Below are 202,488 nucleotides of genomic sequence, written 5' to 3'. Positions count from 1 at the left end.
GTCGGAAATGAAGGTGCAGTCTATCTGTGGCTTACCTCCGGTTCAGTAGGGAAAATAACTTTTTGTTATTTATGTCCTTCCTTAAGATTAACCCCACTGTCCTGACAGCAGCCTTCGTGTTGGTAGACGAGCATCAAGTAACTGCATTTGCGCAACTCTTGGCACCACTGTTTTGAGTAATCTTTCAGAATGACTAGCAATCCTCTTGGAAGCATACCACACTACTCAGAAAACATCTGTATGCTATGTAAAGTCATTCCCACGTATTTACAGTCTTTATCAACTCGTAAATTTCTGATTCAGAATTTCCCTGTGTATAAATGAACAGAATTTGATGGCAGATCTTTTGATTTGGAAAAAAAATAATGAAGCAGAAAATTTCTAATAATAAATGATAATATTTAAGGTTTTGCACACATGGAAGAATTGAAATTTCACAGTGCCTGTGTTAAATAGATAGAGCAACAAAAATATAATCTAGGATGGGATCTTTTTGTACAGAGGGTGTACGTACTTGGAAATAGTTTCCAAGTACTTCATTGAGGTTACAAGTAATCAAGTGTCAAATTATATTCATGTCAGTGAAAGCCATGGCAATAACCTATATATATGCCATTAGATTATCTCGACTATATTTGAGTATTCATTTATGTACGATAAGTATTTAACCATGTCCATAGCTATATTTTATTTCATTTTGCATATATTGCCCGTATGAATAGAATCAAACATTTTTCGATTTTCAGGCGGTCGTTTGTTAAAGTTTTAGGAGAGGCTTTGTTTTATGGCATCTTGCAAGTGTCATGGTCTCTAAAAAATCTACTATACTTCACAGTAATACGCAGCACACTTCTTTAATGCAAAACGTGAGAAGAGGCATGCAAAATACTGATGTAATTTTTATGCTTCTGTACACGGTTACTCCGAGATGATCTGATTATGTTATTGTATTTTACTCTCAAATTTATTTGTTCTTTATTTTTCAGTTGCTAAAATGGGTAAAAATAAGACTGATTGATAATTTACTGATGTGTAAATGCGCCAAGAAAAATTAAAGTTCAGCTGAAATTACTTGACGTTCTTGTGACTGGTCTTGAAGGCGAAAGTTTCACATTCAAAGTATAATAGATGCCACCGTTTAGAATTACTGCTACTGTTATCATTTGAGTATGGTTATCGTTTTTGCAAAGATCGAAATGGACCAATATCATCATATGGGAAAAAAATTTGTTTATAGTTATTAATTTGTCATCTGAATTCTTTTGCACATCTTGAATCTAAGTTGTCATTATCAACTTGCAAGACTTTGTGGTAGGTGAGGTGTGCGTTCCCTTGTTTACAAGCATTTCTACACACATTGTTCTATTCGGGCAGTAGTAACCAGTGTAAATTCCATGAATGAACGGATCTACTTTTTGAATGGCTCACCCCTATAGTGGAGACAAATGTAATATTTAAAAAAAACTTCACAGTTCGTGGTCATTTTTTTTCATTTTCGCAGTTACTTGGTCGAAAGACTTTTTCAGGGGATCTATGGAATGTACCGCACATTAAAAAATAAATGCAGGATTTCAGCTTAAAGCAAAAATATTTGGTTTTAGATCATGAAAAAAGAAAAGATAATTGAATATTTTGCTACCAGTTATGTGAAAAAGAAAAACAGTTGTCCTTCTTTCATAATTATTTGCTTTTGGATTTCTTCGGATATAGTTATCGGTTACTTTGCTATCAGCAACTCCACCTTTATCTCAGTCCTGATGTTATCACATTAAGCGATTTGCACTGTATAATTCTATGATAGTTTGAATGTGTGCTGAACAAGAGGAAGTCAAAGCAGTTGGTTGTCAGCGATAACGGTGCAACAGTCTCCTATAATTATTGGGTGTGCATACAGTGAAAGCTCTCTGAAGGTCGATCTTCAGTTAATGTTTTTTTTTTCTCTGGTCTGGAATTTTTCCTATATATTATTTCTCTTCTATTAAGAAACCATATCATCAATGAGTTGGTTTTCTTAAGGAACAAATGGTTGCCTTCGCAGGGATTTTACCATGTATCATCCTGAATATGAAGAAAATTTGTTTCTTGTCCCCTATGAATTGTTTATTGTATTAAATCGAGAAAGCCAAAGCTTTGTATTTATATTTTATTGCTTTTCCTTTGAAAATTTTTATTTGTAAATTTGATTCTGTGTATGATTTTGCTGTTTGTGACTTTTGTATGTAATTTTTGCGTTCCCCCCCCCCCCCCCCCGGTCAGAATCTGTGTGTTAATTTTTTTTTAATTAATTTCGATCAAATTGTCCGTTTCTTTCTCTTTGTAAAATCAGGAGCTGAACTGCATTGTGCTTGTTGGTTAGAGCTGGATCTTAAAACCCTATGGCATTATGGCATGTTACCCTAAACAGGGGATTTTAATGACTATTTTTGAGGGACTGGTGCGATGTTATAGCTTACTGGATACTTCAGAACTTTACGAATAAAGGATTCCAAGGAGAGATTTCTTGATGGTTATATTGAAAGAATTCCTTGTCCAAAATTAACCAAGCCTTCAGCCATATTGGATTAAGTGAAATCTGAGAACTCCAGGCTTGAAATAGTTTTGAGGAGGACTTGACAAATCCCACATGTTGTCATGGCAACTAAAAATCTGCATTGGTGCCTAAAATTTCATGTGTGCGATGACTCAAATAATCTGAGGGTAACATGAAAATTTCTGATATGTAAGCGTTTCTACCCACATGAAAAATGTCAACAAGGTGCATAGAAAAGCCTTAAAAAATTATTTTGCCTGGTTTTTTCCTCAGGGAAAAGATATGCTTGATTCATAGGAAATTTGGTGGGTTCCTATTCTTTCTCCTCCCCACCCACCACCACCACCGCTAAGCTCTGGTTTTGAGTGGAAATGATCGTGAAATTGCAATCAAAATCTAGTATCTAAAGGCATTCGTAAATGAAACTTGAAATTTAATAACTCGACAACTGATCTCATTTGCTAGAAGAAAACTATGGATTAAGCATACGAAACATTTTTCTATTGCACTTTACTTAATTTATTTACTTTGTGATAAGCTGACGCTGGATACAAAAAATGCAGAAAAGTAGGTATTAAATTTGGGGTATTCGGTCGAATTTCTACCCTGAAGATAGCCGTCATTCCTTATGCTTCATTTCCAACCTTATACAATGTCTTGAATTCACTTCATGTGCCTCGATCAATCAAGGTTCGTCTGCATTAGAGGTGAAGCAACCATTTCATGATATCTGATTATGTATGTATGTTATTTATATATATATATATATACACAGTAAGTATGATAAATGTGGTTATTTATGCATACTTACCAAGCATTTTGTCGAGTTTGATAAATTTCCCCTAAATTAATCACTTTTACCAGCAATTATGCACAGAATCCACAAGCGTTGTTAGTGAATTTAATAAGTAATAAAAAATTATGACTGTTACTGGTAATTATGCATAATATCCAATCATCCTGTCGTTCGTAAACATAAATGGTAAATCATGATAGTAAATCTGTAAGATACATGATAATTCATACATGCTTATATCGGGGGTTTGGTTGTAAAATTTGTTATTTTATTGGGGTCAGACTGTACATTCGTCTCACATACTAATCTGATTTGGAATTTTTTTCATATTCATCATATTCACTGGTTATGCATAATCACAGATAAAGGTAATAAATTTCCAGTATAGTAGACTCTCAATCATCTGGGCATGCATTGATCTGGCCCATCCAGTAATCCATCTTTTTTTTTTTTTCTGTTTTGTTCTTTCGGCAGACCACTTTTCTTATAGGAAAAACATGCTTATATAAAAATGTTCCACAGTTACGCGCACAAGATAAAAACCATGCAGACAAACAAATAGGGAGACTGATTTGAAAAAAAAAACCAGCTGTGCGTGTGTGTGTGTGTGTGTGGGCTCAAGGAACTATATACTATGTGCCTCTATAAAAATCTTATCCATGAGGGTTGTTGGCTCCTTGCAGATTTAGAGAAATGAAAAATGTCACCATATCTCTGCATGCATCTGTTGCTTAAGGGAAAACAATATCAAATAATATTCTGTATTATAACCTGCCCATCTCACCTATACATTTCAGTCTCTGATTTGATTCTCAGTATCCTTCATTTGTGATAAAAGTGTCTTGTCTGCATATGGGCACATAAATATGCTGGAGGGAGGCTTCCCTCCTCTTCCCCCCCCCCCCAGTTTCTTCACCTATGTGTCTGCATCTCTAATGTTTCTCTTGCGTATGCAATGTCGTCACAGTTGAAATGAACACATAAAACACTGCAAAAAAAAATAAATTCTTTAAAAACTTGAGAAAGGCAGGAAATTTGTTCACACAAGGAGAATGTGCCTCCCCTTCCCCCAGTTTTTTACTCCATTGAAACAATACAGATACCAAGTATATATATTTTTTTTTTTTTACAGCAGAAAACGTACAGATTCATTATGCAAACTGATTCAATAAAAATTTATAAAATATACAATATTCTAAATTCATATGAAGATCACTCATTTTTTGGTTTTTATATTTTGTTAATTAAAATCTGGTGTGTAGTGATTAAAATGATTTTAATACATTGGTTTTTTTCGAGGACCCAGTAATCGTACAGTAATACAGTCTGCTGTATTTATAAGATTTATCAGTGACACTTGTGATTGTTGTTCATAATCACTGGCAAAAGTGATTTTTCAGTATTTATCAAGTTTACCAACGACGCTTTGGTATTATGCCTATTCACAGGTAAAAGTGATAAATTTATCAAACATAAAAAAAAGTATGCAGAATAATCTACGCATATCACATTTACTGTAACATATATAAGAGTAATTCAGAAAGAATCGTCCAATATCAAAATTATATGTATAAAAAAATTTAATGAAAAACGCAGAGATGAATAATATGTGAATTTCTTCTGGTTAAGTCTCTTAAGTTTTAGATAATGAATAATTGATTAGTTTTAATGCTAGTATGTCATTTATGAAGCTCTCTTCTTTTTTATAGTGAAGGGAAATGGCATCTAATTAGTAGTAGGGAAAGCTTTTGGTCCCTTTATATTTTGCATGATTTCAGGCGATAATCACTGTTCAGAGTGAGTGTTCCTGTGTATACTGTTTGGTATATGAAATATATATATATTTTACAAGCCATAAAAATTGCTTTATTTACAAGTTCCAGAGCTTAGTGATCAGTCAAAATGACTGAAATTCTGCCTTCTGTTCTGCTTGATACGTCCCAGGCACCATTGCGACTAGGAAATCAGTATCTGTGTTTAAAACTTTCTAGGTTGTGATTGCGAGATTGTAGTCTAAGCCTTTGCTTGCACTGTAAAAATTAAAGTTATTTTTCAAAATTTCACAAAAAAATAACCAGTATTGGTTTCATTCGCTCAAATGTAACCAATACGCTTATCGGATGAGTTTTTCATGTTTTGTAAAAGATCTTTTATCAGAGTTTTATGGTGTAAACCCTGGCCAAATGATGACACAAATTTTTCTGATTTCATGACTGTGACTTCCAACACGGGAAGGGATTATAGGTCCCAGAAAAAATAATAAACTGTTATCTAGGATCGTTTTTCTTGGGAACCCGTGCTTGGCTCCAAAAAAAATTTGGCTGGTGTCTGAATTCTTTTTTTCAATTTGTCAAGGGATTTGCACACATTTTGATTGCAGGAGAAAATACCCACTGATTTCTGTCTCATTCGAAACAGCTGATTTTATTGCAAGTTTCCCTATCATGGCTCGATAGCGCAAATGAATCTTGTGTCATGAAATTTTTGTGGGAGTGTTAACAGTGGCCAGACACAAAAAATTCAATTTAAAGCATTCTCTCAATATATTTACCAATAAATATAAAATTTACCAACCAACTGAAGACGAGCGACATCACCATTTAATATGAATTCTGAAACTATGCAGAGTGGTTTTTGAGAAATGACATGTTTCCACTTGAAAATTCTGTGTAAGAAATTGGCTTTTTCTCGTAAGAGTGAACGATATCTGTACATAGAATTTTCCGTGGCTATGTGAACTGGTAACATTTTTCAACATGTAACTCGCGCTGGTGGATATAACTTTATTGGACCGCCCGTGCGAGAATATGTACAGTGTTTGTCGAATACTAGGGCCAGTAATTCTATGTACTTCGTCGTTGCCATAAAATGCCATATTCGTTGGGCATTTTTGTATGGCGACTTTTTTTCTCATGTATGTATATGGTATATGCTATACTGATGATGACATTTGATGTGTCATCTTTTTGAAGTACTTGTTTTTTTTAATGCATACTGGACACTTGGACGTGACCCGAGAGGGTATTCTGAAGGCAAAACTGTACATGCAATGATCCCCTATAGCTACATGAGTTCCAAAAAAAAAGTATTTTGTATGACTAAGAATATGATATGCTATCGATAATTTAATCTCGAAAATGACCATTTTTCGAATACTGTCTGTTATTTGGGAGAAAAAATAATTAAATGTTGATTGTATGTGTAATTTTTTTTATTTTTTGGAACTGTAAATATATATATTTAAAAGAAAAACCCATTGAAAAATGTTGCCAGTTCGAAGTATGCTATTATGGTTTGTGATCTGCTCGGGAACGTTTCATGGCCATGTATATGGCTAGTGTTCGTTGTATGTACTTCTTCATAGGGCCTATGGAAACGAAGCAGAACTTTGTATTTCTCGTTTCTCTGTGAACTTGAGATGCATTCATGGTGTTTTATCTTTTGTAACATATGTGCCATGTGGCGTTTATGGCACAGCAGTATGGCAGCTCATTTGTGTAATTATATATAAATATGATGTACAAGTGTCAAATGTGCAACGAAAAAAAAAAAAAACCAAACCGTCACCTGTGTTTTTTCCTTGTATCGAAATGCAGATTTCGAACTGCGAAGTGGACTTTGATCTATGAAGAGTTTGTTCTTATTTGTGTCGAATTTTGGTGATAAAAATACTCTGTAATATATGTAAGTAGTGCGAAAAAAATAACTGCGTTCCTTTCATGTTTCCCTCCCTCGCCCAGAATCCCGCACCTTTGTGAAATGAGGTTGTACATAATAATGAAACCTTTTTCCGTTTTTGTATTTATACTTCGAGGCTGTATATCATTGTAAATAACACATTAGCTTGCATTAAAATAAATTCAAGAATTTGGTGAGTAAAAAAAAACTACTTTGGTGTGTATGTCATCTCTTGAGTTGTTCAAATTGTCTCGCCCATACACGTTTGCACTTCTTTCTCCCAGTATTGAAAAAATTATAGGATATTGAATACCTAAAATTTTAGAACAATGCGAAACATTCTGTTTCAGGACCAGTGTTCAATTTTTACCAGGGTTAGCGAAAACTCAACCTGCCTGTGCTTTTGTGGCCTAAAAGGCAGTTTATATTAGCAATGACAAAGCTAGACACTTTGTTAAGTATTTCTCAAGGGAGCACTTTTCCCAAATACCCTTTGCACCTGCTGAAAATCGTATGAAAGCCTACTTAACCCTTTCAGTGGATTTTTAGTTACCCAGTTCTGCACTATAACTGCTATATACAAGTCACAGGGCTCCTACTTTTTGGTAAAATGTCCTACTTTTTTACCAAATCCTATCGACAAAATTTGTGTAATTGATTTGAATTGAGCAGGAAATCATTGATATATTGCCAAATATATTACAAATGTTGGAGAATGCAATTAATGATTCTGCCAAAGCAGAAATTTTATTTTTAAGGTTATTTATGGAGGGGGGGACCATTTGGTTGATTAATTTTTCATTTGCCTTAGTTTGAGGGTTCAACAAGTATAGTAGTCATTAAAAACTTCTGTCTGGATGGAAAAATAATTTTGTATTTATTACTTCATGGTCTTGGACATTAACTAGCATTCACCATTCAAAATTATGGTGCAAATAAGTGAAACAACAGTTTGCATTTCAAAGCAGTTGGATACATAGGCCTATTCTAGGTTTCGTGATTCTGATGCTCCCAATAGTCTTCTCCCAGTTGTCTTCTGTATTTTTAAGGCATGAAGAGGCGCAAACAATATTTACAATGCTCATCAAAGAGCTAGAAATAGAAGTGCTTCATTTGTCAAAAATGATAACACAGACATTGAACAGTAAAGTAAAACTATCTGGTTCACCTTGCCTTATTTACGTTGGATCTTGTAATTTACACATTTTGCATTGTGCTTTCGAAAGTGGTCTCGAAGGTGCCTCATTCTTAAAAAAACTTAGGTGTTCAAAATTTGCTGTGCATTGTCGAAGAGAGTTGACAAGCTCTGCACTTTGGAAGACTCCAAAAAAGAATGTAATATATATCGGGAGAGACAGCAACGAATTATCTGGTTGCTAGTGCACTCACTGTATTGGCCGAAAATTGGTTTTTTAACCAAGCCATTTGTCATTTTGCTTTGGCTTGAGTCAATCTTATAGGAAGCTGAAATAGTGCTTTGAAAAAAAAAAGTTAATTTACACACACAAAATTAAATTTTTTTTTTTTGCAAAAAAAAAATTTTTTTAGGGATTTTTTCCCCATTATGCGATTATGTTGTCTAAGGGTGTTACCCTCCCCCATCCTACTTTTTCTCATTTTTTGTGTGGGAGCCTGAAGTCACTAACTCGGTGAATACGGCCGTAAAGGCCCGCTCAGTTATAGAACTGAGCAGCAGGTATAACCGAAGGGTTCGGTGTAACCACACCATTCAGTTATACCGACAGACCAGTCACGACCCAGGCTCTGTCCCTCCAGGGATATAAGCCTTTTACCCTTGCGGGTTGGGTCGCGCTGGGGAGGAAATCATTCAGTTATACCATTGCAGGTGAAGTTTCTGGAACCGGTTCTAGGTGATCTGTGATTATATTTTCATTCTTCGATCTGTTTCGTCGCGGTCTTTCAATCAATTCGGATTTTTTCATACGAACGTTCAAAATTTTCTAACGTGATTTCCACAGATGATGCTTTGGGTGAAGTTGGAATGGTTACGGCACAAAGTTATTTATTCAAAAAAAAAAAAGACTGGTAACGTTGTGCAAAGGTTGGTTAAAGCTGGGTTTTCCTAGGAGTAGAATTTCTGCGCCGTGTGGTTAAAAACCTGAAATTAAGGTTTTTTGACCAATCAGCGTTTTCACGATGCACGCGCTGTATAAAAGCTGCTCCTAGGAAAACAACGGCTTAAGGCAAGTATATTCACTCGTTGAATCATTACAGGAATCGAGATTTACACCGAAAGATTGACAATTTTCTCAGAATGAAGGTACCTACTCGTCCTTTTTATGTGTATTGTTGGAACTACATTCCGGATTCCGAGAATAATCCGGATAAGTAATTTTTAAAATGATAAAAAAAAGCTTTGTGGGAGAATTTGTATCCGTGATGTATCGAATATTTGAGGCGGCGCGGTAGCACGGTCGATAAGATACTCGCCAAAAGTACCAAAGGATGTTTAGAGGTGTCGCGAGTTCGCTACCCGGTTTGTCCTTAGAAAACTTTCCTGACACGGGTACAACAAGAAACGACGACTTGACTGCAGCAAAAAGTTGCTACCGCAGGGAGTCCCCTCATCGAGGGTTTAGCGCACCAACCTCTCGTTCAGTATAAAAAAACAAGCCTGCCGTTCTGAATCTGCAATAAATTGTAGGTCCCGGGTCTAATTAGCCCTCGTGTGCAGAAAATGGAAAAGTTCTTTTTCTCGTTAGCCCCGGATGTCCTTTAGCGACGTCACAAGCTTCGACGTTGTGGAGGCCGCCTTGTATAGGGTGGTGTTGATCTATCATGACTTGATTACTTCTTTCGGAGTTCCCAGACTGGAAGTATATAAAAAAACATTGGGGTGCATGACATCCCTGTTGGCAGCACTGAGGAACTTGTTGCCTACATTGCAAAGTCGTAGACATGCCCGGAATCTTCCAGAATGTTTGAAGTTCAGTGCGCAGGGGTGCGAGAACCGTTCTGCCGAAACGGTTCTCTTGCTACATGGTGAGCAGAATCCCTGCGCATTTGCGCCAATTCTTGTTTGTGGTTCGCGGAGGTACCGCTAATGCATTGTAGTGCGTCAAATACCCGGAATTTAGGAAAAAGAAGCATGAAAATTTTGTTCACGGGACGCGTTCTTTCCGAGATACGGAGGGAGAAACTTGTCCGAATTTTTTTTCACTTCCCACCATCTACCACAATCGCGTTATCTCGTGACCATGGAAAGTTGTTCCACTAACTTGAAGTATAAAGTCCTATACTGTTATTGGTTAACCGGCAGGCTATCAAAGTCCCTGAATGAATATGCCGAATTTTCCGATTTCGGAGACCGTTTTTTCTCCTACGGGTTATATACTGAAAATAACGGTAATTTCGCGGCTGCCAACCTGCGTTCAAAGACGCCATACATCGAAGAGGGGATTGGTTTACTCGTTTAAATTACCGACATTTTTCGAAGATCATTGGGAATGGATTTGGTGCGCACACACACGGGCGGCTCGAGGAAAAAAAAATTTCTACCCATGCGGAATCTGTTTTTGGTGCTACTGACGGCGTTTTTTTTTTGTCAACAAAGCTTTTTTTCACCCTTTCAACTCCATTTGGCACCCCTCATAGAGCGGCGCCCAATATGGCCGCACAGTCCGCCACTGCATTGGTGGGGGAAGGGCATGCTCTTAACAATAGTCAAAGGAAGGAGTTTGTACTAGGAGCATGTGCTCATTTTACATAACTTCTGTAAGATACCTTTTTTATAGTAATGTCCTACCTTTCCAAAACATGTTGGATAGAATGAAACGTTTGCGTTCTTTCTTGTTTTTTGCACTCCCTCTCGTGCATTGCTGGGATGTTGCATCACACGTAATTAATAGTTCTGTTGGATTTTGTATCACCAACAGAACTGTCAATTATGTGTGATGAATGGGTTGCACTACAATGCAAAGAATTACAAGAAGTGAAATCAGTTCAGAGGATAGATAGATAGATATTGGGCAGACATATTCAAACTTTTTGTAACCTTGAAAGCAGCCGAAAGTTCAAAATTTTGCCAGTTTTGGTGAAGGCTTTTTTATCTTTAGCGAATGTTAACGCAGGCAGTCAAAGAGAGTTCATTGTTAACAAATAAATAAAAGTCTATTCGAACATTGAAAAATCTGTCCATCCAATGCTTTAATGAAATAAGACATACATCTTATGTTCAAGTTCATGAAAAAATTGGAAAAAAATAGTCATTGAGATGCTCAACTTCTGAAAGCGACTCGTGATTCGTAATATATTAACATGCTATCAGGTTGAGAAATTGTTTAAGTAAATAAGGTATTCATATTTTTCTCGTTTTTTGCATTTTGCTTTTAAATTTTGTGAGAAGCCAATTTTTTTTTTTTCACGGAAACTCTTATTATATTCTGCACGCACTTTTTTTGCTATATCAGGAGGAATAAGATTTTGGTGTTCAAGCAGCAGAAATTCTTGCTGCCTGGGTTTTCAGTATGCATGTTACTTGATTTGAAAAGAGTAATAATTTTTATTCGTCATTTCAGTAATATACGTTTTATTAATGACAGATATTTCAGAAAAAATTTAAATGGATTTCAATTTGTGAAGGAAATTTATTTAGAATTATTTGTTTCAACCATTTTTGGCGAAACTTTTGGCAGTTCACAGAAAAATTACTCCTTATATTGCAGATATAGTTCGTTTTTAGTTCTGCTCCATTTTCAAAATTTCTGCTCCAAAAATGAAATTTGCTGCTCGGAGATGGATAAGGGACACTTGCACTCCTGAGTGCGCCCGAGATGTGGCACCTGCATTACAGCTCGTGGATGGCATTTTGACCTGTTACTTTTTCGATGCACATTTGTTATTAAAACGAGTGTTAACGTGGCGTCCTTTCACTTCTGGTGTTTTCTGTGTGTACCCACCCTACCGCATCAGGGAAGCATTTCCAACCATGCATTGCTATGCGATTCCGAGTCGTTTAGGCGTGCCCTACCCTTCCTAGAAATTTGTAAACCTGCTGGTGCTGAGACACTCTGTATTATATCTGGGAATATTTTTTATAAATAAATATGCACTAGTAAATAGAAAAATATGCATTTTAAAAACATATGCTTTTCTTTTGTACGGTGATTTTTTAAATGTTTCTCTCATCTTTGGAACATATTTCAAAATTTTTAACTTTTTCGGGTTTTTTATGCATACTTTGGCATTTTAAAGTGCATATTCGCATATTTTTGGAGCATATTTCATCCCCCTTTTCAGTGCATCAAATCCGGGCTCTAGTGATCACGTTTGACCTAAACTTTAAATTTGAACGTTTTCTACATGTTTTCGTTCGCATTAAAAATAAAATCGGATCTCTCTCTCTCTCTCTCTCTCTCTCTCTCGTGCAGGGTTTCGAGTCTTGAGCTTCAAAGATGATTTCCATACACCATGTTCAGAGGCGACTTCATGGTTGTGGCCACGTGAGCTACTCAAATTTTGCCGCTCTTTACCCGTTCTGGTCTAATTTTCTTCACTCATTTCCCGAATTTGTCACACTTGGCTGTATAAGCCACCCCCCTCCCCGTCTTATGTATACACGCCTACGTTTCTAAGGGTCGTATTTACCGACATGGTTTAAACTGTGTAGTCACAATTTTTGGATAAGAGATCAACATAGATTGGTTAAAAAAATGAATTCAACCAATATCTGTGTCGATCTCTTATCAAAAAATTGTGACTACAGTTTAAACCATGTCGGTGAATACCGCCCGTTACGACCTCAAGGTCACTCACTGACCTGTGTTAATCCCTTTTTTCCAGGTCACTCCTATGCATGCACACTGTTTTTGTCATTCACAGTGACGTCGGAGCTGGGGTGCTCGAGCACCCATAATAACTTGTAGCACGGGTCCGAGCTGATTCAGAAATAAAAATGTCCTACACAAAAACTCAAGACGAGCACCACAGGTTCGAAACACTTCAGCCGTCTTTGATCATTCACATGCTTGCACACGCTCCAGTACATGTTTTTCCCTAACGAGCTTGAGGCGACCACTGATAGACAGCGCCTTCACTTCCAACCCATCTCATTAATGATAGTAAATTGCAATATAGCGATATGGCCAGAGTTGGTGCTTGGTGAAGTAGTACATACATGCTTAACCCATGGCCCTCAGAGTCATCTGATTTGGCCTGAACTGAGCAGTTAAGTGGTCCGAGGCATAGTTTTAGATCACTTAAGCACATTTATAGATCACTTAAGTGACCAGCTGTGCTGTTTCACACTACTTAAGTGACTTGAGGAATATTTACAGATCATTTGAGTAACCCGCGACACAGTTCCAGAAAACCTAAGCGGCCGCGGTGCAGGTCCACATCAAGTTACACAGTTACAGAACACTCAAACGGCCCGTGGCGCATTTCCAAATCACTTAAGTGATCCACGGTGCGGGCCACGTGGCCCGCACTCCCCTAAAGGTACACCCTTGCTCTCAGTCACACTCATTTGGTTAGTCACAAGATCACTCATGCGGTTACTCACCAACTCTCTTATTCGCTAGTTCAATCACTCTGTCACTCACTGGCGTATTAACAGGGGGCATAGCGGTTATAGACCAGGGTGACAGCAAATTTGAGAAATTAATGGCCAAGAAAATTACTAAAATGAAAGAAGGGCAGTAAAATTTATATAACTCTCGATGAATCCACCTCTGCCTAGACACAAGGGTCAGTGAGTGACCTAGAGAGAGCCAGCACGTAAGAGTAAGAACTTGAGCACGCATGTGAATGATTAAAAGAGTGACCTACAGAGCGAGGGGACAGGTCAGTGAGTGACCTAGAGTGTATACAAGAATGACCAAAAATTGATTTAATGTACAAGCATGTGAATGATCAGAAAAGTGACCAATACAGTGAGAGCCATCTTAGAGCGTGTATATAAGCATGTGAATGACTAAAACACTGATTTTAGATAGTGTGCGCATAGAATGGGAGGCAGCAAAATCATAAATACGCCTCTGGGCGAACTGTTGTCGGTGAATTTTCCGTAAAACTACCCGGGTAGTGGGGGGGGGGGGCTATTGATGAGATTTGGTTGAGGTTTTCATGGTTGAGCATGTAAATTGGCAAGCAATCATTTCTCGCGGGTGGCCTTAGAAAAATTTTTCCGCGGGCCCCCACGATTCTGCTAATGATCATTATGCGCATTTTCAACCCCACAAATATTCTCGTTTGAAACAAAGTTGTCGTCCTAGACCTGTTCAGTGTTTCCTCACCCTTTTCTGACAACAAGGACCAGTAAAATGTCTGAAACAATTTCAAGACACCACTTGTCCCATATTACGGGACTTCCCTGTAATTTCCGTTACGATTTTTTATATATATACAGTCGAACCCCGTTATAGCGAACCGTGTGCGGACCCATAAAAAGTTCATTCTATAATCAATCACTACAGTCGAATCTCGTTTTAACGAACACATTTCTATAATCCCCCAAATAAGTTTACATGGGAACAATGCTAGGTAACCTGGAATTCCTTTGTAACGAAGTGATTCCTCCGGTCTCTTGGCGTTCGTTATAACGGGATTCGACTGTATATCCAAATGTTGTGAAACATTGAAGTTGGTTAAGTAGGTGTTGAGTTGGGAACCTCTGAAAAAGTTCACTATAACCCGGGTTCACTCGCGAGCAGTGCCGTCTTAACGCATGGACCCGTCCGGGGGCCTCATAAAAATGAGATCTGTGATTAAAATTTACTAGAATTTACCAGGTAGGGCCTCAGAAAAATCAATTGGCCCGGGGCCCCACTTAAGACGGCCCTGATAGCGAGGTTCGGCTGTGTTTCCAACGACACTTATTTGGATTTGTAATAATTACTAAGTCGTAACACACAGTGTTTTCATAATGTAAATTATATGATAATTATGAGAAAAATTATGCTCATCTCGTATATTTGTCACGTTTAATGCATTTTCTACGTTATTTTAACTACGACTGGTGATTGTCTACTTCTGACAATGTTTTTGATGCTAATTGGTGATATTCAGGAAAAAAATTGGCAATATACCGTATTTTTCAGATTTATTTAAGATCATAGTTTACCGTATTTTCTTAATGAAATTTGATTTGTATATTTTTTCGTTAAAATACTTTATATTTTGATTTCCAGCAGACCCTTTATTTCTACACTCTTCAGAAGTTTTAGCAGTAATTAGCAAATTGCATTTAACCCTTTTTTTTACAGCGGCAATCTCGAGATATGTCGTCAAATTTAAACTGATTTATGTCGTGGCCACCCCGAAATATCTCGGGTTCCTAACTTTCACTGCGGGGGATGCCATAGTAGCGTCATCAATGTCTTGTTCCAGATGGCGGTTGGCGACAACGTGGCGTCACGTGCAGTGCGTTTTGTTATGAATCCGTAAAATTCTAGTGGTAGTCGATAGAGCATCGATTTTACACGCAGCAGCGGAAATGCACTTTTATTTCCAATGTGGCAGTTATAATACGGATCGGGAAAATTTTAAAAACTGCTTAAAGGGTTAAAGCAATAACTTACAATTTTTAGCAACATTTAGTGATATATCATACAGTGGAACTTCGGTTAACGAGCAAAAATTTTGAACAAATTGATTCGATTAACGAGCGGTGATATGCATTACGAGCAAATATTTTGCGCTTTGTTTATGTTCACGTTATCACAACTGAGCCGATGGTTTTTCACTTTCATCAATTCCCCTACAGTCTTCGATCAGCGTGCCTAACTCGAAAAATGAACACCCCTACGAACGTGACTGTAAACTAGATGTAGCGTTGTAACCACGCGTATGTGCGCTTGAAGTTTTTCTAAATTCTGCTTAGAGAAACTTTGGGACGATTGTATTAGGAGCCGTTCAAGTATTACGTAAGCAAATTTTTAGCCATTTTTATAGCCCCATAGACCCCCCCCCTCTCCCTTGTCAGCAAAATTTCGTCATCAGCTCTGCCCCTCTGTATCCTAACCATATTGGTGGGATCAGAGACGTACACAGGGGGTGTGCGTGCCCCTCCTCCCATGATCTAAAATTTATTTTTTCAATTGAAATTTCGGAAGAAAATACCTTTATATGTTAGTATAATAAATTTCTGTTGATTTCAATGCTATTTGAAGGCTGTGGACTCATTAATAAGTTCATTGTGACCCACCCTCTAAGCCATATAATGATAAATCGTACAGATTTATCCTGCGGACCAAATATGGCCCTGGGGGTTGTGATGCGGCCTGCTCTCTTCAAACCTAATTTTGTAAAAATGAACTAAGCGGCACATTTACAGATCGTTTAAGTGTCCTGTAGCACAGTTCCAGACCATTAAAGTGGCCCGTGACACATTTAGGGCCGTATTCACCGACATGGTTTAAACCTGTAGTTACAATTTTTGGATAAGAGATCAACATAGATTGGTTAAAACCCTGAATTTAACCACTCCGTGTCGATCTCTTATCAAAAAATTGTGACTATAGCTTAAACCAGTGGTTCTCAACCGGGGGCCATATGGCCTCAGGGGGGGGCCCTAGGATATTCCAGGAGGGCCACGGATGAAAATCTGGCGAAAGAGGAGCCACGGCTACTGATATGGGGGCCACGAAGAAGTTTGTGGAATTAAATTTTTTTAGTCACTCTGACTAAAAAAATTTAATTTCAAACAAAAAAATGCATAGAATATATTTTTCGCAATTTTTCCGCTATTCAAGTAACATTGACATGAGGAAGGAAATAAAAAAAGCGTTGCATGTAATCTCGGTGGGTTTACGCCTTGGGGGTGACAGTAGGCCCTGACACAAACTATAGAAGAGGTTTAAAGCAAAATGGAGTAACTGTAAAGATAGAAAGTGTTGTGTGTGTTCGCAGACTTTTCATTCAAAGAGGGCTGCCATAAAGAAAGCAGACAAAGATTTGTTGACCATTCATTGACATTCTTTTGAGTGCTGGTAGTAAATGCAATCCAAGAAGTGAATGGGTGAAAAATGAAAGCTTGTAAAAAACCCCCATCGTTTTCATGCAATTACAGACGGATAGCCATCTAGTTTATCACAAAGCTATCTTCAACCGGCACTGAGTGGTCTGATCATTGATAATGTTTGTCGCACCACGGTCATTTTCTGCACACGAGGGCTAATTAGACCCCTGGACCTACAATTTATTGCCGATTCCGAACGGCAGGCTTGTTTCTTATACTCATCGAGAGGTTGGTGCGCTAACCCCCTCGATGGGAGACTCCCTGCAGTAGCAATTTTCCGCTGCGGTCAAGTCGCCATTTTTTTTTGTACCCCTATGTCAGGAAAGTTTTCTGACAAGGACGAAGCGGGTATCGAACTCGCGGAACTTCTAAACCTGAGTGGTCTGATGGGGAATATATTTATAAAAATCGAATAAAGAACGATTGCTCTGGGGTATTTTTTTATGAATTTTTGGGGAGGGGGCTGTGCCAACCCATTGCCTCCACTGAAAAGAAATAAAGTCGAATTCAGTTATAACGAACTCCATCCAAGAGACCACATCGTACATGAGGAAAAATACCCGCGAAATTAAATTTTGCTGTATAACTTAAGAAACTGTAATTGCATAAATTTGCTGTTGTTTCAAAATCGCAAGTGTTCAAGTGCCATTCATTTCAATTTAACAGGAAAAACGTGATTTTAAACATATTTAAGACGATCTTAACGTCATTTGATTTGCTGATTAGTTTCTATATGCAATCCAAGCAGATAATGTATTGGGACTTAGTAGGACTAAGATTGACACCACATCTTTAAAGTTTTTTTTAATCTATACTGTAATGCTTCCTATTAACTGCCCTACTACGTAAGCCTGCTGCTGGCCTGCAACATCCCAAATTATTTCAATGCAACTTTCCTGTACTGCAAGAACAATGTTGTGGACATTAGAAAAGAAAATTCTAAAATGGCGTATGACCACATTTAAAGCAATTTAAATCCGTTTATTTGAGAGTCAGGGCATCTGCTGATTTTTCAGAAACGTGTAATAAATTCTCACGTAAGTCTTCACTTTGAAATGTCCATAACCCGCTCAATGCGTATCTTTGTATCTGTCAACCTAAAATTTATGGTTTTTAGTGTTGATAATACGCATGCAAAACCAATTCAGCGACGCATTTTCCACAATCTACAAAAACCTCGTGGATTTGATAGTTTTAAATGATGTCTAAATGCCAAAGATTTGGAGTTCGAGTCAAAATGAAAATGCCAAATAACTGAAATTGTGCTTCGTATAAATGAAATATTTTAATATTGAAAGAGCTATATAAAGAGGTTAATCGTGACCGTAGTCAAACGTGTCATAAATGTGAAATTTTGTCATAAAACTGAAAGTGAGGCCCGAATCCCCTTGCGCACAAGTGGAATTTCAAGGCATTTACGCACAACCGAGCCCCCTTGGCCATTTTTCTTTTTTTCTCCCCACCCTTTCTTTCTTTTGTTTCCTTCTTAAATTTATAAAAGTAAAATGACATAATCATTATAAAAAGGACTGCTTTCACATCAAAAATTGCAAAAATATCAGATTTTTTTGGTGGGAATACAGTCAACCCCGTTATAATGAACTCCAAGAGACCGGAGTAATAAAGAAATTTCGTTAAATTTCAGATTTTTATATTGTTCCTATGTAAACTTATCCGGGGGGATTGGAAAAGTTTTCGTTAAAACGATATTTTTTCCGTTATAACGGTATTCGTTAAAACGAGAGTCGACTGTATTTCGTCTCAAACTATTTTTTTACGTGCGTATGCAGACTGCATGGATAACAGGGCGTATGACACTTTACTGGCGAGTCGTTAGTCTTAAAGACATACCCAACTAGAAAAAGTATCCAAATCACGTGTCCAACTCAGATATGTCGTTCATGTTGTAAGGGGTTGTATAGTTATAAAATAAAAAAAATTTTATACCATCCCCGTGTGCCAAAGAACCTAATTAAGAAGTTGTTGCTCTGTCTTTTCCGATGGCAACTAAAATAATCTCACGTTTCTAAGTGCAATATTCACCGAGATATGCGAATTCGAAAAATTGAGGAAATTCGGGGAAAAAAACAGCATTAAATGCGGGTAAAATGGTTTCCTCGCATTTAATGATGTTTTTTTCCAACTTTCTTCGAATATCTCAGTGAATATTGCACTTAGAAACGATGAATGTTTTTGTTGGAGACCGGGAAACAACTTTCCAATTGGGTTTTGGGGCACAGGGTGTCCACATAAAAAGTTAATATTTTTAATAACTACGTAACCCCTTGCAACATGAATAAAATATCTGAGTACTACACATTATTCGGGTACTTTTTCCAACTGGAAATACGCCTCTAGGACCAATGATTCGCCATTAAAATGCCATATGGCCCGTTACCTATGCGCCTTGTATATTGTTGGTGCTGCTACCTACTTTCAAAATCAGAAGTGTCTTATGTGGTGATGACGAGAAGCTCAGGTATAAAAAATGAAATTCTTCATTCAGCTACGATCCTTATAAACAAAGCTTATAAACTGACCTGAAAGATCGAAATTCCGGTTCAGTAATGTTTTCAAGACCCATGGAGACATCGAAAACATAGGACCTCCACACAAGCAGACGACAGGTAAGATCCTAAAAAGTGAATTTTTCCACACTGCACTTTATAGTAATGTGCTGCCATCTAATGTCAAATTTAAAATTGACTCATGTGGTGATGAAGTTCAAAGTGAAAAAAACTATATTCTTTATTCCGTTTAGTTCCTTATAAACAAAGCTCGTGAACTGAACTGGAAATTCAAACTATAAGTTCGGTTATTTTATTTGAGCATAAGGAGACGTCCAAAACTAAGAGCCTCTTAATGAGCAGACGACAGAGAAGAAGTCGGTTCCCTACAAGCTAAGCTCACAAACAGAACTGGAAGTTCAAACTGCAAGTTCAGTAATTTTTTCCGGACACAAGGAGACGCCCAAAACAAGTAAATTGAGAAGCAGACGACAGAGATTATACATTACAGGAGGGAGAATCCCAGCCACCGCGACTGCAGCGACATCAAATGCAAGGAAATTACGTGACTCGGTCAAAACAAACTTCCCGCCTGGCAATTTTTCCAAAGAAATGTACAGTTCGGTCTCTAAATATTGGGTTTTGAAGATTAAAAACAGGATGAAGAACTCATCTAAAGGTGAAAAAAGATTAAATTATTTTCATTTAATACCGGAATAATTTCTTTCATAATTTCTTGAATTTTCCTTCATTATTTTTTGAATATTCTTTCATTAATTCTGGAATTATTTCCTTTATTAATTATTTTATTTCTTTCATTACTTCTGAAATAATTGCTTTCATCAATTCTGGATTTGTTTCTTTCATTAATGCTGAAATTATTTCTTTCATTGATTCTGAAATTATATCTCATGAATTCTGGAATTGTCTCTTTCATTAATTTTGGAATTATATCTTTTTCATTAATTTTGGAATTATATCTTTTTCATTAATTTTGGAATTATTTCTTTTTCATTAATTTTGAAATTATTTCTTTTTCACTAATTTTGGAATTATCTCTTTCCTTCATTCTGGAATTATCTTTCATTAATTTTATTATTATAGCTTTCATTAATTCTTTCACTAATTTTGGAATTATCACTTTTATCAATGCTGTAATTATCTCTTACATTAATTCTAGAATATTTTCTTCCATTAATGCTGACATTATCTTTCTTTAATGCTGACATTATAACTTTCATTAATTTTGGAATTATCTCGTCCAAGCTGAAATTATTTTTTCATTTATTGTTTTAAACTATTATTTATGATATAAGAAAATAACAGTAGGGTGGGGGGGGGTCGTGTTTGTTTTCTCCGAGTCACGTGATGTTCCGACGAAAGGTATTGGGGGGGGGGACAGTTCTCAGCACTGCGAAGGCGGAGACCGCTGACGTCCTACTCTCTGCAGAGGCTTGATTTATATACTGTTGGTGCTGCCATTTAATCTCGAAATTTCAGGCAACTCATGAGATGATGAAAGAGAGATAGAGAGTTCTCTTTGTTATTTTTTTGGCATAAAATTTTTTTTATTAGACGAAAATTTCGGTAACAAAATTCGTGCATTTGCAAGAATCGATTTTATGTAGAAAAAATAATTATTTCTTCCCACAAAAACATTCGGACAATACGGATGATCGAACAAATAAGTGAAAACACGGATTATGTGGTCTTAGATAGGGTTACCAGATTCACAACTGAAAAAGAAGGACGCCTGGTGCGAACCTTAGGCAGTGCCGTCTTAACGCATGCCTCCCCCCACCCCGGGCCGTGCCCGAAGAGCATCAAGAGAAGGAGTGCGTCAGAAAAACGAGACGTAGGTGAATTTTTCGAGAATTTTCCAGGTAGGGCCTCCAAAAAATCCCTTGGCTCGGGGGGGGGGGGGGGCTGTGATGCTATTACGACGATCCTGCCTGTCAGCCCTACTCTTGTGGAAGTCATGGAATTCCAGTGCTTGGTTCCTTTACTTCTATTAATTTACATTAATTACACAAAAATAGCAATAAAAAATTGCGAAAACTGATCAAAGTTATCGAATTGCAACGTATATTTGATAAAGAGATGATGAAGCGCTTTAAAAGTATGACAAAACTTTATGTCTGTTCAATATGGTTCGAGCCACGATGAAGTGTCAGCAGGTGGACCGCTCACTAATTATTATTAATAATTTATGAATTTTGTGAATTTAATTCAAATGCCATTGCCTCTCAATGGATCGTGTTTGATTACGATCCAGACAATCAACGCGTTCCTGAAATAATGAAAAAAAAAAAAAATGATTGTGGTAGAATTAGTTCTTTTCGTGAAAACAAAATTTTCCCTTCAAGATTTATGTTCGTAACTCGAAAAGTTTTTAAGTCGGGGAGCAACTACATAAAATGTTTTTAGAGGGAGCCGCAAATTTTTTTTTCTGCATTGGGCCGCGCAATTCTCTTGATCCCGGACCTGTTTCAGATTTTGAATTTAAATATCTCAGGGAATAATGCAGTTAAAAACATGTCATTTGTTTGTTGGACTCAGAAGAGAAAGAGCAACAACTGTCTGATTAGAAATTAGAGGGTGGGGGGATCGTACAAAAATTTACATTTTTTATTTTGCGTACACTGTATTTTCATCCTCAAAACTCGTACAGGGTGATTTTTGGTCATATTTTGAGAATTTTTAAAATTAGAACCATACCACTACGACGAACGGTTGATGAATAAAGGCTGTACCAACACTCCAAGGAGAAACCATTGAATCTTATAATGGCCATAATATTACCAATAGGCAGGGCCGCAAGTAGTTGGGGGGAGCAGGCGAATCTGGTGCCCCAGGCGCATTACAAAAAGGGGCGCAAATTCAACCATTCAACCTATCCTTCAGCATTACGGGGGGGGGGGGTGTGCCTAAATGAGTAGTTCCCCGGCTAACGAAGTGTCTAGTTGCGGCTCTGCCAATAGGTATCTTATTTCTGGCGATTCACCGTTATATATGTATTGGGTATTTTTCTTTTTAGATAAAATTGTCAAGTTTGTAATTTACACCTGGTAGCATTTCTTTTACTTCTATGGATCAAACTACACACTTGATCCACTAATGACCCACAAAAATCACATCCTTATTCTGCAGAACTTGGTTTGCTGCATGGGGCCCATCTGGTCACTTCTGGCAACCAAGTGACAATTAGATCTGGTTCCGATTTTCAAGAGTAAATATGCAAATAGGTAGGTAGGAATTTTTAGCAAGGTAGTAGTGCCTCTCTCAGAAAAATCGCTTTGTATGTGGGCGTATGATAATGTTAAGACAGTCCCGGGGGAGCTTTATGAAAATTGTGAAAAGCTAATCGAAAAACTTGGCAATAATGTGAAGTCTAGTTTGCAACATTATTAGATTCTCATCTTTCGTGCCATTCTTGTGATAATGACCTCCAACAATACAATCAAGTGTTCTTACAATTTTAGGATCTTCTATTGGATGATGGATGTCGAAAAAAAATCGTGCATTAAAAAGAAAATGCCATATGATATCTTTTTGGTGGCACCCCCTTTAGTACTGATGCCCTAAGCACGTGCTTATTTTGCTTAATGGTTAATCCGGCCCTGTGACTGCGCACATGATTTGGAATATATCAGCCACCTCGTTGGGCATTTTGTCTGTTGTGGCGTTGTATTTGTATTTCTCTGGAATATGAATGTTTCAAAAAATTATTTAAAACTTTTTCGCACGTATTTTAGTTCATTTTTTTAAATTCATAGTGGGGCTACAACATGAACCTATATCCTTGATACATGTATTATCGTTGAAAACGATGTGAAAGGTTGAACTTTTCAATTGTGATTAATTTGGGTGGCTACTCCCTCATTACTACTTTTATCCGCATGAACAGAATAAAATTAATAAAACTGCTTGCTACCACTTTTTGCGATGTTTATCACTATAAGAATGCGTATTTTGGAAGCTACAATTGACATTTTCTCAACGAAACCATAATAATTTACACAAAAATAAACTAATTTGAAATAATACAAATTTCATCCAGCACAAGTAACTTGATGACATTGTCACATCTTCAAGCGCAGAGTTTACATTGATTGAAAATAATTTATTCTATTTTTTTTTTTGTTACTGTATTCTATTACGTTTATTTTGCTTTTTCGTTATTTTCATAAATTAAAAATTAATCAAATTAAATTCAAACATATTTATATACTTCAGACAATTTTTGGATAACTATCTTCTAATGGAAAAACGGACGGGGGGGGGGGTGTTAGAAAATTATTCACTCAAGTTACCCGCGGCACATTCTCAGATTATTTAAGTGATCCGCGGCATATAATTGCGGATCACTTGAGTGATACGTGGCACATTTCCAGATTACTTGGATTCGCGAAACATTCAGAGATTACTAAAGTGGCTCTGTAGGGGACTTATCAATAGGGGGAGGATGCTACTTCAAGAGTGCCCACAAACTATCGAAAGGTTTCTCTTTTTTGGCGCACGAGTAAGATGCTATTAAAAATATTTCATATTTTCATAAAGGGTAGTTGATGACGTAAGCAATACCCAAACCCCCCTCCCCCATCGATGACGTAATATTTGAACGCGACTTTGAGGGACTAGCTCATGAGCAAGCACCATTTCCGGAGAAATTGTGTCCTTGGGGAAGACATTCAAGAACTAGTGGAGGAGCATGGTCATATCCACAAACTGATGGATCTCCATTGCGCGCAATAGCTTATGTAAGTAGAGCTTTAGAGCTTATTATGATCTCTTCTGAGGAAGACGAAGAGAGAAATGAGAAGTCACTTCAAATGAGATTAAGAGATGTGTAGAACATGGGAATGTGTGCAAAACTTTGTAGAAGAGAACAGCCCCAAAGCAAGCTGTAGCAGTGTGAACAATAAATCTGTCCATCGATAGGGCGATTTCCCATTTTCAAAAACACCAAGTATCACAGATAGGATTCCATTTTAAAGTCACATAAAAAAGAATAAGTTTACAGACGATTGCCCCGGGCGGACTAAGCCATTGAGTGAATGCAGTGTGTAAGGGGCCGTTCTAGTATTACGTAAGCAAATTTTTAGCCATTTTTGACCCACCCCCCCCCCCCACCCCCCCCCCCCACTTGTCACCAAAATTTCGTCATCAGCTCTGCCCCATCTGAATCCTAACTCATATTTTCATAAGGGGTGGTTGATTACGTAAGCATTATCCAAACCACCCCCCCCATCAAAAGTCAGCAAATCGGAAACCCCTTCCTCTCCCCCCCCCCCAATCGATGATGACGTAATACTTGAACGGCCCCTAAGTCATCCTCTCTCTGGTCGTTTAAACAGCAAGTCGATTTGTAAACATTATCGTATTGTATATTTATGGCAGCGGTTCTCATCCGGTGCTCCGTGGAGCCCCTGGGGATCCGCGGCCGCTCGGGGAAAACAAAAAACCAGTAAATTTGAAAAAAATAATAAATATCTTTAAAATATCTGTAAATAATAAAAGTAAGTCTAACTTTGATGCATAAATAAAAAATAGACCTACGGAGCTCCGCCAAAGAAAGTTATATACCAGAAAGGGCTCCGCGAGTCAAAAAGAGGTTGAGAACCGCTGCTTTATGGTGTCATTTTTTAAATATTTTATCGTATTATTTATTATATTATTGTGTTGCATTATTGAATGAAGGAATGACATTTTTATTAGTCATTTTCATGTGAAAGAATAGTTGAACGAATTGCTCAAGCTTCCATTATTTCCTATGAGTAAGTTTAATTTGCATGAGAGCGATTCGGATAACGAGCACGTTGGTGGAACGAATTAAGTTCGTTAACCGAAGCACCACTGTATTTTAAGATCGTAATTTCCTGCATTCTCCACCATGATGTATGGCGAACCTAAGTATGAACGTGTAATTTTATTTAAACCCATATGGATATTACTAATACCGATGACAACGGGTGAATAAGTATCAAGTCCGCGGATCATAGGTTGAGAAACGCTGTCAACATTGATAATGCTCATGTTAATATGCGAAAACAAAACAATATAACCGCATCAACATTATAACTGTATTAAATAGCATTCAATATATCAAAATATGCCAACGGTTATTAAGAGGATTATTCTGTAATAATATTTCAAAGACCAACAACAAAATATACGTTACAATCGCGCACACACAGCCGCCATTTCAGACCCAATACTGAACTTTGTTCAAAGGAACCGACACTCTTTGCGCAGGTGTCGCGCTGTCATCGGGACGCAAGCTGGTCCCAACAGGCGGCTGGTAATTGTCCCATTCGAGGGACAGCGTCCGGGACTTCTGCCCATTACGGGCAGTAGCGAACGTCGAAGCGCTGGGGCTATCGGTAGCGGTCGACGCAGTCCACGTGGAATTCATGAGCGATTTCTTTGAGAAATCGGAAGCCGGAGAGCAGGGCGGAGCGGCGATCCCGCTGTACGAGCAGTAACTCCTACACGACGACGATCCAGGGATCGGTTGGGTCCTCGATAGCTTTGGAGTCGATCGATCCCGAATCGATCTCGAGAAATCCATACCGCGATGATCATTCGAGGATTTCGTCGCACGATCACGTAGGATCACCCCCACGGGTCTGGGGCCCGTCGCGCCAACTTGTTGAGGAGAGTCATTCCTTGGTAGGTCTCGATTGCGTAAAGGTATCATGGGGACTGTCTCGCCGGTGTATGGGTCCCTGACTTCGCGGGTGTTTATGAATGGATTCCGGTCGCGTCCAGAGAGTTCCGTGACCGTGACCTTGCCGAGTCGTCCACATTCCGCGAAGCATCGTCCGATCTGTTGTTGTTCGTCCTCGAGGTCGACACCATCAGTCGCCGACGACTTGATGCAGGCCTTGAGGCTGTTCGGGTCTAGTCTGTATTTCATGAAGAAGCCCATGCCTATGAGTAGGGCGAAGAGGAGGAGGGTCGTTAGCACGAAGCACGCCAAGGGTACGACGATACAGATAGTGTTGTTGTCGTTATCCTGCAGGTGATAGTGATGGTGGAGTTGGACCGCGGCATCCGATGTCTCGTTCGTGGATAGATCTGAAATATTTCGGCGATTCGGGGCGTTTCATTTAGATCGCTGATTCACCGATCGGAGGACCTTCGATTTCACGATCATTGAATTCTAAACACTGATGAGAACGATCTTGTTTAACGTGTCAACGCATGAGCACCTCGTTAACGTGCTCGTCAGCCAGCCAAGTAACTATCTTGTTGTTTCTTTCTCTCCCTCCCATCATCACTGAGTCACGTGACTGATCCTGTTTCTTCCGTCATCATGATCATCACCACGATCAGCAGCAACAGAAAGGACCTTCCCATAAATGCTCAACCCATGATTCATGGGGCCAATATGACCCTCAGAGTCATCCAATGTTGCCTGCGACTTCAAGCCTAATTTCGTAATGAACTAACCGGAACATTTACAGATCAAAGTGACCCGTAGCACATTTACAGAACACTTAAATAACACGTGTCACATTTACAGAGCATTTAAGCGGCCGTGTCGCGCAGTTACATATCCCTCAAGGAACTCGCTACATATTTACAGATCATTTGAGTGACCGACGGCTTCCAGAGTACATACGTGCCCCCGGGACAATTAAAGATCACTTAAGGGACCTGCGGAGCAGTTCCTCCTCACTTAAGAGGCAAGCGGCACACTTATAGATCACCTAAGCGGCTCGCGGCACATTTTCGGGTAACTCAACTGACCACTGACACATTTACAGATAACTCAAAGGGCTTGCGGCGAAGTTCCTCATCACTCAAGTAGCAAGCGGCACATTTCCAGATCACTTAAGTGGCCCACGGCATATTTACCGGTCACTCAAGTGGCCCGCTGCATATTTACAGATCACTCACGTGTCCAGCACTCTCCAAAGAGGTTGAGAACCCTTGACGGAAATCCTAGGCTGGCTCATCCCCCATATTTGTGCCAGGTGAACTCAAGGTGACCTTGAGACCCCCCTGGCGATCCCCCCAGTATTCCTTTTCGGAATTTATATTTCATCTTTCTAATATATTCTCAATTTCAAAAATTTTTTGTTCCATTGTATCAGTATTATTTTACTATATATATATTGGAAGATAAATGTGTGTGTGTGCTTGTGAGAATGTTTACGCGAGAGAGAATGTGTTAAAATTGAAGATTATAATCTAATCTTAGATTTTTTTTATTTACCCTACAAAATATGCATTCTTGGATACGAGCAAGGGCGTAGCGAAGGGGGGGGGACTTGGGGGGTCTGGTCCCCCCTCCCAAAATGTGAGAAAATGACCGAAAAAAGGGGAAAAGATGGCCAAATCTATTGTTCAATCACTTTGGTCCCCCCCCCCCCGAACGAAATTTTTGGCTACGCCCCTGAATATGAGGAAAGTCGTGGAATTTTTTTACCCTTTCACTTCCATCGGGACAATTATGTCCCACATTCAGCCACCTCGTTGGACATTTTGCCTGTTGTGGCGTTGTATATGTATTCATTACTGTGAGTCGGTAGTGAAAGGGTTAAACCGGTTTACAACACATATGAAGAATAAAACTCAAACTTAAAGCACGTATGCAATCTTCCTAGGAGCCTATAAGGGGGTTTTTAACAACTCTAATTCAAACTTACTTTCGACGGATGTGATGAGCTGAAATATCCCAATGAAATATACCTGTCTCGACCCTCCACCATCACATCTTCGAAACAACTCATTTTCTCGCCTGTCCATCCTAGGTGTCGATTCAATCGTTTTTTAAGTTATGGGAGTTACAACTCCTCCTCATCCTCTCATCTTTCACCTCACCCAGAGAAGCGTAATTCCATACCGTACATAAGATTTTTATCATGGGATGTGCCGAAGGCTTCCGCAGTCTTCTTGTGACGTCAGTAAGTAGTCCATTTTCCCTCAGAATATTCAGGGGAAAAAAATTCCCTGCTCGTATCCTCGTTGTGAGTAAAAGAAATGATCGGACTCAGAATTGGCGATTTCTATGCCCCACATCCAATCACTATGCGGTATTTGTAAGCCAATCAGGAAGATTCTACGTAAAAATAAGAAAAAACGAAATAGGATGCTGCATTTCAAAATGTGGCAAACTTGCTAGGTAGTCTGAACGACGTTTATGGCAAACAGTGCAGAAGCCTTCTATCTCTAGGAGGTGCTGTTTCGGCTCAGCATGATTTCGCTATTTAACCTATGAACCTTCTTATGACTCCCTTAGGGATCGAGAGAGAGTTTCAAAAATCCCCTTATTAGTTTATTTTTACTTCATGAAATAAGACTACTGACCAATTTCCATAATTATAGCTATAGCCTATTTCAGCTCAGCATGTTTTCGATATATGTAACCTTTGAACCCTCTTATGACCTCCGTAGAGATCGAATTTTCAAAAATCCCCTTAGTTTGTTTTTACGTCATGAAATAAAACTAATGCGCAAATTTCATAATTAGTTTCGACTCAGCATGATTTCTTGGAATTTTCCACGAATTCTTTGTTTCAAACAGCGCATGCGAACTACTATGCAACCTTTGAACCCCCCCTTATGACCCCCTTAGGGGGTGAATTTCGAAAAACCCTTTCTTTGCTTCAGTGTTTCTGGTTCGGTGATGATGAATCAGTCAGGACATGCTATTATATATGTATAGAGTAACCATATTGTTTATTTTTATTTGTTTGTGTTTTTTCCCACACAGACTGCCATTGAAGTAAAAGAATGTAATACAGAAAAAGTATTCAAATAACGAGTAGAACCACTACCTCCTATATACTCCTGTATATAGGAGGTAGTGGTAGAACTCGGATACGTCTTCCATTTCAAGGGGTTGTATAGTTATCAAAATAAAAAAAAAGTAACTTTTATACGGACGCCGTGTCTTCAAAAACCAAATTAGAAAGTTGTTGCCCTGTCTCAAAACATTTTGCCAACAAAACATTTTTCACATTTTCAAAAGCAATATTCTTAGAGATACAGTATCAAAATTCAAAAATATGAAGGAAGTTGGGAAAGAAACGTTCTCCGTTAGTTTACGCTATTTCCCCCCCCCCCCCCACTTCCAACTTTTTTCACGTTTTTGAATTCAAATATCTCTGCGAGTATTGGAGTTGAAAACGTGGAATTCCTTTTGTTGGTTTCATCAGGAGAGAGACAGGGCAATAACTTTCCAATCAATTTTCAGGAGGGGCGTTAAGCTGGCTCGTGGTGACCAATTTAAGTGGCAAAATGAAGATCTAGAAATCGTCAATGAGTACAACTATTTAGGTGTCATTTTTTCCTCTTCGGGTGTTTTTCGAAAAAATACTAATCGCGTTGTGGCTAAAGTCAAACTCGCTGCAGGTGGAGTTATTCGGATTCTCAGTGGGGCACGTAACTCATCTGTTCCCGCAGCATTAAAACTGATTCTCAGTCAAAGTCCGTTATAAGTTATGCTGCACCAATTGGGTCACTAGACCATTGGTTTCTCATATTGAAAAAGCTCAAGATTTTTTTCTTGGCAAATTATTTTTACAACGTCCAGATATTATCCTGGTTATATACTTAAACTTGACTCCACCAGACGTCCAATATCTCTGGCTCTTCTGAAAAATACACTTTTTTTCTGGTACAAAATCTTAAAGCCTCCAGATAATAGACTCCCCAAAATCTGTTACAATGCCCTGTTGAAACGCCCCCCACTGAATAACAGCCGTAATCGGACCTTTAATATTTAGAGTTTTCTCCATATAACTGGGCTCCCATTCGTTTGGGACCTGCAAGTGGCACCGTCTGGGTTCCGAAAACATTTTCCCACGGCCATTTCCATACATAGACCTAACAACTCAAAACGATCTTTCATCAATTCATAGGTCAACAGGATATGCTCACTACAACGAGAATTTTTCCAGTTTCACATCTGAAAATTATCTCCCTTTTAACATACCTTTGCCATGGAGAAACGCCTAATTTTTAAAATTAGAACAGATAGTGGTTTTTTGCGTTTACCTAGTGGATATGTCATATTAAACCCTGACCAGAGAATTGCCCTAATTGCAGCAGTAATTTCAATAATTCTTTTTTGACACATTTCATATTTTATTCGAATGCTCACTATTTAATCTACAAAGAAGTATGCTTTTAAGATCGTGTACGAGCAGACAAAATTTCATTTTCAAAATATCGAACTTCTATCCAAAGATCAAATTGGAAAAATATTTCTTTTCTTTAACGATGTTGTGAAGTTTTTTGTAATGATTGTCGATTTTTTCTCCCCTGAATTATTATTATGTGAGTTGGTTAAGTGCATACTAATGAATCGTGGTATTCTTTTCTAATTGTACGTCATCCTTGCATGGGTCTAGTCCCATATGCAAAAATAAAGATTTATTATTATTAATAACTTTCCAATTAAGTTTTTGAGGACAGGCAACAATTTTCGAATTCGGTTTTTGTGAACAGGGCATACGTATAAAAAGTTAATTTTTTTTTATATTTTGATAACTATATAACCCCTTGTAACATGAAAGACGCATATGAACTAATACTTTTTCTAATTGGAAGTATGCTTCTAGGATCAACGATTCGCTAATGAAATACCGTAAGGGGAATTAAGTAATTATCCTGTATAGATGAAATACAGAAACAAAAGGTATGATTTGGCAGAGCCATCTATATTTTAGAAACATGAGTAAAACCATACAGTGTATTATAAAAAAATTATTTTTCAACTGCTTATACATATTTTATGTATATAAATTTTTATAAACTTAATTGAAGACTTATATTTAAATATTTTTAATTGAAAGTTCATGTAGGGGAAAACAATTGTTTTCACTCCCCATACTTCAAATTAATATTTCATATAAATTTTTTTTTAATCAATAGAGGCTAAAAGACGTTGATATGATAATTGTATCCCGGAAGGCACAGAGCCAAAGCATCCTAGATACTACTCTTTATCTAGGAGGTTTTGACACAGCCCGGGTCTTGTCTGACAGTAATATGTAGGGGGTTCACACAATACCGCACTAGAAATATCTTTAGTGTGGAGTTGGTTCACAGGGCTAAACTACATTTTGTCCGAACTGGGTTCAGTGAAAGAAAGTCATCGAGTGAGTGGGTTATTGACTGAGCGAGCCACATCTATGAAAGATTACTCATCCACTCACTTGGTCCTTTCTGGGGCAAAATGACCCACAGGAACGAAAAGTCCGATCCGAATTTTACAGATCCTAAATGATGCTACATGGATTTTTCTTAACCAGCATGCACTTCACCTATGCCTTTCAGCAACGTGGGTATATTTTTTCCACTTCGCTCAATACATAATTTTCAATATATACTTTACATTCCCAACCCTAGATGTTTGTTTTCAGAATGATGAGAAGCACTAATTTTAAGTCTCCGCACAGAGAGCAACAGGCCTACAACAGTATGAACATTCAATCACTAGCTGTTACCAACAGCTATACTCGCATGAATTTGGTAATCTCAAAATTGCTCAGCAATGATTCTTCCATACAACATTCGAACCCTCCAGGGTGTTGAATTTTCAGAATCCAATCTCTATATAACAAAATATAATACTGACCAAATTTAATATTTGTATCTTCAGTGGTTAGGGGTCAGCGATGATTGTCCCATATAACCTTTGAGTTATACGGAGGGGGGGGGGGGCTAAAATTTGAAAAGTCCCTTCTTACTGAGTATAAAATGAAACAATTGACAAAATTTCATATTTACCGCTTTAGCAGTTTTGACTCTGCGTGATTTCTCTATAAATAACCTTTGAACCCTATTATGACCCCCCATAGGGGGTCAAATTTCAGAAAAACCCCTTCTTAGTGAGTCTACATGATGACTACTGATCAAATTTCATGTTTATAGCTTCAGCAGTTTCGACTTTATGATGATGAATCAGTCAGGACATGCCATTTTATATACAGTGTGTCCTGTAAGTGCAAATGTGTGGCCTTTATCTTATCAACTGTTTGTTGTAGAGCATCGCCTCCCCAACCCATAGGATCCTGTGTAACACCCTTAGCTTCTACTGCCCCCCCCCCCTCCACACACAGACCATTCCATTATTGCCCACTTTGGGGAAAACTGCCATAGAGGTATGGTTTCAACTTAAAAAATGCTCAAAATGTGTTCAAAAATTACTCTCTACCAGTTTTTTTGAGAGTGAAAGTTTTGTATTTTCACCGGTTTTTGAATTTGATTATCTGAGTAAATATTGCACTTTGAAACTTGGAATTTTTATTGTTGACCTCAGAAGATACAGGGCAACAGCTTTCTAATTGGAAGTTGGAGGACAGGTGGATCGTATAAAAATTAAGATTTTTTATTTTGTTATGCACTGTATTTTCCACTCTCAAAACTGGTATGGGGCTAATTTTTGAATGTCTTTTGAGCATTTTTTAAGTTGGAATCATACCTCTACAATAGGCGGTTGATGAGATAAAAACAGAATTATCATTTACAGGACACCCAGTACATAGATTACACTTCAATCACAGCTTTAAAAATAGATATGGCAGCACTAAAAATTCAAGCACAACACTGGGTACACACTCAAAGTGGAAGGTAGAGTTATTAGGCACATACTTCCGGAGAAACTCATTCGGTAGTACATTGCCCAAGGCGATAGACGGGGGTTGTGCTCAGTTTGAAAAGAAGAAAGCACTTATTTCTACCTTTCAATGGAAGAAAAGAAAAAAAGATTTTGTTGATCGCAGTATAAGCTTTTAATAAAGAGTCAAAAACCAGCAACTCATACACAGAAACGAATTCTATTGCTACAACAGCCTTTCAAACAAAATCTCATACATGGAACATAATCAAAGTCATACAATACAGTAAAAGCAAGTTTGAAGACGAACATCCCATTCAATCATATGGCATAATTCAACTCAATGGCGGAGGAAACAACTACAGTACTCGTAATATTGCAATTCAGTAATTATATTCACAATGAGTGGTGTGACAACGAGAGGAATAATATTGATATAATCATGTAAAGGCCCTACATATAACAAGCCCAGAATTCTAGTTTTCCTCTCGACATCCTTTACAGTATTTTTATGTAATAAATATTAAAAACAACTCTCCTCTGCACGAGTATAACATAAGACGTACATCAATCACCCCATGTTTTAGAAGCACTTAAAGGCATGATGTTGTGCGTCCACCTCAATCTTCTTCTTTGGCTACTGAACAAAAAAAATCAACCAGCGATGAACAGAATACTGTACATTGAGCTTGAAAACCGGTATTTTTCCGAATTACGCATACACAGCTGATGTATCAGAAGCTTGTGAAATCATAGTGCTATACTTTATGTACCGTTGACAAGAAGAAATCTACAAAAACACTACTTTGATCATTTTTTTCCACCGTAGGCATATATAATTCGATTTGACCAACATACTGTTAAAAATTTCATTACGTTAAAAATGAAAATTATCTTCAAGTACCATAATTTCCAGAAAATTAGCCACTGGGATGTATTACACAGTGCATAAAGAATGACTGGAGAACGGAAAAATTTCCGGAGGAAAACATCAAATTTCTGAAAAGAAAGCATAAAGCGCTGTCCATGCATGCCTCCTCAATAATATTTATGTTGTATTTTCACGTGGATAGCACTAAAGTTTTGGGATTTGACGTAGAACTTCTTTCAGTGCATGGGCGAAATATTTTGGCCAAGAGTGGACAAAAGCCAGGTGTTCTGGTAAAAAAACATGAAATAAATGAATTCAAGCTCCCTCTTGCTATCCTTAATAAAGGTGCTTCAATGGTAACCCTAGAGCTCCTTGAAATACCGAAGCTGACTCATCAACCATCTTAGAGCAAAAGTGTGACATTAGTATTATCATTGTTCCTCATTCTGTGGTTTTTTCAATCATTTCCGAAACATCACTTGGAGTGGAAAACCTGTTCACTGATTAAAGATGTATGACTAGTCTATTCTGCTTTATAGGCACTTTAGGTAACCCTATATGAACAAGAATTGATTTTTTCTTTTCTCCCTCAACACTGTCTCTCTACATGGACCTAAAGAGAAAAAGAGGCCTCACAAAAATGTGATCTGGTTGCAATGTTTGAGAATTTGACAGGTAGGGCCTCAGAAGAAAGCACTTGGCCCCAGGGGTCAATGATGCTCTTAAGACGGCCCTGCCACTCAAAATGGTTTGATGAGTAAAGTACTATCACATTTTTGAAAAGGGTGCCTGGGGGAGAAGGAAAAACCTACTCATCTTTTCTCCCCACCCCTGTGTTTTTAAACTATTAATGAAGATGCAGTAGGATCTCCCAAATCCTAGATTTTTTAACCAAAATATATAGGCTCTGATGCTTTTTCTTCACCTGAATTCTGTGTTTCGGCTTTTTCTAATGCATTGACTATTTTATTTCTTCCTTGTAACCCTTATTGTTGGTGTCCTCCACTGCGATTTTCGGGCAACTGTGTCTCAATGAATATGATTAGTCAAAAAGTCAGCTTCGATACAAAGAACTTTTCATTCTTCATTTCATTTCTCTGCGCTATACAATTAATAACTTGTCCAGCATTCTATTTTTTTTTTCCTGTGATTTAAAAGATGTGTGATTTAGTGAATTTCCAAATATACCGCAAACTTCAAGTGATGTGGCATGCACACAAGCTGCAAAAGAAAACAATGTTTCAAGTAGTGTATAAGTGAAAATGTTGAATATATGAAAAAGCCACAGAATGCATAACACCAGTATGAATGTTGTTTGAAAACATGGAATCAGAAAATCCATCGTTTATGATCGCCAGAAAAAAAATTCCAATTTTTCCGGATCTGAGAAAATACCTACACAATTGTTTTTTTTTTAAAGAATAAGGATTTTTTTTCCCCTACAGACAAGTAGTAACAAAATTTTAATTGAAAACTATACTTTTAATTAAACTATCCATTACTATATGTTTATGCCATATTGCTTTATTAATTTTTTTTTCACAGGAAAATACAAATCAAAATGTCCAGAGGTATATTACTACTTTAAATATGAAAATATGGGAAATAAAAGTGGATCCATAATCCGGAAGGTTCCCTTACCATTATCATGTAGGTCCTGAAGAGTCCGGATATGGGAGGTACTACTGTACCATATGACTGGTATGTCTGGGGGGGGGGGGGAGTCATTGTGGGGTGTTTGTGGCTCCTCCTTAAGATAATTAAAATTATTATCTTATTTTAATTATAAATTATTAATATTTCAATTTTGTTGCAAACATATCCATATTTGAAAATATAGGAGAAGGAAAGACTTTTATATGCTATCTTAACCTATTTCTGTTCTTTTGCATGCTTTTTGAAGGGAAATAACTCACAAAATTTCTCTGGAGAAGAGATTCCTTGTGCCCACCTGAAATTTGTTGTGGCCTCACAGAGGCTGGTCCTACATCATGTCCCTGAAGAGGTTATTGATAATTAAGCAAGAACGAAAAATGTTTGGAGCAAAAGAGGAAAAACAATGTTGAATAGTTAGCAGTTTTCAAGAAGCTGAGAATGAACTCTAAAAAGCAAGCTGTCTACATAAACCAGGGGTGAACAGTCTTTGGCCCCCAGACCAAATGCATCCTCCCAAAAGGGGGTGCCATCCAGTCCGTGAAAGGTGTGTTCTGGTAGAAAAGTATTAATACGAGCCATGATAAATACCCGGGCTGATCATCATAAATGTACAGGAAGTTGGGATCCATAAGGCATCGCCAATTACCAATTGTCCAAAAAGTTGTTGCAAGAGCTGTCCAAAAACATTATCAGCAAAGTTGCCAATTATAGGCAAACAAGTTGCCAAAGGTTTGTCAAGTTGCCAAAAAAATGTTGCCACTAAATTGCTGAAAAATCGCAGATAACGGGAAAATGGGGGCTACTGCAGTTCACAATAGATTAAAATGTAATTTACTAAAAAAAAAAATGTTTGGCAAATATATGACATAAATACATTCACTGTATAAGATAATTAGAGTCATAATTAACATAATATAATTTATAAGTCATGAAAATCTTAATTCTTTTGATTTCATTAAAGAATAAAAATGCAAGCAAGTCTCGTTGAAAATACTGGACATTTTATAGAACAAGTTAGACTGGCCAAAATTACAGGAATATCCCATAGAATATAGGTCATATGGCCACTCTTAATATACAAGTTTTGGCTCGCAAGCAACAGAAATACTACATATCTAGCCCGCTGACTGAAAAGGTTGTGCATCCTGACATAAACCATGGGGGTTTTCAGTAGGAAATTATGGTACGAAACACATTTAAATCAAAACTATTACAGATGAATATTTCAAATCATAAGAAAAAAAAATAGCATTCTACAAAAGAATGTAAATTCTGAGAAAAAAAAACATTTCCGCTTTATCATATTTTTCTTTTCAGGGAAATATCCTTGAGCAGTATAATTTAGAGGGGGGGGGGGGAGAATACAGAATCGCCCATAAGTTTGGCTGATGCAAATCAGTGAGCTCACACCACAATGACTTGGAGAAGAGGGGGTATAGCTGTGTTTTCAGCACCTTAGAGAACAAGTATACACTGGGACATATTATACCTATATTTTCATGCATTCATTCAAATAAATAGCAACATACAAACGATAGTGGTTACATATACATGCAAACATACATGAAATGTTAAAATGACTCCACACATTTAATGCATAAATATAATAGCACAAACACAGCTTTGCACACACACATACACACTTTTTAAAAAAATTATCTTTCTCTGATTAAAACTAGAAAAAATAATTGATAAGCAATGTAAAAACAGGATAATTAATGTTCATTCATTATTCTAGGATAATGTTCATTCATTGTTCTGAGATAATGCTTTTGATTTATAATACCAACTACCTTGAAATGCAATTCACATCTCAAAGTTGAACAGCATCATGAGAAAATGAAACAATGACATTAAATATCACCAAGCTTGAATATTGCAAATTTCCCGTATAATCAAATGCTGAAATGTTCATTAATGACTTGAGGTTTGAACGGTATCTACAGTAAGCTAAAAAAATGGGTATATATTCTGTGTTTATACAGTGCATCCACTGGTAGGACTTAGCCATAAAAAAAAAAAAAAAAATGCCCTGAATATTTTTAAAATTTTCTATGTTTATTCAAACTGTTCCACTGTGAATCCCAATAGCTGAAATTTATTTAGGCATTTTTTTGGAATAGTCACTGCACCCACTTCACACTGTTGTCATGAAAACTGGCCCACCCAGGCCAGTTTATAAAAAAGTGGTTCTCAAACTTTTGTCACCCTTGCTATGACAACATTTATCTGAAACTTCCCAGAAAGTCTAAAAAAATAAAATATTTCAAAGTAATTAATAGGCAATCATCAATGTTGTCAACAGCTCGACGCGAGCCCTTAGAAGCAGAGATGCACACTTTGGGAAACACTATTACAAGATCTGATATGATTTTCGAGAAAATGTACATAAAGCTGGGATCTTATCATGTTATCATGCAGAAGCTTCTGAGAACCTTGGTTCCTGTCAGTCTGAACTGTTTTTAGCTTTAATACACACAGAGTCTGAAATACCTTCCTCATGATCACAAAAAGAGCATACCAAAAAAATGTTCAATTGATTCAAAAAACAGATGCAGTAGAGCAGCGGTTCTCAACCTTTTTTGATCCATGGAGACCTTCCTGGTATATAATTTCTATGGCAGAGCCCGTAGGCCTATTTTCTATTTATTCATCAAAGTTACTGACTTATTTTTATTATTCAAAAATATTTACAATTATTTTTTTCAAATTTACTGGGTTAGTTTTTTTCAAATTTTTTCCTCAAGCGGCCGCAAAGCCTCGGGGAGTTCACACGGAACCCTTAGGACACCGGTTGAGAACCGCTGCAGTAGAACATTGATTATTCGAAATGATTGGGGACTGGGGATGTTCAGATAACTGATTTTTCAGATAAACAATCATTCATGGGGAAAAAAACACAGGTATCATAGGTGCAAAATGAAACAAAAAAACACTGATATTAAACAGAAAACCCATATACATTTTGTATCCCTTTGGGGAACATATCATTTGGGAAAAGCATTTACAGCAGCTAGCAGAACTTCTACATAGTGAACAAATTAGAATTTCCAGACCGATGTTTCGGTTGATCAGTATTCGGATAATCAATCTACTATACCACTAAACACACTTTCCCCCATTTTGTGCGTTTTGATGGCTATTTGCCTCTGGTAAACCAACATTGTCTGTTAAGCATTAGAAGAGTAGTGTTACATTCAAAGTAAAAAAAAACACACATGATGTGGCGACATTAGTGTCACAAAATTTTGAAATGGTACAGCCAAAACATCAAGCATCTTAATGTCACAATTTTCCAAAACAGTGGATCTCAAACTTTTGTCACCTGAAGCTCCCTTGCCCTATTTCACGTTCATTTGTGGCTCTCCAGAATAGTCTAACAAAGAACCACTTTAAAGTAACAAACAGGCACAGATCAATATTGAAAGACTCATTACAATACCCCTGACAAAGAGTTGTGATGCCCTTAGATGCAATGGCACTTACTTTGAGAACCACTATTCCTAAAGATACAATGGCATCCATTGCAGGACAAAATTAAAAATAACTTAGTCTTAACAGAGCTTGAACACACTGTGTAGTGGTTACATATTTTTCATAGCTAATTAAATGCAACTGAGATATCCCCAGGAAACAAATCTAAAACATTATCCTGTTAGAAGTTTAATCAATGAAGTGAATGAACAAATTAGAGAGAAATAGCAATTGCCTGATAACAACACCTGATAACTTTCGCCTGATAATTACATAAATAATTGAAAAAAAGAAAACAACAATAACAAACACGGCCGCAGAAGGCACCAGCAGAAGGGGGTGGTATTTTAATGGAACCAACTGAAGAGTGCGATTTTTTACTACCAAAACATTATTTACCTAAACTTGAAAAATGTCCAGAACCAGTCCTGATAACAGATGAACACAACCCTGATGCATTTCAGTCTCAATATATAGGGTGCTGTTTTCAAAAAAATAAAACATCAGAATCCTATAACACTAATTAGGAATCCTACAAGCGTTTGTTTCTGAATCTCAACTCAATCGTGGAGCAGAAAAAAAACCTAATTTAAAATTCTGTGGTTAACCATAGAATCTGACTTCTGCAGATGCAGTGTTTGCCAACACATATTTAGATGTATGATTCATGCATGAAAATGCAATGTTACCTCCCTCCACTATCACTGAGGAGTGAAAATACTCTTTCAAACATAGGCATTTTTTTTTTAAAATAGTTGTTTCTCACTGTTGAAACAAATTTCCCTTAGAATTTTGAAGAGGAGTGAAATTACTCTTTGAAATTGTATTTTCGGATGTAAACAATCTGAGTAGGATCCCTTAGTCAGTGGTCTGAATTAGTAGACTATGGCAACTTGAGGGAGGAGGGGGTTGTACAAGGTTAGTAAACGTAAATGCTTTATTATACAGCGTGAACCATAAAGAAATATACAGTTGAAGATGCAGACTGCAACTGCAATCCATTAAGTAGATGCATTGATAAAGTTGGTGTCCTACTACTGAGGAAGCAGCATACATGACAGAAGAGATGTGTCACACATCTTCAAAATGGCTGCATCTGCAGTGGAGAAGACATTTTGCATTCCTGAATTGAACAAAACAGAATTTGTAGTTGTGCTATGACATTTTCAATGCAATTGAAGAATTACGTTGGCACTGATGTCCCACAACTGCGGTAACCAGAGACTCAACATATCCAGAAAAGAAGCCTTCCCGTGATAGTTTTCTCAAGTCACAAGAGTGAGTCTGTGAAATGTCATGAGAAAATTGTCACAAGTGGCTCTTTTCTAAATAAGTTTGTAGTTGGTGCCACAGGAGAAGGATGTAGGACGTCAGGGGCACCTTAATTGTTCAATGAGACTGAAAATGTCATTGCACAACAGTTACAGATTCCATTTAGCTCAATTCAAGAATGCAAAACACCTCCTCTATGTCAGATGAAGCCATTTTGACCAACTAGTCATGTGACACATGCCTTATAACCTACACCACTTCTATAAGTAGTGAGAAATGAACTTCAAGAGTATATCTATCTAACATATAGGTCAATGTCTTTAACTGCTATTGTTTTACATCATGTGGAAACTATAATTCATTATGAATCACAATGCATTATTCATATGGCAGCCATAGCGTGACAAAAAAACCAGGATTTGTACTACTCTGTAATTTGCCTTTTTTTCGAATCCAACATGAACCATGAAATGTAGTAATAAAGGCAAAATCAAAAGTCATACACTTCATATGACAAAAAACACAAAAACACACACATCACATGGCAAAAAAAAAAATACCACATCTGAAAAATATGACACAATAAGAACTAATAGCCAGTGATAACAACAAACAGAAAAAAAAGTTATCACAAAATTCGACAAATAACACAAGCGGCAAAATTTTCCTAATGCCTAAAACTGCACATTATGAACATCTAAACATATAACCTGAACACATAACTGCATATCATCTGCACATAGACAAAAACAAAAACAAAAAAATAGGTGAATGCAGTGAAAATGTTTTGTCACTGCATCACAGACCAGCATACACATAACTGAAATGACTGAGGTGATAGCTTTCACATTAAATTGCACGTTACCACTTTTTTTGGGGATTTTGCCACAGCACAAGAAAAAAAAAAAAGATGAATAGATATTCTTTTAAATTTTTTACAGAGAGTACAAATACATTAAATGCATTTTTACCCACTTTAGTTCAAAAATACCTTTCACGATTTTCTCCCCAACACTATCACTTCTTGTCTGTATAGAATATACATATATGCATATTTATATCAATACATGTATTTATATGTGTATCGAAGGGAAAAAAAAAATCCACATTAAAAATGCAGAACATAAACAAAAAACAAAATACATAGTATTTAAAAGCAATTTCAAAACACCACTGGTTTCAAATTTCAGTACAGGATGACATAATAACACTCGGGACATAAAAAACGACTGAACAAAACAAATAAAGAAAGTTTAACAGCACAGTGATAAAACATTTACTACAAATCGCTATGTAAGAAGTAGAGATTAACGAAACTGTCTTACAAGTTTACTGTGAAAAATATATACATCTAAAAAAGGAAAAAAACCATAGCACGATAAAGTGACTAGATAACAATGTGAATTCAAGGGGGGGGGGGTCTGGGGGAAAGGAGTTCGGCTAAATGCTACTTGCAGGTACACAGACAGCTGATATGACTATTTTTTCTGTCCCTGTTTTGCAGCTAGAGCTTCCAACAATTTCAGTCTTGCACGAATATTCTACAATAAAAAAAAAAATTTAGACATGATGTTTTATGAGTACAAAATGTATCAAAATTCTATTTGACCCACAAATTATAGAAACATTTCTGTTTAAAAAGGGAAATTATGTAGAATGATGGAAATGTTTATGATAATCTAACCGATGAGCAGTCAATGTACTAATTAACCCATTCAAACCACAAGTGTAATAATCCGCTCAAATAAATGGAGACTTACACAATTTAAAATAATCTGTGATTGTTTCTGGAACGTAAAGAAAAATAATGGAAAGTAATATTTAACTTTTAGTTATTGCTGAGTGTGGTCATGGTCATTAGACCATTTTTGTCACACTCCAGTCATGTTCTGCATGCGAGGGCAAGATGAGACCCACAGTTTAATGCCAAATCCAAAAGGCATTAAATTTTTTTTTTTTTCATAGTCTTGCCAAGAGGTTGGTGTGCAAACCTTTTAGTGTGGGACTGCTTGCAATAGCAAAATGTTCTGCAATCATCCTATCACCATTTCTGAGGAACTTCTGCATCAGGATGAATGAGTCCTATCGTTGAACGGTGATATGAACCAAATGTCAGTTGAGGACATTAGATTTGTGGAGTTAGCACATATAAAGCTATAGTGCGAATGAATTACAGTCGAACTTGGTTAATCCAAAGTCACTGGAAAAAAGTTTGAATTATCCAAAATTCCAATTAATTAATCTATCCTGGATCTGCAAAATTTTACTATGAATGGCATCTACAAATCATCAAAATTCATATGGGGGATAATAGTTACCAATTATTGAAATTTTATCATTGGTGATGAAACTGTTTCCCAAATTTTAATTATTTATTAATTATAATAATTGCTCTTAGTAGCTACATTATTCCACTTTTCAGGAATCAGCATCACTGCAGAATTTTTTGACCATGCTCAAAGCCATATTTATTGAAACAGTTTATGACAGTCTGTTATAAAACAGTTTCCCGTAATTTTGGTTATAGTTATGCTATCAAAGAAATATACTTTAATTAACACTCTTAATGATGACAAAAAGAAAAATTCAGATTTTGAATGTTACATCTTGACCAAAAGGTTTAAAAAACATAATTGGTATTAAGTAGTACACAGTCTCGAAGCACTCCAGCTTAACAATGTTAAAATGGGCATTAAATTATCAACAAAAAAAGTACAGGAAAAACAGAATTTTCAAATTTTTATTTAGGCCGGGGTTACATTATAAAAGTTTGATAAAAGATCTTTTACACAAAACTTGAGAAACAACCAATAAGCTTATTGAACCAAACAACCAATAAGTGCTTACTGGTTGTATTTTCAAAGTTTTATAAAAGAACTTTCTAAAACTTTTATAGTGTAATGCCAACCCTAGTTTTTAAAAATTTGTAGATTAACAATTTGATCGAGAAAAGCAAAGTCTGGATTCTTGCAGAATTTTTCCAAACTATATTTGCTTACACAAAAATCATGATTTTTTTCCTCCCACTTCGAACAACTAAAAAAATTAAAAGTTCAAATTAAACAAGAAATTTTAACATTAAATTAGATAGAAAACTCAAGGCGAGTTGGTAAAAATGTGAAACATCTAAAATTTTAATTTACAAAGTTTTACTGTATAAATAAAATTATCTGATAGTTAGACAGTTAGAAAAGTTGACATTTGATTATTTGGCTTGAATCAACAAGTAGCAGGTAAATTATTAATATTGTTAATTGATTTGGGTTGCTGTATTTTTGAAATATTTGACATCCATATTTGTATGGGCATCTTTTTCTCAGCCACCTCGTTGGGCATTTTGCCGGTTGTGGTGTTGTATTTGTATTAATTTTTTTTAATTTACTTTTGTAACACATACAATGCACACAAAAGGCTTACTAGAACTAAACCAACATTTTAAATCCTATTACACACACACACAAACTACTTTTCTTCCATTTTTTCTCTGAGAAGAGTTTTGTGTGCTAACTATTTAAGGAGTGGGATTTCTTTTTCGGCAGTAATAAGCTGTGAAGAATCTCTCTTCCTCAAAAACAAGCGGTAGTGAACAATTATTATAACTTTAAGGATGAAGGTGTACTTCCAACCAATAAAGATTGTGAACTACCACCATGAAAGTTTCTGTCGTGGTTCCAGGTTCAAACCCGAGGGAAGATATCAAAACTATATTTTCCCTAATGAGCTTGAGGCGACCATCGCTAGACAGAGCCTTCATTTCCAACCCATATCATTAATGGCAGTAAATTGCAATATAATGATATGGCTAGAGTTGGTGTTTGTTGAAGTTGTACATGTATAACTTTTATGTAAAAATAAATATAACAACAGGTATATCAATACTTACTTTGTATGCTCCATAAACTGACTCCATTTCTCTTTTATCTTCTCTTTGTACTTTACTATAAGCATGTGAATATTGGAGAGAAAAACAAACATGTATTTCTTATAAAACAATTTAAAACTGCTTTCACTAAAAGCACACATTCATAATATCAAAAATTTTACACATTTCATATATACCTGTGTAAAAGTAGAGTTTTTTTTTTGTTCAGAAAATCTTTTATATATATATGGAATAATTGTCTTATACACAGGTCAGTTTTTGAGGAAAACAATTTTTGTCAGAGACTAATTCTGGCCTGCAAAGTGGGTTCAACTCCACCTAAGAAAACAAAGCCATGTGTTCCAGCATCCTGAGGGTCCCCTCTGGCCTAGCATTACACTGAGACCACTAGAAATTGGATACAATTTATGGTAGCTTCTATGCAAGGTCATTTAAGGTCTATGCATGGGCCGCCACCCCCATGCACCAAGAGACCCAGAGGCAGTACTCAGGTGAGCCCTGCATTGAGATAGTCCTACATCAAAGAGGTTTCCAAAAAAAAAGTATCAATCCACACAGCACGGTAATTACAACAGTTTGTGGCTCACAAATGGTATACATTTCCTACATCCGGCTAGCAGACTAAACATTTTGTACAACCCATGCCTTTTTTGCCCTAGCTGTAGCCATTATCAGAATAAAAAACATTTTGATGCTGCGGAAAAAGAAACGTACAGTGGAAAGTGAGTAAATGGGAGGAGGAAAAATATTTGGAAGGGGTGATTGTTTATCTCTTTCTCTCTCATTTTGGATATAACAAAAACTTTTATATCTTACGAATATAAATGTTTTCCTTCAAAATGTGTCTAATTTTTTAAGATCGGCATATACACGGGTTTCCAATTTTATACCGTTTTAGTGGCCCTCTCTTGGTGGATTGGCTTGTACACAAACGGGCTTATACACAAGTATATATATTTAATAAGACAAGGAAATTTACATCTTTTTTTCCCCTTGTGTGGGCACACACGCTTTTCCTCCCCAAGACCTATCTCTCCCTTCGTTCAATCAGGGACCAACAACACTTGTTTGTACCTACCTGCCTCATCCCTACTACTTGTTCAAGACCTCCCAAGGCACACTTCATCATGCCGCTGCGATAAGAGCACATGGGAGTATTTTTCATATATAATAATACGTACCAATCTACTGCAATTTAATCTAATATGTAAAACTAAACTCATAGTTCCTACAAGCCATCAATAGTTGTATTATATATATATATATATATATATATATATATATATACTAGCTGATATCCGGCGACGTTGCCCGCCTAGTAAAAAATTTATATACGTATAGGTTAATTATTTCTTAATCAAAAAAAAATTTCTGCAGAGTAAGAAACAATTACTTTTATTTTTAAATATTTTAATTAAAAATTTCGGGCAATCGCTTGTGGATACACAATACTTTTGTTTTTCCATCTGGTGTGTAGATGTACAAATTTTTGGGATTATCAACAGGCGACGTAAAGCTTTCCGTGTGAAAAACAGGGCTCAAGTAGGTTGATACCTGTTACTGCAAACGACTGGCGTTGCGCTTTGTTTATTGTCATGGCGAAAGCTAAACGAATCGGGAACTGTAATCGCTTGGAAGCGAATGGCATTTCTTCAGTTATAATTGGGATATGTGGAATGAAGACGTCTTCTCCTTTGGCACATCCAGTTAGAATCGTTGCTTCAATTATGTAATTGTGCAATTTCTTCACGCAGAGTCTGGTGCCATTGCAGAGTGTCGATGTCTCCAAATTTCTTAAAAGCATATAGGTGCTCCGACTTCGAGGATCAAGTTGTGTGGTGGGACAACCGGAATATCCAAAGAGTTCAGAAATTCTGCAGGATACAGAACTGTCTGCGCCGAGTCTATGACAGTGTCAACCGATTTGTAAGATGTGGAGTCTCCCGGAATAATTTTTAGGATTTTTTTGTTGATCTTGTTCACACTGTCATTTTTCGATGCCAGAATCGCTTTCTTACAAAGCCACTCATGGTTTTCGTGATTTTGTTGAATGTTTGGGAAAACTTTGTCTGCAAGTTCTTGAACTGAATTCAACAACTGGCAAAATCCATTTGGGAACGTAATCAGTCCAGTGCTTGGGTCTATGGGAATTCTTCCATTGCCAAGTTTGATCAACTGATGTGAAAATGATAGCAGTGCTGAGCCATTTTGCAGTTGAACTTGAATGTTGGTGGATAATGATAATTTTTTAACTTTGTGCCAGAGTGTTGATGATTTAAGGCAAGCATTGAGTTCATCAGTTGGCGTTGAACATTTTTATTCCCAGTTTTGTCATCATAGTTGTTAGTGATGTCATATGTCCAGCTTGTGCAGCGAATATTATTCAAATGCCTTTTAAGCATTTTTTAAATTGAAACTATACCTCTACGATGGGCGGTTGATGAGATAAAGGCTGCATTAGCACTTACAGGACACCCTGTAAGGCAAGCAAAAATATCTGGCGCTTCCTGGGTTTTCTTCAATTACTGGGAGGATTGGAATAGTGACAAACCATTATAAAGGAATAAACTGTTATACTGGCAGAATTAAAGATGTGACTAACCATTATAAAGGCATATACACATCTGAAACGCATTGTTGGGAACCACGGTAACCAAAATAAATGTTCCGAAAGTGATTGTTGAGGCCCCAAAACCATTGTTGCCCGACAGTTTTTTGCCCATTTTGGGCATTTGCCCAGCTCTGACGAACTTTTAAAGTAGCCTATGGTTCAATCCAGGTCCTGTTTGCAAAATCTGGCGACGATCGGTCTGAAACTGCAAATTTGTATAAAGAACAGACATACATACATACAGACATACTTTCACATTTATATATAAGATGTATTGAAATTCTTTGTTTTTCATTTTTAACTCAATATGTTTTGCATGAAAAAAAACGTGGCTTAGATCAAGTTCCACTATTCAGAGAGAACACCAGATGAAACTAATTATCAGGTGAAAATTTGGCAGCAAGTAAAATAAGAGAAACAGATTTTCAAGACTAATTTTTCCTTTTAAATCTAACAACAATCTTATCTTTGAGTGAAATACAATTAATGAGCCAGTGTATAGACACCATATTCATCAAGACCATGATTTGTTTGATCTAGAGAAAGAATTATGCTCTATAATAGAATTACTATTTATATAAAGTCACCATAAACATAGGGAGATTTCCCATGAGGAGGTTACGTAAGAAAAATGAAAAGTTCAGACATGAAGTAACTCAACAGATACGGAAAACTGGATGAATGAGAAGATATCAGCTTTCAGGGAAGGAAAATTCATCTCTGCCCTCACGGGGACTCGAACCCCAGCCACTCATTTGCCGGACGAGTGATCTACCATTAAACTATGAAGACACATAGAACTCTTCCCCCCACCCCTGAAGCATATGTATATGCTGAATGGCTCCGTGCAATGGATGGCGGCAACATCCTGCCAATAGCTTACAAATGACATCAGGGCCACCAGATGGTGGCGTATATCTGAATCCAGATATCTCTTCATTCATCCAGTTTTCCATATCTGTTGTATTAACAGGGGGGAGAGTGACATCTTTTTACACATGAAGTAACTCACCGGCCATGCTCATTCTGAAACTGTGTCTCAAATTCTTTGAGAATTTTACGTAACCTTCTTTTCTCAGTTCTGGCTTGCTGTTGCTGCTCATATAATTCAGATCTAAAAGTAAAAACAAACTAAAAATTAAAAAGAAAAAGAATTATAACTAAAAAGAAAAAGAATTATAACAAAAAAAAAATTGATGAGAAAATGTAAATGAACTACATTGATACGAAATATTTCAAAAAAAAATTCAGCTTGTCAACAAATCACCAAAAACAGTGTGTACTTACAAAGAAAGTTCATGAATGGGCAGATTTGGACAGCTTTTTGGCAATGAATCACTGGTGTCTTTAATGTTTTCTTTGATAGCTGATGAAAAATGGCTACCTGAATCTTTGGCAAAATCGTTCATTTCTTTGTCAGTCTCGCTGTCATTCTTTTCAATCACTGAAGCTTCTTCACTCTGATCAATCAAATCTAATTTCTGTGAACAGAACAAACACATAACAGCCTATTATAATTGTAGATTTTGCTCAAGAAGTTCATAATGTGCTGCAGTGGTATGAACTGGGAACATAAATTCTCAACATTTATGTCCTTGCAGACATATGTGCAATTTTTCTCAGTGGGACTTGATTGTTAAAACTCATTGCCTAAAATGACTTTTTTAACTACAGTAGAACCTCATTGAAATGAGCCCGCTCAACATGAAACTCTGGTTAACATGAAAAGAATTCTTGGTCATGTCATTCTCTATGGTGATATAATGTTACAAAAATACGCTTAATGTGAACCTTTTAAATGGAAGATCGCCTAGGATTTGGAAAAGCAAAATGCAAAATAAGAGAAAAATATTTTAAAAAATCCCTTATTTACTTAAACAATTTCTCAACATATTAGCATGTTAGTAGATTAAAAATGTTTTTTTTCCTGCTGTTTCCTAAGACTGAAGCCTGTTACAATATTTTCTATAAGTTATGTAACATGAGCATGCTCCTAGTACAAACTTCCTCCTTTGACTATTGTTAAGAGCATGCCCCCCCCCCTAAATGCAGGGGCAGACCGTGCGGCCATATTAGGCGTCACTCTAGGTGTGTCAAATGGAGTTGAAAGGGTGAAAAAAGCTTTGTTGACCAAAAAAAAAAAAACGGTTGATGGCGCCAAAAATAGGTTCTGCATGTGTAGAGATTTTTTCCTCGAGCCGCCGCTGTTCGCCAAATCCGGATTTTTGCGATGTGAAATCGTCACGATCGGCAACCGCCAACGATAACCACGCGACCACATAGTGGCTGGATGACAAAACTATGGATATTTTAGAAGGAGTTTTTACAGATCCTGTTTTTTCCCAACGATCTCCGAAAAATTTCGTTGATTTAAACGAGTTAACCAATCCCCTTTTCGATTCTTCGCAAAAGCGTGTGTGCAATCTTGTGAAAAATAATGCGAATTTATACCGTAGATGTGCTGTCTTTGAACGCAGGTTGGTAGCCACAGAATTTACATTTATTTTCAGTATATAACCCTCAGGAGAAAAAACGCTCTCAGAAATCTGAAAATTCGGTATATTCATTCAGGGACTTAGATTGCCCGCGGGTTATACCAATAATAGTATAGGATTTTATACTTCAAAGTAGTAGAACTACTTTTCGAGGTGACGAGATAACGCGATTGTGGTAGATGGTGGGAAGTGAAAAAAAAGTTTCCCCCCTCTGTATCTTTTCCCTTGCCTTGGAATGGAAGTAACAAACTGTGAACAAACTTTTCACATGCTTTTTTCCTAAATTCCGGGTATTTGATGCACTACAGTGCATTAGCGGTACCTCCGTGTACCACATACAAGAATTGGCACAAATGCGCAGGGATTCTGCGACTTGGCGCACCATGTAGCAAGAGAGCCGTTTTGGCGCAGTTCTTGCACCCCTGACTAGATGACAATAATGAAAGGAATTTGCCATTTGTTAAATAATAAACATTTATTTTTATTAAATATTAAAATTTAGCATAACATTTTTACAAATAGTTATCAGTTAGATTTCTCTCTCTCTCTCAACACATTATATTGAAACAATAAATTGAACGCTCTCACTGCTTTGTCCAAAAATTCATGTGTTAGTTCACATTGTACATAAAACAGTCCAAGATGTCACAGTCAAGCGTTGGTATTTACACACTATGGTCGAAGAAAACCCTGGAGCCAGGGCCCCACAGGCTTGCGGCTTGAAGTGTCGTTGGGGTTATTGGCCAGCCATTGAGGAGGAGACAGCAGGAGGCAGACGTCTGGAAAGGCCTTGGGGCAGCGGGTCTGGCTACCAATCAATCCACAAAATCGACAGTACCAAGACAACGTTTTATTGACACATGATAACGGGTGATAATATACTAGTGGTGCCAAAGCACACTTTTTCGCAATTAATGCATCGTTGTGATTGAAAGACCAACTGGCATAAGCCTTAGCAAAACGAGACACCTTAGTAATAGAATTGATTGTTTTGAGGAAATAAATCAGAGATGCATCTCACTATGCATCTGGTATTTATACGAGAGCGTTCCCATAATGCCTCATGATGGAACCAATCACAAAGATACTTTGCATCTGATTTACATATCTTCATGAGAGAGATAGAAATAATATTGCACAAAATATATCACAAAATCTGGTAACATAAAATAAACATGGCGGCCGATCGGCGACACATGATCTTGCTGATCGATCCTGGAAACAAAATAAAATCTACAAAATGAATAGAATTAAGACCATTTACGTCGGGGAGCCTAAATGGCAATGTTACAATGTCGAGTATCGGCTGTAATTTTTATTAGAGTGAATGTCATAGTTAATGTTGTGTTTTTGTCATGAAATGTTACGATTTTTTAAAATTTGCTGTCTCGCCCATCTTTGTTTTTCATGTCACATTACTACACTGTGCATGCGCTGTGAATCGTGAGATGCTTGCCCATTCATTGTGAGCCTCACAAACAAGAGCGAATTCCTCTCTTGATGTTAAGCAAAAAATTGTAAATGAAATGAATGACTGTAGTTTAAAAAAATCGCAAAGTGCCTTGAAATACAGAATCGCTAATACCACCATTTCTGGAATTTTTGAAAAAAAAAGGAAAAAAATTAAAACTTATGCTTTATTTAAAGCTTCTGCTTCAAATTTATTTGAACCAGTAAGAAAACTAAGAACCAGGGAAAAATGAAGACATTTAAGAATGGCATTAATGGAGTGGTTACGAAAAAACGAGGATTTTTGCTGGTGTCTTTGGAGTTACCAACTTCTCGTGTTCTAATGACTGGGTACAAAGATTCAAAGATAGACAGGAATCATCTGCGAGAAAGACTCTGCCGCTGTACAAGAAACTGTCAAATTCTTTTTTCTGCTGAAAAATGGTGATCATGCATATTAACAAAAATGATGCTTAAAGACATCTTCACTACTAACATGACAGGTTTGTTTTATAAAGCTCTGCCGGACAGAATATTAACCTTAAAAAAAGAAAACTAAGGAACGAGAGAATTACTGTTCTTGTCAGTTGGAATATGAACAGTTCTGAAAAGTTACCTCTGTTGGCCACAGGAAAATATCAAATACCATGCTGTTTCAAGCCGGTGAAAACTTTTAACTCCGCAACTGTGCATAACAAAGAAAATGAAGGAGCAGGCTATTAAAGATTTTTTCGAAAAATGATTGAATGCTACTGATATGTAAATATTTTTTCAAAAATTGTGTGAAAAAAAGAATGTTTTAAAAGAGAACCTGATTATCAATTTAATCTACTCTATAATATAAAATCACAAACTCAAAAAGGGCCTGTTTCTATGCAATCAAAATTAGTGACTATTTTATGTAACAGAAGTCGGTGACATTTTCGTGTTACGAAAATCTGTTACGTTTTTGTGCTATGGAAATTGGCAATGATTTTGGGTCAAGTTTTCATTTAACTCCTGCATATATCAGGACCAAGTTATGTGCATGTAGCGAGAGGCTCCCACATCTTACAGAAGAGCCCCTAGGCTGGAATAGATTCAAACCCCAAACCAGCTTTTCCACAGGCCCCTCTGTGGTTAATTTATAGTGTGAAAAATCAAAGTGATAAGAATTGTTCCGGCCCTTGTCAGCCCTGCCCTTGTGGGGGTCATGCCGAGAGGTATGTATAATATACATATATTACCAGTGCTCCCAACACACAGAGTCGGGGTAAACGGGGGGGGGGGGATTTTTCATGGCACTCGCAGCGGGGAATAACCGACACGCTACCAAGTCGGGGGCCCTGGACGAATCTCATATTCTTTTCTGTTGTTTAACATTGTAGAATTTTAGAATTTACAACACTGGAAGACCGAGATAAATCTACTCTGGGTCCTGCACTAAAAATCTACGTATTGGGTCCCCGCTATCGGATGTTGGGCCCCGGATTTTATTTGTTGCAAAATTGATAAAAATGAAAAATTTCCACGGCACTCGCAGCAGGGGATGTCCGACAAGCCTCCAGGTTGTGGCCCTATGGAAAATCTGACAGGTTTCGTTTCAGGTGAATCTAATTGATTTTTGTTGTTTAACATTGTAAAATTTACAACACATCGATAGCCTGAGATAAATCCAGTCTGGGCCCCCACCAAAATTAAGCAAATTGGAGTATGGGAAACCCATGGGGAAGTTTTCTGGGGGTGCTTGATGAATCACATTTGTTTTTTGTTGCTTTATTATTGTAAAATTCACTTCTTCAGTAAGCTGTTGCTTTCACATATCCCTTTCCATAGCACACTGATGAAGTGGGATGAAATAAACAAGATATGTTGTGAAGTGAAAGGGGGGGGGGAGTTTGAGCCCCCTAGTATTTGTATAAATTTACACTGTTTAAATTTCAGATTAAGGCAAATAGAATGCCAAAAATTCTTTTCCGTCATGCATATCGGTTAACATGAAAAATTTCAAAAAACCTTGAGTTTCACATTAACAAGGTTCGATAGTATAAGGCTGAACACATCGGAGAGTAAAGCAGAGATTGGAGAAGAGATCCGAGTAGCAAAATCAAACACACTGATTCCAATGTGCCTCCATATAGTGGCGTGCACCGCAGTAGAGCGGTAATTCCATGACAAGCGATAAAAGCAGCACTTACAAGATATTATGTTTTCGCTGCTCTGCTCGCTTGTGTGTAGCTTCAAGATGGCCGTCAAAGGGGTTGTTTTTGCTGTTAAAAACAGTAGTGAGGTCAAAAATGTCACCAGAACCGTTGATGTTAAGTTCTCGACGTACTTCAAAATGGTGTGGATGATCAAATGAAAACAGCAAGTACCGAATATAATTTTCATATATTTCCCGTCAAACTTTTTTTGTTCTTAACCAAACTAAAAATGATTTATATTTTGAGTTTTAAGCTAATTTATCGTACACTGTGTGTGTGGGAAAATGTATTTGAGTAGTCTGAATTAAAAATCATGTATGTTTCTGTGGGAAAATTGGAACGTTTTATTTGTTTATTTTCTGTGTACCGTCAATATTTACATACTGGAAGCGTACTGAATGTTTTGTATGCTGGATTTTTGGGCGTCAATAATTACATTTCTTGTGTAAAAACAATGAAACCAACATATATTTCCACAAATAAAGCTGTTCGGGGGATTTTCCACTTCTACCCTCTTGCCTATGCTAATAATACAGATTTAAACAGTGGGGGGGGGGGGGGGGAGCCTTTGATAAACTTGATACTTTTCTCAATATTTTACTCATAAATTTAATAGAAATTATTGATGTTTTGAGAAGTGGTCACACTCAAGTTCCGCGGGAAAAGATGTAGGGAAGAAAGTGATCAAAATATGAGGAATTTTTCAGTAGTTTATATTTAGAAAGTGATATTCACACGACACTATTATTTCTAAACTGTTGCCTGAGCAATGATTTTTGCTTGTTGGAAATGCTTAAAATGTAATAACCATCACAAAGAAATTCAGAATTATGAAATTTTTAAGCATTCTTTAATTAATAAAACCACACTGATTGCGAGTTTCTATTCGATACTCTCTACTATATTAAATATTCCCACAATGTGTGCTATGTTTCTTGCTCGCAGCTGTATTCTCACCTCGCTTCTCTTCTCTCTCATTCGTCGCTTTGCTCGCCGCTCCCACTATGTTTATACTCTAACACAACAACTTGATAATAAATGAGAATGTACTGTGGATAAGGAATTACTAATACAATGCATATACAGAAAGAATCCTATGGCGCGCGCACACACACACACACACATAGTGTTATGTATACCCCCATCTGTAACAATAACTCCTTTACAAAAATGCATTTCTCTGGTCCCTTGAGTATATACCGTATATACTCGTGTATAAGCTGACCCCCCTACTTCAGGACCACCAAAACCACAATAAATTGAAAATCCGTGTATAAGCCGACCCCAAAAGTCTGTGCACACATTTTAGAGAAAAAAATTCTTATATTTTCATGCAAAATGAATAGTTTGCAGAGATTTACAATAGAAAATGATTCAAACTTTTTAATCCATTTCTTTTGAGTCTCCAAGCTCATCGTAATCCATCAGATCATTATAGGGGGTGCAGCATCTTCGTTTTTATCTTCATCTGGGCTGTGATCGCCATTGTCACTTTCAAAGAGGATATTATCTTCAGTTCCGTCCATCGCATTGCTGATGCAACACTTTTGAAGGATCGGCAGAAACAGAGTTCCACGCCTCATGTACCCATTGGCACACTAGGCCAATGTCAAATTTCTTCAAGGCACCACTTTTTTTTTTTGTAGTTTCTTTATCATCAGAACTCATCCATTCGACCCACAAATTCCTCAAATAGTGTTTGAGAGGCTTTTTGATGCTCACATCTAAAGGCTGTACAATCAACATTAGCCTGGTATCTAAGCCAATGATGTTTTCGATTTCTTTGCCTCGTCTTCGACATTATCCGTTCTGTAGGCTTTGAACATATCCCACACTAATAATGCCGGAATCTCAAACACTGCTACAAAAATGACTACTGATTGCTGTGGTCGATATTTCCTCATCAAAAATTGACCCGAGTATAAGCCGACCCCCCCCCCCCCACTTGAGGAACGAATTTTTCCACAAAAAAACTCGGCTTATACACGAGTATATACGGTATATATTTTACTCAACAGCACTATTTAAATTTATGTTTTTCAAATGCTTAGTTTCAGATTAATCAGTTATGAAAATCAGTGTTTAGCACAAAGGTGATTTTAACAAGCAGCAAGCATTATAATATGAGGATATGTATTAAAAAAGAACTGATAATAAATGAGTGAAAACTTATTTCTTACTCCAGTTGTACTTCTGTCAAGGCTAATACCAAAATCCATAGTCTCGTGCTCTAGTATTGGCTGCAATTCCACAGAATCTTTAAGCTTTGAAGAAGAACCAAATGAAGCTGATCGTCCTAAAATTCTTTTCAGAGATCGGTATCTGTCATATAATGGCCTCATGAGGTCTCTGTGCATCTTTGTCGTCGGCCTACCATGAATCCCTTCAAACTGAAGAAGCAGCTTTTGTATAGTGTATTTTTCTTCAAGGAGTTGCTCTCTTGACATTTCCTGTAAGGATAATCTGTATTTGAACATTAACCCTTTAAGTGGCAATAACAAAATATCTCTCCTCCATAAAGGCCTTTTATTTTAGCACCGACAGGGCCAGATATTTTGTAAAGTTAGATGGAAAACTTTTTCCTATACCCCTTAGTTCTCATCTGTTGAAAATCAGCAGGAAGCCTACTTTGTTAAAAAAGATATGACATTTTGAAGAGAGTTTACTGATTTCAAATTGCAGCTTAAAGGGTTAAAATTTTCCTAAAGATTCCTACTTTCTTGTCCCTTTCCTTTAAAATAAAGATTGGAGTGAACTTTAATAATATTTTTGATAGTGTCCCTAAAATGGTGAGAGCAATAATATTTTGACTACCTATGCCATTTTCTATGAAAAGTAATTTTATGTCAAATTTTAAGCGAAATTCATGCAATATTCAAAACATGATTGCAAAAAATTCTATCAATGGAATATTTTGCCATTTTCACAGTACATTTAGCTAGTAATGGTGTGGGTTATAAACTAAAAGTTGAAGGATTGTATGGTATGTTCATCAAATCTGTAAATGTATGTGTGAATTTTTAAAAATTTCATTTGTCATATGTGTAAAAAACTCTAATTAGACCAACATATACATAATAAACCTTAGATTTTAGTTTATAACCTTAACAATATATAGCAGAATATCATATTACAATTTCGTAATGATACAATGAATAGATTTTTACAAATCATGTTTCAAACTCAAGTAAAATGGCCTGTTTTGGAATCACAATAGACAGGGCTTTCATAAAAATTAAAATTGATATTTTTTTTTTAAAATGACATTTTCAATGTAGTGGAATATCCTAATTTCAGAAATATTTACATACAGTAGAATCTGGACTATTCGGTCCAATGTGGTGGAAGGGTGGATCACAGAAAAGCAGGATATATATAGGCCAGAGTTCCATAAATGCTCACTTCCTTACCCCCACCATACCATCAAAACACCATTTTAATACCAAAAACCACTCCTATTAATATTTTGTGACCTCTTGGTTGGTATAGGTCAGTACTTTATACATAATGTAAATGTTTGTTATGTACTGTGCAGTTTAAAAATTTCTACCAGAAAAAGGAAGTCTAATAATTTAAATATAGTTATAAAAATTATGTAAATAGTTCTTATTTATATTATGTCATGTTTTGCCTGTAAATCTCATTATATTATGCAAAAATGGAAATTAATGCATTTCTCTGTAAATATTGCCGAATTGGCAGCAAACTTGTCTTAGTTTGGTAAAAGCTCCAATGATTTGAGGATGTCATACTGATAAGAGACTAGGCTGGATAGTCCAAGTCAGGTAATTGAGATTCTACTGTATTTCTTTTTTAGCGAAATCACAAAAATTTTAGTGAAAAATCTCTCATTAATCATACAGGCAAAACTAAATATATAATTATCAGCATCTTCAGAAGAAATTTTCTCTTTTTTGCAATATGGCCATTCTATTGTTATGAACACTAATCAGGTTAGAACTTACAGTTTGATGTTGATTTAAAATGCCTTTCATACTACTCAGACTTGCCAAACCGGAAGTTGCAATACTAACTAGTCAGATGCCTGACTGCCTTTTTTAGAGATGGTTGTTTGGGTTATGAGGTTGCGTGATTTGGATAAAATGATGGATCAGGATAATTGATTAATTTCTTAAAATAATTATTTATTTACAACACGAAACATAAGACGAAATAAAAAATCTACGGAGCGACATGTTAAGCTCTTGATGGTTCGGTCGCTTCTCCTGCGATTTCCCGCGCGACAATCCAATGGCATCGGCTTTACAAGTGCCGCCATCTGTGAGATAAAATACAAATCGAATCTCACCACATGAGTTTCCCCCCAGTGAAGGAACATGGTGAGAGAACGATAAATGAGATACAAAATGAAAATGTGATACAAAAAATTAATCATAAGATGCAGAATAATAGGTGTGCAAGACATAATACAATGATGCAGGAAATCATGTGCAATAAGTATACACTTAAAAAAAAATATGATGCAAAAAAATATTATGATGCACAATTCGAAACAAAATTAATTTTGGTTATCAGCCTAGGACTGAATTTGACTTTTCTGCCAGACCTAGTGACATATGGTTGTACTGGCACAGTGTCATTTTTCTTTTCTTCGAGCTTGTTTTTGTCAAGTTCCACACAGACATCGTTAAAGATAAATGCGGGTTTCACTCTGTCAAGTGAAACACAGGTCTTTCTCCCATTTACATTTAAAGTGATATTTTTTTCATTACGAGAAATCACTTCATGGGGTCCAGTATATGGTTGTGTCAAAGGTGGTGTGATCTTGTCAATTCGAAGAAACACATGTGAGCAAGTTTGCAGTTGAGGATGCACATAAATTTTGGATTGACCATGAGCTGATGTTTTGCATGGTTTGATGCTATTCATACGCTCTCTGAGCTGTTGTACATATGTGTATGTTGATGAGAGCTGACCGGGTGTATCCGTGCAGAGATCTGCAGGTAATCTCAAAGATGTACCAAAAACTAACTCTGCACTAGAGGCTTTGATATCCGGCTTGACGGCTGCCCTGAGACCAAGTAAGATGGCTGGCAATGTGACGGTCCACTTTGGATTCTCATGTGCCTTCAATGAGCTTTTTAAGACACGGTGGAACCGTTCGACCATGCCATTGGCCTGTGGATGGTAAGCAGTGGTACGAATCCTGCTAGTGCCAAGCAGGTTGATCAGTTCTCTGAAGAGCGATGATTCGAACTGCCGTCCTTGATCGGTTGTTATGGTTGATGGACATCCATAACGGCAAATCCAACCATCGAACAAGGCACGACAAACTGTGTCTGCTGTGATGTCTGCTACAGGTATGACTTCCGGCCATCTGGTGTAGCGATCAATTACTGTTAAGCAGTACGTCTTTCCTTCTGAAGGAGGCAGAGGTCCAACCAGATCGATATGAATATGAGAAAATCTTGCATCGGGTGTTGCAAAGGTGCCTAAAGGTGTTTTGGTATGCTTATGAACCTTTGAGCGTTGGCACTCATTGCAACACTTTACCCAATCTTTGATGTTCCTTCTCATGTTAGGCCAAACGTATCTTGCAGATATTAGCTGAGTAGATGATGTTACACCTGCATGAGCAAGATTGTGGAAATGATGAAAAATAGTCTTGCGGAAGCTCGCTGGAACAAATGGTCTTGGTGAGCCTGTAGACACATCACACACGAGTTCTGTTGCGGTAAATGGACTTGGCATTGACTTGAAAGTCAGTGAACTAGAGTTGTCTTGCTGTAACTGTTTTAATTCTGGATCCTCTCGTTGAGCAGTTGCAAAAAGGTCAAAATCCAGGAATGGTGATTTGGAAATCGAGTTGATTTCTATTCTTGAAAGAGCGTCAGCTACCACATTATCTGCACCTTTAGTATGACGAACATCAGTGCTGAATTGCGAGATGAAGTCGAGGTGTCGCCATTGACGTGGGCTGCATTTATCAGGATTTTGCTTGAAGGCGAAGACGAGAGGTTTCTGATCGGTGAAAATTATGAACTCACGGCCGTCTAGCATGTGCCGGAATCTTTTGACAGCAGTGTACATTGCTAACAGTTCTCGGTCGTAAGTGGAGAACTTCTGTTGACTCTTTGTCAGTTTCATGGACAGGAATGCAATGGGTTCCCATCCTTTTCCATTTGATTGCATTAGCGAACCACCGACTGCTAAATCACTGGCGTCAACCCATAGACTTAGCTTGGCACCAGGAATTGGATGGTGAAGTAATGTTGCACCCGCTAAAGCTTGCTTCGCATCGATGAATGCTTGCTCGGCTGGATCAGTCCACTGAAGGATATCAGCTGGCTTGGTTTGAGTGGCTCTTTTGGATTTCTTTTTGTTTTTTATTCCCTCCAAAAACTTGTGTAGAGGTGTTAAGATGTGTGCAGCTCTGGGCACAAAACGACGATAAAAGTTGAAGAGACCAAGAAAACGTCGTAATTGAGTGATGGTGTTTGGCTTAGGAAAGTTCAGGATGCAATCAACACGATCTGTTAAAGGCTCGATGCCAGATCCAGAAACTTGGTAACCCAAAAATTCAATTGATGAAACACCAAATACACATTTAGAGGGCTTGATGCTGAGGCCATATATTTGCAGACGTTCGAATAACAACCTTAGATGTTCGATGTGCTCTTCTGGTGATTTCGAGGCTACCAGTATGTCATCAACAAAGGCATATACAAATGGAAGTCCACGAGTGACCTCGTCAATAAACCTTTGGAATGTGGCTGCAGCGTTGCAAAGGCCAAATTGCATTCGAGTGCTCTCGAACAACCCAAACGGTGTGATAATAGCACTTTTATGGACATCTTCCGGATGTATAGGAATCTGATGATAGGCCCTAATGAGATCTATATGGGAAAAGATTTTACTACCATGCAATTCAGATGTAAAGTCCAGAACATTTGGAACACTGTACCGGTCTTTCACAGTCTGTGCATTTAAAGCTCGGTAATCACCAACTGGACGCCATTCATCACTGTCCTTTTTCGGGACCAAGTGCAGAGGTGATGCATAGCAGCTGTTAGATGGTCGTAAATGGCCGAGGTCAAGCATCTGCTGAAATTCTTGCTTCACGATTTTCAATCGATCAGGAGCTAGACGTCTTGGTTTGGCATGCACAGGTGGACCAACAGTCTCAATATGATGCACGACAGAGTGTTTCACAGGTTGTCCTGGTTGTGGTGGTTTGATGATGTCGGGAAACTTGCTGAGAAGGCTGTGGTAGATGGTGTCACCTTCAATGAGTTTGATTGAGTGAACTTCTGCAATGTGAAGATCACAGTCAGTATTGAGTTTTGTTGTCCTATCCAGCAAACATCGTCGTCGGAGATCCGGAACAAGATCAAAGTTGAACAGAAAGTCTGCCCCAATGATGGGTGTGGAAACATTAGCCAGTAGGAAAGTCCAAGTGAAATTACGACGGAGATTGAAATCTAATGTCACCCTCTTTTGACCATAAACACTAATGGATGAAGCATTAGCAGCAGAGAGCTCCATAGTGGCGTCGCAGCGTCGTTGTGATGGTGATGCTGGAAGGATAGAAACATCGGATCCAGTGTCAATCAGGAATCGAATTTTGGAATTTCTGTCCATGGTAAAAAGGCGACGAGATGCCTGTGGCAAGGAGCATGTCGCGATTACTCCTCGCCCGCCCCGTTTTTTTGAAACTTGCACGGCGACACGCACTTTTTGGCGTTGTTGCCGAATTTGTTGTGATACCAGCAGTTTTCCGATCGTGGATGCGGACTGCGCGCACGTGAGGTACGTTGGCGAGAGTTGCTACGCGAACGCAGGACGTTTTTCAACTCGCGGCATAACTGAGCCACTTCGTCCCGAAGTTGCGCGACGGAATCCGGCTGTTGCGGTTTCTCAACTGCGTCAACATGCTGAGGGTTCACTTCATGAATTTTGTCGGCGAGTTGAGCAGCTTTCTCGAGAACGAGTGGAGTGACAGCAGCGAGAATGGACTGAGTTGATGCCGGTAGGTGTTGGAGAAAAAGCTCCATCAGCAATTCGTCGGAGACAGAATGCGATTCCGCTCGTCGTCGCAATTCGCGGAGAATGTCGGATGGTTTCCGATCTCCCAATGACCCGCATGTTAAGAGCTTTCGAAGTTGAGTGGACGACGACTCGCTCGACCGTTTAATCAGTTCCGATTTCAGCCTTTCATACGGATCCGTGGCCGGCGGATTAACGAGAATGTCCCGGACAAGAGCCGCACTTTCCGGAGGCAGATTCGCGACAACATAGTTGTACTTTGTGACAGATTCGGTTATCGGTTTCGGAACAGCGAGAGCGAAAGTGCTTTCACACATGATAAACCACAGCGCTGGATCATGGTGGTTAAAAAGTGGTACCTGAACGGCACTTACTTCCATGATGAAAATCCAGGAAAAGTGATGTCAAGTTCCGGAAAGCGAAAGTTCACTCACGGGAAACGCCAGTAGATTGCCTCGTGCTGCAGTGAAGAAACTGGAACTTGTTTGAAGTCCGCGGTCACCATACTTTGGGTTATGAGGTTGCGTGATTTGGATAAAATGATGGATCAGGATAATTGATTAATTTCTTAAAATAATTATTTATTTACAACACGAAACATAAGACGAAATAAAAAATCTACGGAGCGACATGTTAAGCTCTTGATGGTTCGGTCGCTTCTCCTGCGATTTCCCGCGCGACAATCCAATGGCATCGGCTTTACAAGTGCCGCCATCTGTGAGATAAAATACAAATCGAATCTCACCACAGTTGATAGAGATATAAGATAATGTAGGTGAGAACGCAAGTTTTAGAGATTCATCTTGTCATCACACTGTAAAAATTCAACCTTTGGCCACTGGCAAAAATTGCAGGAAAAAAAGAACCCTATTTGAATACCGCTAGCTTCATGAATCAGAATGTTTGAAAAGTTGTTTAATTATCATTAATGATAATTCATCAGATACGCACTCCGATTTCAGCATTCATAATAATACACTAATTCAATTGGTAATTTTTCCTTTTCAATACCTATACTTACATAATTAAAATTCTCAAAGAAAAAAAATTATTTGTTTTTGCACACCACATTAAAAGAAATGTATTTTACAAACCTCTAAAGCCTCAGGTCTTCCACTTGATTTTCTTTTTTCTTCCAGATACACAAGGGCTTCATTCAGCGACTCTTCAATTGTGACTGACTCACCATCTGTAAGAATAGGGCCAGCACAAAGACCAAAGTGGCATGCATTCTTGCGCTTTCCTGATTTGCCAAGGGGATGAAATTTCTCATCTAGCTGAGCCCAACGCTGTGTACCTGGAGCACCTTCTCCAACAGTTGAAGCTTCTTCTTTCAATTCTGATTAGTAAACAAAGCATATTAATTAAATCAAAACCGCAAACAAGAGCATGTACAATACTAGAGAAAGCACTTATGAAATCAATAAAGAGATTTTATTTCTCCTCTCACTAAAAAATAAGGTGCTAACTTTCCAGAATGATACAGCTTATGCATACACGAAGCTTTTAAAATTAATGCTCATTGATGTTTGTTTCCAAATTTTCATAAACACACACAAAAATCTAAGAAGTCCAGAACCAAGTACTATATTTGTCACCTAATAGAAAACCTTCAACACAGCATAGCTGCCAACTTTTGAAAATGAAAATTCTGGAGATTTTCGCGCGAACCCGTATTCAGGGGTGGGAACTCTGCGCCAATTGCGCCGCACTGCGCCAAAATTAACATCTCAAGCCATCCTGCTCCAACAGTGTATTTTCGTAGTTTTCTGCGCCAAATAGCGAATTTTGCTTCAGTATACCCGGAATTTCGGAAAGGAAGTCAGAAAATTTTTTGTTCCTGCTAGCCACGAAACGATTCTTTCCGAAAAGAGCGTGTTTTATTCCCTGTACTTAAGTACAGTGGAATTACTATCGTACTATCGCCTTAATGGATGTAAGGGGACAGTTGGCCCCCTCTCGATAGGAGGCTCAAAAGTAGAGAGCAATGTAGGCATGTGTAGTGCTTTCAATGACTTTTTCGCGTCGGTTTTTAATGGAGATAATGATATTCGATATACGGGTGTTGCATGGGGTAATAAAACGCTCAACGATATTCAAGTGGAAGACGTGGAGGTCCTAAATCTTCTAAGAAATGTATGTGCAAGCAAAGCACCAGGACCAGATGATATCTATCCCAGGGTTCTCAGGGAAGGTGCTAATGAATTGTTGGGGCCAGTCGCACAGATATACAGGAGTAGTGTTGCTGAGGGTATCGTCCCGAGAGATTGGAAACTGGCTAACGTTGTTCCGATATTTAAGAAGGGTAGTAGAGAAGTGGTGTCTAATTATCGTCCAGTGAGTTTGACGAGCTCCCTCTCGAAAATTTTGGAAATTATCATCAAAAGGCAGTTTGTGAAGTGGATAGACGAGAATAATGTATTGTCGGATAATCAGCATGGGTTCAGGAAGGGGAAGTCATGTGTAACTAACCTCCTTTGCTTCTATGATTGCGTGACTAAGGCTTTGGGTAAGAGCAAAAATGTCGACGTTGTTTACCTTGATTTCCAGAAGGCATTCGATCGGGTCCAACATGGCAAACTCTTGAAGCGTTTACACGAGATTGGAATAGGGGGCAACTTGCTGAATTGGATAGAATTGTGGTTAAGAGATAGGTCGCAACGAGTTATGGTGAACGGGGAATTCTCTGGTTGGACAGACGTCACAAGTGGAGTTCCTCAGGGAAGTGTCCTTGGCCCCATACTTTTTTCACTTTTTATCGATAAACTCGATCAGGGTATCGATGGAATTACTAGCAAATTCGCAGATGATGTGAAGCTAATGGGGGTAATCGGGAATGAAAGCGATAGGGAGTTGCTCCAGACCAACTTAAACAAGATTGCAGCATGGGCAAATGAATGGAGCATGACGTTTAGCGTAGATAAGTGCATGGTCGCTCATTTTGGTTCGAACAACCAACGGTTCTCTTACGAGTTGAATGGTGTCACTATCCCGGATGCAACTAGAGTCACCGATTTGGGAATTCTCATTGACGAGCGACTTAAGTTTTCTGAACATTGTTCAGCGGTTGTCAAAAAATCGAATAGAATGCTTGGTCTCATTTTCAAAAAGGTCTCTTCGCGTTCTCCTAAAGTCATTCTTCCTCTTTTTCGAGGCTTAGTTCGTCCTGGACTGGAGTATGCTGTAAGGTTTTGGAGACCATACCTACAGAGGGACATAGACTTGGTTGAAGGGGTGCAGAGAAGAGCTACGCGTGTCCTTATTGGCACACAGGGCTTGAGTTATGAAGAAAGACTTCATTTTTTGAATATGTTTACATTGGATGAACGCAGGTGTCGAGGAGATATGATCGAAGTGTTCAAAATTTTCAATGGGATGGATAGGATGGACCATGAACTTTTAGTACACCGCCAATCGACTGCTTTTACAAGGGGACACCAGTATCGATTGGTGAGGGACAATGCAAGGTTATGGTGTCGCAGGGAATTTTTCTCCAATAGGGTTGTTAATAAATGGAATAGCTTACCCCCGGAGGTAGTAAATTGTAACACAATTGACACGTTTAAAAAGAAATACGATAAACATGTTGGGGTTAATCGAGAAGCTATCCATTCTTAGAATAAGACAACCATAAGTAATCTTTATGGGCATCGTATAATATTTTATCATGTGTATATATTGTTTGTAATTTGTGTTAATTGCATTTTTAATTGGGTTGCTGTATTTTTGAAACATATGACAACCATATTTTTATGGGCATCTTTTTATCAGCCACCTCGTTGGGCATTTTGCCTGTTGTGGCGTTGTATTTGTATTTGTATTTATTTAAACTATCAGCCCCTCATCAGGCTTTCCATCGCGAAACCTTGATATTATCCGTGATCGTGGAACTGAAGATGGTTGGCAATGTCTTTCAGCTTTAAAGCGCAAATGAGAGTCAGTTTCCATTTTAAAAAAAAAAGTCGCCACTGGAAGCAGCAGAAATTACTGTAGCCGATCGTCATTGCGTCAAATCCCGATGTTTCGTAAAAAAAAAAAAATTTCATTCCGGGAGTAAAAAGCGCATGTCCGCAGAATTACGAATGTTAATTTAGAAACTGGCGAACATTGCTGAATAACGAGTGTTAAATCACCAACATCGCCAAACAACTAGTGTCAATTGTTTTATTTTGAAAAGGGGTGAGGGTTAATGACAATATTAATTCTGCTGCTCCAATTTATAAGTATCTGCTCCGAATCCTATACTTTGCTGCTCCAAAACTGCTCTGAATCCCGAATTTGCTGCTCCAAATCTGCTCCGAATCCTGAATTTTGCTGCTCCGCAATGGACTTTGCCACTTCCCACCCCTGTGTATTTTATGCTAAAACCACTCCCTAATAAATACGAAAGGGATTTTTCCCAATAAAATAGGGATTTCCACACATAAAAGTTAAAGCGTTGGGGGAATGAAATCCCCCAAGAAGAAGTGAAATTGGAGGCCATAACTTCAAAATGGTGATCTAAAAAAAATAAATAAATATTGTGTTCAATCAGAAACGCTGCGAACAAACATTTCTGCACGAATGACCCTAAAATCATCGGAATATTAAGGGAAATAGTCGGCTAGAAAGTCGGCCCTTTTCTGGAACGTTTGATGGAAGGAAATTCATCGGAATAAGCATGTTTAAAATTGATTAAATATGTTTTTGTTTATCAGTATTCATGTTTTGTTATATCTCACGTACGTAACTTCAACAAAAGAAATTTCGACGCGTCACAATTATTATCCAGGACTATTGGCTGCTAAGCTATTTCTCTGCACGATAAGAAAAACAACTTTCTTGCTACCATCAGAGGGTTTGTAAAATGGGGAATTTCCCCATTTACAACGTTTGACGTCATTTCGAAAAGAGAAAAAAAAAAGAGGCTTCATTCCACAAGAAATTCCTAAGGGGTTGTTTTCATAAGCGGGGATTTTTTTTAAAATGATGTAGAGAATTTTTAGGGACAATTAGGGATTTTTGTGATTTCCGTAAAAATACGGGAGATTTAAGAACTTTTCGGGAGGTCGAGGGATGAAGCTAAAATTCGGGAGATTCCCGGAAAATTCGGGAGACTTGGCAGCTATGACACAGTGATGCCTAAGTGATGTGCTACAGTATTTTAGGATGCAACAAGATATATTTCAGACATTAAATTATATTCAGCAGTAATTAAAGTATCCAAACAGAGGAAATTACCAAATGAAATGAGTATTTATTAGAAATCAAATCCTTGTGAAACTTATGATATTGTTAATTATTTCATAAACATGCTTACCTTTTAATTCTCTCCGAGATTGATTGAGGTCTGTTATCAATTTCTTCATGTCAGGATATGAGCTTTTCTCTGCATAGGAGGGCTGTAAAAAACAATACATACAGCTGTCTAACACATAAATCCACAAAGCACAAAAAAAAAAAAAAAAAAATTTAAAAACATTTATGAATACTGAAAAGGGGAGTAATTAGAATTTGTCTCTAAGTCTGGCATGGACTTTGGTCTTTTAGTTAACTATCAAAGGTCCATAATTTTCTGTGCATAACGTGCAGACTATCATAGGAAAATAGTGCTCTTCAATGTTTTTTTTAAATGTAATGTTCTGCGGGTAACAGAACAATATATTTTAAAAATTCCAAAATGAAACAAAATAGTTCAGTTTTAGCTCAATTGTCAAAAGACTCATTTAACTTTCACTCATCCTATAATCTTTACACAAACAGATTTGAAAAAAATAGTACATGCCTTACAGTTTATTTGTTAGATTTTCGCGATTGTCTACGCTCATTCCCATAGGAGAAAATTAGAGAAAGAAATAGCACAAACCTGCAAATGCAGGCAACAAAGGGTTTATTTCAATTTTGGTGGGTATTTTCTCTTCTGCAGTCAATAAAACAATCCAGGCTACACATAGGAAATTGCATAGTAATTCAGATTTTTTCACTGAATAGAGCAGGATTTTAATTCAAAGCGAAAGTCAAAAAACCTAATACATGTGCCAAAGTAATGGGCATATATGTTTGGTATCTGATGGTGCAAAGGCAGTAAAGTTAATTGTATCAGCTGGAATTCACATTCCAATGTATTGAAACAAGTTTTTTTCCTTCATTGAATTTATTATGTCAATCATGAAAAAAATAAATGTTGAATACAATGATAGATGAATTATCTGCATGTCAAGTTATCGCAGTTCCACTGCACATGTATTGATGCAATTTCATGCAGGACTCAGAATACTATTACTCAAAGCAGGGGTTCTTAACCATGGGTTCATGGACCCCTTGGGCACCTTTGGAGGTATTGCAGGTGCTCTGAGATTAGATGAAAAACCAATTAATTCATTAGTTTTGCATAGCTATATACTGAGTATAATTTTGCAAAAGAGGATTGTAACCTTTTGTTTAAAGTAATAAATATGATTTTTTTTTGCTGTCATTGATTGTACACATGGAATATTCACTTGACTTTTATCATTTACATGCAAGTCTGCCATTTCAAGAATGATCTTGAAAAAAGGCAAGACCAAATGAACCCCCTTAAACATGACATCCATTCAGGTAGTCCACATGGTTTTTTTTTAATCACAGCATGTTTTTAGTATTCCCTATAATTATTCTTTGATTGAACTGTTGGTTTTAAAAATATTCTTAATTTTTAAAAATTCAAAAGGGGAAAAATTAATTCATGCTCATAAGGTAATTTTCATATGATGCAGTTCCCATATATGAAGTTGAGCCTAAATACAGGGCAATTAATGAATGAACGCCAGGGGGCTCTGCAACCAGACTTATCCCATTGCCGAGATCTCTTGCAGCCCAGCTTCTTGGCAGAGTCTGCACCAAATTGAGTGCACCTAACAGTCTGAGTGTTTAGCTAGTGTTGTGCCTGATATTTCAGTGCTGCCATCTATACTTCAAATTGTGAGTGAAGTGTAATGATTGAATATTTGTAACGTCATAGGCCTATTTCTCTCTGTGGCGAGACTTTTTAACGGGGAGATCGGCTCGCATTTGCGCCTTGAAGTTGGGAACCACAGAAAACCAACTTCAGCTGACCACCACTGTGGTGCTGGTGGGGTTCGAACCCGGATCCTCGTGATGCGAGTTCTAAATACAGGGCAGGGATCCCAGCAAAAAATCTGCTTGATCCCTTTCTTTTTCCCTGAATTCCCACACAATAAAACTCAAAAAATTTCCCCGACAAAAAATTCTGATAGAAAGAAATATAATTCAAAATCTTAATCGTCCAAATTTTGAATCTTTGTTTTTCCCCCCTCACAGAACTTTCCCTGACTTTTATCAAATATTTTATTTTTCATTTTTCACGAACATTTTTAATTTCCCCAACTTTTTAGGTCACTAGGAACCCCGCAAATAATAAAAATTACTTAAAGTATGACACATTCCAGAACTCTAGTTTTAGCTTGCATCGTCCTTAAAATCAGATACCTATATTATAGTCCACCGATCATGAGAAGAACACTTGCTACGTCACGTCGGACGATTCTATTATTTACTTTTAGGTAAAGCAACTGCCCATCGAGAATAGCGCATTAGCAACGCCGCTTTCCCGTTTGGCATCTTTAGCGCTATTTTGGCCTCCTAGAAATTTCACTAAAAGCGCCAAGGCAGTGCTCTCGATAACGTCGTCATCGCAGTGTTTCTGTTGCGTAAACACTGGCTGTTCGACAATGTCGTCTTAAGGCATTGTTGCATTAGATTCACGAAAATAAGATCTGGGTGAAATTTTCCAGAATTTACGTGGTAGGGCCTCCGAAAAATCACTTGGCACGGAAAAACCTGTGATGCTCTTAAGACGGCCCGGCTGCTCGAGCACTTACAGCACATTATTTTAATACAAAAAATATATTTTTTATTCCGCAGAAGGGATCGAAAACTCCAGCTTTTTTTTAAATAAAAAGTTCCATGCATCAAGGTGAAGCCGAACACTGCTCGTATAAAACATTTTCGACCATGGCCCCCAGAAGGATGCGCTACTACACCGCACACCAACTCCGGTCATATATCGCCATACAGCAATTTCCAACCAGTGGAGTTGGGTGGGAAATGAAGGCTCCATCCATCAGTGGTCACCCTAGGCTCGGTAGGTAAAGAACTTGCTTAGAATGTTCTATGCCCGGATTCGAACCCATGGACCTTGATGGTAACCTTTGTAGTGGCAGACGAGCTGAAAACAAAGGATGGGCTGACAAAATCCAGCCTATAAGAGAATTCTTATAATTTCCTTCCCCCCCCCCCCCACACTGTAAATTCATAATGGAAGGCCGGTGAGAGATCCCAGCCAGGATTCCTGCTGCAGCATGAGAGGACCATTCTTCCGATGCCCTTAAGCATGGCCCCCACATCTTGCAGCCGGGCTCTCAGATTGGAATCTTCGACGGGTCACTCCAAAATGAATTTATAGTTGTAAAAAATGATTAGAATCATCCAGTAGTAAAGTAATTTAACAATTAATTTATTTTATTATTTTAGGAATTTAATTATTAATTGAACGTAATTTTACTCCCTTTATTATTAAATGATCACTACTCCCTTCGAATTTTTTTCTGTATCAAATATTTTAGTTCAAAACATCAAATTTAATAAAAATTCAAATTTTTTAAATTAAAAAATTTAATTTACTTCCAAAATTTATAACTATTTTCAAGTACATCTTTTAACAAACACCAACACAAAAAGCGCAGCTCACTGAAGCGTGAAAACTGACGGAGTTCACTGAAGCGTGAAGAATACCCTCATAACAGAGAGAATCAATTTGCGCCAAGACAACCTTTACTGGCAACCCGGGATAATTTTTATCCTTTCCCCGCGCCGAAATGAATCCTCTCCAGAGAGGGGGGTTCGCGTGATCTGAGGACTATATTTAAATATTTTTTGGCAAGATGTGCTCAGATCATTATTCATTGTTGCGCAATGAAAGCCAATATTAATTCAAAAGTAATTGATATTGAATACTTGAATTTGACAGCCTTTCTGCTTACCCTGTAGCCATGAGTTTCTTCAAAATTTTCTTCAAACTGCTTTATTTTGCTTTTGAAACCTTTAATTATAAGAAAAATTTGATCATAAATGATTTGTAAATTTGTATGTGAAGTATTCTTTCAATCAATAAAGGGTATAAATTGAACAATTATTTGGAACAAAAAAATAGCCTGCTACTTTGATAAGGACATTATTGAACATACAGGCCCATAACTAGGGGAAGGTGGGGGTCTGGTGCCCTGGGTACTGGACCAGAAAGGGCACTGAGATGTAACAGGGGAGGGCAGCGTTAAAACTAATACTGGTCTCAGGAAACAGAGTGAAACTTCATTTCTAGTGGCAGACCTGGAAACATACATGGTTTTTACAGTCATCATTGACAGAATAAAAAAAAATTGTTCAGGTTTCGAAACTGAAATGTGTTCTCAATTTTTTCACTCATTTATGTGGCAAGCTTCAGTAATAAAAAAAAATTTAACTTCAAAAGATACCTTGCTGCTTGAGCAAGCAAAATGCTGGGTGAAAAATTTCAATCATTATAGTCAAAAAATTGCAAAAAACTTACATCATTAAGGATTTCATTTTCTTTAAATAGCCAAATTTAATGTTTTAGTCAAGTTTTAAAATTTATAGATAACTTATTGGAAAATTGGCAGAATACAAAAAGTATAATCACAGTCACTGCCATATTTAGGTATGTACAAGGCAGCAAATTTTTCATTGATAGAAAAAAAAATTAAAGTTTAATATAACTTGAATCTCCTCAAATTTTTGTTAGGCATAGGAGACTCCACATATCAGCCTGATCATAGACATCAAAAAAGAAAGGCAAGATCATCAAATTGATCATTTTAATGCAATTTCTTAGCAAATGTTTTTAGCACATTGAACATCGAAAACTTTTTTTTTACATTCTATTACACACTTCATTAAGTTTAATGTGAAAGACTGCCAACACACATGTAAGCTAACTTATATAATAAAAGCAAATGCACATAACTGTTATCACCAGTATCTTAAATGAAAAAAATTGCCAATGAGATTAATATAAGACACTGGTGATAACAGTTTTGTGCCAAGTCAGCATGTGTGTACAAGCTAGAGTTGGAACCTGTCAAAATTGGATGCAGAGTTGTAATGTGCTAACCTTAGCTACTATGTGTGTGTGTGGATATTACTACTGATTATTTGGTTAAAAATTTAACATGTACTCAATAGAAGCACACAACTTTCAAAAATTTCACTTACAGAGTATTCCTTCCAAATTTAACTCTTGAAATGATTTAGAATGGATTAACACTCATTATGATCATGTTAGATGTAATAAAGTAAAAGATACAAGTAAAAAATAAGAAAGGAAAAAAAACACACAAATACAAAATTACATATGCAAAAAAACTTACTTTGTATTTTCTTAGACAGCTGTTTTATGCTTGCTTTTTTGACATCATCTGTTGCTCTGTAAATGAAGGCGAGGAGATTTTTTTATATGACAGTAACTTGAATACTAATATTTCAAGAAAGCATTAATGAAGATGATCTAACAGAATATAATGAAAATTGTGAAATCATTTTTAGATCACATATACTGGCTTCTCAATATAGAGGTATGCAGGGTGATAGTTAATGTGTCAAAACAAGTTCATTCATTATTTTGCATTGTTCATTGTTGTTGAACCTTTTCCAAAAGCCACAGGATAGAAAACCATATTTATTTGAATGTAAATAGGTATGTATAGTCATTAAAATAATCTCATTTTGAAGTTTGCATTTCTTGCCATGAAAAGTTTTGCATACTTTAGTATGAATACTAAAGTATTGTATACTTTAGTTTAAAGTTTAGATTAAAGTTAGTTTAGTTAGTTAGTTTTAGTTAGTTAGTTTTTTTAGTTTAAAGTTTGTATACTTTAGATATGAACTCTAATACAAATACACATAGGTTAACTTTCGTGGAAAAAATTCAATTCTGGTGCATGGTCTCATGCAATGAAATAAAGTTAATATAAGCATAAAAGATGTCTTATTTTTACCCAGTAGCTAAATCTTCTTGTTCCACAGGTGGAGATGGAGGAAGATTTGGATCCAGGTGAGGACTGCAAAAAGCAAGGAGAAACAAGTGTCTATCATTACAAGAATAAAAATAATAAAAAGTGTAAAATTTATGAAAAGAACTAAATAGCCTCCTTTTATGTTTATTTCTGTGGCAGTTCTTTCATGAGAGGTAGAGATTAGGTATTTTGTGGAAGTGTGTAAATTTTTCGAAATAAAATTTCAAATGGACTTTCGAATAAATATGAGAATCCTGAGAAAAAAAATTTTGATGCTAAATAATGAGGAATGTTATCAAAGATGCTACCATTAATAAATTAATCATATTTCTTAGAACTGTCTATCTACCACTGCTTTTTTAAACAAAAATTACCCAGAAACTTCATTTCTCCAAGAAACCATAACTATGAACATCATTATCACATAAAATTCAAATATGTATTAATTACACCGAATTTCACTTAATCTGAAACAGTTCTGACATTATTAGCAAATTTTTTTTAAACTAGTCCATAGAATGTAAAAAAAACTAATTACATAATAGGTCAAACGTCAATTTAAGAAAAACGAAACAGTAATTATTAGAAAGGACGACTCTTACACCATGGGCAGAGATACGGGGGGGGGGGGGGGCATTGCCCCCCATCGTCAAAGGTAGATAGAGTAGACTGATCTAATGTATATATGAATTGACATCTTTCTCATCATCATCGTGTCCCCCAGTAATAATGACCGTGCCTCCCAGACTTCCAAGTCTATCTCCCCTATGCCTTACACTGATGTAACCGATAGGCCAGGAAATACGATAACTCAGAGTGATTTATCAGATTTTTCTCAGAAAGATGAATAAACCAACATAAACAGATATAGGTCCCTCAAAGGAAGAGGGAGTTCCAGTATTTGCCTACGTTGATCTAGAGTAAATGTACCCATTTTTATTCCACTGTGTTTTTTGTTTTTGGTAAAATAAAGCAGACCACCCCTTGATTAATATCTGAAAAATCAGGACCAGATGTACCCCCCCCCCCCCCCATACTGGTGGTAGAAAATTAAAGGATAATTGACGAAAATCCAGTATATACAGTCGAACCCTGTAACAATTGCGCCCCCCTCCCCCCGTGCAAAACCCACTTATCATTACAAATTTTCAGTGCACAAATCTTTCATTTCTAGCCCTTGTAAAATTGTGATATAATGCAAAACTCATTATAGCGCCAGAATTCTGCGAAATAAATTACGGCGGTGAATCAAGGTTCGACTGTATATAAAAGTGATCAACAAAGAGTTATAGATTTTTAAAATCGAATTTGTATCATATTCATATGCATTTTAACATATTAGTTTGCTCTTATCCTACTATAATTATTAATTTTATTTATAATACTTCTGCTTAGAGTGCAATGTTGTTATATGTCACAGAGTATGTCCTCCCAGCTATTTAACAATTTCGCTCATCCTACAAGTCTCTGGTCTCATGTGTTGGATAATCTTTAGCCCACTATATGGTAATTCTAGTCTGATCTCCAGACACTTCAGCGACACCTTTGAATGCTGTGTGGCTGGGAAATCATTGTCCTAACTACTTTTAATACAACTGTATCCCAAAAAATATAGCAAGCCTTATCAGTACATTAAAAATTCTGTTTCAGGCTTTTAAAAATTGTGAACCAACTGATGAAAGCCTGAAACAAATACAAATCTGTATCCACAGTACCCTTAGGCATCACAGGAAATCATTACGTTAAATTATTGAAATTTATTACGATAACATATCCCAATGATTGAAAAAAAAAAATGAATTTTTTAAGGACATTTTACCTTCTGTGAGACAAATAGCTTCTGTATGCACTTGGGGAAAGTGGGGCTTCGGCAGAGCTGAAATAGAAATTTTATGCAGTTTATTAAACAATGCAAAACTAGTTTTCGAATCCAAGAAAAAAGAAAAGATAAAACGTTAGTTCAATTTTCCATTTCTGACATTCGGGCTTACCTGGATACCCTGAGGAACTCATGAACAGGTGAAACAGCACTCAATTCTTCTTCTTCTTGAAGTCTATGAATAATGGACCAATTATATCCCTGATCTGTGTCTGATCCATCTGGATTCAGGAGAGGGGGGAACATTATACAAAACAAAGAAATAACAAATACTTTATAAAATCATTGCCTCTTGGTAAATGCATCACAGTATAAAAACAAAAAACATTAAAATATATTTGTGACAGACCTGTCCACCTTTAGAAATTTCACGAAATCATTCTAGTTAAGACTTATATTAAAACCCTCAATTTTGCTCCTGTCAGTAATTAAGAATTTTGCCTACAACTAAAGTTCTCCTATGTTTTTGGTATATATGATCATGATTTCTGTAATTTTTGCTACGAAACATTGGTGGGCATAGTAATACTATCTACCAGATATCTTACGATCAAAGCAAACACATATAAAACACACTTTCAACATGAATGGGTAACCCTGTTTACATTCATAGATTCGGATGGCTATGGCCACCGTTCATACAAGGTACCATTCAGGTGATGCAATGCCACAAGAGCTTTTTCATATAAATGGGGATGAAGGGGTTGCTTTCTAAAGAAATGAAAGTAGCAATGGAAAACAGGAAACTCAATTTTTCTTTTCTTCATTTTTCACAAGTTTTAATTTTTTTATGTTGATATGGCGATATGAATTCATAATCTGGTAGCCCTTTGAAAGTTCCGAAATCTGGGATTGCTGGACCAGATCTTGCCGAACTAAAAAGTTAGTAGGTCTGTTGTGAGCTTAATGTTACCAATGCACTAGCATATCCTCTGCACCTTTCCAGGATAAAATTTAACTTTCATGTAATTATTGTTTATTGTATTCTACAAAACACAGATACTATTTTTTACAAAATAATTGCTTAGCACTCAAACAAAAATTGATGTAGGTGCCACAAGTCTCCACAATTATACTTTGAAAAATGTAAATGCTGCAGCAGATAAATGAAAAATATGCCATATAGCTTACGGTATATAGCAAATCAACAACATCCTTTGACTTTATGTTTAAAAAACATAAGCTTCATAAAGAGAAATTGTGACGGGTGCTGAGGTGTATACGAAGCGGCGAACACGGAGCATTCCTTTATTCTTCATTAACATGCGAAACAAACAACCCTTCGTCATGAAGGTTAAAATCGAACTCCTCGAGAATGTCTTTGTCTCTCGATACAACTTAAATCTCATGTGTCTAGTGAATAAAAGTATTACGGTACATCCTTGTCAACAGCTTGCTTGTTACATAATTAAAATAACAATTTTTCCTTAAGGCAATTTTTTTCTTCAAATAGCAGACAAATAAAATTTCAAACTTCGAGAACTTAATATTTTACATCATAAGGGCCTGTTATATATTTTCAAACTTTTTTTTCCTCAGACCATTTTTAATGTAACATTTCACTAAATACTTTTTAGTATCTATATGCTGTATGAAACATCATATTAAGGTATCAGACTATGTTGAAAACGTCATTTTGGAAGAAAATATTGATTTTCATTTTTTTACTTTTATAAAAGCCCTATTTGTTGTGATTCCAAAACGGGCTTAACTTTTTAATAGCAATAACTTTTTTCACAGAGCTTGGTATGAGTGAGCACTTGGTATGATTTATCAGCTGATTGCGTAGATCGCAATTACTAAATATAGTTCACTAAATTTGTAATGTTGAGAACAAATGTGGCAAAAACAAGAGCACAATTTTATTACTAAGAGGTGCCAATTGCAAAAATCACTGTCAAGGTCACAGACAAAGAGCTGAAAATACATTCAGTTGCAAGGTATATGTATTTGTAATCTCTTGCAGTCCAAAAATATCAACTAGGACTCAATACTATTAAAACTACTTTGGATAATCTGGCTCATCCAGTAATTGTCATTTTTTAGGTGGATTTTCTTCAAGTATAGAAGAGGAAAACATGTCACTGTATGTCTGTGCAGAAGTTTGTTATTTAAATGGGTATTTTCAACTGACTTCCAGCAATCCAGCGATTTCGATAATCTGACGCACCCTGGTCTGATATGTGTTGGATAAGAGAGTGCTTATTGCATTTCAAGTGTTTTGAAATTTACTATGCTCAAGGTACAACGGTTTCCCTTAAATGTTGTTTATATGTTCTTTAGAGAGTACATAGTATCTAACCTTTTACGTTTTCTGGGCCATATTAGAAGAACAAAAACAGTTTTGGACAGCATTCAAAATAAAAGTGATAGCTGATAAAAGTTACTTTGAACACAAAACTTACTATAATTAAAAAAAAAAAACTGAGTTGAGTCCTTTCTCCCTCACTTTAGTGGCCTATATATGCTTAAAACCTACCCAAACAGCTATCAAATATTTATTTATGTCAACTTGACACTTCTTGATGAACCATGTGCGACCCCAAGATTAAATACCCCACCTTTATCAAAATTAAATTTCTCTAATCTTTGAAATTTTAATTGCCTGCAATATGTAAGTTTACTAACTTGGAGGACTATCGTCTATGTTCGGGATAACATCCAAATCATGTGGCGGTGTTGATGAATCCTTGATTTTGGTGTGTTCTTCTTTCAAACGTTCCTGTCCATTTCCAACAGAGGAATCTGCACGTGATGCGACCTGCGGAGAATGGAATTTTTTGGCAGTCTTCTGCGTTTCCCCAGAGTGTTGCTTTTTGTAGTAACGATGTCCTCGCCTGTGCCTGTGATGCTTGGAGTCATGCACAAACCTCTTTTCATCAAGCGAGTTTGAGGATGCAGATGGTTCTGATGATACTGCTGCTGAAGACTCATGAACTTCGGCTTGAATAGCTGAAGAGTTGTGGTTTGAATCTGAAAAGTCGTTATATTTGGCACGTCTACTGTAATCAGCTTGAGGATATGATGGAACGCAATTTTCTTGAAAGCTATTTGAATCATAAGATGCAGAACTTGCTTCATAACATGTAAGAGTATCATGTGCTTGCTTGGTTGATATAAGAGAAACTGCACTGGGGTTCTGACAATAAAGATCTTGCTGTTAGAAAAAAAATAAAAATGAAATATAAATAAATAACATGGGAAGAAAGATATTATACATTTAAGCATGCATAAAAATTATGACTAAAAACTAAATTTTACATTAAGCAGAACGATTGTATTGATGAAATATTAGATTTTCCATAAAGTTCTAAGCGTTTTTGTTTGCAAGTCATTGAGCAAAAAAAATATTTAATACTCAACCTATATTCTTCAAAACAGCCTTAATTTATTCCCCACCACTTTACACTATTTCTCAAAATTCCGTCCTTGTGATTCAACTTTTTTCAGAGCAAAAAAGTCATTCATGTGACTTTTAAGTTTTTTCATCACTAAATGATTTTCCACGTAATTCTATGCATACAAGCAAAGGAAAGATGCATTATACTTCTGAGTAAGTTAGGATGGATTTTTAGAGGAAGATGTTGACACACTTGTTAATACAATTAATGCAGAAAACCGGCTGTGTAGAGATGCTGATTTTTGGAAATAAAAATTTATCTCTGCCCCCCAACAGGGGACTTGAACCCTGGTTTCTCATATGCCGGACGAGAGCACTCATACAGTTTCCTGAAAATCTTGCATAAGATGAATTCGATAAAATATCACACCTTAATCTCACTCAACTTATTTTGAGTGAGCCAAGACAAATAAGATCTTAAAAATTCATCATCTTTGTTTCAGAAACTTGTCACATACAAATATAGATCCATGCAGTTTTTCTCCAATTAGTTTCAACCAAGGTTCATGAAATAGAATTTCAGAAATGCTTAGAATTTCTCTAGAGTTTTAAGTGGCTAATTTTTGGTTTTATTTCCCCCATATAATGAGATTCTTATCCACTGCAATATGTTTTCTACTCTGATTCTCATCATCAAGATAAGAGTTTTCTTATTTGTCTAAAAAAAGTTCCCATCATCTTCCTTGCATAGGGATTTCCTGTTGTATCTGTAGTCTCTAACACACTCCTGATCTGTTTTATCACCCCTCCCACGGGGCAATATCACTGAAGTTGGGAAGCACTAATCTAGACTTAAACTCCCCAATTTGAAACTGAGCTATCCCATCAAAATTTTGATTCATGAGAAGCATCATCTCCTTTCAAAGTCTGAGCAGCACCGCCTCCATTCGAAAATTAGGGGCAGGGGGAAGGATGTCTTTTCCTTGAATAGTTGAGCTTACTCTACAAATTGTCTTTCCTGGTGCTTCTACAGCATTATGACAGCATATGTTTCGACATAAAAAAAATTTTGCACAAAAAAAGACGTGTGTGAATGATAAAATTCCAATATCTATATATCAAATTAATAATTACCTATAAAAAGCTAGCTCATCTATCAGTATTGGACCCGACACAGCATGATCTTATAAGTCCATATGCACTTAAATATTAAAGTCAAATCCAATGGCTGTTGCAGCACTGCTTTGATACTGGAGGCTCACAAGTATAAATAATAACAATATTCTGCTACATTTGGTTTCATAACAAGCTGACTATCATGAAACAAGTCTTTATTACATTTTCTCTTGCTATTTATAAACTTACCAATCCTTTCTCTCAATTTGAACACAACTTCGGTCTATAGCCATGGAAAATTTACTGCAGATTGAGTTGTGAGGGAAGTGTGAGTGTGTGTACAATATATATAGTGTTGTGTCTAATTTTCAGTGTTGCTATCTATATTTCAGAAGTGAAGTGAGTGAAGTGTAATGATTGAGTATTTGTACCATTGTAGGCCTGTTGCTCTCTGTGGCAAGACTTTTTAACAGGAAGATCGGCTCACATTCGCACCTCAAAGTTGGGAACCACGGAAAACCAACTTCAGCCACCCACCACTGTGGTAATGGTATCCTAGCGATGAACCCGGGTCCTCAGGATGCGAATCAATCATTATGATCATTCCACCGTTGCAGTGGCAATTACTAATACTGCACTTCCATCTTATACACATTTCTCTGCAGAATTTCTAATTAACAGGTACATGTAGGAACATGTTGTGTGTGTGTTTATGAATAGACTGGCTTTAACGTATTTATGTTATCAGAGATGGGCTTGTTTCATGTTCTTGGTGGTGCTGCTATATGTCTTCCATATTTAGAAATGAAGATGGTAAATTCTTGAATTTTCGTGTAATGATCATGTTAAATTGTTTGCCTGCTCTCTGCGGGGAGGCTTTTTCAAATGGGAGATAAGCTCTCATTCATGCCTCAGCGTTGGAAAAACGCAGGAAACTAACTTCAGCTAGTCACCACAGGGTTTGAATCAGGATGAATCGTCATTATATGAAAGTAGCACGATGCCCACACGACTGCACAATGACTGGCTTGATAACTGCCTATCATAGATTGTTTTTATATTCCCAATAGCCAAATTGCAATCGGTAATATAACTAAAATATGTTATGTTTTCCCCAGGACAACTCAGAAATTAGCCACGACATCATCTCACCATATTCTACCAATATCACATTTAAGAAAAAGTTGAGTAGGCAATACAACTAGGATAACGTAGGAAACCTTAAGAAACATTTAAAAAAAAATCTAAAACACAAGATTCTTTTTTCGAACTTGAAAATAATAAAATAAAACTTACACTTGATGTTTCTGAATGTGCAGACTCCTGTGAATTTGATCTCAGAGAATTCCCAAAATAGTATGGTCTGGTTGCTGCTTCTACTGCATCCGTTATACTGTCATTGGGCTTTGATGAACAAGAACTGTCAACAGCAGCAGCCTGATCACTCTGTTCGGAATCCATGTATGCAAACTGTTCAGTGGCTGTGCTGAGTAATCTTTCACTTAATCCTCTTGACCTGAATTGTAAGCTTGAAGCCTTGAAATAAATTAAAAACGTTTCAGAAAGAGACTATAAATAAGTCTAACAATGATACTCGTACAATAAAACAAATACACTATTAATACAAAAAAGAGTTGATATGAGAATCTTTTAAATACAGTAGACTCTTACTGATCTGGCAGTGGACCAAGGCTATGATTGATTACAGAAATCATCAGATTTTTTTTTTTTTCAGATTACTGGAAGTTAGATATAAAAGTCCATTTAGATAATATAAGACTGTTTAGATAATATAAGACGATAATACAGACATGCATGGCATACACTGACAATAGCATGTTTTTCTCTTCTACGCTAGAAGGGAGTCCATCTAAAAACGCTGGAGTATTGCTGGACTTTAGAGACTGCTGTATACATTTATATGAATCTAACTGTATATTTATAATAATTCACTGAGATACACACTGGCACCAATCAGTTTTGTTGAGAGTCCATTTTAGCTGTATTCTCAATGCAGTCTTTCTTTGGCACTTTTATTTCATAGGATGCCAAAACAATTTTAGAGGAGCCAAAAGAGAAAGATTGAATAAGCAGTAGCTAAACTGGTTCAACATAAGACTACCCTTTAAAAGCAAAAAATTTAACACAATCATCTGACATCACGTGACCTGACCTATATGAGAAACCATTCTCCTCTGATACATAACATGCATACATATTAAAAACAACATCAGAGAACTTTTTAATACAATGTACAGTAGAGCAGTGGTTCCCAAACTGTTTGGAGCGCAACCTCCCCTTTGACAATAAATTCATCAGCGACCCCCCACCTAGTGACCACATGTCCTGGTTTTCCTAGGCATTTCAATTTTTTTGTCACTAAATGGGCTGTCACAAAAGCCCTTTTTGGGACAGTTGTTTCAGTTTTTTTAGACGATATTGCCTTTTTAACAATATTCATTATTTTTTTTGCATATTCTATATTTATTTTATTTTTTGATGTATTTTGATGTTCCTTACGTGAGATGAAATTGTATTGAGGTGTATGCATAGGATGACCATATTTGCTTGGGGAAAAATATATGAAATTGGGTTTCAAAATATAGGAAAATACAAGACATTGCCTTGCCAATAATCTCTAAAAATGATGCCAAAAGTAAATAAAGTCAGCAACTCATGCTAAAATCACAGAAAAGTTCCCAATCGAGAAAAATCAAACAGCACTTCAAATTGCAATAAATAAATAAAAGAAAAAGAAATATATGAAATAAATAATACTTATTTGTTGTCGTAATTATCGTAATGTAATTTCCAAACTGGGAAGATAATTTTAATCTTTGATTTGAAGAATAAGAATCAAGTTGGCTTCGTTGGAAAATACGTGAAAAACTGGGACTGTCCTGGCAAATATGGGACTTATGGTCACCATATGTATGTTCCTTAATTTTGGTATACAGGGTGATTAATAATTTGATCATTTTTGTCACACCACAGTCATTTTCTGCACACGAGGGCTAACCAGACCGGGACCCTACAATTTATTGGCGATTCCGAATGGCAGGCTTGTTTTTGATACTCATCGAGAAGTTGGTTTGAAATCGCAAGTGTTACTGGTTTCTTTCCTGTTGTGTATAGCGCTGAGCCAGTGAAAGGTGCACGAGACTGGTTGATCTTGATTTGCCTATGTGTCTCAGTCAAACTTCCAATAGGCATATATACCTCACACGTACTTTGCTACTATTGTAATAATTTCAAAAGCCTTTAAATTGCTGACTGATTTCCTAGTACTATAATTCTCTTTCATAAAAATCATCCAGCACCAGTGTTAATTGTAAGGTAAAGTTATAAGGCTCTATTGTGTATGTACATATACTGACATCATCACGATGTCCCCACCACTAAGTCCTTCTATGCTTATGCATGAAGGTCTTATATCCCTTTGCAAAGAAAATAATTCAATTAAAAAATTACAGTAAACCAGGATAACTTTGGAACTGGTGATTATTTTCTGGTTTTAAATTTCGAGCCAATGCTTTGTGTTTTAGTGATAGTGGAAAACTTATAAAACATACGGCATTGGCTGGAAATTCAAAAGCCAAAAATAATCTGCAGTCCCATAGTTGCACCCCCAGTCACCCTGGTTTATGGTAAAAATAATGACAGAAACAGTTGCATAGTAAATCATATGGTTCTATGTAAAAAGTGAATTTTGCGGAAGTGGCTTACCTCATTCAAAAGCGATTTCTCTTCCATAAAAACATCCAAGTCCTCAGCATTTGGCTTTGTACTCATGTGCAGTAAGCTTTCTAGCGTAGAATATGAGGCCACAATATCTTCCTTCACCAACTTCCGCTCTTTTCGCTTTCTTCGAGCAGATGATGTATTGGCTGAACATTGTAAAAACACACTCTAATTAACACATCAAGTTTCACAATTCCTTCTCAAACATAATGTTCTGAATATTGTTAAATTGTCTCCTTGCAAAGTCTAATCAATCTTATCGAATTTAAGTACACATATCAACCAGAGTCGGGCAAATCTATTGTCAGACATGCCCAGGGCAGGTAAAAACTTTGACCAGGAATGCATTTTTTTCAGCTACATGCACGTCCAGGACATGCAAAAAAAAAGCATTTTAACGCTTTCATTGTTTTCATCAGCAACAATACCTTGCTATACATGTGCTTGAAATTCTACAGAACTCATTAGGCAGTCATGATGGAACATGTAGTTCAAGTATGGTGATTTATTTTTACAGCCCCAATATTTTGAAGCCCTGAGCGGCCATGGAAATCAAATCATACAGATGGGTAGGGGTAGGACCCCCCCCCCCAAGCCAGGATTTTTCATATGCCTTTCTCTATACTAAATATGTAAAAAAATAATAATAATGGGTTTTATCCCAGGATGGAGTCATCAGTTTCCGTTCCACATGGGCACAGCTGTGCACCGTGTAACTCGTGTATCATTAATCAGTCATGACTTAGGATGCCCTTTTGACTCATGGGGCCGTTGTGATGATTAAACCTAGTTACAATTTAAGTATATCAACTGGTTGGTAAATATTTCTATTCAAGGGGGGGGGGGGTTCACTCTCAGAAAAATCACTTTGCCCAGGGACCTGATCCTCTCAAGATGCCTATGGGGTCATGGTAGGTTTGTCGTAGTTGTTGATCCTCTCAAGATGAACTTTGATGAAAAGCAACTTGTGAATTCTTTTGCAACTCTAACAGGGCAGAAATTGAATTAGACTTTTTGATTTCTAATTAATAACTGTATCTCTCTTTTGAATTTTTATATTTCTTTCAAAATTTCAATTTCTTATAAGCAAATTAATTATTATTTTTTAAATTTCAAGTAAATAAATCCCATAGTAATTAGTAATATTTCCAGGCATATAAAATATCAATTCAGCCATTTATTGTTTTGTCACATGTCTGATTGGGCATGAAAATTTCTTGACATTTATTCAGCCCCGATATATCAACACATTTTATTTAGTATTAAGGATTAATAAACTAGAGCAGAACAAACTCCAGGTAAATAAAAAAGAAAGCATGTTTAATCATTGATTTAATTAAACAAAAAAATTAAAGTTAATTTATTTCTATAAGTACTCAATAACAGTTACTACAAGCTGATAAGGAAAAAAATATCTACAATTAAATGCCCACAAATATAAGCAAATAACAATTACAAAAACAACCCACAAAATACACACTTACCACTTGTCTCCTCCTTCTCACTCTGGTCAGAGATCTGTTCACATGGTGGCACTTGTTGGTCCTCACTGGATGAGCTGCATGCACACCAACAAAAATTTAAATTCAAAATAAATTCCACCACCTCTCCAAAACAATTAGTTAGGTACAAGAGCAATTTATGCATTCAAGTATTTATTGGAAAATCTTACAAAATAAGAAACTTCCCTGTGACATTGAGCATTCAAACAATCCCTTCACTTAACTAAGTATAGCCCAAAAACTGAATAATTAAACTGAAACCTAGACAAAATGAAAAGTAATGAATGCCTGAGGAAGGAATAACAACTAACCTCTAATAGCAGTCACTGATTTTTTTTAGGGTAAACTGTCTCATCACTACCTAACATGAACTGACATTTTGGTGGGGGGGGGGGGGGCTGGAAGGGGAGATGTATTTATAAAATCTAAACTGAGATTACAGTAAAACTTTAAACTTGTTAAAGGTGTTGCATATGCTGAAGCTTTAGGGATCAAGAACTGTGGAGCAGCTGCTCTTTTCGTAACACTTTGTCAATTTTCTTTGTGGAACAAAGATTTGCATACAATTTTTTTCTCGCTTGCTGATTTAACAAAAAAAAAAAATATTAAGTAAGAATAATCAAGTTTTGTTGACCCCTTCAGTAACACAATTTTTGGAAGTTGGAAAGAGTGTGGGAAAAGGGGGGGTATATACATTTTTTGCTTACATAATGTAAGTATAAATTTTCATCAACTAAGACCATGTCTTATATTAATTTTTGCTTCAAAAAATGCATTGGTTTATTTTTGGGGCAGGGCTGTAACAGGAGCACACTGAAAAATTAAGCTGACTTATTTCTTGGTAAGAAAAAATATCTTTCTCTTTTAAAACATATGTAAATGATGGTTACACAAAAATCGACAAAAAATTGCAAACACTGAACTTCAGAAAACGTTTCCTTTGGGGGTGTTCTCATTTAAAATAAACAAGAAGTTCAGTTCCAGATTAGTAGATTCCAGATTCAGTAGATTTTTAAGACCAGATAAGGTAATGTCAGCAGGAAATACTCGTCGCTTCATTTGGTCCTCAGCATCAGACTGTACCGGTTGTTTACAACGCATTTGTTTGGGTAGCCGACTATGTCATATGTTGCTTTTATATTTAGAACATGTGGGCAGTAATTCATCTTTTTTTTTTTTGACAAAAGCCAAAGGCTTAAATTTATCTGTTTACATAGGCATTCACCTCTCGTCCAAGGATAAGGATGCCTGCTAGGGTAATAACAGAAATTTAATTATAGTTTATATCATTTATTTACATTTTTATTTGATAATAATAAAGTATTATCATTTTGTTCAATACATCCGTTGTGTGTTGCAACAACATACTAAATGCGTATGATTGACGATTCTAACTAGGGCTTATTTTCACACAGGTAGGGCTTATATTAGCAGCATCCTGAAAAATCGTGATCGGGCCTATTTTCGAGGAAACACTGGATACAAGTTAAATGTGATTCATGTGACACAAACTCAGATTAAATAAGTAAGTTCCATCAATAATAAGACTATCTGGAATAGAAGTAAGAGAGATACCATATATTTATATACTCTTGTATATATATATATATATATATATATATATATATATATATATATATATATATATGGTATACAACCCCTCTACTTCACGACTACCAAATGGCAAAAAAAATTTTACTTATAAGCCAAACCCCAAAAGTTGAACTCATTTTAGAGAAAAAATGTATATTTCCAAGATATAAAAGTTATGAAAAATATAATCAAACTTTCAAAATATTTTTTACCTCTTCCTATTCATTTAACAGGCAATTTATGAGACAGCAATAACAAGTTTGATTAATCATATCATATACCACATGAACAAGTAGGCATGAGTGTATGCCTGAGATGGCTACCATTCATAGGCCAAAAACTGATATGTGGATTGATGCTTTCTTGAAAATCACCTTTTATGTAGGGTCATCTTAATGCATGGGCTCATGTGGGTACTGCCAGGCATCTTGGTGAATGAGTGGCTTAGATAACCTTGCACAGCAATTACCATCAATTTTGTTCAAATTATAAGGGAGGGAGTCAGTGCATTGCTCTGCTGAGGACCTCCCCCACCTAGAATGCTGCAAAACTGATTTTGTTTTCATGAGATGAGTGCACTCCTCCTGCTATGAGGTGGACGACAGTGAAACTTGTGTTAAATTTTTCAACTACTTCACCACACCAATTCTGGCTGTATCGATATAAACAATTTACTGTCATAAATTGTAGGTCCCGGTCTAAATTAGCCCTCATGTGCAGAAAAAGACAGTGGTGTGACAAAAATGATCAAAATGATTTACTGCCATTAATGAGTTGAAAATTAAGGAGCCATCAATCAGTGATCGTATAGGGAAAATATATTATCTATATTCTTACCCTGGATTGAACGTGGGACCTGATGGCAACCTTCACAGTGGGAGATGAGCATCTTACCACCAGCCACTCAGGTGATACAAATTCGTCAACTTTCTACACTGGCAATAGACCAAAGTTGTGGACGCCCAAAGAAAAAAAAACCTGAAGATAATACTTACAGGTAATGGGCAGGCTTGCCTTCTCATTTGAAAAATAATTTTGTCGAGAAAACTTTTTTTTTTATGCACGAAATTTCACTGTAAAAACAATTAAACTATGTGTTTCTTTGCTGCCTATAGAAACAAGCTAAAAATTTCAACTTGACACACCTTATTGGAAGAGCTTATGAAAATCTAAGAATCCATAAATAAAAAAAGAAAAGTTTGCACACTGAATTTTGATACATGTTCATATTAGTAATCATAATCCCACATGGTCTAGTGTTTAGGATACATGGCTCTCACCCAGGAGGATCGGGTTTGATTCTCAGTGTGGAAAATATTTTCACACATTCGTCGGGCTGGGGTAAGTAACTCATATTAGTAATTATGTAGACAAATACAATCATAACTCATATGCACATACTTATTAAGAACAGGCTTACTAAATACACTCAGAGAGATAGAAACACAAACCTGTTGACAATTAAAATATGCTCATCATTATCAAGATTCTCGGCTAAAGAACCAAGGGGATAATCGTCCATAGTAGGTATACTGACAGAAAGTGGCCGGAGATTGATGGATGACATGAGGGAGGTGTATGACGAAAGCTAGATTTTCATGTATAAAAACAAAGTTCGTTATAACCAATATTAATCCATGACTAAGTTAGACATTGAGAAAAAAAAATTAGATTCAACCATTTAAGAAAAACAAAAATATTAAATACGTATATTTTGACAATTACATGGGGGAAAAAGAAAATTATCTGCATTTTCACCACAACACATCTTTACGTTTGTCACACTGTCATCTGAGTAAGCATTCTTAAGGGGTGTGGGAATTCATGAAGGGCTTTCTACACAGAGTCAGTGCTTAACAATATAGAGACATGAATGAGTGGATCAAGGACAGGGGTGGGCAGACCTTTTCAGCCTGTAGGTGAAATATGCAAGATGACCACTACTCGAGGGTCACAAACTTGTGTACTTAACTTGGTATACGGAATAATATGTTTTTATTCAGAACACCTTTTGCAAGTTAGATGGGAGCCCTTAGTAGGTTGGATTTGGCTCATGCGCCAGAAGTTATACGCATCTTTGGTAAAGAAGTTTAAAAAGTGAGAGTATGACCATCAAACTTAAGACGATTCAGAAAGAATAATTTTTAAGAAATGGTACTGGCAGACCTGCTAGTCACCATCAGCAATGTAGCATGTTCTATGCAAATTAGTTGTGATTCTATCTACACTCAACAACATTTGTGTAAATAAATGCAGAAAAATAAATGAAGTGCAGATAATTTTTAACTTTTATAGCACTATTGGTCTGTTTAATACAAAGAAAACTTGTTACTCTCCATCTTCTCCTTAAACTTATACATTTTTGGTGCAATTATTTTTTACATCTTTTTTAATAATCCATTAAACTTTTAAGAGGAAATTAGAAATCCCTAAAACCCCTCTTTCAAAATGTCATATCTTCTTTAATTAAATAGGCTTTCTTCCGATTTTCAGCAGGTGCAAACTAAGGGGTATAGGAAAGTTTTTTCCCATTCAGAAATCATTTTTACAAAATATGAGCTGGAAAATGCTAAATAAGAGGCTTTTATGGAGACGAAATACCTCATCATTGCTGCTTAAAGGGCAATGATGACGACAATAAAATTGTTTAATTTAATCAGGAGATGAAGACAAAATTTCTAGGAAAGGAAGATTTTTCATAGGAAAAACACTGGCCTTCTCACGGTGAAGGATGGCTTAACAGAGATTAAAAAGAACACATATGGTACTTTTGCCCGTGAAGTACATAGTTAATCAGGTTCTACTCGTAAAGATGAGTTAACTGAGTGGGGGTACATGCCCTGCCTTATTGACAGATTTTAACCTTTCTGCGCTACAAATGACCTAAGCTTTTCTTAAAATAAAACGTGAAATGTACTTGGTTTTATCCTAGTTTTTATTCAAAAAGCATTTTTTGTGAAAATTCAAGATAATTGAAAATTGAGGTTTAAAAGTAACACTTACTTTAGGCCATGAAGAAACCATTGAATTATTTGCATCGATTGCTACTGTGCTATGTTTTATGCCTTCATCTAATGACATGGTTAGGTGATTATTAAACTTAGTCAAACTATCGGGTTCAGTTCGAAAGATGGTATAGTAGTCAGTTATGAAATATGTAACAATTTGATTTGTGAGTGATTGCTCTTTTAGACCACCAAAGTCTTCCGAAACCCTAGAAAATATTATAAACAAATAAAAATTGTTCATCAAAAAATAAGTCTTTTAAACATTTGAATTTTCACACTATTTTTAAACATTAGTCCTTCATTTACATTATAATACAAATAATCAACTGATAAAGCTTACGAAACAAATTGCGTAATATGAAAATGAGTTATGAGAATTTCATATGATGAATTCTTTTGAGCTTTCATTTCAGGCAGCAGATAAATAATAATGATAAATTTCAAACAATCATTATTAAAACATACCTGAACAAGTTTGGACCAAAAACTATCCCCAAAGAAGATGCGCTCATTCTATTTTGCTCCTCAAACTGAGATACTTGCATCAAGAAAAATGATAAGTACTTCAATAAATTGAAGTTTGCAAATGGCAGTTTCTCTACCAATGTGATCAGGTGGCTGATGCTATTTTCACGATCATTCCCTGAAATGAATAAATATAAATTTTAAAAAAAATTAACACATTAAATTAATAACGCAAATAACTGTGTAGATTCATAAAAGAAAAGTCTTATGTAGCATCTGAAGTTTAAACACAAACTCTATAATTAATTCCAATGGGGTCCTATTTCAGTGCAACTTGGGGGAACTTTGAAATTGATGTAGTACCAATGTTCAGGCATACAAAATGTATGCAAAGCCTTGTCTATAGACTACTTAATCATACATGCACCTCTGAAATTTCTAACAAATTGGTACATGTAGGAACGTGTTGTGTGCATACACATGACCCTAATACATTTATATTGGAATCAGGCTTGTTTAATATTATGATGGTGCTGCTATCTGTCTCCTATATTTTAAAGTGAACATGACAAATACATGAATTTTTATGTTATGTTAGTATCAACTTGTCTAGACTGATTTGTGACCATTGTCTGATCTACTATCATTCTGTTTGGTTTCTTATAAAATATTTTTGGAAACAGGTAAAAAAAAAAAAGAGAGATGATGGATGATAGTTTATTTTCCAGTGTTTTGGAGTTACACACTTGAGTTAACACTGATAGTTCTATGGAACTATAATGATTGATTTTCTTATTTTTCTCTGTTTTTTATACTACTATACCTTTGACAGCATTGAGAAACTGTTGATGCATGCTCAGGGGAATAATAGGATCAGGCAATTCCCTCAAAAACAATTTCAGCAATGCAGCAGCTGATGCTACATCCCCTTCTGTTTCTAATGGTGCATCTCCAGACTGGTCAAAGCACAGCTTCAACTTTTCAATTAATCGTGCATTGCCACTAATGCGAAATAAGCCTTCCTGCGTCAATCCTGAAAGAAAAATAAAGAATTGAAAAATGATTAGAATAAAAACAGCTATTTAAATGAGACTTATTGATACAAGCTTTCATGGCTGATATAATAGCCTGTAAATTTAAAGGTCATTGGTGAGATCTTACGACTCTGTCCCAAATGGCCACCAACCACTTAGAGGGAAAAAAGAAATCTCCAAAAGGGGAAAGTGAAGAATTATTTTTTCTTCCAAAACTGAAGTATACATCCTCAGTAAAAACAAGAACTAAGTCAATGAGGTTGTCACCAGACAGCATAGAACAGGGTCTTCACTTCATGACCTATGGGCCAAATGTGGCCCTCAGGGTGTTTTGCTATGGCCCACTTACTTTATTTTGAGGAAATAACTACTTTACATAGAAAACCAATTGAATTTAAAAAAATCATTAAAAGAGCACTGGGCACTGAAATCTGTTCTGCTGTACTTAGAACTGTGAAATACTTTCTAGATTCAATAGTAAAATGCTATGCGTTTGATGTATTAAAAGTGCTAACGTAACGAAGGACACAGAGGCAAAACATTTTTTGAGATCTACCTATCATTTCATATATTTTGAGAAGCAAAACTTGTTATCCAAAAAGTATACAGAATTTGCAGAATTGCTGAAAAATATTTTAATTAAAGAAACAATTTTAAAATTACTGAAAAAAAATTCATAATTGAAAGATAAAAATTTATAATTAATGAAAAAATAATTATAGAACTACTGAAAAAAATAATTTCATAATTAATGAAAACTTAAAATTAATGAAAAAATTATTTTAAAACTATTGGTACAAATTTCAGCATTAATAAAAAAAAATAGGTCTAATCAATAGGTTTGATAAAAAAATCAGTGAAAGAAGTTATTTTCAAAAATAATAATAATAATAATAATTTCAAATTTAATAAAAATTATTTTAGAGTAAATAGAGAAGTTTTCAATAATTTGGCAAACTTTTTTTAATAACTGGGAATATCAAGGTGTGATGTGGTGGCTCGCACGCTTTGTAGAAAATTTTAATTTGGCCTATAAGACGACAGAAAAAGAAAATTTTTTTATAGGATCATGACTGATAAGTTCACAATATCAAAAAATTGTTCCTAGTACTTTCACAAAATTTCACAGGAATGTTAAAATATATTATAAAACTTTCAATTACAAGCCTGAGAAATATTTTCTAGTTTTAACATCTTAACAGAATGAACTCAAGACGCAAAAAAAAAACACAGCTAAAAGGGGCTCTGTTTAGCAAAGTTTTACCAGATCATAATTTATGAAAAAAGTTTCATAATTTACATCTGTTTAAAGCATAGTTTCCTAAACTTTTCATTCCGTCGCCCCATTCTCCAGAATTTTTTCTCTCATCGCCCCCCAACTCAAGTAAACCCATAGGATCCTATGTTAAGTCTGTAGCTTCTATCGCCCCCCTGGACCATTCCATCACCCACTTTGGGAAACACTGGTTTAAAGCATCAAGATTGTATTTACTCAAATCAAAAATGCGTGCATTTCTCTTGAGAAATTGAAACTATTTGGATAAGTGTTAAAATAAATAGATAAAATTTTATGAGGAAAGAAATTATTACACAGCTTAGAAACAAGGTGTGCATTACATTGGAGCAAATACAGTACTTCATGTCTTAAATAGTACAAAGGCTAATTGTATTTTGGATTAAGCAACTGCTTTTACAAAGTCTCTTGGTAAAGCAAATTCAGGCAAGCATATGTAGTTTATATTGTATCTATTTGTGATGATCAGAGTCAAGAGAGAAAAATCTTTGTAGCTATTAAAACACACCTTGTTAGCATTATTTAAACAACCAAGTTTGCCACATTACTAATTATACTCAGAATAAAATATGCAGTGTTCAATAGACAAATAAAACCATGTCTGAGATCAGAAAAATTTCAGTTGCAGACCTGAAAGCCTGAGTACTAACCGATTAACTGGTTAACATCATCTGTACAAAAAGTGTCAAACATTTTATACTGAATATTTCATTCAATTTTGATTCATAGTTTTACACACTTTTTTCTGAAAGTTTTTTTTACAAGAATTATACTTTTTTCAAATATCTATTTAAAAAAATAATTCTCCACCTGTGCTTTCGATGTATTGACAGATCCTTGTCACAATAAATGGCACTGAAGATTCTGATGGCGTTCTTTGTATTAAAACTTCGAGTGAGGTTCCAAATGTTTTCATCTGCGATCCAGATGGTTTTTTTCTAGTCAAGGGTGAGCTGAGAAATTTTCGCATTTTCTCAATGCGACTTTCACAGGAAGCTTCCTGAAACCAAAAAATGTCATTAGTAATCAAGAAATACATATCAATTGTACATTTTATTCTCTAAGTATTGTACACAGCTTTGATTTACTAAAGAAAACTTTGCAACAGAACTTCATATGCAATTCCTTTCAAAGAGACTAGTACGTGTTAACTCTCTCGTCAGCAAAGCATTGTAACAATCAAAAATACAAACACAAAGGCCACAACAGGCAAATGGCCCACCGAGGTAGTTGAAAAAATATGGATGTCAAATGTAACCAAAACACTGTAATCGAATATAAAAGCATTATATCACGAAAGAAAAAACTAATAATCAATGCTATATATATTGTGTTAATTATTAGTATTATAATACACTGCTCATAAACAGAGATTATGGTGGTCTTACGTAAATATGGAATAGCTTCTCAAATTTTCCCACTATGTTTATCGTACCTCTTTTTAAATTTTGTGTACTTGTTAGTAACGATCCTCCCTCTTCGTGGTCGAGTAACTGAACACGTACTCATTGATGAGTCGTCTTTCAAAACAATAATCATATTTATTTTGATTAAGGAGGATAGAGAAAAGTGCTACACAACGAGCACATCACACCTTACAACAGCACACTCATCATAATAATAATCAGGAAAAAAGACCCCAGGGGGAGCGTTTCTCTTTTCTTCTCTCTGTGGCTCCCGCGCTATATTTTTCAGGGTAGTTTTTCCCTCTTTTGCTTCTTCGTTTAGCAGCTTCCCTGACGATTCGTCCCGGAACCTTACTCGTCCCCCCTTGGGAGCTCATTGTCTATCTTTTTTTTCAAGACAACTGAGCTTACCACATTTAGGAAAAGAAATGAACAAAGAAAAACATGTTCAAGCACACATACAAAAAAAAAAATCACAAAATCAACAATTACCATCGTGGGATCAATGAAAATACCATACTCAGTACACATTAGTAATACATATGCACTGAATGCATTCACATTTACAAACATTTTCCGTGTACTTTCCTAATATATACATTCCCCGACTGCTGAACACGTCTAAAAATTCTTTCGGTTTCGAATAATTGCCGTTGCTGTGAACTTCCAGCTTATTAGATAACCCCATTACGTGGTTCTGAATGTCCTGGACTGATTTCATTTTTATGTGAACAGGAGCGTAGTCCACATCTCCAAATTCTACGTCCTGATCAAATATCAGTCCCACGTGTTGTACTCTGGCAATGTATGGCCTCTGCTTGACTTGGGTTCTAAGGGTCCAATGTAGTCAACGCAGCAGACCTCGAATGGGTTTTCGGGTCTCACGATTGGTTGGATGGGTAGGCGATCTCTATACGTGACGGTGCGTCTGACTTGGCATTCTCGACGACTCCTACGAAACTTCTGAACATCCTTTTTGATGGTAGGCCAGTACGACGAATACTTCATGCGTTGTTTCGTTTTGCGCTCCCCTAGATGTGCTGCCAAAGGTATTTCATGGGCCATCCGAAGCGTTTCCATTCGTTTGCAGGTGGGAACGACAACCTGTACGATATTTTCGCCGTTTACGTTCTCGGAGTGAGTGAGAACACCATTCCTTACGCCATAAGGTCTTTGGCCCAGACGTATGAAGTCCCAGCCCTTCTCGAGATCGCCATCTCCAATTAGCAAACCGATAAAGTCTTTGTCTCCTTTATCGGGGACTTGTGATGCATCAGGGATGCAGTTCCCTCCTTCCACGTTCGAATCCAGGAGTTGTACGACCGACATCGTTGAGTCTCCGGTATGCCGAATGGACCCAGTGAGCTGCACACTTTCCGACAGCGCCTCGTACGCAGTTGAGCATATTAACATGTCGTTAACAAGTTTCTTCGACACGGCACAAGTTACAGGAATGTCGCTGTGCATACCATCATCGATTCTCATCGGGATAACTTTCAGTGCCGCTACCTCAGTTTCCCCGAACGCAGATATTATTCGTATAGTGCCTTCTCCGTCGCAGTTCGAAGGCACCAAATCCTCTCTCAGAACTGATATCTGAGCTCCATTATCAATAATCGCTTTAAATTTTTTCGTTCCGCATTTGATGGGTGCAATTTTAAGTTCATCGATTTTCCCCGTGACCTTCGCAGAAGACACAGGAACCGAAACCTTCACCGTCAAAATATTCGAGGCTTCACTTGGTTCCACCGTCGTTAATTGACTCTGTGCATTCACAACGGCATGCCCTTTCGCGTTATTGTTGCAAGCCCTCGATATGTGCCCAACCGAGCCACAAGAATAGCAAGTTGGCTTCACAAAGGTTCTACGTGTTTCGGTTTTGAGTCCTGGCCTGGAATTCGGTGCTTTAGGAGGAAAACTTCTACTGTTACCATATTTGCCTGCTTCATCTTTCACGTTATCATTGCCCGAGCCCAACTTCTTGAAGTTTGACCGCACACTTTCGTATTCATCTAGCTTGTCAGCTAGGATAGACGGAGATATGAAAGAGGCCCATTCGTCCACGAAATGGTCACGTATATCGCCGGGAACTCGTCGTTTTAGTTGGTCAGTAATGACAAGGCTTTTCAGTGTCTCGAAGTCACCAACGTCCAGACCCCGGATCCACTCTTCGAAGAAATTCGCTATTTCGAAGACAAATTCTCGCCATGATTTCGCCGGGTTGCGTTGATGTTTGGTGAATTTTTGCCGGAAATGTTCCGCACTTAATTTGAATTTTCTAAGGAGGATCTCCTTAATGTACTCATAATCATCAAACTTCTCTTCCGATTCTCGGGCGATTAATTGGGTTATGTCTGACGGCAATAAGGTCAGCAAAGCTGACACCCAGTTTCTTTTGTCCACCCCGATTCTATTCGCCTGGCGTTCAAATATTATGAGAAATAAGGCGATATCATCCTCCTTGGCGTCAAATTTTGGAACAAGCCTCGTCAGTTCCGTACTGAATGAGGTAAAATTCTGTCGTCCATTTGTGGACACGTTCGTCCTTTCCATCTCCAGGCGGAGTTTTTCCATTCGAAAGAGGTGTTCTCGTTCTTCATGCATCCTCCCTTCAGCTAGGTCACGCTCTTCTCGTGCTTCCCTGTCTCCCTTGATGACGGCTAACTGCTCTCGGATGAACTCCTCGTCATAGCCGTCACATTTGAGGATGCTATTCCTCAAGTCCAATATGTTCGATCCGTCCTTGACCACCAGACCCAACTCTTCTGCCAAAACCACCAAATCATCCCTCCTTGCACGCCCGAGGTATGCCATGTTGCTTGGTATAGCGTTTTTTTTTTCACTTATATAAATGTTCGCACCTAGTCTACGTCATATACTAATGACTAATCATTCGAGAAAAAAATATATATATAGATAGATATATGCACAATAATACTGACGTATTTCAAACAAACCCCAAAAAAAAAAAAAAAATAAAATAAATATATATATATATATAAAATCGTACATTCGAAGATAATTGTAAAAAAAAAATTAGTATGTGCGATAATACTGCTGTTCAAAAAAAAAAAAAAAAAAAAAATCACATTCTCAATAATAAACTGACGTTTCAAAAAAAAAAAAATCATTTTCTGAACGAATAATACTGACGTATCTTTCCAACAAAAAAAAAAATCAGTACTCGCGTAATTACCACCGTTTCAACACACAACAGAGCAATGATGCTCTCACTTGATAAACAACAGAGCAATGATGCTCTCACTTGATAAACAACAGAGCAATGATGCTCTCACTTGATACACAACAGAGCAATGATGCTCTCACTTGATAAACAACAGAGCAATGATGCTCTCACTTGATGCACAACAGGGCAATAATGCTCTCACGTATATCACTAGAGCTGATGCTCGCCACACGAACCGCCGGAGCAATGATGCTCGTCAACTATGCCGCTGGAGCTGATGCTCGTCAACTATGCCGCTGGAGCTGATGCTCGTCAACTATGCCGCTGGAGCTGATGCTCGTCAACTATGCCGCTGGAGCTGATGCTCGTCAACTATGCCGCTGGAGCTGATGCTCGTCAACTATGCCGCTGGAGCTGATGCTCGCTGAATACGCCACTGGAGCTGATGCTCGCTGAATACGCCACTGGAGCTGATGCTCGCTGAATACGCCACTGGAGCTGATGCTCGCTGAATACGCCACTGGAGCTGATGCTCGCTCAATACGCCACTGGAGCTGATGCTCGCTGAATACGTCGCTGGAGCTGATGCTCGCCACCTACGCCTCTGGAGCAATGATGCTCGTCAACTATGCCGCTGGAGCTTATGCTCGCTGAATACGCCACTGGAGCTGATGCTCGCTGAATACGCCACTGGAGCTGATGCTCGCTGAATATGCCATTGGAGCTGATGCTCGCCTCATACGCCTCTGGAGCAAACGATGCTCTTCACCTTTCAACTGCAGAGCAATGGTGCTCTCAGGAACCACCCGTCATCAGCAGTCCATGCTTTCTCTTTCAGCTTGACAATGGAGGAACGCTGTGGCCATTTTGTCCTTCTTCATGAGTGTTATTCTTCAAAATGTTCCCCCGATTTTTTTTCAGTTCTAAATCCTACCGACTGCGCCAGTAACGATCCTCCCTCTTCGTGGTCGAGTAACTGAACACGTACTCATTGATGAGTCGTCTTTCAAAACAATAATCATATTTATTTTGATTAAGGAGGATAGAGAAAAGTGCTACACAACGAGCACATCACACCTTACAACAGCACACTCATCATAATAATAATCAGGAAAAAAGACCCCAGGGGGAGCGTTTCTCTTTTCTTCTCTCTGTGGCTCCCGCGCTATATTTTTCAGGGTAGTTTTTCCCTCTTTTGCTTCTTCGTTTAGCAGCTTCCCTGACGATTCGTCCCGGAACCTTACTTTGTTCATCTCAAGCATTGGAAAATTACAGTGCCAACTATTTTATGTAACTTAGTATGCATGAGTGATTATTTGATATAAGAAACAATATATTCAAACAAGAATTCAAGGAGGGAGGGTCATTAATTAGGAGTATAAAGGTCACAAATAACAACAGTGTTTCAATTTATTATGCATCATTTTCCTGTGCCAAGTGATGTGTCCATACAGTGAAGTTTTTTTTTTGTAGAGGACTTCCTAGTCTCTGAACAGGCCAATTATGAAACTTTGAACACCTTTTAATGATAGTTATTGTGAAGAAATAATGTTTTTGAACCACAATTCACAAAATGTATTGAAGACCTAACATTATTCAACACCTCTACTGGAAATATCTTCATATATGTTTCTGAGTATCAAAACGAGAAAATGAACGAGTCTGAAGTGTACGAAGTCATAGTCCCATCACACATTAAAAATGACAAAGAAGGTATTAAAACATGAGGATAACACCAACAAATGCTCAAATTCTTAAACTTTGAGTGATTTTTCAATTTTATGAGCAATTTTTGGTTTGGGAAAAGACATTTTCATAAGACTTTATGTTTTTCAATCTTTAAACCAGTTTTTCTCAAAATGTGTTTTTTGAGCCTTGAGCTCACGATATTTCAAGAACTAATTTTAAAATGACTATGAAATTTGGTAAGAATGTGCTCCTTTGTTAGGTGCACAGAATGAACCTCAATAGTGTTGATACATTAAAGTTTAAAAAATTTATAAAATTTAAAATTTGAAAAAAATTCATAAAATTTGAATTTTTTAAAATACTTACAATTAACATATCTTCAAATGGCTGCTTCATTCTATTAAACAGCGAATTTTAAACACAAAACAATTTTTTTTTGTTAAAAAATATACATAAATGAAGACGAAATCATGCGCACAGCGAGGGTGTGTGTTAAACATTTTGACAGTTTTCTTAATTTTATTTTAAATTACAAAAAAAAAAACCACAATACTTTTCTAAAATTTGAAGCAAAAGTATACTAAAGAATAGAAACCCTTTAAGATAGGTACAAAAATTTGAAAAACAAATTATGCTTTTTATGATTTTTAATGGAATTTCAAACCGATGTTACTTTTTTCACATTTTCCTATGTTCACAAGTCTTGCGCCCCCTTAATGCGATTTTTCGACAAAGATTACTTTTGTAGATCTAATCCCTCATTATATCCAACTACAGATAAAAAAAAAAAAAAACATAACTACACACTCACCTGATTGGACATGGTCATTTTAATGTAGCTACTAATATCAAAAATGGAGTTTCGCATATTCCAAACATGAGGACACTGTTAAAAAAAATTCACACTAAAAACATAGAATAAATCATTTAAAATACATGCATATAATATGGTTGCAATATAAAATATTTGTATTCTGCTTAAGATGTAATTTAATAACATCTATTGAGAACCAGGGTAATTTTATTCTTATAAGGACTCATTTAAAAATGTCTTTCCACATAGAGCCGCCCCTAGCGGGTGTGTGACAGCCCTGAGAAGCCCTGCACTCATGGTAGAAATATATTTAAAAAAAAGTATTACCATTAATATAATATTAAAAAAACTTCGAAAATCGCCCCTAGCGGGTGTGTGACAGCCCTGAGAAGCCCTGCACTCATGGTAGAAATATATTTAAAAAAAAGTATTACCATTAATATAATATTAAAAAAACTTCGAAAATAAAATTCAAAATAACACAAGAAAGAGAAAATTATTTATCTTGCTAAAGGGCCCCCACACCCTGAAAGAATGTCCCTAACTCAAACTTCTGTCCTGTTCCTCCATGCACAAATTTATAAAATTTCTCTCAGAAGAATGCTTACAAGGTGCATGTCCAGTATAATAGTAGTCAGTTCTCATGAAATATTGCTAATGCTTGATTGTGACATACCTAATCAATTTTTTCCAAATAAGAATTTATTTATAAGCAGTAGTAAAACCAAATTAGCATATTTTTCAAAGATAACTCAAAAATTGAAGGAATAGACATATACCATTGTTCCAATCATAAACCTCACAATTGCAGCTGTGTAAAATAAGGGATAGCAATGACAATGGGATAGCTGATGAACTAACTAACGAGATAGGCTTGATTTTTGAAGACACTTCAATTTGATAAAAAAGAACAAGAAAAAGAAGAAAAGCTTACCAGTCTAGACAATACAGCACGTGACGATAAATGAAAACAAACAAAGCTTTACAGGGCAATGTATAACTCTTTGTACTTAAAATACAGCGGCATTTATGGTGATTAATACTGTACACTACTCTACAGCACCAGTTATATATTATGGCACGGACTGAAGATGGAAACAGCCGTCTCACGGTTGTTTCAGAGCTCTACAAGATACAAGCCTTAAAGTAAGCATTCGTTTATGTGATCCAGAGCCGCTCTAGCAGAAGCAAGCTCCTCTTCTCCTCACCGCTACGACTGATAACTCTTGAAACTGAAATAATATAAAAAAAATAACATTAAAACAATAAATTAATAAATTACACCACAAAAAGTCTCATTTTCTTCTAAAAAAATTTTTTTCCCCAGGATAATAAGGGATAAATTCCAACAATATTTATATAAATCATCTACACATTTATTAATTAACAATCAATTAACAATGTAAAACACTGATTGATCAAAAATTTTTTCATGAAGAATGGAATACAGAGTGCGCAAAAAAAAAAAAGATCTTCATGAAGTAGGGTTCAAAGCATACAAACTAGATCATCCTCAGGCCAAATTTGACCCTTAGAGTCATCTGATGTGGCCTGCAAGCTCACACTTAACTTTGCAAAAATATAGTAAGCAGCGGAATGCGAGAATTTATTGCAGAGTCCTGCCCTCAAGTCGAATACAGCAGCTTACAAAGGGCCTGGCAGGATGAAGAATACACTAAGCAGCACATTTCCAGATTACTTAAGTGACTAGCATGCAGCTCCACATAGCCCACTTGCGGGGCCAATGACATACTCCCAGATTACTTGACTGACCATTGGCATATTTATAGATCACTTGAGTGACCTCCAGTGTAGTGCCAGTACACTTAAGTGGCCCATGTACACTCCGATCACTTAAGTTACCTGCAGCATATTTACAGGTCACACAAGTCACATTTACAGATCACTTAAAATAATCTGTGGTGCTGTTCCAGATCACTCAATTAAGTGACCCTTAACACATTTACAAATCAATGAAGTGGCCTGCACTTTCCTGAAGGTTGAACACCTTTGGCCTAGATCTTCATAAAAACAGTTGATCATCTGAATATTCAACAGCCATTTTAAAGAAATGCCAGAAAGTTCCCCATGGGTGGTGGGAAATCATTTGGGAACCCACAAACAACTATATACAGAGTGAATTAAAAGAAAAAAAGACTTTCAAAAGAGTCTTAATATGATCTTTCTCCCCCGTTGATTACTATAATCTATCTCGGCATCCTTATTTGCCAGATTCTTACTAAGCAAGCCCCATTTCCTTTCCAAGAAGAATATCCTAGTCTCTAACCCCTCCCTCTTTAATTTCTTCCTCTTTGCATCTTTTCATACTGTGTGATCTTTTTTTCCTTCTCATCTTTTCCTATATTAACTTACATTGAATGCGGACCATTAGAGACTCAACGATATTAGTCTGTAGCCTGCAGATCATTCAATCATATTTGCTGCACCACAGTCATTTAATGCCCATGGCGCATCTGATTGACATTGGCGTGCTATCTCTTTTTCCTTAACAAGAATCTGACTCTTGAGCCCACCCTTTTATTTCAGCAAAAGACAAAAAAGAAATTTTACTCACAAAATTTCAATTGCCTCATGCACCGGTCGCAAATTCAGACCTAGTGCTACCTAATGATGATGATTAGCAGGTTACACCTAAGGGACCTAGAGATTATAGTTGGTTCAGGACAGAGAGGTCAGACCTCTTGCAGTATAATAACTGGTTATTAATGTAGCCTATAAGCCTCAGATTGTCTCAGTAAATTTGATAAATCATTAATGAATCACTCAAATTTACTGAACATTAAAGATAAACTTCAATTCAACATGATGAACTCAAGATTTCATTGTGGTTATGTTTACACATGTTATGTTTAAATGTCGGAAAACCAACGTTACGAAGCAAAAACTGATCATTTTTACATATGTCTTCTTCTTTACAATTAGCCTACTTCCATTTAATTAAATTTTATGAGGTAAATGCAGAATAAAAAACACATATCTGGGATTAACATGGAAAACCGATAAATATAACATTAAGTTAAAATGGTTTTTTTAATATGATTTTTCCATGTTATCAAATTTAAGCTATTTCATTTGATAATTAGTTATACCTAATTGCTGTTAAAGTAATAAATGTAGTGAAATAAATAAAAAATTCCGGAGATTGGTGTCTATGCATAATTACTGGTTTACAGGGGGCTTGACAAGCTTCAGGTCACCATAGCAACTAGAAAATTGATATTGACACCCAGGGTCATAACTGGGATTCTTTCAAGGGGAAGGGCAGCTAAATTTCAAGCCCAATTTTGCTGCCCCTTCCCTGAAATCTCACCCGTCTATGATTTTATAACAGTTTTCCTCACAATTTGCTACCCCAATCAAAATTGTTACCCAGGGCAACAATGTGGAATTACATACGGGACATATATCCTGGTTACTGAATATCTAAATGAAAAGATGTACACTGCACATGCCCTGGGAGTAAAGTGGTTATTCATCTTCATGAGGCTCCGGGAGAAAAGAGTACCCCTTATAAAGAGGGCAAATCTATGGTTGTGCACAAACAGGTGCTTGTTATATTTCTTTAATCTAACACAAATCTAACGCGATTAAGTATTTAACTGAATTTCAAGTCATCAAATGCTCAAAATACTCAACCAATGAAAGTAATCAAGTAGTGAATACTCATTGGATAATACGAGACCACGCCCACTGGTATACACACATATATAGTGCCTACATAATTGTAAAATAGACCAGATTCTGTTCTAATTAACAACTAAATCACCTACCAACTAAACCTGTGTAAATGATGGGTGGGGGGGGGGGAAGCTGAATGGCTCTAAGTCCCTAGATAGTGATTCCTGTAACTAAATCATAAATTATTTGCACTATTACTATGGTCAGTGGCTTATTTACAAGGGGGCTTAGTAGACTATATAATCCAGGATGGGAAATTTGGGGGGTGGGTAGCAAATTTAAGAAATGAGTGGTCAAGAAAAATAATTGAATAAGTACGAGAAGATCGGAAAATGTTTGTGTATCCTGCAAATAATGAAACCATAAATTTGTTTCTGCTAGAGAGTGAAGGACCACATCAGTGAGTGACCTACAGAGTTTGAAAGAACGTTAGTGACCAAAATAGTGTGGAAACATGATTGACCAAAAGAATGTGCAAGCACCTGAGTGACCAAAAGTGTGACTAGAGAACAAGTGACTCAGTCAATGAGAAACCAAAAGAGTAATTTAGAGCATGTGCAAGCATGCAAGACCAAAACTGTACAAGCATGTGAATGACCAAAAAAAGTGACCCATACAGTGCGTGATAGCAGGAGTGACAAAGAGAGCAAGGGACTAGATCAGTGAGCAACCAAAACAGTGACCGCAAGCATGTGAATGATCAAAAGAGTGAACTAGAGATTGTGCGAGCATGCGAGTGAACAAAAGAGCAACTTTAAGACACAGGCGTACAGGAGGAGGGTGACTATGATTCACACACACTCTTTTGATCAGCATTTATCCTCATGAAAATCATCATCAAAAACCCCCATGTAGAAAGCTGTTTCAGTTGTTCGAAGCATAAGACACTGTCACCATACAACAACATTTAAACACCAAGGGTGCTCAACTTTTAGGAGAGTGCCAGATACTTCACTGGTTTGAAAATGTGTAAAGAGTAATTAAATTAAGTGATCTAGAATAGCGCCGCAGGTCACGTAAATGTGCACCAGTCATTTAAGTTATGGGCCACTTAATTGCTCTGAAACCCTGCAACAAGTTACATACCTTCCTGCACATTTAAATACCACTTGTAGTATGTAAATGTGCCGCATGCCAATTTAATAATTGATATGAAACTGCACAGTGGGACTTGCCAGTCATCTGTAAATGTGCCACGAGTTGCTTGAATAATCTGGAACTGTGCTGTGGGTCACTTGGTTGCTGTAGAACTGTGTCATCCATTACTTCAAGTGGTATATTAATGTGTTGCTGGTAACTTAAGAGATCTGAGAATATGTCACGGTCACTTAGGTATGATCCGTTTATATATATGTGCCTCTTAGTTAATTTTTAAGAAATTAGGTATATGGTCACGGGCCATATCAGATGACTCAGAGGACCACATTTCACCCGCGGGCCATAGGTTGAGAATTGTGTGACCTAAACGATTAAAAATACCACTGGGACTCGAACCTAGGACCAGCTTTAGGTCTACTGACATAAAAACAAGCTCCACACTAAAAATAAATCTTCCATTAGCTCCCCGCAATCAAACTCACTGTTAAATATAGAAAACTTTCATACACACATAATTAATCATCAAATATTAATTAATTAATCATCAATTAAGACTTGTATAGGAAAAAATTTGCCTTACTAAATTACCATCGAGGAGCAGAGTTCACTTATCCTCATATAAATAAATAGGAAAAAGAAAAAAGGGGAGAGAGGTGGGGAGATAACTAGCTCGGGAATAAATAGAAAAGAAAAGACCTAAGTGTTTTTTATCCTCCGGGTGGGAAAAGAGAGGAATTTAATTTGATATGTTTACGGTTTGGAGCTCGGTCGGAGGGACTTGGCTCGAATCCAAATTCCAAACCTCGATCGGGATCCACACCAAGACGCATAATGACCATAATCATGTTCAAAACTAGCGCTAGCTCAACATGATGATGCGATTGATTCAACATTAAAAGCTAAAACAAAATCCCCATGTAATAATACTCACTGTTTCTCACTGATGGATGATAAACAACGATCGGCTTTTAAATGGAGGACTGACTGTCAAGGAAAACAAACTTCAGACATTATTTTTTTTTTTCCTTTTCATGCGTTCGAAGGCGATGAAAGATCGATAATTTATCGATGAATATTTATTAAATGATGAATCGATTCGAAAATACGTTCCAATGAATAAATAAGTTGACGTTTGAATTCGTTATCTGATGATTGGTTATTTAATATAAAGCAGACGACGGATGAAAATATAGTTCTTCAATGGTTTGATATATAGTGCTGCCATCTAATGATATAACTAAAAGTGACTGATGTAGTGATGTTGAGTTGTTCTCAATAGGGCAGAAGTTTTTGTTCAGTTCAATTCAATTCCGAACAAGTAAAGCCGGGTTTTCCTAGGAGCAGGTTTCCTGTGCCGCGCGCAACGTCATTCACCCAGCGCGACACGCCGTCCACTCACCAGTGAGAAAAGCAGCATGACTGTTTTCCTACAGAGCGCAATACGCCTGAAGACAGCGCTGTACGTCGGGCGTGATTGGCCGACTGCTTCTGGAGGAGTCAAATGCGTCGTGCCAATACCGTCTAGAGTAGACGGTCTGCTCTAGACGGTATTGCCAGGGCCGTCTCTATTCTACCGGTAGAATAGAGACGGCCCTGTTTCGCCGGTATTCTCTTCACTCTTGTGTGTTTTCGTTTCCTTCCCTTCAAACCGGAGCATGCAGACGACAGAATAGCTGATGCCAAAGCCATATACTTTATATAGCCGCCCTGATCTGATGCACCCTTAGAGGAGAATAGATGCGCCTCGCTAGGAAAACGCGTAGCGTGATTATGTAACACGTTTCTGTCGGCGTGAAATAGTCTAATTCGGTTCACGCTGCGCAACAAACCTATTCCTAGGAAAACCTGGCTTAAAGCTACGGCACAGAAAACCTGCTCCTAGGAAAACCCGGCTTTAAGCCGACTGAACTGGATCAATCTAAAAGTTCAGCTCTTCTCCCAGACATTTGGAGCCACGTAAAAGTTCCTCCAGAAAAGAAGGGAACGAGTGAGTTTTCCAGTTTTATTTATGGTACTGGTGCTGTTATCTAACTTCAAAATTAGAAGTAACTAATGCAATGACGATAAACTTCGTGTGAATGAGGCAGAAGTCTTCGTTCAGCTCAATTCCCAATAGGCAAAACCTGAACTGGATCAAGAGGTTTGATCTTTTCGTGGCACATAAGGAGTCTCCAAAAGAAAGTGCCTTCAAAAAAGCAGACGACAGGTGCATAACATGTAAATTCAAGCATTTCCATCTTACTTCAGAAAATGGGAGATAGATGGCAGCAGGAACACGAAACAAGCGTAACTCTGCGACATAGATACGTTAGGGCCACCCATTCATTCAGAACACACATTTCGGCATGTGCCAATTCGTTAGAAATCCCGAAGAGGAATATGTACGATGTGCATGCACGGTTAAGCAGTAGTAGTAGACGACAGGTGAAAATTAAGGTTACCAGAATCGCAAACCGGGAAAAAGGGACGTTTGCGTACGCACTCTTCTTAACGTCACTTTTCCCAATTTTTGCAATAGATAACACCATTATAGTGACAAAAGAAAAGATATCTTTTAGAACTTTAGACCTCTATTTTCTATATTTCTGAATGGAAGAAGTAACACTCCCTTCTCTGAAGGGCGCCTTAACGACAGGCCCGTCATGTGGTGGAGGGTCAGCAGTGCCAGATTAGCCATTGAGCAAAATAAGCACGTGCTTAGGGCATCAGGAGAAAACTGGAACTACAAAAAAAATTGGTAAAATTTTTCCTTTTATTTTAATGAGCAATTTTTTTTTCACAGCATCAACCATCCGGTAGAAAATCTTAAAATTCTAAGGGCATTTGATTGTAGAGTTAAGTTAAAGATCTTAGTTGAAAGGTTGACCATGGGTGCAACTAAAGAAGGGCGCGGTGAGGGGGGTCTGAAGCTCAGAGCGTTGGGCGAGAAACTCTTTCTCCGTTAAATATTACGGGGTGGGAACCTCCATGGGTAGGAGTACCAAAATGGATACAGGCCAAAGCTGGTTATAGAGGACGCTTTAACACAGACTCTAAGCGACAGAGCAAATTTTCGTTTTTCTAGTTGCAGCTCTGAATGTAGCACAAAAGCAGAGAAAGTAATTTCAAATAAGAACTCGCGTTGATGTTCAATTTTTCGATCGAGATTTCATTCGATTTCCATAAAGTGCCGAGCCCAGAGCCGTCTCTAAAGCATCATAAGCCCTACCGGGAAAAACAATTGTTCTTTGTCCTCCTAACAAACTATAAATAACGTCAAAAATAATGGAAAAGCACAGTAACGGCCGTATTCACCGTCCAGGTTCAGAACGCGATCCAGGTTCTAAACCGCGTTTCACCTCAAAATTGGTATTCACCACCCCTGAATCGAGATCCACGGACCAGCTTTTCGAGCCTGAAACTGAACCTCCGATATCGGCGATCCAGCAGGGTGGATCGAGTTTCAGCGCATGCGCAGTGAACATTATCGTCAAACATCGACATAGTAATGGCGGTCGCGCTGAATTGTTTTTACGATGACCCGGAATGAAATAGGGAATTTAGAATAATTTATTAATTATAAGGTGATGAGTGACCGCGTTTAGGTATTAAATATATGTTAAGTAATTATCCCCGATCAATGAAAGCTTTCAACTACTTCTTGAAGCCATCAACAAGTGACGAAAGAAGGTGAGTAATGATACTTTTTTATGATTTCCTTCAAATCTGAACTTCATTCGCTAACAAAATGATCATTATCAAATAATGATTATTTAATAATATGAGTAATATACTCATGTATTGATATTAATGACAAATTCGTCTTTATGGTACCTGAAACAGGGTCGTAGCGGGCAGGGCCGTCTTAAGAACACCATAGGCCCCCGGGCAAGTGGCTTTTCTGAGGACCTACCAGGTAAATTACAGAAAATTTCAACCAAATCTCATTTTTGTGAGGCCCCTCTTCTCTCGAGGCCCCCGGGTAGGTCCATCCGTTAAGACAGCACTGGTAGTGGGCTCTCTCGATGCAGACTTTTTTCTTGAGTGGGGGCCCCTGAAAGTATTATTATGTAAAATAAAGTGTACATTTTTGTGAGGGCCCCCATTCTCTCGGCCCTTGGGAAGTGCTCCGGTTGCCCCAACTTATTTACGGTCCTGACCTAAAGGTTAAAATGGCAGGGTATAGTGTCACGCTTTTGAAGTTTTTTCCTCTGAAAATAATGTATCATTGGTCTGAAAAGAAGTCATGAATATCTCTCTTGAATTGCAGGAATAGTCACTTGTATACAGTGTATACAAAAAATTTTTCTTTTGTATTACTTGTATACAAAAAATTTTTTTCCCTAACCAGGACCATCTTAAGAGCATGATGGGGGGGGGGGGGCCCTGAGATGAGAAATTTTTCTGTGGTCCTACCTGGTAAATTCTAGAAAATTTCAACCAGATCTCATTTTTGTGGGGCTTTTTTTTCTCTTGAGGAGCCTCGTACATTAAGAACTCGTAAAATGTACTAGGCAAAAGCGATCATTACAGTAGTGCATTTTAATTCCTAAACAAAACAATATTCAACAGCACTCTAAAATATAAATTTGTGTATGAAATGTTTCGTCTCTAATATGAAAATATTTATATTAATGCCAAGCAAAATATATTACCTTTTTTTAGCTTTTACCTCTTGGCAGGAATATATTTATTTGATACTTTGCTGATATTTTGCTGCTGTGTGTAAACATGACATTTTCCTTCTATATTCAGTCGATCTCGCTTATAACATTCCCATGTATAATATTTTCCTGCTTATTACTCGAATTAATTTTTATTAAGATTTCCTGTTTAAAACATTTTCCCCGCTTACATTTTTCATGGTAATTTTTTGAAAAAAAAAACCTTTATAAGCAGAATCCACAGTATTTGCACAAATGAAAACACGTGCACAACAAAAAATATTTTCTGTGATGCACTCTCATTATCCAAAATCATATAATTATCAGCTCATTTCATTCTATTTGTGCATCAGTATTTTGCGTATAAATATCAGTTCATTCGTTTATTATTTACAGTTAAACCTCACTACAATGATACTTGATATAAAAATAAATCCCTCTACATCAATATTTTGAAAGTCTTGTTTGGAAATTCCTATAGTATAATGTTAAACTGCTGCCACTCGATTACAGATGTGAGATGAGAATATTAATATGAGAAATAATTTGAGAATAATTATTAAATTATTATTTTTGATAAGAATATTCCCCAGTAATTTATAAAAGTAGTCTTTCCAAAGAATATTCTCTAGGATATTATATATAATTATATTATAAATAACTGGAGAATATTCTTGTTAAGAATAATAAGAATATTCTCAAGTTATTTACAATAGTAGTCCTTCGTTACAATATTCTCAAGAATTTTACATCTCTAATCTTAATACAACAGCAATCCCTCTACAATGATAATTTTTCTTGATGTGCAGAATATCATTTTATTGAGATTTTAGTGTGTGATCATACCTTTCGTGCTCAAAACACCAATTCAAAAATTCATGGAATTCCTTTTTGGAACCTTATTTATGTGCAGTTCATGCCAGCATTGGGCAATGATTGAATGAAATTTATAATATTTAAGTAATCTATCATTACATAACTAGTACCACGTGATTCGTATTATGCAGTATGATTTCACTGTATTTGAAATCACAACACATGAGTATGATTTGCTTCATTCTTTAGGGAAATTTTTTTTCATGAAAACTATGTTTTTAATTTTTCAGATGAAACAAGTATTTGGGAGCAAAAGTAGGGTAAAAACACATCTATGATAAAATGTGGCCACTGAAGACGAGCTGACTCAATCATGGAAGAAAATCTCAATATTTATTTACAATGTTTGTGTGTGTGTTATACGTACCATTATTTTTTTAGCAATCTCAAATACTTCCATATAAATATGAATAAATTATTTTTGATAATTGATTTGTCGTTATTTCTTAAGTGAGGAAAATGTTAGCTTTTTTTTACGTAGTTTGAATTTGTGCCTTAATTATGTTCAAGTTACAGTGTAAATTTTGAAAGTAACGAATTACTAGATTGTGATTATCATGTAAATACAGTATATATTTAAAAAAACCCCAGATTTAACTACCAATCCTGCTAGTAAAAAGAGAGATGGAAAATGATTTTGTTGATGAATAATGACGTTGAATCTATCAATATATGTCAAGTTTTTTTTAATTTTTAGTCTTGGCTGTTAGTTTACCCTTTAGTTAAACATGATTCAAAGGCAATGCATTTTACACATTAAAAAAAAAAAAATTGTCAATACACTAATGCTTGTATTGACTGTCAGATTTGAAACTTTGTTTACAGATTTTTTATTTTTAAGAATCTTTCAGCTTCAAGGACGTCCTTTCAACTTATATTTAATAATATAATGAACTGTTTTGAATTGAATCTAACTTTTTATGTAAGCTAATCAAAAAAACTAGTACACATGTTGGAACAGTTTTTTGTTGAAAAGAAAACTGTTGGGTTTAGCATTTTATATATTGAGAGGGGGCACATCTTGTGTGTAGGAAGGATTGCATGCAACTATCATACAAGTTTCAACAAATTACAAAAAATCAGTCTCAGATATTAACTTATTTGGCTAATAGGAAATATAGCTATTAATGTTCAGTAATTTAATATTCAATGTGCATCACAAGAATTACTATTAGCATAAAAAAAATTTTTGGAAATCAAATTCACTGAATTTTGTACTTTTTCATTTTAATATGTGTATCTAAAAATTTGATTTCAGATACAAAACAATCATAATTTAAAAAATATTCAGATAAAAATTATTTTTTGAAAAATTTCCAAATTTATTAGTATTTTTTAAAATATAAATTTTACACAATTGCGACCGTCCTTTTTTCCTTCACGATTAATAAAATTTGTATGTGCTGATACATTTTTTTTCTTCTTCAAAGCAATGAAAAGCGCATAAGCTGATTGTACGTACGATATATAATTTATCTAATCTGAGAATATTAGCAATTTCGTAGTGAAATGAAAAACCATCATTATAGATATAGCGGAAGTAGGAAAGAAAACCGTAGCTGGAATGAAATGGAATTTCCATTAAAAAGGGGATGATAAAACCATATTTTGCTTATCGAAAAAAAATTGTTGAAAAACGTAAACACAAGAATCACACCGTTGAGTTTTCTACTTCATTAGGAGATCAAAAACCCTTCATCCAATCAGCGTCGGATCTACTCTCGCCAAGCTAATATACGCCAAATACTCGCCAACTGAACCGAGTTTCACTTGATACGCACTCGAGACTCACTGGTGAATGCCAAATTCGTTCTAAAACTGAAACGGGTTTCAAGTGATCCGCGTTTCAGGACCGTGAGTGGTGAATACGGCCGTAAATAAACTAACCCTTTAAACGGTTTTAAAAATTGTCCTGATCAGCATTATAACTGCCACGTTTGAAATTTGCGAGCTGATGACCGCTGCCCCCTCCCAACAAGGAAACTGACTCCGCCCCCATCGCTTTTATTCCTCTCACTACGGTACAAAAACACTTGCCATGGCGGGGGTGGCTTTCAAGGAAGAGAAATACTTTTTTTTTGAAAAAAAATTTATATTTTCGTATTATTTATACTGAGAGAGCGTAAATTTCTTTACAGTGCCCAAAGAAAGGGAGAAAAACACAAACAGGCTCGCTCCTTCTCTCTTATCTAATCTTGAATGAACCTAAGTTTACAGATTATTTTGTACTTGTGAGGGTCAGCTATCTGGACAACCGCGGGTTTTTTTTTTCAAATGGCTCTTTTTGGGGAGAATTTGCCGCTACTAGCCTGTATCAGCAATATCGTCCGAAAAATTCCATTTGGGCTTGGCTGTGAATCCAAAAGCGGAATAGGACTAATGGATGAATAATAATAATAGAAATAATCCAAAAGCGGGCCGCCCTGTTTGTTGATATACGCAAATTCGGACGGTTTTGACTAAAGGTGGAAAAAATATGACCTGTATAAAAAATTTGCTGCTACTTATGATTGGAAAATCGAACTATAGTCCGTTTCAGGTTAACTTTGCAGTGAAGGGGAAGCTACGAGGGAACCGCATCACTCGTTGCTATGGGAACGAAAGCCTCTTAACCAATATATCGATGCGCGGCCTTATTAAGGTATGGCGAATTCTCGCCAATCTCACTGAGAAAAATCTTTTTTTACGTGTAACGTAATGAGTGTAAAAAAATTGCACAGTAAATTAATAATAATTATAGAATTAAAAAAATGGTACCATTGCCGATACTTTCAGAAATTAAAGTGAGGTTTTTGAAATAATTTTTTTTTTTTTTAAATTAGAAATTGTTTTTTAAATTTAGAAAAATAATTATCTTACATCAGCGTGTCACTTACTCTTCGATGATGTGCCGTAAGTAACACTAAAAATTTCGAAAAACATATTAATATTTTTCTGCAATATTTCCCTTCCTTCTTAGCTGAAATTTATTTATAAAAGAAATCCAAACAATAATACGAAAGCAACGTATAATTTTAAAGTACTGTATATTAACCATGGCTCTCAAAAACTTGGGGATTTTAAGTTTTTTTTTCAATTTATATAAAAAAAAAATGCTCGTTGAATAAAATTTTTGAAGTCAATCAAAAAAATAAATAAATAAAATTTAAGAACAAGCAGATTAATCCTGTTTTCACGTGAAAATGCAGGAATAGCACCAAATGATAATGTGGAAAAGTTTAGAATTTTTTTTACTCACTTTTCTTGCCGAAATTTCCATCGCTCATCCCCCTCCCCGAACGGTATACATTGATGACACTTGTTTTCACGAGTTTTAGTCTTTCGTTACCGTTGATGTGCCGCTCATGGGGTTATTACGGATGATTCTTATCGAGTTTTGTTTACAGTGAGTATTGTATTGAGGAATGGAAGAGCCAGAGAACGTTTTAGCGTGAAAAGAGAGATATAACTGTCACATAAAAGATGAAAGCTGTGCCCCCACACTGTGCCTCCCCCCCTCTTACTTTATCTGAAGAGAAACTAAAGGCAAGGGGCATCTGGAGAAACAGGTGGCCCTGCTGGATGGGACATGGCGTTCGTGTGAGTGAAGACGCGACTCGTGTCAACACTCTCCGCGATCGGCAATAGGGGATTCAGGACTACATTCAGCAACCACTACTCTCCCAAGAAGGTGGCAAGAAATAAATAATTAAAAAAAAGGAGCATCTAAAACCAAAAACTTCTGCACCCATAAAGGGCCTCCCACAACGGTATCGACGCTCTCGTGGAAGAGAAACACTTCTTGTTATCTACGAGTGAATATCTCAATTCACCGAAGCCTATTTTTCGGGAGAAAAAAACTTATTGACTATTCGCATTAATGTAAGCCTATAACTGCATGTAAACTGAATGAAAAATTATATCGTTATGGAAAATTCAACCGAGAATAGCTAGGTAAAATATGTATGCATATTTCAGTATATATAATTTGGTGTAACGAAAAAAGCACGACAGTGATATTGGCGGAGAAAATTTCTAGGATATCGCGCCAGAATGTTGTTGCCGTTGCTATGGATTTTCGATAATGGTAACCAATATTTTTTCTAATTTAAAAATTTTAAACGACTAAACATCGGTTCAAAACGATATTTTTTCAGTATTTTTTTAAAAACCATAGAAAAAATTGAAATATTCTGCATAAAGGATCACCGTAAACCTCCGATCTATGGGAACTATATTTTGCAGCGAAGGAATACACTCTCTACCTTTCTCTCCACTGCAAAGTTAACCTGAAACGAACTATAGTCGATAGTTTTTCGTTTGTTCTTTGAATAACAGACGGTAGCACGAGTCCTAGTTTTCTCTGCTCTTGATTCGCAAATGAAGTTCTCAAATTCTTACATAAATGGCAGCAGAAATCCTTAGAGGAGAATAGAGGAGAAAGCTATAAGTAAAGCTGAGTTTACTCATAGCTCAGTGGTCACTATGAGCTTTGAATTGCATCAGTACAGAGCTGACTATATAAAGTTCAAATATTTTGTCCTACTTCTGAGGACGATTTCGGCTGGATAATTTTTTTAGGGATCTGGCAACTCAAAGCTGCGGTAAATATTTAGCACTTAATATGTAAACAAACATGGCAAGTATATTTAAACGGAGTGTTTTGAGTTTAATCAGACTCAAAAACCTGAATAAAAATTTCAATTGCTCATATTTGAATGCATTTTCTATAAATTTCGCCAGGTCATCGCATTTCACTTATGTACCGGACACGGTATCGGCCTCCGAAGGTAAAATATATTAATACACGTCTATCTTTAAAATCTACACGTTGATCTTTGGGCTTTTCATTGTAAGTATGTAAGGTGCATATGTTATAAGACAATTCATATATTATGAATATTAAGTTGTGAGAGAAGTAAGTACTTGAGTCATCAAAAATGTAAGCAACATAGGCAGGTATGTAAAATTGACATATATCAATTTTTTAGTTTACTATGAAATATGAATAACTTATAACTCCCGTCATGAAATATGAGATTGGCTTCACTCCAGGGGCCCTATTCCCACATGGGCATGTAGGATATTTGCCCAGGGCACCATGGTTTTTGAAGGCTCCCTAAAATTTGAAAATTGGTAAATTTAATGACAAACCAAACATTATTGACCATAGTCTAAGGGAGGCCTATATAATTCCTGCTTTGCTGAATGCCCTACCCATGTTGAAGTCTTTCCCCTGCTTCATTTCATATTTATGAATTGGTAAAAAAAAACAACTTATAATGTCTATATTATTACAATACTACTATTTTGTGAGCCAGATGTGGCCCACTACCTCAAAACTCAATTTTGTAGAAGTGAACAAAGCGACGCCTTTCTAGCTAACCCGAGCTGCCCATGGCCTATTCACAAACGATCTAATTGGTCCGTGGTAAATTCTCAGATCACTCAAGTGATCAGTGGCATATTTACAGATCACTTAAGCAGCCCTGCAGTACAGTTCAAGATCACTTGATTGACCTCCACAGCACCTTTCCGCATGACCTAACACCGGCAAAACATTCCCAGATTACTTTAGTGTCCCGTGCCATATTCCCAGATCTTTTCAGGGACTCACAGCATATTTACAGATCACTAAAGTGGCACATTACTGAAGTGGCACTGACATGTTTTTAAACCAACAAAGTGGCCTGCACTCTCCCAAATGCTGAGTATACTTGCTATGCAGCAATTTACTATTGATCGAGTTGGGTCAGAAATGAAGGCACCACCTACCTGTGGTCGCCTCAGATTCTGTAGGAATATCTATGTCCTTACCCAGAATCGAACCCGTTCTAATAAATCAGAATCTAAGTTCTGAATAAAATAGCTGGCGAAAACGAACTGGTTTCAAGTATCCCATCAAATTTCAATTTAACACGACTAGGAAAATCACCAGATGAGTGGTTACACAAATTTAATTTTTCCCTTCCCTTTTTATTGTCATCTATACCTTTTGTTGCGAGCTAAAGCGAGTAGATAAAAAGTAGCTACACCCATATTGCAGCCAGGAGTGAAAAGAAAAATACTGGAGAGTTGCAAGAATAGTAGCCCGTCCTTCAACTTTATTTGCACAGCAAAGAGAGCGGTGGCTTTACTAGGTAACATTATTACATAGAATGACTTGAATAGCAGTGAGTAGCTAGCAAATTTTCCCAATGTAATCAAGCCTTCAAGCATTGGGGGGGGGGGGGTCTATAGAATATTTTTAGTAACTATGTGTTTAAAAAACATATGTGGAAAGAGACTTTATGAATATTATCCGAGACCTATTTGGGATAGAAAAGTTTTTTTGCTCATCTGTGGGAATCAAATCCGATTGTAACTGGGGAAAGTGCACTGGCAATTATACTCCAGAATCATGATCTTCTTGTGCTTATAACATTCACAATAGCTTGAAGAGCTGAGTAGAGAGACATTGCAGCTTCTCTTTACTTCAGTGAATAGCCTCCATTTGAGAGGCTTTGATCTCTGAAGATGAGACATACCCCGCTTCCCATCTCGGTGAAATATCAAAGCATTCCCAAAAGATGAGTGTGTTTGAAAATTTATTAAATTTCTTTAAAAAAAATTAATATATGCAGTCGAATCCTGTTATAACAAACTCCAAGAGACTGGAGGAATTACTTTGTAATAACAAAATTTCGTTATGAAGGAATTTCAGATTTTTACATTGTTCCTATGTAAACTTATCTGGGAGAAGTTAAGATTTTTTTGTTAAAACAAGATTTTCGATATAACAGTATTAGTTAAAATGTGAATTGACTGCATATATACAGATTCACGAATAATCAACATGCGTCAATGAGTGGATCATAATATACCATTAAAAAAACACACACAACCATGAAATCAACAACTTTATTTTTTGAAAGTTCTTGATTCCATCTGAAAACGAACACTCTAGTGTCCTTGCATGTACATTAAGCGTCAGTGCGTGCATGCGAAATAGCATCCATTGGTGCGGGCAGGAGTCGCAACCTTGTTCAGGTGAATTCCTGAAGAGACCAGATACGACGGTTCATGAAATCTCACCGTGATTCTGGAGTACACAGGATGGAAGTCATGTGAACTTAGATATAAAACACCCCATAGCACCGTAGTCCCATCCTTGTTGGTATACGTTGCTTAATGATCCTATACTGTAAGATATAAAGACTCCTAATGTTTCTTGAAATAAGATAAGATGCACTTGTAAGTCCTAGACAGGAAGCACAGACATCCACGGACACTAACAACTGACATATCCAAAGCCGATGGGCCATGTGTAGGTGCGTGACATACATCATTCATCTAAGAACAGCATACCATTTGTAAGGCTGTTTCAACTCAGTATGGCATGCATATTATAAGCAAAAAAAAAAACAAAAAAAAACCATTCATGGTTCTGTGGTAGTGCGCTTGCCCAGACTGCAAGATAGCCTGGAGACAATGATCATCTCTCTTCGGCCAATATCCAGAAAGTTCCTCTTTTTTTCATGTTGTTGGCTGAGAAAAAAATCTCTATATTATATACATGTTTACAAATTTCCCTTTTTTATGTCTGTCAGGGGAATCAGCACGGATGAATCTATTTCAAGCTGTAACCAATGCGCTCGATATAGCTCTAGCTTCTGATCCTTCTGCAGGTACATTTTTCCATCTATCTTATGTATAGCGGAAATTTGGTTTATATATGAACATATATAATTCGTTCTGTGAACGTGCTCTTAATCTCGGAATCACTTATATAAATACGGTGTATAAATCATACACCATATTTTAAATGTGTATAAGAAACCCCTTGATTTTTCATGCTTAAAATTTGAATAAAAGTTGATATAGTAAAACTTCCTTCCTGGCAACAGCCACTAATGGGACCCTGAAAATGTCGCAGCAGTTGGGAATGAGTTTTATTTCTGAAAAAAAAAACAACTAAAGTTTTTGCAATCTATATAACACGTAAAATGATAATCTGTTCTGCAACTGATAACAATAAATTTATTGATTATATTAGAATGTATAATTATATTGATACCATAATATAATAATTGATTATTAATTAGTATTTTATTAGTTATTGACAGAGAGAGGGCTGCAACTAGAGGGGCCAGGTGGGTCTGGTGCCCTAGGGGCATTATTTTCACCTTTCAAACTCTCCTTCAACATTGCGGGAGGAAGAGGCATAAAAAATTCATGCTTGCCCCTGCTGACCAAGCATCTAGTTGCAGCCCTGTTAACCTATCTGCAGCGCTATTTTGGCATCCTAAAATTTATGATTGCTGTGCTGACAACACAACAGAAATGACTTGGCAAGAAAAACTGATATGACCCAAGACGGTGTACCAACAACCCTAAATATTTCTTTATACCCCCCCCCCCCACTCATGATCATCTAGATCAGTGATTTCCAACGTGGGCATTAACGCCCCCTAGGGGGTGAGGGAATATTCCAGGGAGTGGTAGAAGCTATGGGTATAACATAGGATCCTATGGGTTAGATTGTGTTGGGGGCGATGGGAGAAAAACATTTCTGAAGAAGGGGGTGATGGGACAAAAAAGTTTGGAAAAGTATGATCGAGATCATAGTTTCACAACATTTTTTGTCCCCCAATGCAATCTAACCCACGGCTTCTACCCCCCCCCCCTAAAACATGTTGGGAATCACTGATCTAGATCATAGTTTCTTAATTGTTCTATTAGTGTCTATGTTGAAAAAATAAAAGATTCATTACATGTTTTGTGCTCCTCCTGAGCCCTACACGGAACATAGCAGTATTTTACTGTAATTTGTTCATCCTGGGATTTTTTTTATGAAAATGCCCTGTAATTTTATTTACAACTAGCTATAATACCCGGCATTGCCCGGGTTTTCTTCAATGAAGCTTTTTGGATCACATGATATCCCTCTTTCTTTGAGGGACATACAAACCGTGTTCAAGTTGAACCAATATGGCGACTTACTGCGCGACTCATGAAGTAAACAAATCTAGATTTAAAGAAACGTAGAAATGAATACATATTTTTTTTTTCTTTTTCAATGGTGCCAAGTATTTCGATCCCCCCCCCCCGAAGTTCTAGTTATTCATCTCTGCTAGTTATTCTAGTCTCATTCTACATCTCTCTAGTTATTCATTTCTCCGGTCTCTGCTTCAAAAAATACTAAAACTGTAGAATTTCTTCGATGTACTTTATGAGCCCATAATTAATTTTAAAACAATCTAAACTATATGTGAATTTATGCAGTTAGACAATAAGGGGACATTAATTTTCTTACTTCAGAAGATATAAATAAAAAGTTGAAATCAATATTATTGCATGGATATCCAACTCAAAAGTAGGTCTGGCTAATCACTTCATATTTAATCTCCTGGGCTTCGTATATCTCTAAGCGAACTCAATATTTCAAAAATCTAGAATTCAATAAATTTTTTTAAAATTATTGATGTGTGGAGAAAAACCTGCCAAATTTCCGCATTTCTACAGTAAACTCGGCAATTTTAACACTGATTTCTATGAGGATTACCCTTCTCCTGACCCTCAAAGCAATGCTGATGATGATTATGACATATATTCAAAAAGCCTCATTACTGAGAGTATTGAAAATGTGGCCAACCATTATAAAGGCATAAACTATTATACATGTACATATGCTAACAGGATTAGAGAAGTGGCATATCATTGTAAAGGCATAAAACACGTCTGAAACGCATTGCTAGGGAACCACGGTAACCAAAGTAAACGTTCGGAAAGTGATTGTTGAAGCCCAAAAACCATTGTTGCCCGACAGTTTTTTGCCCATTTGGGGCATTTGCCCTGGTCTGACGAAATTTTAAAGTAGTCTATCATTCAAGTCGGGTCCCATTTGGTATATATACAAAATTTGGTGACGATCGAACTAAAATTGTAGATTTGTATAGAGAACATACACACACACAGACAGAAAATCAATTTTATATATATATAGATTGTCTATATTTTTAGCAAATTTGGTGATGTCTCGTATTTCTGACCCCAATTCACCGTATTCTTCTAGATCAATTGAATGAGTTGGTCAATGAACAACTTTATTCACATTATTTGATTGCATTTTTGATCAAAAGGATCTTAAGTACGTCAATCTCATTGTAATGATAAATCGGTTATACCAAAAACATTTTGCAAATACAAATACAAGATGTCACAACAGGCAAATTACCCAATCAGGTGGCTGAAAAAAGATGCCTATAAAACATGGGTGCCAAATATAATTAAAATACAGCAACCCAATATAGAACATAAATTAACGACAAAAAAACACAAACAAACTTATTATACAGTATGCTGACCATAAAAAAAATTATAGTTGTCTTATTTTAGATATGGATAGCTTCTTCCCACTATGTTTATCATACCTCTTTTTTAATGTGTCAATTGTGTTGGAATTCAATGCCCCCGGAGATAACCTATTCCATTTATTCACTACAATATTAGAGAAAAATTCCCAGCAACAACATAATCTTGAGCTGTTCCTTACGTAATGATATTGATGTCCCCGTCAAAGTCAAAGTTGATGGTGCATTAAAAACTAACCTGGCACCTGTGTTCATCCAATGTAAACATATTCAAAAAATGAAGTCTTTCTTCACAGCTCAAGCCTTGCATATGAACAGGAGTACATGTAGCTCTTCTTTGCACGTTCTCAACCGATTCTATGCCCCACTGGAGGTATGGTCTCCAAAACCTTATGGCGTACTCCAGTGCAGGATGAACTAAGCCTTGGAAAAGCAGAAGAATGACTTTAGGATAATGCGAGGAGACCTTTTTAAGAATGAAATCACAAGTTTTCTATTCACTTTTTTTGATCACTGCTGAACAATGTTCAGAAAACCTAAGCCGCTCGTCAATGAGAATCCCCAAAGTGGTATGTAGCTCGTAAGTGAAAAATGGGTTATTGGAACCAAAATGAGTGACCATTATCAACCACTTATCAACACTAAAAGTCATGCTCCATTCATTAGCCCATGCCGCAATCATATTCAAGTTCATATGGAGCCTCTCTCTATTACTTGGATTTTTGATAATCCCTCTCAGCTTCATGTCATCTGCGAAGTTGCTAATCCTGTCAACACTCTGAGTGAGATCATTGATGAAAAGTGAAAAAAAGTATGGAGCCATAGGATATTTCCTTGAGGGACTCCATTTTCCTCACCTGTTTAAAGTATAGTCTAACAACAGAGCACATCACAAGGGTGCAATGCATAGGCTGAGATAGACTTGGAAGTCTGGGGGGGGGGCACAGTCGTTATTTCTGGGGGCACAATGATGATGTCAATTCATATATGCATATATACATTAGATCAGTCAAATTCACCTTTGACGCTGGGGGGGGGGAAACAATGCCCCCCGCCCCTGTACCTCCGCCCATGGTGTAATGGCTTACAAACAAGTTTCTAATTTTTATAATTCTAGTCATAAATGCACAATAATAACTTATACAATAATAACTTATACAATAATATTAACCTGTTCTGTGGACATGTGATATTTCCATCAGCACATTATCGTCAATTTTTTTGTGTGTTATCACACACAATGTAATAATGACGTGTGAAAATAAATAACCCCTTAAATTTTGAAGTAGATCAAATTTCTTATCATATTTCTTAATGAAAAGAACTTTCTCAATTTTGTCAATGATTTCTGTTTAAAGGCATTGATTTGTACAATTAAAGCAACCTTTTTCGTTTCTTTTAGTAACATTTGGTGAAGATGTTGCATTTGGTGGAGTCTTCCGTTGTACAGTGGGACTACAGGATAAATATGGTAAGGTTTTCCATGGAAAAGGTGTCTTTATTTTTCTTGTATTTCTGATCCATGTATGAATTATGATTTACTTTTATTTTGTTGCCTTTATCGTCTTACAAGTATAAGTTAATTATTTAAATCTTGAAAGATAATATGTTTATTAAACATCTGCCTGTCAGCTTAAGGGATTTAAGGCCTGGACTTAATGTTAATGAAGTGCTTGTGTGGTTGGTTAGTCCTGCCGAGAAGTTGGCTTTCTTTTCTAACCTTTTTTCTTAATTGGTGTATGTTTAAATCCTTGTAACAGAACTTAAGCATAGTAGTTATTCAGGATCAGCTTAAATCCTGTAGCATGCATCTACACCTATTTATTAATTGTACTGATTCTTTCAGTTAAAGCTTGTAGGCAAATTGCAATAGTCACTCCTCTGTAAGACTTTATTGGCTGACATTGCCTCAGCGCAAAGCTATAACTCATAGACAGCAGTACTTATATAACATGAAACAAGCATAACTCTAACAACATATATAGGTTAGGGTCACATATAGGCACACACACATAATACATTCTTGCATGTATCAATTCAATCAAAATTTTTCAGAGGAATGCTTACAAAGTGCATGTGCGTTTAAGTAGTAGTAGTGACTTTCATTGTTTCATTTGCTGGCTGATTCAATATTGTAATCTCTCCGATGGTGTTTAGAAAATGTATTTTTAGTTATTAAGCCCCCCCCCCCTGTCCGGCACCTCCAGCCCTCAAACCTTACTATTGGTACTCCAGGCCGTGAGGCCCAGGCACCCTACCACCATTGTCCAGAGGAACTTACAGCTTCCCCACTCCAGGGTAAGCCCAGGAGGGGCTCACAAACCTAAGCAATGGTCACCGGTGTCCCCAGCTAAACCATCCTGCAACTTGTGTCTGCCATTTCCCAGGATGTTTTATTTATCTGTACTTAAAACTTATTTACAAGAATTTACATTCTGTAAAGCAATACTTTCAATCAAATTTGTTGCTGCTGGACGACGTGATAAAGAACTATTCACACTAACCACTATTTCCAATTACTGGTACCTATGAACAAAAAATATGATGGATAGGGGTCCTTTTTTTCAAATTTCTTGAAGACGATGATGAGGTAAGCGATAAAGAAGTTTTCAGTGACCATGGCACCAACTCGGAACTTCAAGGTGAAACTGAAAAAAAAGCAATGAAAGCAGTCAGAATTGTTGTAATATAAGAAAAATATGTACATATTTCCTTTGCGGTTTTGCAGTTCTAACCATGATCGATTAATATTTGCTTTTCCCCAATCTCATGCAAATCATGACCAGATAGTATCATTTTGATAAGATATTTTGTGTGTTGTCATGTAAATTATGTCGCTATCGCCACATGTGTGATGTCACATAGTGTGTATAGCCCATATAAATGGAATGTACACAAATATCTTCAGTGTATTGCCTTATTTCCTCTCTCATTATCCATATCTTAGTTTCTCGAAAGTTAATGTACTATGTGTTGTCTGGTACTATCATATTTTTTCATATTTAATAAATAACTAACTTCATTTTTAGAAAAAGTCTTTTATTATGTCCTTTACGACATCGGCTTACAATATAAAAAAAAGTTTGAGGTATGCCACACTCTGCTAACCTCATCAAGGTTAAACAGTTTTGTTGTGAACGAAGAAAATTCCCAATAAGTAATATGTGAGTGGCTTTTGAATTAAAAAAAAAAAAAATTAAAACCATTTCTTGTAATTTTACTAAAATGACCTCTATTTTACACACTTGTATCCAAAGGCGTAATTTTAGTTTGCATACACCAGGTATTCCTTTGTATCATTAAATGATCATGATAAAGTAGAAGAATCAGTGACCAGTTTACAGTGCCGTCTTAACGCATGGGCCCACCCGGGCACCTCAAGAGAAAAGTGGCCTCACAAAAATGAGATCCGGTTGAAATTTTCTAGGATTTACCAGGTAGGGCCTCCGAGAAACCACTTGGCCTGTGGGCCCATGATACTCTTAAGACGGCCCTGCCAGTTTAATAAAAAAACTAAATTTGTGACACATAAACAGTTGAATTAAAGTTAAAATGATCAATAATTAAATCTGCCTGTTTCATTTGTAATTATCATTTATATAGATCTGTGATCAAATAAAAAACAGTAGTCTAAATATATATTTATGAGACAGTGTTATACATTGGTTATGCTTTGTGAATACACCCAAAGAAAAAAAGAATTATACAGTCTGACCTTCTATAACATCATCTCTGGAGACCAAATAAAAATTATTTTACAAGCATCATGACTAATTAATAAGTAAGCCCAATTTGCTAATTGTTCTGGCATGAAATATTTATTACTGATATTATAAGCAGGGCTATATCAAAAGCTAGAGGCAATATACAGGTCTCTGCTGAATTTAGATTTTGTGATGCATAGAAGTATAAATATTAATCTACTTTTTTGTCCCAGACTGTTGAGAGTACTTGCATTCTCATAGTAAAAACAAATCTATTTTCAGTATTCTAGTTTTAAACTAATTTGTAATGATATTGATTTTCTTTTGATTTCTGTGAAAAATTCATTGATCTTAGAATATTCATCTTTCAGGTCATGATCGGGTATTCAATACCCCTCTTTGTGAACAAGGTATCGTTGGTTTTGGCATTGGTTTAGCTGTAGCCGGCAGCACAGCCATTGCTGAGATACAGTTTGCTGATTACATCTACCCTGCATTTGATCAGGTGACTTTAAATTCATTTTTACTTTTTAAATTTACATATGTGAACCAGGGAATGACAAATCCCAGGTGCCAGGTCACCATGAAAACTACTACTACTATGCCATGGCAACTGAAAAATTGATACTGGCACCTAAAATTTTCTGTGTGTGATTACTAGCTTGGACAAAAGAAATAGAGTGGTTGGCTCCTAAAATATTTGGTTAATGTCTAGATTTTCCCCCTGATTTGTCAAGCCCTTGTGTAGACATTTAGATATATTTTAATGCCATATTGGACAATTTTTCTATGATAGAGATTTTGTCCAGTTTTGCAAACAAGTAGCTTGAAGGTTGGTTGAGTATGAATTTGATTCACAGTTGCAGACTGTTCACAATTGTGCACGAGTTCTTTCAGAGTTCAAGGTAACTTAAAATACGACCTGTGGGGAGCAAACCATCGATAAATGGAGAGCACAATTAAAAATTTGTAATGAAGGAATTTATTGTAATATTGTATGCTTGTATGCAGAAGATGATATAAGCCACGTATTGCCTAGTCAAACGGCATGATGATAACACTGACCTGAATGTGTAGCTCCCATGGCAACAACTGTTTGCTCATAATACAACTCAATGTCATGCAAAAAAAAAACAACTTAAATAAAGGGTAACGACACTTAAAAAAATTACATCTACAGGTTCCACTTCCAATTTTTAAGATTAACAGTAGCAGTAAATGTGTCACATGCACAAACCAAAACATTTCTCACTGTTGGGCAATAATTAGAAAATTCCATGAACCAAATAATCAAATGATGCCATAAAAAAATGAAACTTTTAAACAGTGGGTACTAAACTCTGCCTAGGTCATGGGTGCACAATTTTCAGCGTTCAGGGCAATTAGGCTCTTTTGAGAATTTTATCTGACCCATAAAGCAATTCTAAAAGTATTCCATTACTTTTAAATGTGATATAGAATGTAAAGGCAGGATGTGATATGTATAAGAATTAATAAAAATTGACGAGAAGAGATGTCTATACCAATCAAAACTTTCCCTATTTGTACAGTGGAACTTGGTTAATTCAAAGTTTTACAGGCTCACCTTCAGTTTTCTATCTAATTTAATGCTAAAATTTCTTATTTAATTCAAATTTTTTTGAAATGTTTTTTATAATTCAAAGTTGGAGGAAAAATTAGTGTTTCTTGTATGAGCCAATTTAGTTTGGAAAAATTCTATAAGCAGTCAGATTTTGTTTCTTTCGACCAAGTTGTTATTTAAAAACCAAAAATACATTATATGTAAATGCTGACATAATTTCAGCACACTATGGATGCCATTTTTTTTTATCTTGACTTTTTCTTTGAACTGCCATGCTGACATTCTGTCTGCTGAGCAACGTGAAAAGAAATGTGGAACCAGTCCTAAAGATGTACCCAGGTTTTATGATAGACTTTTGATAAAAAAACGAGTACTTTCTTTGAAAACGGCACCCTTGGCTTTCTAAAACTAAAACGTACATCAGAATTGAATTTGCTTTTTGGATTATATTTATTTTTTAGCACTCCGTTTGGCAAAGGAATTCCATTGTTGATTGGAAATCAACAAAACTGTGATCTAATTTCATAAAAAGCCCATCTTTGCTGAATGAATCCAATAAAAGTGCTTGTGTGTGTGTGTGTGTGTGTGTGCGCGTGCGTGCGTGCGTGCGTGCGTGGGGAATAAATCCAACAAAAGTTCTTGAATGATGAGTGAGCTATTTCAAAATGAATTGTCAGTATAGGAAAATACAAAAATGTTGTAAACCAATAATTTGTAAACTTTAATTGTTTTTCTTTGGTAATTTAATGCCTATTTTAACATTGTTCAGCTGGAGTGCATCAAGAATATTTACACTTGATGCAAATTAAGTTTTTTAATCTATGGATCAAGATACCATTCAAAATCTGAAATTTTATATTGTCATGTTAAGAGTAAGGGAAGTATGGGAAAGTACAAATTGCAATTACCAATTAATAAAATTTGAGAAAAAGTTTTGTAACTGATGATTAAATTTTAATATTGATAATATGGGAATATTGATGCTCTAGTTGCAATTGTGGTCATTTTACGGATCCAGGATAGATGAATTGGATAATTCAAGCTTTTTCCAGTGACTTAAGACTTCAAATTTATTAAGTTCGACTGTATTTGGCACTGGAGCAAAACTATTCCAGGGTGAAATATGGTACACAAGCAGGACGATCTGCGCACCTGTGATCAGGTATCCTATTGGACAAAAAATTCTGCATGTGAGCATCTCAATATCAAAAGTTTCTTTGATTATAACGCTTATTGCAGAGATGACTGTTTGAATGCCTCAAAAAAAAATTTTACATTGCTGCTATAAGTTATTTTAGTTCAACCTTTTCTATGTGTTTGATTAGTTTTAAAATATGATGACTATTTGTATTGCTGCTTGCAGATTGTAAATGAGGCTGCAAAATACAGGTATCGATCAGGAAATCTGTTTGACTGTGGCTCGCTGACTATTCGAACTCCACTTGGAGCTGTTGGACATGGAGCGCTCTATCATTCTCAAAGTCCAGAGGCTTTTTTTGGTCATGTGCCAGGAGTTAAGGTGGAGTAAGAATAGTTTTTAAATCTTTGAATAAAGTTATGATTAATTCTCTTTAACTATAGAAATCAGGTATTTCAATTATATATATACATTGTTAACAGTGGCATCAGCCAATATTGGAGTACTATACTCCAATATTGGCTGATGCCACTGTTAACAATGTATATATATCACTAAATGCTATCACTTTAATGCAAAGCTGGATAAATCCCAGGCGCCAGGTTGCCATGGGGACTAAAAAATAGGTATTTGTGCCTAAAATTTTCTTTGTGTAGTTTTTAGATTGCAGACTGAAAATAGCACAAAATGTTTTGAAATTATATCAGCATATGTGCCAACATGAAAGAGGGTCACTGTCCCTGAAAGTCAAAAGAAGCATTATTTTGGACAATTTTTTTTGGTGCCCAGATTTTTTTGCAATTCATCCAGACCTGCTCTAATACTATTATGTGTGATGTTGCATTGAAGTGCATTGTCCAACACCTTTCTGAGAAAAAAAAGATGGTACAGTAGAACTCTAATTATCCTAATCAATTGGACCAGACCCAGTTGATAATCTGATATTTAGATAATTCATGAAAAAAAGGGTTATTTCTTAGAAAAACGAATTTTGCTTTAGTACGTAATGTAATTTAATGATTATGAAAATAGTTTTGTTTGTATTTTGTACAATGTTGTCTTAAAATGTATTGCTGCTTGAAAATATTGGTAAAAGTCAGTTGTTTCTCTGTCTTTACTTGTTTCCGTTCAGTCAATTTCAGTTTACATTGTCAATCATTAACGACAACTTATTCATTCAGCCAAGTCTCGCATTTGCTTGACGGAGAGTAGCTGCAAATGGTCACACTTAGATTGTCGCTCTATCCATTTTAGCACTGTTTTAAGGCACTCAAGTTTCTTACTAGCTGATGGTTCAGTTCAACGTCTAGTTGAGTAGCAATGTTGTCTTCATCTTCTAGGGTCATTAATGAGTTCTTTTCCCACACTTTGAATGAGCTTATCTTCAGTGTGAATTTCGAAACTAGGGTTTCAAGAATCCCACACCAGTCACCTACCCATGTCTTGTGCACTGCACTCAGAACATCTAAGAATTTTCACTATGATTCTTATGTCCTCAACTGACACTAATCATCTTCTGTTTCTTCTTTCTGTTTTTTTGTGCCTCTTCCTTAGTTGAAATGCCTTTCAATTTGTTCCAAGCTCACTAAATGATGACTTCACTAAAGTCCATCCTTCCACCACCATTTAAGAGCAGTCTTTTTTTTCAAATCTATCATTCTCAATAATCTCAATTTTTCACAAATCAATCTTTTTTTTTTGTGATATAAACCACAATGCCTTCATCTTCTATCAAAAGTTTCCTTAATACTTCTCTTTTATAACTGCTCTTCATAGGACCGATTGGTCCATCGGCTGCAACAAACTCATTGTGTTTGGCAGCAAGAAGAGTTTTTGAAATGTCCATTTTTTTTCTTTCAAGATGTTCTGTGGGATGGGTGCATTGTCAGTGATCAACAACAACTTACTGTCTTCTTTTTCCTGACGCTTTTTTATGTTTTTTACTTCTGGTATGAAAATTTCATCATATCTTTGGTGAAGAGAGCAGCAGTCATCTGGGCCTTTGATTGATTCTTGTAAAAGAGGGGAAATTTTACATTTTCAAAAGGTTATATTCACCAAATTATCCACATTGAAATCTCAACCTTGCACATGTATTTGAAAGTGACAAGACTGGTAACTCATTGTCTGTGTATCTGCTATTGGTACATTAGTACACTTTTTTTTTTATCATTCATTAAAAGAAAATTTTAAAACACAGATTTTGCTGATTTCATTTTTTTCCCTCAAAGTGGTTTGGATAATTGGTATTCCTCTGTATTTCTTCCAGTTTATGATTTGGAATATTTTACTACCATTTATCTATGCTTCCTCTGAATTCTCAATGTACAGGTGGTTGTGCCAAGGGGACCCATTCAAGCTAAAGGTCTACTTCTCAGTTGCATTCGGGACAAGAATCCATGCATTTTCTTCGAACCTAAGATCTTGTACAGATTGGCTGTAGAGCAAGTTCCTATAAAAGACTATGAGATCCCGCTGTCTAAAGCAGAGGTGATTGTGGAAGGTGAGTTTTTGTTTATAAATTCTTTTTTTTCAATCAATGATATTACTTTGAGTAGTTTTTTAAAATGAATTGACATAGCGATCTTTTATTAATGTCTTGTTAAATTTTTTAATTAATTACAGTAAAACCTGTCTTCAACGGAATCGCAAGGGACTGAGATTTTTTTCTGTTGAACACAGGTTTCCACTTAATACAGGTTCAATTGATATGTGTAAAATAATGAAATGATCCCATGTGTGATTGAATTGAAATAAAATTAAATTGGAGATTAAATGATTTAATAATACATAAAATAATAAATAGATGAAATAAATAAATAGGTCATTAGTCTGTAATTACTAAATACTGTAGGCCCATTTGGGTTTGGATAGCATCTGTATAAATTTCTGACCTACATGGTTTTCTTCTAAAAAAATGGCATTTACTTTCTTTTTATAACTTCCTTGAAAATTTTCAATTAGGATGTCGATATCTGTTGTACGAAGTTCAGTTTGTACATTACCATCTATGTTTATGTAATCCTCAGTATCAGAGCCATAACCAAGAATTTTGTGAGGGGAAAAAGGGGAAGAGAGAGCAACGTGGTTTTGCCACCCTTATCACTGTAAAATTCGATGATTTTAGAATTGTGTTTTTGTTCCCACCTAAAATTTGCCACATCCCTTCCTTATATTTGGCCGCCATGGCTGTTGCCCCCCTTAGCCTGTCTCTAATTAATTCCGGTCCTGCTCAGCCTTGCGATCACTGAATGCACACAGCATACATACAATTTTGTAAGTCTTGCATATCATTCGGAAATCCAACCTTTACACTAATTTCTAACGTGGAAAAGCCTGCTTTTAAGAAAAATTTTGTTACACTTTCAGAATGCAACTGCTTTACTACACATGGCTTACCAAAACCGCAGCATCAAGTACAGAAACAGTATTTTGCTAATGAAGGGTAGATGATGAACTTACATTTGCAAGCATAGATTGCATAAAACATTTCAGTGGAGTTCTTTTAACATTCTGTATGCTCCTTTGGCTTATTGGTCGCCACACACGCACACGCAGTGTTTGTGTCAAGTTTTCTGTTAAAGGGTACATTTTTCTGTTCCATTTCCGGGTTAGACAGGATCTGTTTAATCCAGGTTTTTTATGTGTATTTTGACATTGAAATCATGGGACCATGATTTTTTCCGTTGAAGAAAGGTTTCCACTTAATACAGGTTCTGTTAAAGACAGATTTTACTGTATTACATTTTTATTCTCCATGCAATTTGATACAATATAATTTTATATATGGTAATACCCAGGCCTTTTCATTTCCTCAATTTACCCCACCCCTCATTTATGCTGTCCCATCCTCAAAATGATTTTTAAATAGGAATAATTTTTAGAAAGCTTTAAAACCGCAGTCTTAAATATTTTTCCCTGAAAGAGCCACACAAAAAATATGAATGGATGAGCAAAAAATGATAAAAATATGTAAATTTGCTAAACATTACCATTGGAAAAGTTTATCTCGATTTATGCCATCAGTTTTGGAACAAATTACTTATGTAAGCTGGGGGTGTGTAATCAAAATTAAAAAACAAAAACTCAAGTTTTTTATAACTTGAAGCAATATCCATTGTAAAAAACATTTTAAGACATTGAAGTTTGACTGTTTCCAGAGCATATGTTAAAAGGGGTTTGCAGTAATCACTGAAATAAAAATTTAGACAATTTCATTAGAGATAAATAATTTTCAATAATACAGTGAAATCTTGATATAACTATACTCTTTGAACTAAGAAAAATATTGCTGCAGAGTGATTATATGGAGAAGCAGCAGTTTAGCACTAGAGCATAGTTTCCCCAACTTGTTGTTCCATTGCCCTCTTCTTTGAAAATTTTTTTCCTCTCATCGGTTCCCACCTCAATCGAACCCATGAGATACTATGTTATACCCATAGCTTCTACAGCTATGGAGCGGTGATATTGTCCACTTTGGGAAACACTGCACTGGAATATAAGCATTTTCATGCAACTTTCTCAAAAGTTGTAAAAACATTGTTGTAGAAGGATTTATCATTATATCTGGCATAATTGTGTAGCAAAGTTTCACTGTATGTTAATTAATGGAAGTGTGAGTGTTCCGGTAAAATCTTTTGCTGTACAATGAATTCAGACTAATAAGAGCGAAGAAGGTGTATATTAAATTGTAAATTTATTAAGTTATATCTCAAGTCATTGCTTCCAAATTTGGAAGACATATAGCAGCACCTCTTGAACACAAAATATGCATTTCCCTGAAACAAGCATCAGCATCATGTTAGGTACAAAACACATGCAGTACATTGTGAACAGATTTGTTAGAAATTCCTCAGAGATGTTTGTGATGTTGTGAGGATGTGGTTTAGTAATAGTTTTCTGTATAAAAGATAGATATTTTCTGTATTTAAAATTTTTACAGTTACAAAACATTTAAGGGCTAAGCAAGCTTGTGAGCCCACAAAATAATAACCGATACATATCTGTTGGCATAAATAATAAAGAAAGAAGAAAAAAAATCCATATATATATATAACATATATATAAAATTGATTTTCTGTGTGTGTTCTCTATGCAAATCTACAATTTTAGATTGCTCGTCACCAAATTTTGCATATATATACCAAATGGGACCCGACTTGAATTGATAAGCTACTTTAAAATTTCGTCAGAGCAGGGCAAATGCCCCAAAAACTGTCGGGCAACAATGGGTTTTTGAGCCTCAACAATCACTTTCCGAACGTTTACGTTGGTTACCGTAGTTCCCTAGCAATGCGTTTCAGACGTGTATATGCCTTTGCAATGGTTTGTCACTTCTTTAATGCTGCCAGTATATTTACAATAGTTTATGCGTTTATAATGGCTTTCCCACTTTTTCAATAGTCGTCAGGATCATCATCAGCATCACTTTGAGGGCCAGGCAAAGGATGATCCCCCATAGAAATCAGTGTTAAAATTGCCGATTTCACTGTTTAAATGCAGAAATTTAGTGAGATTTCCTGCCACATCAATAATTCTAAAAATTGTATTGAATTCTCAATTTTTGAAATATTGAGTTCGCTTAGAGATACGAAGCCCAGAAAATTAAATATGAAGTAATTAGCCGGACCTACTTTTGAGTTAGACATCCATGCAATAACATTGATTTTAATCATTTATTTATATCTTCTAAAGCATGAAAATTAATGTCTCTGTATTGTGTTTTAATATCAACTGCATAAATTCATATAGTATAGATTGTTTTAAAATTAATTATGGACCCATAAAGTACATCGAAGAAATTCCACAGCTTTAATTAATTGAAGCAGAAACAGGCAGATGGATAACTTGAAGTTCAAGTGAGGGGGAGGGGGGGGGGAATCAAAATACCTAGCGTCCCTTAAAAAAGAGAAAAAAAAAATTAATTTCTACGTTTCTTTAAATCTAGATTTGTTTATTTCATGAATCGCGCAGGAAGTCGCCATATTGGTTAACGTGGACACGGTTTGTATGTTCCTCAAAGAAAGATGGCGATATCATGTGAGCCAAAAAGTCTCATTGAAGAAAACCCAGGCATCGCCAGGTATTATAGATAAGGATGGACGGCATATGTCTATATACGGTAGTCAAATTCGTCCCAAACTTTTGCGACCATGTTTGCATCCACTGCTGCTGTTATGCGTATCTTCAGTTCGGCTTATGTAGCTGGAAGGGGAGGCACATAAACGTAGTCTTTTATAAACCCCCACAAGAAGAAATCACTCTCTGTGAGGTCAGGTGATCTTGGAAGCCAGTGATGTTTAACTGAATCATCAGGTGCCGTATGGCCGATTCATCGTTTATGAATGCGATTGTTCAAAAATTTTCGAACGTCCAAGCTCCAGTGTGGTGTTGCCTCGTCCTGCTGAGAAATGAAGTCATCCAAATCGGTTTTTAACTGTGGGAAAAGCCAATCTTGAAAAACACTGAAGTTGTGGCCGAAGGAAGAGCATTAGCGCTAACTGCTGGCAACTGCGTGAAACTTATTTGATGGTAGGTTGTTCCATTCGATAATAGTTCTTGGGAAAAAGCTAAATTTGTGACAATCTGAAGAGGCAAAGATGGGCTGTAATTTTTTGGAATGATTGAGTCTAACAGAGAAATGTGAAGGTTGGATTAGAATATTGGATGTGTCAATATTAAAAACCCCATGGAGGAGTTTGTAAAGAAAAGTTAAACGAGAGAAGTAAACTCTTTACTTCCTCAACTGAGGAAGTAAATTTTGCTAGCTAAATAAAGGAAAAATTTTTGGAAATGAGTTTCATTTGGCCTTGGTAACTGTATAGTATGACATCTAAATTGCATTCCAGATTTATGTAATTTCAGATTGAGATGGTCACTTCTTTTACAAAACATTTTTAAACACTTATGTATTGTATTGAACTCCACAAACATTTTTTGCATAATGATGTGGATTTTTTTTTCAAGGAAATGATGCTACTCTGGTTGGTTGGGGAACCCAAATTCATGTTCTACATGAAGTTTGTCAATTAGCACAAGACAAACTTAATGTTTCCTGTGAGTTGATTGATCTAGTCACTATACAGCCCTGGGACAAAGAAACAATCATTAATGTGAGTAGTTTTAATTTATTCTATTTGAATTTCTAGATCGAAACAATCTGATATGAATGATAGCTATCATTCAATAATATTATTCCATATCACATGTCCAAATCAATATTTTATATGCTAGGGAAAGGCATGTGATTGAAAAAAATATAGTCAATTTGCAGATAAGTCAAACTCTTATACCATGAATATCTATTTAAGTCAAAGTTTTCACTCAGCCCTAGAACTTTTTCTGTATTTTAGTGTTGAAATTGCCCCTTAACACGAAATTTCCTTTCTTTAAGTCAAAGTTTTCGAGAGTGAGATAATTAAAAAAAAAAAAAAGAAGCATTTGGCAATATAATTTAGCACTTAGCTACAGAATTTAGCACTTAGCAATAGAATTTAGCACTTAGCAACAGAATTTAGCATTTGGCAATAGAATTTAGTATTTGGCAACAATTCAGCATTTCGCAATACAATTCAGCAGATTCATTTGTCTGCTTGCAAAAAGTGAATAACTTTCTCATGAATAAAGGACAAAAATACAGTCAGTCAAAAATCATTGCATTTGTTGACAAAAAATAATCTTTTATACACTTTATTTAATACGTTTCATTCACACGAATATCACGTGTATGCATCCGTTTCCATAATACAGTATGAACGTCTAGTTTATTTCTAAAATATTTTTCTTATTCAATTGTTAAATGTGATTAAATTAAATATAACTTATCTTTTTGATTATCTCTATCTAAAGTAGTTTCACATACTTTGCTGATACAATATTTTCAAATAGCACTGTAAAGATGTCAATTTTATTTTACTCCCACTCTGAATTCAGAATTTCAGATAAGTCGAACTAATGCTAACTTGAAGTTTTTTGTCAGTCGCTGCACATTCGAATTACTGAGACTTGACTGTACATGCCCAGTGAAAATTTTTACATGTCCCGAGAATGTTGGGCAATCAATTTGGAAAGATTATAATCTTTCCAAGTACAGCTAATCGAGATCCTTGGCATTTATCATTATCATCAATAAATATAAAGAATGTAGAGTAGCTGTTTTTTTTCATGAATATTCTGGTTCTTGAAAATTCTAGTGTGTTCTGATATGTAAAATAACATGACAGAGGCCATGGGCTTTTTAATTTGTTCTTGTACAAAAGCACATTTTCTCCTCTTCTTCCAACAACTCCCGACCTATATTTTGTGTATTATAACAACTATGTATACATTTACTCAATTAACATATCACCATGCGATAGGTTAATTGAGACAGTACCCAATTGTCCAAGAAAACATGTTGTTGCATGTAGAAGAGAAATTTTTAATCACTTTTTTCTTGTTTCAATAAACACAGAAGTACCAGACTTCTGCCACAAAGCCAGGCTGGAATAAATTTGGCAACAAGATAAGTTGCGTGGCAGAGATGATGATAATTGCCATGATTCTTGAAAAACCCTCCAAAGCAAATTGAATCATCCAGCAAAAAGATAGACTCTAGGGCTGGACAATATCTATTGTTCAGCATGCTCGGGACATGTAAAAATTTTCACTAGACTTTTTCCAACTACACACCAATTCCTAGCATATAAAATATTGATTCAATCATGTGCTGTTTTAAGTCAGGCATGTGACATGAGTTTTTAAAGATTTGTTCTCAGTCGTGGTTGGCATTACATGTGACATTACAAAAATATGAGAACAACATTTGCACTCACCAATTTTCATTGTGAAAAATACAGTCAGACCTCATTAGGATGAACTCTTGTAATACAAATTTTTTCTCAATGCATTAAATATTTTTTTCATTAGACATAATAAAATTGTATGTTACAAAATGTTTCTAGTAATAATTTTAATAACAATAATTTTGTCTTAACAAGGTTTGACTGTAGATGGTATCATATCACTAACTGAATAAAAATTAAGATTCTTCTATTTTTAAAAATATATATATTTTATTTTTTGCAGTCCGTAAAGAAAACTGGTCGTTTGCTCATCGCTCATGAAGCTCCTCTAACTTGTGGCTTTGGTGCTGAGATTGCAGCTACAGTTCAGGTAAATTTTTCAGAACTGCTTATTAACTGATTATGAATTTTATAGAAGGTTTTTCTACATGGGTTCAGATAAGTAATTGATTCCTAGGAAGGCTCCCAGTTTTTCACTAGGCAAAACAATCTGATTTGAATAGGTAGTTTATACTGTATTGTAATAATGACTGTTAAAGCATCACAATGAATCAGAACAGTAAAAAATTCTTGCATTGCTTTCAGTTTTTAAAGACTGGTAATTTTTGTTGGAACCCCCAAATATTGCCAGTGCTGCAAGTGCTTGAAATTATGTGCATGATCAGTGGTGTGTCTAGGATATTGGAGTTGATGGATATGAGGTTGCCTCCTCTGCAGCTTAATGGTTAGAGTACTCACCTGACATACGAGGGGCTTGGGTTAGAGTTCTGCTGGAAATAAATTTTTTTATTTCTTGTTTGCGCCAGAGTTGCGGGCCATGATTGGGTAAGGAGGAGGACACGAGGCCCTTGAAAGGAACGTTGATGAGAATTATACTTTTGGTTATTGTTTTGAAGAGTATTTTCAATATCTGTGAGGCCTAAGGTTCCCAACCTTGTTCCACTCCATATCAGGCCCATACATTACATTATACTTGGAAATTTATCGAACTTTAAATGAGAATAAAATGCTGCAGCATATTATGTTGTTACAGCTATTTTGCAACAGGAAAATACTCACTGATGCGGTACATTGGACTGATGCATAAGCAAGACCAATTAGGTGGTCAACTTGTGGTCTCAAAGAGAAGATAGTTTCGTAGTAACAAGTAGTACATTGAAATTTGATACTTCAAAATTTTCATACACATTTTTGGTATGGAAGTGGGGGGGGGGGCATGAAGTTATTGTGTCTCTTAGCTGTCCAGATTTGACTGAAAAAAGTGTTTAAAAAAGTCCTTAACTTTTTACATCGTTAAACTTATAATGAATCTACATTTTTATTCTCCTCAGTCATATTTAATTTACCTCCCCCTCAAATAATCAGTAAAATACAGATCACATCCATGATTACTATCTTGTACCCTCAGCAGTGTTTGCACCCCTTAATTACAAACTACAAGAAAAATAAATACCCACACAGAGAATAAATTTCACCATCATTTTCAGAAGAAATGATAGATATTTCTAAATTTGAGGAGGCAAGGATCAATAGGCTGTTCTTTCCTGGGCATGGTGATGCAGTGGTATAACTTATGTCTACCACCTTGAGGGAAACATCAGGGTCTGCAGTTTAGACTCAAAGAATGATGAAAAGAAGAAATTTCTTTCTTTCAAACATGAGGAGACCACCAATATATGGTGCCCAGTAAGATATCATTGCCCAGTAACCATATATATATAAACCAGTAACCAGTAGGAATATGACCTGGAGTCATTACTTTGGTAAAGTGGACAGAAGTAAAACTTGCCATGTGAACCAGTGTTATTTTATCTGGATCGCTAATGGTGGATATCTATAGATTCTTTCTTCAAGCTGCAAATGAGAGTCAACTTCCTTTTTTAAAAATCTTATCACGGTGAGTAGCATATTTTGGGGTTTATAATGTGCCTTAGACCTGTGGATGCTCGGCTTGAGTTTTATGTTGGCACCACTGAACGTATCTGCTATTTGTAGGAGTAAAAAAGCCTATGCATTTCCAGAGGGTATTTGTTGCATCAAAGACTAAAAATCACTGCTTTAGACTGTTGTTATCTGTAAAATTCATTATTTGAGAAAAATGTATCGATTAAAATTTTTTCTTTTGATGTTTGAAAGTGCTCATGTACATGCCTTTCTTGTGTATGTCAGGTGAAGATTACATATTATATATCAATGTAGAAATAAAACATTTTTTTTTCCAGAATGAATGCTTTCTTCATTTGGAAGCGCCCGTACAAAGAGTAACTGGGCTGGACAGTCCATTCCCACATATATTTGAACCTTTTTATATGCCCAACAAGTGGAGGTGTTTCGATGTTGTCAAGAAACTTGTGAACTTTTGAAATTTTTATAAAAATGTGAAATAAATTCTATAGCTTGTTTTTTTTTAAAATATAATAGGCTCAGTGTTTTTTGAAAAAAAGAAAGTCAGGGCAAAATACTGACTTTTAAAGCCAAATTGTCATAATTAGCTGATAGATTCTTGCTCTTTCAATCATTGCTGGTGTTCTCCTGTCTCTTCTGATGTTAACACGGCTGTGGACGAATTTTCTAGAACAGAGCTTATAGAATTATATTATGCTACAGCTCATTATCCTGGAACTTATCTGCAATGACAGAAAGGCAAATCTATGGGGTACATATTTTTTTAATGTCAGTCAGGCCTCTGTTCGAGGGACACTTCTTTTAGCAAGATGCATGTCCTGATTTGTGTCCCTTTGAATAAGAGAGAATGCATTTATCTCTGAATAAGGGCCACCTCTATTTAAGGGACCAATTTTAGGTCCCATGGATGTCGCTTATTCAGTAGTCTTGTATACTGGCGTACTCACCATCACTTTTCTTTACAAACTTTGAAAAATTCTGCTCCTTACTGGATGTTGCTAGTAAGGAGTAGTATGTGTGTATAGTAATTCATAGTAGACCAGACCATCGGCTCTGTAAAATGTCTAATCCCAAGATTACAATCATGAGATACAATATTTCACTATGAAAGAAAAATAATAATCAGATTTAATATGCTATGGATGCATTATTAATTTTACTCTGTTATAATTCTTTCTCTTTCATTTAACTACCTTTTATTCAAACAAGTTGACTATCAATTCTATTTAAGCCGGTTAAGAAAGATTGGGTGCTGTATATAGTTTTAAATCATATAATCTATAGTAGTTTAAAATTGAATTGTATGAACTGTTATTGTGAACACATCTTTGTTAATTTTATGAAGCTATGTTATGCACCATAGAGTACCTTCCTGAATTGATCACTCAATTGCTTTACTGGCCACTATGTATAGTTTTGACTTACAATAATACACATCTATATCTAGGACAGTGTTTCTCAACCTCTGAGCCCATGGACCCCCGGGGTCTGTGAGTACTTTGTAAAGGTTCCCAAGAATCATTTCATTTACTACTATTGTGCATCAATGACACGTTTTTTTTTGTTGAAATTGTAATTTATTCAATTTTTTTTATGATATGCAAATTATAAAAATAACAATACATTTCGGATTTTATGGATGCCATTGGGCATCGAAATTGGCCTTCTGACATTACAAGGGGTCTGTGGAGTATTGACAGGCACCACAGAGAATCCGTGGTGCAATTGATTTTCACTACAGGAGGTCTACGATATCAAAAAGGTTGAAAAAACTTTGATCAAGGACAATATTTACTAAAAAATTGCAGAAACTTTGGCCAGGTGGTCGGTCACTTTAACCATGTTCTACTGTATTTCTGTTCTACAAAGTAGGTAGAAAATGTTTTCAAATTTTTCGATACCATTTTTTTTTGCAAAATGGTGTGTATGTTTGATTGTTTTTAGAAATAGTTTTTTTTTCTGATGGCATTGAATGTTTTATCGAATGTGCAAATTGACCAAACTCAATAACTAAATTAATTGAAATAATTGATTCAACATCTCTTATTGTGTGAGGTACCTTGAAAACTGTCATTTATTTAACACTGTGTATATCAGGGGTCTTCAACATATGTCCCACGGAACCAAATGTGGCCCTCAGACCTTTTTGCCGTAGCCTGCCGGCCATTTTGAGAAAATAGCTGCATCACATACAAAAATTAAATTACAAAAAAAAAAAAAAAAAATCGTTAAAGTGTGCTGGCCACTAAAATCTGTACTGCTGTATTTGGAACTGTGAAATACTTTCTAGATTTAATAGTAATGCTGTGCATTTGATTCATTAAAAGGGCAGTCATAAGAAATTTAGGGGAACGTGAACCAACATAATTTTTGAGACCGATGATTTCATGTACAGTATTTCGAGGGCGTAGTAGCCCAGGTCGATAAGATACTCGCCTGAAGTACTAACGGATGTTTAGAGGTGTCGGGAGTTCGATACTCGGTTAGTCCTTGTCATAAACTTTCCTGACACAGGGGTACACAGCAAAAACGGCGAAATGACCGCCGAAAAGAATTGTTACCGCAGGGAGTCCCACATCGAGGGGTTAGCGCACCCCTCTATGAGTATAAAAACAAGCGTGACGTTCGGAATCGGCAATAAATTGTAGGTCTCGGCCTAATTAGCTCTAGTGTGCAGAAAATGACCGTGGTGGGGAAAAAATTATCAGTATTTTGAGGGGAAAAATTTGGCATCCAAAAAGGTATACATAATTACGTAATTCTCAGAAATGCTGAAAAACAACTTAATGAACAGAATACCGAAAAAATATCATAATTGAAAATTCATAATTAATGAAAAAATAGTTACAGAATTACTGAAGGAAATAATTGCAGAACTACTTAATAGAAGTAATTTCAGAATTATTCAGAGTAATTTCAGAATTTTTAAAAGTTATAAGTCACGAAAAAAAATCACAAATTTGTGAAAGAAATGATTTCATATTTATTAGGAAAATGTTAATTTTTAATGAAAAAAATAAATTCAGAATTATCGGGACAAATTTCCGGATTAATAAAAGAAATAATTATAAACAAAAGTCGGAATCGGTGAAAGAAGTTATTTCAAAATGAATAAAAATTCAAATTTAACGACGAAAATAATTTCAGGGTAAATAACAGTGTTCAATGATTTGGGGAACCCTGTTTAATAGCAGGGAATACCACTGTACGACTTGGTGGCTCATGGGCTTCTGTAAAGTTTTAATTTGGCCCGCAACATGTGTGAAAGGTTGAAGACCCCTGGTGTACGTGAATGAAGTTTTAGTTCTTTTTTTTTCTTCTGTGATTACTTGTATTTTAATCCTATTGATCTTGCAGCGTACCCTGAACTAACCACGCCGATTTTTGTTGTTGTTGTATTTTCGCAATTCTGTCCTGTATTACTGCCATGGTGTTAGTATCAACCAACACCCTGTTCGAAAACATTAATTGAATTTTTTTGAATGACAGTCGTCGTGTGTGGTCTATTATGATCCATATTCAGACAATCAACGATTGCTCATGATCTTAAAGCCAGCGAACAGATTTCCTTTGTATAAGGGCTTTCCCTTTGTTATACAAGGGCTGGATAAATCCCTTGTGCCAGGTGACCATGGAGACCAAAAATTGATAGTAGTGACTAAACTTTTCTCTATACGAGTAGTAAATTAGTGTCTGAGGAAAATGACAAATTTTCTTTAATTTACGTTAGCGTGGAGAAAGACTCTAAAGAAATCAAAGAAAAGATATTATTTTTCTCAACAAAAAGAAAGAATGCTTTCTCTCTTTGCAAAGACATTTGGCGACCGTCTAATTCTACCACGCTCCCCTCAGATTTTTCAAACCATGCTTTATAAAACGACTTTCCTAGACAGGACATTCTGAAGCAGAGCCGCAAAGATGCTTGGTTATCCGGGGCAATTTTGCCGCCCCTCTGCACAGACCTGCCTGCTCCTTTCCTAGTTGCGGCCTAGTCTCAAGAGTGCACGAACTCTCAGGCAAAGCGATGATATTCAAGAGAGTCTATCTAGCTGGAAGTGCGTGAATAATATTTCACACGCTTACTCTCAAAAATGATAGTCCCAAATTTTATCATCATGAGGTCGTCCCCTATGCACTTGAGACCCATGAGTTAAGACGGTCATGATACTAGATCGAACGATATTACCTAACTTGATATTTAACCGTGCTCATTAACATTTTAACCGGCATACCAAAAATCACTACCCCGTAAAATGCCGTATCTTTTTTTTTTTTTTGATGAAGTAGGTTTTCTTCCGGAAAAAGGCGATAGGAAAATGGATCCCATTGAGAAATCAGTTTTACAAAATATATCTGAGATTTTCAATACTATAATAAAAGGATTTCAAGAAGACGAGATATCTCGTCAATGCCGTTGAGAGAGTTAAAGCACAGAGAAGCAAGAGTAATACCCTCTACCCCGTATATGCTCATCCCATCGACCGCGGACCAAATTTGGCCCGAGACATCAAACCTAATTTTGTAAAAGTGAACTTAGCAGCATATTTACAGGCCGCTTAAATGACCCGCGGTGCAGTCCCACATCACTTGAGTGGCCCGTGACATATTCCCTGATCACCTAAGTAGCCCGCGGCACATTTACTGATCACTTGAGTGACTTGCGGCACAGTTCCAGACCATTCAACGCGGTGCTGTTCCAGATCGCTCAGTTATGTAGCCCGCGACGCTCTTTCAAATCATTGAAGTGGCCCACAATCTGCGAAAGGTTGAACACGTTTGCTCCACCCAGTATCAGAGAAAAGCTTTTACCCCTTACATAATACCTCATAGCCAGTAATTACAGTTGCCATTTGTAGACGTGCAGACATCGAATATCTAAAATTATTTTATTCATTTTTAGCGTTAAAATGCCAGAATTCTTTTTTTACAAATCAGTTCCTAATTTACGTAATGGAGAAACATTGATAGATTGTACGCATTTGTCCGACACAAAAACAAACGTAAAAAGGTATCTCTCATTTTACGACACTGTCGTGACAACGATCCATTATGTAATCCAGTACCCACGCTCGCACATATTTCTGATGCGAGTACTCGTACATCGAAGCGGTTGCGAAACGTGACACAAGATCACGTTAGTCATTGCCCGTCGGTATTGAAATAGAATATAAGGGCCTATTATCACATCACGATATTGCGTTCTTTTTTTTCCCGTTTACTGCCCTCATTAATAAATCAAAGGATTCGCTGCACCTACGCTACTGTCCGTGTATTTGCTTGCCTATCTATCTCCTCACGTAATCAATGGCTGCTTTGGTTGTGCTTGAAAAAGTTTTTTTTTTCCTCTTTTCCAGGGTAAAAATCCCAGGACTGTTGAGTGAAATGTTGACTGTAGCCCGCGGGCCAAATGTGGCCCTCGGAGTCATCTAATCCTAGTGGGTCTGGGACATCAAACGTAATTTTGTAAAAGGGAATTGACTTGCACATTTCTAGACCATTTAAGTGATCCGCAGTGCAAATCCACATCACTTGAGTGGCCCGTGACATATTCTCAGATCCTCGAGTGACTTGCGGCACAGTTCCAGATTACTTAATTTGCCATTCCTAGAGCACTTAAGTGACCCATTTTGTGGTTCTACATTACTCAAGTGATCCGCGATACATTCCTAGATCCTTGAGTGGTTCGCGGCATATTTACAGCTCACTCGAGGCAGGGCCGTCTTAAGAGCATCGTGGGCCCCCGGGCCAAGTAGTTTTTCTGAGGCACTACCAGGTACATTCTAGAAAATTTCAACCAGATCTCATTTTTGTGAGGCCCCTCTTCTCTTGAGGCCCCCTGGACCGTGCCCGGGTGGGCCCATGCGTTAAGACGGCACTGACTTGAGGGACTCACGATGCAGCACATTACTCAAGTGGCCCCCCCCGGCACATTCTGGGATCCTTGAGTGCTACTCGAGTAACCTCAGCTCACGTCAGTGACCTGCGGCACAGTTACAGATCGATCAAGTGTCTCGAGAAATATCCCCCAGATCACTCAAGTGACCCGTAACACAAGATCACGTTAGTCATTACCCGTCGGTATTTAAATTGAATATAAGGGCCTATATTATCCCACATTACGATACATTCCCACATCATTTGAATGGCCTGCGGCACAGTTCTAGATCACTTAAGTGACTCGCGGTGCAGTTCCATATTACTCAAGTGGCCCCCAGCACATTCTCGGACAATTGAGTGACTAGCGGCATATTTACACTTCAATCACCTACGCCACAGTTCCCAGAGCACTCAAGTAACTTGCGGCACAATTGCAGATCGCTTAACTTTGCCGAGGCACATACTCAGATCACTTGAGTGATCCACGGCACAAGATCATGCTAGTAATTGCCCGTCGGTATTGAAATAGAATATAAGGGGCTATTATTACATCACGATTATTGCGTTTTTTTTCCCCCATTTACTGCGCTCATTAATAAATCAAAGGATTCGCTGCACCTACGCCACCATCCGTGTATTTGCTTGCCTATCTCTCTCTTACGTAATCAATGGCTACTTTGGTTGTGCTGGAAAAGTCCCCCCCCCCCTTGTCTCGGATAAAAATACCAGGACTGTTATCTCTAAAGCGAAATGCTAACTGGAGCGGAAATTTTCCCGGATCTTTCTGTGTGTATGTCCTGGAGAAATTTCCAGAATTCTGTTTGCTTTTTCTTCGTGTGTGTGTGCGTCTCTCTTGTGGATACTGTTCGTTTCGCTGCAAGTGGTGGATAAACAGTATCGGCTACTTCAGGAGTGATATGTTGGAATTCTCCATGGCTGACGTAACACGAGATCGTTCCCACCGGAGTTATTATTATTTTTTACCCTTTTCCGCACTAAATAATGCGTAATATTCAGGAAGGGCTTTTTCAACATTCTTTTTTGAGGTTGCTGATGTTACGAATATTAAGTATGTGGGTACGCGTGAGTAGTGGTGTTTTGGGTCGTTCTGGCTGCACCGCACCAAAAATTGTCCCGTTCTGGCTGCACCCTCACAAAAATTGTCCCGTTCTGGCTTCAAATAAAACACGAAAATCCCCACACCCAAAAATCACAAGTCCGATTACTTAAAATCTCTCCCTCTCAAGGTTGTTTTTCCGTATCTCATTATAATATACCTGCTTTGTTGTTAACCTGAATAAAAGAAAACTTTTCTTTAAGATAACGCAATTGTAAGCTTGTCACACGGCATTCAAGGTTGCTATTTAAAACGATGCTCTCTTTTCAAAACCGGCATACAAGATTTATTTCTTTTTATGTAATAAGCATTATTTGCCTGCTATTTTTTTTCCTCTTGATATTGTTTACCACTAATCATGATAAAGAAGCTTTAACGCCCAATCTCACTAATTCATCTTGTTTTGAATCGGTTTATCTTGGAAGAAGTTACTTTTTTCATGTTTGCTTAAAGGATAATAAAAGTGTTTTTGATATCAGACATTTCTTTAAAAACAATCAAGGGAAGCTAGCTCCATATTTTGTCGGTGTGCAGTTGAATAGAGATGAATTCTCAAAACTTTGCCAGTCAAGATGTAGTGATGAATGATCTTTATCATTTTCGTTTCCCATCCACTACACTAGTTGTTGGACCCACATTAAGTGGCAAAACAACTTTAGTCAGAAAGTTATTAAAGTGTAATCTTTATGGGAGAGATATTAACAATATCTTATGGTGTTATTCAATGTTCCAGCCATGGTTTATAGAAGAATCAAAAATAGATTTTTACCAAGGCATACCTGAAGCATTTGATGATTTTTATGATGTCGTGGTTCTTGATGATTTATTAGAATCTTTAAATGATGAAGTATCACGTTTATTTACAGTAACATCTCATCACGGCAATAAAAGTGTTATACTTTTAACTCAAAATCTGTTTCCTAAAAATAAAATTTTTCGAAATATTTCCCTTAATACTCATTATCTTATTTTATTTGGGAACAACAGGGATTGCAGTCAAATTCAGTGTTTGGCTCGTCAGATGTTCCCGGGTCAGTCGAAATACTTCATCGATGCTTATAAAAAAAGCACTGAGAAACCGTATGCTTATTTGCTGGTTGATTGTCATCCGTTAAGCAACAAAGCGCTTCGTTTGAGAGATTCGTGTTTCTCGGACGCAGAAGGTGTCTACTGTGTTTTTGTTCCAACAAAATGAAGTCAATACGTAAAAATTACCATATGCTTGCTTTCTTACAAAAAGCAACCCCACTTCAACGTCGTGCTGTTCTGAAAAATGTTAGTCCATCCCAATTGCATTCTATATGTGAAGTATGCTATAATGCCCTACATAACAAGGACCTGAACTGTAATGTTTCTAAACTTAAGAAATATAAGACAGTGATTAGAAAGCTTGCAGACAAGAAGGTCTCAAACCACGTCAAGAAACGGATATTATCTAATCAAACAGGTGGAGCGTTTCTACCATATCTTATTCCTTCCGTGATCAGCGCAATAGGCAGTCTTTTCCAGCGTTAAAAATGGCTAAAAAAATGGCCTTAGTTCCAGAAGAATATTTGTTACCTCGGCGAATGAGAATATCTGAGGAGTCACAAACCGAAAATGAGATCGGAAATCTTTTGAATACCAACAACATGTCTGATGACGTCAAAGTGAAAATACTTAATAATCTCGTTTCTAAATACAAAAAACTGGTTCATACTCCGTACGACCCTGTCAGAGTTTCAATCCAAAAACCTGAGGAATCGATTGATGTAACTGAAACAGTTATCGAATCACCTAAAAAAGTGGACGAAGATCCGATAATTAAGCAGATATATCTTTCAATTCCACAAACAACAAGGAAGTATGTTCTTCCACTTATAGATAAAATGATGCAAGCTAACCTATCCTGGAATGAACAAGGACAATTATTAATAGACGGGAAATCTTTGCCAGGAACACATATCATCGATATATTCAGTTTTATACTCAGAAATAGAAAATCTGCTGAAATCCCCAGTGCTTTTCCATTGTTTTTTATGAAATTGATTAAAACTGGAATACCATTCGAATGGATACAAAATGATATGGTTAAAAGAACTTTTGCACAAGACTCTCCTTCACTGGCCCAGGAAAGTCTGCTAACACCAAAGAAGAAAAGTTCTCCGGATGAACGCAATATAAGTTCGGTGAATTTACCTGAAGGCTACTTCACTCCAGTGCGAGTACCATTTAAAAAAAAAGAACCTAAGAGAAGTGCACGTAAACGAAGTAGAACGCACGAACCTGGTGCTCAATGGCTGAATTATTAGGGGATATTTACTACGATTTGGAAAATCCTGCTTCTTTTGGTGGTGTGAAGAAGTTAGCAAAAAAAGCGAATATTTCTGAGCGGTTAGCGAAAGATTGGCTAATGCGTCAGGACACTTATACGCTTCATAAACCTGTCAGATACAAATTTCCAACTCGACCCACAATAGCTTTAGGGCCTAATGAGTTGTGGCAAGCCGATTTGATGGACATGAAGAAATATTCACGATACAATAAAGGGGTAAAATATTTGTTAGTTGTTGTTGATGTGTTTCGAAGGAAACTTTTCGTTCACCCCCTCAAAAACAAATCACAGGACCAAGTTTTGCATGCTTTCAAAGCGCTTTTCAAACAAGAAAAGTGTAAAAAACTCCATACCGATCGCGGTTCCGAGTTTTTCAACAGAAAACTACAGACTTTCTTTCGGGATAATAATATCGAACATTACTCAACACAATCAGTTTTTAAAGCTGCGCTAGCTGAACGAAAAATCCGTCAAATTAAAGACAAGATATATAGGCTATTCACTCACACCTCGAAATATAAATACATTCACTTTTTACCTGCGCTAGTTAGATCAATCAACGATTCGGTTAACCGTAGTACTGGTTTTGCCCCATCAAAAATTAAGAAAATTCACCATTCAGAAATTTTTGAAAGACTATACGGCTCTAGCCACAATGTCAGATTCAAGTTCAAAATAAACGACCAAGTAAGAATTTCAAAAACCAGGAAAGTCTTCCATAAATCTTATCTACCTAATTGGACACAAGAAATTTTTCTCATCAAAGCACGGTATAAAACTCAACCACCAACTTATGATTTGATTGATTTGAAAAAAGAACCGCTTATTGGACGCTTTAACGAATTCGAATTACAAAAGGTTATAAAACCGCTTGATAGTGCATATTGGAAGATTGAAAAGATATTGAAAACCCGTAAAGTTGGTAAAAACAAAGAATTCTACGTGAAATTTTTAGGGTACAGCTCGAAATTTAATGAATGGATACGGGAACCGGATTTAAAAACATGAAGAATCAGTTTTTCGTAACGCTCGCGAGTAACGCTAATAATGATTTGTTTCCAGAAAATACGCAGAGTCATTTCATCACAAAATTATTCAATCCGTTGCTTCTTGAGGGAAATTGGAAATGCGCATTAACAGACATTATAATTCCTAAAACATGGTATAACATTACTGATGATAACTCCAAATATCAAGTAACATTTTTTGAACAGATTGATGATACAGGCATTAGAGAATATAAAATATTTTTATCCGGAGATGACACTGCTACACTTAGTGAGAATATTAATAAAAATATATTACACACCGCTAATACTAATATGATATCATTTAATGTGAAAAAGAAAAAAAAAGAAGTAACAATTATTATTCCTACTGAATACGAAATTAAATTTGATAGAAACGCATCTGAGTTGATGGCTATTTTGGGTTTACCTCAGGAGGATAAAGTTCTAACTTCGACAACACACAATACGTTTTCATGGTCACCTAGTAAAAGGGACTTAAGTAAACAATACTTTACACTAGTAGATAAACGAAGTTTTGATATCCCGAACTATATGATTCCAGTTAAACCAGTCAAAGATGAGTTTTCTCATTTATCATTTTTTTCGGGTTTAAATGAGAATATCAAGTTGATTACAGGTAGAAATGCAGTTGAATTTTCACTCGATAAAACTGAGAAATACGTTCAAATTAGAGTCTCTGAAGGTTTTGAATTGATTATCAATAAAAAGGATGCTGCATCTTTTTCAGCTATGATGAATCTGAAAAGAGAAGTTACAAAATTTTCTCACGGTGTCACAGCAAGTGTTTATGATAAAAACTCTGTAAATGTCAATGATTCAGATTTTTTTGAAATAGCTGAAGTGGCATTCAAACGTAAAATAGATGTTCAAAAAACCGAAAATTTTTCTCTGCCTCCTGGTTTGTATGCGAAAGGTGAACAACTAACACCTCATTTTGAAAAAATTAATTTTCAAATGCTAAAAAAAGGTATGTCGAGAATAATTGTACCACAGAACCATGAGTTAAATCTTTCTAAGGAACTAGCAGATATTCTGGGGTATGAAAAACTAAACTATCCACATGGTATATATCATTCAAAACATGAAATCGAGTTGTTTGCTGGGGTTTCAGAAATATTTATCTATACAGACATCATTTCCAGTCAGTTAATTGGTAATACCATGGCCCCACTACTTAAAATTATACCTGTCTTAAAAGAGAAAGATAATGAACAGGTTATACTAAGCTTTCCAAGTCCATTATATTGCTCCGTATCGAGGAATTTTATCGAATCGATTGAGGTTGTTTTGCGTGATTCATCTGGTTCGAAAATTCGTTTCCACTCAGGAAAAGTTTTTTTAGTCTTATCTTTCATGGAGATATAAAAGAGACTACCTTTTTCTTCAGATTCTTATTATAGTGACAAGCATCTAGTATTGTGACTATGTTGTGCGCGCGAGCTTGTTGCAATTACTATATCAATCAGCAAACAGGAGGAGGCTTACCATATTTTCAAGGCAGGTTAATTCAACGAGGAAATGGTTTTTTTTCTAATATATTTAGATATGTTACTCCATTTCTAGCCAAAGGTAGTCGATATTTGGGTCGACAGATTTTGAAAACATCTGCTAACGTTGCAAATGATGTAATAAGTGGTCAGGATTTTAAAACAGCTGCTAAATCCAGATTGACGCAAATGCGTGATTCAATAACCAGTGATGTTATTGATAAGATCCAAAAAGGTTCAGGTCGAAAACGACGCAGAATCACAAAAAAAAAATTAACCAAGAAAAAGCGAAAAGATTTATTTTCTTAAGTTATAAAAATAGATGATTAAAACAAAATATCATCACATTTATTTCCAATATGGAACAAAAAGGATGTCCGTGTTTGAAATCAGAATTAGATATTTTTGAAAAACCCTTCATTCAAGTGGCTGTGGATGATTCTACTTTTGTAGAAGTAAAACCAATCGCAAGTATCTCACAAAAAGGTCCAATCGAGTTTTTAGTTAGTGGGAGTAACACTGAGAAATACATAGACCCTTCGAATATTTATTTGCATTTGAAAGCTAAAATCGTGAAACAAGATGGGACAGATTTACCCGAAACTTCTAAATCTACACCAATAAATTATATTTTGAATACGTGTTTTTCTTCGTTGCAAGTATTTTTGAATGATAAACCAATAAGCAACTACGCTAATTATGCATACAAGGCATATATTGAATCACTTTTGTTCACCTCGAGTGCAGCACAAAAAACTCATTTGACTAGTTCGCTGTTTTACATTGACACTGCTGGCAAAATGGATGACCATGCCCCTCTGAACTCTTTAAACTCCGGTCTAAAACAACGTCATGAACGTTGCAAAGCCTCACGAGAGATGGATTTAATAGGTCCATTACATTTTGATTTAGCCAACCAATCAAAACTTTTATTGAATGGAGTTGACCTTACCATAAAGCTAGAACGCGCTAAAAATTCGTTTGTTCTAATGAGTGATGTAACAGACACACAGCTGCTAATCACAGAGGCTAGTTTGTACGTTCGAAAAGTACAAATAGCTCCATCTGTTCTTCTAGGACATGCTAAAGCATTGGAATTAGGGAATATACAGCTTCAGATTAAACACAGTGAGATTCGAAGCTTTACCCTTTCTGCAGGTTTGCAAAGCCATGTTATATCAAATGCTTTCTTGAGTGAAATTCCCAGTAGACTGATTCTCGGTCTAGTACCAAACAAAAATTTCAGTGGTGATGAAAGAAAAAATCCATTCAATTTCAGGCATTCGAACATAAATTATATATGTCTAAGAAAAGATGGCATGACGTATCCATCAAACCCATACACTCCTTCTGCAACATCCTACGTTAGAAATTATATGTCATTATTCACAGACCTGAACAAATTTTCCAGTTCTACTGATATCCCAATAAGCTACGAAGATTATCCTAACGGTTTTTACTTGATAGCATGGGATTTAACTCCAGACTTTTCAAGCGAAGGTGATTGGATTTCCACTCCTGAAACCTCCAATCTATCTATCGAAATTAAATTTTCAGAAGCTTTAACAGAGACGATGACATTGATTGTTTATTCTCAAGTCCCAAAAACGATACAAATCGATAAATCTAGAAGCATTTACACCGATTTCTAAATATGAATTCTAACGATCTATTTCAAATCGCTCACGGTGATAGTTTACTATCACCAGTGTTTGCAGGGGTTTTTGCTTGCGATCAACTTCCGCTAAAAAGGAAAAGGAAGCATAAAGCGTATATTGTAAATATAGACCCCAAAAGTAAGCCCGGTTCTCATTGGATCGCTATTTTTTTTGATAAAGAAAAATGTTATTACTTTGATAGTTACGGAATGAAATGCAGAAACGTGTATATCTTACGATTTATTCGTAGAAATTCAAAAGTTACTGAATATAATGAAACTGTGTACCAATCACCGTTCTCAAAATCATGTGGCATTTTCTGTTTGTATTTCCTTACACATATCGTGCGAGGCAAGAGACTGAATGAATTGACGAACAATAAAGAAAAGAACGAGAAGTTAATGTGTTCTTTTGCTGCTAAACAAATGCTACAGTTTTCCCGTATCCCCCAAAATGATGTCATACAGTACTGCGTGAGCTTGCTTTAATACACCAATTAAAATTTTGTAAATGTGATTATATAAACGCTAGAACATCTCAATTTTCATCATTCTACGCTCTGAAGATGGACCAGAAATATGGTTACGTTTATGTTCGCTCGAACGAAAAACCATCTCACCCTACACCTTTATTATTCTCGGATATGATTCAAGCCATAAAAAGTGCGATGAGTGTATCCCTTGATTACCCTGATAGCTGTCCATTGGAACTAAAATATTTCAAAGTAATGAATAACAAGAAAATTCTGGCCAAACTTCACGATGAGTGCATTCCAACATCGTTGATGGATGATGAACTATATGGTTTTTGCATTTTAAAACTAGAAGCTGGACTATGGGTTCCACATATATTTTGCGATAATTTCTACAACAGCATTTCGGAATGCGTTAACTGTGTTTTAGAAACTGACTTTGATCTACCGTTGATAACTAATTCTGTTAAAATAGCATACTTTAAACTGTTATCGGTGGATTCCGTGGTGACAGAAATTCACAGTGTTTTTGTGAAAAAACAAAATCTTTTCATTAATTAAACAATCTGCTAGTATTCGTGTTTTACAACTCTCGAGTATATCTTTGTAAAAAAAAAATTACATATTGTCATTATAACATTGATATGTAAGATTATATTGATTGTGTATGCAGTGTGTATATGTTACAATGATATTGTATCTAACTTGTAAGAATAATAAAAAAAATATTTTAATTTAAGAATAAATATCTCGAGTTTTTGTTTGTTGGTTTTTTTTATTCATGGATATAAAAAATTCAAGGCTGTTAAACAAATTACACTGTAATTACCTTAACCTCGCGAAACGCTAAATAATAAATTAGAAACGTAAAAACCATCCCGGAAATAAAAAAAAGTTTTACAAATGTTAATACATTATAATGGTCACTTTTCATTTCTTGAAGGTCAAATCGTGAATGAAAATCAGAAACAATATGATTGTTTCCGTAACACATATTCGGTAATCATCTTCCTTTTTTCTTGAAGGTTACGATCAAATTATAATTCTTGGCTTAGCTATGAATAATTGCTTCCTCTACTCCCTTATCTTAAAACCGAAGTTAAATTATGGGGAAAACCATAACATTCCACCACCCCCTCTCTTCAGGTCTTTCACGCATCACAATGTCATATAAACCATGTTTATTTTTGTGGTATGCTATATCGTGTTTTAACAGGAATGATTAATCGCGTGAGTTGACCTTGAATCTAAAATAAAAACCAGTGCATCGCTTACCATTTCACATTACACAAACGAAAAGCTCGGAAGACGAGATGGCTACTCCTGGTAAGTTTTTACAAAGAAATTTTTTTTATTCTCGTGTAAAGAACAACTTAGCTCTTATTTTATTCGCGCTATGATTTTAAATAATAAAATTCAAGAACATTGATTTCTTAATAAGATTTTTATATCGCGTTTTTTTATATATTCACAGGGGGCGATTTCTTTTTTTTTGTTTTGTAGATAAAAAATTTAGAAATGAAGACTCATTAAAAACAAAAAAACGTAAAAGTGCAAACATTTCATCTGACGACGACGAGGACAATAATAGCCAATCAGAAACAGAACGTCGGATTAGCAAAACCAAAAAAAAATATGATCTCGTATTGGAGGATGATCACATAAAGAAGAGCAAAACCAGGACTTATTCTATTTATGTAGGTAATGGCATAGTTATTGAAAACAAAATATATAGGAACAACACTTACATAAACATATCGAGATCAATAGACGGCGAGATAAAAAATAGATTTAATGTTCCTGTAACGCAATTAGACTCTTTGCGAAAGGCTCTTGATTGCATGGCTGAGCATTTAAAGTAAAAATAATCTTCCTGTGTTGTTAGCCAAGATTCATATTTTTTAAATGAAGCGTTTTTTAGCTTCTAGAATAAAAAGACAATAAAAATATATAAAAAAACTATGAAATATATATATGAAATGTTAAAAAAAATATAAACTATCTATATAAAAATGTAAAAAAATTATAAAATATATACAAAAAAAAATGTTAAAAAATTATAAAATATATACAAAAAAAAATTTTAAAAAATTATAAAATATATACAAAAAAAATGTTAAAAAATTATAAAATATATACAAAAAAAATGTGAAAAAAAGGAAAAAAAAAGTATTTTATCGTATAAATATAAAAAAAGGGTGTATTAAATGTATATATAAGTATGTATGAAATAGGTTTTATCGTGGTGGTGGTGGTTTTTTAAAAAAGAAAGAATTAAAATTTTATATTGAATGATTGATTAGCAGATTTTACCCCCGTTGCCAAGAGATTAGATTTTTATACTTCTAAATAGTATTTTGGTATCAGAAATTCTATCATTTTTTTTAGCTTTTATGTGTCCAAACTCATTATAAAAAAAAATAAAAGAATACTAAATTTTTATATTATTAAATAATATTTTGCGTATAATATAATACTAATATTTAAAAAAAAATTATGTGGTCAAAATGTTTGCATTAAAACAAACAGCTTTCAATAACTTTATCAAAACATATCGAGCGGTAACAACCATACGTGATCCTTATAAATTATTATCAAAAACAAAGGGCCAGATTAAAAATTTGATTTTAAAATTTCATAAAACATATATTAAGATCATAATTTGCTTGGAAATATCCTTTTTTAAATACGATGAATATCGTAATATATCAAGAACCAAATTTTACTTCGCATCAAAAGTTCTTAAAATAATATGTTCAAATAATTTAGATGATATTTTGAATGATGCCTTAGTTAATATTCTCGATAGAATAGATAATTTTGTTAGAAATGGTAGTGGGTGGGTTATAGAAAACATTAATTTTATAGATCTAAGTTTAGGTCGATATAAACCTCTGACGGGTGGATGTGAATTTGTATCGTTACCAAAATATTTAAAAAATAAAAAATGTTTACTTGAAATTAAAAATATTAATGACCAGAAATGTTTTCTGTTTGCTGTATTAGCAGCTCTCTTCCCCCCCAAAAAAAATGTAAGAAGTAAAAAAACTTCTTATTTTAAATTTTTCAAATACTTGAAATTTAATGAACAAGATTTCCCTATGGATATTAATAATATACACATTTTCGAAAAATCAAACAATCTAATAATTAATGTTTTTAAATATAAAAAAAAATCTGTAACACCTCTTTACATAGGAAAAACAACAAGGGAACAAAAAAAAATAAATTTACTTTTATTTAAGGGTCATTATTTTTTAATCACAAATATCAACAGACTCATAAACAGTAACGGTAAACATCACTATTGCAGTTCATGCCTACTTGGCTTCAAAAGAAGAGAATCTCTCATAAGACACGAACAACTTTGCTATGACATTGTCCCCGTGAGTTTGCCTAAAAATTTAATGACAAGTTTCGAAGATTATATAAAAACAGTCAAACACCCTATCTGTATGTATGCGGATTTTGAAGCTATAACAAGAAAAAAAACTATAATTATAAGTGACAATTCTGTTGTTATAGAAAAACATGTACCGATTAGTTATGCTATCGCTGTTGTTAAAAAGAAACAAATAATATTTTTAAATTATTATTGCGGGTTAGATGCTGTTGAGGTTTTTTTAAAAACAATTAAAACATTAAAAAAACAGCTTATTAACGAGCTTCATGAAATAGAACCACTTGATAAACATAGTATAAATAATATTAACAAAGAGTTCTGCCACATTTGCAGACAGTGTTTCGGTGATAATGATACAGTCGTCAAGGATCATTGTCATGCAACAGGTGAGTTCATGGGTTTTGCCCACAACTCCTGCAATTTAAACAGAAAAAAAAAATTCTTTTTACCTTTATTTATCCACAATTTCACAGGATATGATTCTAATTTAATAATCAATGCTCTAACCAAGGAGTTTTTTAAAAATATAAGAATTATACCCAGTAGTTCGGAGCGATTCACGTCCATTCAGTTAGATGAGATTCTGATACTGGATTCGTATAAATTTCTTCAGAGCTCATTAGAACAACTAGCTGATATCAATACTGAATTTCCTCTCTTCAATTCAATTTTCACATCCAAAAATAAATTTTTACTAAGAAAAAAAGGAGTTTTTCCCTATTCTTTCTTCGATGATGAAAAAAAATTAAAATACTCGCGTTTACCCGATAAAAAATTTTTTTTCAATTTACTAACAAACTCTGAAATAAGTGACGATGAATATAGTCATGCTAAATTAATTTGGAATAATTTTAAATGTTCGACATTCAGTGATTACCTTAAGCTCTATCAAATCACGGATGTGCTACTTTTGAGTGATGTATTTGAGCATTTTAGAACGATTATATATCGATTTTACGGTCTAGAAGTAACGAAATTCTTATCAACACCTCACCTCACATGGGTAGCTGGACTGAAATACACGATGGCTCGTATTGAACTTTTACCAGAAATACAGATGTACACTTTCATAGAAGATGCCATGAGAGGTGGGATGTGTTTTAATAACCATCGCCATGTAAAAGCTAATAACCCAGAAATATATGGTTTTGACCCGAGTAAGAAACAGAGATACATACTTTCTCTAGACGTAAATAATCTCTATGGTTACTGTCAAACTCAATGTTTACCAATAGGTAATTTCCGTTGGTTGAGTGATGAAGAAATTAACAAATTCAATATTTTAAATGTACCTGATAATAGTGAAACTGGATATATTTTACAAGTAGATTTGAAATATAGTAGAAAATTACATGATAAACACAATTCGTTCCCCCTAGCTCCTGAACATCTAGTTATTAACGAGGAAATGTTATCACCTTACCAAAAAGACTTACTGGCTAATCTAAATATAAAATACAATTCCAACGTAAAAAAATTAATAAACACTTTATATGATAAGCATCTATATACCTGTCATTATAGACTACTAAAATTTTATCTCAAAATGGGGCTTCAACTGATAAAAATACATAAAATACTGAGTTTTCGTCAGGAACCTTTTTTAGAACCCTATGTGCTTTTTAATAATTCACAAAGAAAATCAGCAACAAATGATTTTGATCGATTATTCTATAAACTAATGAATAATGCATTCTTTGGCAAAACTTGCCAAAACGTACGAAATAAAACGGACATTAAATGTGCTCTAACTAAAAGTCAAACCCAAAAACATTTAGCGAACCCAACTATGGAATATTTTGAAATTCTCAACGAAAACTTAGTTTTATTTAAAAATAGAAAAAAAAAAGTTGTTTTAAATAAACCAATTTTCATAGGTTTCACTATACTAGAATTAGCTAAAGAAAAAATGTTTGATCTTTATTATAATTTTCAATCATATTTCGGGGAGAACAAATGCACGCTTATTTACACAGACACTGATAACCTAGTCTTAAATATCCAAGCGTCGAATGTTTACGAAAAATTAAAAAAAGATTTCAGTCATGTTCTCGATTTCAGTAATTATTCTTCTGATAGCCGTTTCTACAATATCGATAATAAAAACAGATTAGGGTATCTAAAAGATGAAACATGTGGGGAGCCTATTAAAGAATTTTGCTCATTGAAGCCAAAACTTTATGCTTACACATTTGGGATGTCTTCTAAACTAGCCGGGAAAGGAATTAAAAAAAGTGTTCTCAACACTTATGATTTAACTACGTATAAAGAAGTTTTATACGATGAAAAACTATTAAAACATACACAACACTTTATTAAATCCAAGAAACATATTTTATACACACTGAAAGAAAATAAGATAACATTAAACCCATTTACTGATAAATCTTACTTTTTTAATAACTTAGAAAATTTTGCATTTGGACACATAAAAATAAAAAAATGAATTTTATTCTGTTTAGCGTGCTGATAACACTTCAAGCTAGTTTTTAGAGGAGGGTTTTTCTAGCTTCATAGCGTATTATTAAGTGAACCCCTCCTAAATCTTAAATTAATGACAACAAAATTTAAAAAAAAACTTAAAATTTTAGGTATATTTTACCTTGTTTTCAAAAACCTGGTTGGTTAGGGTGCGGCTATTCGGGGAGGTTGGAGGCCGCAAAAAAAAAATATATATATAAATAGACAAAACACGAAAACCTAACGAAAATCAATTCAATGTGATTTTCACTGGATTGCTCAGCTACATATTATAAACATACTTGATAACTTGGAAAAAAGATGCTTAAACATTTAGGCGGTCCTTTAAACCAGTTAGGAAAGGAATTTAAAAAAATTATTCTCAAAACTTATGATTTAAACACATATAAAAAAGTTTTATACAATGAATAATTATTTAAACGTACACAGCACTTTATTAAAACCAAGAAGCATATTTTATACACACTGAAAGAAAATAAGATAACATATTATACCCATTCACTGATAAATCTTACTTTTTTTTAATATCTTAGAAAATTTTGCATTTGGACACATAAAAATAAAAAAATGAATTTTATTCTGTTTAGCGTGCTGATAACACTTCAAGCTAGTTTTTAGAGGAGGGTTTTTCTAGCTTCATAGCGTGTTATTAAGTGAACCCCTCCTAAATCTTAAATTAATGACAACAAAATTTAAAAAAAAAACTTAAAATTTTAGGTATATTTTACCTTGTTTTCAAAAACCTGGTTGGTTAGGGTGCGGCTATTCGGGGAGGTTGGAGGCCGCAAAAAATATATATATATATATAAATAGACAAAACACGAAAACCTAACGAAAATCAATTCAATGTGATTTTCACTGGATTGCTCAGCTACATATTATAAACATACTTGATAACTTGGAAAAAAGATGCTTAAACATTTAGGCGGTCCTTTAAACCAGTTAGGAAAGGAATTTAAAAAAATTATTCTCAAAACTTATGATTTAAACACATATAAAAAAGTTTTATACAATGAATAATTATTTAAACGTACACAGCACTTTATTAAAACCAAGAAACATATTTTATACACACTGAAAGAAAATAAGATAACATTAAACCCATTTACTGATACATCTTACTTTTTTAATAACTTAGAAAATTTTGCATTTGGACACATAAAAATAAAAAAATGAATTTTATTCTGTTTAGCGTGCTGATAACACTTCAAGCTAGTTTTTAGAGGAGGGTTTTTCTAGCTTCATAGCGTGTTATCAAGTGAACCCCTCCTAAATCTTAAATTAATGACAACAAAATTTAAAAAAAAACTTAAAATTTTAGGTATAATTTACCTTGTTTTCAAAAACCTGGTTGGTTAGGGTGCGGCTATTCGGGGAGGTTGGAGGCCGCAAAAAAAAACAAAAAAAAAACCAGATTTAAAAACGTAAGATCTAAAAACATGACAAAATTTGTTGAAATGAATTAATCGGCGTTTTTAAATCTAACAAAGCATTTAATTTTTCGGACATTTTAGATTGAGCAATTAGATTAAATAAAAATAATTTTTATGTAATCAACAGTTTGTGTTTTATAGCAACTTTTTCAGAACCTGGTATTTTTATTAGAAAAGCTAAAGAATAAATAAGGAAGATAAAATTATCACTTTTCATGTTAGTGCGCGCATAAAAAAGACATTGAATATTTTTATGCTCGTACTAGCATACATAGTGATAAAAATAAAATCACCTGAAAAAAGAAAACAGTGGATAATAGAAACAATGAACAGTAAGTTTTTTTTGTCTTTATACAATTTTTAGTCTTTAGAAATATTAAAATATTATTATCTAACAAATTTCATTATCTAATAATTTATAAAAAGGCAAACCTACTCGTTTACATATATAAAAAAATCAATGTTTTCTATCTTTAAAACTTGTAAAGTTGTGTTTAGTTGTGGTTTTCGTGTTTTATTTGAAGCCAGAACGGGACAATTTTTGTGAGGGTGCAGCCAGAACGGGACAATTTTTGGTGCGGTGCAGCCAGAACGACCCAAAACACCACTACTCGCGTGCTCTTTTTTTTGTTGCGGGATTTGACCTTTTACACGCCCGGAGGAGCATTTATGGTTTTGCCGCCCTTTCATTCCAGTCTAATTTTCTCGACACCACTCTCTTCGAATTCGCCACCGTGCGCTATAACCTGTTTGGCCTCCCCCACCCCCACTCTTGCAAGTACACCTGTGTGAGTCACTCTTTTGATCACTCTCATGCTCACACACCAAGTCACTCTTGTGGTCACTCACGTGCTTGCAGACTGTTTTCGTCACTTGCACACATTCTAGGTCACTCTTTTATTCGCTTACCGAAATGGTTCCTTGCTTTATGGATCACTCTTTTGATCATTTGCATATTTACGCAAGCTCTAGGCCAGTGATTCCCAACGTGGGCGTTAACGCCCCCTGGAGGGGGGGGGGTGATGGAATGTTCCAGGGGGGCGGTAGAAGCTACGGGTATAACATAGTATCCCATGGGTTAGATTGCGGTGGGAGAAAAATTTCTCAAGAAGAAGGCGATGGGACAAAAAAGGTTGGGAAACTGCTTTAGGACAAGGGTGGCGAACAGCGGGACGGCCCGCGGCAAGATGAAAAAATATTATATTTTTAATACTAGTTTCGATTTACGAAATTGCAATTAATGTAAGAAAAAAATATTTATATTTTCAACGCAAAAACACAAAACCTCTTTAAACACCCAGGCGATATGATTGATTTCAAATACCTACTGTGGGAGTTATGGAAGTAAAACAGTAGCAGATTTTCTTGTGGGCGACCAAAATTTCCTACAAAAAATTTCCCTTTTAAGTAGGCCTGGGGGAATCGATTAAAATTTCTAACTCGTTAATCAAAAACTTTTAATCGATTAAATCGAATTTTAATCGAATATTTTTGAACGCTTAACCATTCATAAAAAACGGGGTACTGGTGACTATAATATTAATTGATACTATAAAAATATATTGTATTCATTTTTCAAGTGCCCATTTTTTAGATGGGAACAAATGTACGAATATATTCAGAAATTTCGGTCGACTGCATGAAGCAATTCAATACGCTGAACATATTTTGTCACAACCTTGAATTTCTTAACTCCGTTGTGAACTTATATTTTGTGCTTTTATTTTAAAACTCAAATAAAACTCAATTTAGAGCTAAAATTCTCCACAGTTTCCGCCGAATCGACTTGCATTTTCCAATTCCAAAAAATTTGATGAAATTATTGATTCAAGAATATTTAAATATGGTTAGGGGGTCATTCAAGTATTACGTCAGCATCGAGGGGGGTTTCGGATTTGCTGACTTTTGATGACGGGAGGGGGGATTTGAAAGTTGCTTACGTCATCAACCACCCATTTTTGAAGATATGAAACATTCTAAGCTGCTGACAATTTTGCTGACAGGGAGGCAGGGCCGTCTCAAGAGTATCATGGGCCCCCGGGCCAACTGATTTTTCCGAGGCCCTACCAAACAAATTCTCGAAAATTTCAATCAGATCTCATTTTTGGGAGGCCCCTCTTCGTTTGAGGCCCCCGGGCCGTGCCCGGGTGGGCCCATGCCTTAAGACGGCATTGCAGGGAGGAGGAGGGTCAGTGTAAAAAATCTGTCGGAGTTCCGTACAACAGCATCGTATTCATCAAGGGTTCCGCAAAACAGCCTTATAACTACTAAGGGGTTCCGCGAGAAACTTTACGTTGGAAACTCGTGTTCTACGGAATAAAAATGACCAGTCTGACTTGGTAATAGACATTTCAAAGAAAATTCAGGTCCTCACACATTGTCATTCCAGTACGTCCTGCTTAGAGATCCTAGAAATGTTTATATAGGCGACTTAAGCCAGCTTACCAAATATCTGTCCCGTAACATGGGGCTCGGACTACAGATAGCTGGCCTCGTAATTATTGTTGGATGATCATGATGAAAGAATGTGCTTGCGCAACATACTTTTGACTATGAATTTAATTTTGCTGTAATGCAATAGACCTACGATATATCCAGTGCCAAACGCAGATGACCAACAATTGACGCTAAAATTCCATAGAGGCGCACTCAGGTTTTTAATTTATGTAGCATTCGTGTATGTGTGAATGAGACGAGAATGAGTGCGACGCCGGGCACAAGAAAGAAATCCTTCAGCAATTATTATGATCATTACCATCATTATTATTATTATCACCACCATGAAGAAACTCGGGCGAGAGCTTTTTCTAAAGAAAACCTTGACCTCGTCTTTTTTCCTTTCATTACTGAAACTCAAAATAAGAGCAAACATACACCAGACAAGGGAAAGAAAAAGCGTCTTCGGAATTTTCTGTTTTGCGACATGATTTTTGTTATATATGTAACGCCCTCTTGTGGTCTCGTCAAACACGGTTATGAATCCATTAAAAAAAAAAAAAGATCCGTTGTCATAACGATGGGTAGCGTTTTTTTTCCGGATTGAATTAGGCCTACCAACTTGCTAATTTAAATATACCGCAACTTTACCGCACACCAACTCCTGTCATATCGCCATACAGCAATTTACTACCGATAGATTTCGGTTCGAAACCCTCCTCTTTAGAGGGAGTCATAACATAGGCGCCGGAATCTGGGGACCACCGATATTTCAGCCCCCCCCCCACAATAAATTTTGACAGGGGACTCAGCCCCAACAATTAATGATTACACAATACAATGTACCCCCCCCCCCTCTACATACCCGTATACACAGGACAACTGGCAACTTTCAGCTCCCTCGATGTTTTCATGTCTGAGTCCTGATAGCTGTAAGGTTGAACGTCTCTGAGTGTACACAAGCGCGGATCGAGGGAGGCTATTGGGGTGATTGCACCTCTCAACAGCCGAATACTAAGTGGAAAATTGTCTGTCCCGTAAAAAATATGGGATGATCTGATGCACTTACACAATAAATCGCTTCCCCGCCACATCGCCCTGGATTCTCTTGCCTCCGCTTCATTCGCAGCTGAAGTTGTCTGGCTCTGCTCCATTCGCAGCTGAAGATGCTTGCCTTCGCTCAGGCGCGGATCCGGGGTGGGGAGAAGCGAAAGGAACGACCACCCCCCACCTCTAAGAGCCGAATAATACGGAAACATTTGTCTGTCGAGTAAAATACGGGACGATCAAATAAACTTACACAATTCGCTCCTCCCGTCACATCGTCCTGGATCCCAGGGCTGCATATTGTATAATAAGGGCTGTTTCACGACGCGCCGGAGTCGGTACCGTCTGATGTCGTGCGTGACGTCATTGCTCAAACAGAACCGAGTGCGCCGGTTTTGCCACACAGTCAATATCAAGATAGTTTGCAATCTCTGTGCTACCCATTTCACTTAATTATTTTCTAAATATTCTTAATTATTTCCTAATCTTTCCGATTATTGTCGTTATATGTATATTTATTGGTTTGCTTTTTTTCAACATTTTAAAAACTTGAAAGAGAAATTTCGGCATTCGTTTATGAGGTAAGGAGCCGTTCAAGTATTACGTAAGCAAATTTTTAGCCATTTTTGACCACCCTCCCTCATGTCAGCAAAATTTCGTCATCAGCTCTGCCCCTCTGAATCCTAACTCATATTTTCATAAGGGGTGGTTGATGACGTAAGCATTATCCAAACCCCCCCCCTCCCCCCTTGTCATCAAAAGTCAGCAAATCGGGAACCCCCTCCCCACCATCGATGATGACGTAATACTTGAACGGCCCCTAACGTCTACTGAGAATATTTTTCTCGGATCCATTTCAGTTGAATTACATTCGTTATTTAATTTAAATTGGGTTGATTGAAAGCTAACTCGGGACAATTTCAATTATCTTCTGAACTTTCTAATAATTTTCGATTATTTTTTTGTGTTTATTTGAATGAGCTGTAGCTTTTAAAAGCCTTCGACTTCCCATGTGACAGCTCTGTGACAACACCATGAACGAGAGACCCTTCACTTAAAACAGTAAATAACCAACTAAAATGTGAAAAAAAAAGAGCATGTTTCGTGTGCCGCTGTCGCCTGCTAAAAAAAGGTGCTTGAGCAGTGACGTCACGCAGTACCCTCTAAGGACCACGCCCACTGAGCAAAAGCGGCAAGTGCGACTTCAAAGGGATGAAACAGCCCTTATTAATTATATAGTTCTGCCCGGATCCACACCTGAGCGTATGCGCATTAACGATAAGATGATCAAGAATTAAGTCGAGACTGCAGCTTGCATCCGCTGCTGGAGCAGTAGTAAGGATATAGGACTGTCAGTCTGAAGGTTAGTGGTTCTAACCACAAATGAATATAGTTAAATATTGGGATCCTTCACGCTACTTACGAAAACCTCTTTTACTCGACTGAAGATGGCGAACTTTTCCATGTATTGATTGACATTCAAGCCTAACCTTTGCTCTTTGGCATTCTTCACATACTAATTTATTTGGAACAAAAACTTTTCTCGTTCGATATCGATTTTAAACCAAATAATTCCCTCATGTTCATAATCGAAAATATCAAAATCGATTCTACATATTATGGAGTTTTTTTCATTTTACACGACTGGGAAAATATGGAATGGGGTAATATTCGAGATCACCACGATATTTTATAGCAACATTAGAAGGAGAAAACCTCATCATACTTTCGGTAATGGGCTCTTGAATCGATGATTTAATGATACTTCAAAACATGTATATATGTAACTTTTTTTTTATAATAGATTTCTTTCTTACACGAAGGTACATTGAAAATAATAAATAGTAATACAAAAGGGAGATAGAGGGAGTGCAAGTGAACTAGAATCCAATAAAAGGAGATGGAGGCGCATCAATTTAATAATCGATTATTTATTCACTGGGAAATTGGATTGTTTTTTATTCCCTGTGTGATGGAAAATTTGATATCAAGATTAGAGATTTTGACGGTATACCTGATCAGGTTTTTGTCACCGTTTTTGGATGAATACAAGTTTTTCGGACTACAAGGACGTTTTCCCAAATCCGGTGATTGAAATGAATCATCAGTGCCAAAACTAGATAGGCCTACTGTGCTTTCTTCCTTGAGGCAAACATGTATGTTGGAGGGCCTTCTCTAGTGCCTTTTTCTCGAAAAGGCAAATACGGCACTTGCCCGGGGCCGACAAATTTTCACGGCCCCCGCAAATTATTCCAATATATTCGCTTTCTTATCTTTTTGGATTCTTAAATGGAGATTATCACCGTTGAACACCGTTATAACAAATTCCAAGAGACCGAAGAAATTACTTCATTATAACGAAATTTCGTTATAAAGGAATTTCTTGATTTTTAGCAGGCGCCGGAAAACATTGTAGCAGAATTTGATTGTAAAAAAAATATTACTTCTTTACGTTCTAGATAATACAAAGAATGAAGTTTAATTTTGAAAAATAACACAAAGCAACTCAAATCAATTAGGCATTGAAGTTTTTTTGCATAAGTTTCACTTGATTAACATTTTAGAGGCAAATAATCCGCAATTATTTTTCATTTTTTTGCACAAGTATTGCGGAAGCCGAGGAAACAACAAATTCCACTAAAGTATACGCGTTCTCAAAAAAATCTTCTGGAAGGTTCTCTTGATCTGATATATAAATAGCGTTTTAGAATTCCAAACTAGCTAAAGCTTCAGATGTCGTAGGTACCAAAGCATACTCTTGTGGAAGCTCTTCTTCGTCACTGCTGTCCGCAAGCGATTTTTCTTTGTTTTCTTGTATCATACGAACGATATCGTTGTCCGCTAACGGTTCCGAAATGAAGACATCATCGTCGGAGAAAAAAAAAAAAAAAAAAATCGTCTATAGCGTTTGTTCGGAACAGACGTTTCTTTTGCGATGAGTTCCCACAAAAGCTGCAAATCGGTGGATGCACTTTCATCAGCTTTATTCAGTGTTTCACCAAATTCTGTTGCGATTAAATATGCTTTTCTTCCACCCTTTACAAATGACGTATTGAGCGATATCTTTCATATCTACAGCTTGCTTGACGTCAGGCCTCACTGTGATTTCTTTATTATCAAACTGGTGAAGAATACGTCCCAGCAGTAGCGTACGGTACTTTCCTTTCACCACCTTAATTAAATGGTTGCAAAACAGACGTGCAGCTAGGAGGCATGTATTTGATGCGAATGCACTCTTTGCAGAACTTTGAAGGTTCAACGTGTGCCTTGCAATTGTCGATAAGGCGAAGGATATCTTTCTATTTTTTCGCTTCGTTTTTTTCCATTTAACTAGCCACTCATTAAAAATTCTTGTGGTCATCCATGCCCTTCGAATCGATTGGTAATTACAAGGCAGTGATTTCATGTTCTTCAGGCATCATTTCAGGCAAACTTTTATTTTTTCGGTTCCGTTTCTATTACAGCAAAACAAAGGTTGCTTGGAGTTTTTACCAACAATGCACTTGCCTGTTTTTAAATGTCAAAGTTTTGTTGTGTAGCAGTTGGAAACAGATTCCGGCTTTGTATGAGTTGAATACATCGGAAGGATCGTATGAATTTTATCACTCACTATTTCACCAGTTTTCCATTCATTCACATTTTTTATATGAACTGAATTTGCTTCCCCGCTAATCTGTTTTGCTACCACATCATACCATTCTTTCGAACTATTCAGCCAGCCGACACTTGCTTGAAAGTTTTCGCATCCAAAAGCGCATGCGAATTCCAAAACACCGTCTCTCCTATGAGTGGATCGGTAACTGGCACATTTCACATTTCGGGAACGAATGTCCTGAAACCATGTAAAGAGAGCTGCATCCACATCTTGGAAATTCGAAGGTTAGATCTTTTTCCTATGGGATCCTATAACTATTGTTTAAATTTGCAATTCCAATTTCGTCTGATTTTTCACAAACGTCGAAAGAGTAGATGGAGATACACGCTTATTTTTTTCGGACACTTGTTTTCGGGTTCGTTATAACGGATTTCTTATTTCATTATACCGGAATTGCGCGATACATTGTTCCTATGTACAATGAACTCACAGCACATGTCCTGGTGGGTTCCCATATGCTACGACGGCGCTTAAGCCTGCATGAGATAGGACTAAAATATTAGGTCACGCCACTCCCCAAATACAGTCGGCCCTGCTTAATCGGATACCAACGATTCAAGCGCACAATATCCAGTTTTGCCGGGAACAATGCAGTCGTCATTTTACCACGTCAGTGTATTGAAAACTGATGAAGAATCAATATTAATGAAGCTTCTCGAATAAATCAGACGGTCAAATGAAATGAACATTATATTCAATTACAATGATCACAATATCTAAGATTTTTACTTTTCATTGGGAAAGTTCGCGCCCTCTATTGGCTCAACAGAGAGCAAAAATAACATAATTAAATGTACGTATTGAAGACAACTTGAATACTTGGAGGACAGTACCCACGTTTTCAAATGTATTTTTTTTTTTTGAAAATCGTAACTTAGTGTAACATATTTTTCATTAATTCCAATGTTCCATTTAATAAAACTATTATGTGTATAGTGGTTGGCGTACATTAACAGTTGATGACGTATGAAGCGTAATATTCGATTAAGCGGGGAAGCGTCGTTGGGATTATCTTATTAAGCGGGGAATTTTAACATTGTCTCTATGGGAGAAATTTTGGTGCTGGAGAATTTTATCAATTTAAGCGGGGGGGGGGGGGATCCGTTTATCCGTCAGCTGATTAAGTGGGGCGGACTGTAATCACGGTACTATACACGGTGACCATTCGACCGATATCTATATCAGTGGCGTAATAACAACTAACCATCTTCTAGAAAGAGATAGGAAAACAAAAAAAAAAGACATTCCTATCAATCAGCAGGTGTTTGATTTTTCTGTAATCTAGTCCACCGAGATTTCTTGCGAAAGACAAGGCAAGTAAAGGCCATATTGAACCATTCCGACGACTAGTCAGTCAAGAAACTAGTGTAATAAAAAAAAAAAAAAAAAAAGAAGAAAGAAAGCCATTATCATGACCAGCGATTTAAAGCGTGTAATAATAATAATAAGTAACGCTCTTATATACGTTCAGTTATTTCTTTTTCCACCGTGACTTGACTTGACCCTTGTTGTTATTATTATTATTTTTTTTCCTCTCGAGACGAACGGCCTTGCGTGGTGGAGCAGTCCAGTCAAGTCAAACGTCTGCGCACTGCACTACGATATACAAGGCAACCCCCGATGTAGGCCGGACAACTTTTCTTCAAGTTGTAACGGAATGCGAACACGAAAGAAACAAAGAGAAGATATGGAACCATTAAAAAAAGAGATGGAAAGTAACGTTTCTCTTTGAGAGATTCTGATGGGAAAAAAAGAAAACGGAGCCATTGTTTTCTTGTTGTTGTTGTTTGTTGTTGTTGTCATCGTCCAATAAGCACATGCGGAAACTATTCGAAATTCGAAAAAAAAAAATGAAAACTGTGGAAAAACCCTAATTTCTTGCATTTTTTTTGTTTTATAATCAACTTGTTTATGTAAGAATGTATTCATTTGTTTTTCCGCTTCGTCGATCAATATTATTACTACGCTACTCTTACTTCCGGCAGAAAAAAAACTGTAAACAAAGTATTTTTCAATTATTTCGGAAATTTTTAATTATTTCAGATATTTATTATAAAACTGTAATCATTAAAAATTAAACAGGACAAATTTCTCATTGGTTTTCCACCTATTTTCCATTAATTTAATGGAGTCCTTAATAGATGGGCCAACAAAAAATGCCTGAGCACAGATTCTTGAACCAAACGGGGGAGGCAAATTATTGAAAGCTCACACCAATTGACAGATTATTTCTTTTTTTCCATCAATTCTGAATTTTCATTAATATTGGAATTATTTCTCCATTTATTTCTAATTATTATTATCATTAATAAAAAGTGGACCAACAAGGCCTGAGCAGAGTGAAACAGGGAGCCGAAATTATTGAGAGTTTCCAATTTAGAAATTATTTCTTTCATGAAATCTGAAGTTTTATAGTTCTAGAGAATTATTTCTCTTATCGATTTTCAATTGCTTTTCGTAAATTGACAGTATTTTTACACGTTGGCCAACAAGGCCTGAACACAGGTTCTTGAATCAAACTTGAGGGGGGGGGGGGGGGTTGGGATGGTCCAAATTATTGAAAGCTTCCACTAATTTAGAAATTATTTTGTTCAAAATTGAGAAGTTCATTAATTTTGGAATTATTTCCCTTTTCCAATTAATTTTTTCATTAATTAATAGCTTTCTGACAGGTGGGCCAACAACACCCGAGAGCACAAGTCCTTAATCAAACAGGGAGCCCTAGAATTATTGAAAGCTTTCACCGACAGTCAGGGATAACTTATTTCATGAATTCGTATTTTTTGATTGATTGTAGAATCAATATGATCGATTCAATGACAGAATTATTTGTGTCATTGATTTTCAATTACTTTTCATTAGTTAACAGCGTCTTAACAAGTTTGCCAACCAGGCTTGAGGATAGGCCCTACAATTAATTAGCAGGAGGGGGGTGTCTAAAAATTATTAAAAGCTTTCACCAATTCAGAAATCATTTCTTTCAAAAATTCTGGATTTTCCATTCATTTTGCAATTATTTCTCTCATTGATTTTCAATTATTTTACATTATGTATTTACACAGCGTCTTAACAGGTGGGTCAACAAGGCCTAAGCACAGTTTTTTGAATCAAACTGGGGGATGGCCCGAATTATTGGAAGCTCTAACTCAGAAATTATTTCATTCAAAATTATGAATTTTCATTAATTCGGAATTTTAATCTTTCATTGATTTTTTCAATTATTTTCCATTAATTACCTTCAAAGTCTTCACAAATGGGCTAACCAACAAGGCCTGTGCACAGATTCTTGAATCAACCGGGGCGGGGGCGAATTATTGACAGCTTTCAACAATTCAGAGTTTCTTTCAATTCCGAATTTTCATTAACATTGGAATTATTTCTCCATTGATTTCCAATCAATTTAAAGTTTTTTAATTAATTAACATCATCTTAAAAAGTAAACCAAGTCTTGAGCGCAAGTCCTAGAATCAGACGGAAAGGGGGTTCCCAAATAGGATTCCAACTTGTGCCCTAATAAATACTACTAAACCTGACATGCACCTCGTCCATATTTCTCTGAGGAACTTCTAACGAATTGGTACATGTTGGAATGAGTGTGTGCGTGTAGTGTACCTTCCGTGAAGTTTGTTTCTGTGCAACGTTTGTTATGTGTAGTTCCGCCATCAGTTTCCTAATTATGCATGTAGTGTAATGATTGAATAATTGTACCGTTGTAGGCCTGTTGCTCTCTGTGGCGAGACTTTTTAACGGGGAGATCGGCTCACATTTGTGCCTCGAAGTTGGGAACCACAGAAAAGCAACTCATCCCTAATAAATACTTTCTTTCTTTCAAACCAAGCGCAACTCAGATCTATTACCATCTCTATGGGTGATTTACTAATTAGCGAGTTGAGCCGGAAGTGTAACTGTGTGTGTACCTAACAGTCTAAGTGCGTATGTAGTGTTGTTTGATTTTTCAGTGCTGCCATCTATATTTCAGAAGTTAAGTGAGTGATGTGTTATGATTGAATTACATTTGTACTGTTTGTAGGTCTGTTGCTCTCTGTGGTGAGACTTTTTAAAGTGGAGATCGGCTCGCATTCTCTCCTTAAGTTTAGAAAAAATGCAGGAAATACAGCGTGTCGCATAAGTTCGTAAATAGTATAAAAATATTAAATATTCATAAAAAATTGAAGAAATTGGTGTATTTGCATATGGGGTTGGGGGATAAAGTTATTCTCACGAAAAGGTATTTTTTGTTTTTGGGACAGAAAACAGAAAATATTTTCGTTGATAGAGGGTGCTGAACGAAAGCAAATCATAGAATATTGTAACTGAACCTTTCTTCAATGTAAGCACCAGTAACCGGAAAATTCAGTAATTAGCTGTTAATCGTACATCCTACATTTTATAGTGCTCTGATTTGCATATTTCCAGTGATTTGCTTTAGCTAAATGTCCTCCATCAACAAAAATTTGAACTAAATTTTTCTGAGCAAAAAATTTCCCCTTCGTGAGAATAACTTTTCTTTACAAACCACATTCAAATATATAAATCCCTTCAATTTTTATGAATTTTAAACTATTTACGAATTTTTTGACACCCTGAAGCTCTCCATTGTATTAATGAGTTTAAATATTGTAAAATTTTATGAAATTCCTCGGAAACACCATGTAATTTTTGATTCTATAAAATTGTTTCAAAATCTTATTTATAGGCGCAAAAGAATTTTGTATTAGTGAAACATAATACAAAGGTATTACTTTGAATTGAATGTATTACAGAATAGAATGTACAATAACAAAATCGCATATCCTCCCAAATCTCATCAGAAACATCCACAACACATTCGCGCCACCCATCGCAGTCAATAATATATTAGACGTAATTGTTTTACTTTCGTACTGTTTGGGTTACTTCGATGTAAGGAACCGCGATTTACCTTCTTTTCGAATCACAATCAAATCTGGTGAATAATTAACATCATCATCAATTAGTACACTCGGCCTCTCAAAAGTACTAACCATCTTTCACAACAAGGATTTGATTGCAATTTAACACTATTCATTACTACTTTATCAATAAAAACATTCACTTTTGCGATTCCTATAGGCCTAACCACACCTCCGATGCCGATAATGCGATTCTTAACACTGCAACGAACTTCGGAATTTACTTTCTGAGCAAAATTTTGTTTCATCAGAGATCCGTCAGCACCTATATATATCGACTATAGTTTTAGTTTCCACGCCATTGATGCACACATTTTTATTGTGAGTTGCTTATTTTCTGTTTTGACATAGATGTCTTCACAGGCTTTTTAGGTTTCGTGAAACGGTCTTTTGTTTTATGACCTTTCTTAATGCAGATTCTACAGAACTCCTCTTCTTGGTTTGGGACAATCTCTAGAGGAATGTCCTTTTTCATAGCAGTTGCAACATGTGCTTCTATAAGGTGGGCGTGCTTATGTCCACGAGTATTGTGAGGACCGAATTTCGTCCTTCCTGGTCCAGTTTCCTTCTTTGAAGTTTCTTGAAGTGCCGCATTTTCATCAAACTTGTCAGCTATCCTGAAAGGCGGTACAATCGATGTCCATTCTTCCAAATGACGTTCTTTGAGTTCATCTCTCTCCATCTGTTCGGTCAGAGAATGAGATCTTTCAGTCTTTCAAAAGTCGTTATCTGCAGCCCGTTGTCCCAATCTTCGAGAAATAGGTTTTCAACTGATGATAATATTCTTTCCAAGATTTTTCATCAATATTATGCCTGAGAAACAGCTGTCAACTACGAGCTGAATAACCTCAATAAACTCTTTGAATGTGCAAATATAATGTGGAGAAACACATTATATAAGAACATCGTACCGTTACACATCACGTTCTCACAGGACAGGCATCAACAACTAACTATTGCCACCCATCTCAGTCAATACTACTGCCAGTAACATTGCTAGTTGTTTTATAATTTTACATGATAAAATTTTACATTTTTATAATATTTTAAATTTTAAACTTTTATTTTTTAAATTTATTTTTGAGATTTTTCAGTTTTATTAACTTTTTATTTTGATAATTTTTTTCATTTTCATTAACGAATTTCATTTATTTCCAATTTTATTAATTTTTTGTTACATTAATTTTTTTTCATTCAATTTTTTTTTAATCTGAATTATTTTCATTAAACTTAATTTTTTTATTTAAATAAATATTTATTAAATTTTTTTTAAATTTTCCGCCAGATTGATCGAATTTCAAATTTTATAAATCCTAAATATGACATAGTGGCCTGTGGGTTCCGACTGAAATCGGCAAACAGTGCATACCCCTGAGTCATTTCTTAGCCATCCTGGACTAGTAGTGCGATTTTCGCCATGGTTGTATATGTTATTATTTTTAAACTACTTAGAGTTTAATATTACCCATATTGGGTTATTAATCTAGGGGGAAAAGAAAGCTTAAGTAGGCTGGAGGGGAAATAGAAAGCAGAAAGTGTCACTCAACAGGGCAGACAGAATGTCACTTCATCAGCCTCTTAGGACGTCATTAAGTTATAATTAATGCTATTCTTTTAACATTAATCATTCATCATAATGCATATATTACCTACTCCCATTTTTATGTTTAGCGTCAACTATATATCATATTATTGAATGCAATTAACTATGATTATTTGATTAAATATATATTATCTACAAAATTTGATATTTTGCAGTTGGTCTAATTATTTACACTATATATAGTTTCTTATATACATTTTTCACAATCCCGGTACCTCCGGTCTTTTCATAACCAGAAAGTTTTTGGGTTTGGAAAAAGCTGATATCTGATCTTTTGGGTAAGTGGATATTTCCCTAAGATGTTGATATTCTGACTCTTCAAGAATTTGGAAGAGATTATTTCAAATTTTATAAAAATATGTTTTTAGTACTTATCAAGTTTTGAGTTTATGAAATTTTTTAATTCATATGAAATAATTATTTTTTTTTACATTTATTTATCTTCATTTAACTAAATTTGTACGTTTTTTCATTCCACATGATTTTAAATGATTTTGATTTCACGTAATTTTAATTTTATAAATTTTAATGGGATTTGAATTTTTTCTATCATCAAGTCTTTTCCTTTAAATTATATTTCCTGCCAGAAATAATGAAGACTCATTTACGGGAAAATTATACTTTCATCAAAAATTAACAAATAATTTTTTTCAAGTTTTTTCAAATGATTTGAATATAATGCTGAAAGAAAAAATATCGGTTAGTTATTCAAACGAATTTGCTGAAATTTGGATGAGAAAATTTCTAATATAGCAAGGGCTGCAGAATACAACATCTTCACCCAAAAAGACATGTTATAAACTACTATAAATTAAAAAAAATATATTATTTAATTCATCTATAGAATGCTTAATCAGCACATGCGCAGTGCGTGATCCAATAACAACCTCACCCTCATATGCTAATAGCAATAAAAAAAAAAAAAAGACTCGCTCATATTTACGACGCATGCCAACAACCCGCGCACGTGTTCTGCCATATTTGTTTCTTTTGTTATTGCTAAAGCGATTATTATAGCAGCTCGCACAGGATTATATAATATCGACGTGCCATCTCATAAAGACCACAAGTATGAGGGAAGGGGTGCAATGAGAGATGGTGGTAAAACCATTTACACAGAATCGAGTTTGGGGTCAATACGGGCTAGGCTATGTTATGCCTGGGCAGGATTAATAACCGTTTATCCCCATCAGATTCAAGTCATTGATTTCGGGGACACCCACGTTGAATGGAAATGGTGATAATGTGGGCGACTGTTATTATTTCTCTTCCTGAAAATACACCTCGTGTAATTTATTTACTTCCCTCTATTAAAATACCACCAAATCAGAATTCTGTGCACCAGAGATGAAAAAGAAAAAAACAAATCATAATCGCCATTATTAAAATTCTCTCCTTGTTACGGTTATTACTGATCCAGTGCAGCCCCCTAAACCGTTAAGTAATTCTACTGGTCTGTAGCTGAATTTTCTTTCTTCGACGACATGCTGACTTCCTGGTATCCGTGTAAGTGTGTGATTGCTGCCATAGATATTAACAAAGATCTAGATTATAATTTTACATGGAAAGATTAAGTTCTTACATTTCTTTGAACGTTTGTTTGAATGACTAACGCGCCAATATCGCCAAAATATTGATAACGTGCCATCCATGTAAACCAGTGTTTCCCAAAGTGGGCGATGGAATGGTCCGGGGGGGGGGGAGATAGAAGCTACAAACTTAACATTGGAACCTATGGGGGGGGGCTTGAGTTGGGGGGCGATGAGAGGAAAAAAATTGCCGATGAAGGGGTCGATGGAAGGCAAAGTTTGGGAAACTATGATGTAAACTGATGGTGAAGAAATCGGTTCAATTAGCAAACGAAAGCTAAGGTTGCTTGATTGGAAAATATTTTCTGAGATAAGGGATTCTTGAAAGAACAGGCTGACCCCTAATCACTATCTGAGTGAAATGTGATGTCAGTGCTATCGATACAGCCACTTGCTGTTCCCTATTCTACTTTTTCGTTGCTGCTTGAAGAAGGAGAACGATGGGTCTGCCCTCCTCTCTAGGCACCTTAGCTGAACTTATCAGTCGGGAAACTATTATGATAACAGTTTTTTTTCTTCCACCATGAGGCCCTTACATAGTCACTGTGGTGGTCAAGTTGTCACTCGTACTTAGAAAAATTGACGACAGAAGGCAGCACTTTAACAAGCATTACATGGAAACAAACTTGCGTTAGGTTCACAACACATACACGCACATTTTCCAGCATGACCTAGGTCTTCATCGACCAGATGCTTATATCTCTTCATTGAGACAGAGCAGCGGGGCCATGATCTGGTTAGGAGCAGAATACTACCGGTAAAATGAGAGTCCGTTATTCGTTTCCTGCGCTGTGAGAAATGTGACACCAGCGGAATTCGTCGCCAGATCTGCAGAGCATATGATCCGATTGCAATACAGGATGGCCAGGTTCGTAAATGAGTTGGCCTGTTCGAGAAAAACCGGAATAAAAATGGTCACCCTGAAGAATCCGAAGACACCAACTGAAGATCACTACCCTAAATGCAGATACAATTTTGTCGTCAAAATATCTTGTGGACATGTCTCTGACTAGGCAAACAGCCGTGTGCGGATCTCTAGTGATAAAAAAATATTGAGCTACTGAGAGAGAAATATTTTACTTCCTTATTGATATATATATTCCTTTCTTACACATACTCTGAAGAAAGAAAATACCTGTCTTCTGTAGTTCAATGGTAGAGCACTCGCCCACACAGTGCAGTGAGAGGTAGATAGTTCGATTCCCCACCGAGGAATTTGAATTTTCTTTCCGAACTTCAACTCCGCTTGATTATCTATTGGAGAGAGACATCGCACGCAAAATTACTACTGCAAAAGGTGGGCTATATATAATTGCAGTTATCTTGCATTAACTCAATCCCTTTACGTACAGGGGTGAGATATCTCGTCCCTCAGTAAATGGAAGAAATATATTCGTGCTCTCTTGCCCTTCTATCGGGACTTCGCATTGGTCATCCTGAAACGGAAATAGATTTTTTTTTCTTATACAGATCTTTTCAAAATATTCCTACCCCCACCTATTAATCGACACTCCAAAACTACGTTAGCTAACTACAACTACTACTACTACTACTAAAAAAACCTACGTTAGCGGTGCAAAACACTTGTTGCAAAAAAATAGAAATGCCGTTTAGAATCACCTCAGCTAAGGGGCCTATACAGGAGAGCGGACTCGTCCTCCATCTTTGAGCAAAAAACTGGTTTTTGCCACTTCAAGTGACGTCTAATCGTTGAAAAGAAACAGCGGGATAGGGAATAGTGATCGACTATAGCGATAATACTGATGACACAACCTTGCTTAAAGATGGGAAGTGAGTCAGCCGAATATTTCACAGTGTGCATGTTTCTCACGTCGAGTGAATGGATAGCCACCGTAAAATTACATCCATTACCCACTTCCGACAGCAAGAAATGCAACACCAGCAGAGATTCATCACAATAGCTAGTACGTCAGGACAGGGCTGGAACTAGAGGGGGGGGGGCAGCTGCCCTGGGCTGAAAAAATTTAGGGGGGGGGGTAGCAGTTTTAGGTGTTAACAAAGAACAATGTTACAAAATTATCGAATTTTAAAGTTTTTGGGGGGCTGGCAAAATAATGTTTGCTCCGGGTGGCGAAGATTCTAGTTACGGCCCTGCGTCAAGGGGGGGGGGGGGTTCTTCGAATGACCACTTGTGGGCCACCGAGTTCTTCAATAACATATGTTTAGTATAGCTCAGTGGCCTGCGGGGCTTCATTAAAATGGCAAATGCGGCCCACGCCGTGTCTAAGGTTGAAGGCACCTGTAGATTACAACCCATTAAAATGAATACACACACACGCACGCACGCTGAGCCGCAGAGACTGTTATGTATTACAGAGCCGCAGGCAGTTAGGGGTCATTCAAGTATTACGTCAGCATCGAGGGGGGGTTTCGGATTTGCTGACTTTTGATGACAAAGGGGGAGGGGGGGGGGTTGAAGGTTGCTCATGTTATCAACCACCCTTTTTGAAGATATGAAATATTCTAAGCTGCTGACGGGGCGGGGGGGGGTGTCAGTGTTTTGCTGACTTTTGCTGACAAGGGGGGGGGAAGGGAGTCAAAAATGGCTGAAAATCTGCTTACGTAATACTTGAATGGCCCCATTTCGTTTTCTCAAATCTGGCACAGGGTATATTTTGAACACCAGTTGAACATCTTTTAAACTGGAATCATGCCTCTACGACGTACGGTTGATGAGATAAAGACTGCGTTAGCACTTACAGGAACACCCCGTACATACATATATAAAAAGCTTAACCTCCCACGGACTTGATTGGCACCAGTGGTGCGTTATAAGCCAAATGTTATTGAAACCAATCTCCTCGAACGTGTCGAGTCGGCACTTAAGAGATTTCCCGAAAATAGCATCAATCGAATGCGTATGGGGAAAAAAAAAGAAGTCTCATCCATTCATTCATGAAAATATCACGTCCACGCTCTCGGATCCGAAAAGCGTGGGTGTGTTACGTACAATATATATATATATATATATATATATATATATATTTGGGGGCTTTTCTCGGTTTTCTTCAAAAAAAATCGATACTTCGCTATCTCTCTCTCTTTCTTCGCCAGCCCCAGCTGCATTCGCACAGGCTGAATAACTAACTAACTAACTGTTCGCCCGCGACGTCATCACGCTAGTTCTCCAGTGACGTCAACAACAGTGGCGTAAGGAGCAGCAGCAGCAACAACAACGACGGACGAGCGATATCCATGTTGGAGAATGTCGGGCGAAGGCGGTGGTGGTGGAAGGATTTGTTCAAAACCTGTGACGTCAGCGGTCGAACGTAAAATATGACGTAATTGAAATATCTCTTGCGACAATTCAACTGCTGCTGCCGTAAGAAAAGTGTGTCCAAGGGAAAACTTTTTCTTTTACGCTCCAGTTGTGTAGTTAGTTCTTGTCTGTCCCTGCGTATGCTGGACTTTAATCCGGATTTATATGAAGAGATAAATGAAAGATGTATAAAAATAGATAGTTACGGAAAAAAAGAACAGGTGGAGGGGAAGAGCATTTGCACAGGGCCGTAATCTTGAAATTGTGTTCCACCGACTAAAATTACCTTGACGGCCCTGAATATATATAGTCGAATCCCGTTATAACGAACACCAAGAGACCGGAAGAATCACTTTGTTATAAAGGAATTCCAGGTTACCTAGTATTGCTCCTTTGTAAAATTATTTGAGGGATTAGAAATGTTTTCATTAAAACGGAGATTTTCGCTATAACGGGATTCGACTGTAGCTGGACAATGATAATATTAGTTTTAAAATTAGTACATTTTCCTGAAATGTTTATATATTATTTTTGGTTCATTCTGTATACGTATTAGAGAAGAGAAAATTTCTTAGACAATCTTTAGTTTTTTCTTCCTTTTCTAGAACGCACAGAATTCTGATCTTTCATTGTCGGATAGATGAAATGCGTCCAAGTATACATGTTACGGTAGATGGGGTAAATCCGATTATAATTCATAATAACCGGTTATTATGCATATTTACCAATCGTCTTGGTGAGTATGATAAATTCATATTTTTTACCGGCGAATATGCATACTACCGAAGCGTTGGTGGTAAATTTGATTAATACTGAAAACCTTATCACTTTTACCGGCGATTATGATAATAATAACCAAGTTTCGTTGGGGTGAGTTTGATAAATAATTGTGTGTGCGTGTGAAATTTAGCTCCTTTATCTGTGATTATGCATAATACACTAGAGTATTCAGCGGTTCTCAAACTTTTTTGACTCGCGGAGCACTTTTCAGGATATAATTTCTTTGGCGGATCCCTATTTGACTAGAGGAACCCTTTTGTGTATAATTTTTATGGCGGGCCCCCGTAGACCTCTTTTCTTATTTATCTATCAAATTTACTGATTTATTTTATTTTCCTCGAGTCGCCGCGGAGCCCTTGGAAAGGGCACACGGAGCCTCAAGGGCACCGCGGAGCACCTGTTGAGAACCGCTGCACTGGAGTATTTAGCGGTTCTCAACCTTCATTGACTCGGGGAGCCCTTTCTGGTGTATAATTTCTATGGAGGAGCCCCGCGTAGGCATATTTTCCATTCATTCATCAAAGTTACTGATCTACTATTACCCAAAAATACTTATAATTATGTTTTTCCGAATTTACTGTTCACACGGAAACCTGGGCAGTTCACACGGAGCACCGGTTGAGAACCGCTGCTCTAGTGTAATTAGTGAATTCTATAAATATGAAAAAAATTTCAAATGAGTAGTATGTGTGTGATGAATATAGTCGGACCCCAAGATGATAAATTTCACGACCGTACCCCGATATAATGATACAATACATGTATTGATGGTACGATGGTTTACAACATTTCATTTTCATTTCATACCGTACACATACCGCCCAGGATCTATCGACCATTGTCATTGTCCACCATTGCCCCGGAAGAGGGGCTGGACGGTGTCGGGTGAATGGTTTACAATAGCTGGCTGATGCGAAGATTAATTCGGGAAGGAAAGAAAATTCAACTGCCCTTCCGGGGAATCAAACACACGTCCCCTTAGGGGTCATTCAAGTATTACGTCAGCATCGATGGTGGAGGGGGGGGGGGTTCCGATTTGCTGACTCTTGATGACAAGGATGGAGGGGGGTTTGAAGGTTGCTTACATCATCAACCACCCCTTTTTTGAGGATATGAAATATTCTAAGCTTCTGACGAAATTTTGCTGACACGGGGGGGGGGGGAGTGGTCAGTGTTTTGCTGACTTTTGCTGACAAGGGGGGGGGGGTCAAAAATGGCTGAAAATCTGCTTACGTAATACTTGAATGGCCCCTTATTCGGTGCACCAAACACGGAAAAAACCTTTCGATATTTATTGGGCACCTGAACCAACATTCTACCTATTGATAAGTCCACTACAGAGCCACTTTAATGATCTCTAAATGTTTGACGGTTCCTTCAAGTGCTCTGGAAATGTTTCCGGGCCGCTTAAGTATGGAACTGCGCCACGCATCACTCAAGTGATCTGGGAATGTTCCACGGGTAACTTGAGTGATGTAGAATCACACTGTGGGGGCTGGTTAAGTGCTCTAAAACTGTTCCACATGTCACTCAAAGGATCTCTAAATGTGTCACGGATCGTTTAAGTGTTCTGAAACTGTGTTGCGTGTTACTTAGGTGATCTTTTAATGTGAAAGTGATCTTTGAGGCCTACTTCAGTGATCTGAAAATGTTCCATGGGCCACTTAAATGCTCTGGAATTGTGCCACGGGTCATTTAAACGATTTGTAAATGTGTCGCTTAGTTCATTTTTACAAAATTAGGTTTGTGGGAGAGGGGGGGGGGCATGCCACTTCAGATAACGTTCAGGGCCACATTTGGTCCTCGAGTCAAGGGTTTAAGGCCATATATGTCTTAAAGGGTGGGTCGCAATGAATTTCTTAAAGAGAAATTTTGAGCTCTTACTCTTCAAACGGGCCCTCAATGCCCCCTCCCTCGTACGTTTGTGATTCCACCAATATGCGTTAGGAGGTATTGGACAGTGATGATGAAATTTTGCTGACAAGGGGGGGGGGGAAGGTCAAAAGTGGCCAAAAATTTGCTTAGGTAATACTTGAACGGTCCCTTACTTGCCGGGGGAGAGCTTTAGACCGACCACTAAACTACAAAGTCAACGAACATCAATCTTTCCTCTTGCGGTGAACGAGAAGGTACACGGCACGTCGGACCTAGCTCAGGTCAGAACTCACAATACTGACGTCCGATCGTCCGTGTACGGTCCCGTTCCGCGTACACGGGGGACGGGGGGGGGGAGTCTAAGGAAAGATTGATGTTCGTTACCTTTGTAGTTTAGTGGTCTAGGGCCCCACCAGGCAAGTGAGAGACAGGACTGTTATTCGATTTCCCGCAAGGGCAGTTGAATTTCTTCCCGAATTCATTTTCGCATCAGCCAGCTGGTGTAAACCTTCGAATGGATAGCGGAGAGTGACATGATCCTTGGACAATACATGTATGAATATAATACGATTTATCATGTTCACCAACGACACGATGCTTGTATATTATTCCACAATCGTCGGTAAAAGCGATTAATTCAGCGAACTTTAACAAATTTAGCAACGACGCTTGGGTACTTCCCCAGCTACCTCGAGAGATTCAAAATATCTAACAACAACAAATGTATGTGCGGAGAAGTCGGCACACCACTCCACTATGCCACCAGCTACCCTTACACAAAAGACTTCCACCTGATCAAACCAAGGCAAGAGCTGGTGAAGGAGTGATTTAGGAGGATGAGCCGGCTCGAAAAAGAATCACGAACACTTGAGAATCTCGTGCGCTACCTCGAAAAAGAGGGCATTGAAAAACTACACAGGAGGAGACACTAGTTGTGACATACGCAACCACACAACTAGACCAGAGCAGCCTACGAGAAGATCCAGCAGACTGGCAGCACAGGCAGCAAGACGGCAATAAGTGAGCGATCAAGTCACGGCCCAAGAGACCCCCGGGACAAACTGTGATCAGGGCTATGAATGGTTGTGCATTAAAAAAAAAAAAAAAAATGTCGGTTTACATAGCGGCATGAGATCTTTATGTATATAATGTATATATCATGTACATATTTTCTGTCTTGCTTTGTAAATATACAAAACAATATACATAAACAATAAAAAACCCGCATTAGCCCCCCCCCCCCTCCCCGAAAGGGATTCGGCAGTAAACTGTCCCTAGACGATTTGCCGGGGCTATTGTCGGCGAATTGAATTGGGTACTATGTAAAATCGCCGGTAAAAGAGGTAAATTTAAGGAAATTTATCAAACTGACCGAAATGCTCGGCGATTGGGCATGATAACCGGGTTTATCACATTTACCGTAACATATATATTTTTACCGTAACATATATATATTTTTACGTATCATATATATTATTTGTGTTCTGTAGGCAGGGGCGGATTAAAGTCAGTCGAGACCCCTGGCGTAAAAGAAAGTGTGAAATTTAGGCTTTTCTGGGCCCTTCAGAAGTCGGGGCTCCAGGCGCGCGCCCGCCGTTAAATTCGCCTTTGTCTGTAGGTGTTGCCTTCTAGCTTACAAGTTAGCTCTGGATACTTTCTGTACTGTAGATATTAATGCATTTTTATGAGGTGGGTTCGCCGGTCACTGTGGTGTTATTTTCTTTCTTTCAACAGGGAAGACGCTTCACGCATTCTTGCCTGAAAGTTGAAAGAAATCTTTTGGAAGATCATTTCTGAAACATTTTGAATGAATATTCAAAGAAAATTTGGGATGAAAATCTTTAAGAATATAAGTTAATTTTCAGAATATTTGATAAAAAAGTTTCAGAATATTAAAAGAAAATTTCAAAAGAAAACTCAGAATGTTTTTGAACGAAGTATTGGAAAATTTATATGCATATTAGAGGGTACATTTCATATTCAAAATATTTCGGTGGATATTTTTGATGTAATAAAAAGCTATGCATATTTTTTGTCAAATGGCTTATGTGTTGCATTGAGTTGATGGCTGTCTTGATGGGGAGAACGACGCGAGTAATTCGAAACTTGCGAGCACGGGGCAAGAGGAGCCACTACTATAAATCTTTGCTAACTTTTCCGACACAGCTCTGCCTCTTTTGAGGTAACGGAAGTAAGGTGCTTTGCATCAGTCCGGGGCTGTGAGCGGTTCTATCTATCTATCTATGGATACCTATACAGTGATCCATTAATTTGTAAATGGTTTAAAAATTCCTAAAAAATTGAAGGAATTGGTACATTTGAATGTTGTTTACGAAAATGTTATTCTAAAGAAAGGAGAATTTTTTTTTGTGTATAGAAAAAAATTTTAGTTCAAATTTTCATCGATAGAGGGCCAGCCATGCACGAAAGCAAATCACTCTAAACATAAAAGTGAGAGCCCTATAGAATGCAGGCCATGCAATTGACTGCTCATTTTCGAATTTTCCCCGCTACTGGCGCTCACATGATGTTCCCATTGTGATGTTAACTTTGATGGATAATACGCTATTAGTGAATTTGTTCTACCTCAGCCATGAATAGCGGCGCTTTAGAAGCTTTACGAACGTTTCGGTCACAGAAGAGATTGAAGAAAGATTCAGGTAAAATCACTCATTTTCCGGATGCACACCGCCCGCTGATTAGTTCTTTTCTGTACAACACACAGACACACAAAAAAAAATCTCCCTTCGTTAAAAAGACTTTCGCACAATTCGGGTATAACTACAAACCTAGAAAAATATAGCCAATTTATTGCGACATGTATGCAAGTGATATCTTGACGGTTCCTCCCCCCCCCCCCACAGAAATCAATGAGGATTTTTTATACTAATGAAAGATTTCCTTTCTTTTTCATTAAGTACAAACAGATAGCACTGTAATGGTCTACAGCATGGGGTCTTCTTAAACGCACGGGCCCACCGAGCTCTTTACATGTGTGTGTAGTATAATAGCTCAGCCGCGAGCCTCATAAAAATGTCAAATGTGGCCCGCGCTCTGATAAACATTAAAAACGCCCGTTGTGCAAATAAATAACGCTAGCTGTTGGTAACAATTGTAAATATTCTGACAGTAAAATTTTTTGTGTTAAAAAAAATTCTATCTTTCTATATACACTTTCATGAATACTCTATGGCATATATTCTTTGAATTATTTAAATTGTTTACTTTTTTCTCTTACTTTTGTATCACTTGATAGATGGCAATGATAAAATAATTATGATAATTAGGAAAAGCTAAAAAATTTTATATAAACGATGGTAGGGCATTAAGTAAACAATACCTCTGCCAAAGTAGAGGTCGCACCAACTTGCATCGGCAATCGATGTCTGTTGAAGGACCATTCAAAAGCATGTTGGTTATTGACAAGTCAAATTGATATGCACTAAAAAAGTGGCAAAATATGCTCTAAAATTATGCAAATATGCACTTAAAATGCAAAAATATGCACTTATAAATGCAAAAATAAGCACTTAAAATACAAAATATGCACTTGAAATACCAAAATGTGCACTTAAAAGGCCAAAATGTGCATTCAAAAGGCTAAAATATGCACTGAAAATTCCAAAATATGCATTAAACACCTCAGAAATTAGCATTAGAAATCGTGAAAAACTAAAAAATTCCGAAATGTGTATAAAAAATGAGAAAATATGCATTAAAAAAATCACCACGCAAAAAAAAAAGCAAATGTGTTTTTAAAATGCATCTTTTCTATTTCTTAGTGCATATGTACAGTCAAACCTCGTTAATGAGTCACTCTCTTGGGAGAGCAAAAATATGACTTAGTAAGCGGAGTGACTCGTTAAACGGAGTAAGCCATAGCTGTGCCAATTCCTGCCTGAGGATAATTGAGACCTTCCCAAAAGTGACCCGGTAAGCGGAGTGACGTGTTAACCGGGTGACGCACTGACGAGGTTTGACTGTATTTCATTTACAAAAAAAAAAAAATCCCCTTAAAAAGCATACCGCATATGCAAATAACTTCTACATATTTATTATTCAGGCATTTTTTAATTTTCAGTTTGTTGTAGCTGCTCAATAACGAAAATAGCAGTAACAAATGAATTTTGACACTATTTCTAAAAAAAATTTAATACTTTGACACATCTCTAGAAATAGTCTTACAATAAAACGGTTATAATATTCGTAAAATACTTTATAAATATGTATTAATTCACTAAATTTTTCACCTTATAAAAATATTATGAACAATATTTAAATGAAAAACTGTAAAAAAAAAATTGCGTGAGCTTAAATAAACCTTCAAAAATATGCACATATGCCGAAAATTCTTTGATTCTATGCATTTATATGCGTTAATGCTAAAAAAAGGCCATTATATGCAAATGCATATGCACATATTCATTTGCATATAATCCGTTCTTTAGTTACAACATACACTTCTCGAATCACCGCGGGGTATGTTAAAAGCGAATTCGATTGTAGCTAAAGAAAAGGAGAGACGAGACTTTAGCGACGATCTTTATGAATATTGATCCATTATTCCTTAACTTTCATTATTCACTATCGCATAGCTCGACATCATCACGTAACTAAGAGAATAAATCTTTAATTAAACTCAAGAACGTTAGCTTAATTAAGCCTGAAGGTCATCGAGAGAACGAGCGAATTCCTAGAAATAAATAAATAAAATTCACCATCCACATATTGTGAAAACCGAAATTACAACACATTTCATTGAATTCTATAAAACCAATTGACATTAATAGAATGCAAATTTATGAAGTCAATTTGCATACAACGATGTAATTCATTTCCATCAGAATAATTACTCGCTATTTTCATCATCGATGTCTGGAACGAGATTACCGTTAATTGGGAGAAAATGAAAAAAAATAATCTCTGAGAGATAAGGGAGTTTTTATAATTCATAATTCAGTCGTGATTGACAAGTTTGCTGTAGATATATGCTACGGGTTTGATTATACGGGTTATGCCGTTTATTACTGGAATCACGATTATTATAATTGCTAAGAATAATAATAAGTCGGAACAATCAAACTAGGGTTAAACCGGTTCAAGTTATACTCGATTGTGGTGCAGAAATTAAAGGATAATAATAATAAAAAATAACCGATCAATATATAATATCTCATTTGAAGAATAACAGTTAATGATGAGATATAAATGTGAGAAATTTGACCTGTTTGATTTATTTTCTGGAATCTAATTTGGCGGACCTAAATTATTTTAAGGTTTAGGTCATACATGCTCAATTCATGGCCCCCGCGACATTTTTTTCAAACCATTGAAGTGGCCCGCACTCTGCTAAAGGTTGAGCACCTTTATTTTAGGTCGAATACGGTGGCTTTTCAGGTCGCTGTGTTTCAGTTGCGAACGTGGTTTCTTCAACGAACAAAAAAGTTTCAGTCAGGGCTGTCTTAATGTACTCGGTGTTCAATTCAGCCTTAATTTAGAATGGTTAAAAAATAACAAACCCGCAAACAAAATATATATAGAAAAGCTCAGATTACCAACCAAAATGCAGGATCACACTGGGCAAAAACCAAGATGAATTGATGAAAGAAATAATTTTTTTTCAGAATGAAACGAAAAAGAAATAAATTCAGAATTAAATGAAATACTTCCAGGACTGTGTTTGTGTGTAAATGAAGTAAATAATTTCAGGATAATTTATAGAAATAAATAAATTCAAGATAAATGAAAGAAGTAATTTCAGAATAAATTAAGGAAATAATTTCAGAATGAATTAAGAAATAATTTCATAACAGTAAATGGAAATTCAGAACAAATGAAAACTCAGAATAAATGAAAATTTAGAATAAATGTAGATAGTAATTTTAGAATAAATGTAGATAATAATTTTCGAATAAATGAAAATTTAGAATAAATGGAGATAGTAATTTCAGAATAAATGGAGATAGTAATTTCAGAATAAATGGAGATGGCAATTTAAGAATAAATGAAAATGTAGAATAAATGAAGATAGTAATTTCAGAATAAATGGAGATAATAATTTTAGAATAAATGTAGATAGTAATTTCAGAATAAATGTAGATAGTAATTTTAGAATAAATGTAGATAATAATTTTCGAATAAATGAAAATTTAGAATAAATGGAGATAGTAATTTCAGAATAAATGAAATTTCAGAATAAATGGAGATGGCAATTTAAGAATAAATGAAAATGTAGAATAAATGAAGATAGTAATTTCAGAATAAATGGAGATAATAATTTTAGAATAAATGGAGATAGTAATTTCAGAATAAATGGAGATAGTAATTTCAGAATAAATGGAGATAGTTATTTCAGAATAAATGGAGATAGTAATTTCAGAATAAATGGAGATAGTAATTTCAGAATAAATGGAGATAGTAATTTCAGAATAAATGGAGATAGTAATTTCAGAATAAATGGAGATAGTAATTTCAGAATAAATGGAGATAGTAATTTCAGAATAAATGGAGATAGTAATTTCAGAATAAATGGAGATAGTAATTTCAGAATAAATGGAGATAGTAATTTCAGAATAAATGGAGATAGTAATTTCAGAATAAATGGAGATAGTAATTTCAGAATAAATGGCGTAAATAGTTTCAGAATTGATGAAAAAAAATAATTTCAGAGTAAGTGAAGAAAAAAATTTTTTTTTTTCAGCATCGAGATGAAACCACAGAATAAATGAAGAAAATGATTTCGAAATCATTGAAAACTCAGAATAAGCGGGAAAAATAATTTCAGAAGTATCAACATTTTTAGAATAAATTAAAAAAAATAATTACAGAAGAATAATTACGTTCGATGCATAAATTTTTCCACGTATAGCTTATAATACTGTATATCCTCAATCATTAACGCTGATACATGTATTTTCGGAATGACGAGAAGCACTTATTTCTATTGGATGGTTCTCCAAACACACTTGGCGTCATTGTATTCAACGGATTCCGCTTGTAACGTTGTTCCCACTGAACGTTATCCCGCTTAGTACGAGATACTTTTCTTCGTGGTTCTCCGATATACTTTTTCACTAATCATCACTCGTCGATATTCACCGTTTAACCTGTTATTTGCAATGTTGCTCTCAAAAGCAAACATGGATTTCCTTATATTTTTAGGTAAACGCATTTAATATTTTGGGTTCGTTTTTCGGCACTCTGATGCTCCTAAGCAAGTCCAAAATATTAGATTTGTGAGATGTTGATGAGTTTCAATAACTACTAGCAGAATATGGATGGGGGGGGGGGGTTGGGTTTGCTGACTTTTGATGACAAGGGGGAGGGGGTTTGAATGATTCCCACGTCATCAACTACCTTCAACTAATATAGCTTATAGATATGAAATATTCTTGATGACATCTTACTCGGTGCGCCAAAACCGAGAAAAACCTTTCCCTAGTTTGTGGGCACCTGAACTAATGTCCTCCCTCTCGATAAGTCCCCTACAGAACCACTTTAGTGATCTGTAGGGCTAAATGCAAATTTCCGCTAAATGCTTCGCGGATCCATGCGCTCTGGAACTGTGCCAAGTATCACTCAAGTGATCGTAATTATGGCCGCGGATCACTTGAGTAATTTGGGGATGGGCCGCGGGTAACTTGAGTGATGTAAAACAGCACTGGGAGGCCGCTTAAGTGCTCTGAAACTGTGCCATATTATGTCACTCAAGGGATCTCTAAATGTGTCACGGGTCACTTAAGTGATCTGTGAATGTGTCACAGGCCTATTTGAGTGATCTGAAAATGCGCCACTGGCTGCTTAAATGTTCTGGTATTGTGCCACAGGCCACTTAACCGATCTGTAAATGTTCCGCTTAGTCCATTTTTACAAAATTATGTTTGAGGGGGATCTTTCAGATAACTCGCAGGGCCACATTTGGTCCACGGGCCAATTGTTTATCATATATGGCTTAGACTTATATGGCATTGAAACTAACAGAAATTGATTATAATAACATGTAAAGATACTTTCTTTCGAATTTTTGATAGTCTGGCAGAGGGCACGAATCCTCCGCGTACGTCTCTAATCCCATCAATATGTGTTAGGAGGTAGGGGGCAGGGATGACGAAATTTTTGTGACCATGGGGGGGGGGGGGGTCAAAAATGGCGAAAAATTTTCTGACGTAATAATTGAACGGCTCCTTATAAGTGAACACAGTGAATCATTGGCAAAGATATTTCAATGATTTTTAGAGCGATTTTGAGTCATTGATTCCAAATCTAGCATTGGTTTTGTCAGATTGGATTGGCTCCAGTTTTTGAGATAAAGTGAAAATTCAGTGGTAATGCACAAGCAGCATACAAATCACATTGTTGAGAGTATGCATTACTTCAAAGAGTCGGTTCGGCAAAGCCAACGCCAGATTCAGAATTAGCAACCCCCACGCTCAAAATGACTCTGAAATCGCTGAAACATCGTTGCCAATTATCGTATGTGTTTATAACGCGCAGTTTCAACGTGATTTGTATGCTGCTTTTATGGTATTAATATTGAAGTTTAATTATCACTTCAAAAAACTAGACATCAGACAAAACCAATGCCAGATTGGGAATCATAAATTACGAGATAGCGATGGCCAGAGCTAGTGTAGTAGATTCGGAATCAGCGGCACATATCCCAAAACCATTAAAATTTCCTTAAGAACATACATGAATTTTTTTGAGCAGCCTTAAATAAATGCCTTTTTTAATGCCTAGTTTAGGCATTTTTATTGCCTTTTTGTCTGCCTATATTGATAATTTTTAGTGCTTAAACTTCCAGGATCTATTTATAAGCAAGTCTACGTAACTCCCCCACCTACCTAACTCCCAATACGAATTTGCAGGTTACTTGTTATCCCCTCCCCAAAAAAAAGCAATAGTAGAGTTGAAATTAAGAAAAACATTGGCGAAAAGCCTTTTCATTCAAAACATTCCAGGAAAAATAAAAGAGAAGTTTAAGTCTAATGAATACTTGAGAGGATACATTTCTGAGGGCTCTTTTGATTTGATTAATCAAACGAACGTTCAGGGCTATATTATACACATGGAATTAAGATTTCTTACTACGAAAAAAACAAAACATGAATGATTTTCATTAGATGGATTTTAAGAGAAAAACGTAAGAACTTCTTACGTCTATAGGAGAGAAGAGGACATTGGAAAAAAGATGATGAAAGCAAATATTTTCACTAGAAGTGCTGTAATTGAATTTCGAGATGAAAGTGTCAGCACATGAAAGTGAAATCCATTTCAAATAACTCACACAAGTGAGCTTTAATTAAATATTTATGGGGAAACTTTCAGGTTTTTAATCCTTACTATTTTCAAGTGCTACGGCATTTTTATGAACTTATTTTTCGAAAAAAAAGCGATCTTTTGGAAAAGATTGGCGGATCACATTCGCAACGCTAAAAAAAAATGTCTCCTTCTATGGCTTTGGCAGTAGCGATTAGTCAACAAGTCAGACTACTCCGTATCAGTTTATGCTCGTAAAAGCTCTTCTAATTTCAGACTACTACTACTACTAAGGGGCCGTTCATTACGCCAGCAAATCTATAGCCGTTTTTGATCCCCCCTCCCTCCCTTGTCAGCAAAATTTCGTCATCAGCTCTGCCCCCCTCTGAATCCTAAAGCATATTGGTGGGACCAGAGACGTACACCGGGGGGGGGGGGCCGTAGGGGCTCATGCCACTCCCCCATCCGACGATCAAAAACTTATTTTTTTTTAATGTAAATTTTTTTAAAATTGGAATTTCCGAAGAAAATTCCTTTATATGTTATTATAATCAGTTTCTGTTAATTTCAATGCTATTTGAAGGCTATGCGCTCAAAATTTATCTTTAATAAATTCATTGCGACCCACCCTCCAAGCCATATATCGTAAATCGCATAAAGGCCCTTGGCCCGCGGGCCAAATATGGCCCTGGGGGGGTCATCTAATGCTGCCCACCGTCCTCAAACCTAATTTTGTAAAAATGAACTAAGCGGCACATTCACAGATCGCTTAAATGACCCGTGGTACAATTCCAGAGCATTTAAGCGGCACGTGGCACATTTACAGATCGCTTGAGTGACATGTGGCATAGTTTTAGAGCACTTAAGTGGCCCCCCCCCAGTGCGGTTCTACATCACTAAAGTTACCCGCGGCACATTCTCAGATTTTTTAAGTGATCCGCGGCATGTAATCACTTGAGGGATGCGTGGCACAGATCCAGAGTACTTACGCGGACACATTTCCAGATCACCTGGATCCGCGAAACATTTAGAGATCACTAAAGTGGCTCTGTAGGGCACTTATCAGTGGTGGGGGGGGGGAATGTTACTTCAAGTGCCCACAAACTATCGAAAGGATTTTCTCGTTTTTGGCGCGCCGAGTAAGATACCATCAAAAATATTTCATATTTTCATAAATGGTGGTTGATGACGTAAGCATCATCCAAACCCCCTCCTCCATTGTCAACAACAAAAAAAAGGCAAATCGGACCCCCCCCCCCCCCATCGATGCTAACGTAATACTTGAGTGACCCCTAAGTATTTTAATGGCGCATTTATGATTTTGCCGGTTCTAAGCAACACGAATTTTAGTCTAATTTTCTGGACTACTCTTTCTTCGAATTTGTCACGAATAGCCTACCTACTCTTTCTTCGAATAGCCTCTTTGCCTCACCTTCCCCACTCCTGCAAGTACACCCGTGTCTCTGAAGTTGTTCTTTTAGTCAATCACATACTTGCATACTGTTTTGACAACTCACATACTGGCACACTATTTTGGTCACTCACGTGCTTGCACACTATTTTGGCCACTCACATGCTTGCGCACTGCTTTGACTGACCAGCTCCCTCGCGAACTGTAGGTTACCCATTTGGTCAATCACATGCCTGCTCACGCTCTAAGCCACTCTTTTTCCTCATTTACGTGCTGGCAAACTCTGTAGGGTGCTCATTCACCTAGTCTTTTGCTGTCAGGGCAGAGGTGGATTTGTTGAGGGTTGGTTGTTGGAATTTCGTCGCCCTTCCATTCCACTAATTTTCTTGGCCATTCATTTCTCAAATTTACCGCTCCCTCTCAACTTGCCGTCCTGGCCTATAGTCCGCCAAGCCCCTTCCCCCTCCCGGTATTTACGCTACTGCTACTTAACCGTGTATGCATCTCGTACACATTCCTTTGCGGAATTTTTTAACGAATCGGTACATGCAGGAACGTGGTGTGCGTGTATGTATATGCGTGGCCCTAAATATCTATGTTGTCATAATTATGCTTGTTTTGTGTTATAATGGCGCTGTCAATTGTCTTCCCTAACTATTCAGCGTTTAATCCGCTATGATCGAATAATGTATAGGTAGAAAGAGGGAAATCTCGAGTTTCACGCAGTTGCCGACAATTGGCGCTAACGCTCTTCCTCCGGCAGCAACTTCAGTGTTTGTCACGATCGGCTTGTCCCATAGTTAGAAACCGATTTGGGTGATTTCATTTTCCAGCAGGACGGCGCTCCACCACACTATAGAATTTTTGAACAATCGCATTCCGAAATGATGGTTTGGGCGTACGGGACCTGACGATTCAGTTAAACTGGCCTCCAAGATCGCAGATCTCAGTGTGTGATTTCTTGTTGTGGGGGGGGGGGGTTTAAAAAAAGACCACGTTCACGTGACTCCCCTTCCAGCTACATTAGCCGAACTGAAGGGGGACGTTCAAGTATTACGTAAGCAAAATTTTAGCCATTTTTGACCCTCTCACCCTCCCTTGTCAGCAAAATTTCGTCTTCAGCTCTGCCCCTCTGAATCCTAACGCATATTGGTGGGATCAGAGACGTACACAGGGGGGCTCTCGTGCCCATCTCTCACGATAAAAAATTTATGTTTTTAGAGAAAATACCTTTATATGTAGGTACATATAAAGGCCCTACATAGCTCATGCATAGCTGCGTTAGTCTGAAATAAAAGCATTGATGTCTAACACCATCTGGGAAAAGCAAAGTTAATGCAGGGCAACACCAAATTTTCTATCTCTCAGGCACTTGCGCCTATTTTCGTCTGAATCGGGCTGAAAGGGGGGGGGGTGGTGGCTGGCTTTCTGATAATAATTACTACTAAAGAAGAGGATATTTCAAACAATGCAATCAAACAGATTTCAAGTCTTTTGAAGTTCTCCATGCTCAAAATATCCAAGTTATACAGAATATGGCTTCTGAAGATCTCGTACGAACTTAAAACAATGTTAAAATAAGCATTTATGGCAGGAAAAATTGAAAAAAGGCGTTTTTACAAAAAAATTCAGGAACAGGCAGAAAAAACAGGCATTCATGGCATTTTTTCTGAACTTCCGGGCTGTATTTATAAAATTTGAAATGACCTGCTGATCCATGAGCTGAATAAGAGGAGTAGTATTTGGTGTGGCGAGAACTTTACTTCGACGAAACATAATTCTTCAACCAAATTGAATCGGAAAAAAATTGTTATCTCAGACTTTTCTGAAATGGGCTTAATTCGGGATTTATCCTTCGCGTGTTCTTAAACCAAATCATTTTTTTGTCGTTCGTAAACCGAATAGTTCGCAAAACCGACACTTTTGTAAGTCACAGATTGACTGTATGTAGTCTCTTATCATGTTCTCCCAACTCATACAGACTTCAAACTCATATCGTACTCTCCATGTTACAAGAAACAAAATTGACACTGTATCGTTCAAAGTCGAGAATAATGATATTTCCAAATAACAAGAATTTGCATCTTTTTATCGGGACACATTTGTTCACGTTAACACAATAGACGTAGATGTTCCTACATTAAATACAGTCATATAACTCCATTTCACAGACAAAGCTCAGAACGACTCGCGAGTTTGAAAACTTGGGCTGAGGCAGTTATGTTTACTCGCAATGATATCTTCACGGAACGTTGTGTGTAACTCCTTTAAATTAGATTTCAGAATTCCTCACGGGCATTTTACATTTATCTTCCAGCACATATTTGCATCGTTTTGCTTCACATAATTTCCTTTGCTACCATGGCTACCAGTGTCCCATTAAATAATCCCGCGGTTACGGGCTATTAACAGTGAAATACGATGCGGTTATATATCCGTCGAGTTTACGCGAGTTTAATATCCAATAAATTAACTTTCCACCCGCATTGACGAGAGGTCATCGACATATTGATGATAATATTGCTAGTAAAAGGAAAAAAAATTAACTAATGTTACGTTTTTTTGCAGCAAATCTCGAGAGAAGATATCATGGTATAATCGAAATATTTTTTATGATACTATAAGGGGGCCATTTAAGTATTACGTCAGTAGATTTTTGGTCATTTTCCACCCCGTCCCTTTCAGTAAAAGGTCGTCAGTTCTGCCGCCCTCCCTCCTAACGCACATCGGGATCAGAGAGAAAATAAATAAATTTTTGGTGCAAAAAAATTAAAATACCAGGAGAAAATACCTTTATAGGTTGTTATATTTAATTTCTGTTAATTTGAATGCTAAGAACTCAAAATATCTCTTTGGGAAATTCATTGCCACCCACCCTCTATGCTAAACCCATGGCCCGCGGACCAAATGTGGCCCTCGGGTTTATCTAATGTGGCCAGCCACCTCAAACCTAATTTTGTAAAAGTGAACTAAGTAGCAGAATTAGAGATCGCTTAAGTGACCCACGGCACAATTCCAGAGGATTTAAGCGGTCTTTGGGCCATTTTCAGGTCACTCAAGTAGGCCCGTGGCTCATTCTCAGATCACTCAAGTAGGCCCGTGGCTCATTTTCAGATCACTCAAGTTAACCGCGGCACATTCATAGATTACTTAAGTGATCCGCGGCATTTCATTTCATTCCGTGCACCGCCCAGGCTCTATCGACCATTGTCAATTTTAGCCATTGCCCGGATGAGAGGGCTGGGCGATGTCGGGTGCTTTATTACGCATATAAAAATATAAAATACATGAACATTGAATATAAAAACACATTATTAAAAAAAAAGTATATACAGATTTAAATATTTCTATTATACAATATACAGTTTATTCCGATGTGCTCTTCTGATGTCTTTTTTAGCTTTATTTAGCTTGAGCCCTTTGTTTTTCTCTGTGGCCAAGCACTAGGTCCTGAACCACGTTTTCTCTCATTGGCTTGTTGAGTGATCCACGGCATACTTACGGATCATTTGAGTGACGCGCGTGGCTCAGTTAAAGAGCACTTAAGTGGCCCGCAACATATTTCTAGAGCATTCAAGTGGCCCGAACACATTTCCAGGTCGCTTAAAGGATCCGCGGAATATTTAGAGATCACTAAAGTGGCTCTATAGAGGACTTATCAATAAGGAAAATATTAGTTGAGGTGCTAACAAACTAGGGGACGTTTTTTCCCGTTTTTGGGACACTCAGTAAAGATGTCATCAAGAATATTTCAAATTTTATAAAGGGTGGTTGATGACGTAAGCATCATTCGAACCCCCCCTCGCCCCCGTCATCAAATCCAAAACCTCCTCCAACAACGTATCGATGCTGACGTAATACTTGAATAAGCCCTAATCAAAGCGTTGCTTCTATTTTTAAATGTGGTATATCATACAAAAAACACTCCGAAAGTTTCTAGCGGACGTCCATTAGATGACAGCATAAGCAATATTAAGGCTATTATGCAAATAGCCGATGGAGAATTATATAAATTTAGTGACATAGTACTGTTGGCAAGTACATTGTACAGAGCAATAGTTGGGAACAGAAACCAGCATGGTGGAAGCTCCCAACATCACTTGCCCAAAGACCCATGGTACTGTTAGGATAGCCCTAAATGCACCGTGACTTCAAAATAGCTCTGAGAAGTTCGATAGTCAAATCCCAAATGCGTTCTATGAACTTTGGGAGCAATAACCAAAGTGAGTTTTGCCAGGACAGTTTTTGTATCAGGGCGATTAGGACACCCCCCGCGGCCCTTCAGAACTTTTGACTTCAATGGTCTAAAAAAATGCCAACTTAAAGAACAAAGAAAAACTAGTTGATAAAGATTGCGAAATTCACACATATGAGTGAAGAATTAAATCCATGAATAAAGAATGCAAAGTTCATGGATAAAGAATACAAGAATACAAATTTCGTGGATAAAGAATAAAAGGAAATAAAATCATGAATGAAGAATGCAAAATCCATGCGTAAATGATGTAAAATTCGTGAATAAATAATGTAAACTCCGTGAATAAATAATGTAAACTCCGTGAATAAAGAATGTAAACTCCGTGAATAAAGAATGTAAACTCCGTGAATAAAGAATGTAAACTCCGTGAATAAAGAATGTAAACTCCGTGAATAAAGAATGTAAACTCCGTGAATAAAGAATGTAAACTCCGTGAGTAAAGATTGCAAAGGTTCACGGATGAAGAATGTAAATTCATAGATGAAGAATGTAAATTCATAGATGAAGAATATAAAATTCATAGATGAAAAATGCAAAATTCATAGATGAAAAATGCAAAATCCATTTATGAAGAATACAAACTTCACTGATGAAGAATATAAAATTCGCGGAAAAGAATATGCATAATTTATGGATGAGGAATACAAAGCTCGTGGATGAAGTACGCAAAATTCGTGGATGAAGAATGCAGATTCGTGAATGAAGAATGTAAAATTCCTAAATGAAGTCTACAAAATTTCACTGATGAAGAATGCAAACTTCGTCGGTGAAGATTACAAAATTCTGGATGTAGAGTGCAAAATACATGAATGAAGATTGCAAAATACATGAATGAAGATTGCAAAATACATGAATGAAGATTGCAAAATAAATGAATGAAGATTGCAAAATACATGAATGAAGATTGCAAAATAAATGAAGGAAGATTGCAAAATAAATGAAGGAAGATTGCAAAATAAATGAAGGAAGATTGCAAAATACATGAAGGAAGATTGCAAAATAAATGAAGGAAGATTGCAAAATAAATGAAGGAAGATTGCAAAATACATGAATGAAGATTGCAAAATAAATGAATGAAGATTGCAAAATACATGAATGAAGATTGCAAAATAAATGAATGAAGATTGCAAAATACATGAATGAAGATTGCAAAATAAATGAATGAAGATTGCAAAATACATGAATGAAGATTGCAAAATACATGAATGAAGATTGCAAAATACATGAATGAAGATTGCAAAATAAATGAATGAAGATTGCAAAATACATGAATGAAGATTGCAAAATAAATGAATGAAGATTGCAAAATAAATGAATGAAGATTGCAAAATACATGAATGAAGATTGCAAAATAAATGAATGAAGATTGCAAAATACATGAATGAAGATTGCAAAATACATGAATGAAGATTGCAAAATACATGAATGAAGATTGCAAAATACATGAATGAAGATTGCAAAATAAATGAATGAAGATTGCAAAATAAATGAATGAAAATTGCAAAACACATGAATGAAGATTGCAAAACACATGAATGAAGATTGCAAAATAAATGAATGAAGATTGCAAAATAAATGAATGAAGATTGCAAAACACATGAATGAAGATTGCAAAACACATGAATGAAGATTGCAAAATACATGAATGAAGATTGCAAAATACATGAATGAAGATTGCAAAATAAATGAATGAAGATTGCAAAATAAATGAAGGAAGATTGCAAAATAAATGAAGGAAGATTGCAAAATACATGAATGAAGATTGCAAAATAAATGAATGAAGATTGCAAAATACATGAATGAAGATTGCAAAATACATGAATGAAGATTGCAAAATAAATGAATGAAGATTGCAAAATACATGAATGAAGATTGCAAAATACATGAATGAAGATTGCAAAATAAATGAATGAAGATTGCAAAATACATGAATGAAGATTGCAAAATACATGAATGAAGATTGCAAAATACATGAATGAAGATTGCAAAATACATGAATGAAGATTGCAAAATAAATGAATGAAGATTGCAAAATACATGAATGAAGATTGCAAAATAAATGAATGAAGATTGCAAAATAAATGAATGAAGATTGCAAAATACATGAATGAAGATTGCAAAATAAATGAATGAAGATTGCAAAATACATGAATGAAGATTGCAAAATACATGAATGAAGATTGCAAAATACATGAATGAAGATTGCAAAATACATGAATGAAGATTGCAAAATACATGAATGAAGATTGCAAAATACATGAATGAAGATTGCAAAATACATGAATGAAGATTGCAAAATACATGAATGAAGATTGCAAAATAAATGAATGAAGATTGCAAAATAAATGAATGAAGATTGCAAAACACATGAATGAAGATTGCAAAATAAATGAATGAAGATTGCAAAACACATGAATGAAGATTGCAAAATACATGAATGAAGATTGCAAAATACATGAATGAAGATTGCAAAATACATGAATGAAGATTGCAAAATAAATGAATGAAGATTGCAAAATAAATGAAGGAAGATTGCAAAATAAATGAAGGAAGATTGCAAAATAAATGAAGGAAGATTGCAAAATACATGAATGAAGATTGCAAAATACATGAATGAAGATTGCAAAATAAATGAATGAAGATTGCAAAATAAATGAATGAAGATTGCAAAATACATGAATGAAGATTGCAAAATACATGAATGAAGATTGCAAAATACATGAATGAAGATTGCAAAATAAATGAATGAAGATTGCAAAATACATGAATGAAGATTGCAAAATACATGAATGAAGATTGCAAAATACATGAATGAAGATTGCAAAATAAATGAATGAAGATTGCAAAATAAATGAATGAAAATTGCAAAACACATGAATGAAGATTGCAAAATGCACGAATAGAAAAAGAAAAAATTTCGAAAAATTCGAAATGCGTAGATGAAGAAAGAAAATTCAGATTGATTTTTCAATTTAGTATCGTTCATACCTCGGAAATCGGGATTGTGTTGGCTTTGTGAAACCTACTGATTCTGCATGTTTGTATCGTGCTGATATGTTTGCCAGAGGTGCTAGAAACCCACTAGCTGAATCGACGAGAAATTGAAAAATCAAGTGAATCAATCTGCCGAATTTTCTTTCTTCATCTACGAATTTCGAACCTTCCGAAATTTTTTCTTTCTCCATTCGTGAATTTTGCAATCTTCATTCACGTATTATAGATAGATCAGGTCCAGGAATCATTGGCACGCACATCCCGCTCGTGAAATGGAATCAGCACGACAGCAATTTCGAAGCACAGCCGACGACTGCAAACCTGTTCAGTCTCGTGTACGCAACTGATATCAGTCTCGTGTACGCAACTGATGTCAGTCAAGCTCCAGAGGTATTTCTTTGCTCCCCAAATTTTATTTGATCTAATTTATGTGGTTCCGGAAAATAAACGTTCAATAAACCCAAATCATTTGCTCTTCCTGTGGACATAAAAGCTGCTCTTCCGATACATATGCATACGTATATTTTTTATAACTCTAAGCACACACCCTTTATGTATAGGAAAAAAAAAACCACGCCAAACGCTGAACAAACAAAATGCAGATAAAACAGTCAGCATAAATAACATAATGACCACAAAGACTCAGTGGAGTAGCGAATAAAAAAAAACGTTGATAGAGAGAGGATGATGAGAGACCAAACAAGCTGAATTTGAATATGGCGTCATCACTCGGCTTTGACGTTTTCATTAAGCATTTCCAAATGATCGTCGTACACAGAGGATGGATACGTGCTCCATCGTTTGCGACGGAAACGCCACTCATTTGCTATGAATATACGTTATTGAAAGGATATCCGAGCTAAACAAAGGCTCGTGCCGAATCCACACGCCCTAAGCCGAAAAATGATCATTTTTAGGTACCTTGAGCTAATGACCTATCGGCTGAACCTTTCCCTTTCGCGAGACAATACACCTTTTTTTATTATTATTTGATGGTCATTAGTGAATGGGATCCCTCTCACTTTTGAGTTACGAGGGCAATGGTGTATCTGCTGACAGGAGCGGATCCAGGACGATGTGGCCGGGAGAGGCGAATTGTGTAAATTCGTTTGATCGTCCCGTATTTTACGGGACAGACAAATTTTCCTCTTATCATCCGGCTCTTGGGAGGGGCGATAGGAACGATCTCTCCATCCCCTGGATCCGTGCCTGATCGAAGGCGGACATCTTCAGCCTCGAATGGAGCAGAGACGGTCATCTTCAGCCTCGAATGGAGAAGAGACGGTCATCTTCAGCCTCGAATGAAACCGAAGTCGATATCTTCAGCTGGGAATGGAGTATTATTCGGCTCTTGAGAAAGGCGACCACCCCCATCGCCACCCCTCCTGTTCAGTCTCACCTGTACAATCAGGATGAACTGTGAAATCTTGTTAACCCCACATGGTCGGCAATACCTCGACATTTTAATACTCATTCAATCAATTTTAATACGTTGTAGCATGAAGTATGGATGGTGTCGAGAGCATCAACATACTGTCGTGTTATAGTAGCATCCGTTATTAGTACCGAAAATGATCAGCTATTGATGCTGAGAGCACACTAAACCTCACGTTGACGAGAAATGTAACTCTCAGCAGTGCCAGAATCAGTTCGAATTTCGCATTCCATCTCCATGGGCCCAATTTGTCTCCATTGCTGACACAGAGTGTAAGAGGCACCATCAGTCCAGGAAACTCTTACTCGACACTACAGCAATCTTTCCGGTTGGAGTCCTTTCGATACTGAGGAGCATTATTGATTTCGTCAACGTAGCAGTGGGATTCGGATCGCCATCAGCATCCACAATATATCCTTTAAGGCAAGGTATCTTAATCTATGGGTCACGACCCTAACTAGGTTCGCTGGGGCTTCCAAGATGGATCGTACAAATCCACTTATATCCTGTTACGATGCTGTCGACACCATCCATACTCCATTCCAAAAAAAGATTACCCGAAGAGAATCACTCTCTGACACGGCTATCAGGCTGTTACACTAACCCTCGGTTCTTGCTACATAAAGGCTGTTTTTTTTACAAGGTAATGGAACGTTTCTAAACAGCAAACACCAGCACAAGGCAGTGGTTCTCAAAGTGTGCATCACGGCTCCTATGGGTGTCGCCAATCCTTGTCAGGGGGTGTTACACAAGCTGGCAATATTAGGAGTCGCTTTTTTTGTCTCTGAAATGATTCTTTGTTAGACTATTCTGGGTAAAGACTTCTATACAAGTTTGATCAGGGCATGGAAGCCGCGGAGGACGGAAGTTTGAGAACCACTGGCATAATCAAGACACTCCATTAGTCAGTGTCACTCCATTAGACATCTAATGAATACTCTTTCTTGTGCCTGCATTCGAAAACGAACGCAAAACGACGATGAACTACGCAGACATTGATTTATGGCTTTGCCAAACGTGGGCTATTCAAATTTTGGTGCTCTTTTCAAGTTATAATTTAATGTCTTTGACCACCAGTTACTAAAATTTTCCGCGCCCTCCGAACTTGTCGCACTGGGCTACAGCCTGCTTAGCCCTCCCCTCCTATAAACACGCCTCTGGAACAACTGGATATCGCTAGCACAACGTTTTAATCCTGCGAGTCTTGACCATTTTCAGCAACTATCCAAAATCAGCAAAAAGATCAGCTTCGCGACCCATTCCATGATATTCCCATAAATTCCCATGAAATCATGCGTTTTTCGAAATTAGTAAAAACACGTGATGCTATAAATGAATTTAAAACTGGACTATTGCTGGTCTAGTACACAATTTCTCAAACTTTTGATTCCATCGCACCCTTCTTCAGAAATTTTTCCTCTCATCTCAACTCAAGTGAACCCATAGGATCCTATATTAAATCCGGAGCTTCTATCGTCTCCCTGGACTATTCCATCGCCCTCTTTGGGAAACACTGGTCTAGTATGACCAATCTCACAAGCCCCTACGAATCAAGTCTACCGGGTATTCTTGACTCATAGCTCAAGAATCCCTGGCTGTTAGTGGATTTTTACGACTCATCTAGGATGCCCATGTGAATCAAGTCTGGGTCGGGAATTTGGACGACCCATCCCAAAAGCCCATGAGACAAAAGTTTGGGTACTGTTTTTGGGTTATTGTTACTTGTTTGGGTTATTTGAAGGCTATGTGGGAAATTTATCTTTAATAAATTCATTGCGACCCACCCTCTAAGCCAGATAATGATAAATCGCATAAAGGCCGCTGACCAAATATGGACCTGGGGGTTATCTGATGAGGCCCCTGCCCTCCTCAAACCTAATTTTGTAAAAATGAACTAAGCGGCACATTTACAGATAGCTTAAGCATCCCGTGGTACATTTCCAGCATTTAAGCGGCCCACGGCAAATTTTCAGATAACTTAAATGACCCGGGACACAGTTCCAGAACACTTAAGCGATCCGTGACATATTTATCCGTTGAGTGACATGTGACGTAGTTTTAGAGCACTTAAGTGGCCCCCAGTGAGGTTCTACATCACTCAAGTTACCCACGGCACATTATCAGATTATTTAAGTTATTCACGACATGTAATTACGGATCACTTGAGTGATGTGTGGCACAGTTACAGCACTTAAGCGGCCCGGACGCGTTTCCAGAGCACTCAAGCGGCCCGGACACATTTCCAGATCAATTGGATTCACGAAACCTTTAGAGATCAGTAAAGTGGCTCTGCACGGCACTTATCAATAGGGGTGGGGGAATGTTACTTCAAGTGCCCACAAACTATCGAAAGGTTTTTCTCGTTTTTGGCACACCGAGTAAGATGCCAGTAAAAAAATTTCATATTTTCATAAATGGTGGTTGATGACGTAAGCATCATCCAACCCCCCCCCTCCCCCCTTGTCATCAAAAGTCAGCAAATCGGGATACCCCCCCCCCCTTTCCCATCGACGCTGACGTAATACTTGAATGGCCCCTAAATGACACGCAGAGGAAGCTGAACGACTAGCGCAATAAAGTGGTCTCCTCACCTGAATGACAACTATCACATGCAAAACAGCATGTTGTTTCGCGTTTCAAATTTCGTCATATTTCGATGCATGACGTGGCATTTTCTCTGCCACAGGTACAGCGTAAAAGCACACCGCCGCTGTCATTTCCATAGGATAAGCATCAGTTCGGAATCCAGGTCGGACACCATTTCGTTGCCACGACATTTATTGCTTTCCAAGTCGGAGTTGGGGAGGCGAAAAATACATACAAGTCGTACTTTATTGTCGATCACTTTAGTCCATTTGTCACTGACACCAGCTGTTTCTGTCTTTTTTTTACCAGTTTTTGAGAATGACACCCAAAAAAAAAAGTGAATGACATCATCCAAAGCACAAGGGAATTTCGCACTTTTAAATTAGGGCTGGCTTAGGTGTGGTTAAATAACACTACCATCGCGTGCGAATAACTTTACTGTCGTGCTTGGGTTATGGGTCAGCGTTTTGTTCGGTTGTGTGTGTGTGTATATACGCCACTGAATATATTTTTTCTTTTAACCATCCAAGTTTGACATGATAACGGATGTGATGATGGATGTCACAAATTTCTGAAACGTTTACGATCCTCTTTTTTTTTTTTTTTAAAACTATTCTTATGATATGAATGTTTTTCCGGTCTAAAATGGATTTCAGTGGCGTACCGATGAACCCGATCGAAATCAGATCGATTCAGATCCCTTATTGATAAAAATAGCCTGATCGGTCAGATGTTTTTTAATGGGTTTTAACAGTAGAAAAAAAAATTGTGACACCTTTGGAGGAATGCGATATAAATTGAAGCTCAATGTGAACAATAAAAAATCACGTCATCTTTGTTTCGGCAACTTACATGCGAAGAGTATTGGAATGTACCGCTCGATCAGAGTAAATAGAGAACTAGATGAAGTGTCATGAGTTCAGCTCTATGGGTATCAATACCCTGTATACTAAGGGTGCACATTCTCCGGCACGTCAAAGTGTTCCATCCAGACCACGAAAAGGGATTCCGGTGCAAAAGTAGGTCGAAAATAGAGGAATGTCCGGTGAAATACCAGGCTTATGGCCAACCCTATGTAAAAAAAGTTTCTGGCCCGCGGACTAAAAAGGTTGTGCTCATCCCTGCTTTTAAAACCAATGGTGTTCAACCGTTAAGAGAGTGCGAGCCACACTATTGATTTGAAAACCTGCGGCGGGTCACTCTATTAAGGGCGGTATTCACCGACATGGTTTAAACTATAGTCACAATTTTTTGGTAAGAGATTGACACGGATTGGTTAAATTCAGGTTTTTAACCAATACCTGAAGAGATTGATCTCTTATCCGAAAATTGTGACTACAGTTTAAACCATGTCGGTGAATACCACCCTAAGTGATCTGCATCTCACCCACTGGTTACTCAAGTGATCTGTAACTGTGTCGCGGGTCACTTTAGCGATTTGTAGATGTGCCGCGGGCAGATTGAGTGATCTGGAACGGTTCCGCGGGCCCAATTACGTGATCTATAAATTACACCACATGTTATTTAAAAGATTTGTAAAGATAGCGCGGGTCACTTAAGTCATCTGAAAATGTGCCGCAGGCCACTCAAGTAAGCTGAAAATGTGCCGCAGGCCACTCAAGTAAGCTGAGAATGTGCCACAGGCCACTTAAGTAAGCTGAGAATGTGCCGCAGGCCACTTAAGTAAGATGAAAATGTGCCGCAGGCCACTTAAATAAGTTGAAAACGCGCCGCAAGCAAATTAAGTGCTCCGGAACTGTGACGTAGGTGGCTGTAAATTTTATCTGTAAAATTGTCACGAGTGATCAGGAAATGTGCTTGTGGCCGCCTGAGTGATTTATAAATATGCTGCGAACCACTTGATCTAGGAATATGCCACGGGCCACTCAAGTAATATGGAACTGCACCGCTGGTCAAGTAAATGATATGGAAATGCGCAACTTAAAAATAAGAATTCTGTGATGACTTTCTCTATTCAATGCGTTTCTATTCGGTTTCCTCATCTTTGGGCCATAGTTGCTGGACGTCCCACGTTTACGAGATTCAGGATCGTCCGCATAGGGGACATGCATAGTATAATACAATTAGATTTTGTATCCATGAATTCTTGGGCGGGTGGTGGGGGGGGGGGGGAAGGCTAATCCCTCTTATAAAGTTTAATGGGTAGAGAGGGCTCCAGCACCCCGGAGTGTTCAGGTTCGGGTGTCTATTCTC

The 202,488-nt window shown here is 36.5% G+C and overlaps 2 protein-coding genes and 1 long non-coding RNA gene across 6 annotated transcripts; 2 read left to right on the top strand and 1 right to left on the bottom strand.

Annotated features, from left to right (window-relative positions):
- Positions 1-33,225: 33,225 nt before the first annotated feature.
- Positions 33,226-103,922, bottom strand: LOC149079126 (protein FAM13A-like). Of its 3 annotated transcripts, none has more exons than XM_089239997.1 (24): positions 103,833-103,922; positions 99,039-99,336; positions 98,102-98,176; positions 91,819-92,008; positions 89,504-89,713; positions 88,681-88,858; positions 88,211-88,421; positions 86,659-86,795; positions 83,597-83,670; positions 82,098-82,258; positions 79,668-79,907; positions 76,544-77,072; positions 74,028-74,136; positions 73,856-73,912; positions 72,019-72,081; positions 71,392-71,447; positions 69,988-70,046; positions 66,267-66,348; positions 62,062-62,306; positions 55,141-55,410; positions 48,121-48,314; positions 47,846-47,947; positions 44,223-44,277; positions 33,226-41,880 (listed from the first exon to the last, which is right to left on the bottom strand). In XM_089239997.1, exons 3-24 carry the CDS (start codon positions 98,156-98,158, stop codon positions 41,818-41,820), a joined length of 3,342 nt encoding a protein of 1,113 aa, XP_089096123.1. In that variant the 5' UTR covers positions 98,159-98,176; positions 99,039-99,336; positions 103,833-103,922; the 3' UTR covers positions 33,226-41,817. The 3 variants fall into 3 exon arrangements, with proteins under 3 accessions (XP_089096123.1, XP_089096125.1, XP_089096124.1); XM_089239999.1 differs by lacking the exon at positions 103,833-103,922 and adding an exon at positions 103,490-103,565; XM_089239998.1 differs by lacking the exon at positions 103,833-103,922 and adding an exon at positions 103,482-103,500.
- A 2,441-nt stretch (positions 103,923-106,363) lies between these two features.
- On the top strand, positions 106,364-108,848 carry LOC149079125 (uncharacterized). Its single transcript, XR_016193636.1, has 2 exons — positions 106,364-106,570; positions 108,651-108,848. It is a non-coding gene; the product is annotated as an uncharacterized LOC149079125 (long non-coding RNA).
- Positions 108,849-112,700: 3,852 nt separating this feature from the next.
- BckdhB (Branched chain keto acid dehydrogenase E1 subunit beta) lies at positions 112,701-137,895 on the top strand. Of its 2 annotated transcripts, none has more exons than XM_089239996.1 (9): positions 112,701-113,003; positions 115,989-116,066; positions 120,154-120,222; positions 122,827-122,960; positions 125,401-125,556; positions 127,507-127,678; positions 132,142-132,287; positions 134,242-134,328; positions 136,181-137,895. In XM_089239996.1, exons 2-9 carry the CDS (start codon positions 116,003-116,005, stop codon positions 136,319-136,321), a joined length of 969 nt encoding a protein of 322 aa, XP_089096122.1. In that variant the 5' UTR covers positions 112,701-113,003; positions 115,989-116,002; the 3' UTR covers positions 136,322-137,895. The 2 variants fall into 2 exon arrangements, with proteins under 2 accessions (XP_089096122.1, XP_089096120.1); XM_089239994.1 differs by lacking the exon at positions 112,701-113,003 and adding an exon at positions 113,010-113,189.
- Positions 137,896-202,488: the final 64,593 nt, after the last annotated feature.

This window comes from Pholcus phalangioides, unplaced genomic scaffold (assembly GCF_987345545.1).
Source record: "Pholcus phalangioides strain wild (caught in Gottingen) unplaced genomic scaffold, Ppha-v1.0 ptg000012l_1, whole genome shotgun sequence".
Taxonomy (NCBI): domain Eukaryota; kingdom Metazoa; phylum Arthropoda; class Arachnida; order Araneae; family Pholcidae; genus Pholcus; species Pholcus phalangioides.
This window is presented reverse-complemented; position numbering and strand designations above follow the sequence as displayed.

Excerpts from the sequence above, each read along its gene's own strand:
- BckdhB (XM_089239994.1), top strand. The coding sequence starts at position 113,036 with ATGGCAAGTATATTTAAACGGAGTGTTTTGAGTTTAATCAGACTCAAA. Across the intron at positions 120,223-122,826 it reads GGGACTACAGGATAAATATG|GTCATGATCGGGTATTCAAT; the intron begins GTAAGGTTTTCC and ends TTCATCTTTCAG. Across the intron at positions 134,329-136,180 it reads AGATTGCAGCTACAGTTCAG|AATGAATGCTTTCTTCATTT; the intron begins GTAAATTTTTCA and ends TTTTTTTTCCAG.
- LOC149079126 (XM_089239997.1), bottom strand. The coding sequence starts at position 98,158 with ATGCGAAACTCCATTTTTGATATTAGTAGCTACATTAAAATGACCATG. Across the intron at positions 74,137-76,543 it reads CATAGACGATAGTCCTCCAA|ATGGATCAGACACAGATCAG; the intron begins GTTAGTAAACTT and ends TCCTGAATCCAG. Across the intron at positions 55,411-62,061 it reads GAAGACCTGAGGCTTTAGAG|GAAATGTCAAGAGAGCAACT; the intron begins GTTTGTAAAATA and ends TTATCCTTACAG.